The sequence below is a fragment of the Haliotis rufescens genome, unplaced genomic scaffold (genome assembly GCF_023055435.1).
Source record: "Haliotis rufescens isolate VD_foot unplaced genomic scaffold, xgHalRufe1.0.p SCAF_3, whole genome shotgun sequence".
NCBI lineage: Eukaryota > Metazoa > Mollusca > Gastropoda > Lepetellida > Haliotidae > Haliotis > Haliotis rufescens.
In genome coordinates, this window is record NW_025964001.1 from 13,057,872 (window position 1) to 13,346,229 (window position 288,358).

At 40.4% G+C, this 288,358-nt stretch overlaps 15 protein-coding genes across 17 annotated transcripts; 7 read left to right on the forward strand and 8 right to left on the reverse strand.

Annotated features, from left to right (window-relative positions):
- Positions 1-6,995: 6,995 nt before the first annotated feature.
- On the reverse strand, positions 6,996-11,096 carry LOC124134906 (probable spindle assembly checkpoint kinase homolog). Its single transcript, XM_046500001.2, has 2 exons — positions 10,943-11,096; positions 6,996-9,223 (listed from the first exon to the last, which is right to left on the reverse strand). Exons 1-2 carry the CDS (start codon positions 10,998-11,000, stop codon positions 8,169-8,171), a joined length of 1,113 nt encoding a protein of 370 aa, XP_046355957.1. The 5' UTR covers positions 11,001-11,096; the 3' UTR covers positions 6,996-8,168.
- Positions 11,097-18,634: 7,538 nt separating this feature from the next.
- Positions 18,635-23,531, forward strand: LOC124134811 (cytochrome c oxidase assembly protein COX16 homolog, mitochondrial-like). Its single transcript, XM_046499857.2, has 4 exons — positions 18,635-18,961; positions 19,695-19,769; positions 21,034-21,114; positions 23,295-23,531. The coding sequence occupies exons 1-4, from the start codon at positions 18,872-18,874 to the stop codon at positions 23,400-23,402; spliced, it is 354 nt and encodes a 117-aa protein (XP_046355813.2). The 5' UTR covers positions 18,635-18,871; the 3' UTR covers positions 23,403-23,531.
- A 2,283-nt stretch (positions 23,532-25,814) lies between these two features.
- On the reverse strand, positions 25,815-26,261 carry LOC124134769 (actin-binding Rho-activating protein-like). Its single transcript, XM_046499806.2, has one exon. It carries the CDS (start codon positions 26,259-26,261, stop codon positions 25,815-25,817), a length of 447 nt encoding a protein of 148 aa, XP_046355762.2.
- A 2,985-nt stretch (positions 26,262-29,246) lies between these two features.
- On the reverse strand, positions 29,247-30,641 carry LOC124134814 (phosphatidate cytidylyltransferase, mitochondrial-like). The gene has a single exon (XM_046499860.2). The coding sequence runs from the start codon at positions 30,609-30,611 to the stop codon at positions 29,553-29,555; it is 1,059 nt and encodes a 352-aa protein (XP_046355816.2). The 5' UTR covers positions 30,612-30,641; the 3' UTR covers positions 29,247-29,552.
- Positions 30,642-32,018: 1,377 nt separating this feature from the next.
- On the forward strand, positions 32,019-118,261 carry LOC124134812 (threonine aspartase 1-like). Its single transcript, XM_046499859.2, has 13 exons — positions 32,019-32,151; positions 34,576-34,643; positions 36,759-36,827; positions 45,547-45,667; positions 46,173-46,257; positions 46,804-46,883; positions 98,946-99,073; positions 102,787-102,909; positions 113,671-113,749; positions 114,780-114,893; positions 115,517-115,603; positions 116,366-116,439; positions 117,245-118,261. Exons 1-13 carry the CDS (start codon positions 32,115-32,117, stop codon positions 117,320-117,322), a joined length of 1,143 nt encoding a protein of 380 aa, XP_046355815.2. The 5' UTR covers positions 32,019-32,114; the 3' UTR covers positions 117,323-118,261.
- On the reverse strand, positions 53,053-110,147 carry LOC124134815 (beta-1,3-galactosyltransferase 5-like). Its single transcript, XM_048403773.1, has 3 exons — positions 109,936-110,147; positions 63,793-63,871; positions 53,053-58,065 (listed from the first exon to the last, which is right to left on the reverse strand). Exon 3 carries the CDS (start codon positions 56,908-56,910, stop codon positions 55,918-55,920), a length of 993 nt encoding a protein of 330 aa, XP_048259730.1. The 5' UTR covers positions 56,911-58,065; positions 63,793-63,871; positions 109,936-110,147; the 3' UTR covers positions 53,053-55,917.
- A 382-nt stretch (positions 118,262-118,643) lies between the features above and the next one.
- On the reverse strand, positions 118,644-130,109 carry LOC124134816 (arginine-hydroxylase NDUFAF5, mitochondrial-like). Its single transcript, XM_046499861.2, has 11 exons — positions 129,736-130,109; positions 129,174-129,214; positions 128,870-128,981; positions 128,034-128,140; positions 127,191-127,230; positions 126,484-126,594; positions 124,363-124,449; positions 123,217-123,277; positions 122,650-122,733; positions 121,346-121,425; positions 118,644-120,253 (listed from the first exon to the last, which is right to left on the reverse strand). Exons 1-11 carry the CDS (start codon positions 129,973-129,975, stop codon positions 120,080-120,082), a joined length of 1,137 nt encoding a protein of 378 aa, XP_046355817.2. The 5' UTR covers positions 129,976-130,109; the 3' UTR covers positions 118,644-120,079.
- Positions 130,110-130,729: 620 nt separating this feature from the next.
- On the reverse strand, positions 130,730-132,675 carry LOC124134770 (kelch-like protein 29). The gene has a single exon (XM_046499807.2). It carries the CDS (start codon positions 132,673-132,675, stop codon positions 130,828-130,830), a length of 1,848 nt encoding a protein of 615 aa, XP_046355763.2. The 3' UTR covers positions 130,730-130,827.
- Positions 132,676-139,743: 7,068 nt separating this feature from the next.
- Positions 139,744-147,959, reverse strand: LOC124134818 (lactoylglutathione lyase-like). The gene is made up of 6 exons (XM_046499864.2): positions 147,808-147,959; positions 144,032-144,114; positions 143,029-143,169; positions 141,987-142,051; positions 140,540-140,629; positions 139,744-140,030 (listed from the first exon to the last, which is right to left on the reverse strand). The coding sequence occupies exons 1-6, from the start codon at positions 147,865-147,867 to the stop codon at positions 139,945-139,947; spliced, it is 525 nt and encodes a 174-aa protein (XP_046355820.2). The 5' UTR covers positions 147,868-147,959; the 3' UTR covers positions 139,744-139,944.
- Positions 147,960-148,076: 117 nt separating this feature from the next.
- Positions 148,077-179,575, forward strand: LOC124134817 (mis18-binding protein 1-like). Its single transcript, XM_046499862.2, has 20 exons — positions 148,077-148,207; positions 148,986-149,060; positions 150,775-151,144; positions 152,142-152,427; positions 152,999-153,129; positions 153,931-154,021; positions 156,582-157,151; positions 159,157-159,284; positions 159,505-159,595; positions 161,078-161,205; positions 164,360-164,559; positions 164,709-165,370; positions 165,874-166,043; positions 166,661-166,737; positions 168,276-168,409; positions 169,255-169,373; positions 170,290-170,423; positions 170,908-171,089; positions 172,145-172,217; positions 173,081-179,575. Exons 2-20 carry the CDS (start codon positions 148,986-148,988, stop codon positions 173,234-173,236), a joined length of 3,777 nt encoding a protein of 1,258 aa, XP_046355818.2. The 5' UTR covers positions 148,077-148,207; the 3' UTR covers positions 173,237-179,575.
- Positions 179,576-184,734: 5,159 nt separating this feature from the next.
- LOC124134819 (maleylacetoacetate isomerase-like) lies at positions 184,735-192,524 on the forward strand. Its single transcript, XM_046499865.2, has 8 exons — positions 184,735-184,821; positions 185,985-186,036; positions 187,158-187,225; positions 188,489-188,569; positions 189,197-189,274; positions 189,529-189,655; positions 191,109-191,211; positions 192,281-192,524. The coding sequence occupies exons 1-8, from the start codon at positions 184,810-184,812 to the stop codon at positions 192,408-192,410; spliced, it is 651 nt and encodes a 216-aa protein (XP_046355821.2). The 5' UTR covers positions 184,735-184,809; the 3' UTR covers positions 192,411-192,524.
- Positions 192,525-203,823: 11,299 nt separating this feature from the next.
- On the forward strand, positions 203,824-246,315 carry LOC124134820 (potassium channel subfamily K member 10-like). 2 transcript variants are annotated; one of them, XM_046499866.2, is made up of 6 exons: positions 203,824-204,147; positions 204,288-205,121; positions 233,756-233,917; positions 234,947-235,279; positions 244,617-244,789; positions 245,903-246,315. In XM_046499866.2, exons 2-6 carry the CDS (start codon positions 204,974-204,976, stop codon positions 246,044-246,046), a joined length of 960 nt encoding a protein of 319 aa, XP_046355822.1. In that variant the 5' UTR covers positions 203,824-204,147; positions 204,288-204,973; the 3' UTR covers positions 246,047-246,315. The 2 variants fall into 2 exon arrangements, with proteins under 2 accessions (XP_046355822.1, XP_048259732.1); XM_048403775.1 differs by lacking the exon at positions 203,824-204,147 and having other exon boundaries at positions 204,160-205,121.
- Positions 246,316-259,199: 12,884 nt separating this feature from the next.
- On the reverse strand, positions 259,200-265,766 carry LOC124134821 (protein Churchill-like). The gene is made up of 4 exons (XM_046499867.2): positions 265,714-265,766; positions 264,375-264,513; positions 263,212-263,282; positions 259,200-261,167 (listed from the first exon to the last, which is right to left on the reverse strand). Exons 1-4 carry the CDS (start codon positions 265,750-265,752, stop codon positions 261,075-261,077), a joined length of 342 nt encoding a protein of 113 aa, XP_046355823.1. The 5' UTR covers positions 265,753-265,766; the 3' UTR covers positions 259,200-261,074.
- Positions 265,767-265,861: 95 nt separating this feature from the next.
- On the forward strand, positions 265,862-271,116 carry LOC124134822. Of its 2 annotated transcripts, none has more exons than XM_046499868.2 (6): positions 265,862-265,998; positions 267,224-267,525; positions 267,702-267,814; positions 268,084-268,247; positions 268,603-268,779; positions 270,985-271,116. In XM_046499868.2, exons 1-6 carry the CDS (start codon positions 265,906-265,908, stop codon positions 271,018-271,020), a joined length of 885 nt encoding a protein of 294 aa, XP_046355824.2. In that variant the 5' UTR covers positions 265,862-265,905; the 3' UTR covers positions 271,021-271,116. The 2 variants fall into 2 exon arrangements, with proteins under 2 accessions (XP_046355824.2, XP_046355825.2); XM_046499869.2 differs by having other exon boundaries at positions 267,224-267,495.
- Positions 271,117-272,269: 1,153 nt separating this feature from the next.
- Positions 272,270-274,354, forward strand: LOC124134823. The gene has a single exon (XM_046499872.2). It carries the CDS (start codon positions 273,136-273,138, stop codon positions 273,736-273,738), a length of 603 nt encoding a protein of 200 aa, XP_046355828.1. The 5' UTR covers positions 272,270-273,135; the 3' UTR covers positions 273,739-274,354.
- Positions 274,355-288,358: the final 14,004 nt, after the last annotated feature.

Below are 288,358 nucleotides of genomic sequence, written 5' to 3' on the forward strand. Positions count from 1 at the left end.
TGTGCTACCATCGTCTCCATTTCACAAGTACAGGATTTAAACACGCCTTTGTGTTACCATCGTGTCCATTTCACTAGTGTGGGGTTTACACACACCTTTGTGCTACCACCATGTCCATTTCACTTGTACAGGATTTACACACATGCCTTCATGCTACCACCGTCTCCATTTCACTAGTACAGGATTTACACACACCTTTGTGCTACCACCGTGTCCATTTCACTAGTGTAGGATTTACACACACCTATGTGCTACTACCGTTTCCACTTCACTTCTGTTGGATTTACACACGACTTTCTGCCACCACAGTGTCATTTCACTACTACAGGAATTACACACACCTTTGTGCTACCACAGTGTCAATTTCACTAGTACAGGATTTACACACGCCTTTTTGTTTCCACCGTGTCCAATTCATTAGTTTAGGATTTACACACGCCTTTGTGCTACCACCGTATCCACTTCACTTGTACAGGATTTACACACGCCTTCTTCCTGCCATCGTCTCCATTTCACTAGTACAGGATTTACACACACCTTTGTGCTACCATCGTCTCCATTTCACAAGTACAGGATTTAAACACGCCTTTGTGTTACCATCGTGTACGTTTCACTAGCGTAGGATTTCCACACACCTTTGGGCTACTACCGTTTCCATTTCACTTCTGTTGGATTTACACACGCTTTTCTGCTACCACCGTGTCCATTTCACTGGTACAGGATTTACACACACCTTTTGTGCTACCATCGTCTCAATTTCGCAAGTACAGGATTTAAACACGCCTTTGTGCTACCATCGTGTCCATTTCACTAGTGTGGGGTTTACACATACCTTTGTGCTACCACCGTGTCCATTTCACTTGTACAGGATTTACACACATGCTTTCGTGCTACCACCGTGTCCATTTCACTAGTACAGGATTTACACACGCCTTTTTGCTACCACCGTGTCCATTTCACAAGTAGAGGATTTACACACATGCCTTCGTGCTACCACCGTGTCTATTTCGCAAGTACAGGATTTACACACACCTTTGTGCTACCACAGTGTCCATTTCACAAGTACAGGATTTACACACAGCTTCTTGCTGCCATCGTCTCCGATTCATTAGTTTAGGATTTACACACGCCTTTGTGCTACCACCGTGTCCATTTCACTTGTACAGGATTTACACACGCCTTTGTGCTACCATCGTGTCCATTTCACTAGTGTGGGGTTTACACACACCTTTGTGCTACCACCGTGTCAATTTCACTTGTACAGGATTTACACACATGCCTTCGTGCCACCACCGTGTCCATTTCACTAGTACAGGATTTACACACGCCTTTTTTTGCTACCACCGTGTCCATTTCACTAAAACAGGATTTACACACACCTTTGTGCTACCACAGTGTCCATTTCACTGGTACAGGATTTACACACACCTTTGTGTCTCCACCGTGTCCAATTCATTAGTTTAGGATTTACACACGCCTTTGTGTTTCCACCGTGTCCACTTCATTAGTTTAGGATTTACACACGCCTTTGTGCTACCACAGTGTCCATTTGACTACTACAGGATTTACACACGCCTTTGTGCTACCACAGTGTCCATTTCACTGGTACGGGATTTACACACACCTTTGTGCTACCATCGTCTCAATTTCACAAGTACAGGATTTCAACACGCCTCTGTGCTACCATCGTGTCCATTTCACTAGTGTGGGGTTTACACACACATTTGTGCTACCACCGTGTCCATTTCACTTGTACAGGATTTACACACGCCTTTTTTGCTACCACCGTGTCCATTTCACTAAAACAGGATTTACACACACCTTTGTGCTACCACAGTGTCCATTTCACTTGTACAGGATTTACACACACCTTTGTGTCTCCACCGTGTCCAATTCATTAGTTTAGGATTTACACACGCCTTTGTGTTTCCACCGTGTCCAATTCATTAGTTTAGGATTTACACACGCCTTTGTGCTACCACAGTGTCCATTTCACTACTACAGGATTTACACACGCCTTTGTGCTACCACAGTGTCCATTTCACTTGTACAGGATTTACACACGCCTTCTTGCTACCATCGTCTCCATTTCACCAGTGCAGGATTCACACACGCCTCTGTGCTTCCACCGTGTCCATTTCACTAGCGTAGGATTTCCACACACCTTTGTGCTACTACCGTTTCCATTTCACTTATGTTGGATTTACACACGCCTTTGTGCTACCACCGTCTCCATTTCACTTGTGCAGGATTCACACACGCCTTAGTGCTGCCACAGTTTCCATTTGACAAATAGAAGGATTTTCCCACGTCCTTCTCCTACCACAGTGTCATTTCACTAGTACAGAATTTACACACACCTTTGTGCTACCACAGTGTCCATTTCACTAGTACAGGATTTACACAGGCCTTTGTGTTTCCACCGTGTCCAATTCATTAGTTTAGGATTTACACACACCTTTGTGCTACCACCGTATCCACTTCACTTGTACAGGATTTACACACGCCTTCTTGCTGCCATCGTCTCCATTTCACCAGTGCAGGATTCACAGACGCCTTCTTCCTGCCATCGTCTCCATTTCACTAGTACAGGATTTACACACACCTTTGTGCTACCACCGTGTCCATTTCACTAGTACAGGATTTACACACACCTTTGTGCTACCATCGTCTCCATTTCACTAGTACAGGATTTAAACACGCCTTTGTGTTTCCACCGTGTCCAATTCATTAGTTTAGGATTTACACACGCCTTTGTGTTTCCACCGTGTCCACTTCATTAGTTTAGGATTTATACACGCCTTTGTGCTACCACAGTGTCCATTTCACTACTACAGGATTTACACACGCCTTTGTGCTACCACCGTGTCCATTTCACTAGTACAGGATTTACACACGCCTTTGTGCTACCACCGTGTCCATTTCACTTGTACAGGATTTACACACGCCTTTGTGCTACCATCGTGTCCATTTCACTAGTGTGGGGTTTACACATACCTTTGTCGTACCACCGTGTCCATTTCACTGGTACAGGATTTACACACACCTTTGTGCTACCATCGTCTCAATTTCACAAGTACAGGATTTAAACACGCCTTTGTGCTACCATCGTGTCCATTTCACTAAAACAGGATTTACACACGCCTTTGTGCTACCACAGTGTCCATTTCACTACTACAGGATTAACACACGCCTTTGTGCTACCATCGTCTCCATTTCACAAGTACAGGATTTAAACACGCCTTTGTGTTACCATCGTGTCCATTTCACTAGTGTGGGGTTTACACACACCTTTGTGCTACCACCATGTCCATTTCACTTGTACAGGATTTACACACATGCCTTCATGCTACCACCGTCTCCATTTCACTAGTACAGGATTTACACACACCTTTGTGCTACCACCGTGTCCATTTCACTAGTGTAGGATTTACACACACCTATGTGCTACTACCGTTTCCACTTCACTTCTGTTGGATTTACACACGACTTTCTGCCACCACAGTGTCCATTTCACTACTACAGGAATTACACACACCTTTGTGCTACCACAGTGTCAATTTCACTAGTACAGGATTTACACACGCCTTTTTGTTTCCACCGTGTCCAATTCATTAGTTTAGGATTTACACACGCCTTTGTGCTACCACCGTATCCACTTCACTTGTACAGGATTTACACACGCCTTCTTCCTGCCATCGTCTCCATTTCACTAGTACAGGATTTACACACACCTTTGTGCTACCATCGTCTCCATTTCACAAGTACAGGATTTAAACACGCCTTTGTGTTACCATCGTGTACGTTTCACTAGCGTAGGATTTCCACACACCTTTGGGCTACTACCGTTTCCATTTCACTTCTGTTGGATTTACACACGCTTTTCTGCTACCACCGTGTCCATTTCACTGGTACAGGATTTACACACACCTTTTGTGCTACCATCGTCTCAATTTCGCAAGTACAGGATTTAAACACGCCTTTGTGCTACCATCGTGTCCATTTCACTAGTGTGGGGTTTACACATACCTTTGTGCTACCACCGTGTCCATTTCACTTGTACAGGATTTACACACATGCTTTCGTGCTACCACCGTGTCCATTTCACTAGTACAGGATTTACACACGCCTTTTTGCTACCACCGTGTCCATTTCACAAGTAGAGGATTTACACACATGCCTTCGTGCTACCACCGTGTCTATTTCGCAAGTACAGGATTTACACACACCTTTGTGCTACCACAGTGTCCATTTCACAAGTACAGGATTTACACACAGCTTCTTGCTGCCATCGTCTCCGATTCATTAGTTTAGGATTTACACACGCCTTTGTGCTACCACCGTGTCCATTTCACTTGTACAGGATTTACACACGCCTTTGTGCTACCATCGTGTCCATTTCACTAGTGTGGGGTTTACACACACCTTTGTGCTACCACCGTGTCAATTTCACTTGTACAGGATTTACACACATGCCTTCGTGCCACCACCGTGTCCATTTCACTAGTACAGGATTTACACACGCCTTTTTTTGCTACCACCGTGTCCATTTCACTAAAACAGGATTTACACACACCTTTGTGCTACCACAGTGTCCATTTCACTGGTACAGGATTTACACACACCTTTGTGTCTCCACCGTGTCCAATTCATTAGTTTAGGATTTACACACGCCTTTGTGTTTCCACCGTGTCCACTTCATTAGTTTAGGATTTACACACGCCTTTGTGCTACCACAGTGTCCATTTGACTACTACAGGATTTACACACGCCTTTGTGCTACCACAGTGTCCATTTCACTGGTACGGGATTTACACACACCTTTGTGCTACCATCGTCTCAATTTCACAAGTACAGGATTTAAACACGCCTCTGTGCTACCATCGTGTCCATTTCACTAGTGTGGGGTTTACACACACATTTGTGCTACCACCGTGTCCATTTCACTTGTACAGGATTTACACACGCCTTTTTTGCTACCACCGTGTCCATTTCACTAAAACAGGATTTACACACACCTTTGTGCTACCACAGTGTCCATTTCACTTGTACAGGATTTACACACACCTTTGTGTCTCCACCGTGTCCAATTCATTAGTTTAGGATTTACACACGCCTTTGTGTTTCCACCGTGTCCAATTCATTAGTTTAGGATTTACACACGCCTTTGTGCTACCACAGTGTCCATTTCACTACTACAGGATTTACACACGCCTTTGTGCTACCACAGTGTCCATTTCACTTGTACAGGATTTACACACGCCTTCTTGCTACCATCGTCTCCATTTCACCAGTGCAGGATTCACACACGCCTCTGTGCTTCCACCGTGTCCATTTCACTAGCGTAGGATTTCCACACACCTTTGTGCTACTACCGTTTCCATTTCACTTATGTTGGATTTACACACGCCTTTGTGCTACCACCGTCTCCATTTCACTTGTGCAGGATTCACACACGCCTTAGTGCTGCCACAGTTTCCATTTGACAAATAGAAGGATTTTCCCACGTCCTTCTCCTACCACAGTGTCATTTCACTAGTACAGAATTTACACACACCTTTGTGCTACCACAGTGTCCATTTCACTAGTACAGGATTTACACAGGCCTTTGTGTTTCCACCGTGTCCAATTCATTAGTTTAGGATTTACACACACCTTTGTGCTACCACCGTATCCACTTCACTTGTACAGGATTTACACACGCCTTCTTGCTGCCATCGTCTCCATTTCACCAGTGCAGGATTCACAGACGCCTTCTTCCTGCCATCGTCTCCATTTCACTAGTACAGGATTTACACACACCTTTGTGCTACCACCGTGTCCATTTCACTAGTACAGGATTTACACACACCTTTGTGCTACCATCGTCTCCATTTCACTAGTACAGGATTTAAACACGCCTTTGTGTTTCCACCGTGTCCAATTCATTAGTTTAGGATTTACACACGCCTTTGTGTTTCCACCGTGTCCACTTCATTAGTTTAGGATTTATACACGCCTTTGTGCTACCACAGTGTCCATTTCACTACTACAGGATTTACACACGCCTTTGTGCTACCACCGTGTCCATTTCACTAGTACAGGATTTACACACGCCTTTGTGCTACCACCGTGTCCATTTCACTTGTACAGGATTTACACACGCCTTTGTGCTACCATCGTGTCCATTTCACTAGTGTGGGGTTTACACATACCTTTGTCGTACCACCGTGTCCATTTCACTGGTACAGGATTTACACACACCTTTGTGCTACCATCGTCTCAATTTCACAAGTACAGGATTTAAACACGCCTTTGTGCTACCATCGTGTCCATTTCACTAAAACAGGATTTACACACGCCTTTGTGCTACCACAGTGTCCATTTCACTACTACAGGATTAACACACGCCTTTGTGCTACCACCGTGTCCATTTCACTGGTACAGGATTTACACACACCTTTGTGCTACCATCGTGTCCATTTCACTAGTGTGGGGTTTACACACGCCTTTGTGCTACCGCCGTCTCCATTTCACTTGTGTAGGATTCACACACGCCTTAGTGCTGCCACAGTTTCCATTTGACAAATAGAAGGATTTGCCCACGTCTTTCTCCTACCAAAGTGTCCATTTCACAAGTACAGGATTCACACACACCTTTGTGCTACCACAGTGTCAATTTTCACTAGTGCAGGATTTACACACGTCTTTGTGCTACCATCGTGTCCATTTCACTAGTGTGGGGTTTACACACACTTTTGTGCTACCACCGTGTCCATTTCACTTGTACAGGATTTACACACATGCCTTCGTGCTACCACAGTGTCCATTTCACTAGTACAGGATTAACACACGCCTTTTTGCTACCACCGTGTCCATTTTACCAGTACAGGATTTACACACACCTTTGTGCTACCACAGTGTCTATTTCACTAGTACAGGATTTACACACGCCTTTGTGCTACTACCGTGTCCACTTCACTTGTACAGGATTTACACACCCCTTCTTGCTGCCATCGTCTCCATTTCACCAGTGCAGGATTCACACACGCCTTTGTGCTTCCACCGTGTCCATTTCACTAGTACAGGATTTACACACACCTTTGTGCTTCCAACGTGTCCATTTCACTAGCGTAGGATTTCCACACACCTTTGGGATACTACCGTTTCAATTTCACTTCTGTAGGATTTACACACGCCTTTGTGCTACCACCGTCTCCATTTCACAGGTGTAGGATTCACACACTCCTTAGTGCTGCCACAGTTTCCATTTGACCAATAGAAGGATTTTCCCACGTCTTTCTCCTACCACAGTGTCATTTCACTAGTACAGGATTTACACACACCTTTGTGCTACCACAGTGTCCATTTCAGTAGTACAGGATTTACACACGCCTTTGTGCTACCACAGTGTCCATTTCACCAGTGCAGGATTTGCACACGCCTTCGTGCTACCACAGTGTCCATTTCACTTGTACAGGATTTACACACATGCCTTCGTGCTGCCACCGTGTCCATTTCACTTGTGTAGGATTTACACACACCTTTGGGCTACCACCGTTTCCATTTAACTTTTGTTGGATTTACACACGCCTTTCTGATACCACCGTGTCCATTTCACCAGTACAGGATTTACACACACCTTTGTGCTACCACCGTGTCCCTTTCACTAGTGCAGGATTTACACACACCTTTGTTCTACCAGTGTCCATTTCACTAGTACAGGATTTACACACGCCTTTTTGCTACCGCCTTGTCCATTTCACTTGTGGAGGAATGGCAAGCAGAGTGAATCTCATACAGGTCATCTATCACAACCAGATAAAATAGATCCAGGAAATGTTTGACAGAAGGTCGTCAGTTCCATGTCAATTAGGAAAAGTGACATCTATGTTTAGCCAAACATGTATGAAGATATACTTATTGCCAAGCAGACAGGCATGGTGGAGGTGACAGACCACACCAGCTTGAACATCTTCACGGGCCCAGGATAGGAAGGAAGGAGTGAGCGAATTGGGGTTAACGCTGCTTTGAACTGTATTTCAGTTATATCACGGCGTGTCAGCTTAATGTTGGAGGTAAGCTCGAAGTGGTGCATGTCTCAGACGGGTTTTTTCCCACTTTGGAGAACCCAATAGCATGAGTATGGTGCTGACAAACCTTGTACATAATTGGGGCCAATCGGAAGTTTACTTAAAGAAATAAGAAATGATATCAACTGGACTTCTCCAAAAGTATCTATGCTGCAGGGCACGTTTGGCTGTAATGCGCCCCACGGGGTTTGTGTCCAGACACCTTTTTATCAGGGACAGAAGTTGAGTGTCGATTCGCCCGAGAACATCAAAGTCCGGCCCCTTGTCAAAGACATCAGCTTTGATATTTCTATTTGACCCTACAGGGAAAGGAAACTCTCCTGCAATGGCCACATACAGGGTGACGCCCATGCTCCACATGTCGAAGGATCTAATCCACTTATCAGAGGTGACATGGGCGTCTTTTCTGTGGACTTCAGGTGGGGAGAAGGCAGGGGTAGAGAATGTCATTTCTCTATCCTTAGGTGTTTGCTCTGGCGCCAGGCGTATCGCCCCACCGAAGTCAATTATCTTTATATTTCTCCTGGGCCCAATCAGTATGTTTTCTGGCTTGATGTCCCTATGCACGATGTTGTTCTTGTGCAAGTAATTTATACCTGCCAGTATCTTCTTGGCAATCGGTTTCAGGTGCTTTTGTTTCCATTTAACACTGTAATTGGTGATAAAATGTACTATGTCATTTCCTTCAAAGTACTCCAGGATCATAAACATCTTCCCATTGTGCTGGAACAGGTCATATGCTTTGATGATGTTTTCATGATTAATGGATTTCAGAATTTTATATTCATTTTCCCAGGTGCGAACTGTGAAGTTTCCATCAATTGCTGCCCGTAGAGAGACCTTCGCGGCGTAGAGTAGCCCGTTCTTCTTCACCCTGTACACCATCGCAGCCCCACCCGAGTCGATGACATCCTCGAAGTAGTAGCCTTTGATGGTTTGACCAGTGAGTGTTGATGGCTCTGTGGGTGCAAATGGATTGGGAACAGCAAAGGTGGGCCTTCTGGGATTGGTGGAACCAGCAGGGGCGTCGACAGGCGATCCCCTTGTGTTAGACGTCTTGGCCTTGTCAGATGGCTGGAGACGTTCTCGCCAAAGTTCAGCAGCAGCATTGTGTGGCCCGGGAATGGGAGCATAGAAATGTGCTCGGTAACCTAGATAGGATAAGAATAAATATATCAGCTGGATATTGTACCACGTGGAGTGAGTAAGTATAGTTTTACGCCGCTTACAGAAATATTTCAGCAGTATCAGGGCTGGGGACACCAGGGATGCGCTTCACACATTGTACCCATGTAGGAGCCTCATGTTATACCACGTGGATGAGAGAGAGAGAGAGAAACAGGGAGAGAGAGGAGAGAGAGAGAGAGAGAGAGAGGAGGATGCCATACAATGTGGATGGGGGGGGGGGGGGGGGGACAAGAGTTGATGCCATACCACTTGGGTGGTGACCGCCTCCGTGGTCCAGTGGTGGAGCGTCTTCCCGGAGCGCGGAAGGTCGTTGGTTCCATCCCCGGCCGCGTCATACCAAAAGACGTTAAAAGATGTACTTGTTGTTACAGTCAACCATGCTTGGCGCTCGGTATAAATAGTCTAAAACAAGGACTGGTCGTCTCGGAGTCAGTATACTGTGTCTTATTCTTGTTAAACTGCGGCATGGTATCTCAGTACTATAAAATCGGCATAAGTCCGGACTACTACAAGCAGCCCACGCATACGCACGCACGCACGCACGCACACGCATGCACACGCACACACACACGTGTATGTCGCTATATAAGTGCAATAATCTTGAACGCGACCCACGTTGAACCCCATTTCACTACATCTCACGTGGGTGGTAGTAGGTGAGACAGGTAAATGTCATACCATGTGGATTGTGGAGGGAAAGGCGAATATTGATGTCATTGAATGCTTTTGTCTATACGGGGTTTTTTATATTAAAAGAACATCAAACGCCCAAATTAAGATCTTTAGTGATGTCAGAGAAGCAGATGTTTTCAAAATAATATCACTTGTTTTATTATAAGAGAGTACGTTATCGATCGCCAGCATAATGCTGCTCGCTGGCTTCGTCTATGAGTGGCCAGGATTTGCACTTTCCTCTCACATCAAGCTGACGCACCGTAATATAACTGAAATACTGTTCAAATCGGGGTGAATCCAGCTCACTCACTCCATTAGTGTTCTCCACAGAGTATCAGCTCTACTCGATTGTATGGCCAAAATGGTGGCCTAAATAGGAGATAACCTACTCTGGGTTTTTTTTTAATTTGAGGTCCTCTCACTGTAAATTTGATACTTATTACTTTTAATTTGAAACCGAGCGCTATAGCCTTTTCTGATTTGGCAATTCGCGTTCCGTAATCGTGTTTAAAATTGTTGAATGTATATCACTAAATGAGTTAGTCCTAGAGTTGTTACACCTTTACTTTAGTATGCCAGATCACCTATAAAATCACTCAATATGCTTGAAACATGCACACACATCCATCCCACCATCCCCCTCTGGATCCGCTTGTGGACAAGACATGGGTAACTGCATTGGGGATTGACATAGTCTGATAATTTAATGAATATAATATTCTGAATACCGTACAAAACTATAGCTTTACAAACATTGTGGACTATTGTCACCTCGACTTCGACATTGGCCCTTGCACAAAGCAGCATCCGCTTACGCCGCCTTAAACATTGTGGTAGAGCAGTATGCCGAGAATCGAACCCGGATCTTTGCCATGACGAACATATACATTAACAACAAGGCTACCACACCATCCCCGGCTGCTAAGAACAGAACGGAGCGCAAAAAAAGGAAAACGTAAGCAAGCAACTACATTTCACATCCAGTTCTTTCGACATGTAATTCTTACCGAAGGCCAAGTTCACAGAAGGGTTGGAGAAGGTTTTCATATGAAATAAGCTCGCCATATCTACAGAAACAACTCGTCAGGTAATAAAGACGCCCACTTCTGTCGATGAAAATGACGATCTGTGACGTCACATGTCTATGACGTCAACAATAAAGTACCTTTGTTTTTAGTTCGCGAAATGTGTATTGCGTTGGGTTTTTTAACTTTAAACTGCAATAATCTTGAACGCGACCCACGTTGAACCCCATTTCACTACACCTCACGTCGGTGGTAGAAGGTGAGACAGGTAAATGTCATACCATGTGGATTGTGGAGGGAAAGGCTAATATTGATGTCATTGAATGCTTTTGTCTATAAGGGGTTTTTTTATATTAAAAGAACATCAAACGCCCAAATTAAGATCTTTAGTGATGTCAGAGAAGCAGATGTTTTCAAAATAATATCACTTGTTTTATTATAAGAGAGTTCGTTATCGATCGCCAGCATAATGCTGCTCGCTGGCTTCGTCTACGAATGGCCAGGATTTGCACTTTCCTCTCACATCAAGCTGACGCACCGTTATATAACTGAAATACTGTTAAAATCGGGGTGTATCCAGCTCACTTACTCCATTAGTGTTCTCCACAGAGTATCAGCTCTACTCGATTGTATGGCCAAAATGGTGGCCTAAATAGGAGATAACCTACTCTGGGGTTTTTTTTAATTTGAGGTCCTCTCACTGTAAATTTGATACTTATTACTTTTAATTTGAAACCGAGCGCTATAGCCTTTTCTGATTTGGCAATTCGCGTTCCGTAATCGTGTTTAAAATTGTTGAATGTATATCACTAAATGAGTTAGTCCTAGAGTTGTTACACCTTTACTTTAGTATGCCAGATCACCTATAAAATCACTCAATATGCTTGAAACATGCACACACATCCATCCCACCATCCCCCTCTGGATCCGCTTGTGGACAAGACATGGGTAACTGCATTGGGGATTGACATAGTCTGATAATTTAATGAATATAATATTCTGATCTCATGAATACCGTACAAAACTATAGCTTTACAAACATTGTGGACTATTGTCACCTCGACTTCGACATTGGCCCTTGCACAAAGCAGCATCCGCTTACGCCGCCTTAAACATTGTGGTAGAGCAGTATGCCGAGAATCGAACCCGGATCTTTGCCATGACGAACATATACATTAACAACAAGGCTACCACACCATCCCCGGCTGCTAAGAACAGAACGGGGCGCAAAAAAAGGAAAACGTAAGCAAGTAACTACATTTCACATCCAGTTCTTTCGACACGTAATTCTTACCGAAGGCCAAGTTCACAGAAGGGTTGGAGAAGGTTTTCATATGAAATAAGCTCGCCATATCTACAGAAACAACTCGTCAGGTAATAAAGACGCCCACTTCTGTCGATGAAAATGACGATCTGTGACGTCACATATTTATGACGTCAACAATAAAGTACCTTTGTTTTTAGTTCGCGAAATGTGTATTGCGTTGGGGTTTTTTTTACTTTAAACTGCAATAATCTTGAACGCGACCCACGTTGAACCCCATTTCACTACACCTCACGTCGGTGGTAGAAGGTGAGACAGGTAAATGTCATACCATGTGGATTGTGGAGGGAAAGGCTAATATTGATGTCATTGAGTGCTTTTGTCTATAAGGGGTTTTTTATATTAAAAGAACATCAAACGCCCAAATTAAGATCTTTAGTGATGTCAGAGAAGCAGATGTTTTCAAAATAATATCACTTGTTTTATTATAAGAGAGTACGTTATCGATCGCCAGCATAATGCTGCTCGCTGGCTTCGTCTACGAATGGCCAGGATTTGCACTTTCCTCTCACATCAAGCTGACGCACTGTAATATAACTGAAATACTGTTCAAATCGGGGTGAATCCAGCTCACTCACTCCATTAGTGTTCTCCACAGAGTATCAGCTCTACTCGATTGTATGGCCAAAATGGTGGCCTAAATAGGAGATAACCTACTCTGGGTTTTTGTTTAATTTGAGGTCCTCTCACTGTAAATTTGATACTTATTACTTTTAATTTGAAACCGAGCGCTATAGCCTTTTCTGATTTGGCAATTCGCGTTCCGTAATCGTGTTTAAAATTGTTGAATGTATATCACTAAATGAGTTAGTCCTAGAGTTGTTACACCTTTACTTTAGTATGCCAGATCACCTATAAAATCACTCAATATGCTTGAAACATGCACACACATCCATCCCACCATCCCCCTCTGGATCCGCTTGTGGACAAGACATGGGTAACTGCATTGGGGATTGACATAGTCTGATAATTTAATGAATATAATATTCTGAATACCGTACAAAACTATAGCTTTACAAACATTGTGGACTATTGTCACCTCGACTTCGACATTGGCCCTTGCATAAAGCAGCATCCGCTTACGCCGCCTTAAACATTGTGGTAGAGCAGTATGCCGAGAATCGAACCCGGATCTTTGCCATGACGAACATATACATTAACAACAAGGCTACCACACCATCCCCGGCTGCTAAGAACAGAACGGAGCGCAAAAAAAGGAAAACGTAAGCAAGCAACTACATTTCACATCCAGTTCTTTCGACATGTAATTCTTACCGAAGGCCAAGTTCACAGAAGGGTTGGAGAAGGTTTTCATATGAAATAAGCTCGCCATATCTACAGAAACAACTCGTCAGGTAATAAAGACGCCCACTTCTGTCGATGAAAATGACGATCTGTGACGTCACATGTCTATGACGTCAACAATAAAGTACCTTTGTTTTTAGTTCGCGAAATGTGTATTGCGTTGGGTTTTTTAACTTTAAACTGCAATAATCTTGAACGCGACCCACGTTGAACCCCATTTCACTACACCTCACGTCGGTGGTAGAAGGTGAGACAGGTAAATGTCATACCATGTGGATTGTGGAGGGAAAGGCTAATATTGATGTCATTGAATGCTTTTGTCTATAAGGGGTTTTTTTATATTAAAAGAACATCAAACGCCCAAATTAAGATCTTTAGTGATGTCAGAGAAGCAGATGTTTTCAAAATAATATCACTTGTTTTATTATAAGAGAGTTCGTTATCGATCGCCAGCATAATGCTGCTCGCTGGCTTCGTCTACGAATGGCCAGGATTTGCACTTTCCTCTCACATCAAGCTGACGCACCGTTATATAACTGAAATACTGTTAAAATCGGGGTGTATCCAGCTCACTTACTCCATTAGTGTTCTCCACAGAGTATCAGCTCTACTCGATTGTATGGCCAAAATGGTGGCCTAAATAGGAGATAACCTACTCTGGGGTTTTTTTTAATTTGAGGTCCTCTCACTGTAAATTTGATACTTATTACTTTTAATTTGAAACCGAGCGCTATAGCCTTTTCTGATTTGGCAATTCGCGTTCCGTAATCGTGTTTAAAATTGTTGAATGTATATCACTAAATGAGTTAGTCCTAGAGTTGTTACACCTTTACTTTAGTATGCCAGATCACCTATAAAATCACTCAATATGCTTGAAACATGCACACACATCCATCCCACCATCCCCCTCTGGATCCGCTTGTGGACAAGACATGGGTAACTGCATTGGGGATTGACATAGTCTGATAATTTAATGAATATAATATTCTGAATACCGTACAAAACTATAGCTTTACAAACATTGTGGACTATTGTCACCTCGACTTCGACATTGGCCCTTGCACAAAGCAGCATCCGCTTACGCCGCCTTAAACATTGTGGTAGAGCAGTATGCCGAGAATCGAACCCGGATCTTTGCCATGACGAACATATACATTAACAACAAGGCTACCACACCATCCCCGGCTGCTAAGAACAGAACGGAGCGCAAAAAAAGGAAAACGTAAGCAAGCAACTACATTTCACATCCAGTTCTTTCGACATGTAATTCTTACCGAAGGCCAAGTTCACAGAAGGGTTGGAGAAGGTTTTCATATGAAATAAGCTCGCCATATCTACAGAAACAACTCGTCAGGTAATAAAGACGCCCACTTCTGTCGATGAAAATGACGATCTGTGACGTCACATGTCTATGACGTCAACAATAAAGTACCTTTGTTTTTAGTTCGCGAAATGTGTATTGCGTTGGGGTTTTTTTTACTTTAAACTGCAATAATCTTGAACGCGACCCACGTTGAACCCCATTTCACTACACCTCACGTCGGTGGTAGAAGGTGAGACAGGTAAATGTCATACCATGTGGATTGTGGAGGGAAAGGCTAATATTGATGTCATTGAGTGCTTTTGTCTATAAGGGGTTTTTTATATTAAAAGAACATCAAACGCCCAAATTAAGATCTTTAGTGATGTCAGAGAAGCAGATGTTTTCAAAATAATATCACTTGTTTTATTATAAGAGAGTACGTTATCGATCGCCAGCATAATGCTGCTCGCTGGCTTCGTCTATGAGTGGCCAGGATTTGCACTTTCCTCTCACATCAAGCTGACGCACCGTAATATAACTGAAATACTGTTCAAATCGGGGTGAATCCAGCTCACTCACTCCATTAGTGTTCTCCACAGAGTATCAGCTCTACTCGATTGTATGGCCAAAATGGTGGCCTAAATAGGAGATAACCTACTCTGGGTTTTTTTTTAATTTGAGGTCCTCTCACTGTAAATTTGATACTTATTACTTTTAATTTGAAACCGAGCGCTATAGCCTTTTCTGATTTGGCAATTCGCGTTCCGTAATCGTGTTTAAAATTGTTGAATGTATATCACTAAATGAGTTAGTCCTAGAGTTGTTACACCTTTACTTTAGTATGCCAGATCACCTATAAAATCACTCAATATGCTTGAAACATGCACACACATCCATCCCACCATCCCCCTCTGGATCCGCTTGTGGACAAGACATGGGTAACTGCATTGGGGATTGACATAGTCTGATAATTTAATGAATATAATATTCTGAATACCGTACAAAACTATAGCTTTACAAACATTGTGGACTATTGTCACCTCGACTTCGACATTGGCCCTTGCACAAAGCAGCATCCGCTTACGCCGCCTTAAACATTGTGGTAGAGCAGTATGCCGAGAATCGAACCCGGATCTTTGCCATGACGAACATATACATTAACAACAAGGCTACCACACCATCCCCGGCTGCTAAGAACAGAACGGGGCGCAAAAAAAGGAAAACGTAAGCAAGCAACTACATTTCACATCCAGTTCTTTCGACATGTAATTCTTACCGAAGGCCAAGTTCACAGAAGGGTTGGAGAAGGTTTTCATATGAAATAAGCTCGCCATATCTACAGAAACAACTCGTCAGGTAATAAAGACGCCCACTTCTGTCGATGAAAATGACGATCTGTGACGTCACATGTTTATGACGTCAACAATAAAGTACCTTTGTTTTTAGTTCGCGAAATGTGTATTGCGTTGGGTTTTTTAACTTTAAACTGAAACATTCAAAAGTGTTTTTGGTCATATTGATAATCGCTATACATGTACCATAAACAGACCGCGATCAATTTCAGATGTCAAATTGTCGTGCAGTAAACGGCGAGACATCTGATTGGCTACTCCATGGAGATGACCTGGGATCACTTGTTGTTTATACAGTTTAATCATTTCCGCTTTTCGTATTTTTGTCAATGATACCCATGTTGTTTAAGCCAGGATTTTTTTATGAAAGTTGTAAATATACTACTTATCTTGAAATCGGCCGTTGTGAACAATCCCTCTCGTAGAAATGCCTGTCACATCCGTACGCCAACAGCTAATGTGTTTAGGGGCGGTAGGGGAAGCCTAGTGGTTAAAGCTTTCGCTCGTCACTCCGAAAACCCATACTCACTCACTCGTGTGTTTAGCCAACTTGGTAAAGCAACGCCTACTGTCACCGCCGAGAGGTCTTTCAGTGTCATGAGGAGAGTGAACAGTTTGACTCTGGGCATTGGCATTGCTACACGTATTCAAGGTATTGTAGTCAGATAAACTTCAAAATGAGGATTCTTCGATCTGTTCTGAGATATCATAATTGTATTGACAATATTGAACTTCCGACTTCTTTTCACAATTAAGAGATTATTGCAATAATTAATTTGTTTCACAATGTTTATTGTAATAGTTACGCATTCACCTAAACAACCCACCCATGACCTTTGTGGGTCCGCGTTATGATGTTTGTTGCTGAGGACCAATTCTAACTCGGAATCCCAATTGTGATGGAATGTATGAACTAACGTTCCATAATACTGTACAGTTTGTATTTTTTAGTTTTAATTTTAATTTAACCCGTCAACACCAGCGACATCCATTCCTAACTGCAAGTGAAAATGCTCGACAGACCATAGGAACACATAATCGACACATTAGCCGGGACACTGTGATCCGACGTCTCCGTTCCAACAACCTCAGATGTCGCCGACCAGCACGTCGTCCTGTTCTCCAACCACGGCATCGACAAGCACGACTCAGTGGGCACAGGGTCATCGCAGTTGGCGTCATCGTGTGTGGAGGCGTGTCATCTTCTCTGATGAAAGTCGCTTTTGTGTCTCCCATGCAGACGGAGAAGTCAGAATTTGGCCGCTTCGAGGTGATCGTTTCGCTGAAAGAAACGTTGTGGAAAGGGATCCATGGGGTGGACCCAGCGTCATGATATGGGCAGGGGTTGGAGTTATGCGAGACTTGGACCCATGTGCTTCCTGAATGTTGGTCAAGGTCGGGGACACGGCGTCACTGCTCAGCGATATATCGACCAAGTGATCAGACCCCACGTTGTTCCATTTTTTGCACAACATCAACAACCCATTTTCCAGCAGGACAACGCTCGTCCCAATGTTGCCAGAGCTACCATGACTTTTCTGCAACAACACAACATCCGTGTTCTACCGTGCCAAGCCCTCAGCCCTGATCTGAACCCCATCGAACACTTGTGGGATGAGGTTCAAAGGCGTCTGCACAATGTGCGCCCAGTCCCTACAACTGCCGATGAACTACGCACAGCTGCTCTGGATGTGTGCAGGAGGATCCCTAGGGCCTTCACAAATCGTCTGATCCGCTCAATGTACAGGAGATGTGTGGCAGTGATCAATGCTAATGGTGGTCACACCAGGTATTGACTGACACTTTGGGTATTGACCCGAAACTGTGTAAGCCCTTAACATTTGAAAAACACAATTATGTCATCTGCCTTTCAATCAATTAAACTGTCTTCAGTCAAAAAAATTTCAATCTTGCCCTATTAGTATTTCTTGTCTTTACTGTTGAAAATAAATAACATGTACACTGAAACTTTGACTTGCGTTTCTTCTGCGTGTGAGTATATTATTAGTTGTTGACAGATGTCAGAGCATGATGGTGCTTTCATGTTACCAATAACATCTGAGGTTCTGAGATCTTTCTAAAACCTTTTTATAGCTGTGACGATGTTGAGTAATGTGTCAAGTGACAAATAATTGTGCATATAAACTCAGGTACTATAACCTGAGAAATACGCGATTATGTGGTTGCGTAAATAAAATGTAAAATCATGTTGAAATATATGTGACTGTTTGATGTTTATCAGATCATTGTCACAGTTTAACATCTGTCGACATGCTGCCACGTCAATGAATGAAACGGTTTCTTTATGTGTCCTTTTTAAGCGAAAAGCCGTCAGACACAATTTGACGAACCCAGATTGAACCTCTTTGTTGAAGTCAAGGGCAGGTAACTCCCAACTGGCACGCACGCGAGCACCTGTTTACCGTTTCTCCAATGTCAATGTTTATTACGGTTATGTGTATCATTCGTCTGTAACTCACTTTCCATCACGAGGATCAAAATAACTACATCTTGGACGAATAGATCTGTATATTAAGCGCATATATCACAACCGATGTTTCATTAAAAGAGAGGACAGAGTATATTCAGTGCATTTTCAATGTTTCCAACAAGATCTCCTGTGTCAGATGTCCAGAACTATGTCGGCAACTAATGTCTTTCAGAGGCTGAGAAATGCTTCGAGACGTCGTTTCATCAGACTTGGTGCTCCGTTTCTGGTATGATGTTACAGATATAGTACAATAATACACCGTAATAAACCAAGGAAAAAATAACATATATGTCCAAGGTTAACATGCAGTTACAACTGTAGATGATTCTCAAGTATTTGGTAAAATTGTTTATTTTAGTTAACATTATCAATATACATGTAGTTGCAACACCAGTCAATATAGACATGTATTTTGTATGAGTTTAACTTTAAATGTGATACTATCCATGGGCGGATACAGCTTTTTTAAAAAGGGGTGGGGGGTGGGTTGGTGCACGATTAAGATCTATTTATTGTCTTTGGTGGTAATTTATACAGAAATAAAGATTTTTTTCGAAATAAAAAGGGGGTGCACACACACACAACCCCCCCCCCCCCCCCCCCTCTGTATCCGCCCATGCCATCTGTTTTAAATATATCAAACAGTATTTCTTTGTAAACCCCAATTCGTGTAAATTGTAACATTGATGTCCACAGACAAACACTACATACCCCATTTCCTCGGTTAAACTGTGGCTTTGATTAAATGCCATGTAGTGTCTGAAAAAGATATTATTCTGGGTGTTTAATTGAGGATATATGGTACAACACGATTTATCTAGAATATGAAAAGTATGTCATGTGTCAACCATAATCATATACATACAATGTAAAAACTATGGGTCTATGGCTTTAAGTAAAAGCAGATATAATACATGATTGATTGGTTAAGACTAACTTAAAGTTTTTACTTTTTTTAGCTACTCATCGTTGGCGGATCATTTGGGTTGGAAAAGTTCACAGTGATTAGATATCAATTCCGAAAGGGGAAAAAGGTATTGTACATGTAATTTCTTTCATAGTTATTTCGACCGCCTCCGTGGTCTAGTGGTAGAGCGTCCACCTGGAGAGCAGAAGGTCCGGGGTTCGATCCCCAGCCGGGTCATACCAGAAGACGTTAAAAAATGGTACTTGTTGTTACCCTGTCTGGCGCACGGTATTAAGGGGCTAAAACAAGGACTGGTCAGCTTGGAGTCAGTCAAGTAGCAAACTAGTACTACTACTTTGCAGTCCAGGGTCAGTGGGGTAGCCTTGTGGTTAAAGTGCTACTCGTCTAGCTGAAGGTTTTGCTTCAACTCCCCACATGGGTACATGGGTACAATGTGTGAAGATCATTTCTGGTGTCATCCCACAGTGATATTGCAGAAGTATTGCTAAATGTGGCGTAAAACCAAACTCACTCACTCACCTTGCAGTACAGATAACTAACCTAAATTGAGTTTGTAGCTAGGTTTTGTTCCACAAGGCAATCTTCTCACGAAAGTATCATATACAGTAAACTACGGTTATAACGAACTCAAAGGGACTACTATTTTTAGTTCGTTATAACCGTAGTTCGTTATAAGCATATATACAGCATAACTACAGCAAATAGTCGGGACTAAAAAGTTAGTTCGTTATATCCGTCAGTTCGTTATAAGCGTGTTCGTTATAACCGTAGTTTACTGTAGTTAGTTGTAAGAGGCACTTGGCTCAAGCCAACTGACAGTCCTCGCAAGTTTGATTCTAGTCGTTCAAACAACACTTTGTCTTCTAATGCAAATTTTGGAATGTATGTCCATCTAACTCTTATTGAGGATCCTAATTACATAGAGATGCCTCTGTTGAACAATGGCAACAATAGCAACAAAGTCTAGAGCTGGCCTGACCATGGAGCATAGTCTGTCTTTAATGCATGGCACTCAGACTGATCTGTTAATGCAGCCCAGGCTTTCTCTTCTTTGTTGAACTCCTATCTATTTGAACATACAAATATATTCCATTATTTCAAAATGGGATAAATATTAATAAAGATATTAATGTAGATGGAAATGTTCGACTAAATAAATGATACTGAAAGCTAGACAGATTTACAAGGCAACTTCGAGTAGTTTCAGCTATTTCAAGCACTGAAATGTTTCTACTGTATACTGTAAGCATTCTATACTGACAATAATAAATGTGTATTTACCCTTGCATTGTGACCTGTTCAAGGCAATTAGTATGATCTGAAAGCTTACAATTACCATCCATACACATTTACAATGGTCTGTTTTTCAGCTAACAGAAGAGGAAGCTGCAAAACATGGTTTAAATTTGAAGGAAACAAAAGGCACAGAAGCCATTGAAAAAGCTTATGAGGTAAATATGAGGGTTATAGTCAAAAGAGCCACACATCAAAAGGACCACAAACACATTGGTCAAAACGCCAACACAAAAAAGTAAAAAAGTGTACACTAAAGTCAAAAGGGGCACACTAAAGTCAAAAGGCGCACACTAAAGTCAAAAGGGGCACACTAAAGTCAAAAGGGGCACACTAAAGTCAAAAGGGGCACACTCAAGTCAACAGTGGCACACTAAAGTCAAAAGGGGCACACTAAAGTCAAAAGGAGCTCACTAAAGTCAAAAGGCGCACACTAAAGTCAAAAGGCACACACTAAAGTCAAAAGGGACACACTAAAGTCAAAAGGGGCACACTAAAGTCAAAAGGGGCACACTTAAGTCAAAAGGGGCACACTTAAGTCAAAAGGGCACACTAAAGTCAAAAGGGACACACTAAAGTCAAAAGGCGCACACTAAAGTCAAAAGGCGCACACTAAAGTCAAAAGGAGCACACTAAAGTCAAAAGGCGCACACTAAAGTCAAAAGGGGCATATTAAAGTCAAAAGGCGCACACTAAAGTCAAAAGGCGCACACTAAAGTCAAAAGGCGCACACTAAAGTCAAAAGGGGCACACTAAAGTCAAAAGGCGCACACTAAAGTCAAAAGGGGCATATTAAAGTCAAAAGGCGCACACTAAAGTCAAAAGGCGCACACTAAAGTCAAAAAGGCACACACTAAAGTCAAAAGGGGCACACTAAAGTCAAAAGGCGCACACTAAAGTCAAAAGGGGCACACTAAAGTCAAAAGGCGCACACTAAAGTCAAAAGGCGCACACTTAAGTCAAAAGGGGCACACTAAAGTCAAAAGGGGCACACTAAAGTCAAAAGGGGCACACTAAAGTCAAAAGGTGCACACTAAAGTCAAAAGGGGCACATTAAAGTCAAAAGGCGCACACTAAAGTCAAAAGGCGCACACTAAAGTCAAAAAGGCACACACTAAAGTCAAAAGGGGCACACTAAAGTCAAAAGGTGCACACTAAAGTCAAAAGGGGCACATTAAAGTCAAAAGGCGCACACTAAAGTCAAAAGGCGCACACTAAAGTCAAAAGGGGCACACTAAAGTCAAAAGGCGCACACTAAAGTCAAAAGGGGCACACTAAAGTCAAAAGGCGCACACTAAAGTCAAAAGGGGCACACTAAAGTCAAAAGGGGCACACTAAAGTCAAAAGGCGCACACTAAAGTCAAAAGGGGCACACTAAAGTCAAAAGGGGCACACTCAAGTCAAAAGGGGCACACTAAAGTCAAAAGGGGCACACTAAAGTCAAAAGGCGCACACTAAAGTCAAAAGGGGCACACTAAAGTCAAAAGGGGCACACTCAAGTCAAAAGGCACACACTAAAGTCAAAAGGGGCACACTAAAGTCAAAAGGCGCACACTAAAGTCAAAAGGGGCACACTAAAGTCAAAAGGCGCACACTAAAGTCAAAAGGGGCACACTAAAGTCAAAAGGGACACACCAAAGTCAAAAGGGGCACACTAAAGTCAAAAGGCGCACACTAAAGTCAAAAGGCGCACACTAAAGTCAAAAGGGACACACCAAAGTCAAAAGGCACACACTAAAGTCAAAAGGCACACACTAAAGTCAAAAGGCGCACACTAAAGTCAAAAGGCACACACTAAAGTCAAAAGGCTCACACTAAAGTCAAAAGGGGCTCTAAACCAAAAGTGGTGACATTATTATTAATATAAAAATTAGTGTGATCAGGCTGAAACCTGTGTGTAAACGATAATGATCACACAACAATCTTCACATGGCAATTGTGGACAATCTACGGAAAAATTAGAATATATCACATCTCCTAAACTGCTTTACCAAATATGTTGAGCCTTCATATGAATCTTTGTTACCATATAATAAAAAGGATAATATTATACTGAGATAATTATGTCCTCTCACATCAACCATACCACACAGCCACAGTTATGTTACTTAACGGCTTAAGATTTCACTTCATAAACTACTGAAAACAAGTTAGAGAGCACTCCTAATTGGCAGGTTGCGTGTTGCAGTACCCACCAGCTTTGACAGTTTAACTATGGCAATATGAAAGATTTGTGTGTTCTTTAACTTGTTTTGAGTGGTATATTACATGTATAACATTCGGCTCACTTTGAATATACACAGCGTTTTGGCACTGTTTTTTTAATTTTTGTTAACAGAAACTGCAGAGGGATGACTTGGACAACTGGCAGAATGTCCGTGGTCCACGTCCATGGGAAGATTCCAAGACAGTTCAAGATCTTCAAAGACAGAACAAAGTTAACTAATTCAAGGGGACATAACTGACATTGTGAAGTGATTTGAAACGAATGGTGTGTGATGTAATTTTGTTATAGGTCATGTAACTACCAAGAAATCAATAAAGGAGATTCCTTTGTGTGTGTATATTGCTCATACACTGATGTCACCTTCACTTGATGAATCTTCCGATACTTCATGACGCATGTATTAGGTAAAAAAAATAATAATTGGAAACAAGTGGTTCCGAGGATGCATGGGCAAGGTCTTTCAAAAGGAGTCATATGGGCAGATTCATATTAGCAGCCTTGACGTTTTCTTGGTTAGAAATGTTCCTTTTCTTTATGTTGGCGACAAAATGCTTTCATGGAGGCAGATTTACTGATGCATCAGGGCCTAAGAACTGAGATGAAACGAACAAGATTCAAGTTGAGCCAATTCATTTACATCAGAGACCATGAACCGTCTGTATATGGTCTCCAGCTGTGCAGACTAGGGATGGGATGTTACACATGAACTACCCGGGTATCTAACTCCTAAAAGCCAACCCTACCTAGGTAGCTGCTCCAGGTCTCAAGAGTTTGGTACAAAAAATGTACGATTGGAAATTGTCTTAACTATGCCCAGGCTAAAAACATTTACATACACATATATAAAACGAACTGATCATGCATACACTGAAGTTGACTGAGGCTTTAATCTTTAAAAGTCAGAAGGGATGCAGACATTAGCGACTTGTAGTGTAACCATGGAGTTTATTGTTATTGTCATTAAACAATATAGCATGTGACTAACAACGGGTCGGGTACTCCTGTGCGTAACCGGGTCCTACTCAGTACCTGTCCCAGCTTTAGAAGAGACAACAAAATCGGTGTACAATGTTCATCTTTGTTTATTTTCAATATATAACTTCACTTAAAATATATATTGCACTTCGTTTTGTCACAAAAGGGTGATGACATGCAAGTCAACACACAAATCTTGGGTATTGTAAAGCTGTCAAAAACAAACCAGCAAACACAGCCATCTTATATAAATAACATGCATTCTTCAAAATATATAGGATTTACATTGTATTTTGTAAAAAGGAGATAAACTTAATGTTTTGTAGTTTGAGGATTTGATACCTCTATTTATGTATATTTTAGAGGTATCAAATATCCAAATAGGTCTCAAACCTTCAAATAAATAGGGCGCGGTCGGGTAGCCTAGTGGTTAAGGCGTTCACTCGTCACGCTGAAGACCCGGGTTCGATTCCCGACATGGGTACATTTCTGGTGTCCCTTGCCGTGATATTGCTGGAATAGCTAAAAGCGGCGTTAAGCCATACTCACTCACTCACAAAAATAAATAGTATGTTTACCTTTGTGACAAGAAAAGAACTCTTAAATGTTTGTATTGTTAATAAGTGATGTTGCCTTCAATTATTTTATGTACATAAACTATGTTTATGCATCAGGACACATGGCATTAGAAATATAGGACACAGCTCTGCTGTAAGCACCAAGTAAGCCACCCTAGTGTAGATGAGGTTATTCTAATGTGACCTCACTGATGATGGAAGTCTTTTTTTGCATTTGCATTCACACATTTGATGGCACTTGACTGCACTTTGACTGCTCTCCAAACATCAGGAAGATCCCACATTCAAGGGGACAAAGCAGAAACAACTAAAAACCTTATCTGGGGATTCAACTACGGAAGTGAAGACAAACATCAAAGTCCGAAACAAGTGGATGAAAAGAAGATGGTAAACCCAGCATTATTGACCTTGCTTGATACAAAGAATATAAAAATCATACTACCGTGAAATCTGATAAATAAAGGGCCTAAAATAAGTCAACAAACACTTTCTGGAAAAATGTTTAACAACCTATATTTCTCAATATAGAGTATAAGTGCTTTATTTTTTAACTAGTTCACTAATAACACCTACTCAACATTCCTTTCACATTAAAATAAAACACTTAAACACTCGTTTACGGACATAATGTACGGTAATTTCCAATGAATTGGGTTCTAAAGTTCTTTGGGCTTAAGTTAATTGGCAGTACTTTCAAGCTGATTCAAATCAGTAATGACTTTGGTGGTTTGTAATCTCAAATTTTATCATGTGTTCATTCTAACAGTTAATGATTACCCAATTTAGACGGAGACAATGTCTCTGTTTTATATTACAAATTATAAGATCAAGACCTAGATTAGAAATGGGCACTATCCCAATCATACTAACCCTGTAGTGAGTGAGTTGTCTTTAACACACTCTATTCCAGTTATAACACAGCGTGTCAGCCTAATGAAGGAGGAAAGCCCGAAGAGATGCAGGTCTCAGATGCTTACCACTTTGGTGAAACTCTAGAGCATAAGTTTATCATCACCAAATGTCCAAGGCATAACAAAGAAATCAGGAACAGGGTCACATGCAAAATACACAAAATGTCTCAGTTTTCGTCTGGAATCCTCAGCAGAGTAATCGGCACATCATCATCTCGCCTTTGAAACAGCATCTCACCTTCAAATTGAATCAGATGTTGTTTACGAGCACGCATCAACATACCCACAAGTTTATTGGAGATTCTAGTGTAAGCTTCAAATAATGGCCCAAAAGTAATTATATATGTTCCATCATCTTGTCTGCAGCCAATCTCAGCAATCACATGACACAGCTCCACTATCTCTCCGCTGATCAGATTCCCAGCCTGACGACCTCTCCTCTCTGTAGACGACCCTGCGACGGGTACACCATAGTTCACATCATCTTTGCTGAGGGCTGATCGATGGGATGCACCCTCCCATTCTGAGAAGGGGTTTATCATCTGTTTCTCCTGGTGCTCATCTGTACGTTTTTGCCACAAGGCAATCTTTCCTGTCATTCTTTTTGATGCCATGGTAAATGATGGGCGGGTCTCTGCTGTCAGCCACCTATAAAAGTATTAAATAATGACATGCCAAGACAATATCTTTGGGGAAAATTTGCCAGTTTATTCAGAGAATATATTCACATCTTTAATCCAATTTCATCAAAATCATGATCCCTCTTTGCATTAGGATTGGTCTTATTTAATCTCAGCTGGTATGTCATGATTGCTGTAATTTTGCTAAAAGAACTCTTATAAACTCTGGTTTAAATGCTGGAAACATCTAACACAAGTTTCACCTTTCCAACCCATAATGGTCCTCTGAGAAATTCACATTGGGGTGTAACAAAACAGTTCATTGCTAACCTGGTTTGTCCAAATCCAGACACTTCTGGATAATTTGCCAGTATTTGCCACCAAAACTGATGTCTAGTGTGGCATTGTGATGGAGAGTTTCTCAGTCAACAGGAGTTGCATCCCTTCATCAAGGGAGACAATTTATTATTGATTACTTCCCTTTGATTGCAGTTCATTGCTATTAGGTCTCCAATGCTTTGGTCATTACTTGGCATTTGTGAGGTTAGACTTAATAATCGCGCTGAATATTAAAGTTCACTGAATAAGTTAATCATCCTATACACAGAAAAAATTTAAACAATTGATTACTGTGATTTAAATTTTTGTTTTGAAAAGGGATTCAACCACAATTGTTTTGCTGAAAATATATTAGCTCTCCTGATAATGCTGACACTAGCCACATTTTAAAAAAAATAAAGGATATACATTCCATTAAAACACTACCTTCAAATGGAGTGAGTGAGTTTGGTTTAACGCCGCTTTTAACAGTATTCCTGTTATATCACGGCATATCAGCTTAATGTGGGAGGAAAGCCCGAAGTGATGCAGGTCTCAGACTTTTACCACTTTGGTGAAACCCACGAGCACAGGTATGGTGCTGACAAACCTAGAAACATAATCAGGGCGAACCAGGATTCGAACCCACAATCATAGGTTTCTAGCATGCCCAAGGGACACAACTCTGCACAGCGAATCGCGGCGCCTTAGACGACTGGGCCACTGGTGCCCCCCCTTCAAATGGAAAAAATATGAAAAAAAGTCAAGTGTCTTACCATGCCTAATGCCACAATAAATTTTTAGATTTCCAATGTTTTCTTTATACAAAGTGTTCTGTGCAGATGTGATTCACATGGAGCATGAATGTTTAGAAGGATTACATACATAATGTACATGTTTTGCCTTTCATGAAGTTAATTTTCTTCATCTGTCGCAGTGTATGAAATAACTCTCAAAATATTGCTGGTCTAGTGGGCAAGCTAGCCTTTAAAGTGACGAGCTGGTTCAAATTGCACCAGCTTAAAAATGCACCAGTTTATTATTCGTCCCCACAACTTTTGATATGTGTCAGGAAAGTTTGTTCAGTAACATAGCTTGTGATTGGTTAATCTACAAATTACAACCAATCCAAACACGTTTGTTATACACAGTGTCAAAGTGACAACAATAACTCAAACAAGTGTGATAACTCTAAAGTCACAAAATCGATTCATTACAGATTTTACTTTTTATTGTTTTTCATTTTTGATAGTTGATCTACAGGAATGGGAGAACCTTTTTTCTATTTTAATCAGCTGAGGTGTGCATAATAAATCCCCATAAAAATATCAGACCCGTAAGCCTGACCAAAATCTTGCTAGCCACGGGCTAGTGGACAGGCAGCTATTTCGCACACTGATCTGTAGATACTTGGGACAATATTGATGATGTGACCTGGGGTGTTTGGTAGTGTTGGTTGGTTGGTTGGTTTGTTGTTTAACGCCACACTCAGCAATATTCCAGCTATATGACGGCGGTCTGTAAATAATCGAGTCTGGACCAGACAATCCAGTGATTGACATCATGAGCATTGATCCACGCAATTGGGATCGTTGACATGTATCAACCAAGTCAGCGAGCCTGACCACCCGATCCTGTTAGTCGCCTTTTACGACAAGCATAGTCGCCTTTTACGGCAAGCATGGGTTGCTGAAGACCTATTCTACCCCGGAATCTTCACGGGTCTGTTTGGTATTGCAGCAGGTGGGATTGAAAATCGTAAAAATATTTTATATGACCTAATACATTGTAATATGCAGAATTCATTCAACCATCTCTTCATTTTTTGCCTCCTTTTACCCTAATATTTAACTGTCCTTATAATCTGTGCAACAAAAGAGATGGGAATAAACAAACAATAAATCATCAATGTATTCATACTTTATTCATATCAAATCAACAACAAACTTTCAACAAAGATACAAATGCATGAGATGCAGGTAGTCGAGGTCTCTTGATACATCCTCATCTGTCTCACAGTAATGCTGAACTGTAGAAGGCTTTCATCAGGAACAGTATTTGAGCATAAACAAAACTACCATTCACTGAGGATTTTCTAGCATCCATAAAATGAAAATAGAGGATAGGTTGTATACAGGATACATCCAAACGTGCTGCATTGATGATGATGATAATACCATAACATTTTCAGCTTTTTTGCATGTTGAAGAAAGAAGAATTTGAATGGCATGCAAAAATGTGAATAAGTCCATATAAATATTTCCACAACCAATGTTTGAAAACATTGAAATAGTTTTCTAAATTCCAATATGTTTTTATGATATATATATATGTGCCATATCAAATTATCAATTGAGTGAACTTTAATAAAATAACTAACCATGCTACCAACTGATTGAGGTACAAAACAGAAAATTGTATTTAGACAATTCAATATACCGTATTCGACGTAAGAAGCGTCCTGCTCTAATAAGCGCCCACGGCGATATTTGTTAATATATTGGCTAGTGAACAATCTCATTTAGCATCCCTTCCAATTGATTAATGTACACAAGACTTATTTATTTGTGTATAATACGCACTCGTATGTTATATGCACCCATAATTATGGGAAATTAAATTCTGGAAAATATATCTGTCGTATATAAACATTTCAGGCTGTCAGCATAAACCACGAAATTTATGATCTTTCAACTCAAAATAATATTCTAGTAAGAGCCCCCTATTCCTAATTTTGAGAGCGCCCTGGGCGCTTATTACGTTGAATACGGTACATGATATATGTCTGGTTCTGTATCAATACATGAGTTCCTTGTTGCATGGCGCACAAATATCGGCATCCAACAAATACTGGAGAGTACCTCTTCCTTATGTTTGCAATGATGCAATCTATGTGAATAATGTCAGAATGCTTTCACTAATTCACACATTCATTGAGGCCTATGTACAGTTGTCTTCAAGACAACGCTATTTTGACTGACTCTTGAACATTTTCCTCAGTTTCTTGCCGCTATATCGGAACGATTTCATGAGTCCAGCCGTAAACACACTCTTGACACTCTGAAACACACTTGACCACCACACAATATTGGAAATTATCTTCCCCACGTGCTCATCACAGTATCTGTCGTGAGCGAAGACCCTCAACACCTCCTCCAGGTCTGGTGAGCTGCCTCCATGTGATCTCATTTCTACAAGATGAGCCTGAACATTCTTCGGAAGCAGGCTGAGATGATGGTATTGGGAGATGTAGTTTGGGTATTGTTCAAAATTGCCTTTAGATTTGTGCCAGTAGATGTGTTCTTCGTTGTCAAGAATAGTCTCGTACAACCTCCGGAAATATTCAATGTTTGGTTTCACTATGTTCATTATTTTCTTCTTGTCTTCTCCAAGGGTCATGCGAAAATCTCCCTTATAGGAAAGTCCAGTGATGGCAACATAAAGATCTTCCTCCGTAAAGAATTCTGGGAGCATGAGAAGTGCTGCGTGAACAGCACTCTGAAGATTGATTTGCATCGCTGAGAGCAGATTTGTGCTTTGGGGTATTATGAGAAGCTTGACTGGTTTATGGAGGCGTCCACTGACATACAGTGTATCCCAGTCAAGGAGATCAGTTATGAGACGATCAGTGCTGATAACACCATATTTGATCAGTCTTTCTTCAAAGGGAACAAGAGTATTGAAATAAATACCAGCACTAAATTTATCCTGTACTCTTGTGACATGTTTTGGTCCAAAGAACTTGAGGAAGGAATAATGCTTTGGATTCATTCTTATATTCTGTCTATGCCATAACAAGGGATCGTCCACAACGAAAATGAAATCCAACATGTTCTTTGACATGTCTACATGTCCTTCTTGTTGATAGACACCTGAGCCATAAGCTAGCGCCATCTGAATATCGTCAGGAAAGGTGGAGAGAACTCTCTGATAAAGTGATGACACAAGGCTCTTTTCAACCAAAGAAGAGCACATCCGTTTCACTATGATCTGGGACACGAGTCCCATTTTAAATTTTAAAAACATGGTGCAGCAGATTAGCCTGGCTAAACACAAGTCTCAACAGCAATGTGATCTGTAACTTCAATTATACTGTCTTCATAAAATTCTAAAATTGACACAACTACTTATTTCTGGGGTTTTTCTTCTTCTTTTTCAAACACGCCCACACCAGAAACTGATGTTGTCCTTAACATGTCAAGCTGCTTTTGGGCTTTTCTCATTGCATATTCTATTTGAATGATGTCAGTCTTTTGCATTTGAGCACCTTTCTTGAACTGTTCCTGAACGTATGACCGGAGTCCTGGTTTATCCTTTGCCTCTCTGAGGAAGTGGCGGTAAAGACTGAGTACTTGAAGCTGTAGCTTGCTGTGGCGAGGCATTGCAAGCTCAACGAACAGGTCCGCAGATTACTGTCAATGAACGTCTCATTGGTGTACTCTGAAACATGATGAAGTCACTGCATGAGAGCAATCATCTTTATCACTGTACATGGGAACTAGTATAAACACAAAATAAAGTTACATTATTATTTAGCGACTTTGACATTTACCTTGCTATTCTTGATACTGATATTCCTACCGACAGCCACGAAATAATTAATGCACGCATATTAGGGCTGGGACGAGTCCAAATTTACTACCCGGGTACTTTATTACCCGGCCCTACCCGGGTACTCAACTGCAGGTCTCAAGAGTTGGGAACAAAATGTCTGATTGGGAATTGTTTTATCGCAGCCCTGGCCAAAACTATTGAGATTCATGTATCAAACGATCCATACACTGAAGTTGACCTTTACTCAAACATATACCAGTCAAACGGAATGTGTGCATCGTCAGAAATAAATGCGAACATAAGCGATTTGTGGTGTAACCAATGAGCTATAGTGAGTTTTTGTCATCAAACAATATATCACGCGACTAACCACGGGTCCGGTAAGTCCTGTGGGTACCCGGGTCCTACTCAGGACCTACCCGACCCGAGTACCCGAGTACCCGAGTTACCCGTCCCAGCCCTAACGCATATCATCAACCACTTTGTCAATATGTAATTTCATCATCTGCAATTAAATGGCTTTGCTCAGTGGTATTTTGCAAGTCCTCTAGCACACAAGGGAGGTTATGACAAGAATCACAGTGAGTCACAGTGAACGAGTTCATTACAAAAAGCTTTCATACCAGTTCAAGGGTCGGACATCAGAGTCAGAGCTGTCTCCTACCAGTGCAAGACATGTGTCCTCAGCCAGGTCGAGTTGACCTTTCACCCCTCTTACAGCAATAGAAAAAGTGGAACGTGCTATTTACACATTCCTAGAACGTTCTGACCAACTTCAGCATGTACTATTCCTGCAATAAATATAAGATAAAACCGTTATGCTCGACACTGGTGCATGTCAACACCCTTTTATATATTTGTATTGGACTTAAGCGAAAACGATGTTCCCACTTCCGGGTCCACGGCGGAAAATATGAAAGGATTAGGTCTTGATCGCGTGTTTTATGACTGATATATTCAAATAGGAGATTGGTAATGGAGAAACAGAAATCGTTCATTGCAGTCCACGCAGGTAAGTAACTTCGAACACATACCTTTAAGCTTTCATCTGTCACCGAAGGTGAAACAATGGCATTGGAAAAAAAAAAGTCAAAGGGAAATTCATTTTGCAAACTTACTTATGAGCAATTGCCAGGCATATTTATCTATCTTTCATGTTAACTTGAGACTGATGTAACACTAACAGCCAGGGTGCAACCACCATTACCATACAGCCACTAATTAAAGTTCCATCAATCCAAGAATGGCAAGATGCTTGGAGATCCATCAAGCCATCTCAAGTACCATCATTATGCTGTTATTCTGTCTTGGTACAAGACAAAAAGGGACAAAAACCCATCTCTGAAGAAATGGTCCGAATGATCCAATTTATTTGATCATTGTGATGCACTTAAAGGGGCACCAATCTCTGGCTTCTGAGCGTGACAAGAGACTGAGCTACCGTCTTCAAGGACAGCTAAATAAACTTGGAGGCAATATTTGTTATACGCATTTTTGAACATTGATTGGTTACCCGTGATCTATGAAGATTTCAACAAAGGGCGAATGTCATTAATTTCTTTAGCCAAAATAAACAGACAAAAAGACTGCCGAAATCTCATGGGATGTCGTTATTTGGAAATACCCCTGATGGTTATAGTTTAATAATAAAAAAAAGTATCCCTGTTGTGAAAGCATTTTCGGATTTCGGATTGCGTGGATAATACGATTATTACTTCCTTGTTGTCATCCATGTTTTCTGATATAACCCTACACCTGTGTATTTGTCGTCATTCACTTGATGCTCATTTAATGAATTTATTACAGGTATAATTAGTGGTAGCACCACTAAGATTACCTGATAAAGGTTCCCATTCGGCATTACTTGTGTCTGGGGTAATTATTAAATTGTAGGGTCCCTCGTCTGATAAGCATCACAGTTGGCGGTTATTTAGTTGCAGGCATCAGTTGTGTCAATACATTGTCACCCTGTACCATCAGTGGTGCAAGCTGATTACTGTATGTATACACATCACTAGCAAGTTACTAAAGTGTTCTCACGTGTGTGCTGATGACACGTGAAAATTGATAAATGGGTAAAACAGATTAAGATTATGTTAGTGAATCTATTGTTCGAGATATTACTTAAATAATCATGCCAATTGAGATGGGGACAGTGAGATCGATAATATTCAGCCCCTCCATGACCATCAGCCGCAGCACTGAAATGTAGTGTTGCATCCAGACCTGGTAATAATCTCTCATAACATGATGTTTGGTTTTCGTACATTCACTTTGTTGATTGTCTAAGGCACCGCGATTCACTGTGCAGAGTTGCATCCCTTGGGCACTCCAGAAACCTATGATTGTGGGTTTGAATCCTGGTTCGCTCCGATAATGTTTCTAGGTTTGTCAGCACCATACCTTTGCTCGTGGGTTTCACCAAAGTGGTAAACATCTGAGACCTACATCACTTCAGGCTTTTATCCCACATTAAGCTGACATGCCGTGATATAACTGGAATACTGTTAAAAGCGGCGTTAAACCCAACTCACTCACTCACTGTATAACTCCAACTTGTTCCCAGGTCCCAGGTTTGACACAACAAAGTTCAACTGAAAATTGATACAGATGATATCATTTAACTTGAAAAAAATAATGCATTTTATAAACAAATTGGAAATGTTAACATTGTTAAGAATATGTGCTGTGGTTAATAATATTTCTTTGTAATGAATGAGTGAGTGAGTGAGTATTGTTTTACGCCGCTTTTAGCAATATTCCAGCAATATCACGGCGGGGGGACACCAGAAATGGGCTTCACACATTGTATCCATGTTGGGAATCGAACCTGGGTCTTCGGCCCGACGAGCGAACGCTTTAACCACTAGGCTACCCGACCGCCCCTGTAATGAATGAACTCAACAGCTACCTCCCAAGTCTTGTTTGTAATTGTGCAAGTTGTGACTCTCTTTCTATGGTTAATTTCCTGCTGCAATAAGTAATGTGTGATGTGTTTATTTAGAGAAGTGTTACATGTAAAATTCATTATGCTATCCCTGTGAAGATCCATGCTTGTCATAAAAGGAGACTGTGCTTGTTTTAAGAGGCGACTAACAGGATCGGGTGGTCAGGCTCACTGACTTGGTTGACGCATGTCATTGTACATGTTGTATCCCAACTGCGTAGATTGATGCTCATGATGTCAATCACTGGATTGTCTGGATTGATTATTTACAAACCGCCATCATATACAGCTGTAATATTGCTGAGTGGGGCGTTAAACAACAAACAAACAAACAAACGTTACGATATCAACATGATTCTAGAATTACCTCAGCACAGCTCGAGTTTAGCATGGATGGTACCTGGGCTCACAGCCCTGGGCTGGCTGTGTTGGTGTATCATCAGACCTAGATTGTCTGGCAGTCAACAAACATCAGTGTTTTCATTCCAGGTGCTGGCTATCATTCAACAAACAAAGAAACAGAGTACAGATCGGTGTGTAAGGATGCATGCAAACAGGTGGGTATATTATCAGCTGTGTACTTGCATCAGCCGTAGGGGAATCATACTCTTGGTCTCCAGGGCTCGCGTTTTGGTTAACCTAAACTAACCCCTGGTTCCATTCCCGTGGATTTTGCGATTTCAGATTCCCTACCCTTGTTTTTCATCAGCCAGTATATTTTGTGAAGGCTGTTAATATTAATTTATTTTTTGTCTTATACCAAGATGACTGCTATATTTTTCCGGTTAGTTAGTTGTAGTTTTTTCCAAAGATTGGTCCAGAATGGAAACTTTTGCCCCAAAAATAAATTATGCAATCTACATGTGACTGCAATCTTCCTGTAGCCAAAGCTAGCATTTAGAAAAATGCATGAAGCTTCAACATGTACTCCAAACTTACTTACTTACTTACTTACTTGCTTACTTACTTACATATATTGGAGTGCGCTTTCCGACTGCAAGCGTATGTCGCACACGGGCCCGGCCAGGCCATTTAATGTGTTTCTAAAAAAGGGGAAAAGTGAGTTTGTGCCCCCCAGGAGGGGGGCTTTAGGGGTTGCTTATATAGTAATTTTGAAATTTTGAGATTTGGAATGAATGCCAAGAGTGGGTGGATGACGAACTAAGGGAGCTGTGTGAGTTGGGTGGTTGTTAGATTAGGTAGTTTTGGTTTTGATATTTTATTTGGGGTTTTAATGTGACTAATTAGTCCTGTTTTAATTAGGTATATGCCTAAGGCTTTGAATTTTTCTAATTTAGTTTGTGGATTTAGGATTGATTCTAGTGTAAGTGCGGTTTTAAGATTTAGGGTGTTCTGTAGTGTTGTTCGGTGTGTTTGGTTGTGTGTACAGTGAATGAGAATGTGTTCTGGTGTTTCTTGTTGTTTGCAATGTGGGCAGTTTCCTGTTGTGTGTAGATTAGCTATTTTACGGTGATTATTTAGTTTGGTGTGGCCTGTTTGTAGTTAAGTAATTATTCTGTCGATTTTTTTGGATGGGTGTAGTATTTTTGGTTTAGTTAGGTTTTTTTTTAGTACTTTCTTGATTTGGCAATACAACAATGTTTATCATACCTCATGTCACAATGAAGAGATCTGATTGGTCCATGTGACCTTAATAAAATACTATGTATCCCGCCTAGGAGGGAAACAAATTTCTTGGCAGGTGAATAAATCCCTTTTAGCTAACCATGGACCGCCTCCGTGGTCTTGTGGTAGAGCGTCCGCCCGGAGAGCGGAAGGTCCAGGGTTCGATCCCGGGCCGCGTCATACAAAAAGACGTTAAAAGATTGTACTTGTTGTTACCCTGTCTGGCGCTCGGCATTAAGGGGCTAAAACAAGGACTGGTCGGCTCGGAGTCAGTATACTGTGTCTGAGTGGGGTATTCATGTTAAACTGCGGCATGGTATCTCAGTGAGCTAGCACTATAAATCGGCATCAGTCCGGACTAGTACAAGCAGCCACACACACACATACACGTGCATGCACGTCGCTATATAAGTGCAATAATCTTGGACGCGACGTTAAACCCAATTTCACCTCACCTCACCTTTAGCTAACCATGAACAATTCTGTCTGCACATGGATTTCTGAGAGGCAGAATAAATCCCTTATACCCCGCTTCAAGCCCAAAAGCCGCGCACTTTTCCCGAGGCAATGGAAATCATGTGACATAGCACAAGTAAGCCTCAGCTCAATCGAATTGCTGTTTTTTATCAATTTTGAATTTGTTTTAATTCTTTTACAATGTCATATTAAAACATGTCAGCATAAAATCCCATGTACCCCTTGTGATCCTGCTATCACTGATAGTAGTACGCATGTTGCATAATGGTGTGTTGAGCTTTGCTGTGACCAACACGGCACTACAGTGATATTTATGGGATGTTACATCAAATATCTAGGTTTGCCTGAGGCATAAAAAAATATTCAATATCAGTATGGTAATTGATGTTAAACCATTTAACATTTGGCTGTGATTTAATTATCATTTGCAAGAGTTGGTTTGTTCAATTTACAAAATCTCCACTGGAAACTGGGCAAGCAACCTTTTTTCAATCAGTACATGTATCATTTGGCATATTTACATTCAGCCATCAAAACAAAATATATCGGCATGCTGGTGTGTGTTCCAGGCAATGGAGATTCTTCACAAGGAAGGGAATGCAGTGGAAGCAGTCACCAAAGCCGTGTCAGTGTTGGAGGTTAGTCAGGAGTTGATGGGCATTCACGGTTGTAATTCATGTCATGTTCCACAGAGCTTTTTGTAAGTAATGTTGCGAAACTCATTTGCTATTGTTACGTTTTCTTGCCCTATTCTGAAATTTGAACTCAAGGTCTTCTCCAGGAAGTAAGGATGGTGTGTAGTATTGGGGACTGATTAGGGAGCAACCATTTGATATTCTGGGGGCTGAGGGGGCCTTGGATTTTATTGAAAAAAATATATTGTTCCCGAAAATTGTTTAAAAATCCATTTTGCTTCAGAATCATGAAAAAAAAAAGAATTCATTTGCCACAAATATTACATTATTGCAAGGTGTTTTTAAAAAAAAGAAATATTCAGGCTCATCTATTTAAAGAAGAAAAATACCCGGTTTTGTAGATGTAGCTAAAAAATATCTGTGTGAAGTCAGAGTACACTATGTGAAGTCAGGGTACACTGTGTGAAGTCAGGGTACACTGTGTGAAGTCAGGGTACACTGTGTGAAGTCAGGGTACACTGTGAAGTCAGGGTACACTGTGTGAAGTCAGGGTACACTGTGTAAAGTCAGGGTACACTGTGTGAAGTCAGGGTACACTGTGTGAAGTCAGGGTACACTGTGTGAAGTCAGGGTACACTGTGTGAAGTCAGAGTACACTGTGTGAAGTCAGGATACACTGTGTGAAGTCAGGGTACACTGTGTGAAGTCAGAGTACACTATGTGAAGTCAGGGTACACTGTGTGAAGTCAGGGTACACTGTGTGAAGTCAGGGTACACTGTGTGAAGTCAGAGTACACTATGTGAAGTCAGAGTACACTGTGTGAAGTCAGGATACACTGTGTGAAGTCAGAGTACACTGTGTGAAGTCAGAGTACACTATGTGAAGTCAGGGTACACTGTGTGAAGTCAGGGTACACTGTGTGAAGTCAGGGTACACTGTGTGAAGTCAGGGTACACTGTGAAGTCAGGGTACACTGTGTGAAGTCAGGGTACACTGTGTAAAGTCAGGGTACACTGTGTGAAGTCAGGGTACACTGTGTGAAGTCAGGGTACACTGTGTGAAGTCAGAGTACACTGTGTGAAGTCAGGATACACTGTGTGAAGTCAGGGTACACTGTGTGAAGTCAGAGTACACTATGTGAAGTCAGGGTACACTGTGTGAAGTCAGGGTACACTGTGTGAAGTCAGGGTACACTGTGTGAAGTCAGGGTACACTGTGAAGTCAGGGTACACTGTGTGAAGTCAGGGTACACTGTGTAAAGTCAGGGTACACTGTGTGAAGTCAGGGTACACTGTGTGAAGTCAGGGTACACTGTGTGAAGTCAGAGTACACTGTGTGAAGTCAGGATACACTGTGTGAAGTCAGGGTACACTGTGTGAAGTCAGAGTACACTGTGTGAAGTCAGGGTACACTGTGTGAAGTCAGGGTACACTGTGTGAAGTCAGGGTACACTGTGTGAAGTCAGGGTACACTATGTGAAGTCAGGGTACACTGTGTGAAGTCAGGGTACACTGTGTGAGGTCAGGGTACACTGTGTGAAGTCAGGGTACACTGTGTGAAGTCAGAGTACACTGTGTGAAGTCAGGGTACACTGTGTGAAGTCAGAGTACACTGTGTGAAGTCAGAGTACACTATGTGAAGTCAGGGTACACTGTGTGAAGTCAGGGTACACTGTGTGAAGTCAGGGTACACTGTGTGAAGTCAGAGTACACTGTGTGAAGTCAGGGTACACTGTGTGAAGTCAGAGTACACTGTGTGAAGTCAGGGTACACTGTGTGAAGTCAGAGTACACTGTGTGAAGTCAGGGTTCACTGTGTGAAGTCAGAGTACACTATGTGAAGTCAGGGTACACTGTGTGAAGTCAGGGTACACTGTGTGAAGTCAGGGTACACTGTGTGAAGTCAGGGTACACTGTGTGAAGTCAGAGTACACTATGTGAAGTCAGGGTACATTGTGTGAAGTCAGAGTACACTGTGTGAAGTCAGGGTTCACTGTGTGAAGTCAGAGTACACTATGTGAAGTCAGGGTACACTGTGTGAAGTCAGGGTACACTGTGTGAAGTCAGGGTACACTGTGTGAAGTCAGGGTACACTGTGTGAAGTCAGGGTACACTATGAGAAGTCAGGGTACACTGTGTGAAGTCGGGTACACTATGAAGTCAGGGTACACTATGTGAAGTCAGGGTACACTGTGTGAAGTCAGGGTACACTATATGAAGTCAGGGTACACTGTGTGAAGTCAGGGTACATTATGTGAAGTCAGGGTACACTGTGTGAAGTCAGGGTACACTATGTGAAGTCAGGGTACACTGTGTGAAGTCAGGGTACACTTTTGAAGTCAGGGTACACTATGTGAAGTCAGGGTACACAACGGTGGGTACAGATACACTTTGGTGGGTACAGACACACCATTCGAAGTCAGGGTACCCTATGGTGGGTACAGATACACTATTGTGGTACAGATACACTATGGTGGGTACAGATACTCTATGGTGGTACACATACACTATGGTGGTGCACATACACTATGGTGGTACAGATACAGTACGATGGGTACAGATACAGTACGATGGGTACAGAAACACTATGGTGGTACAGATACACTATGTGGGGTACAGATACACTATGGTGGTACAGATACATTATGGTGGGGACAGATACATTATGGTGGTACAGATACACTATGGTGGGTACAGATACACTATGGTGGGTACAGATACACTATGGTGGGTACAGATACACCATGGTGGTACAGATACACTATGGTTGGTACAGATACACTATGGTGGGTACAGATACACTATGGTGGTACAGATACACCATGGTGGGTACAGATACACTATGGTGGTACAGATACACTATGGTGGTACAGATACACTATGATGGGTACAGATACAGTATGTTGGGTACATATACACTATGGTGGGTACAGATACAGTATGGTGGATACATATACACTATGGTGGGTACAGATACAGTAGGTGGTACAGATACACTATGGTGGGTACATATACACTATGGTGGTACATATACACTATGGTGGGTACAGATACACTATGGTGGTACAGATACACTATGGTGGTATAGATACACTATGGTGGGTACAGATACACTATGGTGGTACAGATACAGTATGGTGGTACAGATACACTTTGGTGGTACAGATACACTATGGTGGGTACAGATACACTATGGTGGTACAGATACAGTATGGTGGTACAGATACACTATGGTGGGTACAGATACACTATGGTGGGTACATATACTCTATGGTGGGTACAGATACACTATGGTGGGTACAGATACACTATGGTGGTACAGATACACTATGGTGGGTACAGATACACTATGGTGGTACAGATTCACTATCGTGGGTACAGATACAGTATGGTGGTACAGATACACTATGGTGGGTACAGATACACTATGGTGGTACAGATACAATATGGTGGGTACAGATACACTATGGTGGGTACAGATACACTATCGTGGGTACAGATACACTATGATGGGTACAGATACACTATGATGGGTACAGATACACTATGGTGGGTACAGATACACTATGGTGGGTACAGATACACTATGGTGGTACAGATACACTATGGTGGGTACAGATACACTATGGTGGTACAGATACACTATCGTGGGTACAGATACAGTATGGTGGTACAGATACACTATGGTGGGTACAGATACACTATCGTGGGTACAGATACAGTATGGTGGGTACAGATACACTATGGTGGGTACAGATACACTATCGTGGGTACAGATACACTATGATGGGTACAGATACAGTATGGTGGGTACAGATACACTATGATGGGTACAGATACACTATGGTGGAACAGATACACTATGATGGGTACAGATACAAAATGGTGGGTACAGATACACTATGGTGGGTACAGATACACTATGGTGGGTACAGATACACTATGGTGGGTACAGATACACTATGATGGGTACAGATACACTATGGTGGGTACAGATACAGTATGGTGGTATAGATACAGTATGGTGGGTACAGATACACTATGGTGGGTACAGATACACTATGGTGGGTACAGATACAGTATGGTGGGTACAGATACACTATGGTGGTACAGATACACTATGGTGGTACAGATACACTATGGTGGGTACAGATACACTATGGTGGGTACAGATACAGTATGGTGGGTACAGATACACTATGGTGGTACAGATACACTATGGTGGTACAGATACACTATGGTGGGTACAGATACACTATGGTGGTACAGATACACTATGGTGGGTACAGATACACTATCGTGGGTACAGATACAGTATGGTGGGTACAGATACACTATGGTGGGTACAGATACAGTATGGTGGGTACAGATACACTATGGTGGTACAGATACACCATGGTGGTACAGATACACTATGGTGGGTACAGATACAGTATGGTGGGTACAGATACACTATGGTGGTACAGATACAGTATGGTGGGTACAGATACACTATGGTGGTACAGATACACTATGGTGGATACAGATATTCTATGGTGGTACAGATACACTATGGTGGGTACAGATACACTATGGTGGGTACAGATACAGTATGGTGGGTACAGATACACTATGGTGGTACAGATACACTATGGTGGGTACAGATACACTATGGTGGTACAGATACACTATGGTGGGTACAGATACACTATCGTGGGTACAGATACAGTATGGTGGGTACAGATACACTATGGTGGTACAGATACAGTATGGTGGGTACAGATACACTATGGTGGGTACAGATACACTATGGTGGGTACAGATACACTATGGTGGTCACAGACACATTATGTTGGGTACAGATGCACTATGTGAAGCCCATTTGCAAATATTAACACAATTATAAATGATAAGAAAGTAAATATAATTTGTCTTTTCCATGCAAGGCATGCCTTCTGATGTTCATTCATTTTGAGTTTTGTTATGAAATCGATCCAATATTCTGCACCCATTGAAACCTAGAATTTCATTGATGGAATGACCTGATGCCAAGTTACACTGGTATACACTGCATCATGGCACCACAGGGAATGCGGCAAATGTTGCCAGATGATTACATTACCATGTTAACAAATAATCAAAATTACCAGTTATTCCTCCACAGTGATAACACATTGTATTAACACAGTCGCATGGGTCCCAGAGCTGAAGCAGGTTTTATGAAATGTCTGTCTGAATTGTCTCCCTTGAGACACTCTCAACATGACGAAGGCAACCAAGTACATTTTAGACAGGATTGGGATCGACAACAGCTGATGATGACATAATCATAATCATGTGATATATACAGGATACTCACGTGGGATATACATCTTCCCGAGGCAAGCGTGTCCACTAGCCTGTATCAAAGCCTAGTTTCTACCCTTGCCACATCAAGGCCACTTTTCTTGGCTTGACCCTGGGGCCACCTCGCCTAGATCACAAGTTGTGCCTCTTGCAATGAAAACGCGATATCCAATCAGATCACTATCCTTATCTCATACAACTTCACAAAGTACCTAAGCAACGACCTAGTTGACCAGATAACAAAATCATTCGTGATTAAATCCATGACACAAAAACATAGGCAATTGTTTTTTTGATGAAAAAAACGTGCCAACAAAGACAGGCAGCGGTGAATCTCTTTCATATGAAGGTGTACCAGTCGTGGATGTTGATTTTGTGAAAAGTTCTCTGATTGAACTTTCGATAGTTCAATCATATTTAGCACAGAAAAATGGGCTTGATGTGGCAAGGGTGGAAACAAGACTTTGATAAAAAGGCTAGTGGACGCTCTTGCCTCGGGAAGATGGGGATGTATTGATGAAACAATTCTTTGTATTCAAGCATATACTGATACAAGAAAGTTTCCTTCTCCCTACAAACTCTGCCATGTTGTCTGCTAAAACATTTTTATTCAATAAAAGTGATCCACCAACACCAAATTTCACCAGTGTCAAATAAATGTATTCTGAGAGCAGTTTATTTTCTGGGTCTTTATTATATTTTACCTCTGCAACCCTTATTTCGTCAATAATTTCTCATGACGTGTTCATTCAAGAGTTGGTCCAAAACTTGCTATTTCTTCTCAACTTAAGCTGACATGCTATGATATGACTAAAATACTGTTCAAAGCGGTGTCAACCAACTCACACACTTACAATGATGACTTGTTTATGGTTATGCAACCTTTCTCCTCAGGACTCTGAGCTCTCTGAAACTGTCTCTCATGACGTTATTAACCTAAGTATATACGGTTATGCAACCTTTCTCCTGAGGACTCTCTGCTCTCTGAAACTGTCTCTGATGACCTTATTAACCTAAGTATATACGGTTATGCAACCTTTCTCCTGAGGACTCTCCGCTCTCTGAAACTGTCTCTCATGATGTTATTAAGTTTGATGTATATGGTCATGCAACCTTTCTCCTCAGGACCCTGAGCTCTATGAAACTGTGTCTGATGACTTTATTAAGCTTGGTGTATATGGTCATGCAACCTTTCTCCTCAGGACTCTCCGCTCTCTGAAACTGTGTCTGATGACCTTATTAAGCTTGGTGTATATGGTCGTGCAACCTTTCTCCTCAGGACTCTGAGCTCTATGAAACTGTGTCTGATGACCTTATTAAGCAATGTGTATATGGTCATCCAAACTTTCTCCTCTGGAATCTCTGCCTTCTGACACTGTCTCAGATGACCTTATTAAGCTTGGTGTATATGGTCATGCAACCTTTCTTCCCAGGACTCTCCGCTCTCTGACACTGTCACTGATGACCTTATTAAGTTTGGTGTATATGGTCATGCAACCTATCTCCTGAGGACTCTCTGCTCTCTAAAACTTTCTCTGATGACCTTATTAAGCTTGGTGTATATGGTTATGCAACCTTTCTCCTCTGGAATCTCTGCTCTCTGAAACTGTCACTGATGACCTTATTAAGCTTGGTGTATATGGTCATGCAACCTTTCTCCTCAGGACCCTGAGCTTTCTGAAACTGTGTCAGATGACCTTATTAAGCTTGGTGTATATGGTCATGCAACCTTTCTCCTCAGGACCCTGAGCTTTCTGAAACTGTCACTGATGACCTTATTAAGCTTGGTGTATATGGTCATGCAACCTTTCTCCTCAGGACTCTGAGCTCTCTGAAACTGTCACTGATGACCTTATTAAGCTTGGTGTATATGGTCATGCAGCCTTTCTCCTCAGGACTCTGAGCTCTATGAAACTGTCACTGATGACCTTATTAAGCTTGGTGTATATGGTCATGCAACCTTTCTCCTCAGGACTCTGAGCTCTATGAAACTGTGTCTGATGACCTTATTAAGCTTTGTGTATATGGTCATGCAACCTTTCTCCTCAGGACTCTGAGCTCTATGAAACTGTGTCTGATGACCTTATTAAGCTTGGTTTATATGGTCATGCAACCTTTCTCCTCAGGACTCTGAGCTCTATGAAACTGTGTCTGATGACCTTATTAAGCTTGGTTTATATGGTCATGCAACCTTTCTCCTCAGGACCCTGAGCTCTCTGAAACTGTCACTGGTGACCTTATTAAGCTTGGTGTATATGGTCATGCAACCTTTCTCCTCAGGACTCTGAGCTCTATGAAACTGTGTCTGATGACCTTATTAAGCTTGGTGTATATGGTCATGCAACCTTTCTCCCCAGGACTCTGAGCTCTATGAAACTGTCACTGATGACCTTATTAAGCTTGGTGTATACGGTCATGCAACCTTCCTCCTAAGGACTCTGAGCTCTATGAAACTGTGTCTGATGACCTTATTAAGCTTGGTGTATATGGTCATGCAACCTTTCTCCTCAGGACTCTGAGCTCTATGAAACTGTGTCTGATGACCTTATTAAGCTTGGTGTATATGGTCATGCAACCTTTCTCCTCAGGACTCTGAGCTCTATGAAACTGTGTCTGATGACCTTATTTAGCTTGGTGTATATGGTCATGCAACCTTTCTCCTCAGGACTCTGAGCTCTATGAAACTGTGTCTGATGACCTTATTAAGCTTGGTGTATATGGTCATGCAACCTTTCTCCTCAGGACTCTGAGCTCTATGAAACTGTGCCTGATGACCTTATTTAGCTTGGTGTATATGGTCATGCAACCTTTCTCCTCAGGACTCTGAACTCTATGAAACTGTGTCTGATGACCTTATTAAGCTTGGTGTATATGGTCATGCAACCTTTCTTCCCAGGGCTCTCTGCTCTCTGAAACTGTCTCTTATGACCTCAGTAAGCTACAGGTATATGGTCATGCAACCTTTCTCCCCAGGAATCTCCACTCTCTGACGCTGTCGGGTCGGTTGGGTAGCCTAGTGGTTAAAGCGTTCGCTTGTCACGCCGAAGACCTGGGTTCGATTCCCGACATGGGTACATTGTGTGAAGCCCATTTTTGGTGTCCCCCGCCATGACATTGCTGGAATATTGCTGAAAGCAGCGTAAAACCATACTCACTCACTCACTCACTCTGACACTGTCTCTGATGACCTTATTAAGCTATGTGTACATGGTCATGCAACCTTTCTTCCCAGGAATCTCCACTCTCTGACAGTGACACTGTCTCTGATGACCTTACTAAGCTATGTGTACATGGTCATGCAACCTTTCTTCCCAGGAATCTCCACTCTCTGACAGTGACACTGTCTCTGATGACCTTATTAAGCTACGTGTACATGGTCATGCAACCTTTCTTCCCAGGACTCCCCACTGACCAATGCAGGCCTTGGGTCCAGCCTGACTCTCGAAGGGTGTGTGGAGTGTGATGCCAGTGTCATGGATGGACGCACTCTCACATCTGGAGCTGTCGGGTGTGTCATGGGTGAGTTGGAATTAGAGAATAACCAATGAGCTAGGGGGAATCACAGATTATCTGTCCCAGGTGAATGATTAGGATAGTGGAGTGTGATGATCCTACTCTAGCTCGTCTGGAGTAAGGATGGTTTCAGTTTATGTTTTCACTGACTTGACCGTGACACGAGTCGGGTGACCTGTGAAGATCTAGGTTAGAATTGGTCTTCAGCAACCCACGCTTGTCATAAGAGGTGACTAACGGGATCGGGTGGTCAGAGACTTGGTTGATGCATGTCATCTCATCCCATTTGCATGGATCGATGCTCACCATAGACCATCATCATATAGCTGAAATATCGCTACTGAGCGTGGCATTAAACAACAAACAGAAAAAGATTAGTCAGATTCACAGTCATTCTTGATTGTCATACTAAAGCACAGCTAAGGCAAGATTCTATGGCCTGTGTTATTTCGTTTATCTTTTTCACAGTGTTACAAGTGTGCCATCTCTCAGAGAGTTGTGTCTGTTTCAGATGTGCAGAATCCAGTGCAGGTTGCAGAGCGACTGGTCCAGACACAGGTACAGGGAGGTCTCTCTCATGGCCGCATACCCCCCAGGTTAGTGTCACGTAATGGCAACAGGCAACAGCGCATATTGCTTCAGTTATCCCTTCAGGAGTATGCTAGGCCAGAATACACCATGTCATAGAGCTGACGGAACTAATGGCAACAGGCAACAGTGCATTATTGTTTAGGCAAATTATATTTAATTATGAAAGAAGTCGCCATAAAACAATATTAAATATATCCATCCATCCATCCATCCATCCATCTCTGTATCCATCCATCCATACATCCATCTCTCCATACATCCATCCATCCATCTCTATCCATCCATCCATCCATCCATCTCCATCCATCCATCTCTCCATCCATCCATCCATCCATCCATCTCTCTATCATCCATCGTTCCATCCATTCATCCATTCATCCATCCATCTCTCTATCATCCATCTATCCATCCATCATCCATCCATCTCTCGATCATTCATCGATCCATCGTTCCATCCATCCATTCATCCATCCATCTCTCTATCCATCCATCCATCCACCCATCCATCCATCCATCCACCCACCCATCCATCCATCCATCCACTGTTGCAGCATCCTAGTAGCTCATGGCGCCAGGCAGTGGGCTGATCAACAGGACATCACTCTGACAGCAGACGCCGGCCATGTAACAGGTCAGTGAGGCCTTCCATTTATGTTTTGGTGCAATTCATATGATTTAAGCTGCAAGATTGGTACTTATGTTACCGGTATTACATTTGACAGCTTATGAAAAGGAAATATTGCATCTACGCACTCAAGTGTCCTTCAGATTCTTGTAGGAGCACTGATTACCGATTGGAGTAAAGTGCTTCATTTTACAGTGCAGGGTTGTGTTCTTAGCAATGCAAAGATTTGCTATAAAATCCCAGATTCTTCCCCAAAAGATGCTTGGTTTGTCAGCACCCTTTCCATGATTGTAAACAGATACAATCAGCATCTCATTGGTCTGTTCTTCACCATTATACAGACACACAACATTATCAATGAAATACTGTACAAAGCCTGTTTAAGGACCACGATGTATGTTAAGTTATAACTTTAATAAACTCATTCTTGTTACATAATATAGCCATGTCATGTGTTTCTGATTGTTTTTCCATATCAAATCAATTTGCAGCTTTGATGTCACTGATTGTGTGACATTATACCTTTTTAAAGTCTGTCATTGCTGGTCCAGTTTCAATTCCATTTCATGCCACTGTGTTGTGTTGCTGATTCTGTGACTGCCCTGATGATGTGGATCATTGCTGGTCCAGTTTCAATTCCTTTTCATGCGGGGCCACGGGTGGCCCAGTCGTCTAGAGCCGCAATTCGCTGTGCAGAGTTGCGTCCCTTGGGCACGCCAGAAACCTATGATTGTGGGTTCGAATCCCGGTTCGCCCCAATTATGTTTCTAGGTTTGTCAGCACCATACCCCTGCTCGTGGGTTTCACCGAAGTGGTAAACGTCTAGGACCTGCATCACTTGGGGCTTTCCTCCCACATTAAGCTGACACGCTGTGATATAACTGGAATAATGTTAAAAGCGGTTTCAAACCCAACTCACTCACTCATACCTTTGAGGTAGACTGCAGTTGACCCATTCCTTTGTCCAAAGACAGACATAATTCGGACGCACCAGCACCCGCCTCAGACAATTTTGTGACTGTTGTGGCATGGACACAATGGTTTGAATATATTTGTGATAATCCTGCAGCATGCGAGATGGTTGACATCATCTTGCCATATTTCTTCCAACGTGATAATATTCAAATATTAGACAAGTTTAAAGAAACTATTTCACCAAAAATTGATGTGGATGTGCCATCTTGCTTGACGTTGATAGAATTATGCTACCAAGCATACGTTAGATCACGGGGAGGTAATTTTAACAGCACAATGATATCAGTCCATTATGATGTAACTCAAAAAGCGTACTTTATCACAGGATAAAGTACAGTCAGCGCCTTTGATCTTTTAGCAAAGCACCATAGAATTCAGTACAACGGTTAGGTGAGAATGGTAAGGACAAAGTCAGGCGAATCAGAACATACAAACAATGACCTTTAATTAGCTGATCAGCACGAAACCACGTACGGGCATATTTTTATTCAAGAATTACTGAACTACCGTATTCAACGTAATAAGCGCCCAGGGTGTTCTCAAAATTAGAAATAGGGGGCTCTTATTGGAATAAAATTTCGTGGTTTATGCTGACAGCCTGAAATTATACAAAATAAAAGTCTGTGCGTATTATAACGACAGATATATTTTTCCAGAATTTAATTGCCCATAATTAAGGGTGCATATAACACACGAGTGTGTATTATACACGAATGAATAAGTCTTCAGTACATTAATCAATCGGAAGGGGTGTTACTTGGGATTGTTCACAAGTCAATATATTAGCAAATATAGACATGGGCGCCTATTAGAGCGGGGCGCTTATTATGTCGAATACGGTATTGCTCATCAAAATAAGATAATACAAGCTGGGTTTTTTCATTTATTTCTTCAAATAAAGAATCATGGCAAGAGAAACATGACAATAAATAAGGATGTGTTTGCAGGAATGGTAAAATATGAACATATATTTAGAAGTAATACCTTGTAATTGAGCAATGGTACATAGGAATGGCAATCAAAGTCTGATCATGAGCTACAGTGATACATGACAAAATGTCTCGAGTCAGTACTGCTTGCATGCAAAACAGCAATTGTCTCAGCTGGAACAAAGACTAGCTAACAAACCTCATGTAAATCTATTATTTGTAAAAATTGTCAGGCCTTTCGTTAACTACTTGTTTCTATTATTTTATTTCTTTTTTATTATTCCAGGGTTTTATGGTAGAAATTAATAAAAAATTAGAAAGGGTTATTTTATGTTTTTGCTTGGAATTTTTGTTTTGCATGTGGCATTAAAACATGTTTAAGAAATCTGTCTGTGGTAAAAGTTGAATGGTACCAACGTCATGGTTAATTAGATCCATTGAAGTGATGTGCTATGATGATCAGGTCAATACACATGCTTTACATTGGTGTACCAAGAGTGAGTGAGTGAGTTGGGTTTAACACTGCTTTTAACAGTATTCCAGTTATATCAGCTTAATGTGGCAGGAAAGCCCAAAGTGATGCAGGTCTCAGATGTTTACCACTTCCTAGAAACCCAACGAGCACTGGTATGGTGCTGACAAATCTAGAAACATAATCGGGGCGAACTGGGATTCGAACCCACAATCATAGGTTTCTGGCGTGCCCAAGGGACGCAACTCTGCACAGCCAATCGCGGTGCCTTAGATGACTGGGCCACCCGTGCCCCCACATCTCCCAAGACACGTGTCTCTCACTACCAGTGTACAAGGACATCTCCCAAGACGTGTCTCTCTGCCAGTGTACATGGACATCTCCCAAGACATGTCTCACTACCAGTGTACATAGACTTCTCCCAAGACATGTCTCACTACCAGTGTACATAGACTTCTCCCAAGACATGTCTCACTACCAGTGTTAATGGACATCTCCTAAGACATGTCTCACTACCAGTGTAATGGACATCTCCAAAGACATGTCTCACTTCCAGTGTAATGGACATCTCCCAAGACATGTCTCTCACTACCAGTGTACATGGACATCTCCCAAGACATGTCTCGCTACCAGTGTAATGGACATCTCCCAAGACATGTCTCACTTCCAGTGTAATGGACATCTCCCAAGACATGTCTCACTTCCAGTGTAATGGACATCTCCCAAGACATGTCTCTCACTACCAGTGTACACGGACATCTCCCAAGACATGTCTCTCTGCCAGTGTACATGGACATCTCCCAAGACATGTCTCACTACCAGTGTACATGGACATCTCCCAAGACATGTCTCACTACAAGTGTACATGGACATCTCCCAAGACATGTCTCACTACCAGTGTACATAGACTTCTCCCAAGACATGTCTCACTACCAGTGTACATAGACTTCTCCCAAGACATGTCTCACTACCAGTGTTAATGGACATCTCCTAAGACATGTCTCACTACCAGTGTAATGGACATCTCCAAAGACATGTCTCACTTCCAGTGTAATGGACATCTCCCAAGACATGTCTCTCACTACCAGTGTACATGGACATCTCCCAAGACATGTCTCGCTACCAGTGTAATGGACATCTCCCAAGACATGTCTCACTTCCAGTGTAATGGACATCTCCCAAGACATGTCTCACTACCAGTGTACATAGACTTCTCCCAAGACATGTCTCACTACCAGTGTACATAGACTTCTCCCAAGACATGTCTCACTTCCAGTGTAATGGACATCTCCCAAGACATGTCTCACTACCAGTGTACATGGACATCTCCCAAGACATGTCTCACTACCAGTGTACATGGACATCTCCCAAGACATGTCTCTCACTACCAGTGTACATGGACATCTCCAAAGACATGTCTCACTTCCAGTGTAATGGACATCTCCCAAGACATGTCTCACTACCAGTGTACATGGACATCTCCCAAGACATGTCTCACTACCAGTGTACATGGACATCTCCCAAGACATGTCTCACTACCAGTGTAATGGACATCTCCCAAGACATGTCTCACTTCCAGTGTAATGGACATCTCCCAAGACATGTCTCACTACCAGTGTACATGGACATCTCCCAAGACATGTCTCACTACCAGTGTACATGGACATCTCCAAAGACATGTCTCACTTCCAGTGTAATGGACATCTCTCATGACATGTCTCACTACCAGTGTACATTGACATCTCCCAAGACATGTCTCTCTGCCAGTGTACACGGACATCTCCCAAGACATGTCTCACTACAAGTGTACACGGACATCTCTCAAGACATGTCTCACTGCCAGTGTACATGGACATCTCCCAAGACATGTCTCACTACCAGTGTACATGGACATCTCTCAAGACATGTCTCTCTGCCAGTGTACACGGACATCTCTCAAGACATGTCTCACTACCAGTGTAATGGACATCTCCCAAGACATGTCTCACTACCAGTGTACATGGACATCTCCCAAGACATGTCTCACTACCAGTGTACATGGACATCTCCCAAGACATGTCTCACTACCAGTGTAATGGACATCTCTCAAGACATGTCTCACTACCAGTGTACATGGACATCTCTCAAGACATGTCTCTCTGCCAGTGTACACGGACATCTCTCAAGACATGTCTCTCACTACCAGTGTACACGGACATCTCTCAAGACATGTCTCACTGCCAGTGTACATGGACATCTCTCAAGACATGTCTCACTACCAGTGTACAAGGACATCTCTCAAGACATGTATCTCACTGCCAGTGTACATGGACATCTCTCAAGACATGTCTCACTACCAGTGTACATGGACATCTCTCAAGACATGTCTCACTACCAGTGTACACGGACATCTCTCAAGACATGTCTCACTACCAGTGTACACGGACATCTCGCAAGACATGTCTCACTACCAGTGTACACGGACATCTCCCAAGACATGTCTCACTACCAGTGTACATGGACATCTCTCAAGACATGTCTCACTACCAGTGTACATGGACATCCCTTAAGACATGTCTCACTACCAGTGTACATGGACATCTCTCAAGACATGTCTCACTACCAGTGTACATGGACATCTCTCAAGACATGTCTCACTACCAGTGTACATGGACATCTCTCAAGACATGTCTCACTACCAGTGTACATGGACATCTCTCAAGACATGTCTCACTACCAGTGTACAAGGACATCTCTCAAGACATGTCTCACTACCAGTGTAATGGACATCTCTCAAGACATGTCTCACTACCAGTGTACAAGGACATCTCTCAAGACATGTCTCTCTGCCAGTGTAATGGACATCTCTCAAGACATGTCTCACTACCAGTGTACAAGGACATCTCTCAAGACATGTCTCACTACCAGTGTACACGGACATCTCTCAAGACATGTCTCACTACCAGTGTACATGGACATCTCTCAAGACATGTCTCACTACCAGTGTACACGGACATCTCTCAAGACATGTCTCACTACCAGTGTACACGGACATCTCCCAAGACATGTCTCACTACCAGTGTACATGGACATCTCTCAAGACATGTCTCTCTGCCAGTGTACAAGGACATCTCTCAAGACATGTCTCGCTACCAGTGTACACAGACATCTCCCAAGACATGTCTCGCTACCAGTGTACAAGGACTTCTCCCAAGACATGTCTCACTACCAGTGTACATGGACATCTCCCAAGACATGTCTCACTACCAGTGTACATGGACATCTCCCAAGACATGTCTCTCACTGCCAGTGTACATTGACATCTCCCAAGACATGTCTCACTACCAGTGTACATGGATATCTCTCAAGACATGTCTCTCACTACCAGTGTACATGGACATCTCCCAAGACATGTCTCACTACCAGTGTACATGGACATCTCCCAAGACATGTCTCACTACCAGTGTACATGGACATCTCCCAAGACATGTCTCACTAGCAGTGTACATGGATATCTCTCAAGACATGTCTCACTACCAGTGTACATGGACATCTCCCAAGACATGTCTCACTACCAGTGTACATGGACATCTCCCAAGACATGTCTCACTAGCAGTGTACACGGACATCTCCCAAGACATGTCTCTCACTACCAGTGTACAAGGACATCTCCCAAGACATGTCTCACTACCAGTGTACATGGACATCCCTTAAGACATGTCTCACACTACCAGTGTACATGGACATCTCTCAAGACATGTCTCACTACCAGTGTACATGGACATCTCCCAAGACGTGTCTCACTAGCAGTGTACATGGATATCTCTCAAGACATGTCTCACTAGCAGTGTACAAGGACATCTCCCAAGACATGTCTCACTACCAGTGTACATGGACATCTCCCAAGACATGTCTCACTAGCAGTGTACATGGACATCTCCCAAGACATGTCTCACTACCAGTGTACAAGGACATCTCCCAAGACATGTCTCACACTACCAGTGTACATGGACATCTCTCAAGACATGTCTCACTACCAGTGTACACGGACATCTCCCAAGACATGTCTCACACTACCAGTGTACACGGACATCTCCCAAGACATGTCTCTCTACCAGTGTACATGGACATCTCCCAAGACATGTCTCACTACCAGTGTACATGGACATCTCCCAAGACATGTCTCGCACTACCAGTGTACAAGGACATCTCCCAAGACACGTGTCTCACTACCAGTGTACATGGACATCTCCCAAGACATGTCTCACTACCAGTGTACATGGACATCTCCCAAGACATGTCTCACACTACCAGTGTACAAGGACATCTCCCAAGACACGTGTCTCACTACCAGTGTACATGGACATCTCCCAAGACATGTCTCACACTACCAGTGTACAAGGACATCTCCCAAGACACGTGTCTCACTACCAGTGTACACGGACATCTCCCAAGACATGTCTCACTACCAGTGTACATGGACATCTCCCAAGACATGTCTCACTACCAGTGTACATGGACATCTCCCAAGACATGTCTCACACTACCAGTGTACAAGGACATCTCCCAAGACACGTGTCGCACTACCAGTGTACATGGACATCTCCGAAGACGTGTCTCACTACCAGTGTACATGGACATCTCCCAAGACATGTCTCTCACTACCAGTGTACATGGACATCTCCCAAGACATGTCTCACTACAAGTGCACCAGGTCAGTCCCACCCATAAGTCGCTGCTTTTATTTCATTGTGTTAAGTTATTACCTGCAAAAATAAGCTAGTTGTCTCACATGGTGCACTGTACATGCAACAGGAATTTCAAGCAAGAAATATAGAGGGTGTCATGAAGAATGGAAGAAAATATGACACAGTTTTATGCAATAGCTGATAATTTACTGGATTTACATTTGAATGATATGTGGACATAGAAAACCAAACTTAATTTTTTCAATAAATAGTTTAGTTTCACAATTTTTTACAAAAAAAAACATGAATTAGCAATCAATGGAATTGAGTCGTTCTTACTCCTACATCTTGAGTTCAAAAAGGGGAAAACCACTGTTACATATTTTATGTTAGGGATACTTGTCTGGAAGCCTTTCGGTACCTCTTGATGTTGACCTTCACAGGGATTGCTGCTGCAGTCAAACCTGAAGTGAGCTGGCAGTCAACTAATGCTACGTCCCCTGCAGTGTTCACAACCTTGATTTATTAACTGCTTGTTTTCTGGATGCCTTTATTGTGATGTTCTTGTCATGAAGTAAAACGTGTAAGACCTGCATCACATTAAAGCCTCACCTCTCACATAGAGCTGATTCGCCCTGATACAACTAAAATACAAAGCAACGTTAATCCTCACTTACTCATGCCTCGTGGCAACCCACTGCTTTGCAGCACTTCCCTACATGTTAAGATAACGAGACAAAATCAAGTTGTGTATTATTGGTCCAATGATGTTGCAGTTTAGTTCCTGTCACTGCTAAATGATCTACAGCTGGTTCCTTCATGACTGTTTTCAACAGCAACATTTATTTACACAAGGAATGTGTAAAAATATGTCATTAAATAAAACAAATTTGTCGAAACTATTTGCCATAGAATACAGATCCATATGTAAATAAAATAAGAGGTTTGTTGACTAATGGAGGCCCAATCCATAAATTAATATGGAAGTATGTTAGATAATATCATTGGTTTAAATTGAAAAAGTGGAAAACTAAGGATCTGCTGTCTATAAAGATTGCCACTGAATCTTACATTTGTCAATATGTTCAACATGTTTTTCACGCCTCAGCCACACTCAGAGGTCATTCTTACAAAAGGGAAGATTATTTCATACCTTTTATCAATATTTTAAAAAACGTAAAGTAATGAACTTGTATAAATACGGTAGTACTGACATTGTAAAATTGTATGTATGTTAAAGTATTGAAATTGTGTGAGTGTGAAACTACTGCAGTGTAATGCATTATCATAAGGACTAAAATAAACCCTTCAAAGCTGATGCATTGTTAAAAATCTAAATTAGTAAATATGTGATAGTTTCTCTTTCTCATAGTGTATCTTTGAAATAAAGCAGAAATAAAAATTAGATATATATCTCAATAATGAAGGAATCATAAAACCATTAGTGTTGGTAACAATATGTCTTGTTCTGTATGGTAAACAGAAGGAGTAACTATAAAAATCTCTCAAAACATTTCTAATGTATATGGGGGCGGTCGGGTAGCCTAGTGGTTAAAGCGTTAGCTCGTCACGCCAAAGACCCGGGTTCGATTCCCGACATGGGTACAATGTGTGAAGCCCATTTCTGGTGTCCCCCGATGTGATATTGCTGGAATATTGCTAAAAGTGGCGTAAAACCATACTCACTCACTCACTCACTCTAATGTATATGTTACCGTTATAACGTATATTCAGTTATTTTGTATTATACCTGAAATGTTTAGCGGTTATGTATAATATTGCAGTACGTTTGAACTGAACAGGAGTTGTCGGGTAGCCAGGTGGTTAAAGCGTTTGCTCATCCCACTGAAGACCCGAGTTCGGACTCAATGTGTAAAGCCCATTTCTGGTGTCCCCAACCATGATATTGCTGGCATATTGCTAAAAGCGGCGTAAAACCATACTCACTCACTTGAACTGAACAGAAGAAACTATAAGACACTGAATCCAACTTTGTATCACGATAGATATGCTGCTTTGTAAAAGAGTGTGCTTGGAACAGACTTGATGATGTAGTCCCACTGAGAATACCAGACATGCTGAGCATCCAGAAACATGGAGTCCTTGGTCAGTGTTGACGTGTTCACAAAATCATGGCCGGGGATCATCTGCGTGTGTCGTAGGCCCACTTTCAACACCAGAAATCCAGTCACATATAAATCATCTATCCAAAAGAATCGGATATCACTTGATGCTTGGAATAACTTCATAGCTGCATTGGGCGAGATAAGGTATGCTGCGCCTGAACAGAACACAGGGTACATCATGAACGGGTAATCGTTGTATCCCACGTACCACTTGTCACCGGAGATTCTTTTCGGAAAGGCAAAAGTGTATGACAGACAATACAGAAAGTCGTTCTGGAATCCATATTTGTAAATATATGTGGCTAAATTGAATAAATTCACTAACACATCATCGTCAGTTTTCACAATTAATTTAGCATCTGGGCAATGGGTATTAACCCAGCCTAATGCCATGATGTGCTTATATGTCAAATTTCTGTAAGAGTCTAGAAAATTACCCTGTACAATATCATTGTGGTATCGGGACTCCTGTACTAACAGTCGTTGCATAGAATAGTCCATTGTTTGCCCTACCATGAAGATAGTCACTATGGAATGTTGGTCTATCTGGACAATGCCTGCCCATGTATCACGTGACTTCATCCTGCGAAGCGAATTATCTACGGCTGTGTGGACAATAACAACTATGTCTGCTTTTCTTGACTGGCAGATGTCTGTGTTTAGTGAGTAGGAGAACTGGTGGCGATTGAGCAATGGATCCTTAAGTTTGTTGTCTGACACCGTTATCCATTTGAGCACTTCTTCATCGCTGTAGTTGGTGTTTACCCATACAAACACAAGACACCAAAAAATGGCTGATACTGTCAAAGCTTTGGTCCGGAGCCTAGGTTTGTTCATCACTTTGAGGAAAGCACAGCTAAACATGCTGACAGGTGAACACTACCTCACTGTCAATAGGGATTCATTATCTATACATTATCATAGGAGATATGAGCTGAACACTAGCAATAGGTGAACATTAGTTGAACACAAGCAATAGGTGAACAATAGTTGAACACTAGCAATAGGTGACCATTAGTTGAACACTCGCAATAGGTGAACAATAGTTGAACACTAGCAATAGGTGAACAATAGTTGAACACTAGCAATAGGTGAACAATAGTTGAACACTAGCAATAGGTGAACAATAGTTGAACACTCGCAATAGGTGAACAATAGTTGAACACTAGCAATAGGTGAACATTAGTTGAACACTAGCAATAGGCGAACAATAGTTGAACACTAGCAATAGGTGAACATTAGTTGAACACTCGCAATAGGTGAACATTAGTTGAACACTAGCAATAGGTGAACAATAGTTGAACACTAGCAATAAGTGAACATTATTTGAACACTACCAACGGGTGAACAATAGTTGAACACTACCAGTGGGTGAACATTATTTGAACACTACCAAAAGGTGAACATTATTTGAACACTACCAATAGGGGTTCATCTGAATACTGCCAAATGAGATTCATTAGCTAAACATACCAATAGGGGTACAATATGAAATATACAATTCATTCAATGTATGTAAAAACACAATATTCAAATCTTATTGCCCAAACTTAGATGACCTTTCACGTTTAGTATCATTGTATTTGGTAATTCTCCTTTGGTCTTTGCAGCTAACAAATGTGACGTGTTTGATTATAAGTAGTAAACTGGAAGGTTGAAATGGCATGTAGGATAATGGATTCAGTTGGATAGATATGTTGGCACTTTATTGGTTCCTTGCATAGTCAGATTCAGTAGGATTATTTTCCCAGAATACATTTCCTTCCAACATTGTGAAGTTGGATGCAACTGGTTGTTAAATTAGGCCTGAGGTGTTTCCGTCAGCTCTAAATGGCTCCTGTCTGATGGCCTGCAAACTTTGGTCCTTCGTTGGTATGATGTTGTTGTTATTGTTGTTGATGTTGTTTCATCCTTTGACATGTTCTTCGTTGTTTTGGCACAAGTCGTTGTTTGATTCTTCAACATACTTCTCTTTGTTGTTTGGGAAGAAGTCAGCTCATATCAACTTCAGCCGAGCATCTGAAAAACAGATCCAACTCAGGCAGTTAGAGTCTCTGTGTATTTATTCAACAAGGGGTGGAAATATATATGTTTCTGTGAATAAAAATGTGACAACTTTTACAGTATGCCCAGGGTTTGTGTATACAGCAGTCCAGGAAACTAAAGTCACTAAACCCCCATGAGGATCAATAATTTAATTGCTATAAAATGGGTAACTCCCAAACATCAAAATTTGAATTTGTAGATTTAAGTTGTGAAGTTTGGCAGAAGATGGTTTCAAGTATTAACCTTTAGACTGCTGTCACAGATGTTGCACTTTATGTTACCATGTAATTGCTATAAAATGGGTAACTCCCAAACATCAAAATTTGAATTTGTAGATTTAAGTTGTGAAGTTTGGCAGAAGATGGTTTCAAGTATTAACCTTTAGACTGCTGTCACAGATGTTGCACTTTATGTTACCATGTTTATGACATTAAATATATTTTGCAGATGAGAGATTTCAATATCAGACTTTTTAAATGAAACATCAAATACAACTGAGAAGTATTATCATAATTATTGTAAAAGGGGTAGCGAACTGATTTGGAGGTTATCATTTTTTGTTGCCTCTTTTTTTAAAATTAATTTCTGTTAGACATCGCAGCCATTAACAGCGTCACTTCTCTTGGTAGCCTTCAAAATGGAAATCTACTGAAAGTTTTATTGGTAATTAAATTCAGAGGGGTATTACTTCATGTCTGTGTTTGCTTTTGTTTTGAGTATAAAATGTAGAGTCAATAAGTGTACCTGAGAGAGTGACCAGTCACTCAGTGTTGTCATGGAAACATGTCAGTATGATTACAAACATCAAGAAGTCATCTATAAAAAGTTTGATTGCCTGCATGCTTGTATATTTCACAGAAGTAAAAAAAAGGTGAAAGACCTGCTTCACTTCAGGCTTTATATCCTTGAAGCTGATATACATCCATTCTCCATGAAATGCAGCCAGAAGTTCTTTTTTGCATTGGCTCTAATTTTGTCATATACAGTATACTAAGGTAATAACACACTCGAAAGGACCGCTAATTTTAGTTCCTTATAATCGTAGTTCATTGTAAGCATATATACAGCATATATATTGCAAATAGCCGGGACAAAACACAAGTTTGTGTTAGCCGTCAGTTTGTTATAAATGTGTTCGTTATAAACGTAGTTTACTGTATCTCTGATAAAGTGACATTATCATCCAAAACTGGTTCCCACAGGAGATATGGCTTGGGTGAGATCAAGCGTTTTATTACTTGGCCGTGAAGAGATCACACGTTTAGTAAACATACAGCTGTATTACACATTGTGTAATACCAAAACGTGTGCTTATGTACTCTCGGAACAAGTTTCACGAACAAATATTGAAAGCTCTCGACATCCCTTGGCTTATTCAATGACATTGTTGCTAGACTGACGTCACTGACGTCACATGGCATTGTTTCGCCGATGGATCTTGCAACAAAATTCCACAAATTACGTCATCGGGTATTGTGATGTGATTGTAAACTTTGAGGTGCAAGGCCTCGTTCCACAAGGTGATCGTACTGTAGCGCAAAGACAGTCGTAAGTCTAGGTAAAGTATGTGAGTTGCAATAACCTTAGTGCTATGATAATTTTGTGGAACGGACGACTGAATTCTAAAGGTGGACCGTTGTATGGTATTAAATTCATACGTTTCATCTTTTGATGTGTTTGAAGTATTATTCAGTTAAACTCAATTGGATTATGCCGTGGGTCGGGCCTATTCACACTCAACAGTATAATTTTAAAAATGTTATAAATGGCAAGTAATAAATATAATACTAAACTCACTCCCGTGTAAAACCAATTTTATGAAACTTGTGAATAGTTGTGGTTTCTGACTCGTGAAAGCGAGGCAGAAACCACAACCATTCACGACTTTCATAAAATTGGTATTACACAGGAGCTTGTTTAGTATTCTATATATCTTCATTGTAGATATCACAATGCTTTGCAGACCATTGTTATATCATTGGTTACAATGACATCACAGTCAAATGACATCACTAATGGCTCTGCGACTGAAGATGTTAGAATGTACTTTTTACACTTAAGACACTAGTTATTACTGTCTACAAACTGAAAAAGTTGGAAGAATGATGTTGGATGATAAATAAAATCTCACCCTGATGTCTTTTGATATAAAATATAATATATAAAAAATAATGTTTTCTTGTTAGGTTTGATGTTTAAAAGTCACAAAACTGCTCACGGTACTGGTAGAGGGAATTATTTATGTGTTGGTAATTGCAAGGTGTTGTATTTATCAATATGTAAGGTGGACATCACATATTAAAAGAGTGCAATCAAGCCAACTGGGCAAGTGTTACATGTGTGCAAACATAATATGACATTTTCGGTTCATTACTTCAAAACATTTCACGGGGCGGTCGGGTAGCCTAGTGGTTAAAACGTTCGCTCGTCACGCAAAAGACCCGGGTTTGATTCCCGACATGGGTACAATGTGTGAAGCCCATTTCTGGTGTCCCCCGCCGTGATATTGCTGGAATATTGCTAAAAGCGGTGTAAAACCATACTCACTCACTCACTCAAAACATTTCACAGAAAATGTAAATGAATATGAAATTGAAACAGAAAGGTTACCAAAGTTAATTACAATTTCTGCTTCATGGACTGATTTCAATTTTCCTAAGCATAAAACTTTATGAGTGAACACCATGGCGGTCTGTTTGATGATCTGAAACTACTTCTTACATGAAACCAGCCTTTAAGCCTTTTCGGGAGATTGGGACAAATATGTTACAGATAGATACATTACTAGTTTACATAGAATGGATATTTCTGAAAAGCGAATTTTAAAACCTCTGGTAAATGAACAATACCAAATATGAGAAAAGGAAAACCACATTTTCATTTCTATTCCCAACGTCACGTCACAGGTCGACATCAAGTTCATTTGAAAAATAGGTAAGTTTACATTTACTGCAATATGTCATATAGCTGATACCTATTTCATGAAATGCTTATATAGCAGGATGCTTGGATTATGTATGGATTGCACAGTTTGTTCATACATTGTTCATACTGATCCAAATGGTAAATAGCAGTGTTACGGAATCAGTTTGAAAGGCTGCGTGTCTGTTTTTGTGTAACATGTACATGTCGTTCATAATAATGAAGTATGTGCCGATTTTTTCATATTGTATAAATTATAAAGTGTCTCTGTTTACTTGGAAAGAGTTTAGTTCAGATTAGATTAGAAGTGACACCCATGGCAAACACATGGTAACGTACCTGTTTTCATTTGTAACATATCTGTTTTCATTTGTAACGTATCTGTTTTCATTTGTAACATATCTGTTTTCATTTGTAACATATCTGTTTACATTTGTAACGTATCTGTTTTCATTTGTAACATATCTGTTTTCATTTGAAACATATCTGTTTTTATTTGTAACATATCTGTTCTCTTCTTTTTAGCATCCCAACGTCAATGGGAGCATTCATTGTCATATTATCTGTTGTCTATCATTCACCCAAATAATGTAATTTGAGCAAAATACTTTGTCACTATCAACTTATTTCTGGTTGCAAGTTATTGCTAAAAGTTGTGCCGAAATACAGCAAGATTACACGGAGAGCTAACTAACTATTTATATGATAATGGAATGAAATTTAGAAAAATATTAAATTCTGTAAACTAGATACCTTAAATGAACAAAAAAAAACACAGCTGCAAAATAAGAGATTTCTTGAAGAAGACTATTTTTGTCTCTGTGAACAACGAATCAGTAACCAAGAAGTTTTGAGGGAGATATTTGGCATAAATTTGATATTTGGAAACAAAAATATCTCTTGGGGGAAAATTGTGTATTTGTCAATGTTGAGAACCAAAGCCAATGATGATAGTGCTACACCTTGTCTTAAATCATGAGTCAACAACAATGACTGTAGTTCAAAACATGGTGTCTTTACTAAATCCTCAGTCACAACCGACCCCTCAGGCTAACTGGCATTCCCAAGACAGCATTAGTTGGTTGGTTTGTTGTTTTACGCCACACTCAGCAATATTCAGCTATATGACGGCAGTCTGTAAATAATCGAGTCTGAACCAGACAATCCAGTGATTGACATCATGAGCATCGATCCACACCAATGGGATCGATGACTTACATCAACCAAGTCAGTGAGCCTGACCACCTGATCCCGTTAGTCACCTCTTACGACAAGCATAGTCGCCTTTTACGGCAAGCAAGGGTTGCTGAAGACCAATTCTACCCCGGATCTTACAGGTCCAAGACAACATTTAAAACACATGAACATGACATCTTAATCAAGAAGAACATATTATACATACCGTAACTAAGCAAACATGATCAAACATTCTAAAATGTGTGCGATGGAAAAAACTGTCTGTTTACAAAGGGGCATAACACTAATGATATAGTAACCTCATAACACTAATGATATAGTAACCTCATACCACTAATGATATAGTAACCTCATAACACTAATGATATAGTAACCTCATAACACTAATGATATAGTAACCTCATAACACTAATGATATAGTAACCTCATAACACTAGGTTTTGGAGCTAATGCCCAGTGACACACGTTGGCGTGGTGTGATATGGTGGGGAAACTATCACACCCATCTCAAACAGCTTCAGTCTGATGTATCATGTCAGATACAGCCACTCTCTTTATTCATGAATTCATTGAATGAGTCACAAAATACAGTGGAAATATGATGTAATCAATACACGTGATATTTGGCGATTAGGCAAGACCAATTTGGTTTTCTTTGTTACCGATTTTGTGGTCTAAATGACAGTTAGCAGGAGGCAGTATAAAAAAAATCTCATAGTTGATTTGAGATTAATTTCAAACCTTTAAAGATTTCAAGGTAAACATTTCAACAGAACTGCAAGCAAAAAGACATTTTGAATCTATTCTGGATTCTGGATTAGATTATGGATAATCTGGAACCAGAAAATTATTTTGATTGGTTCTTTTTCTCAATATCAAACATTTAAACAGGAGCCTCATGTGGTTTCCTGGTTGCATCTGGTACCCAGGAACTGGTGCTAGTCAAGAGAGTTTAGCTAATAGACCAGTTGGTCAGGCACATTGACGTGGTTGATAGTGCAACCCGCATGTACCCCAGTGATGTGGAATATTGCTCTTAGTATCAATCACCGGATAGTCCAGACTTGATTATTTACCGGCCATCACCATATAACTGTAATATTACTGAGTGAGGCATTAAAACAACAAACAAAACAAATGCAAGTAGGTAAATAACATCTTGGCCATGGCAGTATGGTAACCATGTCCAGACCAGACAATATATTTCTTTTTAAAAAAATTGTCTTGATTGAGTTGAGGTCAATTGCAATGGAATATATTTAAAACTGATAACAATAATTTACTTTTTAAATGCCTGTAGATTATCAAGGCATTTGTCTTATGTAATCTGGAAAAAAAACTTTAAAAAAAAATATGCTAACATACATTCTTTGCAAAAAGAAATAATTTGTCTTGCCCGATAACAGAACATTCCTCCTATTTCTAAATACCTCCAATAACTCAGAAGTAGAAAATTGTTATCATACTCACCAGTTTTTCTTCCATTAAGTATTAGCCAAGTTGTTTTCTAATCAGTAACAGTTCGCGATAATCACACAAGGTTTATCTCTTAATTGTAACCATGTAAGTCGTCCGTCCTACCTTGAGATCCACTGTCTCCTCTCGTCTCTGGCAACAGGGTCATGTAGCTCGGGAGCTATGTGCATTATCACCTCCACATCTGAAAACAAGGAAGTCCGAACCCTGCATCTCATCTCTGCACCGATCAAACAAAACAGACACGTATCAAGCACATGCCAGACAAGCCGTCTATCCAGATGCAGACCGTCACATGACTGCAGACCAGCTTATTCCTACATGTCCATCTAATAATGTGCCAAATTAATCAGATCTTCAGTCACAGTGACACACAGACAGACATTATGTTTTTCTGCCTCCTTACAGTTTTTTTTCAGACAAGTTTTTTATTTTATTAATATTCCAGAAATGATTCATAACACATCCTTTTTCCTTCGCTTGTTTTCCTCATCAGTTCAAATATGTTAACATGATCTATCTAAACAATAGCTTGAAGGATAAAAATAGATTTTGGTGCATGAATAAGCTAGTTATTAATGTTTTAGTGTATAATAAAATATGCAGTGTCTGTATTTTTTGTTTTGAAAAGTTTTGTTCTTGTTGTTTGTTTGTTTGTTGTTTAACGCCGCACTTAGCAACATTCCAACTATAGAACTTCGGTCTGTAAATGATCGAGTCTGGACCAGACAATACAGTGATCGACATCATGAACATCAATCAACGCAATTGGGATCGATGACATGCATCAACCAAGTCAGCCAGCCTGACCACCCGATCCCGTTGTTCATGTTGATCTTGGCAGTTGCGCAGCCTAGAGGATGTTGAGACAGACAGAATTTATTCTGTACTTTAGGGCCTAGGCCCATAGCAAACAAGATGGAAAATATGATTAAATGTAATGCTGAATCAACCGCTGGCATACAATACACTTTATGTTACAGCGATAGATGTTTTGATTCTAATATTAATACTTGACAAACGAATTTAATCAAACATTTAATATTATGGATATTGTCGGTTGACATAACCTAATGGTTGAAGTGTTCACTCATTGAGATCGATTCTCCTCGTGGGTACAACGTCTGATGTTTGTTTGTTTGTTGTTTAACCCCACACTCAGCAATATTCCAGCTTTATGACGGCAGTCTGTAAATAATCGAGTCTGGACCAGACATTCCAGTGATTAACATCATGATCATTGATCTACACAATTGGGCTACGATGCCATGCATCAACCAAGTCAGGGAGCCTGACCACCCGTTCCCCTTAGTCGCCTCTTACAACAAGCATGGGTAACTTAAGACCTATTCTACCCCAGATCTTCACGGGGCTACTATGTGTGAAGCCAGCTTGTGTCCCCCTGCCATCATGTGGCTGTTATAGTGCTGAGAGTGACTTCAACATCTAGTCACTACTCACCGTGAAAAAATACTTGGTTAATTGTGTACCATCGTACCCTGACAGCATGGGGCGTTGCTCATTATCAATCACTAGATTGTCTGGTCCAAACTTGATATTTTTCGAAATGTCATTATAGAGCTGGATATTTTTTAAAGCAATGTTAATTTACAGTAAAAAATTTTTGGATATCAACGACTTTGTCGTCTTGTATTTTTTAAAAAGATAGCTATATTTGTTTTGTTTCCCATCTCTCAAAGATATTTGTGGGGTAAAAATCTGCAAATTGAGTAGCTAAGTTGGCTGGCCTTCTTATAATATTGTCCAGGGTAAATGAAATTTTTAGGCAGAAAACAATTTATTTCTCACTCTAAAGCCATTACACATTTTACCGTATTTCCTTGATTAAACGCCAGGCCTCAATTAAGTGTTGGGTAATTTTTATGCACTGAATCATCCCCATTATCATCTTTGCGGTTAAACACCAGTGGAAAGTTAGTCTGAAAGAAATATACACCGGGCATTTATTCGAGGAAATATGGTATATAATTTCATTCCCTTGCTACCGTGACTGTGTGATATTATGCAAGCCATCCATAACAGCTTATGTCAGTTCAAAACTTGGCCTGTTGCCTCACTTGAGAAATCATTAGTTTGCTTGTAACATACGAAGTGATACAGCGAGTCCCAAGGGTGCTGGTGAAATGATGGAGGGTTCTGATGGTGTAGGGCGGTCGGGTAGCCTAGTGGTTAAAGCGTTCGCTCGTCACGCCGAAGACCAGGGTTCGATTCCCGACATGGGTACAATGTGTGAAGCCCATTTCTGGTGTCCCCCTCCGTGATATTGCCGGAATATTGCTAAAAGCGGCGTAAAACCATTCTCACTCACTCACTCTGATGGTGTACCAGAGACTTGATCCAGTCCTATGGGTGTATAATAGCATGTATACCCTGGCTGTGGCAGAGCCTCAGATGTGCAACATGTACTCAGATGTTCCTATTCTCTCTCTGTTGTAATCATTTATGATAGCAGAGCTCCAGAAAAACTGTGTATTTTCATAAAATATAAAAATATGTCACCATTATCCAATTATTTTTGTGTTGCTTGCAATATAAATAGTTAATACTCTTAAAAAAATTCAAAAACCCAATTGTGGAACAATATTGTGCATAATTATCCAGAGTAGCACTTTCAGCTTTCACACCTGTACATTCTTTCCATGTTGGATAAAAGACATCAGAAGGTTTTTAGGAGGTTTAAAACCTGAATCCAAGGGATAAAACTGAGGGGCTAAAGTGTTTTATCTAACTTATAAACCGAAAAAAGAAACTTAAAACATTTGTCAACATTTTTATGCAATCTCATTAAAATCAGATCTTAGTTCTCGCTACTGCCAAACAAAGATCTGAGGACATGCCATTAGGGGTCATGTCAGAACGACCTTTCATCATGATCATCACCAGATCATGAAAGTGACATTCGGAATGTGAATTCTGATAATGCAACCTCGAAAACTTTAACACGGGGTATTCCGAACGATAGTTACGGGTTTAACGACTGAATCCATACAATGTAGAACATCTATTAGCCATTCCAGAATGTTCTTTTGTTCGGGTTTCAAATTTTCAATTGAGAATTTGTCAAAATATGTTTTGAAGCGTAGTGGCCAATTTCAAATTAGTGCCGTAAACCACGAGAAAGCTGTCTTCTGATTAGTCATTCCACTGGTCGGTCAAAGTTCGCGCAAGGTCGTTCTGAGGTGACCCGTAATGGGATGTCCTCAGATCTTTGTTTTGCGGTAGCGAGAACTAAGATCTGATTTTAATGAGATTGAATGGCACCTTCAAGTCAAGGCTATCTGATCGATAATCAAGTTCAATATTGTAATAAAACGGGTCTTACTTTTCGGAGACTATCAAATCATGTGAGCACCTTGATTAAAAACATGAAAAGATTTGGAAAATTGCTCCTGACGGCATGTTTTAATGAGATTGTATTTTTATGTTTTGAACATACTTTCCATTAAACTTAGGAAACGGGAGTACAGTATCTGTTGCTGGCGTATGGTACTAGAAAAAGACATTCTTAAAAGCATTGTGATTTATCAGCGCCTCTGTAGCCTAGTCGTACACTCACTGGGCTTCAGATACGAAGGTTGCGTGTTGGATCCTTGGGAATATAAAGAAAACATTTGTCATTTGATTTTACATTTCATTACATTGTATTCAAATGCAAAATATATTTCTATCAAGAAACATTCATATGTTACAATATAAATAGAAGTTATATAAATAAAATTCTGTGGATTTTATGACCAGTTTGAACTTGGAAAATGTTAAGAAAATCAGTCCTTCTAACAAGTTGGAACATGTCGGAAAAACAACAACATAATGAATGATGTACTGGTTACATTTGTTACTGACTCATGAAAAGATCACTGGTTTAATAACAATACACCTTTATAAACAGTGTTTAATAACATCTCATGCGGATGGGACTACTTTTGGTCATGAGCTAGTCAGAAGAAGAGATGCAAATGTATACCATGTCTACTTTGCTCCCAGCCGGATTGTACCACCGAGTGGCTTCATTCTTATCACGATATGCTGCACGTGATTTCCAACTTTATACGCTAATCGTATGTTCGAACCAATCTAATATCTCTTGAAAATGAGTCTTAGTAAATTAACCACCATGTATGGTATTCGCGTTTCTTTTGGTGGTGAGTATAATAGCATTCTGTGTAGTACACCCATAGGAGTAATCAATACCCGAGTAGGTCCGGGGTAGAATAGGTCTCTAGCAATCCATGCTTGCTGTAAAAGGCGACTAAGCTTGTCGTAAAAGCCGACTAACTGGATCGGGTGGTTAGGCTCGCTGACTTGGTTGATGCATGTCATCGTATCCCAAATGCGTGGATTGATGGTCACGATGTCAATCACTGGATTGTCTGGTTCAGACTCGATTATTTACAGACCGCCGTCATATAGTGGGAATATTGCTGACTGCGGCCTTAAACAACAAACAAACAAAGGAGTAATCAAACCTGGCCTCATAAATCAGCCACACAAACCAATTTACTAGCTCACTGCTCTGCTTGAAGTATCATTTGAAAACTGAGCAAAATGAAGAGCTGAATTTATTGTTGTATTGTTTTCCCTACAGTAAAACTTGCTATTATTAACATTTGAAGAAAATCCTCTTATGGACAATTTGAAAGCATAAGCTCATTAGCCAATGCTGACAAATAAAACATGACTCCCATTTTTAGGAGTAAATTGCCCAGCCTGACCCTCATTGTGTCTTTGTTGTCTACTCAGCAATATTCCAGCTATATGACGGCACTCTGTAACTAATTGAGTCCAGGTATTGACATCATGACATCCATGCAATTGGGATACAATGACATGCATCAACCAAGTCAGAGAGCCTAACCACCTGATCCCGTTAGTCCGCTCTTACGACAAGCATAGTTGCCTGTTATGGCAAGTATGGTTTGCTGAAGACCTATTCTACCTCAGATCTTCACGGATTTGTTGTCTACTGCACACAGCAGTATTACAGCTATATGACAGTGGCCTGTAAATAATAGAGTCTGGACCAGACAATCCAGTGATTGATATTGAGAGCATTGATCAATGAACCACGTCACTGCAACTGATCCCCTGGTCCTTTCAGTCGCATCTTACCACTAGCATAGCTTGCTGGGGACCTGTTCTTACATGGAATCCCCACGGGTCAACACTCATTTCCTGTTTTGTTTGTTTTGAAACCCTGCCTCATGGATGATGACGACTGATGGAAATGGCATTGCTCCTTACCCATGAGACATTCATACCAAAAAATTAAATTCAATATTTATTAATCTGCAAATGTTTATATGGATTTTTGTGAAAGTATGTCTGTGTGTGTATGTGCTGGGGTGTGGGTGTGTGGGTGTGTGGGCTGGAGTGGGGTGTGTGGGTGTGTGGGTGTGGGTGTGTGTGTGTGTGTGGGGGGGGGGGGGGGGGGGGGGGAGGGGGCGGTGGTTGGGTAGCACTTAAAACACATAAACACATAATACTAAAATATTTAACACAATTTACATTTGTTAGCTGGAACTTAGTCAATTAAATGATATTTTTGTTTTGATTTAATTACATGTATTTCATTTGTTGACATTATCAGTATGTAAGCACTGCACCCACCTCCTACACTGCTTTTGAGTAGCATGTATCAACATGTGTGGTTACAGTGTATAGTGGGGCAGGTTAATAGTATGGGAGCGACAGACGACAGATGGACGATAGTTCGGACGGACGATAGTACGACAGACATTCTTATGTAGAAAGGTGTGCTGTAATACGGCATGGGGCAAAATTCACTTGCTGAACCTTGCGTCATCACACAAATGGCTTCGTTTGTGATACATTGTATGTCTAATATTTGCATTCTTCCAGGGATTATTTGCAAATGGGATGTCAAGAAATAGTCTCTCACTAAGTTAGTGCAGTCTTTTGTCACAAGGATGTTTCAGTATGCAAGTGCAGATGTAGTTTTTTTGCAAAGGGGGCATGCACTTGACATGCAGGGTGCTAGATGATTACAAATGATTTGCGACACATTCTGCATTTGGTTGTGTGTTATTTGAGTTGAAAACATCATAAAATGATTTTATGTTGTTTTTTTATACATTTACATGTTTAGTATATGTGAAAAAGAGAAGATGCACACATTATTGGCATTTAGAAGCTCCAGTATCCATGGCGACAGTGGTTCGCCTAAAGGTTTTACACACCACATGGGTAAAATGTGTGAAGCTCATTTCCAGGGTTAGAAATTAGTGCCAGCCTTTCAGCTGGGACTAGTTTTGGTAATGTTAAAGGTAGTCTGAGGGCTAGTAGAATTTCCAGTCATTTTGGAGAGTATTCCTATATGTTATCACTGTTCGGGCTAGCAGACTTTCTTGGTTAATGTCTATCCCTGATTTCTGCTGTCTCCTACTATAATATTGCTGGAATATTGCTAAAAGCAGCATAAAACCCAACTCACTCACCCACTAACCCCACTCACTCACTCACTCACTCACTCACTCACTCACCCAGCACGCACTTACTCACTCACCCACCCACCAACTCACTCACTCACTCACTCACTCACTCACTCACCCACTCACCCACTCACTCACTCACTCACCCACCCACTCGAGTATCGATGAACACAGGATTGACTATGGATTTCAACTTTCAGTGCGACATCTCAGTACAGATGCTTGCACCTCTTTCAAGTAAACATCATTGATTCCATGCACATTTATGCAAATACATCAGCAATGGATGGGCCAGTGGACCGAGTGTTAGTTATACATGCATACAGGCTAAATCCCATGTTGACTCTGTGAGTCCCATCTGTTTGATGAGGAGGCTCCTGTGATCAATGAGGACACATACCTACTAATGAACCAAGCACCTGTTACAACATGATGTATTGGGGGCCAACGCCTTTAAAACCTCCATTACCCACAATTCCTCTGTGCCCTGTATGTCGAGAGACGAGGAGTCTACAACACAGTGTTTCATGACCATCACTTTGTGTAGCTTTTAATATTAATCAAATGAGTCTCAAATGCAGGCAAAAATTCTATACTTTGCCACTGATTAATCAAACTTGGCCCAACCACAGACATCTGTATTCACCAGGCGGAGTTCTGGGCTATCTAATTGGTGGGCTTTACATCACGCACAGGGTTAGCCCAATACCCATGAGGCCTTGCATATCCTCTAACACAATTATACAGTTGTGATCTCTCCATCTATTCTAATCTAGGTGGACCAAATTGGTGTTAACTTGTCCATAACATGTAGAAAAAAGTGCAGTTACCAAAACTTGTGAATAACGCCTTGCAGAAATGGTATATTTTCTAGAGAATCAATCCATTTTTCGTGGATTTACATCTAAAGTAATGGCATACGAAAAATTGTTCAAAGATGAATAGTTGATAAACATAGCACCAATTAGGGCTGGGACGGGTAACTCGGGTACTCGGGTCGGGTGGGTACTGAGTAGGACCCGGGTACCCACAGGACTACCAGGACCCGTGGTTAGTCACATGATATATTGTTTAATGACAAAAACATCACTATAGCTCAGTGGTTACACAACAGGTCACTAATGTTCGCATTTCTTTCTGATGATGCACACATTCCTTTTTATTTGTAACTTTGAGTAAAGATAAAGTCAATCTGATCTTTTGATACATGTATCTAAATAGTTTTTGCCAGGGCTGCGTTAAAACATTTCCAAATAAGACATTTTGTTCCCAACTCTTGAGACCAACAGTGGGTACCCGGGTAGGGTCAGGTAATAGGGGGTAGGATACCCAGGCAGAAAATTTGGATTCGTCCAAGCCCTACTACAAATTACCCCAAAACATATATACTAATGAAGAGTTAACTAAACATTCACCAACTTTCATTCACACGTGTAAACAATCATATACAAGATTATCCCAAAGCTGTGTACAAGGACATCTTGGTCCCTACTAGAACATAAGACATACCGTATTTGACGTAATAAGCGCCCAGGGCGCTCTCAAAATTAGAAATATTTTTATTAGAATATTATTTTGTTGAAAGATAAATTTTCGTGGTTTATGCATTTAATTGCCCATAATTAAGGGTGCATATAACACTCGAGTGTGTATTATACGTGAATAAATAAGTCTTGTGTACATTGATCAATCGGAAGGGGTGCTAATTGGGATTGTTCAGTAGCCAATATATTAGCAAATATCGCCGTGGGCGCTTATTAGAGTTGGGCGCTTATTATTTCGAATACGGTATTGTCTTTATGACAAAGTCTTCTCATTAAGTTTGGATCCTTACTTTTAAAGGCTAAATATTGTCAAAATATTAAATAACAGCTATGTTTTTAGTCCCCTTTTGACATATTTTTTAACACCTAAAATAAATAAATTTATTTGGGGATTAATTTTCCAATATGATATTAACCTGAAATAATAAAAAAACAACTTGGAAATCTCATCATACACCTTTAATTTCCTAAGAAAATTTATCACCAAATAATGTGAATTATTAGTTGGTATTGAAAGCATCGCCTCTGTTCAAATATCAATAGTCTTACTGCATAAAGATATCTGAAGTTACCAGGAAGAAAAAGCCATCTCAGTATTCAGAGAGCAAAGGGATTGTGTGAAATTTGTTTTAATTTGCAGTGTTGGATTCTGGTATGCAACACAGCCCTGACAGGCTGGACAAGAGTGTTAAGTGTAGGAAGCTGGGTGTCCGATTGAAAGGATAACAACCTCAGTGAAGATCATTTACCATTCAACACTCGGCCATGAATAATGTAAAACACACCGACAGAGAAAACATAAAAGCTGTTTGAGGGAATTTAAAGATTTATGTATTCTGAAATATTGCCAGGATTGGAGGCAGGTTGCAGACATGCACTCTGTTTTACGATTAACAGACTAGGAGAAATGATTTTTTTATAAAGCCATTTTACGTGTTTGAACTTTAACATTTTGTCCTTTGTAAGGTTTGGCTAAATTCAGCCTGACCCATGAATTTGCCAATGTTGTTTGCTTAGTGTTTTTGTTCTTTTTTTGGTTTTTTAAAGCCACACTTAGCATTATTCTAGCTATGTGACGGCGGTCTGTAAATAATCGAATCTGATCCAGACAATCTAATGACTGACAACATGAGCATCGATCTACACAGTTGGGATACTTTGACACACAATCAGTCAAGTCACCAAGTCTGACCACCCGATCCATTTAGTTGTTTCTTTAGATAAGCATTGGTTGCTGGGGTTTATAATTTTACCTGGACTCTACACGGTTCAGTTGGTTGATAACTATACAAATAATTACTCTTGACCTCGGACCCGACCCTCAGGGGTTGGGTCCTTGGGTCCTTGTTTTCGCATATTTTCCTCGTAAAGAGCAATCATTTGTTTTGTTATGCCAAAATTCACTTTAAAGTGTATGAAGTCTTTAAACTGTCCTCTGTTTCATTACAGTAACCAGGAAACGTTCGTACCAGACACCATCTTGTTTTCTAGCAGATGAGTCAATATTCATCACGTGACAGGTCAATACTGATCATGTGATAAGTCAATATTTGAGGTTAGTCACATGATTTCGGGGTCTACATTGTAATGTGTTGTTTTGTCACATGGTACGGATTAACCAATGGAATGGCAAGATTCTTAATAGAGGTATGACAAGTATCATTAATTCCCAAAATTATTTCAGTTGCACAGGTAATGGTTGGGCTACCTTAAAGAAAGGAGGGGAAGTGAGATAGTCATGTTCTGATAAACATACATGTATGGATTAAGTGTGTATGAATAATGGCCATGTAAGTCCGACCATCTCCTTTAGTGATTCAATAGATCTCTATGCCCATTGTAAGACGTTGTGAAAATGTGGATCATATGACCACAATGGCTGCTTAGTATGAAAACTTTCACATGCCTGTGAATAGACTGGAAACAATAGAGACAAAACCATTTCCATAATTATAAGATAAAAGTATTATCTGGTTCCGACTATATGATTATCATGAATCACTAACAAATAGTGATGATACAGGTTGTCCAAATGTTTTGACAGAATTAAATTAATTGAATTGAAAAAATGAAAGCAAATCCTTTGAGTTTTTGAAAATCCACATGGTATTAATTCCACTTGTCTCAAATATTTTCTGCAAATATAAAGAAAGATCTTACTTGATTGTATTAAGGATTATGAATAATCTTTGAAACAGAGATTTGGTGGTACATTTGCTGGAGCAAGCAATATATCCCTCTCTGTACAGATTGTTATGGAGCTTTGGAACCCAATACAAAATGGGAATGGTCAAGTCAAAAGTTAATAGAACTAATCTGTGGTAATGGCAGATTTCTTCCTCAATAACGTACTGGCCTTATATGACATTTATTATATGTGTCACTTATACCAAGCTCTTTGATTGACCAATTAATTCAGTGATGCTTACAAATAATTATGTGCTATTTAAGGCTTTGTCAGTGGGAACAACGTACTACAAACATTTCATGTTGGGTAGCCAGACTTTCAGTGACAGCTGGCTGGGACAGAATGGGTTTATTCTAAGTTTATTTCCTCTTTTCAGTTTATGTATTCTACCAATGACAACATCACACGCTAACTTAACAAAAGACAATCAACAGATTCACCTCCTTTTGGCTCATTTGCTGTGATCCCAATTGGTAGGAGGCTGTTCACAATATTTTGGTCCATATTTGAATAACTGACAAAGCATTCCCATTTTCCAATATGAATTTTAAAAAGTAATATAAAATATCCGAGATATTGCTTTTCTTAAGATAGGTGTGCCTCCTGAATGCATAAGAAAATATGTTGGTCAATGTTTCAAATTGTTGCATTTTGTTTCTTTGCTTCTTTAAGGTAATGTGAGTCCTGTTTACTGGATATAAAGACGTCTCCAGTCTTGCCTGCTAGGGACTACTGTAAGTTGTAGCATGACCGAAGGGCATGAAGGTTCCTGGGTTTAACAGGTCCTCAGAGTATCATATATTTTTCAACAACTCAGGATCAGGTCGCAAAAATACTCGTATCTTTTTAACTAAACTACATAATAAAATACAAAACTTTGGCAAACTTTGCAGAGTATGAAATGTAACAAATTGATAATACATGAAAAACTACCCATATTGCAAACATGGCCTGAATGGTGTACCTAGCTAAATTAAAACAAGGCAAATATGGCATCAGATGCTGACACAAGGCAATACATACAGAGAAAAACCCATCAGGCAGCGTGGCAGATCAAAACACATTTTTTTTTAAATAAAGAAAGGCCACAGGGCTGCCAAAATGTAACTGCGCCTCGCACGCAGCCACCCAATCCAGAAGTTGAACCCATCCCATGGGCGGATACAGCTTTTTTGAAAAGGGGGGGTGCACAATTAAGATCTATTTATTGTCTTTGGTGGTAATTTATACAGAAATAAAGATTTATTTCGAAATAAAAAGGGGGGTGCGCACCCCCGCACCCCCCTCTGTATCCGCCCATGCATCCTACTTCCTAACATTTACTGTAAAGAGAGCTAAACCAGGGATTGGCTGGGCGCAGTAGGGGCCTGGCTGATTGTGTGTCATCGTACCTCAGTGACATAGGAGGGAAGCAGAGATGGCCCAGTCATCTTTGGCCCTGCAAATTCTTATGCAGAGTTTCGTCCCTTTGGCCTGCTAGAACCTATGATCATGGGTTCGAATCCCAGATTCTTACTGATTATGTTTCGAGGTTTGTGAGCATCATACCCTTTCTCATGGTTTCACCAAAGACCTGCTTCAGTTCAGTCTTCAGTCTTCAAGCTGACACCCCATGATGAAACAAATTACTGTTCCAAGTGGCATTGAACCAAATTCACACACACACTCAAAGACACAGTTGCCGTAAAAGGCGACCATGCTTGTCGTAAAAGGCGACTAACGGGATCGGGTGGTCAGGCAAGCTCCAACTGTGGAAACTCCTATGCTTTAACATGGACTAGACTATATTGTGGAAATGGGACTTGATTATTTGCAAGTTGTGTGACACAGCTGTAATATTGTATCTAAGATCATTGGTTTGCTTTGTCCAGGACTTCATTTCACAAAAGGATCTTAGCATTATGGCTGTTAAATGGTATTTTTAAGTATAATTAAGTATAATTGTAGATCACTTTGTGATGGGTTCTGTTAAGTGCAAGTCCAGATCGGGTGTACATTGGCTCAGTTCCTATGTGACGGAATCATACACGATAAAGGGAGATAACTCACATTTTCACTTGTCTAAAATGCACATTGCAATATCTGGATACATTTTTACTTGATGATACTCAAATTGGTCTTGATTCTGTGTCAGGTTTGAGACATGATTACTCTTTTTCAACCAATCAGAGCCCCAGTAGCATTGAGTCCTGATCAGGTGACGCTGCAGACTGCTTCAAGTATCTCTGACAGTTGCGGACTATGTTGTACCACCCCATTTCATTTCAGTGGGAGAACAGTCTGTACAGGAAGTCAAGCCGCAATATGTTTGGGTCACAGCCGGTGTGTTTGATCAGGATAAAGACCAGATCACTTCTGGTTGTTTAGTTCAGAGGTTTACAGCATGTTGTTAATGTGATGTAAACATCTTATGATTGTGATCAATAATGCCAATTATAGCATGTGGTTTGTATTGGATCTTCATTTCATTCCTATCTGGTCCTATCCCCAAGGTTTATATGCCTCATCTCTTCCCAGTCATTACGTCCTTTGAGCATCGATATGGATTCACTGCCCTGTCAAATACATTTAAACAGCCTCATCACACAACTATGATAATTTGCATAGAGGAAAATCTGACTACCGTATTCAACATATTTAGGGGTGAGAATCTTCTGCGGATCCGCGAATTTCCGTGAATTTTAGTGACCTAAATTTGTTAAAATCTGATGGCTTCCCCCATAAACCTCCCCCCCTCCACACACACACAAATTATGGACCATGCTCCATTGCAAAGAAGTTTCAGCTGAAATTGAAAATATCCATTCTCATCCCTGCATATTTATCCACCTGTTTCCTTAGCACCCAAAGATAATTCTTGGACTTCTGAATTCTTTGCATTTGCTGTCAAGATCATGTCCAGGCTTCTCTTCCTCAAAGCTCCAAGGTGATCGGAACTCCCTTACTTCAAATTAATTATTTTTTTTAAACACGACTGCGAGGTCTTTTTCCTGATTTTAAAACTTGAGGGTAGCTGGGTCTGGGCTTGTAAAACTGAGGGATAATCCCAGGGACTTTACCAGCCAGGTCCCTGCTTCCTGAGGGTTTTACAGTTCCGACTTAAAGAATGAGGAGTGTTTTATCTGACTTGTAAGCCCTAAAAATATATAATTTGACAACAATAGCTGCCTGCATTTGGAACCCACTGGACCCACAATAATTCTGCACCTTTAGCATATGGACTCCTGTTCACCAGAAAAGAAGCACATGGCATTACAAGCTATGTTCCAGTAGAAAGCAGTCACTCAGAATGTCTGACAACAAGGGTATGATTTTAACCCAAAATAGCTTTAGTATGCTGACTGACATGATTGAGCAAGAAAGTCCAAACAGTAACTTGAACAATTAGAACCTAAATTTTGAAACACTTGTGTTAAAACCTGAAATCAGGTTTTGAAGCAGGGTACCCGTGTTGGGGGTACTCATATGTCAAGTATTCTCTGTTATAATAGCATTTATATGTGTTTAGGTTTCACCGATAAGAAGACTGAATTGTATATATTAAAAAAATAACATTCTTCTATATGATGGCAAAACACGACTTATGACATCATTATTTCAAGGGAGGTAACTTTATACTTGGTTGAGTTTTTTTCTTTTCTAGGTCAGGTGGATTTGAGTTGATGGGAATAAAGTTGAAATATAGTTTGTCAGGGGATGGAAAACGTAAAACATATTTAGCAGCGCATTACACAAAACTGTGATGAGATTTAGTAGAGGAAATATCATATTTTAGAAATATAACATGTATTATGCCAGCCTTTGGCAAGCATGTTACATGTATTTATACTTAATATTTTAAATTTAAAGTATGGAATCACATAAGGGTAATAGTCTCTTTATTGTATAATGTCATTCTTACAAAATAAGGCATATTTTCATTCGCTGAAGTGACTCTAGAAACTGCGAAGGAATATGTAGTATCTGTACTACTGCATGCTATTGAGTGCTGTAGAAGCAGGGGGCACGGGAGGCCCAGTCGTCTAAGGCGCTGTGATTCGCTGTGCAGAGTTGCATCCCTTGGGCATGCCAGAAACGTATGATTGTGGGTTCGAATCCCATTTCGCCCTGATTATGTTTCTAGGTTTGTCAGCACCATACCCGTGCTCGTGGGTTTCACCAAAGTGGTATACGTCTGAGACCTTCGGGCTTTCCTCCCACATTAAGCTGACATGCCGTGATATAACTTGAATAATGTTAAAAAGGACGTTAAACCCAACTCACTCACTGTGAGTGTGCGTGAACTACGTCATACGTGACGTCATCAGTGTATGTGGATGATGCTATACTCAGTAAATGTTAGAAACCGCCAATACGGGTTTTCATTGTTATTTACTCCTGCCCCAGATATACAACAGAATACATTTCCAGAGTATTGATGTATAGATCTTTCTAAAAGGGGCGGCCGGGTAGCCTAGTGGTTAAAGCATTCGCTCGTCACGCAAAAGACCTGGGTTCGAACCCCGACATGGGTACAATGTGTGAAGCCCATTTCTGGTGTCCCCCGCCGTGATATTGCTGGAATATTGCTAAAAGCGGCGTAAAACGAAACTCACTCCCTCACTTTTTCTAAAAGAGGCTCCCTCTAGGTGACCTCACTTTCATGTTTATTGGATTGTTTTATTCCATGTATAACACCATATAGTATATGATAAAATTCATAGTGGTCCAGAAACAACAGTTTTGGTCCTGGATATGTCGATTTGTATCGAAACAGATTTATGTCAACATACATCGCATGATGTTGAAGGGATCTGTATTCTAGCACTTTATTGCATCAGTAGCATCAACGCACCTGGTGTAGGGATGTTAGTCCCAATTAGTCCCATTACTTTGTGAGATTTATCTCCGTAATGTTGTCCTGATTTTTTGATGCATTTGGACTGATGCAGAATACCATTGGGGATTGCAATAAAATCATTGAGAGGCTAGACTAACATGGATGTCATTGTTAATCTAATAACTGGTGTTGATGGCACTGACACTGATGCAAGTTCACATGTGTGTTTTTTCAACAAGACCTTAGTTTATGTAGATCTGATCTGAACAAAAAATGTAAAGAATCAATAGTAAAATAAAAAATTGTTTGTGATGGAAATCTTAACTGAAAGCTTACCTTAGGGATAGGTCTGGGTCCGTATTCATAAACTTCTCAGAATTTTCTTAAGAATACTCTTATCTCACTTAGAAAATTCTTAGGTTTAAAGCAACCCTTGGCGTTTCTTACAATTTTCTCAAACTTAAGACCTCTTAAGAATTTTTATGAATATGGCCCCTGAATTTACATACAATGTTTTTAGAAACAAGTCTCAGAATGTCACTAAAATTCTCTTAAACTTTACACCAACAAATTTCACTGGCAATTGACTCTAAATCTAAACAGAACACAGCCTAAACATCAATAGCCTTGTTTGATTAAACCCTTTTGTTGTTTCTTCACCTTTAAGACAACATGAATCAATTGGGCACAAATACACCACTTCCAGTGTCAACATGTTGTATCACCAATACCAGGAGATCGATTACCGTAATCAACACAATTAGCCCTCTCGGCAGTTAAGCAAGTTAGAAGTGTATGAGGCACATTCGTGGATTGTGTCTAAAATTTGGGACACTTGTTTACTATTACCATCATACACTTGGCATAGATTCATCCTGAGCCGTGTACTTGAAGTGTTGTATTTTGTAAACAGGGTGGTTAGGGGCACTAATTACATTGATTACGGTATTAAATTTGTTGTGAAAATGAGATTGAAGACATTTTCTTATCTTTATATTGAATGCATCATCATTGGATGTTGTCGTCATGAGCAGAAGGGAAGCAAGTGATTAGTGTTTATATCCCACTGTTGGGTTTCTCACTTATGCGAATGTCACTTTAATCGAGGATTTATCTAGGATTTAAAACTATGTGCCAGTTTAACAGATAAACTGGAAAAAGAATACTTATTTTCATCAACTCTCACTTATTTTATAAGTAACATGCGAATGTCATTTTAATCAAGGATTTATCTAGGATTTAAAACTATGTGCCAGTTTAACAGGTAAACTGGAAAAAGAATACTTATTTTCATCAAATCTCACTTATTTTATTAGTAACATGCGAATGTCACTTTAATCGAGGATTTATCTAGGATTTAAAACTATGTGCCAGTTTAACAGATAAACTGGAAAAAGAATACTTATTTTCATCAACTCTCACTTATTTTATAAGTAACATGCGAATGTCATTTTAATCAAGGATTTATCTAGGATTTAAAACTATGTGCCAGTTTAACAGGTAAACTGGAAAAAGAATACTTATTTTCATCAAATCTCACTTATTTTATTAGTAACATGCGAATGTCACTTTAATCGAGGATTTATCTAGGATTTAAAACTATGTGCCGTTTGACAGGTAAACTGGAAAAAGAATACTTATTTTCTTCAAAGTTATAGTTCTTATTTTCTTTTAACATTGTATTCAATCAATAAATTACAAGCTAAGCATTAAAACTGCTTCTGCTTTCTTGGTCCTGTCATCTGTGCTATACAAGTCACCACGACAATGACATACATAAAACAGTAGTTCACAGGAATTGGGAAATTATTATTCCATTTTATTTTTGAAATTTTACTGCCTTTGCTGCAGAGTTTAGCTGAGTATCAGCCTCCGACAAGGTGCCTGCCTCATAGTGGATGCTAGCCCAAACATGGCACACGTTCCCACCTCACTGTAGCCATGGAGCAGGGTGATGGGGCTGTCAGATTTGACCACCTAGCTGTGGTGCTCATACAGGTTTAAATACCGTATTCGACGTAATAAGCGCCCAGGGCGCTCTCAAAATAAGAAATAGGGGGCTCTTATTAGAATATTATTTTGCTGGAAAAAACAGAGTTGAAAGATAAATTTCGTGGTTTATGCTGACGGCCTGACTGTTTATATACGACAGATATATTTTTCCAGAATTTAATCGCCAATAATTAAGGGTGCATATAACACACCAGTGCGTATTATACGTATTATAATAAGTCTTGCGTACATTGATCAATCGGAAGGGGTGCTAATTGGGATTGTTCACTTGCCAATATATTAGCAAATATCCCCATGGGCGCTTATTAGAGCGGGGCGCTTATTACGTCGAATACGGTAAGTGCAAGGCAGACAGGGCTGTCATCGAGCGATGTGAGCAGGGATGAAAATGTCAACATTAATTTACTTCTGCTTATGCAGAAACCCTTTGGACTTCATACACCATTTTCTTTGGCATGGAAGCTTACTGTAAATTCAATAATTGAACTGAAAGTTTCGTCTGCCAAGATGGATCGTAAGTTTGTTCCCAAGAGATTAAATTGCAGGGTAGGTACAAGCCATTGCACCTGTATCAATCAGGCTGCGACAGAAACCATTTTGTTGTATCATGATAGCATTATCATCACATAGATCTGGGTATTTTGTTGCTGTTTCAAAATGCAGTAAAAATATTTAATAACTGTTTTAGTCACACAAACAAATCTAAAGTACCCCATAACATAAACTAGTTGTCACCAAGTGGTTATTTAACCCAATCTTCATCATAAACTGAAAAATAATTCAGCACAGTAATCACTTTCTTTCAATTCCCTTCACTCAATACATACAAAAGTAGGATCTTACCTGGCTTGCTTAAACACTGCAGTGTCATCAGTATTAGAAGCGTACGAGTGATATGGGCTGCCACAGAGACGACCAGTCGATGTGCTGGTGAGGATTAACTGGTGCTCTGCTGAAGGCAGTAAAACTTGCCCATCTCTGGCTCCCTCTCCTAGCGGCACATGGAGACATGGTGCTGTGAAGTCATGTATATCCTTAATAATATGATATGTTAATTCCTCTTTGATTCCTCCTGATGAAGGGTTATTCATGGGGAAGCTGGGGGGTGTCTGTGCAACTCCTGAATATACGTATTGATCAAGCGATCTTCTACAATCACTTGATAACTATGTATTGTACATGTTGGTCTGGCAGGGGAGTGGGGTGCACTTATTGATTGTGGGCCACTTGGGAGTAGAAACAAGGAGCGTGTTGGAGTGATGTTGTTTTAAGTCAAACACTCTGTAGCATATGTAGTGTGTGAACTCAAGTGTTGAGGACAAAATTGGGGGGAAAACATGAATATTGAGAGGTAACTTGAGCAGGGAATGTTGGCAATTTGTTCCGAAACATCGAAACATCACAACATGTTGTTTTATGAGTGAGATAATGTTCATTTTTTCAATAATATTCCAGCTACATCATTATCAAGATAGATAATCAAGCCTGGGCCAGGCAAACCAGTGGTTGATAACATGAGCATCAGTCCTACCCAGTAGGTTATGATTACCTACATTCATTCAATCCTCATGTGGGGTGGTCGGGTAGCCTAGTGGTTAAAGCGTTTGCTTGTCATGCCGAAGACCTGGATTCGTTTCCCGACATTGGTACAATGTGTGAAGCCTAATTCTGGTGTCCCCCTGCCGTGATATTGCTAGAATATTGCTAAAAGTGGCATAAAGCCATACGTACTCACTCTAATCCTCTTATGATTCAGTTTTATTACAAGCATATGGAACTGTGAAACTATTTTGCCTCAGAATCCTTGAGAGAGGAAGGTTGGTTGTGTCATACTGGTAATTGTGGAAGGCAAGAACAGATGCTGTGAGAAACAGTGCCTGGGTAGTCTGGGTAAACATTTACATCAGAACAGCCAGCCCATATCTACATTTAACATCCACCAACTTCAGTATTCTCAGTAGAACAGTAGAAAACCTTAAGGGTTCTACCAAACAAGGCAAACAAATGACCCAATGGGGTTTCTGGGTTGGAGTGGGACTCCAGCAAGCTATGTTTGTCGTAAGAGGCAACCAAATGGATTGGATGGCCACCCACATGATCTAGACTACCAGCTGTCAGACTTTCATTATGTGGAAGCCTCGGTGGCTGAGTGGGTTAGATCGCTGACTTTGTGTGCTTGCCATTAGGTGCCTCACTCTGGCAGGGTGAGTTCGAATCCCGGACGGGACTCAACCCAAAAAAGAAGGAGAATCTGTACTTTACTAAGAAGGTGTTATCCCGAATATAACATTTGTTACATTTGACCACTTTCTAAATAGCATTGTTTATTCATAGCTTTCGGCCATGGCAGCGATGCCAATTTACACTTGTCAGAGGGGTACACAAAGTATGTGATCTAGACTACCAGTTGTCGGACTTTCATTTTGTGGAAGCCTCGGTAGCTGAGTGGGTTAGATCGGACGGGACTCAACCCAAAAAAGTATGAGAATCTGTACTTTACTTAGAAAGTGTTATCCCAAATATAACATTTGTTACATTTGACCAAAATTTAATACCCGGGTACCCACCCCCCTATTACCCGACCCTACCCGGGTACCCGCTGTAGGTCTCAAGAGAAAGGCAAAACATGCCGATTCAGAATAGTTTAACCGTATGCCTGTCAAAATAAAGTTAGATACACGTATAAACCGATTTGGTCATGCATACACTGAAGTTGACTGACGTTGACTGACCATTATGCAAACATATAAAGTCAGAAGGAATGTGTGCAAAGTCTGAAAGAAATGTGAACATTTATCACTTATAGTGTAACCATAGAGTTTTTGCCATTAAACAATTTAATCACGTGACTAACCACGGGTCCGGATAGTCCTGTGGGTACCCGGGTCCTATTCAGGACCCACCCGACCCAGGTACCCGAGTTACCCATCCCAGCCCTATAATGTATGCAATAGGTAGGATCAGCTTGTAAACAATTGGCAGTTTTTAACTTCCATACTTACGCATGGACTAAAGACAATCGTAACCATGGTAAGGCTATTAAAGATCACTCTGAAAAACGGAAACCAGATCACCACTCTCTCTGTATGAAACAAAGGGTTAATGGATATCTGTATAAAACAAAGGGTTAAGGGATATCTGTATAAAACAAAGGGTTAAGGGATATCTGTATAAAACAAAGGGTTAAGGGATATCTGTATAAAACAAAGGGTTAAGGGATATCTGTATAAAACAAAGGGTTAAGGGATATCTGTATAAAACAAAGGGTTAAGGGATATCTGTATAAAACAAAGGGTCAAGGGATATCATCATTCAGACCTTACAGTAAAAGAAGCCACATATTATTCATGACGACCTAATATGGTCATATGCAGAGCAGATAACGCAAAACATGATACCAGAAACCTGTGAAATGTTGTAGAAAAGCTGTTTTTGCTTTATGTTAATAAACAGAGCTGAAGTGTGACTTCTCCATGGAGGAGGTGATTGATGCTGGGGTGATTGTAGGCCTGGAGTTCACCGGGGATAATCACACCTGGACCTTGCCACATTTAAATTTATCTTAAGTGCATCATAATGATCAAATAAATTGGATCAATCGGTCCATTTCTTCAGAGATGGGTTTTTGTCGCTTTTTGTCTTGTACCAAGACAGAATGACAGCATAATGATGGTACTTGAGATGGCTTGATGGATCTCGGAGCATCTTGGATTGCTGGAGCTTAGTGGCTGCTTGAACGGCCTGGTGTCTCTGATTATAGGGTGTGTAATGATACAGGGGTCCTCATGGGATATAACAGTTGCCAGAACATACTTTGTTTGTTTGTTGTTTAGCGCTGCACTCAACAATATTCCAACTATATGATGATGTAAATAGTCAAATCTGGACCAGACAATCCAGTGATTGACATCATGAGCATCAATGTATATATATGCAATTGGGATACGAAAACATGCATCAATCAAGTCAGCAAGCCTGACTATCTGATCCCATTAGTTGCCTCTTACAGAAAGTATGGGTTGCTGAAGACCTTTCTCTACCCAGATCTTCACAGGTCCCACTTTAAGGGATAACTGGCCAGTTGGAAGTCTTAGAAGGTTTGATACAAGTTATTCAAAACAAACTTTGTCTATGTCTGTAATCTCAAATTTTATGATATATGATATATCATTTATAAGATGCCAAATTCCACTCGGTGAATGCTCATGTCAAGACATCATTATGAAGCTGGTCAATGGATCAGTGTGCACTCGATTTTCCATCTCAGCTTTCATTATACAACCCAAACTGCCTGCGAGTCACCAGATGGTTAACAGTCACACTGTCATCTCAAACAGGTACCCATTCAGTGCTGGGTGAACAGAGGTATATTACGAACAAAGTCACTTGCCTTATGAGATGTTACCAGTGCTTCTTACTACAAGCGGGGGCACGGGTAGCCCAGTCGTGTAAGGCACTGCGATTTTTTGTACAGAGTTGCGTCCCTTGGGCACGCCAGAAACCTATGATTGTGGGTTCGAGTGAGTGAGTGAGTATGGTTTTACGCCACTTTAAGCAATATTCCAGCGATATCGTGGCGGGGGACACCAGAAATGGGCTTCACACATTGTACCCGTGTCAGGAATCGAACCCGGGTCTTCGGCGTGACGAGCGAACGCTTTAACCACTAGGCTACCCGACCGCCCCTTGATGGTTCAATCCTGGTTCGATTTGATTATGTTTCTAGGTTTGTCAGCACCATACCCGTGCTCATGGGTTTCACCGAAGTGGTAAACGTCTGAGACCTCCATCACTTCGGGCTTTCCTCCCACATTAAGCTGACACGCCGCAATATAACTGGAATACTGTTAAAAGCGGCGTTAAACCCAACTCACTCACTCACTCTTACTACAAGCTGAGTATACAGACCTAGTGAGGTCCCACTTCAAGAAATGGTACAGACTGTCATGAAGAGAAGGAGGAGACAGACATATTGTATGGGATTTTTTATTCAAGTCAACCACATTTAATCCCTAATGACAACATTAAAAAAACTCCTGAGTGGAATGCTGGTGATGGCTGGGCAGGAACATGGGGAAAGGAGGTCGTAAACTGTTCCCATCAGGGCCCAACTATAGCTGTGTGTTTAACAGAGAGCTGACATATTGCTGATACTCCTACAAACACCAGCCCTTACTCAATCATGTAAAGATCAAACAGCTGAAATATTGCATGGTCTGGGTTCTGACTGTCAGTGTCTCTTGTTCGAGTACTTCATAATTTGATAATGAAGAATATTTCTTTGTTTCGAAATTCTCTGGCATGATTTAATTGTTAACATAATTCTGATGAACTGGGTGAGAAATTCATTGGAACATATGGTTTGGGGTTGTTGTTTTTCAATACATTTTCATCAGCAGGTGAGGGACAAGAAGTGACAATTTTAATCATAATCGATCAGGCGGCATAAGATCAGAATAAATAAAACATCCTCTTTCCTTTTTTTAAGAAGGATATCCTTTTGGATAATGTGTGGTTGAAAAGGGATTGAAGAGGTTACATTGAAAGAAAGTTATTTAAAGTTTGGGTTTGTTTGAAGTTTTGTAGATGTGGGATAAGGTGTGGATGTGGGATTGATGTCTCTTGTTTTTCATCTGTGGTTTTGTTTTTATTCCTCTTGATAATTAGTGATCTGGAATGTAGTATCTGGAAATACAATAATGACATCTGGATGACAGCAGATGTGCTGTTTCATGTCAGTCACAATAGGTGATAATTCACATGATTAATTGCATGATTTATATGATTTGTCCAAATGTTGAAAGTGTATTCTCGAAAATTCATTAGTTGAATGTAAAGATTTCCGAACATGTTTAACATATGTTCTATGATATTGATTAGTCATCAATAAAGAAGCTAATTGTCTGACATATTTTGTCAAACAAAAAGAAATGATACACAGTAAAATATGGTTATAACGAATTCAAAGGGACCACTAATTTAAGTTTGTTACTACCGAAGTTCATTACTCGCATATATATACAGCATATGCACAGTAAATGGACGAGACCAAACAAACAGTTTGTATATCCGTCAGTTCGTTATAAGTGTGTTCGTTATGAACATTGTTTACTGTAATCAATTCATTCATCTCAGTTCACACTGATCCCGGATCTACAGACATTAAGGAAGAGTAGTGTAGTGGACTAAGCTGCAGCACATTGCTGTCCAGAGTTGCTTCCCTTAGCCATGCAAGGATCCTCTGTCATTGGTTCAAATCTGATATACCCATGCTCATGGGTTCCATCATCAAGTAAGGTAAATGCCTCGACTTACCCATTTTGATATTTCCTCCCACATTAAGCTAACTCTAATATAACTGAAATATTGTTCAGAATGGTGTTATATCCATGTTTATTTATATCACATCTGCCTGTTTCTATCCACCAAGCTTTGCCATGTGTGACTATGAAGTCCAGGCAATAAATCAAGCTTAGTTTTTACCTGTGGAAGACTTTCAGTGATATTAATCAATAGCTCACATTTTTTATTTGTTCTCTCTGATAAGTCATGAGGGAAATGATATAATGATAAATATTTCAACACTGTTTCTTTTACATTCACATACTGCACTAAATCAGTTGAAAACACTGTTAGAATAGGTCTTCAGCAACCCATGCTTGCCGTAAAAGGCGACTATGCTTGTCGTAAGAGGCAACTAACGGGATTGGGTGATCAAGTTCGCTGTCTTGGTTGTTTCATGTCATCGTATCCTAATTGCATAGATTGATGCTCACGACATCAATCACTGGATTGTCTGGTCCAGAGTCAATTATTTACAGACCACCGTCATGGAGTTGGAATATTGCTGAGTGCAGCGTTCAACAACAAACAAACAAAAACACTGTCATCATAAGGAGTGAAGTATATCCGGCCTTCAATTTTCAATACTGATACGGGGGCACAGTTTCTAGGTTTGTCAGCACCATACCCGTGCTCGTGGGTTTCACCAAAGTGGTAAACATCCAAGACCTGCATCACTTCGGGCTTTCCTCCCACATTAAGCTGACACGCCGTGATATACCGTATTCGACGTAATAAGCACCCCGCTCTAATAAGCGCCCACGGAGATATTTGCTAATAAATTGGCAAGTGAATAATCCCAATTAGCACCCCTTCCGATTGATCAATGTACGCAAGACTTATTTATTCGTGTATAATACGCACTTGTGTGTTATATGCACCCTTAATTATGGGCAATTAAATTCTGGAAAGATATATCTGTCGTTTATAAACAGTCAGGTCGTCAGCATAAATCACGAAATTTATCTTTCAACTCTGTTTTTTTCAACAAAATAATATTCTAATAAGAGCCCCTTATTTCTAATTTTGAGAGCGCCCTGGGCGCTTATTACGTCGAATATGGTAACTGGAATAATGTTAGAAGCGGTGTAAAACCCAACTCACTCACACTCACTCAACACTGATACAAGGAGTGCAACCCACTCCAACAGGCCACCCTGTATGTAATGATGTGTAGCAGTGTAAACATAGGGTTGTGATGGAAGTCCAAGCTCAGGACCGCCGCCGCCGTGGTCTAATGGTAGAGCATCCATCCAGAGAGCGGGAGGTCGGGGTTCATTCCCCGGCCGCATCATACCAATAGACGTTAAAAGAGGTTATTTTTGTTACCCTGCCTGGTATTAAGGGGCTAAAACAAGGACTGGTTGGCTCAGAGTCAGTATACTGTGTCTGAGTGGGGTGTTCATGTTAAACTGCCGCATGATATCTCAGTGGGCAAGCACTATAAATCAGCATTAGTCTGGACTAGTACAAGCAGCCACACACATGTGCATGCACATTGTTATATGCGTGCAATAATCTTGGAAGCGACATTTCACCTCACCTCACCTCACCTCACCTCACCTCACCTCACTTCACCTCACCTCACCTCATCTCACCAAGCTCCTCACCTCACCTCACCTCACCTCACCTCACCTCACCTCACCTCACTTCACCTCACCTCACCTCACCTCATCTCACCAAGCTCCGGGACTGACAGAACATTGTCATCTAACAATGAGCTGGCAGATTTGATATGAAGCCCCATTCTGAATGTCCAGTTGCTGATCTGGCACCAAACCATGTTCAACAAGCCTCCATAGCTGTCATTTGTTTCACTCTTAACATATTCAGTCAGGCATGGTGAATGTTCTAACAGCATGGTATGGCATAAACAACATTCAGTTCCACAAAGCAGTCTTATTATGAAGATTGTTGTAAGTCTGTGTTAAAGCATGGATGACTTAGGTCTTAGGTCCCTTGGCCCCGTTCCACAATGCAATCGTATCGCTCAGGTGATCACAATTCCCATTCTATTACATAAGCTTACGACAGTCGTTGCGCTAGGATTTTCTTGATTCAAAATTTAAAAACGAAACAAACAAAAATTCTGGAATGTGTAATAGATGGACGAGATTGTGTGGAAGTACTTTCCACAGGCTGTGGAAAGTCTCATCTGTTTCAAATGTTTATCCCATTGAAGCCAGAAAAAGACGATAATTTCGCAAAATTGAAAAAAGTAAATTATAAAAATGGGATACTGATTTTGATTTAAGTTTGACCGCTGACATTGCAAAAGGCATGTTTTGCTTCTGCAACAACTAATGAAATAAACATGGCATAAGGGTAAAAACGACTTTCACAGAATGTTAGGCCCTGACTCCATGAAGCTTCATGGTCCAATGAACTCACACAAAGGGATTGTCAATTCTTAAATGAACAGGGACAATTGCTATTCAGTATGCTTCATCAGCAAGCATTGGATGTTTGATATGAATAAGCTTAATTTTCAATGATTGATACATCCTAATGTATGTGTAAGCTATGGAGAGGTGTAATAGTGTTGATAGGCCTTGAAAGGCAATTGTTTGGATTCGGTGTCTTGCATCTCTCTGTGGCCCATGCAGGAATCATCCCTGCATTGTATGAACTTGATTTATCACTTCAATTATCACATCTTTAAGTATCCAGAAAGATTTGAGTTTTATTTTAAATTAGTCAGGATATCAAATGTTCTCTTACGACGTGAATCGACAACCAGGGTGTGTTATGACGTCGCATTGGGACAAACATGGGGGAAGAAGTGCCCTACCCTGAGCAACAGGTGTAGATGTGGTTGTGAAACTCTTCAAGGATTGGTCATGACAATGTCCGGAGACAGCCGTAATTCCTAGGGCACCATTGCCCCACTCAGACATCTTGGTGACCACTGTGGAATGGACACAGTCGTTTGATGTTTAGGAAAACCCTGTGGCATGAGAGATGGTTAACATAATCTTGCCATATTTCTTCCAAAGTAATAGTTTCCAAATATTCAACAAGTTTAAAGAACTTTTTCACCCATAACTAATGTGGAAGCTCCATCTTGCTTGACAGTAATGAAAGAACAATGTTACCATGGATTGGTTGGATCATGGGGGAGGCGCCATGACGTCCATTATGACATAACTCAAGAAGTGTTTCAGCAACTTTGATCTTATAGTGAAGCAAATTAAAGTATGAGTATGATTCTTCTCAGCATGCTTAGGGTGTAAGGCACTCAAGGTATCAGACACATTACCGTTGCGTCCTTCTAGGTACCCATTATATGGGAGGGGAACCTGGAACAGTATTAGAGTACCTTAGAGTCTTTGCATACACACTAGAAACCCTTTTTTTAATGTCTTCCCGAGGCAAGGGAGTTAACTGACTGGGTTCAATCGCAATGCCACCAGTGGTTCTTACAAGTTATGTCCCTTCTATGTCACTCCTATTGACCAATCAGATTCCACCTCTGATATCACTTGCATTTGTTTCAAACACAATGGTGGCATCCAGTAAAGGCGTACCGATCAATAATCAAGATTTATATTGTAATAAAACAGGCCCTACTTTGCGAAGTGCATCAAATCACATGGGCACCTTCATTAAAAACATGAAAAGATTTGGAAATATCTGCTTACAGTACACATGCTTTGCAAATCCTGCAGTTGACCGAACCTGCACGTTAGTTTACAAACCTGATGTTGATTTCGTTACGCTATTTTGATTGAACTATGCATAGACTTGTTAGTCCAGCCTAACTCCATAATTGCAACCTAGTTCGGCAAGGGTGGAAACTGGACGTTTATAGTCAGTTAACTCCCTTGCCTCAGGAAGATGTCTTTTAATGGAACAGATTAAAAGTTAAAAGAACAGATAAAACCAGCCACCTCCCCCTACCCCCATAACACTTGATAAAAGACCTGTTTAAAATAATTGGTACTGTTTTTAAAAATGAACCTTTGAGATGTATTTCCACCTAACATGTGACCAGACGTTTATTCTAGGCAGGCTTGTACTTCTTTGTGTGAGTCATGTGATCACAAGTTTTTTCAAAGATTTACAGCATACAGAACATCTCGGGGACATACCATGACTGCTCAGAGGCCGATATTCATCCAATATATATTCATGCAAATGACAGTAAAAGTTCCCAAATTTAAATAAAAAAGGCACTTACATAACTATATATGTAGGACTCTGATCTATAGATTCTCAGATCTGTGACAGATTCCACAAATAAGGCAGATATTGTGATTTATGTAAATACAAATATTAATATTAATTGCCAATATTAATATCCAGCAATTTCTATAGCGCTAAACGTTGTATAGATTCATAGATTAGGGATATAAAATGTTACATATTGGGCAGATATTGTGATTTATTTAAACATAAATATTAATATTAATTGCCAATATTGATATTTTTTAATTTATCCTGCATTACTCCTTAATGCATCTACTGCTTGTTCTTAGAACAACCCTATCACACAGCTCCCATGTGACCACGGAAGTGATGACATCACGGATCATCAAGTTATTACTGCTGACACTCACAGAAGCAATTAAGACCTGTGTTTTTGATCTCTCAGTCATAACTTGCTCAACCCTAGTGTGTTTGATTCTTTAGGGAATTTCACTTGTGACTATATTGTTCCTCTGGTTTGAATCTTTATGTATTTCATATCATTTCATCGTACCATAATTATTTTTCACCACAGTAATCTCAGGTGTCTTGTTGTTTCAAGTAGCCATCTTGAATATTTTACGTGGCCACGCGATCCCGTGACTTGCATTCTGTAGTCTTTTGTGGTGCCTGGTTCTTCATTGAAGTACAGTCGTGCCTCGTTTATACGGACACTTGCGTCATTTCACAATTCGTCCGTATAAACGAATTTCCGTAAAACTGAAACCACCTTCTTACTGGAAGAGTTACTTCCCTTCAATTATGCAACTCTTGCAATTATATTGTTTATTAAAGTGGTGTTGTTGTACATATTCTCAGAAACTTGTCATTCCTAAACCCACATGACTAGGGAAAAAGGATTATAGCACGCATAATCGGGCGGAGACACATTGTGATTACACTCTGCTTCATTGCAGATAACATGCCATCTTGTAGCAAGTGCCGACATAACAAATCGGTGTTGGATCTGCATCCTTTTCCCTAAATTGTACATCCCTGTGCTCCCAGTCTACAGTCTCCTCAACCTTTCCGTCGGATTCAGATGCAATAAAGAGTAATGCAGGATAAGTTAAAAAATCTAGTAAAATCCTAGATATTTTATATATTTGTATACATATCCTGCTTTACTGTGTCTAAAGGGACCCACCCATCTCAGAGCTGCCTCCCCACGGTGTCTTCAGATGTTCTGCTTTTTAGCAGTAATGTGCTGATCTGTGACATCATCACTTCCGTGGTCACATGGGAGCTGTGTGAGAGGGTTGTCCTTTTACCGAGTTGAAACAACTTCATCTTCAGCAAGACCTCAAACAGCGCTTATTTCTATCAAGAGCAAGCAGTAGATGCATTAAGGAGTAATGCAGGATAAGTATTCAAATATAAAAAAATATCTAGGATTTTACTAGTATTGGAAGTTTTCTCTAGCACTAATTGTTGTATAGATTCATAAATAGCAGCAGACTTTCGATGATCAATGTTGTGTTTTCACTGGATTATTTTTATCATTCCCCATTTGGAACAGCATCGTTGATGCAGTGATTGCATATCAGTACTTTTCTTAAAAATGTTTCCCAAAGTTTCATTGTAGAATTAATTTTCTAAGACCTTCCGGAAAATCCTCACATTTGTCGGAGTTGATCAAATCGTGATATTTTAACGCTTCCCCATTTTTGATTCAGAGCCTTTACACGGGGAACTTCTTGGATTTTGTAAAAATCATTCAAAAATCATTCAGTATCAAGGGCTTTCGATACTCAGGTTTCTTCCTCTGTCTGCATGAATCCATCATTCAAAAAACTTAATTTTCTATGGTGTACAGCTCCATCGTTTTCGATTCATCACTCTGTCTATCGGTGATAGACATCCCAAGCAAGGAGTCATGACGTCATCTCAAGAATGATGTCACATAATAATGGAACTGATTGTCCATTCATCGAAAACAGATCATTGCAAACATCACGTCATATAACAATCTGAGAATCCGCCACGGATGAGAGTTCAGCCATTGAACTGAATCATTCAATCTTTATTCAAGCACTTAAGAGGCCCCAGGCCTATAGTACATGTGACAGAGATATTGCACTCAATTTTAACTATTATTTACAAACTTGGTTCTATATAACAGTGCGTGGAATATATACATGGCTAAGTTTTGTATTATCAATTTATCTAGACTGTTTAACAATTGTCAGAATTTCACAATATTTGGATCATAAAAGTAGTATACAGGAATATAGTTTTTTCTCACAGTGGAGTACAATGGACATACAGGTAAAATGTGGTATTCATCCTCTATACCTTGCCTATTACGCATTTTACATAATCATTCTGACCTTGGAGTTTTTGTGTATCTTCCACTCTTGATGCATAAATCATGGGATGAGCATCGAGATCTTGCCAATGAATTACGGTATTTCTTAGTATTTCCATAAAACAGATACTGTCCAGTGTTTATATAAGTTTCCAACATTCTATAATATAACAATTTATATATGTTTTGACTCTATTAACAGTGAGTTTCCATTCATCACAGTAATTTTCTAAGAAATCAATTTGCCTTTACAAGTAACCAGCTGTGCTTGAGAATATAATAATATCATCTGCAAATAATAAAAGAATGAGAACGACATCTGGATGAAATTGAATGCCATTCGTGCAATTGTTATTTATATTCGAATCTAATTAATTTATGTTAAAGGAAAATAAAAAGGGAATCAATATGAATCCTTGGCGGACGCCAAATTTCCATTCAAACATATCAGACATTAAACCATAGTCTCCCACACACGTTTTAACATTTTCATATACAGTGTATACTACATAATAACTTCAACATTTTGGAACTAAGTCCACATGCAGTAAATAATCTCCATAGTTTACACCTGTGTATAGAAACAAATGCTTTAGAGAAGTCAACAAATAATCCATAACACTTCCCCCCCCCCCCCTTTTTTTTTTGCTGATATAGCGCTGTATCAGAGATTGCAATATAAATATATATTCACAACTGTTGAAAATCCTTCCCTAAATCCAGCCTGTGATTCAGACATTTTATCCATGATATTGGCCCAAGACACAAGTCTCTTGTTAATAATAAAAGTAAATATTTTACTGAAGATTCACAAGAGAGTTATCCCTCTGTAGTTGTTGACATCATTAGAAGCACATGCTTTATGAAGCTGAATTAAAATACCAATAGAACATGTTTCCGGGAAGTATCCCTCTTTAAACATCATATTAAATACCGGTAACAATTCTAGGTATGGGACAAGTAGATCCCCTGAATGTATAAATAATTCAGAAATGGTGTCATCTATTCCTAGAGATTTGTTACATTTTAAATGATGGATGCTGTTTAATATTTTGTCTTTTGTTATAGGCATATTGAGAATATCCTCTTTAATATCTTTAGTGACATCATCATTGGTACAGTCATCTTGTAAGATTCTCGGAAAGTCGTCCGGCAAAGAAATCTTTAAAATGTGCAAAAAAGTCAGCAATCTTAATATTATTTTGAACATAGTTTTTACAATTCATACTTTTTACCACAAACCAGAAATTCTTTGAGTTCTTAATGTTTTCTCCATATATTGCTTTTTGTGTCCAAAATATTCATTCCTTTTTTGCCTGCATACAGCATTATATTTGTTTCTTATGAAGTTGTAATCGTTCAACATGTGACTATCCTTATATTTTCTAAACCTATTCAATGCTCGACATCTTTTACATATAACAGTTCACATTCAGTATCAAACTATTCATTGCTGTATTTACTTCTTCCAGGGGGCTTCTTCATGAACTGAATCCTACATATACAGCTACATACAGCTACATACAGCTTTTTAGAGGTGACTTGTTCTTCACAATAACAAATCCTTTAAAAGAGGCTTTAATACTTAGTTTTATATTGTTAAATTGAATGCAGCGTCGAAATACAATCTTAAAATACCTAAGAGTTCAGGAAATACGAACTTTAAAAAATCATTATTTTAATACATGTAGTAACAATGTTTACCCAGTGTGGCTCTTAGTTTGTAATTCTAGATACATCCCAGTACATTCCTATAGTAAACTATAAGGTCTAACTGACATCTAGTTTAATTAACAATACTTACATAGTATGTTACAGTTTTTCACGATGTCACACAAGCTGTTATTGATGGTTTTGTCCTATCACTCCAATGTAGTCACAATCTGTTCAGCCGACATGCCATTTCGCAGTGATTCCTCGGAGCCTGTATCCATCAACTGCCTTCTTTAACTCATTTGGGTTGAAATCTGTGCACTTGCTTGTGACTGCCCATGTAAATGACTTGACCAAGTGCCTCCCTACGATTCACTCAGTGTGTAACTATGTATGACAATGTATCTATGAACAGGCCTCGCAGCAAGTCAGTATTGACTGATGGACGTAGTACTATACTCGGGGGGTGATATTCAGTGCAACATGGTTGTTTTATATTGGCGAGATGAATGGTAATTGCCGTCAAATACAAACATGGTAAATATTTGACTAACAGAGAGATGTGGGGGTCGGGGGTGGCAGGGGGGTTGTTGAATTTTTTACAGAAAACACTTTTCCTTGTGAAAGTTAATTTGAATAAAAAATGAATTTTATTTGACCCCCCCCCCCCCCCTGTCAAAAAAAAGTTTACTACGGCCTTGCATGGTTAAGTTACTTTGCTGTGTATTTAACACAGCTTTAGGCCACACACTCTGTACACATGTTTGGAATCAAACCCGGTGTCAGCTGCCAAAATCTAACCCCCTTCAGAGTACCCCCGGTGTAAGCTGCCAAAATCTACCCCCCTTCAGAGTACCCCTGGTGTAAGCTGCCAAAATCTACCCCCCTTCAGAGTACCCCCGGTGTAAGCTGCCAAAATCTACCCCCCTTCAGAGTACCCCCGGTTTAAGCTGCCAAAATCTACCCCCCTTCAGAGTACCCCCGGTTTAAGCTGCCAAAATCTACCCCCTTCAGAGTACACCCGGTGTAAGCTGCCAAAATCGACACCCCCCCCTTCAGAGTACCCCCGGATAGATCTGGGTGCACCCAGAGTATACCCCTGGGGGTTGATATCATCTGAGAAAGGGGGGTAGATTCTGTGAGCTCCCAGAATGTATCCCGGGGTAGATTCTGGAAGGCCCCAGAATCGACCCAAGTACACTTTGAAGGGGGGTTTTACTTTCAGACTTTACACCGGATCTTCTGCGTGACAAGTTTAACCACTCGGCCACCCCCCTGCCCCTGGTGTGGTCTGAAAGTTGTGCAGACTCTTGTTCCCATATGGAGTAGGTTCAGGTGGACTGTTATTTACACTAGGTGTTTAGGTCCGATCAGCGAAACAGCTGTCATTTATTATTTGGATCAGACATGAAGCTAAATTTTAATTTTCCAATACAGCAGATGTTTTCCTCTCCTCCCCCCCCCCTTGACATATGGTGCAAAAACATGTGTCTCAATCAATATATCTTTGTCACACTGATGTAGTTTTTGATGTTTCTAAGCAAATTGTATTGTCTATACTTCCTAATTTAGAAATGCTTTGATGTCATTACGTGTACAATAATAATCTGCCATTTGTTATAGCTTTGAAATAAAACATGGTAATTTTTTTTTATTTTGTAATTCAGTAAGGCTGAGATAAGTTGCCATCAGAATGTTTCCTGGGACTGAATGTCTTCCTTATGATATGAGGAAATATATTTTGCAGTATGTCACGCTGTCAATCTCATTAAAATCAGATCTGCGTTCTCGCTGCCGCTAACAAACATCTGTGGACATTCCATTACGGGTCATGTCAGAACAACCTTCAGCAAACTTTGACCGACCACTGAAACGACCTACAAGAAGTCGACATCAGCCAATTAGAAAACAGCTTTCTCAGCTTTAGGCACTCGTTTCAACCTGGCGACTTCCATTTCAGACTATGAAAAATATGTTGACACAGTTCTCGATTAAAATTTAAAAAACTGAACTAACGAACATTCCTGAATGTCTAATATATAGTTGTTATTGCATGGCAGTGCTTCCCACGTACTGTGCAATGCCTCCTCCATGCAAATGTTTATCCACAGAAGTGAGAGATAGACAATAATTTTGACGGGATCAGTCGTACGGGCCGTAACTGTCGTTCGGAAATACCCCGTGTTAACGTTTTCGAGGTTGCATGATTAGAAAACACATTCCGAATGTCACTTTCAGGATCTGGTAAGCGACGCTTTGATTGGTCGGATGAAAGGTCGTTCTGACGTGACCCGTAATTGGATGTCCTCAGATCTTTGTTTAGCAATAGCGAGAACTAAAATCTGATTTTAATGAGATTGAATGAGTGAGTGAGTTAGGTTTAACGCCGCTTTTAACATTATTCCAGTTATATCACGGTGTGTCAGCTTAATGTGGGAGGAAAGCCCGAAGTGATGCAGGTCTCACAAGTTTACCACTTCGGTGAAACCCACGAGCATGGGTATGGTGCTGACAAACCTAGAAACATCATCGGGGCGAACCAGGATTCGAACCCACATTCATAGGTTTCTGGCGCGCCCAAGGGACGCAACTCTGCACAGCAAATCGCGGCGCCTTAGACGACTGGGCCACCCGTGCCCCCTTAATGAGATTGAACACCATTCAGTTGTACAGATGAATCTGACCATATGGTGTATGTAGTGTTGTAAAGACGAATGGGAAATAGATGCTATGCTGAAAGGAAATAACCATTGGACACAGGATTATGACTGGATGATGTTGGCACAAACTTGTTTGATACGAAGTAATTCGCACACATCAGTTGGATGCAGATTAAGATGGATATGATATTGCATTTGACACATGGAATATGTTATTTATCATATGCTTTTTGTATAGTCTTCTACCAGAATTTTTTTTTTTCCCATCATGGATGTAAAACCTTGAAACGTAAATTCTCCCTATGTAACACACAGGGACGTTTCACCACCCCTTGTAATTGCAACTTAAAAAGTAGTTCCAAGTTTGCAAAATCGTAAAAAAATAAACAAAATTCTCAAAAAATGTTTATGGTCACGAAAATTCTTTATCATACATTTGGATATGATTATATAGAAAATCAACTTCAAACATTTTTTCTTGACAGCTACAAGACCGCTGTTTGAAGAGAACGAATACAGACTGAAATGAACAGTTTCGATTGACGAGTTTACATTTTTGAGAAAATAACAAATGACTAGAAGCGATATTAACTCCTTAAATGACCATTGTCAATGTGGAAGTAACACAAAACGGACGTCAACAATTTGTGTAAGGGCAAGACACTTACGATAAAGGGAGACAATTTGAAGGGAGGTAACTCTTGTATGAAAATAATTTGTCAAAGTGTTATGTTCACTGCAGTGAAATATCAAGTGTTGTGTTCACTGCCCTGAAAATATCACTTTTCTCAACTTCAGAAAAATCAGTCTTTCACATTGAAGTACATTATAATTAAATTGAAGTCAGGGGTGAATGGAACACAAGAATAGGGCAAAGAGTGCATTAATCAGTCCTTATTGATGGATGCTGGTGTGATCCAGAGTTCCCAACCCAACCCCACACCAACCCTAAATGTAACCCCCACCCGACCCAAGAATATGATGTGGCTGATCCCTAAGAACCAGGGACCAAAAAATGATTGACAAGTGTACATATTTTGATAACAGAATGTATTGTTAATTCTTGTCCCCAGAGTCGTCCCGAAGAACATACTTGAAGTACAAGAGAAAGTTGGCCAATCAGACATCTACGTCAGGGAACAAGGAGACAGCTGAGGACACCACCCACAAAAGGATGAAGACAGGAAAGGATGAACTTGAGGTGAGGTGAAATAGGGTTGAACGTTGTGTCCAAGATTATTGCACTTATATAGCAATGAACATGCATGTGTGTGTGCATGTGTGTGTGTGTGTGTGTGTGTGTGTGTGTGTGTGTGTGTGTGTGTGTGTGTGTGTGGCTGGCTGGCTGGCTGGCTGGCTGGCTGGCTGTGGCTGTGGCTGTGTGGCTGCTTGTACTAGTCCGGACCGATGACATTTATTTTAGCTCCTTAATGTCAAGAGCCACACAGCTAACAAGTACCATCTTTTAATGTCTTTTGGTATGACGCGTTCGGGGATCAACCTATTCTGCTCTCAGAATCCCTTGTTATTGTTTTTGAAACAGTCGGACTGAGATTTCTACTCTGAATAATCTTTTCATTAAGAGACTTGGTGGTAAGTGCTTGGATGGATGACTGTGTTCAGCAGCTTGGCTCCTGTAAGTTTCAAGGACTTCGGTCCTGCCCCACCCTGTGGTGTCTCCTTGGGCAGGTGGCTTTGTTCAAGTTAGGCCTCTGTTCACCCAGCAGTGAAGGGTACCATGAGGATGGGATGGTTATGTGACTGTTAACCTTTTTGCAGCTTACAGGGTTGTATACTCCCCATGAAGCTGAGTAAGAAAAAGAGTGGACACTGATCCAATGACAATGGGTGGTGGGGAGCGATAGTAATGTGGCATTTCAAGCATATATTCATATTTTTAAGGATTGCCTGTGTATTCTTTTTGGTTCATTGGGGTATGAATCGAAAAACAGATGTGCAAACTGTATGAATCCGTGTAGCAAGACGAGATTGATAAACATTCCAGGTAGGAATACATACTGTGGCGTGACATGAATCAGGTGATTGTTTAATTTATGCACATAATTAGACACGCCTACACAGTCAGTAGCCAATCAACTGAGAGTAGGAACAAAACAATGATCATTGGACCTGTCAATTAAGGCAAGTGGCGAAAAGAACTGCAAGTCAGACTGTAACGAACCAGATGAAATATGTCCGGTAGAAGGTGGCTGTTTCAGATAACATGGTCAGTTACAACCAGATTCAAACATTACTTCCCTGATTATGGTAAAACACAGTTGGAAAAATGCTAGCTGGAAATGAAACCTGAAGACATGAAAGTTGAACCGAGGCGAGCGGGAAAAAAACAGGCGAGCGAGCCTGCACGTTTGCTGTTTCATTCATTCTCGGCCTTCGGTTTCAAAGGGTTGTTTGGACAATGAATATGCATGAAAGTCGCTAAATGTCCTGTGCATGACGATACACGTGAGCAGAAAGGGAATTCCCTTGACTGTAATATTGGGATTCCCCGAAGCTATACGCTTTAAAAGTGGACTACTATAAAGAGGAAAGAAGACAGTTCTCATATATTTAATTTCATTCCACAGTTGTGAAACTTAGGGTTGGCACATCCACACAGGACCTGTGAAGATCCGGGTTAGAATAGGTCTTAAGCAACCCATGCTTGCCGTAAAAGGCGACTGTGCTTGTCATAAGAGGCGACTGACAGGATCGGGTGGTCAGGCTCGCTGTCTTGGTTGATGCTTCTCATCGTATCCCAATTGCGTAGATCAATGTTCATATTGTCAATCACTGGATTGTTTGGTCTAGACTCGATTATTTATAGACCGCCGTCATATAGCTGGAATATTGCTGAGTGCGGCTTTAAATTACATCCACACAGCAGATAATTAGAAATAAATCATCTGATTATGGTTTACAAATGTACTGATGAAGTTTCAAGAAGCTAAATAGGCAAGAGACAGATTGGTGTCCAGACAACAACTTCAGGACATAGTGATGGAATTTACATAAATATCCGTTAGTATACATTTCAAACGCAAACACGGGTCAAATCAAGCAAAATATCAGTCAATATTAAGAAAGTGATATGGTCACAAGACAAAGGGGATACAATGGTACATAATACATATTGATCACAAAAAATAAAATGAGGATTTCTGGTCAATGAATAATTTACATGCTTTGATTTCATGTTTGTGTGTTGATGTTATTAATTTGATTAATGCCCAATCAAGACAGGGCGATAATCAACTTTTATCACTTGTGATGCAATAAGAAGGCTCTGGTTGGTCTTTTTCAGTGATAATTGCATCAAACACGCAGAATTCGTACATCAGCAAATTCCTAAAGAGGTTTCAGATTCTGTACATGTCCTTCACCATAATCACCGCTGCATGCAGTAGTCATCATTACCCAGAATGCAATCAACTTAGTTGTCCTAATGAACTAACAACAGCCATCTTAGATTGGTCCGGCCTGACTTGGCTGGTACCAGTAATCTAATCATCATGACTAGGTTTTTGCTAACTAAAGACCTGTTAATGTTCCAGCCTTAATCAAGTTTGTGTCTTGTAATTAAGATCCCTCTTTAAGAAAAAGGGTCTCTTTTATCAAAAGAAACATTTGAAAGCAACTAATTACAGTATTTAAATGTTTTCAACCAGATGAATCTTGAATACCATGAGCAGTATCTGAGCTATGTGTGGCAGCAATATGGCTGCTACTTGCATTATTTCAAAGAAAATGGTTAAAAGGAAAGCTACCAAGTATGATAAACAATAAACATCAACTCCATAGATTATCCATCAAATCTATTGGGAATAAAAGGTAAAACAGCTCTGAAAATTATATGAATGGATCACTGAAAATTATGTGATGACACCAAGTGTTTGCAAAAAGGGTAAGCATTGTGAAATGTTGAAAAAGATGTTATGGTGGAAACATTTGAAAGGAAAGCTGCTGTCATGGTGGAAATGTTTGAAAGGAAAGCTACTGTTATGGTGGAAATATTTTAAAGGAAAGCTACCTATTATGGTGGAAATGTTTGAAAGGAAAGCTACTGTTATGGTGGAAATCTTTGAAAGCAAAGCTACTCTAATGGTGGAAATGTTTGAAAGGAAAGTTACTATTATGGTGGAAATGTTTGAAGCTACTGATATGGGGGAAATTTCTGAAAGGAAAGCTTCAGTTATTGTTGAAATGTTTGAAAGGAAAGCTACTGTTGTGGTGGAAATGTTTGTAAGGAAAGTTATTGTTGAAATGTTTGAAAGAAAAGTTACTATTATTGTGGAAATGTTTGAAAGGAAGGTTATCTATTATGGTGGAAATGATTGAAAGGAAAGCTAACTTTTATGATATTTGTATTTCACGATTTTTATTTAAGTGAAATTCTGTAGAGTGTAATGAATACTGTATTAATCATATACTACTCAAAAGAAGTTAAAGAACACTCAATTATTTTATATTAGTGTAGTTAATTGGTCAGACCAATATAGGTATGGTGTACGTTGCACTGTATTCTCTAGCCCAGTGATTATATTGTTGCTGAAGCATTTGACATACTGTCACATTATTTCAGAGTGATGTCATGCCTCCCTGACAGCTGTTTGAGGAGAAAGAGAGGGCTATGTAAAATACCACTGACAATGTTGATAAACAAAATGTGTTTTCACAGTTGTGGATGTGACTCTGCCTACATTTTAACAATAGAAAACTCTGGCTGACACTATTTATCTTTCAATGAATGAGTTTCAGTGTGGCGAGTGCAGCGGTGTCCACGATACAGTCGGGTGTGTGTGTGTTGATGGAGAGGACAACATGGCCGCCGCCTGCTCCAGTGGAGCACTCACTACATTTCAACAATAGAAAACTCTGGCTAACGTGGTTTATCTTTCAATGAATGAGTTTCAGTGTGGTGAGTGCAGCGGTGTCCAGGATACAGTCGGGTGTGTGTGTGTTGATGGAGAGGGCAACATGGCCGCCGCCTGCTCCAGTGGAGGGATTTGGATGAAGCACACAGGCAGGATGGGACCTGTGAGTCAAACACAATAGACTCTCAGTCATTCTATCATTTTCTTTCTTAGTAAAAGGTATCAGAGGAAATTCTTTGCCTCCCCAATATCTGACATAACGAAAGGATTACCCATATGGTGATCTGGTGTTACGGTTTTTGGAGCCGTGAGGTCAAATCAATCTTGTATGTGATCTGGCTGATTTAGTATCAATGGCATATAGCAATACACATACTATCGACAACCGGTTTGCTTGTTCTAAGTACTTTGTGAAGACTAGGTGGTGTTGCAAGAGTCTGCTCGGAGAGCAAAAGGTTGGTGCTTCAATCCCCTGGCCATATCATACCTAAAGACATTAAAAGATGGTACTTGTTGTCAACCTGCCTGGAGCTCAGCATTAAGGGGATAATACAAGGCCTGGTCGGCTCGGAATCAGTATACTGTGTCTATGGGGTATTCATGTTTTTCAGTGGGCTACCACTATATGTCATGACTAGTACTAGCAACTATACACACACATGCATGCACTTCACTATAAAAGTGCAATATTCTTGAACTTGAAGTTAAACTCCAATGTTCTGACCTCACCTACACTTGGGCTACTGTGATATCAGACCCGTGAAGATCCGGGGTAGAATAGGTCTTCAGAAACCCATGCTTGCCGTAAAAAGATACTATGCTTGTCGTAAGAGGCGACTAACGGGATCGGGTGGTCAGGTAGATGCATGTCATCATATCCCAATTGAGTGGATCGATGCTCATGATGTCAATCACTGGATTGTCTGGTCCAGAGTCGATTATTTACAGACCGCCATCATATAGCTGGAATATTGCTGTGCAGTGTTAAACTACAAACAAAACTAACAAACACTGTGATATTTCATTTAGCATCATCCACTTCCATCCATCTTAAGCCCTAGTTTGATCTTATATAAACAAATAACACCTGCACCCGTTCTAAGTCTAAGAATATCACTTTCCTGATAATTCATTTAGGCCCTTGAAGTAGGTTGGAGAAACAAACTAACAGTTAGAAAAAGTATGTAGCAGATGTGCCCTTTGTTCAAAGGGGGAATTGTACTTAAACTTAAATGGCTTGATATTTTACATGTACCTGCCTATGTTTCCATGTAAATGTATTTTTACCAAGGGTAAATTCTTATACACAGTCTGTTGGTTAAACCAGTTGCATATAGTACTTCACATCTTCCCGAGGCAAGAGAGTTAACTGACTTTAAAAGTCCAGTTTCCACTCTTGCCGAACGAGGCTGTAATTACTGGGCTCAATTGGAGCACCACCAGTTATGTCCCTTCTAAGCCTCTCCTATGGACCAATCAGATTCCACCTCTCGTATCACTTGCGTTTGCTTCACACAAAATGGTGGCGCCCAGTCAGGACGATCTGATCAATAATCAAGATCTATATTGTGATAAAACGGGTCTTACATAGCGAAATGCAATAATCACGTGAGTACCTTGATTAAAAACAGGAAAAGATTTGGAAAATATCTGCTCACAACGTGTTGGCGGTGCACATGCTTTGCAAATCCTGCAACGACCGAAATCTGCACGACAGTTTACGAACCGGATTTCGATTTTTGTGCACGATATTGATTGGACTCTGCATAGACTCATTCGGCAAGGGAGGAAACTGGACTTTTATAGTCAGTTAACTCTCTTGCCTCGGGAAGATGAGTACATATAGCATGCTATAGCATGTCTATATATAGTGTGCCCCTGTGTTAACTTCCCTGTTATAATGTGGCTAGATGTCTAGGTTTATTCAGGGTAAGTCTGTCAGTGTGGACCACTTCCCTGTTATAATGTGGCTAGATGTCTAGGTTTATTCAGGGTAAGTCTGTCAGTGTGGACCACTTCGCTGTTATGATGCGGCTAGATGTCTAGGTTTATTCAGGGTAAGTCTGTCAGTGTGGACCACTTCGCTGTTATGATGCGGCTAGATGTCTAGGTATATTCAGGGTAGGTCTGTCACTGTGGAGCACTTCCCTGTTATAATGTGGCTAGATGTCTAGGTTTATTCAGGATAGGTTTGTCACTGTGGAGCACTTCCCTGTTATAATGTGGCTAGATGTCTAGATTTATTCAGGGTAAGTCTGTAAGTGTGGACCACTTCCCTGTTATAATGTGGCTAGATGTCTAGGTTTATTCAGGGTAGGTTTGTCACTGTGGACCACTTCCCTGTTATAATGTGGCTAGATGTCTAGGTTTATTCACGGTAGGCCTGCCACTGTGGACCACTTCCCTGTTATAATGCAGCTAGATGTCTAGGTTTATTCAGGATAGGTTTGTCACTGTGGAGCACTTCCCTGTTATAATGTGGCTAGATGTCTAGGTTTATTCAGGGTAAGTCTGTCCCTCTGGACCACTTCCCTGTTATAATGTGGCTAGATGTCTAGGTATATTCAGGGTAGGTCTGTCACTGTTGACTACTTCGCTGTTATACTGTGGCTAGATGTCTAGGTTTATTCAGGGTAGGTTTGTCACTGTGGACCACTTCGCTGTTATAATGTCTCTACCCTTGTGAACCACTTCCAAGACATAACATAACTAGATAACTAAAGTGACTTGAAGCCTCAAAGCATGAAGGTTTTCTAATGATCACATGTGGTTGGCATCTTGTCATGACTGACATGTTATGGAAGTGTTTGTCAACAGTATGTTAGAATTTAGACCTTTTTACGTTTTTAACTCTTTTTCTTTGAGGACTTGGAAGTTGAGGACCTCTGAAGGACCTCTAATTGTCATAATGGCCACAATGGCAGCCATATAAAAACCACTACTTTGATGTATTTCTGGATTGATTATTATTTGATATGAGTGTGTTTGCCCTTTGTTCAATTCTTTAAGAAAAGACAATTTCAGTTATATTGCATAAGAAAATATTGTTTCAGAAATGATACAAGCACTGTTGTTTTCACCCAAGAACACTCCTGGCTTATTTCACAAAGCTGCATTAAATTCCCAATGCCTTTTGTGTAATGGCAGCAGACTTCCTAAAACATTAAAATCATGCAAACATATTTCCACAAAGGATTTATAGTAATACTAAGAAATCTCATGAAATTAACATTAAATCCCTCATTATAGTTTTGATAGTGAATATGTATTTCAATCAGGACAGAAAATCAGTATTGTTTGCGATTTTATGTGAATCCATTTCAGTTATTTCAGAAGAAATTCTACCTCATTCCCAAAGAGCAGTGAATGTAATATTCAAATTTCAAGTCAATGGATAGAAACAGTCTGGGTTACAGTAAAAAAAAACTCATGGATATTAACAGCCTCAGAAATTTGTTTTTATAAAGACTAGCCCAAAGGACTAGTGTATACCTAATTACACTGATCCTCAAAGTTTGCAGCTAGTCCTACTTGAAGAAAACAATAATGTTTACTATATTTTCATTTCCTATCAGTTTTTTCTTCAGTTTCAGTTTGGAACAATCTCGTTAAATTCAGATCTTAGTTCTCGCTATCGCTAAACAAAGATCTGAGGACGGGTCACGTCAGAACGACCTTTCATCCAACCAATCAGAGTGTCGCTTATCAGATCATGAAAGTGACGGACGCAATGTGTTTTCTAATCATGCAACCTCGAAAAATTTAACAGAGGGTATTCCGAACGACAGTTATGTTGTTTTTTATTATATCCATACAATCTAGGCCATCTTTAAGCCATTCCAGAATGTTATTTTTATCAGTTTTAATTTTTTTTTATCGAGAATACGTCAAAATATGTTTCCAAGCGTAGTCGCCAGTTTGAAACTTGTGTCGTAAAGCTCAAGAAAGCTGCCTTCTGATTGACTAATGTCGATTTCTTGTCAGTCATTTCATTGGTCGGTCAAAGTTCGCAAAAGGTCGTTCTGACATGACCTGTTATACAATGCCCTCAGATCTATGTTTAGCGGTAGTGAAAACTAAGATCTGATTTTAATGAGATTGAGTTTGGAACAAAACTGAAGTATTGACAGCTAGAGAGCCATAATCTAGCACTTATATAACAGAATGTGGTGTGATAGAAACAGATTTATCATGAACCAGATAAAAACTGTTGTCAGGAATCTAAAGTCCAGTGTTGAAACATATTGAAGTTTTAGTTTTTGACACCTGTGTTCGCAGATCTACCAAATTAAAAAAAAATCATAAAAGAAAGTGTCATCCAGTAGAGTCTACTACTTCTTTCAGTTCTGAAACAAATACCGTACTCGACGTAATACGCGCCCAGGGCGCTCTCAAAATTACAAATAGGGGGCTCTTATTAGAATATTATTTTGGTGGAAAAAACAGAGTTGAAAGATAAATGTCTTGGTTTATGCTGACAGCCTGAAATGTTCATGTACGACAGAAATATTTTTCCAGAATTTAATTGCCCATAATTAAGGGTGCATATAACACACGATTGCGTATTATACGCGAATAAATAAGTCTTGTGTACATTGATCAATCGGAAGGGGTGCTAATTGGGATTGTTCACTAGCTAATATGTTAGCAATTATCGCCATGGGCGCTTATTAGAGCGGGGCGCTTATTACGTCGAATACGGTAGGTCAGTGTTGGAATTTTAGAAAACCTTTGAAACTCTTTTTTCAACATTTCTTTAGACCAACAATTCTTTTAAGAGATAATTATTAAGGACACTAGTTTTTAAAAGTTTATATTTTTTATATCGACCACTGATCATTTACTGGGACTGATAATCCATAATGCCTTATAGCTCCTGGAATTATCTCTAAATACTTGATATCATCGCGGATTAAAGTACAATGCTCCAGTTTAGATCTAGTTGTGCACACTATGAAGAGAAGGTTTCATGTTGGTACCTGGTGTGTTGCTGAACCTACCATTAGTGTTGTTGTTTTTGGTTGGTTGGTTTGTTGTTTAACGCCGCACTCAGCAATATTCCAGCTATTCAACGGCGGTCTGTAAATAATCGAGTCTGGACCAGACAATCCAGTGATTGATATCATGAGCATCAATCCACGCAATTGGGATCGATGACATGCATCAACCAAGTCAGCGAGCCTGACCACCCGATCCCGTTAGTCGCCTTTTACGACAAGCATAGTCACCTTTTACGGCAAGCATGGATTGCTGAGGACCTATTCTACTGTTTTTGCTTTGATTTGAACATTAATATTGACCTTCATGTAACTTGTGAACTTTGAACATCATCAAATTCTCATGTTCTCAAATTCTCGTTCTGGCATTTTATTTGAAATCCCTCATTTGAATGTTCTTTGACAAAGACAGTTGTGACTGCCCATTCTTGGTATCCATACTATGGCAGAAACACTGCCTCAAGCAGTGTTAAACCTGGCTCATGTGCTCAAACAAGTAAATCTGTAGAGTGGAACTCTTGATGACTCTGATTAGGGAATCACTTAAAAGGGATCTGTTGTAGCCTTCATGGTTGTGCATGGCTTCTCATATTCACAACATAATGGTGTTTGTGTGTTGCATGTCTGAGACGCATGTACACTTAATGCTGTGTTTGTTGCCAGACCCACAGATATCCATTACCAATACCATGCACTGGCTCAAGGGTGTGGTTTTTGACCTGAGCTCAGCAGTTGCATCATATCAGATATAAGTGCTGTGTAATCAGCAGTATGGCACTGTTGCTGAAATAATCCGTCGCTATTTACCTTCGCAGTGTTCTTTGTTTTTCTAAATGTTTGTTTTTTCTAAAAGGATTGCAATAAATGAAAGAGTACCGTATTCAACGTAATAAGCGCCCCGCTCTAATAAGAGCCCACACCGATATTTGCTTACATTTTGGCTAGTGAACAATCCCAATTAGCACCCCTTCCAATTGATCAATGTACACAAAACTTATTTATTCGCGTACAATACGCACTCGTGTGTTTTATGCACCCTTAATTATGGGCAATTAAATTCTGGAAAAATATATCTGTCGTATATAAACATTTCAGGCTGTCAGCATAAACCACAAAATTTATCCTTTAACTCTGGTTTTTTTCACCAAAATAATATTCTAATAAGAGCCCCCTGTTTCTAATTTTGAGAGCGCCCTGGGCACTTATTACGTCGAATACGGTATTATGTGAAAAGCCATTTTGGTTACAGTCCACTAATGAAGAAGGAAAATGAAAATAAATTATTTTTTTTAATTTCTGAAATGAGATTGGTGCACCCCTCCCATTGTTTTCCACATGGATGCACCATGTTTTATGATGTGCAACCCCACTTCACTCTTTAGGACATGTTTTGTGACCCCCTTGCCTTGGAAACCAATCATTCCATCTCAAAACTATTTACTCCCACTTTTACCCCCTAGCCTCTTCCTCCATTTTAAGTGACCATCTCTCTTTACATAATGACTCCCCAAACTATTTTCACCACACTTTTTCCAACACTTTTATCCCAAACTCTTTACCCCACTTTTACAACTAAACCTCTTCTCCAATTGACCCCTCCAAACTCTTTACCCCACTTTTACAACTAAACCTCTTCTCCAATTGACCTCTCCAAACTCTCTATCCCACTTTTACAACTAAACCTCTTCTCCAGTTGACCCCTCCAAACTATTTACCCCACTTTTACAACTAAACCTCTTCTCCAATTGACCTCTCCAAACTCTCTATCCCACTTTTACAACTAAACCTCTTCTCCAATTGACCCTTCCACACTATTTTCCCCACTTTTACAACTAAACCTCTTCTCAAATTGACCTCTCCAAACTCTCTGTCCCACTTCTACAACTAAACCTCTTCTCCAATTGACCCTTCCACACTATTTACGCCACTTTTGCAACTAAACCTCTTCTCCAATTGACCCCTCCAAACTATTTCCCCATGTTTGCATCTAAACCTCTCCCCTATTGACTATTTTTTTTTTAAAGTAAAGACCCTTTCCAATGCACATCCATCTTATCCCATCCATCTCCACCCACTAATCCATCTTAAAATTGACCCACCAAAACAACCATACTCCCCCCACCAAACGTCGTCCCTTTTCCCTTAACCCCCTCATCTTTGGCCGTGTTGTCACGTGACAAGATACCACTTACCTGTGGTGCCGTGGATCGAGACTAGCGCTACCTGTAATGTTCTTGTCCTGTAATGATTCCGTGCCCTGTGTGATGTCTTGTATCTTCAAATTGCTGCTATGTAATGTGCTCCTCGTGTCATTCAATCAAGCTAAAAGGCTGTGTATTGATTGGCTCCATCTGCCGACTAAATACAGCTTGAGCCTCATCCTACTTCAGCCTCCCATACTCATCGCATGAGAAACACTGATAGCCCAGTGCACATTGTTTTACAATGGATATCCTGTTGCTTGTTGTTTTCTAATCAGGCATGACCTCTGAATTAGCAAGTCAGCAAACTTCTCTCGTTATGTGTCCTGATTTCAGGATTATCTTCTGGGACAGGCAAAAGCTGCAATCTTTACAGCTTCACCTCAATAGGTCAAATTTCTGTTTTTGTTATTCAGATTGTTTTATTCATATTATTGTTAGAAAACAGAAAAGTTGATTTCATTTGAATATATTGTTTACATTTTTGAAACTTTGAATCTGCATATCTGTAGAAAAGAGTGTACCAGTAGTCTTTCATATTTCTGTATTTGGAGCCAATGGCTGGAAGCACTGTGTTGTTTTTGTGTAGGTTTCTAAGGGTTTAACAATACTTCCCATGTGTTAAGGGCTAATTCAACAGGAGTGTTAGCACCTTGAAAGGCTCAAGGTGAGTTAACACTAAAACTGGAAAGTTGTGTCTGCACTGAGAATAATGTCATTTTAACTTTAACTTGGGTCGAACATGTTAAAACTCTTATGGATTTTTTTGTCATCATAGAATTGTTTGGAGAGAAGTTTTTACATATTTGTTGTGATTATTGTATGAATGGGTATGTGAATATCATCTTACACTATTTTGAGAAGTTAATTATACCCCTGACCTAGATCTGCAGGGGTATATAGATATTCCAGGGAATTCCGGCCATCCGTCCTTGCGAGGAAATTTTTTTTTTGTGACCTATGACTTGAAAACCAACACATAGATTCTTTTCAAACACTTTTTATACATATCGGAGATGTGCAGTGCGAGGTTTGATTTCAATATTTGGATTTTTTTTAAAAATACATAATTTTTACTTGGATATTTGTACTTAAACATTTTCGTGCCCTGTAACTTAAAAACAACTGCATGGATTATTTTCAAATTTAGGGAACAGATTCCATACTAATGTAAGAGGTGCAGTACAAAGTTTGATTTTGATTTGTGTATTTTCTGAAAAAATATGATGTTTTTCATCTATAACTTAGAATATTTTTCTTAGTTCAACATTTGTCTGACCTATGACTTGAAAACTACTTCAGGGATTCTTTTCCGATTGGGGGTACAGTTTCTATATCAGAGAGGTGCAATGCAAAGTTTGTTTTCAATATTTGTATTTTCTGAGAAAATAGTGCTTTTCTCATGTTTTGAACTTAGAAACATGTTGGAGTATTAGTGAGCAGGGGACTCACTTTTTGTCTTGTTTTGTTAAAGATTTCTATCTGCATGACCTAGTACTTATGGACCTGTGAAGATTCCGGGGTAGAATTGGTCATCAGCAACCCATGCTTGCCTTAAAAGGCGACTAATGGGATCGGGTGGTCAGGCTCGCTGACTTGGTTGATGCATGTCATCGATCCCAATTGCGTGGATCGATGCTCATGATATTAATCACTGGATTGTCTGGTCCAGACTCGATTATTTACAGACCGCCGTCATATAGCTGGAATATTGCTGAGTGCAGCGTTAAACAACAAACCAACCAACCAACCTAGTCCTTATGATTTGGAATGTGTCTTTGTATGATGACCATGATGATATATATAATCTCCTTCATAATGTGTATCAGCATATATATATATGTATATGGTTATATATGATATAATTATGATGTACATTTCGGGAATGAATACAAATACATGTGTATATATATACATTTTTTATCTTATTACTTGCCAGTAAAGAGATCACCTGTTTAATAAACATACAGCTGTATTACATATTGTGTAATACCAAAGCGAGTGCTTTTGTACTGTGTGAACAAGTTCCACCAACAAACACTGAAAGCTCTCAACATCTCTTTGCTTATTCAACGCCTTTGCATGAGGAGATGACAGATCTCTGAGAGGAGCTTATGCACCCCAGCAACTCAGTTGCTAGGCTGACGTCACATGGCATTGTTTTGCCAGTGGATCTTGCAACAAAATTCCTCAAATCACATCATAGAGTATTGTGACGTGATTGTAAACTTTGTGGTGCAGGTCCCGTTCCACAAGGTGATCGGACGACAGTTGTAAGTTTCTCTTAAAGTATGTGAATTACGATAGCGCTACGATAACTTTGTGGAACGGACACCTGAATTCTAAAGGTGGACCGTTGTATGTTATTAAATTAATATGTGTCAACATTTGACTTGTTTGAAGTATTATTCTGTTAAACTCAATTGGATTACGTTGTTGATCGTGTAGGTGTCTGCCTATTCATACACAACAGTGAAATTCTAAAAAAAGTTGTAAATGGCAAGTAATAAATAATACTAAACTTGCTCCCGTGTAATACAAATTTTATGAAACTCGTGAATAGTTCTGATATCTGACTCGCTTTCGCTCATCAAATACCAGAACTATTCACTCGTTTCATAAACTTGGTATTACATGGGAGCTCGTTTAGTATTCTATGTATATCACACAGTGCATGGAGTATCCTCTGAGCAATATTTAGAGGCTATTTCATGTACTGTGTAACATGATCAGCCGTACCAGGTGCTGCTCCTCCACACAATGGCTTGTAGTAAATACTTTCATAAGTAATTGTCATATTTACATTCCAAAGTTTGTAAAATAAATACTGTCATGTTTGTTGCCGCTTGCCACATGCCTTATTGGAACTATTTTCATGTAATGATTCAATGTTGATATCTATTTTTCGATGTTTATGAATTCCTTTCATATTCAATATTCAAGGTTGAAATTAAATCATACTAAAGGTATTGTTTCTGCTGCCTTTGAGGTGACTGATCAACATCCCTAATATTCATAGTTATGCTGCATCAAACATGGTGTGTAGGTATCAAGTAACATGGTGTATAGGTATCAAGTACGATCATCCTCATTTTCACATTCAGCCTTATCACATGTGTAGCTTTCTTCCTGTGTACAAGTCCTGTGAAGAGCTGGGTTAGAATTGGTCTTCAGCAACCCATGCATGTTGTAAGAGACGACTAACGAGATCGGGTGGACAGGCCCGCTGACTTGGTTGATGCATGTCATCGTATCCCAATTGCATAGATCGATGCTCATGATGTCAATCACTGGATTGTCTGGTCCAGACTTGATTATTTACAGACTGCCGTCATATAGCTGGAATATTGCTGAGTGCGGCGTTAAACAACAAGCAGAGAAACATCCTGTGTACAATCATATCACGTGTTCGGGGGCACGGGTGGCCCAGTCATCTAAGGCGCCGCGATTCGCTGTGCAGAGTTGCATCCCTTAGGCACGCCAGAAACCTATGATTGTGGGTTTGAATCCCATTTCGCTCCGATTATGTTTCTAGGTTTGTCAGCACCATAACCGTGCTTGTGGGTTTCACCGAAGTTTCACCTGAGACCTGCATCACTTCGGGCTTTCCTCTCACATTAAGCTGACACGCCACGATATAACTGGAATAGTGTTAAAAGCAGCGTTAAACCCAACTCGCTCACTCACTCATATCACATGTTCAACAGTGCTGTTTTCCTCCTCCAGGCCGCTCATTATGGTGTTGGTTCCTGGGCCCACAATGGCTGCTGCAACAAGACACCAGGTGTAGCGGTTGTCTCTTCAGGTAGATTTACTTCAGTCATTCTAGAACAGCAAGGGTTGGTGTCTTCTCTCGGACATGGTGGTCACAGTGCAACGGACAATTTCGAAGGGCACTGAAACATGGCATTTTGTGGGGGTATATACTAAGCTGTGTGAAAATTTAGATCTGCAATGGAAAGGGGATCTTTTGGAGGAGTCTTTCAGTTTTAAGATCATGGGGTATCACAGTGGTAAAAGTGTTTGCAAGTCAAGGGGGAGATGGAGTCCTAAGTTGGATAACTTGCTCCCAGTCGTTTGATAGGCATTTCTTAGAATTGGAAGGATCACAAAGCAGGCTTTATTACCTACGAGGGCAAACATATCAGGGTTCATAAAAATCATATGTGCTCTAGGGTCATATCACGAGACAACAGTGTATTGTTTCCGTCATCCGGACAGCATTGTTGACATGATTCGAATCTTATTGTGACGTGAGGTCGGAATGACATCACACTAACGTCATAGCTGAAGATTGTTGATGTCATTCGACAAATTGTGGTTTTCAAGGACAGCAGTTGTGATCAGTGCGAAAAGAAATTCTAAATTGATCTCTGTATGTAGACATCTTCTTCGGTAATAAATAGAACATTATATTTGTGTTCATGTTATACTTATTTATAACACTCTTAGCTAAATTCTGGTATTTCCCTCGCGAAAATATAATATCCTCTATTGCTTGACAAGGGTATAAGGATTGATACCAAACCTTTGCTGTTACAGTGTAATAAAGAAGTTGTTATCCAAACATTTTTTGTCTACTTTGTTCTCAATCCATTTCAACCTAAATAAAACATGCTTAAAAGTCAAGACCAAGAGCCAGGTTCGATGTCCAATTTGGATGCATTTTGTAAAGTTGATTTCGCTTTCCCCTCTTTGTATTCTATGGAATATGGCGAATAGTGATGCAACTCTCTTTCATGTTCATATTGGAAACTTGACACATGGAGGACATATTTGTCCTTATTTGCTGCCACCCTGTTCAGATCTCGTTGACACACTGACGTCTGCTGCAGGTGGTGGTGAACATCTCATCAAGACCTTCTTGGCCAAGACATGTGCTGACAGGGTGCAGAAGGAACCCAATGCAAGTCTAGCAGTCAGTTCTGCATTCAAGGACAACTTTCTAGGTACTTAGGGTTACTTATTATTTGAAGGCTATGAAGAGAATAATTGGGGGGTCATTAAAAATCAATATGGCAGACTGGTGTCGAGAATCATTGATAAAAAGATGAACTGCAAAATTTCAACGAACATGCTTATAACGAACTGACGGATATAACGAACTTATTTTGTTGCCCCAACATTTGCTGTATATATGCTTATAATGAACTACGGTCCTAGCGAACTAAAATTAGCGGTTCCTTTTGAATTTGTTATAACCGTAGTTTACTGTCATTGGCAATTTGGGGCGGTCGGGTAGCCTAGTGGTTAAAGCGTCAGCTTGTCATGCCAAGGACCCGGGTTCGATTCCCGACATGGGTTGCAATGTGGGAAGCCCATTTCTGGTGTCCCCCGCCGTGATATTGCTGGAATTTTGCTAAAAGCGGCGTAAAACCATACACACTCACTCACTCACTCATTGGCAATTTAGCATCTTAGAGACGGGTAATGAAATAATGGATAAATATTTGGGAGGGTTAAACCCAAGAATGACATTACATATTACTTATCAATAAAATATCTTGTCACGGACTTATTGTGACTGTGATAAAGTTTGATATAGCTCTCAGGACATGTGACTCTTCTCCAGAGTCGGAGTTCCTGTCCCACGTGGAGGACAAACATGGCGGTGTCCTGGTGTTGAAGCACCTCATGGAGGACGACGGCTACAGAGAAGGTATAGATAGCTATCCGAGTCTGTATGTCACACTTATATCCTGGTAGTGTCCGACACATGCCACAGTTTTTCACTTGACTAGCCTATCACACTTATCAGAAGAGTACACAAAGTATGTGAACTAGACTACCTGTTGTCAGACTTGTTGGGGAAGCTTCGGTGGCTGAGTGGGTTAGGTTACCGACTTTGTGTATTGGTGATTAGGTGTGGGTTTGATTCACGAAAAAAAGTAATGGAATTTTCACTAAGAAAATATAACACATCACTAAAATGCCCCTCTGATCAGTATTTCAGTTACATCATTGTGTGGGACGGTCGGGTAGCCTAGTGGTTAAAGCGTCAGCTTTTCTGAAGACCCGGGTTCAATTCCCGACATGGGTACAATGTGTGAAGCCCATTTCTGGTGTCCCCCGCTGTGATATTGCTGGAATATTGCTAAAAGCGGCGTAAAACCATACTCACTCACTCACTCACATCATTGTGTGTTAACTTAACGGGGGATGAAAGCCCAAAGGAACTTCAGTTGTGTGAACCTCTTTGGTGACACCCATGGGTTTGGTTGTGACAGATCATGATCAGGGAAAATCTGGAATTGATCTCAAGAGCAGACCCTGGTATGGCAAGTGACACCACCAGGGCTACATATACTACTCAAAAAAGGTTAAGGACCACTCAATTCTTATACATACATACATTTATCACGGAGTCCTGTACATCCACATCGTCAATGTCGTGTATGAAGTCATATGTTTGGTGTTGCAGCTGAGGTTCTGTGGGCTCATACTACAGACAGCATGTGTGTAGGCTATATGCTGGAGACACACTCTAAACCAACGGTAAGCATGTCAGAGAATATCATCACTCAAGGAAGAAGTTTTATATGATGTTTTTAGCAATATTCAATACATATTATAGCTAAAATGGATAGAATTATCATTAAACTGCCTGCATGTTATCAGAAATGAGCGGGCCACTGTCACTTGATAATGCCCTCATATGCTTGACGACGGGCCATTATCATAATATATTGGGCAGTTTGACAATTGGAAATGTCTTGCCAAAAGTTATTCCCATTGGCTGTTTTCTGGTTTTTACATCACATCAGTTTATACAAAGCCCATTAGAAACTAATTTTTTACACGCTTTTATGTCATAGGTCAAGCTCGGCCATTTTCATCATGGTCATGGTTCTTCATTAAAAAGGTTTTGTTTCCATGGTAATATATGAAGCATATAATGTAGTGGATGAGTGAGTGAGTGAGTTTGGTTTTACGCCGCTTTTAGCAATATTCCAGCAATATCACGGCGGGGGACACCAGAAATGGGCTTCACACATTGTACCCATGTCAGGAATCAAACCGGATCTTCGGCGTGACGAGTGAACGCTTTAACCACTAGGCTACCCGACCTCCCCTATGTAGTGGATGACACTTAGCCGTATGGGCATGACGTGTATTCATGAGCACGGAGTGACATCCATGGCTGGGTTATGGTGATTTAACCATTACCATTGCGGTCATGATTATCAGCATCACAGCGCAAACATCGATTCAGACAGTCACCGACTTGGATGTATTTAGGGCTGATATTATGAAGTGGGCAAACTGTCTCTTGACCATGTTTCTGTTTATTTATTTTCAGACTTTTATATCTCGACTTCCAGCATCATCACTCCCTGGAAAATCTTTCGCAATGGAGGGGAAGAACTTTAAACTTTGACCAATCCAAGTGAAAGATTCCAACGTACAAGCCTCTAGCTGTGATATTACAGACACATCATCCCACCTGCTGAAGCAACATGATCATGAATTATGCTAATACCACATTATGTTAAAACTGCTTTTGTTGAAAAAAGCAGCTAAGAAATGTGTTGTATTTTATGCTGTTTGCACCTAAATTGTATTGCATTTGTACAAAAAGGCCCATGACTTATAAGTACTGAATAAAGTGAAGAACAGAACATGAATGATAATTGCTTCTTACGTGTACAAAATATATTTGCTATTCACTCTAATCATTGGTTGTTACCATGGATGTGATAGTGCAGAGACTGGAATGTGTGAATGTTCATAAAGAGAGTCTCTGCTCTCAGGTCTTGCTTTCCAGTTTAGCTCTCCACACAATTAATGCCATGCGTGGAAACTAGGCAATCTTAGCAGACAACAGGGTGTTTGCAGAGCCCAAGTCTAGTCCCCCCAAGAGAATGCATATTGTCAAAGTTGGAGTATTTGTGTTCTTACAGCATTGGCATGAAACAAGTATTTCACTGTATTCATATTGATAATAGGGTCTTGCAATGACAGTAGTGTATTAAACTTCAGAATATTTGGAAAGATGTAAAATTTAGATTTTATGTAACTTTGCCTAAGATGGCTATGAGCTGGACAAATTAACAAAAAGTGATATTCATGGTTTAAGTTTAAACTTTACATTTTCTAAATTCACGAGGAATATTAAAATGTCAATGTTCAATCATCATTCATGTTAAAGGTACCCGGTATATCCTTGGGTCAATTAAAGAATTAATATATATGTGGTAATTTGTTGATAGTGCTGAAAATCTGTCTCCCACACACAATGTGCAAATCAGTCTTATTGTTCATTGTTGTTGATATTAAGTTCATCAAAAGTTATCTGTATAAAATGCCTTAATTTCTTGAAGACTTGTTTTCCTTTTATTTCACTCAAATGTGGAAATCAACAGGACAGACAGGTTCAATGTACAGGGATCATCACATGACGATGTAGCTGGGGAGCTACTTGCTACACACACCCACCAGAATCACAGAACTTGTGACAGGTCTTGAGATAAATGGTTTTGGTTTGTTTGTTGTTTAACACCGCACTTAGCAATATTCCAGCTATATGACGGTGGTCTGTGAATAATCGAGTCTGGACCAGACAATCCAGTGATTGACAGCATGAACATCGATCCACGCAATTGGGATCAATGACATGCATCAACCAAGTCAGCAAGCCTGATCACCCGATCCTGTTAGTCGCCTTTTAGCAATATTCCAGCAATATCACGGCAGGGGACACCAGAAATGGGCTTCACACATTGTACCCTTTTCGAGAATCAAACCCAGGTCTTCGGCATGATGAGAGAACGCTTTAACCACAAGGCTACCCGACCGCCCCTCTTGGATATTCAGCATTCTATTGCATCATGTGAGGTTACATTGGTTAAATATTTGCATCTCTGCAACCTTGTGATGAAATTTTGTTTTGTTTGTGGTTTAACGACACATTCAATATTCCAGTGATATGATGGTGGTCTGTAAACAATCAAGTCAGGACCAGACAATCCAGTGATTGACATCATGAGCATCGATCCACGTAATTGAGATACGATGACATGAATCAACCAAGTCACCGAGTCCGACCACCCGATCCATTCAGTCACCTTGAACAACAAGCATAGGTAGCTGGGGATCTATATTTATCAAGCATCACACATTATGATGTCACCCAGTGACGTAACTTCTCTCTACACAAACCCGTACTAAGATAAATAAGGACTAAAAATTTAGTTCTTGAAGAAACATTACTACTTTCAGGGGAAAATGTCTAGTCTAGACAATTCACAGGTCTCAAAGTAGGAGTTTAAACTGCATCTTATATTACAGACATGAACAAGAAGCAATGATATTCACCACAATGATATTCAGTAAACAATTGCTGATACTCGTTCCCTTATTCAGTTCCCTCAGTATAGTATGGCTCTGTTCATATCGTAGGTGCTGGGTCCGGCTACACAAGTCACTGCTGATGACTACAGCAGCTCAACAGAGAACGAGACTTGCCCACATCCTTGACCCTTGCCACTGTCCACTGCCTCACACCAGATTCAGTTACGCAGGTATTAAACAACTAGAAAGTGCATACAGCATCACTGGTCAGCATTACCAACAGCTCTTTCTGTAGTCCAGTCCATCCACTTCAGACCATTGTCACAGAAGCTTTCCAATATTTGCTTGTACAAATAATGTCCCATCTTATATCAGCTGTATCCTGAAGCCAGTTGATGCCATTTGTATCAGCTGTATCCTGAAGCCAGTTAATGCAATTTGTATCAGCTGTATCCTGAAGCCAGTTGATGCCATTTGTATCAGCTGTATCCTGAAGCCAGTTGATGCCATTTGTATCAGCTGTATCCTGAAGCCAGTTAATGCAATTTGTATCAGCTGTATCCTGAAGCCAGTTGATGCCATTTGTATCAGCTGTATCCTGAAGCCAGTTGATGCCATTGGTATCAGCTGTATCCTGAAGCCAGTTGATGCCATTTGTATCAGCTGTATCCTGAAGCCATTTTATGCCATTGGTATCAGCTGTATCCTGAAGCCAGTTGATGCCATTTGTATCAGCTGTATCCTGAAGCCAGTTGATGCCACTAGTGTCATGGAGGGGAACGGCCAGCCTAATGACCAGAAACAATGGGGACAATGTCTTCATGTCTTGAGGACAATGTGTTCTTCATTTTTTATTATCTGTGTCTGGTTCAGTTCTATCCTGCAACTGTTCCGCTATCTCATCTAGTCGGTCCTTGTCATAGCGGTCCTTGGCATCATGGAAGTCTTTGGTGAGCTTGTCCAACTGATCGATGTCTTTCAAGGACACCTGACCTGATCCTCTCATGGCTGCCGCAGCCTGGAAGAGACACAACAGGTTGACAGGGTACATTGGTACAAAGGTGAAATAAGGAAGTACAGTTAAAATGTAAATCAAGCACCTATATCTAATGTTATCGCAGCCAAAATACAAGATTATTGCTATGATGTGACAGAGGTAGTATTTTTAGAATTATTAACAATTTTAACTAATGTTTTGATATCTTATTACATTTGTGTTATCAAAGAATATATATTGTCCCATATGTACAGGTAAATCAAACAGTATCACCTTGTACATCAAGTCAAAAGTGTCCACATGTAGAAGCTAATCAGTGCACATTCCTCCATCTTCCAAAGGTCACAGACCCCTGCTTGTTTTACTTACATATCACAGTGAAACGATTTATTCAGTTTTTGTGGATATACCTCAATGATATCAGGTGATGTCCACAACTAAAGATAACACTGTTATGCAATTCCTTCTAGGTGAAGCTTAGTGAGTGAGAGTTTGGTTTTACACTGCTTTTAGCAATATCACGGCAGGGGACCCCAGAAATGGGCTTCACACATTGTACCCATGTCGGGAACCGAAACCGGGTACTGCATACCTTGTATATCAAGTCACAGAGGGAGAAAAGTGCAGTCCTCATCGTACATGCCAATTTCAGAATGGACCGATTTGCTTGTGTATGTTTCTTGTAGTGATGCCATCTTATATCGATGTATCAATACATTTCTAATATCATTACGGTATCTAATGTTGAAACTAATTTAATAATTCACTGATACAGAAATGTTTTCATTCGTTAAATTATCATGGTTAAGATGGATTATAAGAAGGTATATAATTCAATTTAAAAACTTCATGGATCAGCCTAGATAATATTTAGCATGAAAAGTTGATTAATTGCAGGTTGAGATAGGAAAGGTTTTTCTATACATATACAGATTAACTAATTTTGTTATAAATCATATCGCGATACTTTTTTATACTTTCAATATCTCAAGACTAAATATCAATCCATGACACCCTTAGTTTCTTGTAACATCAATATCAAGATGGTCAAAGTTGTATCAGGAGGTAACTGTAATGAACAATTTTGAGGTTTGAACTTCTTTTCTGCCTTACCTGTGATTTATCAGGTTTCCAACCTATGAAGTACATTATTTGAAATGTTGCTGGTACTCCGTCTTCATTTCCATGCATGTCTGCAATGAGGGAAAGTAAGATGTGACAACCTGAACCTGTCCGCTATGAGACAAGTGTTTTCCGCCAGCTTCCGGGGTTTGGTTTGTTTGTTGTTTAACGCCGCACTCAGCAATATTCCAGCTGTATGACAGTGGTCTGTACATAATCAAGTCTGGACCAGACAATCCAGTGATTGACATCATGAGCATCGATCCATGCAATTGGGATACAATGACATGCATCAACCAAGTCAGCAAGCCTGACCACCCGATCCCGTTGGTCGCCTCTTACAACCAGCCATGGGTTGCTGAAGATATAAACTGTAAGCTGTTGGGTGACATCTTCTGAGTCTAGCAGACAGTACCTGCAGTTAGGGATAGAATAATTCTGATTTCTTAACATATATTTATTGGAAAATGTCAAAAAGTTTTGAGAAAATCAGAAAAATGGTACAACCACGATCTTAATATTACTAATCATGCTAATAACTGAGCCAAACCATGACAAAGACATGCAAGGACATGCCTTCAGTTCAGTCCTACCTGCTCATGTTGGTAATTCAGGAATGTGTGGCACAAGACCATAAGTAATCTATGGCAGGGCAACAAAGACCACTGACACTAACAGAAGATGACGCTACCAGATGGGTCAGACATAATCAAACAATATCACAACATCACAGTAAGAAAGGTTGGTAAGGTGAGATACAATAAATGAGGTGTAGTATGAAGTCTTGCACACAAGAAAACAAATGTTGTGATATACTTTTAACAACAAATAAATAAACAATAAACATAAAAACAAATGTAATATAATTTTAACAAAAAATAAATAAAAAATTTACATAAAAAGAATGTTGTGATATACTTTTAACAAAAATAACTAAAATATATACACATAAAAACAAATGTTTTGATATACTTTTAACACAAAACACGTAAAAAATATAAAGAAAAAACAAATGAGATTTCAGTGACCTGGTCTGCATTACCCCATGTTAGTTATAATGAGGAACGAGTGTCACCATTTTGGACATGGCTTAGTGTGTGTTATCATTCCCCAAAGATGTGAATCTGAGCTCATACTGTCAACAACTGGTAAATTATCTAAAGACTGCCATGATACACATGGAATATTGTTGACAGCATAAAACAACCATCTCTCATTATTTTAGTTGGCAATCACTATTCCCAAGAATACGATGAGTACTTTTACAAATTCTTCTTCAAGAACCCTACACTCACCTTTATATATAGCAGCTGCAGCAGCCGTTGTGTCGCGATGTAGCAACGGCTTCCTGTTCCAGGAACAGTTGTTTTCTCCCATACCTAGGAAGAATGAACATGGGGATACAGCTAACCTGTCATCCAACAGGTGAGGTGAAATGGGGTTTAATGTCGAGTTCCCCACTGAGATACCATGCTGCAGTTTAACATGGATACCCCACTCATACACAGTATACTGACTCTGAGCTAACAGTCCTTTTTATCCCTTTAATAACGAGCGCAAGGTAGGATAACAACAAGAACCCTCTTTTAAAGTCTTTTGGTATGATGCAGACAAGGCATCACATCATCGACCTTCCCCTCCGCGGGCAGACCCTCTATGCAATACACCATGGAGGCGGTTCTCATTCAACACCATGTTTCCTTCAAGAAAGGTTTGTATTTTGATGTGCTGCACTGCCTTAGCAGGTAACGGTTATCTGTTCACATTCACGCGATCTCCACAGGGATATGAAGGGGAAACGTTAACAATGCTGGCATAGCTGTAACTGCTAAAAAAGTTAACATTTTGGACTGTTGTTTTACCTTTGAGATCTTGCATGAGTTCGTACATGGATGGGTAGTTGACCACAAGTTCGTCTGTGTCCTGCATTTAGGAATTGGCATGAAATACATACTGGCCATGAAAGTTTCATTTATCACCCAAAATTACATAGGTCGAGTCCTTTACCATGAATATGATTGTTGTAATTAGCTTATAGAACTTATCACAAAAACTCTAGGATGTCAAACTTTAGGATGCAAGTTTAATCTAGGAACATTGCTCATTTGGTTGATGATAAATTTGGGTTTATATGTCAGACATATCAGTGAGTGAGTATGGTTTTACGCCACTTTTAGCAATATTCCAGCAATATCATGGTGGGGGGCACCAGAAACGGGCTTCACACATTGTACCCATGTCGGGAATCAACCCGGGTCTTCGGCGTGACGAGTGAACGCTTTAACCACTAGGCTACCCAACTGCCCCTCAGACATATCAGACATTTGCTTTTAAGTCTTGAGAGAGTGGCCTTGAAATTGACAGGAATGACAAACTGTTAAAAAAGAGTTAGCCACCAGAAAGCATCATCCCCAGATATAGTCATGGTCATGTTGCCTTTGTTAATGTTGCTGACTGGCTGTCAGCTTGCCTACAAATTCAGCTGAAGTCCATAATCTATCAATCCAGCTTGTCATTAATATGATCTTAGGCCTCGTTAATGTTGTCATTCGAGTGGTCAGACAGCAAAATGTCAACATTTATATCATGGAAGCACCACTGTTACATTGTACAACTTGTGTGGGTAATTCACCACTTGAGCAATACTTCTGACTGAAGACACCAGGATTTATTCAGGACTTTCAATGAAGTGCTGGCGGTATTCAAATGGGAAATAAAAGCTTATTTTATCCACAATAAGGATCTATCTTAAACTCTTATTTCCATATTTTAGAATTGCATTCAAATGCAACAATGTAAAATAACTTTAAAAGACTTTATCTATACAATAAACATGTTCAAGTAAAATACAAGTCACCTAAACATAATGACATCCTAAATTGGGAATTCAATTTAGAAATTTTGAAAATATTCATGAAGGTGGGGCTGAATAACGACTTCTCCAAAAGCCAACAAAGGTCCCAAAACCATTTTGGTCAAAACTTTCCCATGCATTATCAAGTACATACGATAGTTAACATGGTGTAGCCAGATCTTGTCAGTAGGTTGCCCAGGTCTCTGACATCAGTGAAAGGGGAGATGTGAGGTGCAAAGCCCTGTACCAAACAAACAAAACTACTTTCATTTCACATGACTTTATATAAGACTGGTCATACTAGTCTCAAACTCATTTTATTACTTGCCCGTGAAGAGATCACCTGTTTAATAAACATACAGCTGTATTACACATTGTGTAATACCAAAACGCGTGCTTATGTACTCTCGGAACACGTTTTACGAACAAATATTGAAAGCTCTCAACTCCCTTGGCTTATTCAACGACATTGCGGGTGGAGATGATAGATCACTGAGAGGAGTTTATGTACACTTGATGACCCCAGCAACCTTGTTGCTAGGCTGACGTCACATGGCATTGTTTCGCTGAGGGATCTTGCAACAAAATTCCACAAATTACGTCATCGGGTACTGTGACGTGATTGTAAACTTTGAGGTGCAAGGCCCCGTTCCACAAGGTGATCGTACTGTAGCGCAACGACAGTCGTTGGTCTAAGTTAAAGTATGTGAGTTGTGATAACCTTAACGCTACAATAATTCTAAAGGTGGACCGTTGTATGGTATTAAATTCATACGTTTCAACTTTTGACATGTTTGAAGTATTACTGTGTTAAACTCAGTTGGATTATGCTGTGGATCGTGTAGGTGTCAGCCTATTCACACTCAACAGTATAATTCTAAAAACGTTATAAATGGCCAGTAATAAATAAGATACTTAACTCGCTCCCGTGTAAAACGTTTTTTATGAAACTCGTGAAAAGTTGTGGTATCTGACTCGCTTTCGCTCGTCAGATACTAGAACTATTCACTCGTTTCATAAAATTGGTATTACACGGGAGCTCGTTTAGTATTCTATATGTATGTAACAGCACAGGACCATATAACTAATACAAACAATAACAAACAAACTCGCAGATGAGGCCATCTGCGAGTTTTTGCGAGTCTATTTATTATTATGAGTTATATGGTCCTGTGGCAACAGCAATGTTTCAATAGATTTGTCTTCAGTATGAGTGTATTACATTCCATAATCTGCTAAATCCACAGGTCAGTACTTTTCATTTGCAGCCATACATGTATACCATGTTATGTATGTCATTAAGAATTTACTTCATATTTTTGTGTTTATGGAGGTATAAATGTAAAAAAATGGTGTGCACACAGCCATAAATGCAAAATAATATTGAAGTCATTTCTTACAAACATGATAAATAAGTTAGTAAAAAATCATAACTTCACACACATCTTCCCGAGGCAAGAGCATCCACTAATCTTTTTATCAAAGTCTTGTTTCCACCCTTGCCACATCAAGCCCACTTTCATGTGCAAAATATGATTGGACTATCACACATATAGATAGTCCAATCAGAGAATGTTTCACAAAATCAACATCCACGACTGGTACACCCTCATATGAAAGTGATTTACCACTGCCTGTCTTTGTTGACACGAATATGTCTTTTTCATCTTTTAACCAAACCCTGCCCCACCCCCACCCACCCCAACCATGTTTTTGTTGTCTGATCGATGAGGTTATCGCCATTTATGTGAAGCTAAATAAGATAAGAACAGCGATCTGATTAGATCTTGCGTTTTCATTACAAGGGGCACAAGTGATCTACGCGAGGTGGCGCCAGGGTCGAGCCAAGAAAAGTGGCCTTGATGTGGCAGGGGTAGAAACTAGGCTTTCATATAGGCTAGTGGACACACTTGCCTCAGGAAGATGCTTCACAGACTGCTTAGGTGATAATTAACATTAAAAAACTGTGATACACAATCAGTGGCATCGATCAGTGCAATAGTTAAACACAAACCCTGCCCATTCTATTGTCAGCTAGCCAGGAAACAGTACTCCACCAGCAGGCATGATGGCCTATGTTAATTTTAGGTTTATGGAAACACAAATAAAACAAATTATTTGGTAAGCCAATCAAATGCTATGGAATCACTTGCAATATATTTATCACTGATGACAGGATTTCATATTCAAAATACATCATTTATTAAGTGATTCAGAAAGGGGACTTCATCTCCCTATCAATCGCTCTCTGGTCATGCCAGGTGGTGATATTTACCCCTTCCTTCTCTGTCTCTGCTAACTGCAGAGATACTCGCAGCTCAAACAGGGTGTCTCCTCCAAACATGCTGCCAATGAATACCCCATCATCCTTCAGTGCATTGTGGACCTACACAGACCAAGTATACAGAAACAAAAAACTCATGGAAAAACAGACACTGAGGTATATATATACAAACTGTTATCAACAGATATGAACACTCTTTCAGATATGCAATATATATCCTTGAAACACTTCACTAACTGAACATGCTAAAAGCTGCATGTTTTAATATCTAGATGGAATTTTTTAAAAAGGAGAAGTTGGAATTGAATGAATCATTATTTCATCAATCATAACCATGCTTTTTGTGAACTATACTGATTGAAAAAAGTTAGGGATCGGGAATATTTTATGGGATATTTATTGAGTTTCTATAAATGTGTATGGTATATGAATATATTTCATGATCTCTACTTTATTTGTTCAGTATATATTCTGCATCAAGCTGCAAAGATTGCTCACTTTGGCAATATAAAAACCCTGCTCTGTTATGTCCTATCTAAGACACAGAATGTGTGAGCGAATGTCAAAGTACGGAATAACAAAAAAGAAAAAGCATTTACTTTTTCAAATATCTTTCTCTTTCCTGTGAATAACAATTTTGATTATACCAAGAGCCTTTAGATTGAACCCATTATCAAGTATACAGCAACTGTACTGACCTGTCTAAAGCATCCAGGCAGGTCATTCACCCAGTGTAGGCTGGAACACCAATGAACACAAGCATCATCAGGTAGCCTCATATGTACTGGATATGTAAAAGCAGCAGTGAATAGAAAATTTTGAATCAGCGAAAGCAATTGTAAGTGTACCTTTCCATTCTTCCAATCTCATGTAAATCAGATCTTAGCTCCCTCTACCGCTTAAGAAAGATCTGAGGACATCCCATTAGGGGTCACGTCAGAACGACCTTTTATCCAACCCATCAGAGTGTCACTTACCTAGATCATGAAAGTGACAGTCGGAATGTGATTTCTAATCATGCAACCTCAAAAACTTTAACACAGGGTATTCAGAACGATAGTTACGGGCTTAACGACTGAATCCATACAATCTAGACCATCTATTAGCCATTCCAGAATGTTCTTTTGTTCAGGTTTCAATTTTTTTATACTATTGATCGGAAACTGATTTAACAATCAATTTATTGACAATATATCAATATTTCTATTTATCATGACACCCCTAATTTCAACGCCTACGTTGGAGCAACCAACAGCGTCACATACGGCAGGGGTAGTCAGGTGATCAGGTCCTGTAGGTCACTATGCACAGGATTACAGAACGTGACCCATTTGTTTTGGTGGCGACGTGACTATGCTGGGATGTGTTCGGGTGAATTGTTTTTAGCAGCTGGAAACTCTTGTTCAAACATATTTCCACATAGGATCAAAAGAAGGAGAAATGCATAGTGTGAGATAGGATAAGTTAAAAAATTAACATTTTGTCTCTAGTCACTTGATATGTCCACCAAACAACTGTGTTGCTGCACAATAACAATGTACCTAAGACTGCTGACAACCATGTCAAGGGAGTTATCTTTGAAAGGAAAATATTCTTCATCAGCAATAACTCGATGGGTAGGAACTTCTGGAGATAATTCACTTTGCATCTGCAATGAGAAAACACAATTCACTGATGACATTCATTTATCTTCTCTCTCAACATTAACAACAGGGTTTTCTTATTTTTCTAACGTTCACAGCCCATTTTGCTACATTTAGGTTGTCAATAGTGTCCAAAGTCAAGAGCAAGTGTTTCATAGACAGCTTCCTATCAGGGGTTACAAAATTACCAACTTTTACTGTACACCATGGTACACATACATGCTGCCTGGCATTTGAAGTTTCTTCAATTTTCATGATTTTCATTTCATTTTGTGTCTCAGCATCCAAAAAGTGAATATTATTTTATGGTGCAATATTCCAGCAATATCACAACAGCCTGTCTTTTAATCATGACTGGGCCAAACAAACCAGTGGTTAATATCTGGGATCCAAACCTGCAGCCAAACAATCCTGAAGCCATGAACTACAAATCAAGCCATCCCCTCATCACAGAAGTAACTGGTGGTTACTGGATGACTCATTACTCAACTCAGTGCTTGAGGTCCTGGGGTCCTTGAGGTTCGCTACAATAGTATTTGAATCTACGGATCCCATAAACTTTTAACATTAGGGCAAAGACAGGGACCCTCGACTTTCATTCTTAATTTCAAAAACTAATGATCCTTACTGTAACATTGTGATGAAAAATACTTTGGGCATTTAAAAACAACTGTGCACCATGACTTTTTATATTTAAGTTTTATCAAGCATGTTTATAGTTTATATCTACCTACCAGTACCCTGTCTGCCATGTCACACTGGTATAATGTCCCAACCATATCACTATAGATGTGCTTTGAGACATGTCCTCGGCCACATCCAAGATCAACAGCAACACCAAACTTTCTGTTAAAAATAAATAAAAATTGAACAGAATTAGAAATGCTAGATGTCAATGGGGACAGTAGGAAAGAGATATATGACAGAATGGTTTTTCTTGCCTCATGTAAACTGGTTGTTTGTTGTGTATTATATTGTATGGGAGCAACTCATCTTTTCCATCATCAGTCATAAGCCTTTTTGCAGTTGTCATTTTACCTTTTAACATCACAAATTCTGTCTGCAACTCTGTATCCAATCTGCAAAAGTATAATGCAGGCAAGTTACAATGGGTGTTTTTAAATATATCATTGTAAAATGACAGTTGGCAGAAAATGATATGTATCCCTTCACCTTGTACAATATAATTAATAAGGACAATGAATTAAAGAATTACATTCTTTATTCAAATATATATAAGTCAGAAGGAATGTGTATATAGTCAAAGACGCAAACCAATGTGACTTGTAGTGTAACCATGGAGTTCTAGATCAGTCTTATCATTAAAAATGTATCCCGTGACTAAACATGGGTGCGGGTAGTCCTGAGGGTACACGGGGTTCCACCCAACCTGAGTACCTGAGTTACCCATCCCAGTCATAGCCGAAGATTCCACTCGTGACTGAAAAGTTTCTTTTCTGAAGCTATTTTGCATTCACCATTATTTCATTTGCACACGTAATGTGACGTCACCTTGATTAGTAGATTAAGTAGCAGATATATAGCGCTATGTACGATAGCACAGTACAGTAATAATTACATCATCATGAATGAGACTCACCTCCTCCTTTAAATACTCATAAACTCGATAATCTTCCATCAAAGCCGTTCTGTTTTTCTGTATCCGTTTCGCTTTCCTGTCAAACACATTCATAGGACTGTCAGATTGGCCGGCCATACCCCTGCACGACAGTCCAGAGTTGAACTGCGACCGCCATACTTTCCACGAAGAGCGTGCATGGGCAACGCGACACCACGTTTGTGATGACAGCGATGTAACTCTACCGAGGTGGACGCTCATTATGAAATATTTCCTATTCTGTTATCTGGTGGAAGTTATAATTCAACAATGATGTCTCTATAGACCAAAGGGATGTTAGAATCAGGTAAAACATAAGTCGAAAGGGCATCTGCTGAAGCAAAAGGAAGTCGATACCAAACATACCCCAGTGAACTGAAGAGTGCCAAAATTATCTCCCTTAGCTTGCGGCGGGAGAAAGTTTAATTATGAAATATATACGTTTCTGAGCGTGGTATTAAAAGTTATGAAATACGGGTAAAATGTTACTATAGGTTGTTTGCATTACTTGTAAATCTCACGGTTTATTTGATCTTGTCATTTTAGATTATGGGAGTGCCATATATATGACCTCTGGCATGGGGTAAATGTTGGAACCCAGTGAACATGTAAATAACCGGAATTGTTTCTTGCTGATCAATGTAAAAGAAACGGTTGCCCAAAACACGTACAATCGTTCTGGCTCAGTCGTGCCATCTAGAGTCGCTTAATATCAGCACCATGTCAGTGTTCGCGGATCTCACAATCGGGGTCAACGTCATTAAATTATGTCTTGTTCAACATGCACTCCCACATTAAGTCGACACTCGCTGTTGTTCCATTGGCATTAAAACCAAAAAAGGCCCACTGTAATACCAACGCAATTTCTTTAGAAAATAAATATTTTATTTAAAACTGATATTCTAAATATTACATAGCACTTCCGTATTACTCCTTTGCATTATTTATGGAATAGAACGGGCCGCTACGTCTTCACGCAGTTTCACTGGAATGTCTTGAGTCACTGGTGTGTAAATCATTTCAGATTTTCCGAAAATACTCCACATGCTAACCGATAGTACTCAGGATGTATCTTCACTGTCGGTGTCCTTTCAAGTACTTCTTCCCGAGGGTCACCTTCACACATCCGAAACCTGCTCGGTGAAAGCCTAGGAAATGGGCCTGGGTCTTCACGTCGAAGTTCTTACTGATGATGACGCGCGAACCACGAAGAGTACTTTCATGGAAGCCTCCCATGACATATACTTGTCCCCTGTGCTGACACACCTCAAAGTCCACACATCCGTCGAGCTCGGACAGACTTGCCTTACAGATGAGTTTGTCTTCTGTGAACTGCTGGAGACCGTATCTTGAGACAAGGTACACTACGTCATCCACAGCGAGGGCGCGAATCTCAGTGGCGGGACTGGGGATGGAATGTAGGACGCACGATCCATCTTTGGAGGTGTCGTAGTACTGGGTCGTCTTGACGTGATTCCCGTATTGGTCAACGCCGCCGAACAGGTAGATCTTGTCGTGGATGACGGCAACTGCTGGTTTCTGTACGGGGACTTGGAGTGTTCCGGAACAGGATTCCCAAGCATCACTGGACACGGAGAACTTGCTGATGGAGGAGACCATTCCGCCGAACACGCCCCTCCCGTCGAACCACAGACCGCCGACCAAGTATAGGTGATCACCAACCACAGCTGAAGAGTGGGAGCATCTCTGCTCGGGAAGGCTGTTCTCACTTATCCATCTGTTCTTGTCAAATCTCTGGAGCCGTTTGCTGGTCAAAGTCCCACCGCTGACGAAGATGGACGAGCCATGGGCACTTGTAGCAAAGTCGAAGCCTGGGTCTTGGGGCAGCGAGGCGAGCTTGTACCAATGGTTGGACAAGAAGCTGTAGCCATGGACTGTTCGTGAGGTGGTGTAGGATTGATGAAGCACGACGTTGGCGCGGATGAACTCTCTGGTGTGTTTAGGGGTAGTCTGTATGTTACCTTGATGTTGAACTCTCCGGTGCTGGGTGACGGGCGTCTGCGGTGTGGTCAACGATGACACTGTCGCTGATGTTGCCGATGAACCATCATGTTGCCGATGCTGTTCGATGTAGCCGCCAATGACAATTATGATGTCTTCCACGCCAGCTGATGCCCTGGGGACAGTGGTCGAGGAAGAAAACTCGGCCCTCCTTCCCGGAAGTAGCTGATAGGCCTTGGCGTTTTCAACTAACCGGTGACATGACTTGTTGCGGATGAGGACGTCGTTGGAGGTGAAGTAGTGAAGGAGATAGTGGGGATTGATGAAGGGGAGGCGGACACTAGCTAACACTGTGGACAGATTGCTTTTTCTTGAAGATGGATGGTGCCTCATCCATTTCATCACAGCCTCGAAGACAAATTCCTCGCTCGGGACTTTAAGCTTATCCTCTCTCAAAATAACGCTCAGTTCATCCGCCTTCAGTGCTATGAAGGATTCGGTACTAACAACGTTATCAAAGTGAGCCACAATCCACTCGAAGGCAATGGTCTGAAGATCTGTCAGCTGTTTCATCCTCGCCGTTCTCCATACTTCAATGCTTGTGTCTGACGTCATGTGGTCGCCCAGGTAACGTTCGCACTCGCGCTGTAGTCTTTCCATGCCGAGCTTCAAAGACGCAAACAGGATGTCCGCTGCGTTGTCTCGGGTCAGCACTATGTCTTCGCCGTAGATGTAGTCGAGAAGGATGGTGAAGATGCTCAGGTCAATGCCCCGGATCATCATCTTGCCGGTGGAGTTCTCGGTGTCACCAAGTGCGGTTTTGAAGAAAGAAGACGCTGAGCACAGTACGAGGCGATGACAGCGATGGTCTTGACCTTTTACGACAATGTTGACGTCACAGAATTTTCCGTCAGCGCGGGCTCGCAGCACAGCAGAACTCAGGTCAAGGGCAAAGGACATGCGTCGTATCACTTTTCGGTTCTCCTCCCTGAAGAAAGAAATTGTGATAAGATTTCGTGACAATTTACAGTTGTGATATGGCAGTCTTTGGGATTTCTTCCAATTCCTTCCGGGGGCACGGGTGGCCAGTCGTCTATGGGCCGCGATTCGCTGAGCAGAGTTGCGTCCCTTGGGCACGCCAAAAAAACCTATCATTGTGGGTTCGAATCCCGGTTCGCCCCGATTATGATTCAAGGTTTGTCAGCACCATACCCGTGCTCGTGGGTTTCACCGAAGTGGTAAACGTCTGAGACCTGCATCACTTCGGGCTTTCCTCCCACATTAAGCTGACACGCCGCGATATAACTGGAATACTGTTAAAAGCGGCGTCAAACCCAACTCACTCACTCACTCCAATTCCTTCCTAAAGGTTGTGTTAATTGTAATTTGGTAAAAGATATACACCTATGTTGGATGGTGGTTAAAGTAAAACAAGACCCGTGAAGATCCGGGGTAGAATAGGTCTGCAGCAATCCATGCTTGGCGTAAAAGGCGACTATGCTTGTCGTAAGAGGCGACTAATGGGACCGGGTGATCAGGCTCGCTGACTTGGATGATGCATGTCATCGTATCCCAATGGCGTGGATCGATGATCATGTCAGTCACTAGATTGTCTGGTCCAGACTCGATTATATACAGGCGGACGTCATATAGCGACGTTAAACAACAATCAATCAAGTTAAACAAAAAGTGAAATGCTTTAGCGATAGTGAACTATTTGAAACGGGTGTTGTGTTTTGGACCTTACGTTTGCAGTGCTTCGGTGACCGTTGTCAGCCTAATAGCGTTTTGAAAACGTTTACTTGCAATGTTTTGATCCAACCAAAACAAAGTACAGTTCATTTTGCCGGGCATTTTATATAATTTATATCATTAGGATAAATGCAAATACTTATTTTGTTGTTTAAAGCCGCACTCGGCAATATTTCAGCATTATGAGGGCGGTCTGTAAATAATCGAATCTGGTCCAGACAATCCAGTGACTAACATCATGGATGGATATCATGAGCGTCAATCCATGCTAGATACGATGATATGCATCAACCAAGTCAGCGAGCCTGAACACCCGAATGTAAAAGAAAAAATTCCTTATTTCTAGAATGTTCACACACCATACACATTCACTCTGAATTCAAAATTGCTAAATTTAAGCATATTGAACTATGAAGACCCCCGAAGGATTCTTAGTGCATTAGGGGTTCCTTGAAATAAAATATTAAAATACTGCAATGTAGATAGTCCTAGGGGAACATTCATGGTTCTCACAATATTTAATGCTGAAATTAATATCAAAGATCGCACGCCATGTTGTTTTCTTCATTAGTAACAAAAAGGAATACGTAATACTTTAGTCTTGTCAACACGTATCATGTGCGTGTATTAATTACAGTGTTTGTTTCCAACGCGTTTAGAAGAATAGGAAGTAGAAAACTGATTGGCATAACGAAACGTGTATAATGTAAATTAAAAGAACATTTGCTATCTCTCATCTGTAGAGGATGAAAACAGAGAAAATAGTCATTTTGAAATCAGTGCTGCGTTTACTTACATTGTGAACTTTTCTGCAAATACACAGTGCGTTTCGGCGGAAGAGATTTGGACTATATATTGGTGTCAGTAACACCACGTGACTTAACGAGAATGATCTTTTGGTGTTTGCTTAAACAAATCCCCATTTCCCCCTTCCGCGTTATTAAAGAGGCAATGCATGTGCCCACTCTGAGACAGCCAGTTAACGCCATGTGATGACATTTGCTATGTCCTTTGCTTCAGAAAGTGTCTGTTGAATGTATTGTCACTAGTGACGAGAGACGAACATGTGATGACAGTTGCTATGTCCTTTGTTTCAGAAAGTGTCTGTTGAATGTATTGTCACTAGTGACGGGAGACGACCATGTGATGACAGTCATTAGACCAGGCGTACAGAGTACGGAAGAGTATGCACCATGATATGGAGGCTTTCAACTACAGATTAAAGGATTAAAAGGTGTTTTTGAATCAATTTCCCCACAGATACACGTCTCGCGTCTCAACTCTGTCTGTGTGAGATTTGTCTTTCTCCGTGTTCTACCACGCCACATGGAGTAAAAGTGCCAAACCCGATCGAACGGAGGCGCTCATTAAACGAGTGACGTCATCAAGATATATCACCGCGAATGTTGTCACCCTTTGGTGTAATATTACACAGTTCATTCACAGTGTACGAAAATAGAAATCATATCAATACAAAAAGCAAACTCTATTTATACTAAAACTCGCAATAGATATGTTTTTTTTGTTTAACGCCGCACTCAGCAATATTCCAGCTATATGACGGCAGTCTGTAAATAATCGAGTCTGGACCAGACAGTCCAGTGATGATAACATGAGCATCGATTCACGCAATATTGGGATACGCCTCTTACGACAAGCATAATCGCCTTTTACGGCAAGCATTGGTTGCTGAAGACCTATTCTACCCCGGATCTTTGCGGGTCGCAATAGTGATTGAGTTCGGTTTTACTCCGCTTTTAGCAATATTCCAGCAATATCACGGCGGGGGACACCAGAAATGGGCTTCACACATTGTACCCATGTCGGGAATCGAACCCGGGCCTTCGGCGTGACGAGGTTACGCCTTAACCACTAGGCTACCCGACCGCCCCTAGGGTCGCAATAGATATGTGTACCTTACTCACACATAGGAGACCCATGAAGATCCGGGGTAGAATAGGTCTTCAGCAACCCATGCTTGCAGAAAGAGGCGACAATGCTTGTCGTAAGAGGCGACAAATGGGATCGGGTGGTCGGGCTCGCTGACAAGATTGATGCATGGCATCGTATTCCGTTTGAGTAGATCGATGCTCCTGATATCAATCACTGGATTGTCTGGTCCAGACTCCATTATTTACAGACCGACGTCATATAGCTGGAATATTATGCGGCGTTAAACAACAAACCAATCAACTAACAGTATATGGAGGGGTAGTTCTTGGAATGTTGTGTCGCTGGTCAAATTAGAAATGTATCATCCTGCTCTATTATTAAATGTATGAAGTCAAAGACTAAAAAATGCATGTGATCAATAATTATTCCTTAAGTTAGCAGTTGTTACTTTTGTTTTTATAGTCAATATATGTCATTGTTCAAATCCAAAGATAGCACCTACAGTAAATATAACTTTATTCGTTTTTGTATTTCGTTGCTTTTGGCTCCGGTCAATGAAAAGTGATATTTGTGCAGTTTATCATAATGCCACCTTTCTTGGAAATGTAAGGTGGTTTCTAGCCATGCTAGAGCTGTTCTGGGGCTAGAGCTGTTCTGGCTACAGAGAAACGGTTAATTTATCTTCGAATGACTGATCAATTGCATACAGGCTAGCACCTTTCTGTCTGGCTGCCATAGACCATGCTTGCTTCAATTCAGACTGACGGGTTATCTATCCGGATATGTTGCTGTTGACCACACTTGCAAGGTGGCAAGTAACACTGCATAGATTTCATCAGAGACCATATACCGGTCATATATATGGTCTCTGATTTCATTAATATTTGGCAAAATTGTATCTTTGGCAATTCCACAATTGTTGAATGTGTCGACCTTGACCTTAGTTTCCAAGGTCATTGGAAACTGTTTTCCCTTTTTGGTAATGAAATGTGTGAAGATAAAATTCACAGGTAATGTTATGCTAGGAAAGCAGTTCGACCTCACATAAACATTGTGACCTTGACATTATTTTCAAGATCACAGGTAGCATTTGACTGATTTGGACTTTGTTGATGACATCATCACTATGGGTTTGCTTCTTCTTCTAATGGTTCCCTGTATCATTGATTACAGATAAAGAAAATATCCTGTTAAAACATTCTCTGAAAATGTAGTTAGTCCAAATCCATTGAAACTGACTTGAGTGTGTAATGTATACTTGCCGATTATTTGTTCCAGTTTAATCTCTCAATGAGATTATGACCACACATTCTGTGTTTCTCTGTGTTGAAAAACATATTAGAATTAATCCTCAAAAATTATTCTGTTCTGTTTGTATTTGGGGGATTATATCAGTGGCAAATACTTGTTCATGTCAAAGAAACAACAGGTCATGCCAGAATCAAAGACAAACATAAACAAGACACCTACTAAAATAACTGGGCCCCTTATTATGAATCAATTATTATCTAAAATATTGAAACACTAGTACACTTATACCATACTGCCCTAATATGTAACAATCAGAAAGAAATACAGGAGGGCTGGTAAAAAAGTTCTTAGCCGGACTAACTTTCAACAATAGGTCATAACAAAGCGAACTAGGCATTATAATACATTGTTTGAGTAGTTCATTGCAAGTGTATTTGGTCTGTTGAGCTAGTTTGTATATTAGTGACAGCCAGTTGGTCCAAACAGACACAGAAATGGAAAAGAATGTGTACCGAGCAGTCATCAAGTTTTTGATTTTAGAGAAAAGTACTCAAGAAATTCATGACCGCATGCCACAAGTGTATGGGGATAATTTCCCTTGCTATTCCAATGTTAAACGTTGGTCAGATATGTTTGTGGCTGGGAGAACACGCCTTGATTTTGACCCTAGATCTGGATGTCCCTCAACTTCCATCAATGAATAATCAATCAAAGAGATAGAAAAACTCTGTATAATGTCAGATAGGCGTATTACCATTGGTGAACTTGATGAAGACACAAGTTTAAGCCATGGATCCTTTGAAACTATTATTCATGGACATTTACTGATGAATAAGACCTGCTCGTTGGGTGGTTAAATTTTGATTTTAAGGAAAAAAGAACTGACGTTGCCAGAGAAAATTTAGAGAAAACTGAGGAGGATTTCGTCAAATTCAAAAAGAAATTAGTAATGGGTGATGAAATATGGGTCTACCAGTATGATCCCAAGTCAAAACATCAATCCATGGAATGGCACCATTCCACTTGTCCGGCACCAAGTCTTCGAGATCAGTGAAGAAAGTTATGGCCACTGTATTCTGGGATGCAAAGGGTGTGATCCTTGTTGATTATTTGGAAAGTCCAAAGACGTTTACCGGTGGCTGCTATGCTGACCTGCTTCATCGCCTGAGAGATTCCATCAAAGAAAAGCGGCGAGGAATGCTGACTGCTGGAGTTCTATTCATCATGACAATGTCTCTTCTCATACCTCTTGACTTGCAAAGGCTGCTGTGCGATAAATTGGGTTCAAAGAGCTTCCTCACCCTCCATTCATGCCAGACCTGGCACCAAGTTATTGCCACCTGTTTCCTAACCTAAAAGAATGCCTTCGTGAAAAGCACTATGACGACAACGAAGACCTAAAAGCTGCCGTGAATGGGTTTTTCAGGGTGGCTTCAGTAAACTTCTTCCTGACTGGAATTGAAAAGCTTCACTTTCGATATGTTGAAAAATAAAATTAAAAACACTTTCACAGTTGCTGGTTTTGTTTGTTAGGCTTAGAACTTTTTGACCAGGCCCTGTACTTTGACAGTAGTTAAATTAATATATTCAAAACAAGACAGAAAAATTCAAACCAATTTAATGCCACACAATTAAGACAAAAGCCACATTAGCAAGTGTTCAGAATGCTTGCACTGCAACATTCCACTGCCATTAGAACTGTCAACTATCTGTGACAAAGACATGTTTAGGAAATAATCTATGTTTATGTTTTCATAAATGTTGATAATTGTGATAAGATTAAAAAATAAACGGATTTCACACAAAAAACAATAAGGAATTCCACACATTTAGCACTTGAATAACTAGCACCATATATAAGCTACTACACACTGGGTGTAGACATGACATTCACATAATGTCTAGGAATGGTACATTTTGACGGATTTCATTCAAGCGTAGTCTAGCCCTGCCTTGTTTGCTTTTTAAAATTACATGATGTAAAGCTTTGAACAACAAGCTTTGAGGCAAAACGTACAAGTGTTTCAATCAATCCCTGTATCAATGTATCACAATGTGAGCAGTCAAATACATCATGATAGTCAAAATGTCCACTTTAAGTATTACCAAGTGGTCACTGCTAAAACATCTTAAGTAAGCAATATTTTAATCAAATATTACAAAAAGTCCATGAAAAGATTCTATCACTTGCAGATCATCTAAGATGTGAAAGATCAAAGTGTGAAAAATGTGAACCAATTAAGCCTAAATCATAGTTGTCTGTATAATGAAGGAAGAAACTGAAGTTGGTAAGGGATGCCTATCTGCACAATGAATGACATCTTCCTGAGGCAAGGGAGTTTACTGACTAAAAGTCCAGTTTCCACCCTTGCTGAACTTGGCTGGAATTCTGGAGTTACATTTTGGCTGGACTAACGAGTCTTTGCATAGTCCAATCAAAATGGCATAATGAATTACATGGATTTCAACTTGCAGATTTTTGTAGACTGCAGGATTTGCAAAGCATGTATACCGCCCACTGGGCGTCGTCAGATATTCTGCAATTTCTTTCATGTTTTTAATCAAGGTGCTCAAGTGATCTGATTCACTTTGCGGGGTATGGCCCATTTAATTACAATACAGATCTTGATTATCGTCGCCATTTTGTTTGAAGCAAATGCAAGTGACATGGGGGATAGTTAATAGGAAGGACATAGAAGGGACATAACTCGTAATAGCCACTGGTGGCGCTACGATCAAGCCCAGGAATTCCAGCCTAGTTGGGCAAGGGTGGAATTTCTACTTTTATAGTCAGTTAACTCCCTTGCCTTGGGAAGAAGAACGATTGATGGCACAGTAGATAGGTGGGGCATCCATGCCCTCTGCTTATAAGTAGGGAAAATGCCTGAAAAGCTTCTGAAGAGATACGTTGTTGTTTTCAAAACCTAATCAGGACATACACCTGTTATTTTGAAACTGAGCTTCTGAAGTGAAACATTGCTTTTTTCAACACCAAATCAGGATACGCTCATGTAATGTCCAGCCTTAAAACTATGGAAATATACCACAAAAAATTAACTGCAAGTGATTCTGTGGCTTTGATAGGTTAACCAATCATATATTTTGGCGTTTAGGTTTCCATAAACACAAAAAAAGTTGAAGTCAATTAATTATTACTTTCTTAGGCATGATATAGTACTTGTAAAATGATACAAAACACTGACACATGCCAGAGCTCCTTGATACTCAGTAAATATACACAATAGAATCATCACCAACATATTAACATATTTCAAGCTGAATATGGGTTCTTGATTATGTGGTCTTGGTAATAAGTGTTGCTTCATGTTGATTTCATGTTCTGATCAAATTATTTGGACTGAGGATTTCTATCCAGTAGCCATCCGGGTCTTTAATAAAAGCAAGTCCTTTCATTTTACCTGAAAACAAAATGCATATATTGAATCACAGCATTTTAAGTTTATGAAGAGGATACATAGATGAAATTATGAAGTTTTAATATCACACACATCCTACATCAATATTGAATAGAGTACCTTTGCAACAAGCAACAGGACATTATCTGCATAGCAGAGAAATATTTAACCACTTGTTATATTCAAACATTGAATAAATAATATTCCGTTAGGAGTCTGTTGATGGGTGGACAAGTCCTGCTTTTACTGATCAGATAACACGAGTGAGCCTTTGCACCACTTTTTGAACAATTTTTAAAGTAAGAATATATACAGAGGATGATACCAAGAATGAGCGTCACGCCATGTGTCACTCTGAAGACTAAAAACAGTATCTACAGTGTGACTAGAAAGCACTTTTTAGCCATGAGACTACTATCATCCACCAAAACATATTTCTCAATCAACAATGATGCCTCAAGTTAAAGCTGCCATGTAATACCAATACAGCATGATCAGACAATGTTGTGTACCTCCATCAGGTGTCTTGATGAATGGGACGCCTTGCTGTTCAAATCTCTCACAGGCCTTGTAGACATCTGGCACCGATATCCCGATATGACCTGGAAACACACATGATTTCTGAACCATTGTTTTTCATAAGTGAAGCTGCCTGTAAATATTCAATCTTATTATTCCTCAAAGTGAGATTGACCAATCAGAGAGCAGAACTACAAACCCCATATGAGCCTGTATACCGTAAGTAAAAATCCAAGATGGTTGTTACTGACCCAATATGAGACCGTCAGTAGCAGCCATTTTGGATTTTGCAACATCCGCCTCACATGAAAATTCAGAAACAGAAATTTATTATTCGACACTGTTTTGTGTTTTAATATCATTAATTGTGATGCGCAAAGACATAAATGTTTAATGAAACCACGTTCGTGACTTTTTTTAATAAAAAGTATAGAGAGAAAAAGCTTACAACAGAGGTCACTGAGTTACAAATAGCAACATCATTAACATAGTCAAGGATGACATCACAAACAAGAAACGTGACGCCAATGACGTCACATAGCAATAGAATAGATTGCTGAGCTGCCCAAGCTGAGCTAGAGGAAAGCGGACTGCTATCACGTTACAGTTGCCTCGTCTAATATTTTTCTGCTGACCTAATATGACACCGTAAACACTAAAGACACCATAACTAATAATGTCTTGTTCAGGAAACAGGTGATTGTCAGCCTGAGCAAACATCCATTTTATGACCTTGTAACTACATTGAACTACAAGTATGGGTACAACATTGTATGACAAGCACCTACAAGGAACCTATTTTGCTTCAGAAACCCCATATTCCAGATCTTACAATAAACTGATGGAGAAATTCAACAGTGTCTGTCCTGATGATGCCAAGGTAATGTATCTCATTGGTTGACAATGCGTCTGAATAGTTTGAATTTAGAAGTAGAAAATTAGCAACATATTACCTTAAAGTAACAAATGACCTAAAGAGAACCACTCTTTCAAAATAGGCACTGATATTATTAAACCAACACTGGCACTGTCATATAGTGTGTGACCGCCTCCGTGGTCTGTTGGTAAAGCATCTGCCCGGCCGCGTCATAGCAAAGGACGTTAAAAGATGGTACTTGTTGTTACCCTGTCTGGCGCTCGGCATTAAAGGGCTAAAACAAGGACTGGTTGGCTCGGAGTCAGTATACTGTGTCTGAGTACGGTATTCATGTTAAAACTGCAGCATGGTATCTCAGTGGCTAGCACTAGTAACTCGGCATCGGTCTGGACTAGTACAAGCACCTATCCACACAAACGTGCATGCACGTCGCTATGTAAGTGCAATTATCTTGGACGTGACGTTAAACCCCATTTCACCTCACCTCACACTGTACCTATCATAAGTGAATGCTTTAGCCACTAAGCTACCAACACACACGGAGTAGACAAAACATGGCATACCAAACCCTCTTGGATCTGTGTTCCCATTGTGGTAGCTCATGTCTTCATTCTCTGTACCCCAGTTACTGGAGAAGAAGAAAATGGTCACGTAAAAGTTAGTATTTACAACACAAGAATGGTTAAATCAAGCCAAATGTGTCTTTCGACCCACGTACAGCAGGTCCCAACTCAGTTACGCATACAGATCTAATTCCAAAGTGAGAGATGTGTTTCCTCAGACCACAGGGCAATCCATGCCGCCCTATGATTACTAGTAACTGCAGCAAGAATACAATATCCTGTTTTTTGTTCGTCAAAGGCTAATTCAAATGAAAGGGTTATTAGGACTGCTGACAGCTGGACATTTGCTGACACACTGACTAAGGCTGTTGGGGTTATTGTCGGCACAAGTACGAGTGACTGCTACAGACAAATGTACCCCAGGTACCTATCTGTATGCACAAATGCAGGTCTCAGATGTTTACCACTTTGGTGAAACCCATGAGCACGGGTATGGTGCTGACAAACCTAGAAACATAATCGGGGCGAACCGGGATTCGAACCCACAATCATAGGTTTCTGGCATGCCCAAGGGACGCAACTCTGCACAGCAAATCGCGGCGCCTTAGACGACTGGGCCAACCGTGCCCCCTGAGTTTACATGACAGCTGGTTTTGTGCCATATATATTTTGTCATGCTAGGGTACATTTCTGTAGTACCTGTGCAGACAACGACCTAAACAGCCTAACCAAGTGTGAATAGCTGATGATGACTGTGATGGCATACATCATGCCTGCAGGTGTGTCCAGGGTACAGCGATACACTAAATCTGATATGCTAAGATCAGACATTGAGCAGGTAAATCGTTGACTGATCACAAATTGAGTCAGGTCACCTGTACTATCCACATTCAGCAGCAACTGTCGCCACCAAATCTTCATTTTCGTCATCTACTACAACAGGAAGTTGTACACTGCCAACCCAATCCACCACAAAGGGTTTCATTGTCACAGAACACAATTCACTAATTCTTATTCACTAAACTTGATAATTGTAACCCACTGTGTTAGTTCCAGGGTAGCCTTCTGCCTGAAACAGTAGATACTTTTCTCAGTCTCGTCAGTGGGGATGTTCTCGGGCAGGTCGTACCCAATGAAGTACACAGTGAACTTCATAGCAGGCATGTCCAACCGTTTCAACAACCTGTAACAGTCAAGTCCCGGTGAATCTGATGTGATACAAGTCTCTTACTTCCAAAAAGATATGGACTGTTGACAAAACTGACACGAAGGTTCAGTTCAATATCTCAATCCCTAGATTTGCTGGATAAAAATGGCATCAAGTCGTTTTCATAATTTTATCTACTTTTTATAGGACATTCTTATAGCATTTCCAAAGTTTGAGAGAAAATATAACATTGGACATATGGGATGACAATCAGTCAATCAGTTTATTATAGAAATAATATGACACATGATAACTGACTGTTAATGTAATGATCCCTTGATGTTTGTTACATCCAGGGCCGGCTGCAGATAGAGTGAGTGAGTGAGTTGGGTTTAACACCACTTTTAACAGTATTCCAGTTATATCGCGGCGTGTCAGCTTAATGTGAGAGGAAAGCCCGAAGTGATGCAGGTCTCAGACGTTTCCCACTTCGGTGAAACCCACGAGTACAAACCTAGAAAACATAATCGGGGCGATTTGGGATTCGAACCCACAATCATAAGTTTCTGGCTTGCCCAAGGGACGCAACTCTGCACAGCGAGTCGCGGCGCCTTAGACGACACGGCCACCCGTGCCCCCTGGCTGCAGATAGAGACCTGTGAAGAACCAGGTTAGACGTCTTCAGCAACCCATGCTTGTCATAAGAGGTGGTAAAGCTTGATTGATGAATGTCATCGAAATACCAATTGTGTGGATCGATGCTCTTGATATCAATCCCTGGATTGTCTGGTCCAGATGCCATTATTTACAAACTGCCATCATATATAGCTGGAATATTGCTGAGTGCGGCCTTTAACAACAAACAAAACAAAGGCAGATAGAGATGTGAACATCTTACCTCATTCCAAGAACTCTTGTGTAAAAATCCAAAGACACTTTGGGGTCCTTGACTCTCAACATAGTTTGTTGAAAGATAAAATCCTGAAATGCACACATAGAAAAGACTTGAAGAGAGACATATTGGCAAGACTGATTTCAGACATTCAAACACCAAGTCTGTTAACTCAATCTTACTCAGTCTGGCACGAGCAGTCAACATTGATCCTAATTACACACAATGTCTCAGTTTCACACACCATACAAATAACAACAGACTGTGGGACAGCGACTCTTATGATGCTTTGTTTATTTGTTTGTTTGTTCTTTAACACTGCACACAGCAATATTACAGCTATATGACAGTGGTCTGTAAATAATCTAATCTAGACCAGACAATCCAGTGATTGACGTCATGAGCATCGATCCACACAACTGGGATACGATGACATGCATGAACCAAGTCAGCAAGCCTGACCACCCGATTCCGTTAGTCACCTATTACGACAAGCATAGTCGCCTTTTATGGCAAGCATGGGTTGCTGAAGACCTATTCTACCCCGGATCTTCACTGGTCCTCTTATGATGCATCTAGGTCAGCAAGTGAGTGTCAACAGTACAACATAGAAAAAATACAAAAGGTAACACATTCCAAAAGCATTAAGTCATGACATGACCACTTGTTGTAAAGTAAGGACAGCTGGAAATACAAATGGTTCATGATTTATGCTCAGGACATTAACTATTCATTGATTGGTCCTCGTTTTTGAGGAAAATTGTCCAACATTCCCTATAGCTAGATGCACCAGCTCATGGGCAAATTCATATCAGTGCAAAATTTGACCAACAAAATACTGAATGGTCTTTGAAATTTGCACCAGAAACAAGCAAACTCGCGACCTTCAGATTGTAAGCCCAACAGCTAACCGACTGAGATACATCCACACTGTGAAAGGAAGTGCAAATTAAGCAAGTCATGCCTACAATGCTACGGAACTGAATGAAAGTGATCGAATAGGTCATGGACACTTATAAAGGTAGCAGGTAGGCATGGTGTCTCATGACTTTAGTTTACGGACATTTACGGGTGACCCCGATGCCATTTGGCACACTCGTCCTGTTCCTTAATCTATAAGATACCGAGTGGTGAGGAATGAGCCGATATGGTGCGAACTGAAAAAGGATCAAGGCGTCAGATGTCAAACCCGCGGGTATGCATGAATGACATGGGAGGCATGAGCATGGCTAGTGACGACGCAAGGGTGAGTTTGCTTTTGAATCAGTACTGAGTAAATGTAGTGAGTGAAAGTGGCTTGTGTGAATGTTCCAGGACAGTTTCAAGTAGCCCAAATATTCAACACTACACCATTTCATCCTTTTTACTCAACATTTTTGTGTGAAAAATATTAGGAGCCGCTATAGAATCTATAACAGCCACTAAACAGATACCTAACTCTAATGATTATAATTAGGGGTGATTGAACGTAAAGGGGATCCAAGGGCTAAGGACAGAGTTTGAGAAATTTAATAGCAACAAAATGGGTACCTAACCCTAATGATCGTAAAGGGGTGATTGATCATAAAGGGGATCCAAGGGCTAAGGATAGAGTTCGGGGTAACCTACCGTAACACCGGGGACATTTGGATGTGTTCAGCGCCAATATAATATACCTAATTAACTGCATTCTTATGCATAATAATGAAAATTAATGAACGGAAAAAATAATATATGTATATTAGTTCCCATTAATAATCATTTTAGCCACTTGAATTACAAAAATAACATGAAATAAAATATATATTGAAAATAAAAGTGCTTTCATAAACTAGCGCTTGCCGCAGGCTATATTTAATAAACAAATATTCAAAACTCTCAACATCGCAGGGCGTTTTCAATGACATTGCGTATAGAGGTGATAGATCACTAGGAGGAGCAGGGCATTGTTTCGTTGGCGTGACCAGAAACATAATACTACATTTAGAATACAGTACCACAAACTTTTCAAACACGTGATCATACCCTATGACGTAATTTGTAGTATTTTGTTGCCAGTCACACCGGCGAAACAATGCCATGTGACGTCAGGGGTCATCGAGTGTGCATAAGCTCCTCTCAGTGATCTATCATCTCTACACGAAATGTCACTGAATACGCCAAGCGCTGTGGAGAGTTTTGAATATTTGTTTACTGAATATAGCCTGCGGCGGCACATTTTATAGCAAGCGCTAGTTTACGAAAGCACTTTTATTTTTTATATATTTTTTATTTCGTTTTTCTCGTAATTCAAGTGGCTAAAAGGGTTATAAATAGGAACTAATATACATATATTATTTTTTCGGTGCATTAATTTTCATTATTATGCACAAGTATGTAGTTTGTTAGGGATATTTAGTGGTGCTGAACACATCCAAATGTCGCCATTGTTAGGGTAGGTTACCCCGAACTCTGTCCTTAACCCTTGGATCCCCTTTACGATCATTAGGGTTAGGAACCCGTTTAGTGGCTATTAGATTACCCTAAGTCTATCCTAAACCCTTGGATCCCCTTTACGATCAATCACCCCTTTACGATCATTAGGGTTAGGGGCTAGGTACTCGTTTAGTGGCTATTGTAGATTATATAGCGGCTCCTTATATTCTTCCAGGAAAAAACGTTGAGTAAAAAGGATGAAATGGTTTTGTGTCGAATATTTTGGCTACTGGAAACTGTCCTGGAACATTCACACAAGCCACTTTCACCGGCTACATTTTTCATTACTGATTCAAAAGCGAACTCACCGTTGTGTCGTCACTATTCATGCTTATTCCTCCATCGTTCCTTACTATTATCCACATCATCCTTACAGTGTTCCCTACCACACTTTTCTGTCACAAAAATCACCCGACGAATTGTTAAATACCATATCATTCATGCCCACTTGCGAGTTCGACGTCTGACGTCTGACGCCTGGAGCCGTTTTCAGTTCGCGGCATATCGGCTCATTCCTCACCACCCGGTATCTTGTAGATTACGGAATGGGACGAGTGTGCCAAATGCCATCGGGATCATTCGTAAGTGTCAGTAGACTAAAGTCACGAGACACCATGCCTACCCGTAACCTTCGTAAGTGTCTGTCACCTATTCGACCCTTTTCATTCAGTTCTGCAACGTCATAGGCATGACTAGGTAAATTTGCACTAAGTTTAACAGTGTGGACGTAGCTCAGTCGGTTAGCTGTCAGGCCTACGGCAGAGATCGTCCTCACGAGAAGTTGTGGTACTGTATTCTAAAGGTGCTCCAAATTATGTCATAGGGTATTGTTATGTGTTTGAAAAGTTTGTGGTACTGTATTCTAAAGGTAGGCCACCCTATCCCCATTTAACCTACATTCAATTTGTTGTCAAAGAAACTGGAAAAATAAAATGTAAAAAATCCTATAGAGCAAAATTTTGGGATATAATTATTGTTATATGATTAAAAACATATTCGACCTAGCATGTCTATAGCTGTTGGGTGTCAAAAACAAAACCGTTGCTACAGGTTGTGTTTTCACTATAACCATCAGAAGAAATAAGAGGTGGGCTGTATTAAACCTATACTAAACTGTTAATGATTGTTTAATCAAATACATTACTTTGGACTGAACTACACGATTAATTTGTTGTGGCCTGAAATGCAATCTGGGGAGGGTACTTGGGAGTTATGTCCCCTTATGATGAAATCATAATCCTCATCACACATTCCTCGCCCAATTCCTTTGACCATTTCTTTGATATGTCATGTGGACCTAATATGTTATTTCAGTGCTAAGGCGTTACTTTAGTTGATGGATCGGGTTCCTTGATAGCAGCAGCCATGTCTTCTTGTGATAACGCCATAATCGCAACCTCACAGTCTTCAAACAGGTACTATGTTCGGCTAAACTCGGGAAATGGCGGAAATTGCCGAGCCGTATCGACTTTTGGTAAATGAAAATTGTTTGCGTCAGCTGTCAGTTGTTATTAAACTATTATTTTAAAAGTTGTCAATGTATTGTCAAATCCACACCCCTTTACATGTTTGATTGCAGATATAACAAATGTTCTCCATATTACCAAACCAAATTCTTTTCTGTTGTTGCGACATTCACGCTTCCGTTACGGAAACAGCAATGGCGGGCTTTCCAAAGAGTTTTGTTTACCATGATTCCCTTTGAGATTTTACTTGGACAGTATTGATGTGAGTATCTAAATAACATTTTCTTACAAAACTTTAAGTATTATAATGTTCAATTATATTAATTTAGTTATCGATCATCTTGTGCAAGAGGGATAATTTACCGTTACATGGAGTAACTACAATCAACAGTTTCACAAACTTTGAAATCGGAAATATGTAGATCTAATGTTATTAACAAACCAAAGGAATAGATTCTTAGTTCTAACACAAAATTCCACAGTTAAAATGTTATTTTTATCATTGTAGATCTTTGTTTGTGTACAATCACTAATATATACAATGATTTGTCTTCAAAATCAGTTTTGGTCATGAATTTTGGTTATTATTTTTCGTTCTCAATGAATAATAACTTGATTTAAATGTACTCACCATGTTCACATAATATTCATTTGAAATACAGCATATTTATGTTTACTTTATGGGTGAGATGTCTGTACACCGACCAGATTCAGGTTCCTATCGATCTATCCCATTTTATACTTGATAGGCCTATATGAGTGTAAATATCGTAAATGCATGTATTGTGATCATGCACTCATGATTAGTGGAGAAATCATTCATACATAATTACAAATGACCTATCTTGAGTCATTCTTGACAGTACACTACATGGAAGTCTATGCATGTCATGTTAAATTGTTAACAGGATTAGTGTAACATATATATTTAACAAGTTTAAGGAAGCAAACACTGAAACAGGATTGGTACAATAATTTGACAATCATTTTCATGACGGTATCCTGATAACTGTTTTCAATACAATCATGTTCCCTTACAGATGAGTTCCAGACTTAATCCAACAGAGTGTCAATCTGCCTTTGAAGAATTGTACAAGAGTTCCCCAGCTCCTATCGTAAGTATTCATGTGATTCAGCTGACTTAAGATGGAACTTTCAGCACAGAAACTGCTATAATGGTTATGTTGTTGGTACTGGGGCCCACATGCAGAGAACAATCTGAGCGCTACAATTATTGTAAACCATTAACATTGTGATCTTCATGATATCAGACTTCAGCAACAACCACTATCCACTTGTACAAAGATCTTTGTTAGTTACAATCAAATTAACAATTGAAACAGACCAAACTTAAGGATGTTAAGTAGCTATGATCATTGTAATCCCAGAATATACTTGACAACATGGCATTCAAGAGAGGGTCTCTTTGAAATAAATAATCTGCTTTAGTTCAAACATTGACGTTTATTTTTGTTAAACTGTACAATTCAATTCAAACTTTTGAAAACATGATGAATGTGTCACAGATGCCATCATCCTAGTAGTTTTTTCTTTCAATTGATTGGACCTTTTTTGTAAATTACGCAATTGAAATGGGGGCAGATTGGCAAAGACTACATGACCAGTACCAATTTCTTACGCTGATATGGCTTGCAACGACCCTTTAAAATAATTATTGAAGGTCCTCTGGACCCCGACTTTTGTAGTGAGTGAGTGAGTATGTTTTTACGCCACTGTTAGCAATATCACGGCAGGGGACACCAGAAATGGGCTTCACACATTGTACCCATGTGGGGAATCGAACCCGGGTCTTCGGCGTGACGAGCAAAACGCTTTAACAACTAGGCTACCCCACCGCCCCCCCCCCCCCGACTTTTGTAAATCAATGTTAAACCCTGATTAGGCATGTTAGGCATTAATACATTTAATACCGTATTTTACGTAATAAGCGCCCACGGCGATATTTGCTAATATATTGGCTAGTGAACAATCCCAATTAGCACCCCTAATCTATTGATCAATGTACTCTTATTTCTTTGTGTATAATACGCACTCGTGTGTTATATGCACCCTTAATTATGGGCAATTAATTTCTGGAAAATATATTTGTCGTATATGATACGCACATACTTTTCTTTTGTATCATTTCAGGCTGTCAGCATAAACCACGAAATTTACGATCTTTCAGCTGCTTTTTTTCACAAAAATTATATTCTAATAAGAGCCCCCTATTTCCAATTTTGAGAGCGCCCTGGGCGCTTATTACGTCGAATACGGTATGTCCTACACCATCAGTGTTAGACATTGGCACTATTCCTGTTGTCCTAGCCAAACTGTCCAATAGTTAAGGTATCATAAGGATAAGTAGAAATTTGCCATTTGGTAAGGGTTTTGTTATATGTTATCATTATAAATGTTAGTTTCTACCGCTGCTCATAATGTTCAAAATTAAGAATAAAAGTCAGTGGGTCCGAGTGTTAATCATGATGCCCATTTTACATGGCTCTTTCTTGAGAACTTGAAGAACATTATTTACATTTCTTAACCAAAGTCAAGAAATATTTGTCTCAATATGATTATTATTTCTATACGACCAAATCTATTGCTTTTTCCTCATGTAATTGTAAAATGTTTGTTAAAATCTCATAGCATGGCATCTTCAAGATTTTATGGTCATTCAACATCTTCAAGGCAAATGTGTCGTATGGATTGGCCTGTGTCTGTATTTGTTGTGAGGTGGACAGACTATGTGAAAGAACGTGTAACAGTATGTTCTCAAATGCTTGCCCATTCAAATAGTATGAATGTTGTGATATGTTTGTATTGCAGGCTTTGAGGTCCACAAGTTTCAACAATGGCAACAAGTCAGTGTTCATAAGTCCCCAACCCCTGTGTCACCAGCTCATTAGTCCGCGCCCCATTGTCACCTCCACATCGGGGCCAAGGACAGAACTCAAGGCGCAGGTATTTGAGTCCCTCAAGAGACCCAGTGATGCAAAGACTGGTGATAATGTCCTGCCTGAGGGTTGCAACACAGACAACCAAAAGCACACTATGACAGAGGGAGGGGAAGGGCACTGTGTGGTGTCCTCACATGGAAAACATGAGGCTGGCATTCGTACAACCACGCCCACCCAGCCTGACACCTCCACTGCTGATGTCATGCCAGCTCTGCGGAATTCTGCTCAAAATGACATAGGTAAGTAAAGTGAGTGAGTGAGTATGGTTTTACGCCGCTTTTAGCAATATTCCAGCTATATCACGGGCGGGGGACATCAGAAATGGGCTTCACACATTCTACCCATATCGGGAATCGAACATGGGTCTTCGTCGTGATGAGCGAACGCTTTATCCACTAGGCTACCCGACCGCCCCTTTAGGTAAGTAAAGGGAAACAATCTAAATTGCCAATAGCCGTAAAATTTCTTTTCAGCTTGTTTACACTCATCATGCTCGTTGGATATTCCTGTGAAAAATATATAAAATAGATTTATTTTGATGAAGATTCTTTTCAATTGTTAACATGCATGATAGAAAATATACTGTCAATTGTTCACTGTTGCCCTGTTTGCGCTCTTATGTGGAAGACTTAGCATGTGACTATTAGGCTCCATGTGTTAGATAACTAACAGATATAACTTCTGCAAGGATTTGATTCAGATTTGGTGCCAGTGTCTTAGAACTGCTTGCAAACAGACCACAGAACATTGACCAATTTGCTGTTTGTTAGCAAGATAGCTCCAGAATATTTTTAAGAATTTGTATCACATTTAAGGCATATGTTTACAGATCCCAGTTGATAATGGTGACTGTGACCATATTTTCAAGGTTATGGGATCAATTTGATCAATTGTTGTTTGTTGATATGATATCTCTAGAACCTCTACATGGATATGTTTCTTATTTGGTGCCCAGGGCCCACTTGCACAAAGTGATCTTAGCGCTAAGACTATCGTAAGCCTATGTTAAAGTATGGGAGTTACGACCATCTTAGCGCTAAGATCACTTTGTGCAAGTGGGTCCAGGTCTCTTTTGTACGTTTGCAGACCTGTTTAGAAACAAATTTATCACCTATCCAAGAAGTAAAATGCTAGCCATTGGTTTTGTTTGCAAGTATTATTAATGACAATTCTGGTACATTGTATAAAATTAATGTGATCAGGCAAAACCCCAAATCTGACATGACCTCGTTTCAGCTGAGGAGGATGAAGAAGAGGACCCGATTATTGACAACTTCTTTTCCAAGAAGATGCCAAGAGATACTGACTCTCAGACAGAAGAACAAGGAGAAGAAACTTGCCAGGATGCTGATGTTGAGGATGCATCGGAAATGTCCTCCTCACAGGAAGAATACTTGCCAGTTACAAGAGCCAAGCGGAGACAAGACCACGAAAACTCTCTACATCAACCTACGAAACTGTATGAGTGGATTATCAAACCAATGCCTCTCTCAAGGGGAATTTGTCTGGATGGCAAGAGAGAGTAAGTCTTTTTCTCTTGACAATTTGGCCCCGACATGTATTAATCTCATTGGTTTATTCGTGTAGATAGACACTAGCAAACTATTGGCCAATCAAGTATTGTAACATAATCACATGATTACATTTTTGTGAAACTTGACCCAGTTCATTCAGTGTGCCATGTTTGATTCCTTTGAGCTATGAAGCATTGACTTGTTATACTTATCATACATCTGAGTCACTGTACATGTTGTAAGACAACTAGTTGTAGAGGACAAAAGTTATCTCAGTTCTGAAACAGAACAATTTATTAGTTTGATTTTGGGTAAGTACGTTTTGAAATAGGGCAAGTGAAATGTTAGTCATACTTGCCCTAGGTCAAGTAACATTTAAAAAAATAATGCACCCCTTGAATATGGTTTAAGTTGGAATTCGTCAAGTATCCATTGTCTTGAAACAATAATGCACCCCTTGAATATGGTTTGTGCCATTTATTGCTAGTAGCACATTACATTTTTATTGAAAGGGTTAGCTGGTTGTAAATCAAGTCTGTTATGACATAATGACTGAATATCCCTTTGCTACTGTTACAGTAGGAAAGTAGCGGAGTACTGGCAGACTGGGGTTGTGACGGAGAGGCTCACGGCGACCATGGTAGCCACATCCAGTGGATCCCGGTATCAGCTTGTTGGACAGATGGATCTCTATGAGGCAACAGAAGCTGGTACTTCACCCTATTACACAAGAATTCTGACACTATTCATACATATATATCATGGATATATCTTTGGTGGAGGATATTAATCAAATCTGTCAGGTTGAGAATTCTATTTCTATTTATCCCCCAGCATATAATGTGGGAGGATATAGCCATCATCTGGTCTCTCTGTCCGTCCATCCATAACTTGAAAGATTTTTCATCCAAACTTAGTACATGTATTAACAATGTTGCTAAAGTGGTGCCTTTCGCTAACGCGGGGCGGGGGTATTTGTCATCTTCTGATGACTCTTGGGGTTTTTTTGTAGATAAATTATATATGCTTGTGGTTACCATTGCTATGATTAGTGATTTCTTGTTTTTATCTGATCATGATGATTGAGGAATTCTGCTTATTAAAAGTAACTTGACTTTACTACTCTCATCATGTTCTTTGCATCATATCTGTCATAAGTACACTTTGTTATTGAATGTAAAAAAATGTTCATTTAATTTCGATCATTGTGATGGTTAGGGCTGGCTATTGATATAGATCATTGAGATTGATAATCACTAACAAAATATTGATCAATTATCGATAAATATTGGATAAGTAACTGAGCAAATATGCTAAGTCCAAAAGAATTGATCGATGACACAATTTTCATATCTGTAATCGTTAATATATCTTCCCATCGACGATAGTTCCAATTATCTGTCTTTTTAGCCAGCCCTAGTGATGGTACTTTGTTAACATGACAAAAGCTGTGTTACAAGTTTGCCTTTCTAAATGTTTGATGCCCATGTTGTCTGCTGTGTGTTGTGTAGGAATCCCTCCTGAAACAGCCAAGAAGTTCAAGAAAGGGTTTCCAGCCAGCTGGCTCCATTTGGTGAAGGAGTTTTTCTCCTCCCTTGATCAGTGAGTTGAACTCTTTCAGTACGAGCATGAGGAACACATCTAAGAACACAACTTTGGGCTGTAAAAAAATAAAAGAAATTTTCTCAGGCAATGGCTTTTGAAAATATAGTGCAGGCGGGCGATGTTTTTTTATTTGTTGTTCAAACTAGTATGTAACCAGAACTAGAGATAATTTGTCTAGATATCATCTGTTGTGTATTAGATGATGGTAAGGACCTGAATTGTTATAAAATAGATCACCCGAACTGTGTCTAGACATCATCTGTAGGTGTTTTAGATGATGTTTAGGCCCTGAATTGTTACAACATTAGATTACTCACAATGTGTCTACACACCATCTGTTGTGTATTAGATGGTGGTTAGGCCCTGAATTGTTAAAAATTATGTCACTCAAACTGTGTCTGGACATAGTCTATTCTGTTTTCGATGATTGTTATGCCCTGAATTGTTATTGTTTTATAGTTGATTGCTATTTATATGATTTGTAGTTGTAGCTCAGATAGGTGTGCAGATGGAACTATTATTGTAGTTCATGCTCTTTTGGGGTTTAACAGTATTTAACAGAGCTCCTCTTTTGGAGTATAACTGTATGTAACAGAACTCCTCTTTTGGGGTATAACAGTATGTAACAGAACTCCTCTTTTGGGTATATAACAGTATGTAACAGAACTCCTCTTTTGGAGTATAACTGTATGTAACAGAACTCCTCTTTTGGGGTATAACAGTATGTAACAGAACTCCTCTTTTGGGTATATAACAGTATGTAACAGAACTCCTCTTTTGGGTATATAACAGTATGTAACAGAGCTCCTCTTTTGGAGTATAACTGTATGTAACAGAACTCCTCTTTTGGGGTATAACAGTATGTAACAGAACTCCTCTTTTGGGTATATAACAGTATGTAACAGAACTCCTCTTTTGGGGTATAACAGTATGTAACAGAACTCCTCTTTTGGGTATATAACAGTATGTAACAGAACTCCTCTTTTGGAGTATAACAGTATGTAACGACTCCTCTTTTGGAGTATAACAGTATGTAACAACTCCTCTTTCGAGGTATAACAGTATGTAACAGAACCTTCTCTTTTGGGTACATAACAGTATGTAACAGAACTCCTCTTTTGGGTACATAACAGTATGAAACAGAACTCCTCATTTGGAGTATAACAGTATGTAACAGAACTCCTCTTGTTGGTATAATAGTATCTAACAACTCCTCTTCTGGGGTATAACAGTATGTAACAGAACTCCTCTTTGTGGCATATAACAGTATGAAACAGAACTCCTCATTTGGAGTATAACAGGATGTAACAACTCCTCTTTTGAGGTATAACAGTATGTAACAGAACCTCCTCTTTTGGGTACATAACAGTATGAAACAGAACTACTCTTTTAGGTATATAACAGTATGTAACAGAACTCCTCTTTTGGGTATATAACAGTATGTAACAGAACTCCTCTTTTGGGGAATAACAGTATGTAAAAGATCTCCTCTTTTAGAGTAAAACAGTATGTAACAGAACTCCTCTTTTGGGTATATAACAGTATGTAACAGAACTCCTCTTTTGGAGTATAACAGTATGTAACAACTCCTCTTTTGAGGTATAACAGTATGTAACAGAACCTCCTCTTTTGGGTACATAACAGTATGTAACAGAACCTCCTCTTTTCGGTACATAACAGTATGTAACAGAACTCCTCTTTTGGGTATATAACAGTATGTAACAGAACTCCTCTTTTGGGTACATAACAGTATGTAACAGAACCTCCTCTTGTTGGTATAATAGTATCTAACAGAACTCCTCTTCTGGGGTATAACAGTATGTAACAGAACTCCTCTTTGTGGTATATAACAGTATGTAACAGAACTCCTCTTTTGGGGTATAACAGTATGAAACAGAACTCCTCATTTGGAGTATAACAGAATGTAACAGAGCAGCTCTTGTTGGTAGAATAGTATCTAACAGAACTCCTCTTCTGGGGTATAACAGTATGTAACAGAACTCTTCTTTGTGGTCTATAACAGTATGTAACAGAACTCCTCTTTTGGGTATAAAACAGTAAATAACAGAACTCCTCTTTTGGGTATATAAACAGTATGTAACAGAACTCCTCTTTTGGAGTATAACAGTATGTAACAGAACTCCTCTTTTGGGTATATAACAGTATGTAACAGAACTCCTCTTTTGGGGAATAACAGTATGTAAAAGATCTCCCCTTTAAGAGTATAACAGTATGTAACAGAACTCCTCTTTTGGGTATATAACAGTATGTAACAGAACTCTTCTTTTGGAGTATAACAGTATGTAACAGAACTCCTCTTTTCGGTATATAACAGTATGTAACAGAACTCCTCTTTTTGAGTATAACAATATGTACAGCAAAACCAGGATGTTTTATTCCTTGTGAAATGGTTCAGATTAACAAATGTGTGGAATAAACAAAGCACTGAAAGGGTTAAAAATGTCCTTTGAATTTAAATAAGTATGCCTTATATTGTTTTCTTTTAGATCCAAATAACTTTCATGACAAATATTTTTCATTGTGAATGTGTTGACAGAGAGGGTGAAGACAGTGTTGTGGAGGACGATGAAGTCGATGATGCCCTGTGTAGTCAGCCCGTGGAGCCTGTGGAGCCTGTCGCCCTGACGAAACTCAAAACAGGAAAGCGAGAACGCGACCAGTATTACATAGACTCTCAAGACAGTGAGGAGGAAGACAAACAGGAACAAGAGCAAGAGAAGGAAGAAGGAAAACAGGAGGAGAAGATGGAAAACCGACGAACAGGGTTTTCTCGAACATGTAACACAAGAAATAAATATGCTAGTAAATCAACAACCGATTCTGAAAAAGACACCACTAAAAAGTCCTCAAGCGAGGATATTTTCGAACCAAAAGAAGATACCCAAATTCAGAAGAAGAGTGTTCAAAGTAAGGTAAAGCAGTCGAAGGAAAAGCAAAAGCAGGTGGCATTACCTTCAGAAGAAGAAGCCTCTTCAGCAGATGAGGCCAAGGTGGTAGAGCAAAGAATCGAAGATTCAGCTAAAGAAAACAAGGTGACCAAACTGCATCTGTGGATCATTAAACCAATGCAGAGCAAGCTTGGAGTATGTCTTGAAGGGCAGCGAGAGTAAGTTGATGATGCAGTGGCCCTGGAATAATATATGCTACTCAAAAGAAGTTAAAGAACACCTGATCTTTTCACATGACTATAGTAATCTGTCATGGCTGGTGGGTATTGCAACACAGCCTTCCAATTGTGGGTGTTCTTTAACTTCTTTTGAGTAGTATATTTACAGCAGTGTGCAAAATTAGGCATGCAAGTCAAAAGATCTTTGAAAAAGGCTTACCCTATTTTTTAATAAATAAAGTAGTGCATCTTGTCGTCATGATGGATAGGTCCAGGGCCCCGTTCCACAAAGTGATCTTAGCACTAAGGTGATCATAAGTCCCATACTCTAACATAGGTTTACAATCATCGTAGCGCTAAGATCGCTTTAAGGAATGGGGCCCTGAATTGTTACAACATTAGATCACTCGAAATGTGTCTAGATATCATCTGGTGTGTGTGTATTAGTTGATGGTTAGGCCCTGAATTGTTTTTAAATAGATCACTCGGAATGTGACTAGATATCTGTTGTGTATTAGTTGATGGCTAGGACCTGAATTGTTATCATAGTTATAAAAAAGATCACTCGAACTGTGTCTAGACATCATCTGTTGTGTTTAAGGTGATGGCTAGGCCCTGAATTGTTACAACATTAGAACACTCAGAATGTGTCTACACAGAATCTGTTGTGTATTAGATGGTGGTTAGGCCCAGAATTGTTATAAATTAGATCACTCAAACTGTGTCTACACAGAATCTGTTGTGTATTAGATGGTGGTTAGGCCCAGAATTGTTATAAATTAGATCACTCAAACTGTGTTTACACAGAATCTGTTGTGTATTAGATGGTGGTTAGGCCCAGAATTGTTATAAATTAGATCACTCAAACTGTGTCTACACAGAATCTGTTGTGTATTAGATGGTGGTTAGGCCCAGAATTGTTATAAATTAGATCACTCAAACTGTGTCTACACAGAATCTGTTGTGAATTAGATGGTGGTTAGGCCCAGAATTGTTATAAATTAGATCACTCAAACTGTGTCTACACACCATCTGTTGTGTATTAGATGGTGGTTAGGCCCTGAATTGTTATAAATTAGATCACTCAAACTGTGTCTACACAGAATCTGTTGTGTATTAGATGGTGGTTAGGCCCAGAATTGTTATAAATTAGATCACTCAAACTGTGTCTACACAGAATCTGTTGTGTATTAGATGGTGGTTAGGCCCTGAATTGTTATAAATTAGATCACTCAAACTGTGTCTACACAGAATCTGTTGTGAATTAGATGGTGGTTAGGCCCTGAATTGTTATAAATTAGATCACTCAAACTGTGTGTACACAGAATCTGTTGTGTATTAGATGGTGGTTAGGCCCTGAATTGTTATAAATTAGATCACTCAAACTGTGTCTACACAGAATCTGTTGTGAATTAGATGGTGGTTAGGCCCTGAATTGTTATAAATTAGATCACTCAAACTGTGTGTACACAGAATCTGTTGTGTATTAGATGGTGGTTAGGCCCTGAATTGTTATAAATTAGATCACTCAAACTGTGTCTAGATATAGTATATTATGTTTTATATGATTGTTATGCCCTGAATTGTTAGTGTTGTACAGTTGATTGCTATTTATATGATTTGTAGTTGTAGCTCAGATAGGTGTGCAGATGGAACTATTATTGTAGTTCATGCTAGATGTCCCCCAAAATGGTAAAGTGAGGACTGAAAAAAGGACTTTTTGGGGCTTTTTGTGGGAACATAAAGAGTTAATCTTAATGTCAACCTTCAGTAGCAATGCTGGGCCATGGAGGATGTTATTGTTATACTGGTTTTGTTAGGCAAATCTTGAGCCAAGAAAACGTCAATGAACTATTATAGAATGTTCATGTTATTTTTGTTAAACCATATGATATAATCACTTGAAGGACTCGACCTGATTTATGTTTTGCATGTTATTGTTGACTGTTTGAACATGTTTTTGGTGTATTTTAGTGTAAAATAGTATGTTGTGTTTGTATTTCAGCCGAGAGGATGAGTACTGGCACAGCTCGGTGATCTGTCAGCGACTTGATCAGAAACGAGTTATGACATCTTCTGGATCTGTGTATCAGCTTGTGGGACCCATTCAGAAACTGGATGCTCTAGAAGCTGGTAAGTTACTCGTGGTGTAGATGACAGCACAGCTGTGGATGAACTTGGCAGCAGTTGAGCATGTTGAGAAGATGTTTGTTAACAAACCAAGACATGTCGTCAATGTTTCTTGCAGGTTAAATTATTCAATAGAAACCTGGTGTTAATTTATATTTAATATTATCAGGAATTTATACACTCTATGTTAGTTGAAACATGAAAGCATTTTGTGTAATTTCAGGTATTCCAGAAAAAATTGTTAAAGCTTTTCAGAATGGCTTTCCTAAGAACTGGGAGAATGTTTTGAAGAAATACTACGTTGATATTGAGAGGTAGGTGCAGTCTGTCACTAGCTTTGGTTTCATGTACGGTAAACTACGATTTTAACGAACTCAAAGGGAGCACTAATTCTTGTTTGTTATAACCGTAGTTCTTTATAAGCATGTATACAGCATATATACAGCAAATTGCAGGGATGAAGAAAAGCAGTTTGTTATATCCGTCAGTTCGTTATAAGCATGTTCGTAATAAGCGTAGTTTAATGTATCAAGACTGTTTCTGTCATATCCTGGCAGGAGGGTCGGAAGATAAGTTGAGGTGAGGTGAAATAGGGTTTAACATCGCATCCAAGATTATTGCACTTATATAGCGACGTGCATGCACGTGTATGTGTTTGAGTGTGACTGCTTGTACTAGTCCGGACACAGCTTGGGATCCAACCCCGGACCTTCCGCTCCCCGGGCGGACGCTCTACCATTAGACCACTGAGGCGGTCGTTGGAAGATAAGCATGTTGAAGGCTGTGTTTGATTCTCACTGAGGTTGTGTCGCTTCTCTACATGAAGCTGGCAAGATGAGATAGGATGGAAGCTCTGCCCAAAGTTGCATTAAGTCTCACACACTGGTATCCTGCATGGGGACAATGTGGGGATGGCTATTGGAGGTTTAAAGTGAATCGCGATATTTTACAATGCATAAGGCCTCATTGCAATACATATCACAATTCTAAAGTTTTAATTCAAAAGGAATTTGAAACACCAGTGTATGAATTGAAGTTCATGGAAGGAACAAAACAAGATGCATGTACATCATTATGCTTACTGATTGAATAAATACGCACGGATGCACGCTCCAGGTATTTGGCAAGTGTAAAACATTAAAAACACATGAAAAAGATCGCAATTTGAAATCATCCAATATACTGAGAATTTAAAAAAATGATATTGTGTTATGTATTGTGGAAAGAATGAACCTCAATTTACCGATATACCATTTATACCGGGCGCCCTCAGTATAATGTGTGAACATTTTTGGTGCCCAACACAGATATTGATAAAAGTGGCTTTTAACATCACTAAATATAATATGTATGGTAATTCAAAGATATTTTTTTAATTCTTGTATAGATGTGCACACTGTTCAAATAAGAGTACATGTGCTGTGTGCTACTCAGTGACTCATTCTAAAGTGTTTTGACAGCTTGAACATCAGGTAGCCCACTGTCCACATGGTGATGATTGTTGGGATATTAGAGACAATAATGTCAGATATTACCCATGGCTATTGGTGAAATTATTTTCAGTAATTCTCAATGTGCATTATGACAATAATTCCATGGTTTTCATTGTGTGTGAAGGGGCCCATATCAATGTGACGTCTTTGAACGTATTGTCGCAAATAATTAACATAATTAAAGATGACGTCATCCAATGTCCATGTGCCAGCACCTATAGAAAAAACTGCCTTGTTTTGACCATGTGACTTGAATCCATAGGATTACAAAAGTACTTGATGATTGGTAATTTGTTTTCTCAGTGCTTCAGAAACAACGGAAACAACAGAGACAACAACGACTTCTGTTAAGAACACAAAAAAGAAGAAATCTCGTAAGAAAGCTAAGAAAGAGATACCAGTGTCTGAAGATGAAGATGAAGACCCAAATAGTAAGTTTCTTAATGTTTCTTATTACCCGTGATGATCCGGGTTAGATTAGATCTTCAGCAACCCATGCTTGCCGTTAGAGGCAACTGTGCTTGTCATACAAGGTGACTAACAGGATCAGGTGGTCAGGCTGCTGACTTGGTTGTGTAGATCAATGCTCATGATCACAATCACTGGCTTGGCTGGCCCAGACTTGATTATTTACAGACCGCCATCATGTAGCTGGAATATTGCTGTGTGCTTCGTTAAACAACAAACAAACAAAATAATATTTCTAACAACAATTATAGTCTCTGGTTCCTTGATAAAGACTTCACTGTCCTGAGCTGTCCTTAACATTTTTTCATTTTAAAGGGCAAGTAAAGTGAAAATCTTTATTGCCATTTCATTGCAAATATCATTTTTCCTAGATATATTAAGTCAATTTCAGAGAGACAAAAAATCATAACATTCGTTGAAAGTATTTAAATGTCCCAAGTGAAAATGCTGAAATCACATGCTTTGTAATCTGCTTCCGAAACAAACCTATTTGGGGTCATGGCCCAAAGCTACTGGTGCAGTGGTGCTTGACAAATGTCTTCATCACCTGATATGTAGACTTAGCTGTAGCATCTGTCTACTATGATCTATTTGTTATGAATGACCTTTGATATTGACCTTGTGAATAATTGAGTGAGTAAGTTTGGTTTTACGCCGCTTTTAGCAATGTTCCAGCAATATCACGGCGGGGGACACCAGAAATGGGCTTCACACATTGTACCCTTGTCGGGATACAAACCCGGGTCTTCGGCGTGACGAGCGAACGCTTTAACCACTAGGCTACCCAACCACCCCAAAGAATAATTGAAATAACACTTATGTATGTAACTAGCTTTTAACGACTGGCTTCCTGTTTGGGTACCATAAACCTGCTGTTGTCCTTGGTCCTATTCCTCACAATGAATGCGTGTCAGGGATTTTCTTTTTGGGGGACAATTTCATTTGTCATGTTTTATATCGTCTGTTTAACACTGTTTCCATTTTTCAAGTTTAATTTTGGTCAATCATATGTCATTTCATATGCCCTAAAGTAATAACATCATCAAAGTTGCTATGTTGAGTTTGCATGCCCTTTAAATGCCAGTACACACATGGAAATAGTTTTACACATTTAGGATATATTCTAAATAAAAATTTAACATTTCATGACATGTGTTTTATCTAAATGTGTACACTTGTCAAAAATTCAACAGATGAGAAGCCTGTGCTATAAGGGTAACGCTATTTTTCAGGGCATTAGCATTTGCAGAAGCCCGAGGTCCGACGAAGGAGGGCAGTTGAAAAGACCGAGGGCTTCTGCAAATGATAATGCCCTGAAAAATAGCGTTACCGTTATTATAGCTAAAATGGATGGAATTTGTTATCAAATAAAAAGAAACATCAATATCGGTTTTCAAACATTTACTGCAATCAACACGAATGTCACTGATCCACTTTTACAAATATGGAAATGTCATAGAACAACCAGATGACTATTGAATGTGACGTCACCTATCCCTATTCAATGACGACACCCATCAACGGGCGTGATAATGGCCCGTAAAAAAGAAATATGAGGGCATTATCAAGTTACAGTGGCCCGCTCATTTTTTATGACATGCGGGCGGTTTAATGATAATTCTATCCATTTTTGCTATAAAATATATTGAATCATCTGTGTAAGATGTGGCAGAGTAATAAGGCTGGCAATAAGGAACTCCAGACTTTGATAAACTCTGGCTTCTAATCCAGTCAAGCTGGTGATTAGTATTTTGCATCTCATCAATAAAAGAAAAACATAGAAGCTTTCTCTTCAATTTGCCTCTTATAGGAACATGGCCGAAGCCAGTTTTTTTGCGAAGTGCTTGGGTTGTCGGCCTCACCTGCGGTGCTCTTTTGTTTTGGCTTAAGAATTGAATCGTGCATGGACTAAAGGTGTGATGTCATACTCAGAAATTATTTCCTGCTTGATTTAAAAACACCCAGAATTGTTTCCTAAACAGCACTCACATTATTTCAAGGAATTCTCTTCAAATTCAGTCCAGAAAAAGATTCAAGTATCCAATATATAGTGGTTTAAAGCTCCATGTGTGCTACTCAACTCTGGCCATTGTACACATGGCAGACAGATTTTGTTTCATTGTCAGGTCAGTTGGAAAACAGGTATGTGATGAAATCAGATCAGTGTAAGTTAGAAGTGGTCAGTAGGATTGTGTTGTCAATCTCTGGATTTTCAAGTCTGATCCAGTTTGTTGCATATACACATGTACTCGTAACTAAGGTGGTATTTATGCTCATTACAAAACATAAGCTTGCATTTATGTAAACAATGTTAAACAAACTCCTCCTATACTTGAATATGGTGCAGGGTTAGAAATTAGTATGGGGCAAGTACACATTCCTGTGGGCTTGTACAAATTTCCCCATTGTTTTAACATTACAAGGGCGTTTAATCTCTACCCGGGCTAGAAAAGCTTTTCAAATAGATTCTAGCCCTGATGGTGTGTGGCCAGCATGTCAACAAGTATGGTACACTGATCCCTTGCTACAATGCTACCTTTGGGGTCCAAATAATTGATGAGCGTTACAGACAATCAGTCGTTTAACAGAGGTAGGGGGTTGATGACAACACAACTGTACATGCTTGGCCTACCGAACATTATCTATTCCACTGTAGCCTCACCTCGCACGTTGCATAGAGTTTGAATGGGGTAAAGAGGGGTTTTTTTTAAATTTTCCTTCAAATTTGGTAGCTCTCCATGGATTCCTCTTGAGTGCTGGCCTCATCTTGCAAAATCTGAAATGGTAGCCATGGTAAACTATGTTAAGTGAGTTTGGTTTTACGCCGCTTTTAGCAATATTCCAGCAATATCACGGCAGGGGACACCAGAAATGGGCTTCATACATTGTACCCATGTCGGGAATCGAACCCGGGTCTTCGGCGTGACGAGCTAACGCTTTAACCACTAGACTACCCCACCGCTCCAAACTATGTTAGGAATAAGATTAACCTAGAAGCTGCAGAAAGACATGGGATTTAGTGAGACAGCCATGTCCTGGGAGAGAGAAGCACCATATTGCTCCGACTGATTCCCCTCAGGATATATATCTGTCAATGTTTCTGTGCTTTTGTTACAGAAACATTGTGTACACCTTCGGGACAGAGGGTTAATCTTGAAAAACTTCCCCAAACTCGTAGTGGAAGACAAGTTATGCCACGGCTTGCCTGGTGGATGGGACAGCGACGCTCGTACGATGTGAGGGGTAATATCATTGAAATATCTCGGGGCACTCCACATGCTGAATCCCATATCAAGAAGACATACTCCGAGTACAAGGTAAGAAGTAGTTTTTAACAGGTGAGAAAACCTTGACACAAGATGAATTTGTTTCTGAGAAATTTGTCACATGAATAAAAATGCCTTTCATATAAAATGTCAACAATGACAAAAACTGATCTTATTTCAAAAGTTCACTTTTCTTTCAGACTCGTTCGCATCAATGTAGAAAGTATGTTCCTGCAAATACAAGCAGTATGTCTACTCCCCAAAGACAAAGCTCAAATGTCCAGTCACAAGTCCTTGATATTATTGAGAAGGCTAAATCCGACCGAACTCTGCCTAAAGAGCGTCGTGAAACTTGCTACGACAAGAGAACAAAAGAGACGCGAAGACAGAGCAAGCTTGATATGCTCCCTGTTGTTCCCGTGACTTTATTGAAAGAAAATATCAGAAATAAGGAATCAAAGACTGATGTGTGTGAGAAAAAGGACAAAATTAAACAAAATCCAGCTCCAAGTAGAAGACGTATTTTAGAAATACGCGAAACTTCTTCAAGCGAGGAAGAGGACTTAAGTTCCAATAGGAAGTCAAATATTCAATCTAAATCACAAACATTCAAATCCAAAAGTTCTAAAACAAAAGTTTCAAGAAAGCGAAAAAGTACTGTGTCATCGTCAGAAAGCGATGATGTTGGAACAAAGAAAGCAAGGAGGATGCAAAAAAGAATGGATGAATCGGAAGAGGAGTCAGCCACAAGTCAGACTAAAACTAATAAAAATGTGTCCAAGAAGAAAAAGACCATTTCTAAGAAGGGAACCACAAAATCACCAACTGAATGGGGCAAGTCTGAAATAATGAGACTTTATAGGTAGGTTGCATCTCGGCAGGAAAGTAAACAATTTAGCAGTCATCAATAAGCATTCTTGCAATCCATATCTTCTGTAACAAATGTTGTATTTGGGATACACTTTCATAGTAAAGTACAGATTCTCATACTTTTTGATGTTCATATCTTCTGGCACCATAGAAAGCATTGTGTGTTTTTGACATGCTTTCTTATCATGTCTATTACCAGTTGTAATACAAGCTTCTACAAGTAATGCTGTGTCTGTGTGGTGTATCCATTTGTTGGCTAGCACTATTACACGTTCGAACACACCCATACACGCACTTGCACATGCACACACACACACACATACGCACACGCACACACACACCCATACACACACTTGCACACGCACACACATACGCACACTCACACACACACCCATACACACACTTGCACATGCACACACGCACACGCACGCACACACACACCTGTGCCAGGCCTGTGTCATGTTGTGCCCTGATCACCACAGTTTATATTGACAGAGCTATAGAACGGACGAGAGAAGAACATCCCTACTTCTGGGATGTCATTGCAGAAGCTGTTGAGACGAGGACAATGGATGAATGTCGCATTTATTATGAAAACTCACCCAACACCACCTCTAAACCTGAACCCAAAACAAAGTCCAAACCCAAAGGGAAATCGAAGAAAGGTGAGCAGATGCTTCGTAATAGCCCTTCTGTTAGTACTGTAGTTATAAAGTATCTGATTTGAATATCAGCAGCAGCAGCATCTTTGTGTTCATATCTAAACTGCCTGAAACGATACTGTATATCAGCTTTGCTTGGCTTGGCTTGTGCCAAGAACTCTAAGATACTTCGCTAAAATATCAAAGACCGACTACTTTATCCTGTGATAAAGTACACTTTTTTAGTTACGTCATAATGGTTTACTCGTCACGATATGGCTGAAATACCGCCGATGTGATGTCCCCTGTGATCAAACATATTGTTGGGAACAGTGTTCTGTCTATAAAGATGGCACATCTACATCAAATATTGATTAATGAACTATACTTGTTTAGGCAAAACCACTGATTGTGGGTTGAATCCTAGATAGCCCTGATTATGATCCTTGGACTGTCAACACTTTACCCGTGCTTGTCGGTTTCTTCCACACAGTGATTAACATGTGAAACCTGTATTACTTTAGATGAACATGTACAATCAGTTTAGGCTTTGCATACATTAAACTGATAGGTTACCAAACTAAGCTGGTGTTCAAATATGTGTTCAAACAAAATCACTCACTTGCATTTTACTTCTATAGGAAAGGCCAAATACACAGAAACAGAAGATGATGACTTTTTCAAGGCGACTCCATTTAGACCAAGCAACAACAAAAAGGTAGATTTATCTGTCTTAATAGCAAGGTGTACACCATGATTTATCTGCCTTAATAGCAAGTGTCCACTGTGATATATCTGTCTTTATAGCAAGGTGTCCACCATGATTTATCTGTCTTTATAGCAAGGTGTCCACCGTGATTTATCTGTCTTTATAGCAAGGTGTCCACCATGACTAATCTGTCATTATAGCAAGGTGTCCACCCTGATTTATCTGTCTTTATAGCAAGGTGTCCACCGTGATTTATCTGTCTTTATAGCAAGGTGTCCACCATGATTTATCTGTTTTATAGCAAGGTGTCCACAATGATTTATCTGTCTTTATAGCAAGGTGTCCACCATGATTTATCCGTCTTTATAGCAAGGTGTCCACAATGATTTATCTGTCTTTATAGCAAGGTGTCCACCGTGATTTATCTGTCTTTATAGCAAGGTGTCCACCATGATTTATCTGTTTTATAGCAAGGTGTCCACCATGATTTATCTGTTTTATAGCAAGATGTCCGACATGATTTATCTGTCTTTATAGCAAGATGTCCACCATGATTTATCTGTTTTATAGCAAGATGTCCGACATGATTTATCTGTCTTTATAGCAAGATGTCCGACATGATTTATCTGTCTTTGTAGCAAGGTGTCCACCATGATTTGTCTGTCTTTATAGCAAGGTGTACACCATGATTTATCTGTCTTTATAGCAAGGTGTCCACTGTGATTTATCTGTCTTTATAGCAAGGTGTCACCATGATTTATCTGTCTTTATAGCAAGGTGTCCACTGTGATTTATCAGTCTTTATAGCAAGGTGTCCACCATGTTGAACAGTGGACTCACCTTTCATGGATTACTTGAATGGGAAGTGGGTATTGTTCTAGTTCAATATCCTTAGAGCAGCCGATATGTTGTTTTTTGTTATTGTTTGTAGTTAAGTGTATCATTTCTGAGGGCTTTAAAACGCATATCCCATTTTCAAGAGGACAGTTAAACAAGGATGAACAAGATTAAACAGGCCAAATTTGCAACTACGTTTTCCTCTAGTTTGTTATCATTGTGACAGCTTCAATGTTATCATGTGGAGACTATTTAGTTTATAAGAAGGATAATAATTCTTTATATTACCAATAGGGTTAGAAATAACTGAATTCATAAAAATTGTATGTGAACTGGTGCAAATATCACTCCACACGCACTGGTTTACTGCTTTTGTTATGTGGACGGCATTGTTGATGTCATTTGAATCTTATTGTGGCAAGGTCGTGTTGATGTCACACTAGAAACAATGTCATAGCTGAAGATTTTTTATTATGTCACTCAACAAATATGGTTTTTAAAGACAGTGCATTTTCTAAAGGCATGCTCTAAAGGTTTTAATATGGGTAATACAGAAATTATTACACTCGCTCTCGCGTTCGTTCACTGACTCAACCTACATATACCGATCACATCAGTTAACAATATACACGCTATCACAGATTATTTGTTGGAATAATGGTGATGAAGCTTCTGATCCCTCTGTACAGTGTATGTTTCCATGGTTTCAGAGTAAGACATTCAACCTGACAGCAGAGGAAACCTTGACCTTTGATGAGGAATGTCTTCCCACTCCAGGAGCTCTACACAAGACTCCCATCGTCAAGGACATTCAGAGTCTAAGAATGGAAAAAGCTCTCAATAAGTAGGAAGCTCTGAATATTAAGATCATTTTGGGGCATTGCAACCCTGCCATAACGTACATGAATCATAATACCATGATACTACAGCATGACATGCTTCCAAAACACTTTCCTTCAAATATGCGTATTTTCATTCATGCAACTTTTGATGTACGGGCTGGAATCATCAAGAGGGTATGAATTTTTTACTGCCATTGCTGAGCACAATGCATAAGCTATCTTTTGAGGTTTCCAACTAAATAAGTAAATATGTTTTTGCACAATCTGAAATATGGTTCTCAGATTTGAAGGCAAGTGTCTTAGGCAGTGAATCATGTTTTTGTCATTAGATCCTGATGTATGCACTTTGCTGAAGCATGTAAAGTTTGATGCAGATTTGGATCAGGGGTGCTACTGTCTTGCTACATATTGGATAATTACAAAGTGTATAGTTACAGCTCAAGTAGACCGTTACAGAATGACAGGTGCTTGCCATTCAAATAGCCAATGTCTGGGGCTGCTTCTTTCGTAAACATGAAGTTTCATGATGAGCAGACACTAACATTAGAGGGAACCTATTTGAATTGAATCATTTGTGCTGGCAGGCAAACAGCCTTGTTGTTTGGATAGAGACTAAGGGGTTTTAAAACTAGGAAAAAGGGAAGGGAGTTCGAATTGTGGTCTACAAAAAATTATCCTGCATGTTTATGGTCCTGTGCGTTATTTTAGGCTTTATTACCACTTCAAATTGAATCTCTTGTGTGACAAGCTTCTAAATGCCATTGAAAGACCTTTAGAAACAAAACACTGATATGAGTCACAGACCTGCTACTGCGACCCGTGGATGACATCTGTCTGTTGTTGCCAGGAGCCGGTTGGCCAGACCGGAGGAGGAGGAAGATGAGGAGGAGGAGACTGATGCAGGCAGTAAACCAGCAGCCAGTGTGAAGACAACCAAGAGCAAACCTCAGTCCAATGCACACAATAGTAAGTATAGTCTCTGCAGCAGGACAGGGGGACCATGCTGAAGCAGTGGGTTCATTAATATGCAGAGGATCATGTTAACATTGTCTCTAGATTGTTGGTTTGTTGTTTAACGCCGCACTCAGCAATATTCCAGCTATATGACGGCGGTCTGTAAATAATCGAGTCCGGACCAGACAATCCAGTGATTACTATCATGAGCATCGATCCACGCAATTGGGATTGATGATTGATGCATCAACCAAGTCAGCGAGCCTGACCACCCAATCCCGTTAGTCGCCTTTTACGACAAGCATAGTCACCTTTTACGGCAAGCATGGGTTGCTGAAGACCTATTCTACCCCGGAATCTTCACGGGTCTGTCTCTAGGTGAAAACTGTTAAAGCCTTAATGTTAGATTGGTTTGATCCCTAGTGGGCCCACTATTACAAGATGATCTTAGTTATAGTCAATCTTTAGCGCTTACAATCAATCAATCTTTGCTACTTAAGACTGTTCCGGACCAATTATAAATTTCGATTGTAGCTTACAATGATCTTAGTCTACAATTGATGCGATTTGATTGTACCTGAAGCCTAAGATCGTGATCCTAAGGATTTACTAAATTTGTAGCTAAGATTGTTGTTTTGCAAACTTAAGGCCAAAGATCTCCATCATTCAGAAATGGTGTGTCATATATTTTCTTTGAGTGGTCCTGGCAACCTGAAGCACTGACCAGGTAGCCTTGTTTGTTAATTTTAAGCATTTTTTACTGATAAGAAAACAATGGGAATGAGCAGTAGTGGCCAATAGTCCACACCATTGCCCTGCAACTATTGTTTGCCATCTATCAGTCTGATTGGTAATGAATTTACTGGCCATCATATATATGTAGTACTGGTGACAGTAGAGTTAACTACAGGGCTGTCACTGCTTCCAGTTGCTGGTGTGACTGCGGGGCGAGGCACCATGAAGCGCAAGGAGCAGCTGCGGGAGGTCTACAACAAACACAACAAAGGAGTGGAGGACGACATCTTTGACGCCACGCCTCACAAAACAGGCATTCAGAAAAAGGTGAAGAGAGCTTTAGGGACTCACTGATTAATGACTATTTATCATGCAAAAACCGTAATGAGTTTAGACGACCCAGTATTCACCTGATGAGGGGCAAGAAGTAGCTTTGAAACTTGCGATTTATCGAGTAGCTACCTTATATAATGATATATTTGCAGCCTTGGTACACTTCTATGTCAGTCACTGTAGCTTCTCATAAAATTGTCGTGTATTCAGAGCGTTGGAGTAGACAATATGTTTATTGGAGCTATGAAATATGAAACTACTTGTTTCTGTGGGAGGGATTCTAATCTATCTATGGTTTCTAAATATCCTTGAAACAAATCATATCAACCCAAATGAAAGAGTCATCAGCTAATTACTGATGTCAACAAACCCAGCCCACCGGTTCCTGATGTGTATTTTTGAAGTGTTTTTAAGACATGGAGCGAAAATTCAGGATTAATTTTGATCTTATGTTGATGTCTGGACACTCTATTTACAGTCACTGCCACAGAAGTTTACACTGACAGAGGAAGAAGAGCTTGATTTTGAATCGGAGTGTTTGCCTACACCAGGCATTCGACACAAGACGCCTATCGTTTCTCAAGGTTCCCGCTTCTCTCACAAGACACCCACCAGTGGTGTCAAAACTGTCACTACTCCGTGGCTCAACCCTCTCAATAGGTGAGCTAGTCTCGGATGTCAGCATCTGGCTTCAGCGTACAGGGAAATCCTGATAATCAGGACACTTCCATCCCAGGCAAAAATATCAGGAATATGAGTCATGACATTGTGTTCTGGTGATCGCTGTACTCGTCAGGTACACAAAAGCTGAGGAACACTTGACTGTGTTGTTGATTGGTAGATTAAATTAAGCCTGTACAACACATGTATATGATCATCGGTAGTGTGACTGACAGATTTATCAATGAGTGATGGAGATTAAGCAGTATGTGAGCATATCCCACCTACATCTCTGTAGCTTGTAAATAATCTAGCTTGGCCCAGGCAAACCAGTGACTGTAGCAACATTTTCTTCAATATAATTTTATTGTTTTGTTGCATATATCAACAATTTGTAACAACAAAAACAATGACATCCTGTTGATAAGTTATCACGCCTTTTCATCAATAAAATCTATAGTAATGGTCTTAGTATATAGTGTTCATAGCTTTCACCGGCATGTGCAGGGCATCAAGACTAGAATTTATTTGTGTAACAAACCCTCACTATGGGGGCACAACAACAAGATTTATTGTGGACCCCGTGGCATGCACATAAATGTGACTGTCCATGCCTGCTATTCTTCAATCATCAAGGTATTTTTCAAAACAAAAAGATCCCATTCATAGTTTGGCTATGGCTTCACATGTACCATATTTTCTATTTGTTGTTAGATCAATGGTTACCTTGGGACCCCCATTTTCATGACTGGGACCCCCCAAAAAGTGTGACTGAGTGTCCCAAGATATATATTGGTACAGCTTAATCCCTGCTAGGTGTTAGGATCAGAAAACTGAAGTCAGATGATGAAACTCCATTTCTTACCTATATTCATCATACCTAATCATCTGGATAGCTCATGGATTCAGGTATAAAGGGCTTGGCTGGATGAGCAGTGTCTATGGTTGTCTTGGCGATAGTTTGGTTGTCTGTTGGTACATTGGACATGTGTAAATAACAATCGGCCCATCGCTCTGTGATCCCATCTTTAATATGTGATGTGTTGTCATTTCAGAAAAATGGCAGATCAGGTGATTGCACAGAATCAGCGGAAAGGAGGGAGACAGAACAGAGGAAAGGATTCCAAGGTGACTGTTTTTCTTTACTTAACACTCTCATGTGGTGGTCTTTCTATGAATATCTCAGTCTCAGGCACTGCAGCTCCCCTGTCTGGGTCTGTAATGTGCCAACATCTGATAGTTGTGAGTTCAATTCCAAGACATTCCTATTATGATCACCAATCTGTGCTAGACACCTGGGCCCTTTCCATAAAACAATCTAAGTGCTATGACTGTCATAAGTGTATGTTATAGTATAGGAGTCACGATGGTCTTAGCGCTAAGATCACTTTGTGGAATAGGACCCTGATCATGGCTTCACAAACTTCTTCAACCTGTGCCACAGTGAGGACCCCCTCTATGGATTGAGTTTCCTCTCGGATAGCGGAAGGTCGGTGGTTGATCCCTGGACTGCATCATACCAAACAAGATTAAAAGATGTACTTGTTGGTACCCTGTCTGGCACTCAGCATTAAGGATATTCTGTGCTAGGTATACATGTTAAACTGTAGCATGTTATCTCAGTGGGCTGGCACTATAAAACTAGCATAAGCCCAGACTAGTACACACAGGTGCACACACACAAGGACACGCACACGCACGCACACACATATCGCTTTATGAGTCCAATAATCTTGAACTCAACATTAAAACCCCTTTCACCTCTTACGTCACAGTGAAGCAATGTTATGATGTGACCGAAATACTCTTAAATCTTAATGTGTATCTGTCAAGAGGATTTTCACTGCTGTTGATGACTGACTCGTCAACTATGAACATTCTCTGACTCTTGAGCTTTTAGATGATTTAAACATAATGCTTGACTTGTACACATGTTTAGACCCTGTAAATGTATTCTGTTATATAATGATTTGGTTTGGTTTACCCCCCAGAGTCAAACGCCTCGAGCAAGGGGTGCTGAGAAGGCCGGCCCTACCAAGTCACTGTTCAGAAATGACACCACTCTTACAAACCTGTTTGAAGAGGTGGAGGAAGAAGAGGAAATGGATGAGGAAGAAAAGGACTACTACTGGTCTGATGAAGACTAGCAGATTGTAATGATGGTTCAAGACATGGTGTCATTTGTCCCTGCAGTGTGCACCTCCGTAGCAGCATCCTTAGAGTCCTCTGACCACCCTGCACGATTCTGGAGGCGTGGCTGCCGTCAGTGTTGTCGAGTCTTACAGGTTGTTCTGGTGCGGAAGTACTGTTACTGTTTAGCATGTACCCTGCAGTACACTTCAGAAGCTTCAGAAGGACATGAAGAGATTGTGACTGGTTCCCCAGATAAGTACAACTAGTGCAGCCATGTTGGTGGTGATGAACTTGATGTGGATGCATGGTAATGGTGGTTCAAGAGGGACAAGGTTCAAGCCAATTAGTAGATGCTGATTGAGAACTTGCTTTGATTTTCCGTAATCTTCAATGTGATGATGGATATCAGTCTGGTTGTTATGATTCAATCTCATGTTGCTACAAGTGACCAATTACTATATCAAGATTTAGGCGGGAATTGGGCATCATGAAGTGGAGCATCTTAAACAGATATTAAAAATTCAAAAGCTGTGAAACTTTCTGCGGTGCTGGGATAGCCTACTGGTTAAAGCATTTGCTTGTCATGCATAAAGTCTGGGTTTCATTCCTATCAGGGTACAATATGTGAAGCTCAGTTGTGTACCTCACGGGAAGTTCCTGGAATATTGTTGAAGCAGCATACGACCAAGCTCACTCACTCACTCACTTTATATGGGGGATGTCCCATAGGCAGGATGTCCTCATGGTCCGATTGGTCAGATGTTAAAGTAACTACAGAAGATGTGTGCGTGTCAAGCGATAGCGCTCTAAAGAACTGAGTTCAGCCGGGTGGTGACGGACAATGCTGGCCCAGTACACATGATACAGGGTGACAGTCACCAGGCTGGAGAACTAAGCACAGAGATTCCTATGGCACAACAGCTACTAAGAACATGTTAACTAGTGTTGTGTCAAACTGTTAATTAAAATTGTAATAAAATGAAAAGTAATAAAATTAAATAAAAGTATTGTAGACAGGGCCAGGGGCTATATATCAGATATATGTTTCATGATTTCCGAGAAAAAAAGGTTGGTGTTACTATGGTTACCCTGGGAAAAACTGCAGGAACATGTGGAATTTCTAATCTCATCTGATGCAGTGACAGCTGATGGGTGGTGTATTGGCGACACGTTTTACTTGTTTTATCTGGATATTTATTTTAAAGGTTTGTTATTACTTGTACATTGAATTGTATATTTATTCCATTTGGTGTGATTATTATGTTTCTTTAGAATCATTTCCGTCATGTAATAATGACTATAATGACAGATCTATGGTCATGACGGGGATGCTGCCCTGAAAGTCTAATACAAAACTCACAAGTGTGTGATTTATTTTACCGGTCACGTGATATTTTTTGGGGAAAATTCTGTTTTGGTCAAATCTTGATATAGGGACACACACACTATCATATATATGATCTGAACAGCAAGGAAATACGGTAATTTGGTTCTTTGAAGCCATGAAATGGATCGAATACAGGCAGCAGTTGAATGACTTATGTTGATTTTGCCATTAACTCATTAAATTAAATAAATTTGTTCAAATAACACTGATTTGTGGCCACAACTGAAGCTGTATTTAAAAAAGCAGGATAAGAATATTCCAAGAGTAAATTTTCCTTCCCTAGTTTTAGCACCTTCGAGTCAGTAGAGCTTTGAGAGAAATGACCTAATAATATGACACAGTACAGAACATGGCATTGATGGGGAAGAAGAGACAGTGAGTTCTCTTTGACATGAGCATTGTGTCAAACAAGCAGGCTTGTGATACAGGGCGCTGACTGTTAGAATTTGTTTTCATCCTCGGAAATGGGCATTCATCTAATGAATTCATGTGGGGTATTAATAGATCCTTTCATGTGTCCTGGGCCGACTAACAAAGGAAGAATGGACATGTAGTAGTCCTGTGTACTGACTGCAAATGGTCTTGGCCATCAGCAGCCATTTTCTGGCATATTCATTAAAGCAACCGACCTTAGGCTAAAAAGAATAATGGTCTTGGTTCTCAGGCACTGCCCGCATCATCATAAAGTCTGCTGCACATTTCGTTTTATTTCCATTTAAAAAAAAATATTAGAAATCCTAATACTTAAAAACAATCGATCCAATATGTCACACAGTTACTTCCCTTTACATGCACACTGCTTTACTGCACATCTCGTGTTATGGTCATGGCAGCAATAGGTTTTTGTGCTTGTTTATGTCGGGAGACCCTGTCCCAGGTCGATGGTACACAACTGTTTATTTGGGTACATACTAGTTTGAACAAGCAAAAAATAAACACCGCACACCATATTTTCAAAAGTCTTTGCCTGAGAACCAATTCTTTTATATATATTTTTTGCCTTATGTCTGAAGACGTTGATGACAACAGAATCTTATTCTTACACTGTATCATGTAGCATGCTATATGTGTTGTATTGATATGCTTGCTTTGTTTGATAGGCATTACTTGTATTGCTGACTGACTCTCTTTTGCAATAGATATGTGCATACATATAGGCAGGGCAGGGCAGGGCAGGGCAGGGCTGTACCTCCTGTACTGCAGCATCTCATCATCAATTGGTATTACACACGAGGCAATGATTTAGCACGCATCGTCCAGGACATCACCACAAACATGCATCAGTAACACAGGGCTGTACATGACGCCATAATATGTGCGTCCAGGACGCACAAATGTTGAGATTGGACGCAGAAAAAGAATATACTGCGTCCCGAGGGATGCACAATAATATTCAGTGTTCCTCCAGAGCATCAAGTTATTGGCGTCCGTCATTTCATCCATCAATCATGACCACAGTGCACGTGATCATTGATTCATTTCAGGCTCATTCATTCATTCATTCATTCATTCATTCATTCATTCAAGTAATTATCCCAATGTACAGTACACTTCACCATTTCATTACTTAACAGGATCCATACTGCCTGCAAGGACCCTTCAAATTAATTATTGGGGTTGCCCTGTAAGTCAAGGTAAAACCCTTGTAACAGCTGCATGATACTCCCATGATGTACTCCCATGATCACATGTTGCACACTTTCAGTAGGACTTCTTTATCATCTTTACAACAGGATAAGAAACCAGCCTGGATGGCTGACATTTCAGTCCACAGAACTGTCGCTCAAACAAGACCAAACAATGAAGTCATCATGAGAATGATGTGTCCACAATATGTCAGGACCTGCAGTGCTTGACTTGACACTTTCTGACACCCACTGGTCCGTGAGTCATGCTGGTCCCAATGTTGTCATTTTCTTAGAGACCAGTGGAAAAAATGAAATGGTGGTCCAACTTCTAGTGTGATGTTTGGGGAACTCTTGATTATTTCTCGGATTGGAAACTGATATGTGGTGCAAACTCATGGAATATTGTTTTCTTCTTCTTTCTATGTTAGTTATTATTGTCTTGATTGTTATCACCAGTAGACTACTAGACCCAAAAGAACCAGTAGATCTCCTCGTGATCTAGTTCTTTGGACGAACACCAAAGTGTGGTGAGTGTCAAACACTGCTATGAGTAAGAACAGTGTTAACAATCTGCCATATACAGGGATGAGAATCTTCCGCAGATCCGCAAATTTTAGTGACCACAAGTTTGTTAAATTCTGATGAACCACCCATAAATTATGGACCACGATCCATGAAAGACGTTTCAGCTGAAAAGGAAAATATCCATGTTCATCCCTGCATATATCAGGATGGGCCAAGGTGCTGCCAACTCGAGCACTTTGAGGTTTGCCAGGACTGTTAAGTTTAGGGTTCAAATCCAAGATTTGTCCCCATCTAAACTGCCAGGCAAAAGAAAGTACATGTATACACTTGAAAATTGGATTTGACCAAAAATTACAAACGTCAAAACTTTACAAGGCTGAAACAGTCGACGAAACACTGCAAACTGGAGGCCCACACCCGTATCAAATACATCACCATCGAATAACCATTTCTTGTTTGTTTCATTTGTAGTCACCATCAAACATGGGCGTATACTTTCTTTTGCCCGGCAGATCCTTTAAAAACTACTCTCGGAGTGACTGTTGATTGTTAATCATCTGCTTTTGGCTGCATAACTATTGTCTTCCAGTTCTTTCATTGTTTGAGGCAACATTGCCATTTGTTCAGTGGTATTGATGAAGTAGGGATGATGTGATGAACGATGGGTATGCTCTAATGTCTAAATGTGCGACAGGGCAGTAAGGTAGTTTAGTTAGTTAATGCAGTTGATTAATAAGGCCTGGTTTGTTGTATGTCTTGTTTAATCTCAGTTGTCATGGTTGTAAAATGGCAAAACAGCTTGAACATTACAGTGATAAATGGAACCAAAAAGACATCAGACATCAAAGTGTATGTCCCCATAGTGTCCCAAGCTTCACTTTATGAGCTACAGTAAACTACGGCTATAACGAACTCAAAGGGACTACTAATTTTAGTTTGTTATAACCGTAGTTCGTTATAAGCATATATACAGAATAACTACAGCAAATAGTCAGGACCAAAAAGTAAGTTCGTTATATCCGCTGTTCGTTATAAGCGTGTTCGTTTTAACCGTAGTCTACTGTATTCTAATTTTATAAACTACTTGAAAAAAGTTAAGGAACTCCAAATTCTTACAGTAAAATGAATGAATCTGGTGTTCTTTAACTTGAGTAGTATTTTTGATAATATTCCTTTGCAAATGGACTCCTGCTGAGCATGAAAATATTTGGCTTTATTTGTCATACATGTAGTCTCTTTCTTGTTCTTCCTTTAGCATGTTTGGGTTACAAGTATATCTGTGTAAGCTGCAGCCCCCACACTTAGTTCATGCTTGAGTTCATGAGCATCTCTACTGAGTTCTTATACATTATGAAGATTCTCACAAGGAAGGAATAGGTTATTACGAGGTTACAGTGTACACAGTGTATTGTCCAAATCTGTGGAGTGTGTTGAAGTGGTGTTAAACACCATTGACTCACTCACTCGAGACAAACCCTACTTTGATGCTAGATCCTTATTGGATACAGCCCAATTCTTACTACTGTAAGTTCTGTTATGACTTTTAGAGATCTTCGGTTTTGTTTGAGCGCATTAAAATCCGATATAGTGTTATTTCTGTGATCACCATGATGTCATAGGTAACTTCGTTACTGTTTTGGGGGCGGTCGGGTAGCCTAGTGGTTAAAGCGTTCACTCATCACGCCGAAGACCTGGGTTCGATTCCCGACATGGGTACAATGTGTGAAGCCCATTTCTGGTGTCCCCCGCTGTGATATTGCTGGAATATTGCTAAAAGCGGCGTAAAACCATACTCACTCACTTACTCATTACTGTTTGGAGTAAGCTGCTGAAGTGAAGTGTTTCAAATGTAGAAGTAAGTTACTTTAAACCTCTTACAATGTTTCTGCTTGTCCTGAAACACCATGGGAGACAAATTCATGTACCTGTATATCAATACCCCAACTGGAGACAATAAGTAAGTAAGTGTTGGGTTGGATTATTAAACTTAGAAAGTAAAATCAAAACATGATGAAATGCCTTCTTACAAAATAAATCTAAACAATTTTTTTTGGTTTGTTGGACAGCTTTTTTTTTACCCTAACACCTTGTTATATAAAATTAATCAGAAAAAAATAATTTGTGGCTTATCACAAATATGCAAGTAAATTATTTGAAAGGGTTGTGTGGCTTCACGATCTTTCTAGCAAAGAGGCTGGTCGGGCTTGGGCGATGGATCAGTGTGTCTGAAACATAGCTAATATCAACTTACATACTAATTACAGGGAAATATTCTGTTGGATGTGCTTGTTTTAGAGTACACATAATTAAGAGCCCTTTTACAACAATGTACAGTAGCTTTAAGTTTTCCTTTTAATATCATCTGTACAATACCTTCATTACAGAAGTATACAATCTCATTGACAACTTTAAAAATGAACTGATTTTTAGTAACAGCAGTCTTGTATATATTGGGTTAAACATAAACTTCATGGAGGTATAACTTTTAAAGTTACAATGTATATTTAAAGCTTTAGGTATTCATTTATGTGGTTTCTTCATCATGTAAATCGTGATTTTGGGGTGAAATATAAACAAGGTGCTTGAAATTATCTTAATTTTGAAGGGATAAGAAGATGGCATCTGGATTGATTTGATCAATGGACCGGTCTCACTAGCATCATTATTTGTTTGGTCATTTATAAGTATTATTTCCAATATGTGTTCATGTTATCTTTAAAGTGTATGTTAAAAACGATTAATTGCGCTAATGCTGCTTCCTGTCCTCAAGGTGTTCTGCCGAGTTTGCAATAAAAAGATGCCATGTTACTACACCAAGTCTTTGAGTGGTTTTTGGAAGTTGATAAGATGAAAAACATCAACACATTTTGAATCACTTAAGTGAGCATGTCATTAAAATAGTACAGGGCCTACTTGCACAAAGCGCTCTTAGTGCTAAGATGATCGTAACTCCCATACTTTAACATAGGCTTACGATAGTCTTAACGCTAAGGTGGCTATGTGCAAGTGGGCCTTGGTAATTTGTGACACCAATCTGGATCATGTTCCGTGGTCATGCAGACATCTTGGATCTACATGATTCTATCTTATGATGATCGGGACAGATTTGTGGTCCTGCAGACATTGTCTAGCTACAGGGTGCTGTTCCATGGCCCTGTTGGAATCGTGGAGCTACAGGATGCTGTCTTATGATGATCGGGACAGATTTGTGGTCCTGCAGACATTGTCTAGCTACAGGGTGCTGTTCCATGGCCCTGTTGGAATCGTGGAGCTACAGGATGCTGTCTAATGGTAATCAGGATAATGTTTTGTGGTCATGTAGACATTGTGGAGCTACAGGATGCTGTCTCCTTTGCAACATGATCATGGTCCATGGTCCTGCAGACATTGTGGAGCTACAGTATGCTGTCTAATGGCAATCAGGATCATGTTCCGTGGTCCTGCAGACATTGTGGAGCTACAGGATGCTGTCTAATGGTCCTGCTGGAATAGTGGAGCTACAGGGTGCTGTCTAATGGCAATCAGGATCATGTCTGTGGTCCTGCTGGAATCGTTGAGCTACAGGATGCTGTCTAATGGCAATCAGGATAATGTTCCGTGGTCCTGAGGGAATCGTGGAGCTCCAGGATGCTGTCTAATGGCAATCAGGATAATGTTCCGTGGTCCTGAGGTAATCGTGGAGCTCCAGGATGCTGTCTAATGGCAATCAGGATCATGTTCCGTGGTCCTGAGGGAATCGGGAGCTCCAGGATGCTGTCTAATGGCAATCAGGATAATGTTCCGTGGTCCTGAGGTAATCGTGGAGCTCCAGGATGCTGTCTAATGGCAATCAGGATCATGTTCCGTGGTCCTGAGGGAATCGGGAGCTCCAGGATGCTGTCTAATGGCAATCAGGATAATGTTCCGTGGTCCTGAGGGAATCGTGGAGCTCCAGGATGCTGTCTAATGGCGATCAGGATAATGTTCCGTGGTCCTGAGGGAATCGTGAAGCTCCAGGATGCTGTCTAATGGCAATCAGGATAATGTTCCGTGGTCCTGAGGGAATCGGGAGCTACAGGATGCTGTCTAATGGCGATCAGGATAATGTTCCGTGGTCCTGAGGGAATCGTGAAGCTACAGGATGCTGTCTAATGGCGATCAGGATAATGTTCCGTGGTCCTGAGGGAATCGTGAAGCTCCAGGATGCTGTCTAATGGCAATCAGGATAATGTTCCGTGGTCCTGAGGGAATCGGGAGCTACAGGATGCTGTCTAATGGCGATCAGGATAATGTTCCGTGGTCCTGAGGGAATCGTGAAGCTCCAGGATGCTGTCTAATGGCGATCAGGATAATGTTCCGTGGTCCTGAGGGAATCGGGAGCTACAGGATGCTGTCTAATGGCGATCAGGATAATGTTCCGTGGTCCTGCTGTAATCGTGGAGCTACAGGATGCTGTCTAATGGCAATCAGGATAATGTTCCGTGGTCCTGCTGTAATCGTGGAGCTACAGGATGCTGTCTAATGGCAATCAGGATAATGTTCCGTGGTCCTGAGGGAATCGGGAGCTACAGGATGCTGTCTAATGGCAATCAGGATCATGTTCCGTGGTCCTGCGGGAATCAGGAGCTACGGGATGCTGTCTAATGGCAATCAGGATAATGTTCCGTGGTCCTGCTGTAATCGTTGAGCTACAGGATGCTGTCTAATGGCAATCAGGATAATGTTCCGTGGTCCTGAGGGAATCGTGGAGCTCCAGGATGCTGTCTAATGGCAATCAGGATCATGTTCCGTGGTCCTGAGGGAATCGGGAGCTACAGGATGCTGTCTAATGGCAATCAGGATAATGTTCCGTGGTCCTGAGGGAATCGTTGAGCTACAGGATGCTGTCTAATGGCAATCAGGATAATGTTCCGTGGTCCTGAGGGAATCGTGGAGCTCCAGGATGCTGTCTAATGGCAATCAGGATCATGTTCCGCGGTCCTGAGGGAATCGTGGAGCTCCAGGATGCTGTCTAATGGCGATCAGGATAATGTTCCGTGGTCCTGAGGGAATCGTGAAGCTCCAGGATGCTGTCTAATGGCAATCAGGATAATGTTCCGTGGTCCTGAGGGAATCGTGGAGCTCCAGGATGCTGTCTAATGGCAATCAGGATCATGTTCCGTGGTCCTGAGGGAATCGTGGAGCTCCAGGATGCTGTCTAATGGCGATCAGGATAATGTTCCGTGGTCCTGAGGGAATCGTGAAGCTCCAGGATGCTGTCTAATGGCAATCAGGATAATGTTCCGTGGTCCTGAGGGAATCGGGAGCTACAGGATGCTGTCTAATGGCGATCAGGATAATGTTCCGTGGTCCTGAGGGAATCGTTGAGCTCCAGGATGCTGTCTAATGGCGATCAGGATCATGTTCCGTGGTCCTCAGGGAATCGGGAGCTACAGGATGCTGTCTAATGGCAATCAGGATCATGTTCCGTGGTCCTGAGGGAATCGGGAGCTCCAGGATGCTGTCTAATGGCGATCAGGATCATGTTCCGTGGTCCTGAGGGAATCGGGAGCTACAGGATGCTGTCTAATGACAATGTCTAATGGCAATCAGGATCATGTTCCGTGGTCCTGCGGGAATTGTGGAATTGTGTCGATCAATTCATACCCCAAGCAATGATACACAAACCTGGCACGATGAGTCGGGGCCAATACCGAGGACATGGAAATCAGTTCCTCCACCCGTCTTCATTCCGCCCAAGACCATCACTGACCCACTGAAACATCCTCTTGGCCTACGCCCCAACCAAGCAGGGCGACCTTGGAAGTAACGCAGTAGTGTACTTGTGAAGAGCACGGGGACCAATCCTGGATTGAATGTGGTGTTGAGTCCAGTCCAAAAGAAATGTTTGCTACATGCAGGATCTCGGAAAGGACCACCTTGCCGAAGCCGTATTCTTACTCCAAAACAATTAACTTGTTACCAACGCTGCATTAAAGATCGCTGTTGTTCACTGACAGTTTCCGGGACGTTTATATTTAATTACATACTTTCCCCATCAGATTCTGACTATATGGCACCAAGGATATTTGCAACAATGCATCGCGTGATTCCATTTTTTTTAACAAACCCTATTTTGCTCCCCTGTCGTCAAATGACGTTTTAATGTAAAGCTGTCGCATTCTGTGCTCACTGATGAGTCTGACATCAGACTTTGGGGTAACACGAAAGATGAAACTTTCTGGTTCGGGAGGAGTTAATCAAACATGTTCTCTTTCATTGATGCAAATCACTGTTTCCATTGATTATATAATCCTATATATATCGATTGGCATAACAGATGCACCCTCGGACAAGGTACCTTTGAAACGAGCAGCCAAGTGATGTAAGATACGTGAAACACTTCGCTTTGCAGAGTTGCACCGCTTGGTTAGGCCAGGATCCGCTAGTCGTTGGCATGTCAGCTTCATGCCCACCCGTGTTTGTGGGTTTCATCAATGTGGAAAACGTCTGCTACCTACGTCACATTGGATGCCACTCACACCATTAGCCATCTTCCCGCGGCAAAGGTGTTAGTTAACCCCTTGTTAGTTAACCCCTTTGCCGCGTGAAGATGACCATAAGCAGAAACGCAAGGAATAACTGAAATATTGTTCAAACCTGCGTTGGATCCAATTTAAAAACCCACTCTGTAATAACTGGGTAATTAACATTGATTTAATTCATGTTCAGTTACGAATATCTGTATGCAGTCGTAAATTTATTTGCATAATTCTGCTCCTTGTAGGCTACGTCATATTGTGGGGGCCAATTTAAGGTGTAGTTTTCAATTTTTTTATTTTTTTTTAAATAATGCAGATGAACTGCCTTGCCTCATAGCTCAGTGCGTGTGTATGTAGATACATAATGTTAGAAAACGAAGTAATTTTTTCTCTAAACTACACAGTGGCCATTTTCTAAGACAGTTTCGCAAACCGTCAAGTAGCCGTCATCCACTGCGACGTTTTCCTCCCTTATGTTTATTTAAAAAATACCACCTAACACCAGTCTCAGTGCAGCGTGTGGTAAAAGATGCAAATACAGTAAAAAGGTCAACAAACATACTACTTATATGATATAACGGTTTGATATATTGACACGAATGTAAACGTGAAAAGAATGCACACATTTTTCCACAGTATTCATTATTCAGTATTCACAATGTATTCATTACCCATTATTTCTTCACCCTTTTGAGCTCCCCTTTAGAAAAAAATGCACTGATCACGACTGCCGTCTTAGAGAAAACCACAATCGTCGAACGACATCAACAATCTTCAGTTATGACGATGTTTCTAGTGTGACGTCATTTCGACCTTACGTCACAATAGGATGCGAAGGACCTCAACAATGCCGTCCACATTAATCTCACCCTCTTGTCTTTTGATATAAAATATATCAACACTCGTTGATAATTCCCCCCCCCCCACCCCCCACCCCCCCCCCCCCCCCCCCTCACCCACACACACACTTTTATCAATTCGTGTGTATATAAAAAGACACTAGGCGATATTCTCTATATCTCCCCCGAGTGTCTTAAAATATATCAACACGAGTTGACGAGTTGACATATAAAATATATCAACACGAGTTGACGAGTTGACATATTTGATATAAAAAGACACGAGGGTGAGGTTTAATTTATCATCCAACATCATTCTTTCAACTTGTTCAGTTTGTAGACGGTAATAAATAGTGTGTGAAAAGTACAGCTAACAGCTTGACCTCACACAAGTGATATCTCCTGTGGGAGCCAGTTTGGTATGATAAAATCGTTTTGGATGATACGTAAAATCGGTATATAGTTTCTGGTTTTGATATCAAATATAACAAGATTCGATAAAAGTTTAAAACTCCTGGGCTTGCTGAGGGTTTAACACTTTTATTGACGAGTGTTGATATGTTTGACATCAAAAGAGACGATGGTGAGATTCTATTTTGACACACGTACATCGCTTCAGCGAGTCTGTTATTGCGCTGTGTAGAAATTCGCCCCAGACTGCCTACTATTTATAGACGTACTCAACTGAGCTCCGTCTAAAAAGGCAACATGGCAGCCAAGGTGAGATGCGTGTCAACCTTTTGCCATGTTTGAGGCACACTCCTGTGTTCAGCGATGACATGCGTAGCAACGTGATCATTTCATTATATAAGAACTGGATAATACCAGATGCACAATTTCAGTTGTACGTTTTACTGTGGATGGAAATTTGAGCCGCGGGCGCCAGGTAGATATTCTACCTTTGAAGTGGAATGTGCACCATATCCCATGCCTCTGACCATCACCGTGGCAGTTTCTTCAAAGCCAAGTTATTATCCCCATCCACGAAGTGGAAGAGGGATATAGTGAGTGAGTGAGTGAGTTGGGTGTGACGCCGCTTTTAACAGTATTCCAGTTATATCACGGCGTGTCGGCTTAATGTGGGAGGAAAGCCCGAAGTGATGCAGGTCTCAGACGTTTACCACTTCGGTGAAACCCACGAGCACGGGTATGGTGCTGACAAACCTAGAAACCGGGATTTGAACCTACAATCATAGGTTTCTGGCGTGCCCAAGGGACGCAACTCTGCACAGCGAATCGCGGCACTTTAGACGACTGGGCCACCCGTGCCCCCAAGAGGGATATAGAAATGGGTGCTGTCTGTCCGTCTTTCTGTCCGTCAAGTTCTGTTTCTTAAGCAGAACTATAAAAAAACATTAGAGATAATTAACCAAACTTGACATATAGATAGGCCTAGTGAAGATCTGGTTCCTTTTGATAGTTTGGGATATTTTATACACTTATTTTAGAAGTTTCCATGGCAATGACTTAGACTTAAACTGAAAATGGCTTAGTGCTTCTTTTGGAGCAGATCTTGAAAAATGTACACTATTTCTTTACCAAACTTGCCACATAGATAGGTCTAGTGGTAAACTGGTGCCTTTTGATAGTTTGTGATTTAAAAAAAAAGAATTTTTCGAGTTTCCATTGCAATGACTTTGACTTAGACTGAAAATGGCGGTAGTGTTAGTTTCCGGAAGGCCAATGCCTTGGACACAACCGGACATGTCATATAATTGTCAGGGGATATGAGTTTTTCATGCTTGTTTAACATTTGATATTGTGTGGTAGCATGTAGAAAGTACAAGGCAATTCATGCATGGAGCTGAAAGAGTGTATTGGTGTACAGGATTAATTTGTAATACCATTATTCCAAATTTTAATTGATTTTGTTTTTCTTGCAGCCAGTCCTGTACACATATTGGAGGAGTACCTGTTCCTGGAGAGTCAGAATAGGTCAGGCTTAATCAGAAGATGTTTATCCCCGTGTTATGGGTTTACGGACACTTAAGAAACATTCGTACATTCTTCACTTAATCACATGAACAACAGTTAAACATCTCATTCACTTAAGAAAGACAACTTTCTCTTAATAACAAACCATCATCTGAGTATTTACAATGTCTGTGTGATGCTAGAGCAAGTAATCACGATAAACATGGCTGTCCGAAAACCTATAATCCGACAATATATTGATTTCAATACTTTAGTAGATAACCAGTGTGTTTACTGTTGTGATATAAGAGGGACAGAGTAGGGGGAGGGATACTAAGGACGTATTCTATAGTTTGTAATCCTGCTGGTTTCCTTGGCTAGGCTTGTTATAGCCACAGCATAAAGAAAGTCTGAGAAAAATGATAATGATTATCTTTTGTACCATGTATGTGCAAATGTGGGGCTGCCACTTACAAGATGGGTGACATATACTAGTCAACAGCATGCCTGGCTTGTTCGAGGTAAACATTATTTTGTCAGATACTGGCAGTGCCGAGACCCATGTTTGTTTCCTGATATGATATTGCTGGAATATTGCTATAAGCGGTGCTAAACCAAACTCACTCACTAAATGTAACTAAAGGTCTATGGAGATTACATTTAGGAGTGATCCAACCCACCCTCCCCTGAATCCCAAATACCATCGAAATTCTAAATCACACTGAATCTTATTTCCTCACCGCTTAATCACGAATATTACTTAACACTATTCCCAAAATCACATGTCGGAATTCACTCTACAAAGGTATACATAGAACAAAAACCCTAAGAACATGTTCCTAGGTCATAAAATGGTGTTATTTAAAGTTGAATTACTGAAAAAAATATCAAAATAATCAAGTATGTAAAGAACATTTTTACACACACCATGTTGAATCTGTATACAGAAACAATTTTATTTGTTTCCTGCTAACCACACTCCAAATACCCTCTAAATAGACTCCCAAATCCTACTTTCCAAAAGGGAGTTGGCAGCCTCATTTAGGTAGAGGATGTTAGCAATTGTGCAAATTAATTAACCTAATATCTGCCCAAGTTTGATCAAACACAGTTCACTAAATAAACACTTTTCATGTTTTCAGCTTTGGCCTTAAAAGGCATTGACTTTGAGACTAATATTGTGCATCTTGTCAAGGATGGAGGCCAACAGGTGGGTTATTTGTGAATACTTCTTATTTTTGTCAAATATATGTTTATGCCTGTAGCAATCATAGCTCTAAGACAATCGTAAGTCCCACATACAGGCTTACAGTAGTCGTAGCAGAATAACACCAGGACCCAGTTCCACAAGGTGATCTTAGTATGTCCTAAGTCAGTGTTATTATGATGGTCTTACCGCTAAGATTGCTTTGTTGAATGTGGTCTGGGTCTCTTGTACCTCTGTTAAAGTTGACTTAAGTGGTCAGGCTCTGTGACTTGGCAGATCATCTATTCTTAACCGAGACATGGGATCTCGCTACTAATTGCTGGTGTGCCTGTCCCTTACTTTATATTTACAGGCCGTCCTGTTATAGATGGAATATTGCTAACTGCAGCTTTAAACAACTTTGACAAACAAACCATAGATAAATGCTTAGGAGGTAATGTTTCATATTTATATAATAACAACCGGGTAGTCAGTCGTAAATACCTTTTTCTTAACTTCTTTAAGTGGCATTAAGAAGTTGGTATGATGAACAAGGGATAGTTCTATGGACATACAACTTCGTTATACAATGAATGCGATATTTCGATGGAGAAACTAATACTTGCTTGATAAACGCTGTTAGTGTCACATTCACTGTATAAAGAATTTGTATACCCATAGAATTATCTACCTTGTTTACCTATTTCTTATTAATAGCTCTATATGGATACCAGGTAAGAATAGGTCCCCACTACCCTATACTTGTAGCCCCATGATGATCTGGAGTAGAAAAGGTCTTCAGCAACCATGCTTGCCGTAAAAAGAGACTATGCTTGTCGTAAGAGGCAACTGACGGGATCAGGTGGTTAGGCTTGCTGACTTGGTTGATGCATGTCATCACATCCCAATTGTGTGGATCGATGCTCATGATATCAATCACTGGATTGTCTTGTCCAGATTTGATTATTTACAGACCGCTGTCATATAGCTGGAATATTTTTGAGTGCGAGGTTAAACAACAATAAGAAAACCCCAAAAGCTATACCTGTCATGCAATCAGACTAAAAGTTGGATTGTGTAGTTGCACTTTTTGAATAGGCATTTGATACTTACCTCCCTTTATTCATAATGGGATCTTATGATGGTAGGTGCCATATCTGTTATGCCAATATTTGTGCCCTGAAATGTGAACTGTCCTTATACTTTAGTCACTGTAACAATTGTCAGTCCAGAACAGTGCATGGCATATTGTATCAATGGAATTGACCCTGACTACACATGTTGCAGCATACAGAGGCGTACAGGAAGATGAATCCGATGGAACAGCTCCCGTGTCTAGTTATTGATGGACAAACTCTCTCCCAGTCAGTGAGTACCTTCTGACTGGCCACAGTTTAACATGGTTGGTTCTAGGCTTGTGATGGCCAGTGAATTTCACTGATGTCAACAGTGTCGCTCTTAGGGCTGGGACAGAAACTCGGGTACTCGGGTTGGGTGGGTGCTGAGTAGGACCCGCGTATCCACAGGACTACCTAGACCTGTGGTTAGTCATATAGCTGGAATATTGCTGAGTGCAGGGTTAAACAACAAACAAAACCAAAAAAAACTATACTTGTCATGCGATCAGACTAAAAGTGGGATTGTGGGGTTGCAGTTCTTGAATTGGCATTTGATACTTACCTCCCTTTATTCATAATGGGATCTTATGATGGTGGATGCCATATCTATTATGCCAATATTTGTGCCCTGAAATGTGCCCGATTATTTATAGACCACCATCATATGGCTGGAATATTGCAGAGTTAGGTGTTAAAAAACAAACAAACAATCAAACAAACTTCTCAACTGAATGACACTTGGGTCACATTTTGGGGAAAGTTCTGTTTTGGATGATTTCATTTGTATTTTACAGAACCCATTGTGTATGGAGAACATGTGAGTTGATGATTAGTGTGGATGTACAGCTTCTAATGAAGTCCGAAATGACTGTTTCAGTTACCTATCATCGAATACCTGGATGAGACCAGACCAGGTGTCAAACTGTTATCTGAAGACCCCGTCTTGAGACAGAAGGTAGGAATCTTTGGTGATTGGGTTTGACTGCAGAGTATTTTTTTACCCAAAATATGTATTGAGATAATTTTTATGATATCCAATCGTCTGTCATGGCCATTTTAAATCAGGCTGATCAAAGTTTATGATCCAGATATTTCTTGCAGTTCAGTAATACACTGTTTACATAAACACAATGTTCACAAGGCTCACACCAGCCCTTTGACGTGAAATAAGCATGCTTGTAAGATATTGAACAGGTGCTTGAATCCTAGGCGAGGGCACTTGCAGAAATAGTGAATTGTGGGATACAGCCACTGCAGAATCTACAAGTGCTGCAGGCAATAGGAGATGCCAAGAAGTTGGAATGGGCCAAAAAGTGGATTGAGAAAGGCTTTGATGGTAAAAACCCATGCTGAGATATTTGAATGCTTTTTAATTGGGTCATGATTTTCATCCAACTTCAGTGTTGCATTGGTACATGTGATAGTGGGGTAAGGTAACTGGGAGTTTGATAGCAGCATGTGACACCTACCCCGAGGCCAGCTAACAGTTTGCGGTACTAGTAAACGGATAATATAAGGGTAACGCTATTTTTCAGGGCATTGTCATTTGCAGAAGCCGAGGTCTTCCATTAACTGCCCAACGAAGGAGGGCAGTTGGAAAGACTGAGGACTTCTGCAAATGATAATGTCCTGAAAAATAGCTTTACTGTTATTATGGATAAACTGGATAGAATTTGTTAAGAAATAAAAATATACAACAATATCGTTTTTGAAACAATTACTGCAATCAACACACAACGAATGTCACTGACCCACTTTTTCGTCAAGCAATATGAGGGCATTATCAAGTTACAGTGGCCCGCTCATTTCTGATAACATGCGGGCGGTTTAATGATAATTCTATCCATTTTAGCTTTTATGCCTGTTGTTTTGTAGCTGTCCACTGATTGCTTTCAATCCTATTCAGATGTGAAAGGTTTCATTAAGAACATAAGACACTATAAATCTTTTTCTTCTTCTAAAAACATTATAATTTCGAAATGTCTGTTCTTAGGCATCTTAAAGCAGAATTTGGGTATTTAGAGACCTAGTGAAATATATTTAGAGGTAGCTGTGTACAAATGTTCACTAGTCTTTATGAATACATTCAGTGTCGCATGTAGTCAAGAGTCTGCATCACAGCCAAGATGTGATATGCTTGTATGTACTGTTTGCACTGTTATATCTTTGTTGTTCTTTGTATATAATGGCCTTTAGAAGTTCCTTCAATCATTTATTGACTTGGATGTTGACTTAATCAAGTATGTCTGGAGTTATGCCCCTTTACTCTGCTATGTCGTAAACAGTTCATCTGAAGTGTTCGTGTATGTCTGGAGTTATGCCCCTTTACTCTGCTATGTCGTAAACAGTTCATCTGAAGTGTTCGTGTATGTCTGGAGTTATGCCCCTTTACTCTGCTATGTCGTAAACAGTTCATCTGAAGTGTTCTTGTATGTCTGGAGTTATGCCCCTTTACTCTGCTATGTCGTAAACAGTTCATCTGAAGTGTTCGTGTATGTCTGGAGTTATGCCCCTTTACTCTGCTGTGTCGTAAACAGTTCATCTGAAGTGTTCGTGTATGTCTGGAGTTATGCCCCTTTACTCTGCTATGTAGTAAACAGTTCATCTGAAGTGTTCGTGTATGTCTGGAGTTATGCCCCTTTGAAGTGTACGTTTTCACAGATACCCTCTTCATTTCAATCGAGTATGTATATCACACACGAATCCAAAAATTCAGAGTTATTGATGATAATACTGTAAACACCATCAGGTGAAAGGTAAAGCATATCATCCAACTGTATTTGTTCCAGCTCTGGAGCAGGTCATCAAGGAAACAGCGGGGAAGTACAGTATAGGTGACCAGGTGACTCTACCTGACCTGTTTCTAGTCCCACAGGTGTACAACGCCAACAGGTGGGTAGCTAGATGATGGTTAAGTCTCTGTAGTTGGCTGTGCATAGTGATGTAACCAGACCATGCCAGGATCACTTGATCATGGGTTTACATGCATGTACCCAGATTACTTTTCCTGGCTTGTCTCGGATGAAACAGTTCCTGTAGTTTCACAGAGCTCCAGATAAGCTGTGTATTTGCATAAAGTACGCATTAAGTAAACTGAAGTATGCAGACAAATCAAATCCTAGTGTATTAAATACACAACAAAAACTATAAATTTAATGTGTATATTACAAATATTAGATAAAACAATTGCGTATATCACAACTGTTAGAAAAAATGATTTTGTATCAGCCGATCATGAAATTCACTTACCAACAGTTACATTTGGAAAAGCTTGTGCGACAAACATACTGATATTAGTGATAGATGCCAATCATGAAAAGCACATCGTGCCCAGTCAATGTTGTATATATACATGTTGTATCTTAAACAGTCACTGCTTGGTGATTGAAGAAATAGTTCCTTTCTCGCAGTGCAAGATTTTTCAAACATGGCTTGTCGGAGAGGGAGCCGCAAGCAATGGCAGATGTGTATAATACTATTCACTTAGTTTTAAGGAAATTGTTACGAAAAATATTTTCAAGTTAAATTATTCAAATGTGAAGAAACAGGTGAGTAAAAAAAATTGAATACCCTCTAAAAATTGTGGATACCCATTGAAAATCAAACCCCTGGGTAACCAAAAGCTTATCTATAGCCCTGGTTTTATCCTCTTCTACCTGCGCCACTGGGGGCTTTCCTTAACATTAAGCTGACATACTGAGATACAACTTCAAGGCAGTGAGGCCAACTCACTCATAGCTGTACAATACTAACAGGTTGGTAGCTCAATGATGGGGTACCATTTGAAGCAGTGAGTTTCAAGGTAAGACCAGGGTGCCATTGTACAAAACAACCTTAGCGCTACGATGATCGTAAGCCTATGTTAAAGTATGGGTGTTACGATCACCTCAGCACTAAGATCCCTTTGAACAACGGCATCCAGGGATGGGCCCAGCTTTACACTGACCTCCTGATGTTCCAGGTTCAGTGTTGACATGAGCTGCTATCCTACCATCGCGAGGATTCATGCAGAACTGGTGCAGCTTCCTGCCTTCAAGGCTGCTGATGCTCACAATCAGCCTGACACACCGGAGGCAGAGAGGAGGCAATAAGGAGGTGGATCTGATGCTGATAATGTAGTGTAAATCATGGTGTGTGCATAGGCGGATCCAGAGGCTGTGTGTGTGTGGTCTTGTTCGACTCTCCCCCCCCCACCCCACCCCCCAACCCCCTTTTGAATGTTACTATTAGGGTAACGCTATTTTTCAGGGCATTAGCATTTGCAGAAGCCCAAGGTCTTCCAATAACTGCCCGACGAAGGAGAGCAGTTGAAAAGACTGAGGGCTTCTGCTAATGATAATGCCCTGAAAAATAGCGTTACCGTTATTATATCTTAAATGGATGGAATTTGTTATCAAATAAAAAGAAACAACAATACCGGTTTTGAAACATTTACTGCAATCAACACGAATGTCACTGACCAACAAATATGGAAACGTCATAGAACAAACCAGATGACGTCACTATTGAACGTGACGTCACCTATCCCCATCCTATGACGTCACCTAACAACGGGAGTGATAATGGCCTGTCGTCAGGCAATATGAGGGCATTATCAAGTTACACTGGCCTGCTGATTTCTGATAACATGTGGGTGGTTTAATGTTAATTCTATCCATTTTAGCTATAATTCACAATAAAATTATCTGAGAGAGGATTTTGATATTTTGGACCCCTCCATTTTAAAAATGCTGGATCCGCCCTTGGTGTTGGGCAAGCTACATAGACAAGATATGATATAAATCTCTGGAAGCCTTTGCACTTTTTTCATGGTATAAGAATGGCTTTCTTTAAAAATACTGTTCCTTGTTTTTCAGTCTCAAATTTGAAAAACATGGTATTCAGTAGGACAAACTGAATATCATATTCATATCATAACTAATTCCCTTTGCTTTATGGTCAACAGAAGAAGTATGCTTCAGTGCATTCTGGTTGGCCTTCATGCAAACAGCAGCCATTTATTGGTAATGTCATATCATTCCACAGCGATGTCATGTTTTGTCTTGGCTTTTTGAGAAAACATTGAAAAATAGTGCTTGGGGAAGTTACCAATAACCTTTCAATAATGTGATTACTGTTTGAAAAAGTCATGTAGAATTCTTTAATGATTCTAAATGCGTATTGTGTACTCAAGAAAAGCTAAAAATCTGAAAACACATTTATCTTCTATAGTCTGTGAAGGTATGAGATCATGGGCTACATACTGGGGTTTACTCCCACATTGGCCGACACGCTGATATAACTGGAAATACTCGCTAGGGCTGGGACGAGTCTAAATTTACTACCCAGGTACCCACCCCGCTATTACCCGACCCTACCCGGGTACCCACTGTAGGTCTCATGAGATGTCTCAAAATGTCCGAATGGGAACATTTTTGGCATAGTCCTTGCAAAACGTATTAAGATACATGTTTTAAACAATCTGGTCATTCATACACTGAAGTTGAATTAGGTGATATCTTTATTCAACCAAATGAAAAAACAGAAGGAATGGGTGCATTGTCAGAAAGAAATGCAAACATTAGTGACTTGTAGTGTAACCATAGAGTTCTAGATAATTTTGGTCATTAAACAATATTTTACGTGACGAACCACGGGTCCGGCTAGTCCTGTGGGTACCCGGGTCGGGCGGGTATTGAGTAGGACCAAGTTACCCGTCCCAGCCCTAATACTTGCACATGTGTTCTGCCTTTCAAGATCTGTTTAGTTTGTGAACTTGTTTCCCAAAAAGCATTTACCTTAGTTCCCAGGGAGATCAGTATTTTTATATGATGTGTTTTAGTGTATGTCATTATTCATTTATTCTTGATGACATTGAATACTATTGACAATCAAGTAAGTTTGGTGGTGTTGGTTCTTATGCAGCAGTATTTCATGATGTTTATGATGGCAGCTATGGTTGTACGCACAATCGGTGAAAGCGGGAATAAAATGTATCTGTTCATTTTTGTTGGTTTTCTTAAATTGAATCTGCACCCTGTCAAAGACGCGAATTCGAGAGTAGAGGAGATTTTGTTTGTTTGTTTAGTAAATGAGTGAGTTGGGTTTAACGCCGCTTTAACATTCTTCCAGTTATATCACGGCTGTCAGCTTAATGTGGGAGGAAAGCCCGAAGTGATGCAGGTCTCAGACATTTACCACTTCGGTGAAACCCACCAGCACTGGTATGGTGCTGACAAACCTAGAAACACAATCGGGATGAACCGGGATTTTAACCCACAATCTTAGGTTTCTGGGTGCCCAAGGGATGCAATTCTGCACAGTGATTTGCAGTGCTTTAGACGAATGGGGCCCCCCTTTGTTGTTTAGGAGCATTTGGGTAGCCCAGTTGTTAAAGTGTTTGCTCGTCATGCCAAAGACCCTGGTTTGATTCCCGACATGGGTACAAAGTTCGAAGCCCATTTCTGGTGTCCCCGGCTGTGATATTGCTGGAATATAAGGTGGCATAAAACCATACTCACTCACTCACTGAGATCAAGTATGTCAACACAAGTCTGTAAAAGTTTAAATATATATACATGAAAGTTTAACATTTACCATGAGACGAGGGTGAGATTATATAACCACACTCACTCACTTACTCACTTTGTAAATTTAATGCAGAATTTTGGTGTTCAGAGGACTAGTGGATTGAATCCAATAATTCAGAGTAATTACAGGTAATGCAGTAAGCATCATTAAGTGAACCTTAAATCATACTATCACATGGTCACAAGGAAATCGCAAGGAAGTGAGGGAGTATGGTTTTACACCGCTTTTGGCAATATTCCCGCCATATCACGGCGGGGGACACCAGAAATGGGCTTCACACATTGCACCCATGTCGGGAATCGAACCCGGTCTTCAGCGTGACGAGCGAACGCTTTAACCACTAGGCTACCCGACCGCCCCTGCAAGGAAGTACATTATGGGTGACCAGGTGACTGCCTGATCTGTGTCTCGCCCCTCAGGTGTACAACCCTAACAGGTGGGTAGCTAGATGATGACTGACAACCGAGTTAGTTTGTATGTTTGTTCAACGCAGTATTCAGCTACATCACAGAAGACCCCAAATAATCGAGTCCAGACAATCCAGTGATTAATCTTATGAACAACGTCACCACGGTACGGTCACTGCAGTCACCAAGCCTGGCCACTGATCCTTTGCGTTGCCACCCACGACAAGCGTAGGCTGCTGGGACCAATTCCATCTCGGAATCCACGTGGGCTTAAATATTAAAGGAATGAGAGCGTGATTTGCGTTTAACGCTGCTACATCACAACGTATCAGCTTGATGTGGGAGGAAAGTTCAAAGTGACGAAAAGAGGATGAGTGCACGCAAACCAAGAATACAGGGCGAATCTGATCTCATGGACCTCCTTCCAACATTAAAATGACACCCCGTGATATGACTGACGTATTGTTCAAAGCCCCGTTAACTCACTGATTGCACAGCTTAGAATGTGGCCTGGTGCTTCAATGGGTTGAAATCGGCTCCGAAATGAACAGGGTAGAACAGCCAGACGGTCCATGTGTACAGAATCAAGTAAGGTGACATCAGGACGGAAAGCACACCCTGACTTAAGTCCTGGTCAAACTAAGGCACGCAGCTTCAACCTTTTCGGGTAAGAGTCGCTTGCTGTTAGAGTACAGTGTGTTAGGCTTAACCGTTCTTTGGTAGTGTTTCACTTTTATACGGCGTGTCAGCTTCATGTTGGAGGAAAGTCCAAACATATGCAGGAGTATCGTACTAGCCAGGATATGGTGCTGACAAACGTCGAAACATAATCAGGGTAAACCGGGATTCGAACCAACGAGCATAGGTGTCTGTTATGCCTAAGGGACGCAACTCTGCAAGCATTAGACAAACGACTGTTCCACCCGTGCACCGCTTGCCATAAGAGGATCTGGTGTCTCGTGCCTAGATTCATGGCGTGGACTTCGCGCATTCTTTCTTACACTGGTTTGCTGGTCTACAAGCAGTGTCAAACTCAGCAGAGTAAACGGAGAGCCTTTAGGGGCAGCACATTTACAAAACTGTAGGCCTAGTGGAAAAAAAAACCCGTAGGCCCAAACATTTTAGCTGAAGCAAGGAGACATACTCTTGCAATATAAATTGCCAAACACAACCAGTCAAACAGAAGCTTTTACTGCTATCACACTGAGTTCCCAGAGACTCGATGGTGAGAGGTGTAAGGCTACATTTATTAGGACATTATCAGCTTGTAAAAATCTTTGCGACGACAGGTCATTTGTAAGGTCTTATCCTACTGTTTATAAGTATGAAGGTTATGGTTATCACATTACTTAAATAATGCTTAATAAATAAGTACTTTAATAAACTGCAGGCTGAAAGGGCCTGCTGAAATTTAAAACTATCAGCCCCAGAACAAATCTGTCGGCCTCTGTCTAATTCGAACACTGTCTACAAGCGTTTATTCAGAGACCCCAGTCACATAACGGAAGATATCTGGCTGCGGCGTTAAACAACATTCACCCGCTCATTCATGTATTCCTGGTGAAATGATGAAAAACAATAACTTTCATTTACACTCATGCCATGACAACAAATAGTGTTGTTTAACGTGTATCATGTTGTTGTTTTTGCAAACCAATGATAAACCAGACAGCAAAAGGCATTTTAGTATGCATAGGATTTATTATGAAAGAAAGAAATGTGTAGTATGGTAGGCGTGGCGCTTTGGCTTCATGTGTTCGTGTTTTTGTGATGAATGTAAATTTGTTTCAACAGATGTATCATCTCATTTACCTATGACTTATCAAAAAGTTAATTACACGTGACCAATTAATATAACAACACGTAACCAATTAACATAACATTATACCGTGATGTGAGAGGAATTCAAATCGTTTGAGGAAAAATCCAGCTAAATGTATTTGCTGAATGATGGTGACAGTTTCAGGATTTCGGCCGATTAGCTGATGAGACTCGTTGCAACATTTTACAGTGAAACATATTTCTCAAAGCTGAGGTTGTACGGGGCAGAAACCAGGCCTATTGAACGTAATACTACGAGTAAGCTGGGTTTAATGAAAAAAAATGATTATCTTAATTTCCAACACATTACTGTTACTGAAAATACAATTTGTGCAATACAGGGAATTTAATGTGAAGACAGGGAAATGAACGAAAAGTGTCAATATTAATTCGTTTTCAATCTTGTTATGCTAAAAAAGTAGTATTGCACCAGAACGCTCAAGTTTGGTGTGTGACAGTGTACGTTGTTGTATTCTCTATATTTTGACACCAAACATTAAAAGAAAAAATATCAGTTTTGATAAAAGCATCCATTCACTTATTAGAAGTATAAACAAATGCAAAAAAGAGTCATGACGTCAGCGCCCATTGGTGTGAAAATGGATCGTCAGATTTTTGTAAGACAAACTTTATTTTTAAATTTCAGCTTTTGTGGTCTTTGAAACAAGAATTAACTTGCATGGACCTCTTGGGTGAAATAAATCGCTCCCATCTCTTGGGCTTCCCCAGCACATATTACTGAGACCAGTCTAAATAGTCTCTCTTCGTCAACCCTCACTTAGAAGTTTATTAACATAAATCGGTGTTGGATTGTGTGTTCTGTGTATAACCTACAGTCGTTTTAGGGGCGGTTAGGGTAGCCTAGTGGTTAAAGCGTTCGTTCGTCACGCCGAAGACCCGGGTTCGATTCCCGACACGGGTACAATGTGTGAAGCCCATGTCTGGTGTCCCCCGCCGTGATATTGCTGGAATATTGCTAAAAGCGGCGTAAAACCATACTCGCTCACTCATTCCTTTACAGTCGTTTTAGGCTGAAACATCACTATCTCAATGTTGGTGTATTTGTATATATACTTCTCAAAAGAATTTAAAGAACACCCGATGTTTCCATATGTTTTCACATCACTCTATAGTTGATCTGTCATGCAATGATGATTTACCATAGTCATGAAAACATCCGGTATTCTTTTATTTTTTAGCAGAATATATTTTGAAAAGTGTGTCAGCTAGAAAACCTAAACCGTGGTATCAGTAATATTCCAGACGCGCAGCAATGAATGGGTCATACTACAAAATCGGTCATCATGACAGTTACTAATATCTCATAGTTTTAAGACTAATTAATTAAAATTAAAAAATTAATTTAGAAATATACGACGACTGGGACTAGCTTATCGTACAATAAAACACAACAGGGAGAATAAACGATGATTGTACAGCCTTTTTCAGGATGTCAATAAACTGACAGTGCAAGCTTTAAAAACATTTATTAGTATTTAGATAATGATGACTCCCCGAAACCAACCCGACCTCGGCAATGTCAGACAACTCCATTTTATGTACAGGGGGGCTAAGTTTGGTATTCTCACACTGTTCACGTCGAATATCTTAACCTTTTATCCCAATACGGATTGTCATATTTTTCCCACTTTTGGGTGCGATCGTTTGGCCATTGCGTTCATCTGCGCTGTCCGGCTACCTCTATGAGGATTAGCTCACTAGACACCTCCTTCTCAAAAATGACGTCGTCCAGTTTACGACGTCATCAAGTTGCGAGCGCATGTTCGAATCTGCAGAAATGACGTCATGATAGAACAATGTTTTATCGTGAAATAAATAACACAGCAATGTGGCACGGTCATAATACATTCTACCATGAATTTGGAATTTACTCGATGCTGATTGGTCAATCAGAGGCTATTAAATCACAATAAACCCCCTCTGATTGAAACAGTTGGTTTGACGGCCTCATCACCGCGGAAGCTAATATTCATAGAATAGTACTATTTTCAGTCAGTGTCGGTAGGCATATTTAAATAATTATATCTGTAATTACAGGTTACAAAATGCACAGACGCGGTTACTACAATATTCAAAGGATGTGTGGCAATACATTTCGTGCAGAAAACACGATAGAAATCTACACAGGGAATGATTTTACGTTTTGGAGACACAGAGAGCTTGGAATTTTGGCGCTTTTCTATATACGACTGTGACGTCATTTCTTTCGCGTCACAATGAGCGATATGACGTCATAATGGTGACGCGCGATGTAGAGCGAAAGCCTTGCAAAGCTTGCTTTGTTTTCTTTAGGGATGCCCACCTCATGTCAGCTTACCAAGCTGCCGTGCTTATATGCTTTCAATGCCTGTCATATGTTAGAGTGAAGTATTACGGTGTAAACAAACTGCTTGAGTATATACGGCACCATAATTTGTTCGGTGATTCCGTAATTCAGATCGATAACCCACTCAAAACACTGAACTCAACCCATGCCGCTTCACTCAGTATATTTGCTAACACCAAAGAGTTCGCATTTTATTTAGTCATGGTAGAATGGAGATAAACATGCTGTGTTTTCAATGTAGAGCTAGGTTACCTGTAGATTTAACCGCGCTAAATTTAACATTTGAAACCTCACGCTGCGCGTTCGGTTCCAAATTCAATTTAGCGGGGTTAAATCTACAGGTAACCTAGCTCTACATTGAAAACACTGTATGTTTATCTCCTAATTCACGTTCGAATGTTTGGTATTAATATTATGAAGATGAATATGCAAAAACATATTATATATGTGAAATAACCAATAAAAGTGTTCAGTTCGATCAATCGTTTATTTTCTGTGCGTATAGACCGGAGTGGAAGATACAGACAACATATATTTTATCATTTTGTATTCCGCTTTTTACTTATATACGTGACCTCTGATGGTAGGTCAATGAAAAACTAGTGTGTCAGTAGTAACAAATTAAATAGCTAGGATAGGGTTAGTTTTAGGGTTTGAAAAATTCATAAAAAAATGGAAAATTAATAAAAACAATTTTTATCTTTTGACTGCACCCCTCCATTTGACACAGATTATATGTACTAAGTTTGAGATGAATCCACTAAATAGTTTAAGAGAAATCGCGCGGGCAAAGTTTTCAGACGGACGTTAGGGTTTGAAAAATTCATAAAAAAATGGAAAATTAATAAAAACATTTTTTTCTTTTGACTGCACCCCTCCATATGACACAGATTATATGTACTAAGTTTGAGATGAATCCACTGAAAATATTAAGAGAAATCGCGCTGACAAAGTTTTCGGACGGACGTTAGGGTTTAAAAAATTCATTAAAAAAATGGAAAATTAAATAAAAACCATGGAGTATTCATCTCTGCCCTTGGTCATCCTCCAGTGGTTTCCAGTTTGTGACAACAGATGGCAGAAACAATTGTTGACCCTGTGGTGCATACAGGGAGCTGGAACTGTACATGCTGCTACACTGCATGCTGATACACATCATCACAACATGGGAGCAATTTGGCTTCGAGTCGTTGAAAAACCTATATAATTGTCTGCAACCTAAACTATTTTCATGTGTACCAATCTAGTTAGTAACAATTAACCTAATAACACAGTGTCTGTGTCTTAGTTTGACGCCAGATACTAATTACACCGTTTAGACTTAGACTTGGAATAGCCGGTGGAGCATACGGTCCATATTTAAAATTTCTTTGTCGGCTCCCATGGCCGAAAGCTATGAATACACAATGCCATTTAGAAAGTGGTCAAATGTAACACATGTTATATATATGGCTGAGTGGGTTAGATCGCTGACTTTGTGTGCTGGCGATTAGGTGCCTCACTCTGGCAAGTGTGGGTTCGAATCCCGGACGGGACTCAACCCAAAAAAGTACTAGAATCTGTACTTTACTAAGAAAGTGTAATCCCAAATATAACATTTGTTACATGTTGGTGATGGGCCAAGAATAACTTATTACGTGTCGAGTCACTTTTAGCAGATCCGGGAATATGTAAGGGACGCAACACTGCATTGCAAACTGTGGTGCTTCAGACCAGTGCCACCCCAATCTCATTAAAGTTAGATTTTCGTGCTGGCTACCGCTTATTAAGATCTGACTTTAATGAGTTGCAGTCATTCTCAGTCAAATGGAACAATAAGCTGAGCAAAGGTTAAAAATAAAGTTTTGATTTTTCATGAAAACTTTTTATTTTCATAAAGAAGAAACTTCAACACTACTATAACCATAAATTCCGCACTGAAGGACAAATAGTGTCGTGACCCAAGTAATACAGAGTGACCTATAATATACCCTGATATCACAGTGTAATTTACATAACAAAACCTGGTCAAACATTACAGATTCTATCACAATTCCTCAAGAACCTGATGGACAATGCAACATATTTTATAGACTAAACGGAAACTAGATATTTCACGCACAATAACTTTTAATGATGTCTACTTTATTTGCATATGCAAGAGTTTAAACCTGAGGACAACATTTAAGCCTCATCACGGATCCCGTGAATGCAAGTCTTCATACATCAAAATATTTTTAAATGTCACTGGGAAGTCATATAACGTACCAATATGAAAATATACCTGGTTCTCACATTCAGAGAAACAAACAGAGTTTAAACAGTAACAAAGTACTTATGACCGTGACGTAAATTTTAAATCTAAACAATTTTGCAATATTGTCTGCAATAAAGAGTCTAGTTTGAAGTAGCAGCATATAAAAACACCTTCAAACGATTGCTGTTGCATTGGTTCAGTTTACTTTAATATATTGACACTCATCTATTCCATACTGAATGTGTAATTTACGTTGTAATTTACGTCACTCTGAAAACTGTTAGTTTGCATTTGAAATTACTTCCTCAACCAATTCTATTTAAGTGTATTCTGACCCAGTGAATAATTTTACAAATACAATTCACAATTAATCTCGAATACATTTTAAAATACGGCTCCTGGCGGTGGGTTGTTTGAAGAATTCCCAACAATAAATGATCTGTCATTGAATTTGACTAAAAATGATAACAACTCGATATTTGAATTTAATCTGGCGGGTTATTTAAACTGATGACACTTCTAAGCACAAAATAAAACAAAGATTTGTCAGATTTTATGAAGTTAAATAGCAGTAAATGAAGATCCCATCACGAGAAATTTACGTCACAGAGTTCGTAATTTACGTTGTACTGAACAACATGGATAAGCCAAACCTCTAGATGTTTCCAGTGACATCATAAGGCGCGATGCAATGGCCAGTGGTACAAACACGTGTGTTTACATAGTTTTGGGGGTTTACATTTACTACTAAACGGGTTTTTTTCGAATGCTTATCAAACGTTAATTACTAAATGTAAATTACATCCGAACTTCGATGGTTCAATATCCAGATATATAAGCTGCGATTTGGCACTGTTCTTTTACGAAATATTTGTGGATATAGAAGCCCTGTACATGACCATAGGCATAAACTAATTCAAATTCAGATTACCTTTCACTAGCTGTCACGTATAATTACATCCTTAAAGAAATCGCTTTGAAAATTTCTCATTAACGAACAAGTTCTTACCAACTATAGCTTTTGTTGTATTTTACAAGGTATATACTTATTGTATGTTTCTTCCAGCTTTGAAAAAATCTGTTCGGTTGCAAAATATGATAAAAACAGTTGAACTAAGCATCATGAAAGTTAGCATAACGTAAATTTCACAACATCTACCTACAAAATATTTAAGTATTTTTGACAATTCAATTCTGGCTCACATGCAGGATTTATGGCATTGAAATAGGAGGACTATACTGAAGTTTTCAGAATGATAATTAGCATTTCTGACATTGTTACACATATCTTAGTTTAACATTTTCTTGATGGAAATATTATTCACCGGCAAATGAAAAATGGCACCTCCAAGCTAGGAAATTACATCTGTGATTTATTTGCACATGTATTATGTGTTATTTTGTTTCGAATTAAGCTTCTGGTATACTTTGGGGCGGTCGGGTAGCCTAGTGGTTAAAGCGCTCGCTCGTCACGCCGAAGACCCGGGTTCGATTCCCGACATGGGTACAATGTGTGAAGCCCATTTCTGGTGTCCCCCGCCGTGATATTGCTGGAATATTGCTAAAAGCGGCGTAAAACCATACTCACTCACTCACTCTGGTATACTTAACTAAATAGTGCGCAGAAATTTATCTTAAAATACATATCAATTTAGGAATAAATCGGTGTCATGTCTGAGCGACTGCATTTGTACCATTTGACTGGGCCACCCGCACTTTCCATTTGTTATTTAAGGCTGTATCACACAATAAGGCTGAACACTTCAGTGTCTACTTTGCCTGGACCTGAGCCCAGCTTCTTTACTCTTGCCCTGTAAACAGACGTCTGCCGTTACCTTAGCGTTGTCAGCAGGTAAAACGAGTCCGTATTTGACATGATGCACGCTGCTGGTGATTGCTCGCATTTTACAAGCATGAATTATTTACAGTGGATAGTCACAAACAGATGTGACATAAAATCATTTTTTTCACGTCATATTTTCCGACCAGGTGACTTTCACTGGGTACTAGTTAATGCTGTGATAATATATTGTTGTGGGTTATAGCATACGGGTAATCAACGTGACTGTGTTGTCGCATAGGAATATATAACACGGTATTTATGATACACAGAGAAAATTTGCTATGTTTACAACCCGCTGATTGAATAGGATTGACTATAATGTTCGCCTTCTCGCGTGTACACTAAAGCGTCGTCTGCAGTCAATAGCAGACGATAATACACGCGCTCTCGAGGGAAGCATTAGCAGACGATTTCCGGAAAAGCCCATAGAGATGTGTAAGCGCCGATAGATTGTATCAAAGGTGGATGTGACAACGCATGCGGAACACACAATACGGAACACGAGAACGAAGCGTGCCGAGTGACCACAAGTGTATACCATGAAGGTATTTCAACCCGGTTGAAGATCGTGTCTCCACTGAAGCTGAGATGGTTTAAAGACAATGTAAGTTTTATGAATACCAACCTGGGAGGACGCTTGCCTATAGACAGTAATATGTCATATGGATATTTTGACAATTCGGTATATGTGATTATATGTTAAATGGACATAGGTCATTGAACCCTTCGGATATTGTTTTTCAGACAACCGATGTCCTCCTGTAGTTCACTTTTGAACGCATCTAACCACTGCATTGATCATACCACAGTACCTTTTCGTCTCAAACATATTTTTGTAACAGAAGATGACAGTCAACGCTTTATGCTCAACGTGAATATTTCATGTATCCACACTGGCTTGATAAAACGGTTACACATGCAAATGACCCTTTCCTTGGCGTCCGGTGGAATATATATCTACGAGACACAATAGGTCTTAGAACGTCAATGGCCTCTATTCCACAGGGAGTATTCAAATAAGACCGTCTTCCTTTGACATGGTGTTACAGTGTTCACAACTACAACCAGCGTTATCATCTGGACTTCAGGCATGTAAAGTGCTGTGCGAACAGGACCACCATATGTTGGTTACATCTGTTCTATAATAGGGATAACACCGACCACCTACATCTATGAGAAATATTACGGAGTCAAAGCAACATTTGTTTGACAACAGTTCGTCCATGATACCAGGGAGTAAATCCTGAAGAGGTGTGACTGACGTTTACAAGTAGTTTTGGTTAAGGTCAACACAATTATCACATCACATTCGTGAAGATCTTAACCTACCCTGGACCTGGCACGGAGATTTAAAATAGTGTGCAAACAATTGACCAATCAAGAGAAACAACTACTCTGGAGTATAAGTTGGACCTGCCGTAGCTCTGACGATGGAACCTGGGACGAGACGTCTCATCATCCTTGTTGTTATAAATGTATTCTACCTCTGTATGGGAGGCGTTATCTTCTCCAAACTGGAGGCGGAAGCAGAGAGGACCCGCATGGGCACTTTACGAAGTCATATTGAAGAATTCCTGGGTTCGTATGTTTAGTTGTTTGTCTAATGTGTAATGTCTTAAGGGCGGTCGGGTAGCCTAGTGGTTAAAGCGTTCGCTCGTCACGCCGAAGACCCGGGTTCGATTCCCGACATGGGTACAATGTGTGGAGCCGATTTCTGGTGTCCCCCGCCGTGATATTGCTGGGATAATGCTAAAAGCGGCGTAACTCACTCACTGTAATGTCTTAAAGGTAACCCTCGACAGTTCATCCCAACTGCTGCTTGATCCCAAAGTGAGGCAGACGTGATTTGCTTAAGGTAACCATCACAGGGTTTTTTACGCAGTCCTTGTTTTGCGAGATGCTTTGAAAACAGATGATGAAGTGGTAGTTATGAGGATGTTGTCACGTGGGGAAAAAGGATCACTTTGTGCCTACCTCGGTCACGTGTTACCTAGGTCTTCCAGCCTGCAGATAACGATCGACTACATAGTAGTCAGATACCAGTCAGATCTAGTCACTAGACGAGCATGTGTTTTGATTCTTGCATTCGGCGCTTTCACGTTAAGACGGTGGTGATTAATGTATGGGTGAGCGGGTAAGTGTGGACCTGAATATTACAGTTTTAAATAGGCAATTGACAGAATCAGTGGCTGTCAGTATCTTGTTATAACACCACCACAACCAATAAATGAAAATAAGGGCCACTTTTAAAAAAAGAAAAAGAAAACATCGTAGACGCCCTCTTCCTTGAGATAAACTCTTTTCATAGTTTGTTGTCTAGTTGTGATGTCGACGCACACGATGGTAACAAGGTAACATAATGAATGCCTTTAGTTGAAGACATTGTTGTAATAGCCAACAGCATATGAAGAACAAACTGATGTTATACTGCACTATGATGAAATTGTAGGAGAAATATCAAGGATATCAACGTTAACTGATTTATTCGTATACATTCGTGTAAACTGCTGGGCAAAAGAATGTATACACCTGAAAATTGGATTTGACGTTTTCAAAACGTTACTAGGCTGAAAACAGTCGCCGAAACACTGCAGACGTAAGGTGAAAAACACAAGTATTACGCCCTTATCAAATACATCACCATCGAATAACTATTTCTTGTTTGTTTTTAAGCGTGATATTCGTATGTAAAAAGCGCCATAAAATGGCCCATTATTATTATTATTATTATTAAATTATTATTATTATTATTATTATTATTATTATAAGTAGTAGTAGTAGTAGTAGTAGAAGTAGTTTTACTGACCATTAGACCGCCTCCGTGGTCTCATGGTAGAGCCGTCCGCCCGGAGAGCGGAAGGTCCGGGGTTCGATCCCCAGCCGCGTCATACCAAAAGACATTAAAAGATGGTACTTGTTGTTACCCTGTCTGGTGCTCGGCATTAAGGGTCTAAAACAAGGACTGGTCGGCTCGGAGTCAGTATACTGTGTCTGAGTGGGGTATTCATGTTAAACTGAGGCATGGTATCTCAGTGTGCTAGCACTATAAATCGGCATCAGTCCGGACTAGTACAAGCAGCCACACACACACATATACGCGTGCATGAACGTCGCTATATAAGTGCAATAATCTTGAACGCGACGTTAAACCCCATTTCACCTCACCTGACAATTATGTCACCTTGGAAGTCTCCCCGCATTAAACTGACGCCATGTGACAAAACACATATTCTTTTACTGGCATTAATCACAACTCAATTAATCATACACTCCTAACGTTCCATCAAACAGCTTTTAAAGAACGGTCTATAATACACTGTTCACGCTGTAATCCCGTTTATTGGTCACATATTACCTGTACACGGTCTTCATATATCCTGGTATAGAGACAGTCGCAACGGGCATGATATAACACACACGCGCATGTCAAACACTTCAATGGAGCTCCGACTTATGATATAATCTATATTCTAATGATAGGTAACAAGCGTTACTAACGATAAAAATACGTGATGTTACCGGCCATAATTGCCAATAATGTGGTTTCATGACTTGCGTCAGCCATATGTTGCAAGACCAAGGGAATTTAATATGGTATCTGAAGGATCTATTACACCATATACTGCACGGCTCATATGTATAGTTTTTTTATATCTATTTTCATTGAATTATTTGAATTTCAGCGATACACTGCAAACATCTGTTCCAGATTCGATTTTGTCGGTTTTGTGCAGTTTTTCATCATGTTGCACATCCAGCGATAAGCTGTGTCAGCGATTACTGTGTCCCTTGCCTTGCCTGGATGTCTTAGGGTAGCGCTGTGGCCTCCAGTGCCCATGCATAACATATATATGTATTGATAACCAATACAGCGGACAGAGCATGGGTTATGTAACCACTTGGCAATGCATACAATCTAGGTCACCATTACAAGTGGAGGTAAAATTGCCTTTCTACAAATAAAATGGGTTTGCCTGCTCCGTATTCCGTTCCACGCTATGCGGTCTGCAAGACCACACAATTCGCCGTTGAGAGTTGTTTCACTAGATCGTAAGCCTTGTTGTAAGTTCGAATCCCAGATTATCCACTCATTTACTCACTCACTTGGGTGTAATATCAAAGACTTCATCAAAGGGTATGCTGGATATTCGACGTCAATAAGACGATCAATAAGTTGACTCACGGCTGCAACTAAAGCCAGTCCGTCCTACATTGTTTTGTCTTCTATCAAATGTTCAATATTTCAGTCACATTAATTTCTAAAGATGGAAATGTAGGCGATTTCGTGTATATTTGTTATAAGTAAGTACAAACAGGGAAATCCGCAAATAATATCTTACATAAAAAAAGAACAATGTGATTGTATCAAGTGTTTCATTTACTTCACTGAACGCAAAGTTTGGCTTTTCCGATGTTAGTGATTTAATTGTGTTCAGCTTTAAAAGAATGCTGTCCCAATCGATTCCATTCAACAATAGTTGCTAGGTGACATGTATCGTTGACTACCACTGCACGGGAACAGATTCAATCACGAAATATTTTAAATTAAACATATATTTTAAAAACCTTTAATTTGGAAGTTTTAAGGGGTCGATTAATTTTCAAAACCTGACTTCTCAATGATGCATTAGCTCACCCGATCTTCGGATGCAGATGAGCTAAAACCGTTTACGTTCGTCGTCTGGATTGCTGACCTCCCCCAAGTTGTCTGTTAGCGTTGATTCTATTTAGAAGAAATGTATGCAGCGTTCACATACTTTTTTCTTATGTCACCGAGTCACATGTTTCCACATCTGGAATTGAAATATCATCCTGATTTGTTTCATAGGATTATTTTGTTGGCATATTTCTTTCAACACACAATATCATTACGTGTACGTATTGGACTGGACATTGTAGATTATTCTCAGGAGTCAAATATTTTTTTTTTAAAGTCCAATATCCCTGATTTTATGTTAATAATATGTTTTTATTATGTATTTTGTGATGAAATACTATACTAAAGGCAAGAAAAATCATATAAAAATTGTATTTTCCTTGTTAAATATGTTTATCTCGCCTAGTGACCTGCAAAGTTGACATTTCACTCGTGACGCAAAGAAGCTAATATCTTCTGGGTAATTACATACCGATAGATCCTGTAGGACAGAATAGTACCTAAGCATACCATGCCTTTGCATGTGTTTGTGACGGGTGCCACCGGTGGGGCAGGATACGCTCAACTTTTCGCGAACACCTGGTATCATTACTATTTGATAGTGATTCATAAACACATGCTCATGATATAGTCGGAATCGTACAATCGACTCTGCTTTATGCAGAGATTTCTATTGGATATGGGAAAGGTTTTTGTCACTTTATTTTTATTCTACCCCGCCTTTAAGGCGGGGAAGTATACGGGAAAGTTTAATTTTACAGCATTTATGTCGACATGTTGGTTTCTTTGAAATTTCAAGCCACACAGTTACCGAAACGAAACATACAAATCATGTGCGTGAAATGTTGATGCTAATCTTTTCAAGCAATAAGAGATGCTTCAAAATCGTCTTGCTATTCTGAGACTTTTCGTAATGCAGATAACCCATGCAATTTGTTCATTTTGTTTTTAAAAGAGCTGAAAATGTTTAGGGGAAATATATATCTCATTTAGCTATCAGGTTATATTTTGTAAGAATAAACTATTGCGCATTGAGCGATTATCTCCTTTAGCTATAGGCGTACTATAGAGCTTTATCACGCACTGACCTTGCAATGCTGTACATCGTATCTTATTCAAGCTGTATCACTGAGAGTGAGTGATTATCTCCCTTACCCGAACAACTCTATTGCGCAATGTTTCGTATCTTATTCAGGCAGCCATCGAAAAAGGTTCCAGGGAGGAATTTCGGTCAAGCCTGTCACGCGCACTCAGTCTTTCAACTTCACATTGCTATTGCAACATATTGTTCAACACGATTAAATACCACACTTCTATAAAGTATAACTTTGTTTAATAAACAACACATATAAAACAACGGGTTTGATATGAGAAATTGTATTGCGGAACATTCCATGAAGAAACAGTGGCAATATTACACTATCCCAAACTACAAAATACATGCACAATAAATGACAATTAAAAACACAGGAACATTCAACATACAAAGGTGGTACATTATAACAATTTAATTTCAAAACAAGTATATTATAATGATATGGAAACAATATGAGAATTGAGCAAAACTATGGTAATGTTGTACATACAAGGAATTAGTTTGTAATTGTTGATATGATAACAGATCTTGGAAGTTGTTTCTGGATAACTGTTGGTAAAATTATTAAGAACTGTTCCTTTTAACAGAGTATACCAAATTCTTTATCATGATTGAAGATTATTTGTGATTCTCTTTCTTGGTTGAATCATGTAAAACAGTGCGTAATGTTGTTCATCTTCTGAGACATCACAGATTTCACAGAGACGTTGTTCCAATGGGGTTGGTGTTTTTGTATATCTACCATTTTTTCAATTTTTTGTTTGTGATTGCGTAAACGAAGTTTTGAGAAAAGTGACCTATGACCTTTGTTTTTACAATATGTAAGATAATTCTCAATATTTATAGATGACTTGACCAAACTGTCTTAACTTGCTGCTAGATAAATGGGAATCCATTAATGAATGCGTGAATTTTTACATTTGAACTGAAGTTTATTTACGGTGGATTCATTACATTTTTTGTGTTTACTATTTGAAAAGTTTGTTTTATCTAACCCAACCAACATTATGACCAGAAATATTGAGATTTGCTGCAAAAGCATGTTTTAGAATGACATTTGTTGTGTTATCAATATAGGACTTGAAATCAATTGTTTTATTGGTACTAATAGTGGGTATATATGAAGCTTTGCCCGACAGGCCCAGTTTTCTTGACTGGGTTTTCTTTGTGCTGACCATTTAAAGACACTGTTTCTTTTATTGTGCTTTCCAGAGATAACAACCAATTTGTGCTTAACACCAATTCTCTCCTCCCATAGCTTACACTTCCTTCCTCTGAACATAACATTATATTGCGGGGAACAATTGATGCGCTGCAGCAATCTCGACTTGTTATTGTAAGAGCCGACTAATTTAGATAGGGTGGTAACAAAATGTTACGTTGCAGATTGTGTGCCATTTTGCGAGGCCCAATTCTCAGACTATCAACCACTGGTTTGTCTGATCTAGATTAACTGGCCGCCGCGTTATAGGCGGATTATCGATTTTACCTCGGCGTAAAAGATTATTCATTTGACATATAGATATTATTTTAAACACTATATTGAATATTATCGCCCAAATAAGCCATCTTTACACATGCTCATAGGGGCGGTCGGGTAGCCTAGTGGTTAAAGCGTTCGCTCGTCATGCCGAAGACCCGGGTTCGATTCCCCACACAGGTACAATGTGTGAAACCCATTTCTGGTGTCCCCCGCGGTGATGTTGCAATATTGCTAAAATCTCTCTCTCTCTCTCTCTCTCTCTCTCTCTCTCTCTCTCTCTCTCTCTCTCTCACGATATAGTCGGAATCGTACAAAGAACACAGATAACGTTATCACGATCTCTACCGCCTGTTCAATGACATTACTGTTAATACATGGTAAGCAGATAGGTCGTCGTTGGTAACGTGATCTATTTGCAGCATGTGAATTAGGAAGTGCTGCATATAAACATTGATTGACACAATATCACAGATATTGTTTGATTACTTCACGCAATCGCATGGTCCGCATTGACACTCGGAGCCACACCTTACGCCAGCGTAAACTTCTGTCACCTACGGCGAACAGATCACTCTTGTTGTCACGTAATGGGGACAACGTACATATGGAAAGTGATTGGATTTTGTGTGATGAACAGAACGACTTTTGTAAAGGGAGATCGACCACGGAGCATGTATCTACTGTGACGTCAATAAATAGAAACTAGGACTAGTATGGGGACACAGACCTTTGCTGCATTTGTTAATTTTAAGAAAGCTTATGAATGTGTACGCAGAGTTATTTCATTTGGCAAGCTGGGGATTTTGGAATTGAAGGAAATATGTTTAATGCTATCGTATCACTATAGAGAGGTGTTCAGCCGTGTGTCTTGGGGAATGGGTTCTGCACGCCTTTGTTCAACGTAGATAATTGATTACGACAGGGTTTTGTTTGTTTGTTTGTCTGTTTGATTAACTCCGCACTCGGCAATATTCCAGCTATATAGCGGCGGTTTGTATGTAATCGAGTCTGGACAAGACAATCCAGTACATCATGAGCATCGATCCATGCCATTGGGATACGATGACATGCATCAAACCAAGTCAGCGAGCCAGACCACCCGATCCCGTTAGTCGCCTCTTGCGACAAGCATAGTCGCCTTTTACGGTAAGCATGGGTTTCAGAAGACCTTTTCTACCCCGGATCTTCACGGGTCGATTACGACAGGGATGTCTGCTTTCGCCGCTTCTGTTTACTTTGTTATTAACGTTTTAAAATCTGCACTGAATGCCATGAAGATCGGTGTTCATATTGACGTCAAGTGTGTCAGTGTTCTCGCGTACGCCGATGATATCATTTTGGTAGCTGAAAGTGAACAGGACCTAAACACGCTCCTTGATTGATTGTGTCGATGGTGAATGTTGAATAAAATGTCTGTAAATCCCGCCAAGTCGAAAATTGTACATTTCCGGAGCCAGTCAGTCAGGCAAACAGATTCTATGAATATTGAAGTGGTGGAAAACTACAATTCTGTGGGCCTACTGTTAACGAACATCAGGCCTACAATGGGATGTCTGTACTAATTCTGTAGCTAGCGTTGCTGGTAGAGCCCAAGGACTTTTATATCCAAAAGCAACATTCCAGGAAGAATGCAGTATAGGACCTTCACAAAGCTCTACGATTCCAGGGTGTGGGCATCTATCAATAACGGTGCTGCAATATGGGGAGTGTTTCATATACCAGCCATGAACGCTGTGCAGAACCAAGCTATGAGATATTTAATTGGGGTGAAGCCGTTTACACCAAATACGTGCAGTGCAGTTGCAGGCGATATGGGAGGGGAGCCGCCAGTTGTCCGAACATGGAAGAGTGTTTCAAGGTACTACAAGCGGTCATGCCACCAATACCCATATAGGCTGTTTTCAAGTGTTCAAGTGGGCAAATACAAAGGCTACATCAAACAAGCGCAACTGTTCAGTCCAGTTGAGAAGTTTAGGATGAGAACATTTTTTCCCTATTGAAATTATTTTTATAAACGTTTTATCATATCAGAAGTTGGGACCAGAATTGTGCAGACTTTTACACAGGAATGGCATGTTACTTTACTTTTTTAAAGTAAGCGCGGCCACGGCGGAAACAAGCTACGAGTCTGTCGCCGGTTTAAAGTGTCCTACGGTGTGGAGCCCTTCATACAGAGTTCCCCACCGACGTGCTGTGCCCAATTTCGCATTCGTCACCACTCGCCCCTTTCCGTAACCTGCTATTCGGCTTGTCCCGGAATAACACGAGTTGGTCACGAATGCCCAATTTGGATGTGGAGTCAGTCGTTGTGACAGACCCCTATACAAATGTACCTTTGAATGAAAGCTTTATACCTTTGTTCTAATTAGCCTGAATATGTTGGGATGAATGTCATGTTATGTTGCCCTGTCCACTCTACAGTGACCTGACAATATTCTTTTAAGATAGTGCAGTTCAATCTGTGATAAATTTATACCTTTAAGTGAAAATGAAAAGCTTTCTTTCATTTTGTCCAGCGTTGAAACGATGTATTTATCGGCCTAAACCTGCAAACATTTATTAGAAAAAAAGGATACAAATTCTATATCAGGGTGCTTAAGGTTATGAATATTTATAATGAATATATTATGAATTATGAATATATATATTACGTATTTTATTTTTGGAAACTTGATTGTTATATCTAAAGTCTCTCATGACCCTAAATGGGTGGGTAGTCAACCCTTTAAATATTTTTCTATATTGTTTCTATTGTACGAGGTGAGACCTTTATAAATAGCTTTTACGTATTTTATTTTTGGAAACTTGATTGTTGTATATATACATGTAGTTTCTCATGACCTTAAATGGGTGGGTCGTCAACCCTTTAAATATTTTCTATATTGTTTCTATTGTACGAGGTGAGACGTTTATACAATATCTGTACCTGCTGTCCTGCTGTCCTGCTCTCCCACGACACTGAAGCCAAAGGCACCGGACAGATTTGTCTTCACTTCAATTGGTTGTTTTGTTGTCAATACAGTGAAATGAAATGAAAGCCTCATGTTTATTCATACCCATATGTCTGTCACATGAACAATCCAAACACAATTTATGAGCGACGAATCCTTAGAAAAGCACGCCTACAAATGATTGTACACCTACTTTATCACCAGGTGTTTCTGAAACAGGGGACCATGTCCTGTTCGACTGTGCATTTTGAATGTGGCATCTATCAGTGTGTTTGTCGCATGTACCGAATGTAACTGTCAGTATGTGAATTTCACGATCGGCTGATAAATAATAATTTTATCTAACAGTTGTATATACGCAATCGTTTTATCTAATAGTTGTAATATGCGAATTAATTTTATTTTAATAGCGTATTTATAGTTTTTATTGCGTATTTGATACGCAAGGATATGATTTGTCTGCGTATTTCAGTTGATTTAATGCGTCACTTGGGCAGAAACCTATGATCGAGGTTTGTCAACATTATACCCGTGCAAGTGGGTTTCACCAAAGTGGTTAACGTCTGAGAAATACACTACCTCGGGCGTTCCACCTACACTAAGCTGACACGCTTTGATATAACTGGAATACTGTTCAAAGAAGCGTTAAACTCACTCACTCACTCACTACTCATTCACATCCGTTAAAAGTAAATATATACAAATTAAACAGCTTGCCTAATTGAACTAAATATATCAAATAAATGCCTCCCTCGTGTTGTTTTTTTAAAATTAGGGTGAACATCGGATAATTAATTAATAGTGGCCTTAGTTGTGCCTTGTGAAAAGAGTACTAATTTATTCACGGTGGTAAAAATGAAAGATACCAATAACGATCAACTGTCTATACGAGGGCTGGTCATAAAGTCCTAAGCCTAACAAACAAAACCAAAACCAACAATTGTGAAAGTGTTTCTTATTTTATTTTTCAACATAATCTCCCTGCTTTTCAATACACTTCTCATATCGATAATGAAGCTTTTCAATTCCAGTCAGGAAGAAGGTTTTTTTCTGAAAACCCATTTACGGCAGCTTTGGGGTCATCATTGTCGTCACAGCGCTTTCTACGAAGATGTTCTTTCAGTTTAGAAAACAGACGGAACACACTTAGTGCCATATTTAGCGAATATGGAGGGTGAGGAAGCTCTTGGAACCCACATTGTTGCACAGCAGCCTTTGCAAGTCGAGAGGTGTGAGAAGAGGCGTTGTCATGAACATATAGAACTCTAGCAGTCAGCATTCCTCGCCGCTTTTCTTTGATAAAATCTCTCAGGCGATGAATCAAATCAGCATAGCAGGCACGGGTGATGGTCTTTTGACTTTCTAGGTAATCAACAAGGATCTCTCCTTGGATTTCTTTGGTGCCGGAGAAGTGGAAAGGTCCCATTCCATGGATTGACGTTTGACTCGGAATCATAGAGGTAGACCCATGTTTTATCACCCGTTACTAATCTGTTGTTGTTTTTTTGTATTTAACGAAATCCTCACCAATTAGCCCTAAATGTTCTCTGGCAACGTCAGTTCTTTTTTCCCTTAAGATCAGAATTTAGAAACTTTGGCACTCAACGACCAGATATCTTATTCATCTGAAATGTTCATGAATGATAGTTTAAAAGGATCCATGGCTTAGACCTTTGTTTTCCTCAACTTCAGCAATGGTAATACGTCTATCTGACAGTATAAGTTTTTCTATCTCCTTGATTGAATCTTCATTGATGGAAGTTGTGGGACGTCAAGTCCTGGGGTCATTATCAAGGCTTGTTCTTCTTAGCCTTAAATATCGCTGCCCAACATTTAACAGTGGAATATAGCTAGGGCATTTATCCCCATACACCTGTGACATGCGGTCATGAATTTCTTGAACAGTAATTTTCTCTAAAGTAAACAAATTGATGACTGTTCGATACTCGTTCTTTTCCATTTTTTTGGGGCCCTATCACGTTCATCTGGCTGTCACTAATATACAAACGGCCTCAACAGACCAAATACGCTTGCAATGAACTACTCAAACAATGTACTGCAATGCCTAGTTAATAACTACAGATTTATATAGCGCTGGTATCCAGTTCGAAGAACTGCTCAAAAGTTACATTGTTATGGCCCATAGTTGAATGTTAGAACTTTTTGACCAGCCCTTGTATGATTCAAAGTAACACTCTACCTCAGATCCGATGGATCCAACCAATTACAACAAACAATAACATGACACAGTGGTTGCTGAAGTTACGGAACAAGTTATTTGTTAACTGTTAAATCACTTAACACCCACACTGTACTAGTGTGGAGTTTTGTGACATTATATCCGATCTCAGTGATATGGCTGGTTTATCAGTAGGCGTGGATGTCAACACGTCCACTTGAGACACACGAATCTTTACACTGTACACTGCCGGGCAAAAAAAGCATACTCTTAAAATTGGAATTGGCCAAAAACTTACAAACGTTATAAAAAACCTACTAGGCTGAAAAAAGTCGCCGAAACACTGCCAACTTAAGGACTAAAATACAACTATGATACCCGTCTCAAATACATCAACATCGAATAACTATTTCTTGTTTGGTTTCATCTTTAGCCACAACCAAACTAGGTCTATGCTTCTTTTGGTAAGAAACGACAAACGGGATCGGGAGGTCAGGCTCGCTGACTTGGTTGATACATGTCATCGCGTCCAAATTGCGTGGATCGATGCTCATATTATCAATCACTGGATTGTCTAGTCCAGACACGATTATTTACAGACCGCCGTCATATAGCTGTAACATTGCTAAAGTGCGGCGTTAAAAAAACAACAAACAAACAAACAAAACTTTCGTTTGCCCACCAGTTTAGTTTCAGTGTGGATTCGGATATTTACATGGAAACCAAATGAGCAGCTAATCATCACCTTCCTAACGTATTAGTGTTCTAGACAACCCCGTGGGCTTTCCAAGACAGAATAGGTCCCAAGCACCTCATGCTTGTCGAAAGCGCCGACCAAAATGGGTATTGAGTATTCGGGCTCTGTGTCCATGGCGAGTGCTGAATGATGGACAGCATGCGCGTAATCAATCGCACCCGGTGCCGAGCTGCATGTAAACACCGCTTTGCAGTGCTATTTCTCCGTCGTCTATTATCCGGTCCATGGCCGACTAGACACTAACTACAAAATGACTAGATCGTAGACCCTCGTACTGGAAAAACAACACCGCAGACTGAAAGATACAGATAATGAGATAACATTCTTTCAACAAAGTCTATTCTTCTTATGATCACTATTCATCTCTTTGAAGTAAGGCATTTGGAAGGGATACACATAAGGAAGAGAATTTAAGGATGTCAAGTTCTTTATTATGAGGAACGTTTCGGAGTATATGCTTACTCCTTCATCATTCGTTGTGTTCCTCATGATAAAGAAGTTGACATCCATAAAATCTCTTCCCCGTCTCACAAGTATTTCTGTTCCTTATAAAGCGGGGCGGTCGGGTAGCCTTGTGGTTAAAGCGTTCGCTCGTCACGCCTAAGATCCGGGTTCGATTCCCGACATGGGTACAATGTGTGAAGCCCATTTCAGGTGTCCCCTCCCCCCCGTGATATTGCTGGAATATTGCTAAAGGGGCGTAAAACCATACTCACTTACTCCTTATAGAGCATCACCAAGTAGCTGACGGTAAGTTAATAGCCTATAATATACATGAAGTAGATGCTTGCTAATATTCACTTAATTGATCAATCAGAAAAGCATGCAGCCATGACGTCATTGTTGACATTTCATATTACGATGTGGGCTTTATTCTGTATATTTTTTTCATAATTAATAACTTGTTTGCCAATGTTTCACACGCCACGTATGTAGCCTCCATCACGAATATTGGACAATGAACTCTGCATGAGCAGATATTTCTTGTAATTGTAATTGACATATCTTTCTTTCATTAATATAATTGTTTGTTTATAGCAACAGGAGGAAATTATGTGTTTATAAGCATGTGTTAAAGACCACAAATAATAAAAGAAATCCACGCATTACGTATTAGATATGTAATTTGTACAGGGTCTTACTCACGTATAAAGCCCAATGTTATTACTGGTTTGTTGAATTAACATTTTTAACGTCATTCTTAACATCATTCTTAGCCATTTCAGGTGTCTTATATTTCACAAGCTGTCTCTCTTTAATGTATTCTGATACCTATTGAGGTCAGTTGGACCTATGTTAACGACTATTATATAAGTAAGGATAAGAATTCATTGATGAACAACTTCTTTATTACAATTTAAGAGCGACGTTTCGGTGTAGGTTCTAACACCGTTATCAAGCAAGTGATTTACAGAGTGAGGTTGGCAAGTATATATACAAGCACGAGGCAATGTTTATACAGTAGAGTAGATCATCCATAATTTTTTATCCTTACTTAGTACTCCAACTTCTAAATGCCTATCAAAGAAGTCACTATTATATAACATATTGCTCCACTTTAATGTATTCTAATCTAAGTTCCATACCTATTGAGGTCAGTTGGACCTACGTTAACCACTATTATACAACATATTGCTCCACTTTAATGTATTCTATTCTAAGTTCCGTACCTACTGAGGTCAGTTGGACCTATGTTAACCATTATTATATAACATATTGCTCCACTTTAATGTATTCTAATCTAAGTTCCGTACCTACTGAGGTCAGTTGGACCTATGTTAACCATTATTATATAACATATTGCTCCACTTTAATGTATTCTAATCAAAGTTCCGTACCTACTGAGGTCAGTTGGACCTATGTTAACCACTATTATATAACATATTGCTCCACTTTAATGTATTCTAATCTAAGTTCCGTACCTACTGAGGTCAGTTGGACCTATGTTAACCACTATTATATAACATATTGCTCCACTTTAATGTATTCTAATCTAAGTTCCGTACCTACTGAGGTCAGTTGGACCTATGTTAACTACTATTATACAACATATTGCTCCACTTTAATATATTCTAATCTAAGTTCCGTACCTGTTGAGGTCAGTTGGACCTATGTTAACCACTATTACATAACATATTGCTCCACTTCGATGTATTCTAATCCATAACGCTATCCATGTCAGTAAGTTCCGTACCTACTGAGGTCAGTTGGACCTATGTTAACCACTATTATACAACATATTGCTCCACTTCGATGTATTCTGATTCATAACGCTATCCATTTCAGTAATTAAGTACCCTCAATGTCCCAGTTAACAATAAGTACTGCCAAAGTCTGATCCGTTGCCAATCAGCATACGGTTGTCAATAACGTTTCGTGTTCGACGTCAACAAATCTTCAGGCCAACAAAATCTGAAATCAATGTAACAGAGTATCAGCTTGTCTCGTGTCAACTTAAGCCCCCTTCACTTCACTGCATGTTGTGCACCTACAGATCGAAGCCAGGATAAAAGTGGCACCGCGCACAGGGGGTATTACCGTCCACCGACATTGCTTTATAATAGGATCAATTTAGATGCAGTTACCATTATTTATGTGCAAGAAACATGTGCACGAATTAACGGAATCGTTTCCAACATGTTCTAATTATCATTTAAACTTTCTATTTTGATTCCTGTAATGGTGCAAACGCCGTGTCATAGAATGTGTTTGGCAGTGGAATGTTTTTGATGTTTTTTATGTTATGTCAATGCGTCAGGGTTCCTCACATTTGCATCTCTGTCACATGAAAGACACAGTGCCGAAACAGTGTGTTTCCATGTAACTGAGAAATTCATTAGAAAACAACACTCACGAATTTGTATATAATTACAATAATAACACCAGGTGTTGGATAAATGGGTGAGCATGTGCAGCCCTCCTGCATCCCATGTTGTGCTTGAAGGTCAAGGTCATTATACAGCTGACCTTAAAAGTGTATCATCGGAAAAATACAGAAGCGTATTTTACTTCAAGTAATTTGTGGATAACATTTGTAAAACAGTGCCAGTCTCTAAGATGAATTGGTAACTGTATCCTTGAGCTGTCGATAGTAAAATGTTTTTAAATAGACCACAGCTCATAATTTTGTGTAAATAAAAAACTCAGCCTCCGTCTTCTTGAAAAACATGTTCAGCCTCAACAAAATGTTTCGACCGCAATATGGCCATCCTCATCACTGATACAGATTATTTCGTGAGCAAAGCCATAATCTTTGACATCGAGACATGAGCGTGGTAGACGGTAGGCCTGTAACGCTTATGTATTAAAAATCATACCAATCTTACAAGACGCCATATCATGCAAGTCACTGTCTTGTACCCTTGGACAGGATGATATGACTGTGATGTGAAATGCCCATCAAACATCATTTACCCTTATTGAAAACGATAGAACATAAACATATATGTAAATAGAAATAGTGTATTGCAATAGCCAAAGCCGACGAGCGAAAGGAACGTTACCAACCAACATTGTTTGTTCCTAAAAACAGAGCAGGACCAATTTTATTGTCAAGAGACGTGGGACATGAATTAACAACATCATTACAAGTTATTTGTATGAGAACAACAGTATGAGAACAGTTCAGTATTCGATCATCCATCAATTCTGAAATCAGCACATGAAACTCTTCAGAATGTCACACTTGACAGTCAATATCGTGCATGCCCGCCACGGGCATCAATGCACGCCTCAACTCGACGACGGGAGGAAAATGTGAGACATATGATCACAGGAAATGGGAAGCCATTTTTTCCATGAGGGCTTGCGATAACTGATCCTTGTTATAAGGGCGACCTGCTCCAATTTGAGATGAAGGTGATACCTAAAGTGTAAGGTGATAAGTCTGGTGATTGCGGTTGCCGAGACAAGACGTTGTGTAGGGGCCTTGCTGAAACACATCATCCCGAGGCATGGGAGTTAACTGACTGTAAAGGTCCAGTTTCCATCCTTGCCAAACTAGGCTGGACTCTTTGCCAGTTCCTGTTACCGCCTCGTAGTGGTCCGTAAGCTCTGATGTTGTACGGACACAGCTCTCTAGACACTGCGCAGTCCGCAGTCGAAGACGTCACTGTGATAATACGATACCTCAGATGAAGGATGTAGCGTTTTGCTGGATGGTGGTGACAGGAGGATAGTCCTGCACCATGACTGTGGAATATATTTATTTTATGAAAAATAATAATCTAGAAATGCATACAAAAGCAAGTCTAGCCAGCTCAAGCTAGCTCTATTCCACAATCAGCAATCCCTGAAATCAGCATAGGGATTTTTTTATATTTTTAGAGTCGAGAAGGATATTGTGTAATATAAGATTTCAGAGACTGAATGTTAGTCTAACAGGACTGTCACTCCTAGTCCTGTCTCCCGGCCGCCCAGCCTGCCTGTAACGGGCCATGCTCCTAGTGACTGTCATTCGTTGTCATGTGTTGCTCACTGATGCATAACTCCAACGGCTTGTTCTCTGTGTTGAAGCGTTGATACTGTCCAAAGGTGTGGGTGTGATTGATACCTTTTAGGGATGGGACGGATAACTCGGGTACCCGGGTCGGGTGGGTACTGAGTAGGACCCGGATACCCACAGGACTACCCGGACGCGTGGTTAGTCACGTGATATATTGTTTAATGACAAAAATTATCTAGAACTCTATGGTTACACTACAAGTCACAAATGTTCGCTTGTGAGTCAACTTCAGTGTATGCATGACCCGATTGTTTAATACATGTATCTAAATACGTTTTGCAAGTGCTATCGGACATTTCGTACCTATCTCTTGAGACCTACAGTGGGTATCCGGGTAGGGTCGGGTAATAGGTGGGTGGGTTTACCCGGGTAGTAGATTCGGACTCATCCCAGCCCTAATGCCTATATCTTTGTACGATGGCATCCTGCAAGTGCAGCAAACGTTTTGCTTCAAACTTAAGTTCCACTTAACTTGGTACTGTAGCACGTGCATTCCCCAGTAATTTATCATTCTTTCCATTGGCTGAATTTCAAATGTGACGTGAAACAAATATCTCGCTAATGAAGAAAACAAAATCTCAACCCCATAAAATGAAGAAAAACATATCACATAAATATTTTCCGGCGATTATTAATTCTCAATTTTCACCGACCGAAAGAAGGACATAAATACAGTTTATATTATTCTTTTACCTACCCGTGATATATTGGATGCTCTTTGAAATAAATCAAATTTATTATCGCAACAATATGCAAGCATTGGTCGGATGCATTGTAGGACTTGGCGTGATCAATGACCGCCACAGGGATCCGGTAAGGACAAACGTTCCTCAGACCGAACAGCGCATCACGCAAATGAGTGTTATCCTTTTAAACGGCAGTTTCAGAAAACGACGAAGCGTTATGTTTCCCCATTAACCGACCGACCATTTCAAAGTAAAGATCATTATAACACAAAGACCTAAGCTATTACTTGCAGCCCGATGTTCCCATCATAAAATGTTTGTAACAAATGTATGTAAACCAAAACTTCAAGAGAGAAAACAAAACACAGTGCCTGATCAGATTGTTCACAATGGATGCAGATACGGCACCACCGTAGCCATGGTTACCAGAAGTCTGAATGGCAGCACGCATTGTATAATGTAGCGAATACGATGCAATAACTCATGTTCATTGTGGTAATTAGTCAGGAGGCGCGACCAATAATGGTGTCTCCGGAAACAGTGAGCGGCCCAGTTTGCACTGATCACAACGTGCTGGAGTTCAATAGTGAAAGTGAAAAGTGCTTTTGCTTGATTGATGATTATTACCTGTTCTCACTAAGAATGTTACCAACTGAACGCCTCTGCGTTTTGTAAGAGACGTGTTTTAATTGATTCGGCGTTCATTGCATATAGATTGAACTAAGTAATGCATTGATACAACTCAAGGCTTTCTAATGCATTCGGATAAACTATGATAAAATATACCAACCTCAAATGTTGTTGTTTCTACTTTATGCACTCCCTTATGAATCAAGCGTAATTGTTCAGCAGCTTAAGGCACAACGTTTTGAGATAATTAGTCATGTGACGGAGTAGGTACTCGTTTACCTTGAAGTCAGTCAGCGGCAGTCGGGTAGCCAGTGATTAAAGCGTTCGCTCGTCACGCCGAAGACCCGGGTTCGATTCCCGACATGGGTACAATGTGTGAAGCCCATTTCTAGTGTCCCCCGTCGTGATAGTGCTGGAATATTGCTAAAAGCGGCGTAAAACGTTAGTCACTCACCCACTCACCCACCCACTCACTCACCAAGTCAGTCATACCCGACATTGATTCAATAAAGGCACCACGATAAGGAACCTATTGGCAGCCATTTTAATTATACACATCAATCATAAGTTCAAGGCTGCCGTGCAATATTGCTTACCACCCCTTCAAACAGGATTGCCTCACTCACCATACCAGTTCAGCACAAGGACTATTGTTTCACAATAAACAAATACGGTTTTAGCCAGGTGAGCTACAGTGCAATTTGGTCTATTTCTTTTACATTGTTGTGATCCCCAGAGAAGATTCAGGTCAGAAATGGTCTTCAAAACTCATACTTGTTGTAAGAGTCGACTAATGGGATCGCTGACCTAGTTGATGCATGTCATCGTATCCCAATTGCGTACATCGATGTTAACTATGTAAATCACTGTATTGTCTATTCCAGATTCGATTATTTACAGACCGCCGTCATATAGCAGGAATGTTACTGAGTGTGGCGTTAAACAAAAAACAAAACAAAACTATTGTAATCCTCTATGTTCAATGGAAGCTGGCATGCAGGTGAGCTGCAACACAGAACCAGTCACTCGGGTCTTCAGAAACGGTCTTCAGAAAAATAAGTTGAAAGTTTGTTTATAGACAATTGTGCCCACAACGAACGTCATGACTTTGCATGAGTTAACCATCCGTGAGATCCTGACAGGCTTGATGAAAGGTGTTTCCTCTCGTCTGAAACCCCGACCTCAATCGACTTCATCACACAATGTGACGTGGTAGCCTCGTTGTGACCTCCACAGGTGGCACAGTGATTGCCGGAAGATTTACGCTTCAGGACGTCAACTAAACGAGAGGAAATGTCGTTCGAGTTCCTATCAATATTACACCGTAGTCAGAAGCAGGCTGTTTATGGCACGGTTAACTCAAAATCATATCCCCCGGGAACAGACGGTTCTGTTTCATATATTTATCGCTGGAAATTTATGAAGTGGGGTAGTGGGAGCGCAGGGTTTGACGCTGAATTCAACAATAATTCAAGTCCAATTGGTATTACATCCTGTCTGGTGGAGGCAAACCATAGTTGTTCGAATCAATCAGTAATATTATACTGACACAGCCAGTTTGAAACATAAGGAACCTATAAAGTGTCAGTGAGTGGGTTTGGTTTAACGCCGCTTTTAACATTATTCCAGTTATATCACGGCGTGTCAGCTTAATGTGGGAGGAAAGCCCGAAGTGATGCAGGTCTCAGACGTTTACCACTTCGGTGAAACCCACGAGCACGGGTATGGTGCTGACAAACATAGAAACATAATCGGGGCGAACCGGGATTCGAACCCACAATCATAGGGACGCAACTCTGCACAGTGATTTGCGGCGCCTTAGACGACTGGGCCACCCGTGCCCCCAGAACCTTAAAGACAGTAGGCATCAGACAGTCACTTAAACATAAGACGTCAACGCCAAAACATAACGATTATTTGCCGAAACAGATTCCATAGGGCGTAAAAGGTAAAACAGATGTGAAAAGTATATGAATGGATCACTGATACTCAATGATGACAACAGGTATCGTATAAATTATTTCCCCTTCTCCTTAAAAACCAAAATGATGGATCCCGGATGTAAACAATAAAAGGCGGTTGGGCCCACCCTCCCGGGTAGCTCTGTCATCCGGGTCCCGTTGTCATGCTGCACAGATTTCTATAGTCCAGTTGATTGTGTGTTGATGTCTTGTAGGAATCGTGGTCTCCTGCATCCATTGGGAATGAAGAAATAAATATTGCAGCAATTCGCGGCGATAAACCATTGGGGACACATATGTCCGCAAGCTGTAAGAAACTGAAAAACGCTTGACGTCATGACCATATCCTGTTCAGGTATTCATTACATCAGTGTGTTATACGTCGATGTTGGGCGGGTGTTTTGTATTATTTGGTATAAGGATCCGCCGAGCGTATCACCGCCTAGTCTCAAAACCCCATTTGGCAATAAAATATAAAACAAGTTGTTTTTATTCATGTCCCGACAAAAAGTATTTAACTCATGTTTAAATAATTGTCCAGGGTCTTGGCCATCATGGCACTGAATTATATATAAGGTATTTTTTGTTTTCTTTTTTTCGAACCACCGACTTCACGTGTTGCGAGAAAAAATCCGCGAACCTAATACATAGAAAAATAATTCTTTTCTTTTTTTTCAGACCACGTGTTGAGAGATTAATCCTTATATCAACTAATAAGAAAGGCCTTGGGCTTTTACTGCACATTTTCCCGGACAAATGATATAACTGACTTACTGTGCAAGTGTTAATGATTTATGTAAATAGCATATTGCATGGAAAGTAGAGGCTGGCTATGACATGGCCAAACAGGCTGACGGTCTTGTCTAAATATTCCCAGGATTTTCTTAATAAGATGTTGCAGTAAGTATTGATTTACCAAAGTCGTAATATTTGTGAAGCTCTTGTGAAAGTTCCAGCTGGAATGGTTTGAAGTTCAGAACTTCTGACGCCTCTGTGTCAGAAAGACATTACTTGTACGATGACTTCAAATCAGGTCTGGGTTCAAAGTCGCAGGTTAATGAGTTCATGATTGAATGTGTCAGTAATTAACTGATAATGTTTCCCGCACCGTTGTCACAGTCCCGTTTTGTTCATGAATTAGAGGTAACGGTAAATTCCAATGTCCCATTTGTCGGATGGATGTATTGGTTTTAACGCGGCTTCGAATATAATGGATGGATGCCCAAAGTGAAACTGACCCTAGATTTGTTTGTTTGTTGTTTAAAGCCGCAATATTCCAGCGTTATGGTGGCGGTCTGTAAATAATCGAATCTGGACCAGACAATCCAGTGATTAACGTCATGAGCATAGATCCACGCAATTGGGATACGATGACGCGTTCGTTCATCATATCGAAGTTATAGGTTCGATTTCCCAGGAGTTATGATGATGATAATGCTGAAAACGTCCCATAATTTATATACTTTTAACATCATGCTTACAATCATATGTACTTGTTGAAGGTTCTATTACGGCTATGATAACCATAAGTGAGTGAGTAAGGTTTCTCGACGATTTGAATAGTAGTACTTTTTTATCAAGATGTGTCAGAGTGGAATGTCAGAAGAGAGGTGAGGTGAAATTGGGTTTAACGTCGCGTCCAAGATTATTGCACTTATATAGCGACGTCCATGCACGCGTGTGTGTCTATGTGTGGCTGCTTGTACTAGTCCGGACGAATGCCGATTTATCGTGCTGACCAGTTCTTGTTTTGGCCCCTTAAAACCGAGCGCCAGACGGGGTAACAACAAGTACCATCTTTATACCGTCTTGGTATGACGCGGCCGGGATTCGAACCCCGGACGCTCTACCACTAAACCACTGAGGCGGTCCTGTCGGAAGAGAGACCCACAAGGTATAGGTTGTCAACATTTACTGTTTTTGTGAAGAATCATGAACAAATTTACATGGTGGGACGCCTAAAAGCTATATACAATACCTTTCTCTGACTGTGTTAGTGTATCTCACAAAATGTAGGACTACATTCTTTACCACAATAAACTCATAACACATTTAGCAGCGTGAATGTCACCATGACGATGAAAAATATTTACATTTTACAATGAATTTGATCAATTAAGGTGATGAGGTGAGGTGAAATTGGGTTTAACGTCGCGTCCAAGATTATTGCACTTATATAGCGACGTGATCAATTAAGAAAACTAAACTTCAGTGGTTTATGATTGTGTACCTTTCATGATCACGACGATCAGACTTTTCTTAATATTATTTTAAGTGACAAAGAAATGATATTTTGTAATTTTAGGTTGGCATTGGTATTTCAATATTCTAGCCGTTTTCTTTTTCCAGTGATTGATGTTGGTATAGGGAATATTGGTTTATTGCCAGCAAATATCGAAGTCAGGGTGTCATAATACTGTTATTTTGGTACATTAATCCAATCTTTTGCAAACATGTGAGCATATACGATATAACAATATGTATAAACAATACCAACCACTTTATTCATTACATCGACTTTTTGGGGTCCCTTCAATAGATGACCCGTATTGAGGTGATATTATATATTAAGTCAATACGGGCAATTTAATGAAGGAACCCTGAATAGTCGAGAATAAAGTGGTTGTTATTGAAAAATAACCGTCACTGATTCATCATTTGTCACGTTTCGTTTCGACTATGCGCGCCGGAAGTGGAGAGTTGTCCGAGGAGACAGCTGTGTCGATTTATCCTTAAGGGTTTCTAATAGACCCTATAGTAACACAAACTTCAGGTGTGTCCCTAGTGTGAAAATCAGAATGAATCCATGTGCTGTATATAAACTGTGCTGTCGAACTACCATATATAATAATTATTCATCCATCATTTGGCACTACGCCTAATCGCCTTATAGGCGATATCGCAGGAGTGTTTATGATTTAAAGCATTGCATAGGGTGCGTGTTAGACATAATTTGAATATGACTAGTTTTATGATATATTGACTTTTAGTATCGGTAATTATTCAAGACTTATTCATTAGCGGTCGAGATCACTTAGTGCACCTTCGTTGCATTTCTATTAAGGTGCATTATTCGAGTCGATATACCCCTTGTGCCTGGTTACCATGGGACGGGCTCGTATGAATATAGATTGATATGAATTTATGAGGAATGCGTTTAAGTACAGAAGAAACGAACGCGGTTAAAACGACGCCACGTTCTTTAACACAGACATTACTCTCTTGACAATAACAGTGTTATAATGAACTGATTTCTGGCACAAGTAGTAATGTATGGTAATGGCCCTCTTTGGCCCACATGATATGAATAAAATAAAATGGTAGCAAAACGGTTAGTACTAATTCTTATGATGTGTTGATGTTTTGGACTTGTAACCAAACCAAATGAAAGCGTATTTAAAAACAAAGTCATCTAAAATGGGTCAACGAGGGCGATTTCACAAACTGCCATCAAAGGTATTCTGAAGAGAAAGTCGGTCAAAAGCAGATTTTCTTAGAAGATGTAATGAATGAGTATGGCTTTACGCCGCTTTTAGCAATGTTCCAGCAATATCAAGGTGGTCGTCACATCGGGGCATTGCGCACGACGAGCGAACGCTTGAAACTTGGTTAACCCGCAGCTCCTTTGGTTCAGTAAAAATCGATAGTATAAACATATTATAAACATCCTCATAGGTCACAGAGTACCTTAAAGTTAGATAGTCTCGTGACGTTTGGAACGTCGGCCTTTCTCGGTCATGAAAATGCTAAGAAAAAATTGTAACCACCCGTTCTAGAGTTTTTCTGTAGTAAATGCATGGCGTGTCCGCAATGTTTGTTCGTCTAGTGGAGGCGGCCATTGTGCAGTCATTGCCTGGGTCAGTGTAGCGCCAGCGCAGCATACCCAGGGAACCAGGCTGAATATAGATCTTGATTGTCGATCAGACCGTCTTGACTGGGGGCCACCATTTTGTTTGAAGCTGACGCAAGTGATACAAGAGGTGGAATCTGTTTGCTCCACAGGAGAGGCATAGAAGGGACTTAACTCGTAGCGAGCCCAGGAATTCCAGCCTAGTTCGGCAAGGGTGGAAACTGGACGTTTAAAGACAGTTAACTCTCTTGCCTCGGGAAGATGCAATCATGTTAGCCACACTTTGTGTAAATAAAAGTGCCAAAACCATTTCCATAATCATAAGAAATCTCCATTGTACGATTCCGACTATATCATAACATGTGTTTATGAACCATTATCAAAAAGGGATAATACCGTCACAAACACATGGTACAAGTCAAATTAGGGAATTGCATCGAACATCATTTTTGTCAGTGATGCCAATTTGGAAATGTCCTCCGATGTGTTTACCTTAAAACGTTTTGGAAGCTTTACTTAGTTTTATTGTACTTTTATAGTTGATCATACCGGTGTCGGAAAAACGAAAGTTCTTAGTTGTAGGAACATGTTCGATAATTTTCAATACATTTCAAAATTTCGTAACTTAACAATGTGACATACAAAGTGAGCCCAAAAATGTGTCCTAGTTATTCCTCGCCCTCTGCAATGTATTTGTCTACCTTCATCATGAGGTGAGGTTAGGTGAAATGGGGTTTAACGTCGCGTCCAAGATTACTGCACTTATATAGCGACGTGCATGCACGTGTATGTGTGTGGCCGCTTGTAGTAGTCCGGACTGATGCCGATTTATAGTGCTAGCACACTGAGATACCATGCCTCAGTTTAACTTGAATACCCCACTCATACACAGTATACTGACTCCGAGCCGACCAGTCCTTGTTTTAGCCCCTTAATGCCGAGCGCCAGACAAGGTAACAACAAGTACCATCTTTTAACGTCTTTTGGTATGACGCGGCTGGGGATCGAACCCCCGGACCTTCCGCTCTCCGGGCGGACGCTCTACCATCACCTTCATCATGAACTAATTATTATAGTGGCATTATTTTGGTACAATACCCATAATTATGACATGATACGGTACACGACGTGTTAAATCCTAAAACCCCAAGGAACTACATCCTGTTTACATGCAATAACAAGGTGTTGAACCCACTCGTGGTGTTCCCCGCCGTGACTAGAATGTTGCTTAAAGTGGCGAAATATAACACTCATTCTCTTACTAATGTTGAAAGTCGGTTATATTTTCGAAATTGTATTGAGTGAAATGTTACCATTTTATAGACGACAGATAGTTTATGATGTGTAGAGACAGAATGATTGGGAGATTTATATCGATGAATAAAGAAAGTACCGTCTTGATATTCACAGAAAGTATTTGTGACAAGTACAATTACTAAATTTACGTGGATTCTCAAACACTCATGGATTTGTTAAATGTTTGCAATCTGAGAAAAGAGCCAAGTTCCATTCTGTCAAAACTTTTGATTTTTAAACTTTGTACACCACTATCCCTAACGACAAACTTCAGGAAATAACTCCTCTGCTTGGTCCATTGGGCATTTGTAACTATACCTTATGACCATATAGTAACATATATATCTTCAGATGCCAAAATTATAGCAAATGTCATCTGAAGTATAATGAGAAAACAATATGTGAAATGTGACTTCTTCATTGAGTAAATAAAATGACAAAACCCTTTCCAAATCCAACAGAAATCTCTGCATAAAGCAGAGTCGATTGTACAATTCCGACTATATCATGAGCATGTGTTTATGAATCACTACCAAATAGTACTGATACCAGGTGTTCGAGAAAAGGTGAGTGTATCCTGCCCCACCGGTGGCACCCGTCACAAACACATGCAAAGTTAAGTCAATTGTTCACCCGAAAAGAATATGGGAACATATGGTACAAGTCAAACTAGGGAATTGCATCCGACATCATTTTTGTCACTGATGCGTCAAACTTCGAAATGTCCTCCCCATGTCTACCATAAAACCTTTTGAAATGTTTAAGAAAATCTCTGTAAAATGAGATGGGATGAGACTTTTATGCAAGAAGTAGTCATCCCTAATGGCACCAAGTGTGCTCCCCCATCTTTCTGATCTGTTTCTTTATCATTTAATCGGAATTTCTGCTCGGAATGCCAAATCAAAACAAGTCAATTTGGTCCAAACGTTTATCTTAGGCTCCAGGTGTATCGATGACCAGATACCCAATCCCCATCCACTGATTTACCCACCTTTTTACTGAACTTACCTTTTTAGATATGAAAACAAACTATGACAAGTCTACATATTTGCCAGATAAATATACTGTAGAGGTTGTACCGCCTCCGTGGTCTTGTGGTAGAGCGTCCGCCCGGAGAGCGGAAGGTCAAGGGTTCGATCCCCGGCCGCGTCATACCAAAAGACGTTTAAAGGTGGTACTTGTTGTTACCCTGTCTGGCGCTCGGAATTAAGGGGCTAAAACAAGGACTGGTCGGCTCGGAGTCAGTATACTGTGTATGAGTGGGGTATTCATGTTAAACTGCGGCATGGTATCTCAGTGAGCTAGCACTAAAAATCGGCATCAGTCCGAACTAGTACAAGCTGCCACACACATACACGTGCATGCACGTCGCTATATAAGTGCAATAATCTTGGACGCGACGTTAAACCCAATTTCGCCTCACCTACTGTAGAGGTTTACAATGTTTGGAAAGCATTGTATCTATGTGATGCGCCGCTTCATCTTACTCCAGTGAGGTGTTATGGAGAGGGTAACTGGTAATTGGTATGTTAAAAATGACCAAATTTGAACCAAACGAACTTAATGAGGTCACTCTGCAATGTAATGACGTCATGTAACAATAGGTAACATCCCATCTCGGCTGGAGACAAGTAAACCGCCCTACAGAAATGAAATACGAGTTGAGATTTGTGTTTTCAAATTAATGTTTCTGGACTGAGAATGAGTAATAAATAGCATAAGCCAGTTATGCTTCATATGTTTCCTCCTTACGTGTACATATATAAGCAGCATGGCAGGGACATTCTGTATCGACATTCTACAAAACACTTTGTACCTTGGACTTGAAGGGGGCACGGGTGGCCCAGTCTTCTAAGGCGCCGCAATTCGCTGTGCAGAGTTACGTCCCTTGGGCACGCCAGAAACCTATGATTGTCGGTTCGAATCCCGGTTCACCCCGATTCTGTTTCTATGTTGGCTAGCACCATACCCGTGCTCGTGTGTTTCACCGAAGTGGTAAACGTCTAAGACCTACATCACTTCGGGCTTTCCTCCAACATTAAGCTGACACGCCACGATATAACTGGAATACTGTTAAAAGCGGCGTTAAACCCAACTCACTCGGACTTCAATAATGTATTGTGAGTTAAAAAGACCTTGTACGTACACAATTATTACCTCTATCACGTGTATTAACGGCATTCGGAGTGGTATGCATAGCTCCATAACATTAAATTAATTCTACCGGGTACCCATTAGCTAGAAGCTAATTTTGAAAACGCCAATGGAAACAAACATTTTACAACATATAGGACAGAACCTGGGACACTGTATCCAGTCGGCGGATCCTGGTCCCCAGCAAGCTATGCTCGTCCCAAGAGGCGACTTAATGAATTGGGTGCTCAGGCTTGGTGACTTGGTTGATTGCATGTGATCGTACCCCGATGGCATTGGATGTTGTTCATAATATCAATCTTATGTTTATCTGGATCAGACTCGATTATTTTCAGGCCACCGTCATATAACTGTGTCCGGGACTAAACAAACAAGGAAACGAAAAACAAAAACTTCTCGAGACTTTAATGAACTTAAAGGATGTATTTGATGATGAATACTGTATTTATCTAAAAATATATATAATCGATATCTCACCGAGAGCAAGAGCACTTTATGCCGGAAATACCTTCAGGCTGACTCACGGTTTTTAGAGACGATCGTGAAATTAGTAATAAATAATATTAAAATATAAAAATAGAACCTTTGTATTGACGTCATTGTTGGACCAGTGAAGATCCGGGGTAGAATAGGTCTTCAGCTGCAGCAACCCATGCTTGCCGTAAAAGGCGACTATGCTTGTCGTAAAAGGCGACTAACGGGATCAGGTGGTCAGGCTCGCTGACTTGGTTGATGCATGTCATCGGACCCAATGGCGTGGATCGATGCTCATGATGTCAATCACTGGATTGTCTGGTCCAGACTGGATTATTTACAGACCGCCGTCATATAGCTGGAATATTGCTGAGTGCGGCGTTAAACAACAAACAAACCAAACAAAACAAAATCATTGTTGTGTCTTGGTATCCAGCCATTGTGCATGTTTGTCAATGCTTTCAGCCATTGGAGTGTCGAGTCCAGAACTCGACAAACCAACCAAAAAGCATCCCTCCTTAATATGTTTTTTGTTTTTAGTTAAGGCTTGTATTTAAACATGTGATAGTCGCAATTGTTTCATCATAGTGAACAACAAGTAACTGTTAACACGTAAACTGCGGATGTGGCATATGTTGACTATTTATGTCACTATGCCCGTTTGCGCCCCTCTGACATGTTAGGACCGCCACCGTGGTCTAGTGGTAGAGCGTCCGCCCGGAGAGCAGAAGGTCCGGGGTTCGATCCCCGGCCGCGTAATACCAAAATACGTTAAAAAGATGGTACTTGTTGTTACCCTGTCTGGCTCTCGGCATTAAGGGGCTAAAACAAGGACTGGTCGGCTCGGAGTCAGTGTACTGTGTCTGAGTGGGGTATTCATGTTAAACTGCGGCATGGTATCTCAGTGGGGTAGCACTATAAATAGGCATCAGTCCGGATTAGTACAAGCAGCCACACACACACGTGCATGCACGTCGCTATATAAGTGCAATAATCTTGGACGCGACGTTAAACCCAATTTCACCTCACCTCACCTCTGACATGTAACCCACATTCCTTAGTTCCCCGCTCGAAATGCCGAACTGTTGGCATTATATTTGCAACATACCAACCGCAGTTTTGTATCTCGAATGAATGATGTAAGGCGCCATTTCGCGAATATTTACGCAATTTTCCGAATGAAACAAATCTAGGGGGGATAACTCCAAGTTTGTTTCTGTAGTGTGTTTTTTCGATGAATGGGTAAAATGAAGGAAGTGGATTAATGCCTAACTGTGGTATCCTTACCTTCTTACCGAATCGGACCAAAGCAAGCACGCAGATATATTCGTTGTTCACCGTCCCTCGAGCGGCATGGTTGACGTACCCTCAATGTTAGTTTAGGTTCCCCGACCCGAAGGGCTACATCAGTCCAGGCCCAACACGAGACCTGTGGACAACTTATATTGAATTTTGGGTAATCTGAAGAAATGTTTTAGTCGTCGTTCTTCTAATCAATAATGTTGTCATAAAACGAACTCTGTGTATATTTCAGGCAATAACTCGTGCGTGTCACGAGACGTGCTGCACGAGCTGCTCAAACACGCGAGCCAGGACAAGGAGCTTGTGTCTTACGCCGTTGAAAACCGAACAAACCTCGACAGATGGGACTTCGGGGGAGCTTTCGGCTTTGCTGTTTCTGTAGTAACGACAATAGGTGTGTATACAAGACCAGTCGGGAGTCGGGGGTCGGGGGTCGGGGTGGGCGGGATTACTATACTATAGCCTGATTTTTTTTAAGAAACACCTTGCAACAATACAATTTTTGTGGCAGGCAGTTTCTTCTTTTTTTCAAAGGTCTGAAGCATAATTACTCTTTTCAAGAGTTTTCAGGGACAATATATTTATTTATTAAAATCCCAGCCTCACAACTTGTGAACTTCGTAATGACAAGGAAGAATTGGTGGATTTAAGGACTTCTGATTCTTTATTAACAGGTTTAATCAAATTCATATACCTAGCACACAAGAAACGTATTTATTACTTTTGATATAAAACAAGTAACTAAACATAAACATACTGATATATTATACAAATATTGAACACATTGATATATTGATATCATGATTCCATGGAACTGGAACTGTAACTTACCTCTCTGTAACTTGTATAATAGGCCGATGGCCTCTTTACGGTATAAACTCTCTCATCATCACTTAGTATTCAAAACTTTCAGAAGTGAAGACGTTGAAGACATTGAACTCCATGAGTCAATTCTGTCGTCATTGACACAACAGCTTCTAGATGCTACTTAAATATATCTCCGTGATGAATTCGATACCCGTGAAGATCCGGGTTAGATTAGACCTTCAGCAACCCATGCTTGCCGTAAAAGGCGACTGTGCTTGTCATAACAGGCGACTAACGGGATCGAGTGGTCAGGCTCGCTGACTTGGTTGAAGCATGCCATCGTATCCCATTACGTTGATCGATGTTCATGATATCAATCACTGGATTGTCTGGTTGAGACGCAATTATTCATAAACCGCCGTCATATAGCTTGAAAATTGCTGAGTGCGGCGGTAAACAACAAACATAATTCGATGTGCCACTAACGTAGGGGATTTTACAAGCTGAAGTTTCGCATATACATGTCTCGTGGAGTACAAAACCATCCACCTCGTAAAATGCATGTCGCTCCTACACCAAGCCAGATCAGCTAATAAAGGTGTTATTCGCTCACTAGGTTTCGGCAACATGTCTCCCAGTACCATCATTGGGAAGATCGTGTGTGTGTTTTACGCCATCGTCGGGATCCCGGTCACAATGCTGATGCTGAGTGGACTTGGTCAACAACTAGCGGGCCTGTCCAACAAGGTGAACCAGCTGAAGCTGTGCTCACAGAAGCCTGTGGTCAACAAGGTCCTCAACATGGTCCTCATCATCGTGCTGGGGCTAGCGCTCATGTTCGGACTGCCTTCCTTTGTGTTTCATATCGTGGAGGGATGGGACATCATGGAAGCGCTCTACTTCTGTTTCACCACGCTCAGTACTATAGGATTTGGAGACTATATTATCGGTAAGTTGGAGCGTTCAGAAGGAGTTAGGGAGGTAGTCCAGTTTCCACCCATGCCGAAATTGGCTGGATTAACGAGTCTATGCATAGTCCAATCAAATATCGCGTAACGAAATCAACATCCGGTTCGTAAACTGCCGTGATTTCGGTCGATTACAAAGCATGTGTACCGTCAACAGATATTTTCCAAGTCTTTTCATGTTTTTAATGAAGGTGCTGGCGTGATTTGATGCACTTAGCGCAGTAAGACCCGTTTTATTGCAATACAAATCTTAATTATCGATCAGTGAGTCTTCGTACCCGCGTGAACGAAAATATTATGTCCCACCCCCATCCTATCATTCAGTGTTGGTTATACTAGCATTTCATTTTAAACATGACAGTGAAATTGCTAGATTTGTTTTTGAAATGCGTATGGTGAAATACCCCATGCAATTAACTATGTTCTTGAGTCTACTGTAGTCACCGCTACGTCTTTGAAAAACAACAGGACATCAATGTAGAACACAATTCTTATCCATTCGTCACCACTCTACCCTTTCCGTAACCTGCAAGAAGACTCGTCCCCCTATCGATGAATGTTATGTGCGAAAATACGACAAACCAATCAAAATGCGCATATGATTTCAAGTTCTTCGTCAAAGAATCCCTCAGAAATAATTTTTGATTTTACATATATCATCTAAAAATATACCCAAGACACAGTTAAATGTGTTCTATCATACTGTATAATTTCGCATGTTCCGATGTGCTTTAAATTGCATCTAAAATACATATAATATATGGGGAAATATATGTGAACCATTACGCAACGAGTTGACAATTGTGTTGGGTATGCCCGTTTGCGCTAAGACGGAACCCGGTCGCAAAAATGGCCACGAGAGAGGCAGGAGTCGCTATTCGGCTTGTCCCGGAATAACACAAGTTGGTCACGAATGAATTCTTATCTTCCCCAAATGTCCCTGACCCGGTTGATTGTTAAACATGAGATAGACACAAGCTTTACACTCTGTTTACCAGTTTAGTTAAAGATAATTAATTCAGAGTCAATTTCCACTCTTAAACACCACAACACATACCATTGTCTCTATGTACAGTTCACGCCACAAGACACACACCTGCAGGTGGGTTTGATCTTGATTCTATGTGAGGACTGCCCCAAGCATCTGGTCGACAAATACAGTCATCACTTATTGATGCTCAAATAACCTGGTCTTTGATCACGTCCCAGTGGGCGAGGGTGTGGACAACGTTGTTGTCGTGTTAAACAATGGCTACATCCAGATCTGACGAGTCACAGAGTGCGGCGACTCAGTCTTGTGAAGCTCTTATTTTTCACATAGATCTTTATGTGTCATGCAAGAAGAAGCTGGTGTCAGTTGTACCATGTCCGTTACTGTCAGTGGCTGTATTGATCAAAATGCCATGACCTGATATAGGCCTCAGTGAGGGTGCCAACCCCAACCCGCTAGGCATGCGGCATTCCATTTAATTTTTGTTGGTGTACCGGCCATAAAATTTCCGAGTCCCGTGATGGGATTCGAACCACGGACCTTCTGATCCGAGGTCGGACGCCTTGTCCACATGACCAAAGAGGTTAACCCTCTGTGGGACGACTCCACGCCCTGTTACATTGGCATCCAATTTAAGAACTCTCTAGTCATGTCAGTGTACACTGCTGGTACAAGTAAATTAAACTGGAATCTTCAGATAGAATGCATAAACATGCATGCCCATAAGCTCAGGGCTAAATATTTCATTGATTTGTCAGTGTTTGAAAGAAATAAAAGACAAAAAATACATTCGTTATAGTGCAAACAATTTCAATACATTTCTTTTTTTTAAAAATAACTTCATTGATCTAAACTACCTAATCGTTTCTATATGTTTCCAAAGTGTACTGAAATTCTATCTCCTTTGTCTGTGTAATGTATACAGCAAACATTCGGGGTGTCACCTCTATTCATAAGCCCCCTTCGGGCAGGACCCTTAACCTCCGGCGCTATCTGTAAATGTCAGTTAACACCTCCTTACGTCGCCGAACTTACGTAGCTACATGACGTCGGTCACTCACCTTGACCCCCATATACAAAACCTGACTGACTGGTCAATCAGGGAGACGTCCCTGAACACCGACAGAAGCGGCCGGATTGTACGGCTAGTCACCAACGACTACGTCGACGATGAAGAATCGCCGTCCGACTTCCTGCTGTGTGTAAATGGCAGAACGGGTCTGCGCACCGGAACAATGACCACTCGGTCCCGGTGTGTCACGTGATTACTATCATATACCTTTCGACCATTGTTCCTCATCAACAATTAACATCGCTGTTGTCTTCTAAAACATAAAAACCCTGAGTTTCGTCTTCCGTCGGCCCACAAAGCTTCAAACATCCGAGGGCAAAACCTATGCCTTTGGACACATCTATACAATGAAATATTGGCATCCACGTACCAGATACACATTTTATGGCAACTAGAGTACTGCACTGTGGCACCCGGAATACCAATTAACAGGGCTCGGCACCCGGCGTACCGATTTGGTTGGTTGGTTGGTTTGTTGTTTAACGCCGCACTCAGCAATATTCCAGCTATATGACGGCGGTCTGTAAATAATCGAGTCTGGACCAGACAATCCAGTGATTGACATCATGAGCATCGATCCATGCAATTGAGATCGATGACATGCATCAACCAAGTCAGCGAGCCTGACCACCCGATCCCGTTAGTCGCCTTTTACGACAAGCATAGTCACCTTTTACGGCAAGCATGGGTTGCTGAAGGCCTATTCTACCCCGGAATCTTCACGGGTCCCGGCGTACCGAAAGAGGGTTGGCACCCTCATTAATGAATGATATTAAACAAATGTATCCCGTGCGCCCCACTTATACATCGCCCTCCTCTTCCTGACGTTTGCCAGCATGGCGTCTTCTCTCAAAGGAATTTAGGGGTGGTCGGGTAACCTAGTGGTTAAAGCTTTCGCTCGTCACACCAAGTCCCGGGTTCGATTCCCGACATGGGTCCAATGTGTGAAGCCCGTTTCTGGTGACCCCGCCGTGATATTGCTGGATTATTGCTAAAAGCGGCGTAAAGCCATATTAACTCAAAGGAATTTGTATTAAAAATGACACAGTACTTTTCAAAAGACTGAATGACACGAGGGATTACTTCAACTTTCCTTTTATGTCGAACAATATTCCAATAGCTTTAGCCTTTGGTGTCTATTCACAGCTTTTGAGGTAACTCAAGAAAGCTCTTTCTTCGAAGATTTCAAAGAACGCCATACGACTCTTACAACAATCAAGGCTAAAGTATAGCTTCCAAAAGCGTTGTGGAGGAGGTCAATGACAAACACGATGTCTGATGCAATTCCCTGTTTTGACTTGTACAATGTTTCAGTGAACACTTGATTTGCTTTACTAATGATTATTGAAATGTTTTGTTGCTTATATTTACGTTTGAGAACATATGGAACAACATCTTTGATATATAATGTGAATCCCTTTATCTCACCTGTATGAAATGCTGCCGGATACAAATGTGACAAATAATATAAAAATCCTGTAAAAACAACCGATAATCGCTCTACTGCAGACACAACATGTAAATAAAACAGACAAATCCATTTCAATAATCAAAAGAAATATCTGCCAAAATCGAGACCATTGTACGATTCCGACCATGCCATGTGCATGTGTTTCTGGATCACTATCAAATAGTTATGATACCAGGTGTTCGCGAAAAGGTGAGCGTATCCTGCCCCACGAGCGGCACCTGTCACAAACACATGGAGGGGGAAGTGAATTGTTCCCTTGAAAAAACGGGAACATGTGGTATACGTCAAACTATGGAATAACATCCGACACCATTCTTGTCACTGACGCGTCAAATTTAGACAAGAATTACAGTGGACATGTTTAGTGTGTCAAACCTGATGCAAATTTATCGTTACTCTCACACTTTCCTCACATTTAGTGTAATATATATTAACACACAACCGCCTGTAATCGGATGATGGCTTTAGATCGGCGGCGCATTATGCAGGATGATGTTGTACCGTAAATCCCAATGAACTTTATATTTTAAGCTGTTGAATAGAACGAAAAAACACATATCCAAGTTGACTAGAGTATCATCACTACTACCGTGCATTATTCATGCAGTAAGTGAGCCGCCGCACTTAACTAATTGTTGATGCCCGCTCTTAATGAAATTATGATAAAAGCATTTAAAAATCATGGTTTGGTGTATTATATTGATTTCTTGAGCGACTTTTGGTGGTTTTTGTAAATGCTATTACTCATGCTGAATACTACCCATTACGGTACGGTACATGTGCTACTTGTAAGTGATATTAAATTATCATCTAATTTTTCATGAACGTAAAGTTATTTTGGGCCACTGGTCCTTCCTTTATTCTGTACTTCAGCATGTATTTATTCTCGGTATCCCGTGTATTGTACAGTAAACTACGTTTATAACGAACACGCTTATAACGAACTGACGGATATAACGAACCTCCCTTTTGTCCCGACTATTTGCTGTCGTTATGCTGTATATATGCTTATAACGAACTACGGTTATAACGAACTAAACTTAGTGGTCCCTTTGAGTTCGTTATAACCGTAGTTTACTGTATGACCATTCTGTTATGATAAATGGTGTGGACCCATAAAATCTAATTATAGTTAGGTGACCTACAGAGTTACACATTCTTGATGTCAGCCGCCGTGATATTGCTGGAATATTTCTTAATGCGGCGTAAAACCATATTCACGCTCTCACGATAAAACATTCTTATTCCCAGACGTAACAATGGAATACTGTAAGGGACATTCTCGCGATCTCGACCTTTGGAAACGAGTTAAATATGCCCAAAACACGAGAATGTCCCTTACAGTATTCCAGACGTAACCGACACCACTGGGGTAGCCTAGTGGTTAAAGCGTTCGGTCGTCACGCCTGGGTTTGATTGCACACACGGGTACAATATGTGAAGCCCCACAGTGATATTGCTTGACTGTTGCTCAAATACGTACAATCCATATTCTTTCATTCTCACATGACTTCACTGACCTTGAGCTGACAGAGTCCACGTGTTGGATGTCATGGATATTATAGGCTATGGTTTCACGGTATGCCATTCAGGTTATAGACAGGATTACACCAAATATCCGGCTTATATTGGCCTAGGGTTGAAATAACAGCATGGATTTTACAGACCTCGACTTCACAAATACCGCTGGGTTCGACGTTTTCCATGGGGTTTTATTCACGTGTGTGTGTGTGTGTGTGTGTGTGTGTGTGTGTGTGTGTGCGTTCGTGCCTGCGTGCGTTTGTGGCTCTATAATGCTAGTCCACTGACACCGTATACCGACACCGAGCCGACCAGTCCATCCCCTTATGCCGAGGACCCGTGAAGATTCCGGGGTAGAATAGGTCTTCAGCAACCCATGCTTGCCGTAAAAGGTGACTTTGCTTGTCGTAAAAGGCGACTAACGGGATCGGGTGGTCAGGCTCGCTGACTTGATTGATGCATGTCATCGATCCAAAATTGCGTGGATCGATGCTCATGATGTTAATCACATGATTGTCTGGTCCAGACTCGATTATTTACAGACCGCCGTCATATAGCTGGAATATTGCTGAGTGCGGCGTTAAACAACAAACCAACCAACCAACCTTATGCCGAGCGCCAGGCAGGGTAACAACGGTTTGACGCGGCCAGGGATCGAACCACCGACCTATCGCTCTCCGGGCAGAAGCTTTATCCATTAGACCACGGAGGCGGTCAGCACACCATTTAGAAGTATATGTAAATAAAATATTAAAAAAATAAAAGTGCGAAACCCTTTCCATAATCATATGAAAGCTGTGCAAAGAACAGAGTCTACTGTACGATTTCGACTATATTACTAGCATGTGTTTATGAATCACTTTAAAAAAGTGATGATACCAGGTGTTCGCGAAAAAATGAGCGTTTCATGCCCAACCGGCGGCAACCATCACACAAACATAACACGTGGAAAGGCAGGTCAATTGTTCACCTGGAAAACACTGGAACGTAGCATATGGGGCGGTGGGGGAGCCTAGTGGTTAAAGCGTTCGCTCGACCCGGGTTCGATTCCCGACATGGGTACAATGTGTGATGCCCATTTCTGGTGTCCCCCGCCGTGATATTGCTGGAATATTGCTAAAAGCGGCGTAAAACCATACTCACTCACTCACTCACATAGCATATGGTGCGAGTCAACTTTGGGAGTTGCATCCTGTATAACTGTTGTCACTGATGCGTCAAATTTGGAAATGTGGACCCCAAATGCTGGAGCTACAGGACTGATGCTGAACATAAGGGGAAAGTTGACCGCTGGACAGTTGAAGTCATCCCTCTTGTCACACAGTCTTGTGGACAGTTTTGTGTCACTATGTTTTCTTGTTTGTTTGTTGTTTAACGCCGCACTCAGCAATATTCCAGCTATATGACGGCGGTCTGTAAATAATCGAGTCTGGACCAGATAATCCAGTGATTGATAACATGAGCATCGATCCACGAAATTGGGATCGATGACATTCATCAACCAAGTCAGCGAGCCTGACCACCCGATCCCGTTAGTCGCCTTTTACGACAAGCATAGTCGCCTTTTACGCCAAGCATGGGTTGCTTAAGACCTATTCTATCCCGGATCTTCACGGGCCTGTGCCACTATGAATCTTCATGCATTTATCTAAATATGAAACACTGGTCTCTTATATTTCTAGTTTATTTGGGTAAAGCAGTTGGTGGTAATTGGCTATTTGACCATTAGTTAACAGATCATCAATATTCATCAAGCTTAAGTCGAGGTTCTAAAGGAAATGGGTTTTTTCTGAGGAAACAATGTTGTCCACTACGCTACGTTCATCGTGTGGAAAATACGTATATAGCGTTTTCTTTTCTTATATAAGACAGCTACGCGATAAATCGCAAAGAACAATGAAGAACGAAGCGTGGTTTATTTCGAGATGAGACATTATTCTATCCCGACGTCGTTTCTTGAGATTCGAACATGCCCTTGCAACTTGATGACGTCATATATTGGACGACGTAATTGTTGTGAGGGGAGTGTCTAGTGAGTTGTTCCCCATAGGTGTATTTGGGCAACGCAGATGAACGCGACGGCCGAACCACTGCATCCAAAAGCGGAAGAGATATCACAATCGGTATTGGTTGAAAAGATACAGATAATCGATCGCGACGTGAGGAATATGCGGGAAATACCTGTGCATAAAATGAACTTGTCCAACATTGTCGAGGTCGGATTGTTTTCAGGGAGTCATCATTATTTAAATACGGATAAATAATTTTACATCGGCTGAACAATATTTTGATATCTTATATAAGAAATATCGTCGTTTATTTCTAACATAAAGCACCGAATAATTAATAAACCTCACTTCTCAGAATAGGCAAGAATGCAGTATACCAGACACCTTCCGCCATTCTCAATAACGGTTTCTAAGTTTTTCAGACGCCATTTTGTCGCGTCTCTAAAATAACAAGGGGTTTAGGGCGCAGGAACTCGTTATTGGTCAGTAAATGTAAATATATACCTCTTTTATATAGAGGGTATTGTTTCCTGACTAATGACGGGTTCCTGTGGTTTTTAGGGGCCTGTCCTTCCACACAACGGTTTGAATTAAATGCTTTCGTAAGTAAATGTATTGTTTAATTACCAAAATAGATATAAAATACAACGTGGCTCCGCCGGATGTCACTGATGAGGATATCGCACTCCATAACGGAACTTGTATTTTCGAGTACTGTTTCGATGTTGCTGTCCAATATTCTACGTTAATGCATGGCTTTGATATTCATTGTCAAGTTTTAATCATATTAAACCATACATATGCAAGCGGGATATTTTTTCTGCTTATTTTAACCTTTATCGCCCTATTTTCATATAGTGGTGCTGTCGCAAGCGGCTTTATTTCTAGCATCAAACAAACATGGCGGACAGGTGTATAATGCATATGTACCTTCGAATAATTTTTATTTTATTTTGTCAAACTATTTCTAATGTTTGGGAATGAAAGCGTGACGAAAATCGCATTTGTTGATGTTGATCGGTTTCTAATTTAAAAACGAAACAAATCGTAATGAGGTGGAGTTTGTTAGTTGTTATGGTTACTATAATGTTATCGTAACTGCTGCACTCGAGCATAATGTCCTGGGAATAAAGTTTTTTTAAAGTGATTTATTCTCATAAAGGATTTTGCGATATTGATATAACAAGGCTTGTAATGTTCATTAACCATTCTTATTCCCTCCGGCCTGTGTACATTGATTATAATTGACAGGAATCAGCATCAAATCTCCTGGCCTTTCCATTTATGTCGAGCAATAGTCCAGGGCCCACTTGCACAAAGCGATCTTAGCGCTAAGATGATCGTAACTCCCATACTTTTACATAGGCTTACAATAGTTGTAGCGCTAAGATCGCTTTGTGCAAGTGGACTCAGTAGTTTCAGCCTTTAGGTGTTTACATTTGACAAATTTTGAGGTGAAATCGAGCATATTCTTCCCACGAAGATTTTACAAGGAGTCAAAGAGTCTCATACGACTCTTGCCAAAAGTTGTTTGATCAGGGTTACAGCATTCGTGGCCTTAGTGAAGCTTCCAAGAAATGGCATGGTCTCATTTTCAAATTTGACTCATCAGTGACAAGAATGCTGTCCGATGCAATTCCCTATTTTGACTTATACCATATGTTCCCGGTTTTGTTGTTGAGATGAACAGTTGACTTGCCTTCGCATGTGTTTGTCATGATTACCACCGGTGGGTCATGATACGTTCACCTTTTCGCGAACACCTGGTATCATCACTATTTGAGTGATTCATGAACACACGCTTATAGCCGGAATCGTACCGCGGAGTAATTGTGATTATGACTCCCCCTTTCGATGAATGTTATGTACGAAAATGCGACAAACCAATCAGAATGCGCGTATGATTTCAAGTTCTTCATCAAAGAATCCCTCAGAAATAATTTTTTATTTTACAAATGTCTTGCATCAAAAAATATACCAAGACACAGTTAATTGTGTTCAATCATACTGTATAATTCCGCATGTCCAGCTGAGCTTTAAATTGCATCTGAAATATGTATGATATATGGGGAAATATATGTGAACTCAGACCAGGGCCCACTTGCACAAGGCGATCTTAGCGCTAAGACTATCGTAAGCCTATGTTAAAGTATGGGAGTTACAATCATCTTGGCACTAAGATCGCTTTGTGCAAGTGGGCCCAGGTGTGAAAGTAATGATCATGTACTCACATTGCATATTTTCCCCAATTCAGGTATTCACGAGAAGAAGATATCGGCAGGCCCAGCCCGTGATGCGTATGAGATTGCGGCGTATGTTTGGATCCTTCTTGGGTTGTCCTATCTGTCTCTGGTCATCAAGTACATCACAGACGTGCTGGTTCAGAACGCCTCAAAGATGGAGAGAAAAACACTAAAGAGATTTGAAGTAAGTTGGGCATTTTTTGCTTGTTTTAGTTATCAACGAAAATACACAAAACATTTTTTTCTTGTTTTTTTTCCTATCTTGTAAAATTTCTGTTATGAAAAAACTCCAACTAGATCAACAAGAAAAGGGAAGTAACTCTTCGATTTGACGTGACTTGAAATTTGAGGTTAGTAAATTCCACGTGTTTTTTTGGAACAAATTCATGTTTTCAATTGTATAAAATTTTAATTTCGACCAAGTACTCATTTCTTTTCGGGTTTTTTAAATTTCGCAGACGGTATAAGACAAAAAGTGTGTTCGTGTTAGTTCAAACCCTACAAGCCAGACAAGCAAACAGATTCAATAGTTTAGTACACAAATGTTTTATAGTTAATTATGTGCGACTACCGTTTTGTTGTTAGATTTCTTGTTAATGCAGGACCACATGCTTAATACCAATGCCAGTTTTAGATGAAAATATTGATGTGAAGCATATTTCTTGAAGTACTTTTCTCATACTTAAGGACAATGTTATTCATCTTCCAGGTGGAAGGATGTTACACCTTGTACTTACGGACATAACATACTGTCTTTTGGTCCCTGTCATTTGCTGTATATATCCTATATATATGCCTATAATGAAGTACCATTATAACGAACTAAAATTAGTGGTGCCCTTGAATTCGTTGTAACCGTAGTTTACTGTAATTCAGATATGTAGTTTTCTGGGACTAGCAGTGATTAATAATAACATAAATATGAATACGAAAAGGCGAACGGGCTGTTTTATCATGTCTTGTCCATACATTACTGTATATATATCTCTTTGAGATTTTAGTCGGGTGAACTAAAATAGAGACATGTGGACAGTCGATTTTCATGTATACGCTTTTGTGTCATGATTACTTCAATTTCCACGTTGCGTATCAAAATTGCATTTATGTATATACAAAGGAAATTAAACCTTGATCGTCGTGGGGTATTGCTAACTCACTACCTCACTAATACTCACACAGTTTCGATCCTATTTGTTTTATCGTTTATTAGCAATTATCAGGGAAAATAGGTTGTTCCTCATAGATTAAACAAAATACACCAGACCCTTGTCTTCAGTTATTTTCCATTTGCTTTCAGAATGAGATTGGTCGCTTGGACGAACTTAAGAATGGCGTGGTACCAAATTTGAGAAAAAATAAACTCTCCAAGTCTAATAGTACGAACAGCGTGAGTACTGCGCACGACAAGAATGTCCAGCTTGTCAGTATTAACCATTTGTAATGTCCATCTTCATCACTGGACTTTCAGTGTTCATGACACGACTACCACCGCAAACAACTTTAGACGGCCTTCAGTTTTTGACATCTGTATCAAACATTAAATACGTCATGTCAGCGTTTGATCTGATCGGAACAACAACTTTAGACCTCATTGTGTCATAAGTCATCTGTATGAACCATCTATGATATCATACCAATGTTTGAGCTGATCGGAACAACAAGAAGTATGAACCATCTATAACATCATACCAGTGTTTGAGCTGACCGGGACAACAACTTTAGACGTCCTTAAATCTTATGACATACGTCCTTAAATCTTATGGCATCTGTATAAACCATCTATAATATCATACCAGTGTTTTAACTTATCGGAACAACAAGTTTGGACGTCCTGAAGTCATATGGCATCTAACTGAACCATCTATAGCATCATACCAGCGTTTGAGCTGATCGGAACAACAAGTTTGGACGTCCTGAAGTCATACGGTATCTGACTGAACCATCTATAACATCATACCAATGTCTGAGCTGATCGGGACAACATATTTAGACGTCCTTAAATCTTATGGCATCTGTATGAACCATCTATAACATCATGCCAGTGTCTGAGCTGATCGGGACAACATATTTAGACGTCCTTAAATCTTATGGCATCTAACTGAACCATCTATAACATCATACCAGCGTTTGAGCTGATCGGAACAACAAGTTTGGACGTCCTGAAGTCTTATGGTATCTGACTGAACCATCTATAACATCATACCAATGTCTGAGCTGATCGGGACAACATATTTAGACGTCCTTAAATCTTATGGCATCTGTATGAACCATCTATAAAATCATACCAGTGTTTTAGCTTATCGGAACAACAAGTTTTGGCGTCCTGAAGTCATATGGCATCTAACTGAACCATATATAGCATCATACCAGCGTTTGAGCTGATCGGAACAACAAGTTTGGACGTCCTAAGGTCATATGGTATCTGACTGAACCATCTATAACATCATACCAATGTCTGAGCTGATCGGGACAACATATTTAGACGTCCTTAAATCTTATGTCATCTGTATGAACCATCTATAACATCATACCAGTGTTTTAACTTATCGGAACAACAAGTTTTGGCGTCCTGAAGTCATATGGCATCTAACTGAACCATCTATAAGATCATACCAGCGTTTGAGCTGATCGGGACAACAACTTTGGACGTCCATGTGTCATGTGACATTTTTATCAGGCATTTATATCATGATGCCAGCATTTTAGTTGATCAGAACACAACCACCACCACCACCAACACCACCACCACCACCACCAACAACAACAACAACAACAACAACAACAAACACAACATTTAACATCCTTTTGTTTGATTTCAAACATTAATAACCTGAAACAGCGTTGTAGCTTCCGAAACAACATCAGTATGTGCTCTTATGGTCAAGGCCATATGTATAAAACTCTAAATCAACGTTTTAACTGAACGAAACAACAACAAAAGGAAACAAACGTTACATGTCCTTGCAATATGTGTTATGAGACATCTGGTCATGTGTTGTATCAAAAACGTTAGAGGTGATCGAAGCTAAGGGAGATAACTCTGAGGAAATCTTACTCTTACTCAGTGGTACTCCTACACATGAGTGAGTACGAGGCTGCAGTAGTTGGTGGATTCACGTGCCTTTGTCAATTTGCTCAGTGAGATCAGATTACAGAAGCACTTTTTAACAAACAAGGTTCACCACACCTTAGTGATTCAGCGTCCTATTCAAGCACTTCGCGTTTGCCTTGTTTTAATTTCCACTTCTACGAAAATGTCAGTACAGTCAGACCAGGATATGAACGAAGCTGGATATAGCGATGTAACGATCAACCCAATACCACATCCCACTTCGGATATAACGAACGGAACACTTAGGTACTCGATATATCCGGAGTTAATGTACACTGGGCTGATTTCATTGTCATGATATAAATGGGATACTGTTAAGGTTGACATTAATACCAGTTTACCAACTCTTTGTGCGCCATGAGTGGACACGTGGTGTACCAAATGTGAGTGGTCTGGTTGATGTTTGGAATAAACAGATAGGGAGTTCTTATACAGAAAAACCCACAATTCTGTGTACAGTGCCTTCAGTGAATAATGTATCGTGTTTTTTGTATTAAGCATAAAATACCAAGTATCACCTTTCATTATGTGGCACAAGACACACATAACACCTCAAGACTGGTGATGTTGATTACTTGACTGCGCAGTTTGTCGACACTCGCCTTTCCGGAACCGCCACGGAATTACCCGAGTGTTCACGAATGAGTTCTTTATATGTGAAATAACAATGACGGATAACTTTGTTTCAGTCAAACAAAGAAAGCATTTGTTTGATTGGACGCTCATTTAGATGAAACAGAGTTGATATACTTTCTTGACAGTATACTTATGATTATTTCTATAATTACTGTTACCATCATCATGTCAGTTAACGTCAATTTCGGATTATTATTATTATTATTATTATTATTATTATTATTATTTACAGATTAAAATACAAAATGCAGCAAAAAGCGTTTCAGTGATCTTGGCACAGTCAGGGTGCTTAGGCTCATCATCAGCTCAGGGTCCTTGCCCCCTCTACACGCAGCCCAGACAGCGAATGGGACTTCTCCCAGGAAGCGCTGCGTAGTCAAACCCACCCAGAACCTTTCGGAGAACATGAAGACTCCCCAACACTGCAGCCTTCTGCATTACCCAGATTGTCAGAAGGGCTGTATTCCTGGTAGCAAACTCGGGTACTCTCCAAATGTCAGTCAACAGATTGGGAGGTACCAAACCTAAGGCACCGAGAACAATGGGAAGTCGGACAACTTGGTAATTGGGATGGAAGCGTGACATTTCGAAAGCGAGGTCTGCATGTTTGCCGTGTTTTTCCTCAATCTTGTCAATCACACAAGTGTCAAAGGGGACAGAAACCTGTTGTTGTTGTTGTTTTTGTTGTTGTTGTTGTTGTTGTTATTATTATTATTATTATTTAGAAGGTTCTGCTTCAAACCATGTTCACCACATGACACCTTGTGTAACTATGACGTCTCTATACTAAAATCGGCTACCTACTGTTTGTTGTGTAAAAATCAATTGCGGACTGGCGCGGTACCAACTTTAAGACGAGGATCGATGTATAATAAGGACCCTCATGGGCCGACGATTTATGGATCATAAAAGAAATAAGTAAAACTTTAATATAACTTCCTTGTTTTGATTTATTTCAATCCGAACAGAAATTCAGATTCATATGAATATAGAAATAGTACAGCAAGAAGGGGAGCACAAGTCAAAACGATGTTATCTATGAGGAAATCCGGGGACACGGGTGGCCCAGTTGTCTAAGGCGCCGCAATTCGCTGTGCAGAGTTGCATTCTTTGGGCACGCCAGAAACCTATGATTGTGGGTTCGAATCCAGGTTAGCCCCGATAATCGTGGATTTCGCCGAATTGGTAAACGTCTAAGACCTGCATCACTTCGGGCTTTCCTCCCACATTAAGCTGACACGCTGGAATAATTGTATTAATTCCACTTGTCTCAAAAGCTTTCTGAGAACATAAACAAAGTCCTTCCTTGATTGTGTTAAGTATTATGGTTAATCTATATGACAGTGATTGGGTGATACATTTGGGGGACCCTGCAATATCTTTCCCGTTGTACGCATTACATTGAAGCTTTGGAATCCATTCGAAAGAGGAGTAGTCATGTCTTAAGGTTTTTAAGTAAAGCCAAGAGTCGATAGTACTGGTGTGCTGATGCGTGATGTACTGGTGCGTGGTGCACTGATGCGTGAAGTACTGATGCGTGGAGTGGTGCTTGGTGTTATGGTGTGTAGGGCACTGGTGCGTGAAGTACTGATGCATGGTGTACCGGTGCGTGGTGTACTGGTGCATGGTGTACTGGTGAAATGGTGTACTGGTGCGTGGTGAAATGGTGCATGGTGTACTGGTGCGTGGTGAAATGGTGCATGGTGTACTGGTGTGTGGTGAAATGGTGTACTGGTGTGTGGTGAAATGGTGCATGGTGTACTGGTGTGTGGTGAAATGGTGCATGGTGTACTGGTGTGTGGTGAAATGGTGCATGGTGTTCAAGGGTGCGTGGTGTTATGGTGTGTGGTTCACTGATGCGTTGTGCTATGGTGCATGGTGTGCTGGTGCGTGGAGCACTGATGCGTGGTGTACTGTTGCGTGGTATACTGGTGCGTGGTGTTAAGGTGTGTGGTGTACTGATGTGTGGTTTCCTGATGCGTTGTTATGGTGCGAGGTGTACTGATGCGTGGTGTTATGGTGCGAGGTGTACTAATGCGTGGTGTTATGGTGCATGGTATACTGATGCGTGGTGTTATGGTGCATGGTGTACTGATGGGTTGTTTCCTGATGCGTGGTGTTATGCTGCATGGTGTACTGATGCGTGGTGTTATGGTGCGTGGTGTACTGGTGCGTAATGTTATAATGTGTAGTGTACTGATGCGTGGTTTCCCGATGCGTTGTGTTATGGTGCGAGGTGCACTGGTGCATGGTGTACAGATGTGTGGTGTACTGATGCGTTGTGTACTGCCGTGTGGTATATTGATGCGTGATGCACTGATGCGTGGTGTACTGATGCGTTGTGTTGCAGTGCGTGGTGCACTGATGTGTGGTGTGCTATTGTATGGGTACTGATGCGTGGTGTTATTGTGGGTGGTGTACTGATGCGTGGTGTACTGGTGCGTAATGTGTTTGTGTGTGGTGTACTGATGCGTGATGTATTGATGCATGGTGCATTGATGCGTGATGTACTGGTGCGTCGTTAAGTTATGCGTGATGTACTAATGCGTGATGTACTGGTGCATTGATGCGTGATGTACTGGTGCGTGGTTTAGTGATGCGTGATGTACTGATGCGTGGTGTAATAATGCATGATGTACTGATGCTTGATGTACTGGTGCGTGGTTTAGTGATGCGTGATGTACTGATGCGTGATGTACTAATGTGTGATGTACTGGTGCGTGGTGCATTTATGCGTGATGGACTGGTGCGTGGTTTAGTGATGCGTGGTGCACTGATGCGTGATGTTCTCATGCGTGGTGCACTGATGCGTGATGTACTAATGCGTGGTGTACTCATGCGTGATGTACTCATGCGTGGTGTTCTGATGCGTGGTTTAGTGATGCGTGATGTACTGATGCATTGTGTACTAATGCGTGATGTACTGATGCGTGGTGCACTCATGCGTGGTGTACTGATGCGTGGTGTACTGATGCGTGATGTTCTGATGCGTGGTGCACTGATGCGTGATGTACTCATGCGTGGTGTACTGATGAGTGATGTACTCATGCGTGGTGTTCTGATGCGTGGTGTACTGATGCGTGATGTACTAATGCGTGGTGTACTGATGCGTGATGTACTAATGCGTGGTGTACTGATGCGTGATGTTCTGATGCGTGGTGCACTGATGCGTGATGTACTCAAGCGTGGTGTACTGATACGTGATGTACTGATGCGTGGTGCTCTGATGCGTGGTGTACTGATGCGTGATGTACTAATGCGTGGTGTACTGATGCGTGATGTACTGATGCGTGGTGTTCTGATGCGTGGTGTACTAATGTGTGGTGGGCTGATGCCTCCACGGTGTGCATAAACAGTTTAATAGTTTGATAGTTTAAAAGTTTGATTATTTGCTATCATATTAACTTCCTCATTACTGGACTAGTTTGTGTGTGTTTACAAGGTCTGTCCGGTGATTCATACAGCATCAGCATGAGCATGATACTCACAAACGCGTTTTTTTTAAACTTAAGCAATGCAACGGCTTACTGAAAGTCAACTTCTACGCGACGTGGGTGTGCTGCAAACAGAAAGTGGCGCAAAAGGAAAGTTGCCAGATAGTTAATCGAAACATTATAGTATCTCTTTGGAGGCGTTATCTTCAGCAGGGCAGCACTCATGAAATGCCATGGGCCGGTCGTCCACGTGTGACGTCATGTCAGCTACACAACCATATTCTGATGGTGCATCTACAGAAACGTCAATGAGGATATACAAACCATGACTAGATGGACAAACGTGACTGGTTTGTGACACTCATTCCTAATAAGACCAAACTGAATTGGTGCGAGTGAATGCCAATTTACGCTACAATCATCATTATTCCTTGCAGCTCTGTCACGGCGGTCTGTACGCGCTCGACCAGAGGCCAGGTAATCCAGTGATTGACGTTATACGAGCAACGTCTCACGACGTCGGGGTTCGAAGACACGCAATCAACCCAGTCACCGAGCCTTGCCACCCGATCCACGCCTTTTCAAGACATAGAGTGATGGAGACCTATTCTAACCCAGGTCCTCGTCGGGCAAAATGCAATAGGAGAAAACAATTACCTTAAAAGTGATGAAATACGGTACACCCGCAACAGCTCGATAGTGATCCATATATACACAAATATAAGGAGAGTTTCGTCCCTTAGTTCTGCCAGGATTTGCTGTTGCGAGTTTTATATTTCATATTCACCCTTATTTCGTCTGTTTGAATGAATATTACTCGTTAGGGTTTGTTTGTTTGTTTGTTGTTTAACGCCGCACTCAGCAATATCCCAGCTATATGATGGTGGTCTGTAGATAATCGAGTCTGGACCAGACAATCCAGTGATTGATATCACGAGCATCGATCTACGCAATTGGGATACGATGACATGCATCAACCAAGTCAGCGAGTCTGACCACCCGATCCCGTTAGTCGCCTTTTGCGACAAGCATAGGTTGCTGAAAACCTATTCAAACCCTGATCTTCGCGGGTCTCATTCAGAAATAAAGATATGTCAAGATATGTAAAAAATGGTTATAAAGTGAAGAGTTCAGGCTTCAACGGAAAACAAGAAAGAAATCGGTGGATTTAACATTTGAAACCCCAAACTTTGATTTAAATTCGGAATAGCGCCTTCAAACATATCGGTAACACATGACATCTACCTATTCATCAGTCTGGATCACACATTCAGTGTAATGCTTATTGCCTGTTATAACTTACCCATACATCATGTGTACGTGACACATTAATGAAATATGTACCAGTAAGCATTGATGCATCTCTTCTGTAACGTTATCGCCGTGTCTGCCATCAACGCTTTCATAGTCATGCCTTCATAAAGCCTATTTTAATGCATTTGTCATTTCGCTTAATATTAATTCCCATGCTGATTCTCTGTTAAGTTCAACGTCTCTGCTGTATGGTGAATTAATGTAAATCTCCAGTATGACCAGGTATTAACTACTTTGTATGCAGATACTGTAGTGGCGCCTGATACCAAACCTAAAATATATCACTTATTTAGCAATTCGCCAAATGCTACGTACCACGTGTAGGTCTTCATTCATCTCGTCAAATGCATGGATGGGCATTGTGTACAAATCAACTCGCTCAGCAACAACTCGATGAATAGTTACAAGCCGGAGACCATGTCATTCCAGACTTCGGTTGGCCTGCACAGTCTGAGCGAGTTTAACGCCGCTTTTAACAGTGTTCCTGTAATATCACGGGAGTTAGTTAAATGTGGGAGGAAAGCCTGAAGTGATGCAGGTCTTAGACGTTTACCACTTCGGGGAAACCCACAAGCACGGATATGGTGCTGACAACCTTGAAACATAATCTGGGCGAACCGGGATTTGAATCAAAGGGTTCTGGCGTGCCCAAGGGACGCAACTTTGCAAAGTGAATTGCGACGCCTTAGACGACTGGGCCACCTTCCCCCGGGCCTTCACATATTGGCGGGGGCACGGGTGGCCCAGTCGTCTCAGGCGCCGCGATTCGCTGTGCAGAGTTGCGTCCCTTGGGCACGCCAGAAACCTATGATTGTGGGTTCGAATCCCGGTTCGCCCCGATTATGTTTCTAGGTTTGTCAGCACCATACCCGTGCTCGTGGGTTTCACCGAAGTGGTAAACGTCTAACACCTGCATCACTTCGGGCTTTCCTCCCACATTAAGCTGACACGACGTGATATAACTGGAATAATGTTAAAAGCGACGTTAAACACAATTCACTCACTCACTCACATATTGGCATCGTCATGTCTAAACACATTGTTGCAACATTTGGTTTATTCTAACTGGTGTTGTGGGCGGAGTGATTGATGTGAATAGCCACGCGGTGCATTCAACAAGCTGCGATGGAACCTAGAGCCCCCTTACATCTATGTATCAGCTATGATGTAATGTTATGGAACGGAGAGAATCCGAGTTGATACTTGGTGTTATACCCGTCAGATAACTCGACATGGTCGACATGGACCATGACTTCGAGTAAACCAGGTTTTGTTGTCAATCGTCTATCAACCTGAACTATAGGCGCAAACGTGCAGCCATCCTCGATAATCCAGGCTATTATCTCTACGTTCTGTTATGATAAAAACCCTGGGCACATTCGTTTTGGGGATGTGACATCCGATCTGCTGCCTCCGTGGTCTAGTGGTAGAGCGTCCGCCCGGAGAGCGGAAGGTCCGGGGTTCGATCCCCGGCCGCGTCATACCAAAAGACGTTAAAAGATGGTACTTGTTGTTACCCTGTCTGGCGCTCGGCATTAAGAGGCTAAAACAAGGACTGGTCGGCTCGGAGTCAGTATACTGTGTCTGAGTGGGGTATTCACTAGTACAAGCAGCAACACACACACACACACACACACACACACACACACACACACACACACACACACACACACACACACACACACACACACACACACACACACACACACACACACACACACACACACACACACACACACACACACACACGTGCATGCACGTCGCTATTTAAGTGCAATAATCTTGGACGCGACGTTAAACCCAATTTCACCTCACCTAACCTCACCTCCGATCTCCATCATTCTTATCAAGAACTTCGCATAGAATTCTCTGGCGTGTAATAAGTTTTAGCGTCGTGTCATTCGAGACAAACTCTCAACAAAGCTAGAAGCCGGGCCCCAGTCCATACTATCGAAACTCCTATATTCTAACAGAGACAAACGATAGTCGTAACGCTAAAATCGCTTTGTGGCCCGAGGTGGTTGAAACAATAATTGGATGGAATAATTGAATATGACATACCGTTTTGCTGTCGACATGATATAACCTACGAATTTAAAAGTAGCATATAACAAGGTATATGCATTAAGAGATTATCCACTACTCTATATGCTGTCATCCAACAAAACCAATCTGATTTATTTGCTTCAGGCTGTGTCACATTATTGCACTAGTGCTTATCGCAGGCCCGCCGCCGTACTGGGGTTCAGCAGGGAGCTCACCACTGCCTACGACTCTTTAGATGCCTTTGTTACAACTTAACTGTTTGCTTCGAAAAGATAAACAAAACAGTCAGCTGAATTAAAGCAGCCATATGGTTGAACAGATAGTTCTATCTCAGCCATTAGTGGAGCAGGATATTATTAAAAGCGAAGACCTTGCCTCGATGGATACAATGTATGAAGCCTATTCTTCCCCCGCAGTGATATGACCAGAATATTGCAACACGTGGGACAAAATTGTAATCACTCACAAACCGTGCGTGTAAACTAAAACCAGGGCTAATGTTTATGGCTCACATCGTCACAGATTATTTATCAACATGTCACAAAAAATATCCCTACGATCAAAACTGAAATACAGATTGGTTGATGGTTAATGTGGGCGTTCTGTAACCGCAACTAGTTAGTGAGTGAGTGAGTATGGTTTTACGCCGCTTTTAGCAATATTTCAGCAATATCACGGCGGGGGACACCAGAAATGGGCTTCACTCAACTAGTTAGTGCGGAGCTCACTTTCCAAATGGCATCCGCCATGTAACATCGTCATTGTTAAAATCACGGAATATCCAGCTGACGGCATGATCTAGCTCCTGTTACCCAACATTCTCATATGAGGAGACCCGTGAAGATTCCGGGGTAGAATAGGTCTTCAGAAACCCATTCTTGCCGTAAAAGGTGACTTTGCTTGTCGTAAAAGGCGACTAACGGTATCGGGTGGTCAGGCTCGCTGACTTGGTTGATGCATGTCATCGATCCCAATTGCGTGGATCGATGCTCATGATATCAATCACTGGATTGTCTGGTCCAGACTCGATTATTCACAGACCGCCGTCATATAGCTGGAATATTGCTGAGTGCGGCGTTAAACAACAAACCAACCAACCATATGAGGAGACAAGACTTTAATTAATGTAACGATAAAGAGATCCGATATTGAGACCATCGTTCATATTGGATTTCAGGTATAATTCATCATGTCATTGTTGCTTGGCGTTCGGGATTTGGGCTGAATGCCCATCCCTGCATTTGATAAGGTGGTCGATGTAAGCAATGGTCTATTGCGTTATGTTGTTGATGGTATAATATCAGGGGTGACCTTCACAAAATTAATCGCATTTCAACATCGATTTTATCACTGGAGATTTTGGCAAATAGGCAAATGATGTCCATGAATGAACTGTTGCTCTGTAAACGATTCCCCCATTATTTACACGCGCAATTTGTCACACACTCCGATTATGTCTGTCACACAGAGGATGTGGTGATCAATAAGACAATACCCTACTGACGTAATGGAATAATCCAACTAACGCCAGCGTGGTCGCTGAGTGATATCACAGAAACCATTGATATGCATGAAAAAGTTTCAAGGATGTGTGAAATTAGCAGTTTTCAGTTAGAGAATATTGATCAAAGGTTAAGACAATAGTTTTGTGTTTTAGATAACTGTCAACTGCTTACTGATTACGTTCCGTTTACCCTTTATGCTAGAAGGGCCCATAAATATGTGACAATCATCTCGTAGTCTATCCTAGACTATCAAGTGTATTTTATTTCCATCCTTTTGCTTTGTTTGTTTGTTTGTTTGTTGTTTAACGCCGCACTCAGCAATATTCCAGCTATATGACGCGGTCTGTAAAATAATCGAGTCTGGACCAGACAATCCAGTGCTTGACATCATGAGCATCGATCCACGCAATTGGGATTGATGACATGTATCAACCAAGTTAGCGAGCCTGACCACCTGATCCCGTTAGTCGCCTTTTACGACAAGCATAGTCGCCTTTTACGGCAAGTATTGGTTGCTGAAGACCATTCTATCCAGGAATCTTCACGGGTCCATCCTTTTGCGATAATAACCTTGTTTAATTAGCTACCATAGCCTCGTTTCGGAAATGACGTCGCTATTTCTAACTCTCTTATCACTAACCTACCACAGACTTTCTCTCGCTCATGAGAGCTATTTGATTGGACGGCCCTTTCTACCGCCTTGCCATGCAAATTGGGCTCAAATTTGTGTTGTTTGTTTGTTTGTTGTTTAACTTCGCACTCAGAAACATTCCAGCTGTATAATGGCGGTGCGTAAATAATCGAGTCAGGACCAGACAATCCAGTGATTGACATCATGAGCATCGATCTACGCAATTGGGATACGATGACATGCATCAACCAAGTCACCTAGCCTGTCCAACCGATCCCGTTAGTCGCCTCTTACGACAAGCATGGGTTGCTGAAGACCAATTCTAACCCGGATCTTCACGGGTAAACTGAAGCTATGGTAGAGAAGAGGTCCGGGGTTTATCACAACTGGGATATAATCCATGGGATAATCGAGGGAGCTCGTGGTCACCCCTATTTGCACGTGGCATCCAGCGTGGGTGAATGGGATGTAATTACATATAACATAACCATATCTCAGCTTCCACTCCCGAATTTGGCCTGGAGTAATGATGACAACGTTCGTAACATTCGGTGTGCTATTTGTGTTTATACATCCAAAATAGGGCCACGGACTTTTCATAACGGGATTTGTGAGTGAGGGAATATGGTTTTTACGCCGCTTTTAGCAATATTCCAGCAATATCACGGCGGGGGACACCAGAAATGGGCTTCACACATTGTACCCATGTCGGGAATCGAACCCGGGTCTTCAGCGTGACGAGCGAACGCTTTAACCACTAGGCTACCCGACCGCCCTAACGGGATTTGTGTATTGAGGGCGTGAGTTATAGTTGTACAAAGACTTAGAATACTCGAACTTTTATCCAGTACATCATATAAAGTTCGTTGGTTTGTTGTTGTTTTTGTTTAATGCCACACTCAGCAATATTCCAGCTAGATGACGGTGGTCTGTAAATAATCGAGTCTGGACCAGACAATTTAGTGATTAATATCATGAGCATCGATCCACGCAATTGGGATCGGTGACATGCATCAACCAAGTCAACGAGCCTGACCACCCGATCCCGTAAGTCGCCTTTAACAGCAAGCATGGGTTGCTGAAGACCTATTCTACCCCGGATCTTCACGGGTCTCATATAAAGTGATGATATGTTATGGTCTGGGTATCAGGCAGAAACATAATCGGCCCTGTGGTATTACGTTGGATCTTCATTTTTTTTAGGAGACGGTGGGTTAGCCTAGTGGTTAAAACGTTCGCTCATCTCACCGAGGACGCGGTTTCGATTTTCCACATTGGTACAATGTGTGAAGCCAATTTCTGGTGTCCCCCGCCGTGATATTGCTGAAATATTGCTAAAAGCGGTGTAAACCCACGGATCTTCCGTGTGACTAGCTGACGCTTTAACCACTGGGCTATCCCGCCACCCCTATAACATCAAATGACAGACATGACATAATAATCAACATAAAGTAGGTGGACAAGTGAAACACATTTGGACTGGGCACTTCATTAGGCTTTTTTGGTTGTATTAATTCTTTTTAACAGCAGAAACATAAAGGTTTTCAAGAAGTGTTATTTTTCTTCGAACCATGTCTGCTAGCAATTTACAATTTGGGACCGTTCATTTATTCTAAGGGATTGGGGCATGAAAAAATGACAGTGAAAGAGGAGGGAGGTGCAAAATGTATGTACAATCAAAGGGCGGGGGCGAGGTGGGTGGGTGGGTTGGGGGCATATAAAGAAAGACAGCTCTATTTTTTTCAAATAAATTCTTTTATTTAAATGTACATTATTTAAATACTGCTAATTTATTATAGGGGATGGTGGGATGTGGTCGTGGAATCAGAAAATATGATACAGTCATAAGGCCAATCTCACCGCCACCCCCCCCCCACACCCACACCCCGCCACCCCCCACCCCACCCCACCCTGTAATAAATGTCCAGTCTCTTGTAAAGAAACATCCAAATTAGCTTCAAGCAGCACCTTTGTTAAATTTCTTTCTTTTTTTATTTATATCGACAATACATTTCACTTCAGATAAATATGTTTTTACAATTTCATTTCTATTTCGAATACTAGTTTTTGAAATGCTACCACCAATCAACAATCAAAACTCAAGAGGGTCAGTTTTACCAGCGGATAACATTCATTTCTTATTTAACTTGATGGACATAACATGCAATAAACAGACAATTACTTGCAAGCTGCATAGAAAGTCTAGCTTAATATGCCTGGTAACGTCTGTGCATGTACTTCATTCAAAGCTTCAGTGAGTGAGTGAGTGAGTATGGTTTTACGCCGCTTTTAGCAATATTCCAGCAATATCACAGTGGGGGACACCAGAAATGGGCTTCACACATTGTACCCATGTCGGGAATCGAACCCGGGTCTTCGGCGTGACAAGCGAACGCTTTAACCACTAGGCTACCCGACTGCCCTTCAAAGCTTCAGATGGACTGTTCTGTGTGGTGAGGCACTAATACTACAGCTATAATAGTTGTTGGTCTGAAACACATCAGGTGAGTTTGGAGGTACCAATAAAGTCTGGCATGGTATATTTTAAAAACCATCAGACATGGGCATTTTGCAGGTACTAAGATGTCAGGCCTGGATGTGTTTGGAGGAACCCGTGAGGTCAAGCCTGGATGTGTTTGGAGGAACCAATGAGGTCGGGCCTTGATGTGTTTGGAGGAACCCATGAGGTCAGGCCTGGGTGTGTTTGGAGGCACCCATGAGGCCAGGCCTGGATGTGTTTGCAGGAACCCATGAGGCCAGGCCTGGATGTGTTTGGAGGAACCCATGAGGTCAGGCCTGGATGTGTTTGGAGGAACCTATGAGGTCAGGCCTGGATGTGTTTGGAGGAACCCATGAGGTCAGGCCTGGATGTGTTTGGAGGAACCTATGAGGTCAGGCCTGGATGTGTTTGGAGGAACCCATGAGGTCAGGCCTGGATGTGTTTGGAGGAACCTATGAGGTCAGGCCTGGATGTGTTTGGAGGCAACCATGATGCCAGGCCTGGATGTGTTTGGAGGAACCCATGAGGTCAGGCCTGGATGTGTTTGGAGGAACCCATGAGGCCAGGCCTGGATGTGTTTGGAGGAACCTATGAGGTCAGGCCTGGATGTGTTTGGAGGAACCTATGAGGTCAGGCCTGGATGTGTTTGGAGGAACCTATGAGGTCAGGCCTGGATGTGTTTGGAGGAACCCATGAGGTCAGGCCTGGATGTGTTTGGAGGAACCCATGAGGTCAGGCCTGGATGTGTTTGGAGGAACCTATGAGGTCAGGCCTGGATGTGTTTGGAGGAACCTATGAGGTCAGGCCTGGATGTGTTTGCAGGAACCCATGAGGTCAGGCCTGGATGTGTTTGGAGGCAACCATGATGCCAGGCCTGGATGTCTTTGGAGGAACCTATGAGGTCAGGCCTGGATGTGTTTGGAGGAACCTATGAGGTCAGGCCTGGATGTGTTTGCAGGAACCCATGAGGTCAGGCCTGGATGTGTTTGGAGGCAACCATGATGCCAGGCCTGGATGTGTTTGGAGGCAACCATGATGCCAGGCCTGGATGTGTTTGGAGGAACCTATGAGGTCAGGCCTGGATGTGTGTGAGTTGGGTGGGTGCCACATGACACAGTCCTAAGACGAATCCACAGCATACTTCCAGTGCTTCAGACTGTCCACGACCTACACAAGCTATGGGACACAGATAATGTGTCACGTGTTCCATCAATATTGACATGAGTCGATCAACATCACGGACAAGTTTCAAACTGAAAGCATTCCTTCACACAATCACCATGACCAATTGTCAGAAAATTGTTAGCTGTTTCTGGGGATCAACAGGCAATATGCTTCTCTCGTCCTCGCCATTCCCACATAGTATACAGGACATCTCGTACACCTGAAACAAACAAGGCCAACCTATTTACACTTACCTATGCAACTGTTAAAGTTAAATAATCCTGGAACAATTCTATAAAGATGGACCAAGTACAGGTTAGCACTGCAATTTGCTGTGCAGAGTTGCATCCCTTGGGCATACCAGAAACCTAAGAGGTGGGTTTCAATCCCAGTTCGCAATAATTATGTTTCTATGTTTGTCAGCACCATACCCGTTTTCACATGGGTTTCACCAAAATGGTAAACGTCTAAGACCTCCATCACTTCAGGCTTTCCTCCCACATGAGGCTGACAACTTGAATACTGATCAAGGTCGTGTTGAACCCAACTCCCTCACTCCAAAATGAACAGTTTAAATATTGTTAAAGGCAATAAGGAAAGTTTACAAGTATTCACAAAGTTCTCAATGTAACTTTTTTGAATCAAGTCTCAGTTTGTATGTGAACAGAATGCAATATTTTGCATCTGATAAAAAAACATTGAAAACGAAATGGTCCAAAATCAATAGCAAAAACTTTTTTTAGTTGACACATTTACAATATATATTAAACTACAGTATTCTACATGTTCTTTGTATCAGTACCAAGAACAACTCCAATTCTTCATAAAATAAGTGTTTAGAATGTTTGAGTAAAGGAAGAGTTATGTCCCTTGATTTAGCCTGTGTGACTTAATGATGAAGGATGGTTTATTATAGGGCTGGGACGAGTCCAAATTTACTACCCAAGTAGCGGCTGTAGGTCTCAAGAGATGGGTACAAAATGTCCAATTGGGAACTTTTATACAGGAGCCCTGGAAAGAGATCTATTTTGATGCACACATAAATTGATCTGATCATGTATACACTGAAGTTGACTGAAGCTTTATCTTTACTCAAACATAAAAAAGTCAGAAGGAATGTGTGTATGGAAATTGGAGACTTGGAGTTTAACCATGGAGTTTAATTGTTATTGTCAATAAACAATATATCACATGACTAACTATAGGCCTGGGTAGTCCTGTGGGTACCCAAATTAAACATCCCAGCCCTAGTTTGCAATCATCCCTGTCTGCTGACTGCCTCCATGGTCTAGTGGATATTCCATTCTAGTATACCCATAGAATGGGAGGTCAGTGGTTCCATCCCCAGGGGCGTCATACCAAAAGACACTATAAGATGGTACTTGTCATCTGCCTGCCGCTCAGCATTAAGAGGATAAAACAAGGACTGTTCACCTCATAGTCATTTCACTGTGTCTGCGTGGGGTATTCATGTTAAACTGCAGCATGGAATCTAAGTAGGCTACCACTATAAAAGTGGCATTAGTCCAGACTAGCCACTAGTTTAGTTAAAAAATTGACAGAGTAATAACTAAACTAATAACAGGCCACACTAAGTTAAACTCCCACCTACACCAAATTAAAAAACACCAAACCGGTAAATGCCCCCACTGCAACTTAGAACGCCTGAACACGTAATACTATATTGCACTCATTACCAGCAACACAGAACAACACTCCAATCCACACTAAATTGCAACAATCAAATGACACTAGCAACAGTACTAAATCCCCTAAATGTCTAACAAACATTTAAAGCACTAGGCAAATATCTCATCAAAACAGGCCTACTTGGCCACATTTAATAAAATAAAATAAAAGTACAACAAACAAGCTGCCATAATAAACCCTAAAATTCTAAACCTATAAAAACACACAAACTCCCTTTAGTCCATCCACACACACCAAATTCCAAATTTGTTCTCCAAATTAAGTAAGCAACCCTAAAAGCCCCACCGAGGTTGCCTCACCTTTTCGGACATACCCTTTTCAACCAAACACCAAATGGCCTGGCGGGCCCGTGGGCAAAATACGCATATGTCGGAAAGCGCACGTTAAATTCCTAATTTAAGTAAGTAAGTAAGTCTAGCCACACACACACACCCCCTTGATGCATGTTGAAATATTAGTGCAATAATCTTGAATGCAACGTTAAAACCAATTTCACCTCACCCCATGTCTCTGCTGGGTGGTAAATGCCATCTGACCTGGGATGAGCTACTCACCTGATAATCAGCCTCAACTCGGAAAATGTATTCATGATCTGCGATGACATGCTCACAGGACTTGCACACATCTGAAGGAAATACATAGTAAAATGTATCCATGACAACTGCACTTTTACCGTTTTGATAATAAAATAACAGTAATTTGACTTAGAAAGAGGAAAATATCAAAATATTTATAAAGTAAACATGGTAAAGTCAATTCATCCTCAAACTGTAGACCTCTGTGATGGATTTTGTTCCAATAATTATGTCATGAAATGTTATTAGACTGAGTAATGGAGGACACTTACCTGGATTTATCCTGGATTCTAAACTAAGTGCCCCTGACAGGCAAATTGGAGAAAAAAATCATTACTTTCTTCAAAAAAAGATTTTTTCTTAAGTTCATATTTTATTATATTTAGAAGTATTTTAACATTGTTTATTTGAAACTGCATTTATTGCAATAATATAAAACTAGGCATTACAACCAGAGACCATAAACGAGGATGTATTTTACAGTCTGTGTAACACCCTCTTCCCCTTTATCATCATGATCATGTTTATTGGTGCTTTTTTTCAGTGAAATACAGGTTATCCCTACAAAGCCATACACCTAGTTATCAGTTATATACCAGTGTGATATATATGAACATGAATTGGTCAATTTGTAATTCTAATTTTGTAAAGACATTTACTGCAGAATTCGGGCTGGATATCGGCTTCTGCGCAGGTCTAATAAATCCATGTTAATGAGGTTTCTCTGTAGCAAGAATTATTAAACAGAGTACTTGCTTGATATTTATGGGTCAAATTACAATGAATATGTTTCACAAAGTTCTATATAAAAAGCCCAAAGAGGATACAGTTACCATAGTTACAGTTAGTGGATTGGTTTGCAGCCAACGTAAACACCAGTAATATTCATTTTGTAAATTTAATATAATGGTTCACACACATCCGTTGGCCAGAAATGATAGTATATAATTAAATAAATTTCATAAAACAAGGATTTAAAAATCTAAATTAGGTAAATTATTATTGTTTCAGTAATTCCGTAAAATCAACTGTTACCATAGCAAACTCATATTCTATTAAAAAAGGAAAAAATTATTTACACATTCTGATTTTTTTCAACAGAGTTCTTTTGACCGTAAAACTTTGACATAAGCAGCACCTACGCTGATATGTGATGACTTCATCCCCGTTTTCCTCCTCACTGCAAACTCTGTTGATGACCTTCACCTCTCCCCGATTCTTACAGTCGGCACACTGGGCATAGTTCACCATGTATGACCCATTGTCCACACACATACTGCCCTGTAACACATGCAGGGAGTCTTGATCAGGTTGTTACATAATACTGACTGACTGACTGAGTATGGTTTTACGCCGCTTTTAGCAATATTCCAGCAATATCACGGCGGGGGACACCAGAAATGGGCTTCACACATTGTACCAATGTCGGGAATCGAACCCGGGTCTTCGGCGTGACGAGCCAACGCTTTAACCACTAGGCTACCCGACCGCCCCTTGTTACATAATACATCACATGCATGATTGGACCACTGGCACACACAACATTGTGGACATAGAGTAGCAAACAAACATGGAAAAACATATATTCTCAATTATTAATATTTTCCACATCACTTTAACTGGACAGATTATCAATTGTAGTGAGTGAGTCGGCTGGATTTAGGGACACTTTGAACAGTATTTCATGTTAATGTGGGAGGAGAGTCCAAAGGGATGCACATATATAGTGGACACTTACCCCTCGTGAAACCAATAAACTAAAGTTGATATAGGTCTACATGTGTTACAAACAAAGATTAAAATGGAATACATGGCATATGCAGTCACTGAAATATGCAAATGAAATACTAAAAATATGACTAGGTGTACCATAATTTTGAAAATAAAAAAAAATGTGCCTCCATATGCTACAAATTCAATGCTACCTCTATGGTTGATTATTGATAAGAGTACAAATGGTCTTTTCTATATTTGACACATTTGATTTTTTAATGAAAGATCACGTTAATTGTCGGTGACTGTTAATTTAAAGTTCAAATTATTCAGGAACTGTTGATAATGGATACTATACATATTTGCAGGTAATGAATGACCTTATATGATTTTACACTTGTTCGCCAAGTCAGAGACTATGGGAAACACAATCAGCAATATTGTTCAAACGTTGTGCGATCTCATATTTTACATATGAATGGAGTTTGCGTGTGTTACCTGGCTGATCTGTCTACAGTGTGTAGATTTCTTCTACTAATACATGAATGTAGGCACAAGATTCAGTAAGATCTCGTTTTTGACTATAACTATGATGGTCTAGTGGTATGAATATGATTATGATATCATCTCTCAAAGGAAAAGTTATTATTCAGAATCACGATTCCAGTGAAGACTGATTCGAAGACCAAATAAAGATTACTATTTCCTGTTAACAAACTAAGTATTCGTCTTTTAATAGTGTGCCTTTCCATCACAAATATTGCCTACCCGATCTGGAAACTCTTCCTTCACGCAATCTTCACACATTTTCAAAGCGAGTGAGGGAATACCCGGAAGTACGCAGAGCCTAACTGAGACGTTAGTAATGATTGGCCGCTGAGAGCCAATGAAAATATTCCTTGCAAAGTGGCTAGGGGATACCTCAAGAAACTTTCTAGTAGCAGACGACGCAGATGAAACATGAAAATTCCTCTTCCAAACCGTTATTTGAAGAACCTTAAGAGCCAACCCTTGCCAGAAATTACTCCAGACGACGTTGATATTGTTATAGAGGTTTGAATTACTCTCACAAAAAACTAAACATTGTACATTCTGATAATTTCACAAGCCTAGTGTGAAGACAGGAAAACTGACACTTTCACTCCGGTAAATAAATACTTTGAAGTTATGTAGTTCTATACACTGTCGATTACAACGCCACGTGACGTTACATCTGTACTAAATGTCTTTTCCAGAATTTTAGATTAAAATTCCATTGTTGATAATGTTGTCTAAGGACAGGAATTCTTAGCGGGGGGTTATGTTGGGTCATTTCTTGACTGTAGGGCCACATCGCGGCTCTCGGCAAAGGAATTCATTGTTGTAGCCAATGCGGGCGAGAATTTGTGTTGGAGTATTTATATACAGTTATGCATACCTATAATCTCGCCCAGTCTATTACGAATGCTAAGTTAGTCCCTTCTCCTAAGGAGAAATAGTATGCATCTTTCGAAAGAATGACGAAACGTGGCTGGATGACTGACTAGCCTATAGATTAGTAGCCTAAGAGACTTTCCAAAATGTGTAAGGACTTGTAAGTTTCTCCTTATATCTGTGGTGATGTAGAACTGAATTTGGAACAAGTTAGGTTTATATCCGTGGAGATTCGGGTTTGAACTGATCCTCAGCAACCCTAGCTAAGAGCCGCGATGGGGTCCTACAGTAAAGGCATGACTGTAGGACCTTATGTTGTGGCTCTCGGCTACAGCAACCCATGCTTGTCCTAAGAGGCGACTAATGGGATCGGGTGGCCTGGCTCGGTGACTTGGTTGATGCATGTCATCGTATTCACAATTTCGTAGATCGATGCTCATGATGTCAGTCCCTAGATTGTCTGGTCCAGACTCGATTATTTACAGACCGCCATTATACAGGTTGAATGCTTCGTAGTACGACGTTAATCAACAAACAAACAAACATACAAACATGGGATAATATACCTCATGTGCTATGGTCTAGTGGATAAAGCGTCTGCCGGGAGAGCGGAAGGTCGGGGGTTCGATCATGTCAAAAGACATTGAAATATGATACTTGTTGTTTCCCTGCCTGGGCATTTAGAATCAGCCGCCAACCCCAAGGATCAAATCTTTGGTCCCAATCAGTTCACTGCATGATGCCATCAGCAAGATTAATTGATAAATGAAAACCATAACAGAGAATAATGAAACCATTTGATTCAATTGCTATGCTGGATTCGAATATTTTGTATTGATTTGTGTGCATATTTTCTCTTTGGCAGAGAGCAGAGGAAGACGCCCGTAAACGAAGGAAGGATGGAATATTAGCAAATTTGGACCAGCAGACATTAAATAACGTTGTAAATCAGGGATTTAAAACTCCCAATGTGTTGCCTTGTCGCAAACCAGAGGTTACCTGTACCTCACCACGACTACCTAGACTTGTGAATCTTAGTTTCAGTCAACCATCAACACCCAAGACACCGGCGATCTATAGACATTATCAAACAGGATATGCTGCAACCCCGTGTTTACCACAAAACATAACAGACAAGTATTCTTTTCCAGAACTTACATGTTATAGGTTATCACACGCCCAGCCCCTACCGTATTTTGATAAAAAAAAATACACACTCCTTAATGATATGATTTTAAAGCTATAAATATTTAAGAGAATAACAATGCAGTGAATTCTGATCAGTGGAAATCTTTAGTGGAATCTTAAGTTACATTGTGGCTTTTGAATACTAATTATTGCAGTTTTCCTGGAGATGGATTTGTCATCCCAACACCAATGGTTCTCAGCGCCCTAGATAGTCTACATGCAGTTGGCCCCTTTGGCGAAAATGTTCCTGACATTTTGGATTTTATAGGTACTGCTTGAATACCATTACAAGTGACGAAAGTGACACGTTACAAAAATTAACCACCAAGAGGCTACAATAAGACCTGTAAATTTTCTTGCACTGATTTGTCATTGTTGAACATGCTGTTGCCCTAGAGGTGTGCAGGTATGTTCGTTTAGTCTAAGTCTTGAAGTCTTCAATTTTGTTTCCAGTAACAAGGACATCTTAATTTTCATGCATATTTTCTAACACGGCATGGGATAAGTCTTGGTTATTAATGACTACATTTGTTATAGATGATGATAGCCATGATATGAGAGCTATTGATGAACATATTCGTCAACACGGCCGTGTTGATTTGAATGACAACAATGTAGTGGATTACCTGCTTGGAATAACTGAAGATACGATAAAGCCTGAAGCAAAAGCTATTGAAAGACCGCGCCAGCCACAAGTTTGGGTATGTTGATAAGTAGACTTTAGGGTAGCATGCAACAACACAAGATACAATACGGTATCAACAACGTTCTTTTACGTCCGATTCAAACAGTATCTCTGACCAAGACGTTTGTCTTTCCATGAAAATCTCAGTATTATCATGATTATACCTTTACTACTAGTCTCTATTTAATAGCTGAAATCAAAATAGAATACTACTTTAATATAATTTATTGCATATATACAATATATATTTTCATAAGACCTACTACGATCAAGGATAAAAAGAAATCATACCTATGAGTATGAGTTTGATCTTTTCCGCCAAAGGTACATATTTTGTTGATGTCATTTGCTGAAACCGCTCTTAATGTCAGACCCATGTTGATGATGATCAACCTCTACGGAGAATGACACGGCGGAGATATCTTCACTCAAAGGTCATCACTGCCGAGGAGGAAAAGTCTCTCCGTAAACTGAAGAAGAAACGAGATAAAGAACGCAGGAAGGAGAGAAAGGATCTATTCAAGAAGGAAACTAAAGGAACACGAAGGGTTTGTAAAAACACTTGACTATTACCTTGGCACGTCTGTAAGTAATTATACACAATAACAACCCTATTGATATGTGATTACATAGATATCTAGCTTGTGTCTTTACGATTTGTGAAAAAACAATTTCAGCAGTGGACGTAAAATCCTGTATTTCTCTCAAATATAGGAAATCTTTTTCTTACAAATGGTTCATTCTACAACGAAGAATATCCCCTTCTATAGATTTACGAAAATTAAGCAATTAACAAAGTTTAAATGTACTTCGAATGAATAGTGAGGGGCCTAAGAGTTCAAGATACCGTGCCTTCGGGCGTGAGTTGTACACAACTAAACCGCACACATGGTGCATGGGCATTTGTAATATCCTATGCATTGAATAGTAAGAAGGGATTAATATCATATAACTCTAAGATTAATCCAACCTTATTTCTCATGAATGCCCTTGAGTTGGCCTTGGTAGTCACTCATTGTCGGAAGCAAACTATTCTATATGAGATATTTATTGTTAGACTTTCCCACAGAACGATTCAGTTAGTTGTCGTATAGACTGACACCACAATGAATTCCAATTATAAATCTGCAGGGCACCTCACTCACTACTCCGAATGTATATCAAAAGAAAGTTATTTCAAATATATACTGAATAGTAACCTTGTGTGTACCTACTTACGGCACTGCAATATACCAGATTTGTACACTGTCATTCTAAGCATTCTAACCCCAATGTTAACCACAATATATGTGTATGGTATTGGTTTTATTCACAGTATTTTATTCGCAGTAGAAACAAATGTCTGCACATGGCATTTTATCAGAATAAATTTTCTTTTGTAAGGTCTTCTACTTCCAATAAGATTAGCTAATAGGATATTACCAGGACCAAGGCCTAAAGGATTAACTCCACTAGCCCAAAGGATATTTCTAATCTTATATCCTCCATTCCTTTGGTAGACGGCTGGTCTGTCACTACATGCTTGATTATTTGGTCATCTGTTAGAAACTGGTACGAATATCATGATCAATGTCAGAGATAAGCTCCTATTGTCTTGAAGTTACATTAAGAGGTGTTAGGAAACGGTAGTGGCAAAATAAGCCATAGCAACTTCTTATGTTTCATACATCTTATACAGTGTGCAAGGATCTACACTGGACCATTGCCATAATCCTATAATCTGCACATCAATACACTTTGCTGAAATAAAGGTTATCACTGTAATCATAGCAATAATTATCTACCACTGCACATGGCGTTATATTGCAACTTCTTACATTCCCATGATTTAATGCTGATCATCACCCTATCGTATGATTCGTCCCTACGTCGGCATGTTACATGCCCCTGTCTTATCTTCAAAACAGTTCAGGGTGTATTCTTGGAACTTGGACTATGTTTGAAGCATGCCATCTAATGCGGCCCTTTTGCTATTTTCCATTACATATTATTTGCTCTATCAGGCTAGGGGCGGTCGGGTAGCCTAGTGGTTAAAGCGTTCGCTCGTCACGCCGAAGACCCGGGTTCGATTCCCGACATGGGTACAATGTGTGAAGCCCATTTCTGGTGTCCCCCGCCGTGATATTGCTGGAATATTGCTAAAAGCGGCGTAAAACCATACTCACTCACTCACTCACTCTATCAGGCTAATAATGGACAGTTGTGTACGTTTCAAAACTATTGAAGAACTGGGGTTTTTAATCTTTCAGTTGTCTTAGACTTGTAATGTTGACCGATGAAACAACTTGAAATTGGTTAGAGATGTTCCTTCTGAAGCAGGTTCTTACTCAAAGAGTAGATCTTCTTGAAATACTTTGCAGTATTTTCCCCACATTTGGTGGGACCTTATGAGAATCATTTCCATAAAAAAGACGTTCAGTTCCCCTGGGTGTTCTAGTCCATATAAAACTGATTCCAAGATGTTTTACATCAATCATTTTGTGTGAGATATGTATTCTTCTGATGGCTCTTTCCCGTTGTGTTTGGGAAAGTTGTACGACCTATACTTCCTCTTGGAAACATGCCAGAAGGTATCTTTTTGGAGAGGTGCGGTATTAACGCCGAATGGCATTTATCACTGTGCTTTAATGTTGAGATGGAAACATTATCCCTTAACTCGATTGAAATCAGTGCACATACTTTGCCTATGTGTGCTTCATTAGATAATTTACAAGTAAAGGTACTCACAATTTGAATTTCTTACCTTATTTCAGAGCAATAGAAAGAGGAAGGCAGTCAAGTATTCGTGATTCTGAAGATTTCATCTCTTCCTGCAGGTTCAACAATGGACTCACATATCGCGTTTGTTATTATGTAGATATCGTATATAAACATATTGTTACAGACAGTTGGTTTGTTTATGTGTGCAAACACTGGATACAGTTGGTTTGTATATGGGATACACTTAGGCTACCGATCACGTCTCTTACAAGTTTTCACAAAGTTTATTATTTTTCTGCCCCCCCCCCCCCCCCCCCCCTGGAAAATCCGGAATATATTTGGTCCTCTGTAACCCATGCTTGTAGTCAAATGCAACTGAAGTGGATCGGCTGGATGACCTGGTACCCCGACACATTGCACGCTACTCATACTATTAACCACTGGTGTATCTGTCGCAGTCTTGGATTATTTACAGGCTACATGACTGCAGCATTAAACAACAAACGAACTAAACAATAAAATGTGTCTTTGTTTACAAAATATAAGGACTCAAGTTATCTTGAAAACATAATTAACTAAAACAAACGGTATTAAGCGAAATAACTTTACATATAAAAAGGATCATCCATTATAAAAAATATCAACGCTCAGTTGTGATCACTATACTAGTTAAGATTGCGAGAAGCAATGATTTTGTTCAACTGAAACATTTATGTTTTTCTACCTATATAATAGTATTACACCAATGTAGCATGTGTAACATTTTGACATAAGTTACAATACATTTGATTACATATAACGTAGCTCATGCGATGTCGTATGGGTTTTTTATCATATAACCGTCAGCCGGCGAAATACATTGTATAGTGTTTAGGGAACACAAATGTGTATTTGCTGTGTTGGCTCAAAGGAACTGTAGCATATAACATATCTGACAGCATATGGAAAGCTTTCATTCAGTAAGCCGCTGGTGGTAGGGTAATCGTGACATCTATCTATGTTTCCGCCCTTTGTTACTGTAACCATACTTTGATACTTGATCTAACTGTCAGGGTCCACGCATGCCATTGGCAACGATTACTGTGTTGTTTTCACAGTTGTAGAATGTTATATTGTCTGGGTCTCCCGTGGTCGATACGCCTCCTTACATCCAACAGTACACTAACAGTATCTATTAAAGTAGACCCCTTATAACAATCCTTTAATCCCGCCCACAAACTAACCCTTAAGTATTTCATATCCCAGGTTGCGCTACTCACTCTACAGTCTAGGTTTATTATATATATTCTGACCCACTTTAAGAGCCTCTGTCAATTGAATATATCTGTCATCCAATAACTTGCAATTTGCCACTCTTTCATGGAAATGGATTTCCCATACTCGCGGCAATCAGTTTATATTCATTTCGTCTTTGATCACGCTGTGCATGTCTTCCAGTGCGTACACAAGAGTTTGTGTAAGAGGGATCTTTATGATTGGGTATAGCTGCTTTACAAGTCGTGATCGTGTAAACGCAAAGTCTATTACACTCAGTAAACATACATGTACAATTTGGCTTAAACGAACAGGTGGTTTAGGGTGTGCGAACTACAATGCATTGTGAACAAACGACCCAGTATGTCGGAAGCACGTTCTGGGTACCTGCTCGTGATAAATCTGGATGTATTACATGAGGCCAAAAAACTTGCGGGAGAAACTCAGGCAACACTCCCTAGATACGACTCAACATCGATCTCATCTCACTGTTTGTGTCTAGCCACGCAGGGGGACGCGCACCCATCGACGTTTGCTCACAGTTAATACCCGTGATTAAACGGTTTATCTGCACGCTACTCAGTCTGACAAGGCTTTGTGCATGACGGGTATTGATATTTTGATACACTACCAAAGTCACTTGATAACAACACCAGTGTGACGGTGTTTCGATGCTTCAATACATCTGTTGACAACCACGGGCTTATCAAACTCTCGGTGTCACAACTGAGTTGAACATATTGCTTTTCCTTCAAGTGGTGGACTATTTATTAAAGATGGACATATGTGTATTCATTTGACAATTGGAATTTTAATTACCAAGCGACAGTGTATGAGAAGAAACAGTTTGTCGGTGAAATAGATTCAATATTGCTGCACCGTGCAGGTAAGACCTGACCATTGCTATGATCGGCTATGTGTTTTCGCACATGTGAATAGTGAGCATAAACATGGAGTCGAATTCTAATTCGGCTCCTCCAGTGAATAACGCTCTGTTACCGGACATTTACAACAAGTTGGATGCAGACTTGCAAGAGAGGACACGTGTAATTAACACTCAGTTAGACAAACGACTGTCAATGCAGGAGAGAGTCCTTAATAAGTACCGAAGGGCAGCGGAGAGGTTGTATAAAGAAGAGTCCATTAGAGTCAGACAAGATCTTGTCAAAATCAACAAAAAGCTACCAGCAGTTGGCAACATCAGAAACTTTTGTTTAGGATACATTTCGCGGAAGAAGAAGCATGGTAGGAAAAGGAAGGGCATTCCTGAAGAGAAGATAGACATGCCTTTCTGTGAACGCCACTTTATTCATCATCTTCCAACTAAGAAGAAGTTTTATAAGCAGCCGACGCCAACTCCTCCTCCGCCAGGTGATGTAGAAGGAGGAGCGAATGTTGTCCCCGGTGATGCTGCTGTAGTGAACGGGGTTGTTCCAGCAGGGGAGAGTGTGACCGACACGGATGGAGTAGGAACCGACGTCTCACTTGGGGTGATGTCTGATGTGCAATTGAATCCAGTGGAACCAAGACGCGTGTTGCCTGCATCGCGGTGACACGATAGGTAGTCCACGCAGAAAAGTATGGTATCTCTGTTTCCTGGTGCATTCGGCTGATATCAAGGTATCAACTTAAACCACCTATCGTCGTTGCCATATTTTGAACTGCTATGTTGTACGTGAACCGACATGTTCTTGAAAATATTGTTGTTTCCATTACATATGATGTTAGTGATGGATATTTTTATTGTCTTATTTTAGATTAATGAGTTCATCATACGTGGGACGCCATGGGGTGTACCTAAATATGATGACACATTTTGTGGCACAATTTAGAGAACATCGAGAGAACATGGCTTCCAAACGTGACAAATAAACAACTTTAAAGGTGTATTATTATTTTAATCAACTGGAAACTTACATTTTTCAACAGTAAGTATTAAATGGTTTAAGCTTGTAATCTTGAGAGTTGAGACGATATTGTATTTCCATTGGGCCTGTTTAATACCGCGTTATTGGTTGTCAACCGAGACTGATTATTAGAACATTGTATAACAAATTGCGTCTGGTTGCGCCAAGAAATGGAATTACTGTTACATATAATCAATCACTGTCGCATAAAACTGCTGTCAAAGCACCTGACATGGTTATATGATAAACTGCATAACTTCCACTTCTCGATTCTTGTCATTGCTTCATTTTGAAATATTAGTTCCATATTCATGGTCGATTGTAATTAATGACGCGGAAACAGTTTCCGGCACGCATCAATCAAGGCATGATCACCCTAGCGTCGTGTCTGGTATAGTGGTTCATGGGGTGAACTATCAAGCCTGAACACACCGGGGGAAAGAATCCGCTCGTAATTAGAAGAACTCAGGCAGACGTAAGCTTCAAAAGGACATGTTTATTATAAAAGCACGCAAGTGACAATTTATCATGAAAACATCCAATTTACATTTATCCTCTCCAGTCCAATATCAAAACGGGAAGTTTGATCAAGGTGCTGTCGTGACCATAAGGGTTTTCTCACGGCTCGGATGATAGCCGTGACACGCGATTAATGATCAGTTTTATCCATAAATGAGTATCAGTTCGGCCATAACGAGGCGGCTGGTTGCATGGAGACTGATTACATCGAGTGTGTGGAGATTGCTAGACAGGAAACATGCTCTGTGGGATCAATGACTTGGAATTAGACAGGTCTGCATGCACTAGGGATGGGCGTTAGCATGTCGGTAATTTAAATGTTAGGAAAAGTCGTTGCAGGAATAATGGCTGGTAACTGATGAGTGCTTCTGGAATAGCTAAGAACAATACAATAGAACATTTTGTATTGACGTGTCAATATTTGTATTAATATATAATGTGAGAAAACATGCAGTTGTATGATAGTTGCAACTTCTGGTTCATTGCCTTTAGCGGCGTTGTTTCGATGTAGATTCTGAAACCCTATTTCTAGAATGCCAATCAAACAGTTAATATAAAATATGTCCCACTCGATTTGACTGAGACGTCTTTCTCAGAAATTCATTAGCCTTAAGTCATAACTACTTTCAGAGAAATCAACAATGTTATGGGCCGACTGTGTTGATTTTTACACATCGTTATATATATATATATTTGTACACCAAACAATATGAATTTCAAGAAACTTATCCGTACTCATGGGGTAGTTAATAAGTTTCACATTGACGTCCACTTTGTGGAACAATTGTAACCTCACAAACAAGAGAACCTATTGAGCGTTTTAGTTGTTTCAATAATATCAATTTTGTCATTAAAAATCTACTGCCCGTCAGCTCATCACTTTTGATCGAACATTCACCAACGTGTTATTAATTTTAGACCTAATATTTGAATTGCTTTAACATCTCCCATACACAGAAAGAACAGTGTGAACAGGTGCTTTGCGGAGACTATGTCATCAAGAAATACTCATCCACGCTTCGACGAACAGCCGAGACTTGAAGCCAGTGTTTAATGACTTCCCTTTCGTTTCTGTTTGGAACGACAGTGAAATGAAACTTTTGTTGTCCTTTTCTATTTTTGGCCTCGCGTGTCGATACTGTCATCAATCATTTTCAGAACTTTTAAATGGAAAAGTGGTTTCAGCAGTGGAACGGTGTAGTATGACATGACATGACTTCGACCGTGCTGATATATATATATATATATATATATATATATAGTGGCATCTGATTTTCAATTGATAACACTGTGACATGTGAAATAGAACAAAACATATTTGCGCTGATTTATATCCCTTTTCACAATTTCGATCAGGAGATACCTCTGATAATGATGAAACAGAACCCGGCTGTGACCCACGCCGACAATAATTATTGCCTTGTGAATCCAAACAACGTAGGTAGAAGAATATATATTAGTATCCAGTGTCGGGGGAATACATCTGAAAACGTAAACGATACAGGTACAATATTTTATCTTAAAATGCGAGATCAACAATTCTTTATATATCCTGTTCCTGTTACATCAGTGAAACAGAAGATGTTCTGTTTCAAATGCATTTAAAGTAGGCACTAGAGGCCAATGTATGTATGCTTCATGTTTTGTGAATATAATTATTTGAATTTGAATATAAACATCGGATCAACACAATGAAACGCGCTGATTACACAAAATACATGCATAAAAATAAATACAGGGCCGAATCATTGAGGTCGGGGATAGTTTTGGTATTAATTGCGATACGTACATCCGTTTGTATCTCTCCTGGATCGGAGCGCCAAAGGAGTATATATGATAACATCACGAGGCCGGTGAAGCCAAGCCGGTGATTTGCGACCAGAAGGTTGTCATTCAACTTGTTCAGAATTTAGCTACTAGCTACAAAAAAAATATATATACAGGAAATATCATTTTGGTCTTTGCACAGGTATAGGTGTGCAATTTGTTATGCAGTTAATCTCGTTCGTCATGCCCAAATGTCCAATGACGATTGCAGCAATATGTATATAGCCCGTGTCTTTTTCCACTTATATTGATGAAGGAAATCAACGCAGTATCTACAAAGTGTCGACACTTTGCCTACGGACGTTTAAAGTGTGGACGTTTGGGAAACAAACCTTATATATGACTTTGAATAAACAAATGTAGAATTTGGTCAGTGGAGCTAGCTAAGACTTTAATTGATTTATACTTAAATCAGTAATTCAACCAACATTCCAAATTACCATGGCAACCGTATTAAAAAAGCCACATTTGTGCGTTTTATAATATAATTATGCTTGCACACATACAGCTGATCCAACACAGATTATCGTAGCTAACGTTTACACGACGGCATTTGCTATATTAAGCCTATTTGACTATATGTACACACATGTGATTTATAGGGTATTTGATTCCTACATTATACGGAAAATGATTGGTCCAATATAACTGTCAATTTTCGTATAAAAAAAGAAGCTCTTTTTCTAGTTTTCTCACAACGATGCGATATTACATACATATATATCATGAAATATGCGAATAAGATTTTTTGATTTGACCACTCTTATCGATGATTTATTTCACCCATAGCCTTAATCTTAAACCAAATATTAGTTGTATTGGTATGGCATGGACGATGACATGTCCCAGTCTCTGTGTACTCTGTGTAGTTTGAACCTTCCTACGTGGTAACCAAATAATTTATGAATTGATTATTGGGTTTGTAATGGTTGTAATACAACTAATCGTAGTCCAAAAGCAAACATGATCGATCCAAGATAATAATTATTGAATTGTGCGTGTTTTAGAGTAATTAGGGTCTATGAGCCTCTCGTTCCTGTTACTTCCTACACTAAGACACTTCTGTATTAAGTAAACTCATCCAAACGTTTTGGCCTGAACTATTTCAGTGCTGCTATCTCCAGCATGTAAATTTCCGTGTTATATCGTGATCAATGAAGAGTGAGTGAGTGAGTTGGGTTTAACGCCACTTTTAACAGTATTCCAGTTATATATAGCGTGCCAGCTTAATGTGGGAGGAAAGCCCGAAGTGATGCAGGTCTCCGACGTTTACCACTTCGGTGAAACCCACGAGCACGGGTATGGTGCTGACAAACCTAGAAACATAATCGGGGTTATCAATGAAGAGAATACACGTCCATATATCAGGCAATATCCTACTCTATCAGATTTTTGTGTTTTTACAACAGCAAACTATTCTTCTGTAAAATACAATATGGTGTTTAATATTGTGTATAATCATATATTTTTAGGTGTACATATTCCTATGTCATAAATCTTCAAAACTGGTTATTCTATATTTTCTCATAATACGTGCCCTACATACGTGAGTGAGTCAGTTGGGTTTTTCTCCGCTTTTAGCACTATTCTAGCAATATCGCCACCGGGGACACCATGCATGCACTACCTACTACGGGACCCGTGAAGATACGGGGTAGAATAGGTCTTCAGCAACCCATGCTTGCCGTAAAAGGCGACTATGCTTGTCGTGCGAGGCGACTAACGGGTTCTTGTGGTCAGGCTCGCTGACTTGGTTGATGCATGTCATCGTATCCCAATTGCGTGGATCGATGCTCATGATATCAATCACTGGATTGTCTGGTCCAGACTCGATTATTTACAGACCGCTGTCATAGAGCTGGAATATTGCTAAGTGCGGCGTTAAACAACAAACGGATGAAAAAATAACCCTACTACGGTAGGACAAGCCGAAGCTTTACCCTTAGCCCACATCGATGTATAACGATGTGTGTCAAGTGACATGTTATGCAAGAATGCATTGTATACGTTTGAAGCGCATTAAACGTCTACACTAACATAAAGAATGTACATTATATTAAACTGAAACACAAACTCTTACACCAGTATCGATGTATTGCTGTGAAGCATACCATATGTCATACCAATGCAAGAATGATTTTGATAACACTTAAGACGCCTACACCAACATTGATGTATAACCATGGTTATCACATGGAAACTCATGCATCAATGATATTACATGAGCGACAGTTTGCCATTCTTTTGTGCTTATTCCGAAGTACTCGTTGGTTCAGAATAAAATCTCTAAAATGAAGGGAGTCGGAGTATAGATTACATATTATTCAACCCTGAAGATTTTTTTTTGAAACGATAATTGGGAAGGGATAAGATTGTGAAGATACCTTGAAACTGCTCTTGCTTCTTTGTTTATGCATCAAACTTTGGCTAAATATGGATGCATGTTTCAAACGTGCTTTCTTGGGTATCTTAAATACACGTGTATATTATGTTATTTAACACCAAAACATTCTGAAAAAATAAAATTGATTTCTCATTCGAGTGAAATAACATTATATATGCCGGAACTACATTCAATCTCCATAACATTATGGTTTTCAAAGATCACCAAGAAATGCAGAATAAATATAATATTTGTATATTCTTGTTAAATAACAAATGCATCTTATCGAGTCACCTCATGAAGTTGATCTGTGAAAGTGTCAACGTCGTCAGGTCAAGAGATGGGATAAGCATGTTATTTGACAAGAAAAATACACATATCCTTTCTGTATTAATAAGCAGATATCTGGTATAAAGAACACTATTGATTAGTTCCTTTCCTGATTGACCTGACGCGCATGAGCAGGTGATGACGTCATTGTCATGACTTCCGAATTTAAGGCCCAGTCTGGCTATCTGAAATATAATTGAAATATATATATTCATCTACGGATTTAGTGTAATAAAGACGATCTGAATAGTTCTTTACATGTTCTTTTATTTATAAATTCAGCTTTCCCAAATTTAAAATCTGGCCTAACAATTCTCATAGTTGATACACTCTCTGAAATGTGTTCCTAATTAAGCATTATTATGTTATTTGAACCCTATAAATATACACTAACTTACACATTTAAACGTATTCTGTAATCATGTGGGTAGACATTTGTTCAAACTCCCAATTAAGCATTACAATGCTATTTGAAACCTATGCATATAAACTTTTGAACGTACTCTGTAAGCGCACTTTTTATGGATAGCAACTTCTTTCATTCTATGAGACCGCCTAATGGTAGATGGTCTAATGGTAGAGCGTCCGCCCGGAGAGCGGAAGGTCCGGGGTTTGATCCCCAGCAGCGTCATGCCAAAAGACGTTAAAAGATGGTACTTGTTGTTACCCTGTCTGGCGCTCGGCATTAAGGGACAAAAACAAGGACTTGTCGGCTCGGAGTCAGTATACTGTGTCTGAGTGGGGTATTCATGTTAAACTGCGGCATGGTATCTCAGTGTGCTAACACTATAAATCGGCATCAGTCCGGACTAGTACAAGCAGCCACACACACATACACGTGCATGCACGTCGCTATATAAGTGCAATAATGTTGGACGCGACGTTTAACCCCAGTTCACCTCACCTCACCTTTTATTCTATGTCACGACGTTTCAGAGCTACTTCTTGCTCCTTCATCAGGCGAGTCACATCACATAAGACGTTTTGAAGATGAACACGTGCATTACTCAAACAGGTATTCAAACACCAATGACAACGCCTGTCATAATCTCCCACGCTGTGACATCTTGCGCTGTTTAATCTCTACTTATTTTCTGATAAGACCTCTTGTAAGTCATACGTCGTGTTATTTTCATACAAGGCTATAAACCAAATTGACACCCACCATATATCAGAACTAGTCCATGCAGGATATTAACTCTCCACGTCGGTCTTGTACATTATTCAGCTGGAGTGAGCGACATTTTGCAATATTCCATCAACAGTTTGTTAGACCCACACATTTTAATCGTTTTAATATGCTGGGATTGAACCCTGGATGGGCGTCGAGATGTGCGAACGCTTTCATCAATTAGCTTCCCCACTCGTCACCTGCAATTCGGCTTGCCCCGGAATAACACGAGTTGGTCACGAATGCGAGCTTCCCCGGCAGCCAGAAATTATGAATTGTCGGCATAGACAAATAACACTGTTTTCAATAAAGACATAAAATCGTGGACAGAAATTTCCCACCCCCCAAAAAAAAACGCATAGGTGAACTTTCTGGTATTTAATCTGCTGTGTTCAAGGCAATAAAATCCATTTTATACAATATCATTTGAAACCAAATTACGCAATAAAGAAGTCGGAATGTCAATTATCATAAATAAGTCAATAAAAGTTCAATTAGTGATGAGACCGCCTCCGTGGTCTAGTGGTAGAGCGTCCGCCCGGAGAGCTGAAGGTCCGGGTTTCGATCCCCGGCCGCTTCATACCAAAAGACGTTAAAAGATGGTACTTGTTGTTACCCTGTCATTTAAGGGGCTAAAACAAGGACTGGACTGCACGTCGCTATATAAGTGCAATAATCTTGGCGACGTTAAACCCAATTTCACCTCAATCAGTGATGACGTCAGTTCACAAAGGGCGTTGTTTTCAGTACCTATTGTGACCACCATGTTCCCCTCTGCATCTTCTCGGCATGGATTGAAACAGTCTTTGGATCTGAAATTGAGGGTGAGGTGAGGTGAAATTGGGTTTAACGTCGCGTCCAAGATTATTGCACTTATATAGCGACGTGCATGCACGTGTGTGTGTTTGTGTGGCTGCCTGTACTAGTCCGGACTGATGCCGATTTAGAGTGTTAGCACACTGAGATACCATGCCGCAGTTTAACATGAATACCCCACTCAGACACAGTGTACTGACTTCGAGCCGACCAGTCCTTGTTTTAGCACCTTAATGCCGAGCGCCAGACAGGGTATCAACAAGTACCATCTTTTAACGTCTTTTGGTATGACGCGGCCGGGGATCGAACCCCGGACCTTCCCCTATCCGGGCGGACGCTCTACCACTAGACCACGGAGGCGGTCTGAAATTGAGGAATCCAACCCCACCCGTCCTGCAATTTACACTACCTCACGTAGAAACGCATTACAGTTTACAATGTTGCGTCTTGGTAAGCTGCATCCTTTCCATGAACATAAAGGAGTTTTTTTATTGGTAAGAAAAATTCAACCTTACACCATTTCTGGAAAATAACTGAAATTGCCTCTTCTCAATACGCTTTCCCTTTTTTGGAGTGTATACATTTGGTTATTAAACGCCTTCCTATGAAATAGAACAAAAGGGTTTACCGTATGCTGGAATTACGTTCTGGAAACGTATTTACGACCAACGTGTGTGTTGTCTTCATGTCTAACCCGGCTGCTGTACAACTCAGACCTCCTGTAGATATCCCTTCTGTTAAATCTCATTTAATTTGTGATATCGATTGTTGTGACTTTGTCTCTACCCCATCGTGTGTACAGTTTGATTGAAGAGCGAGAGACACAAAGAAACTAATTTGGGTTACATCAAGTCAGTCATGCAAATATGAATATCGAGAAATGAATAAGTCTTAAAAAGAAAAGAAAAACCCATATTCGTATGCTTCGTATGTTAATGCAATTTGTTTTCACGTGTTCCAATATACATACCCTTCAATACTACTACAAACACAACTGCTTTGTGCACACGTCTGTTTAGTTATTTTTGTAATTCACATCAAACCTTAAACGTATAATAGAGTTATTAATAATTTTGTGCATGTTATTTGTGCTTTTTCATTGTGTATTCTTCTGAACGAACCTCTTCACATTTCACTCGAACCTTTTGGAGGTGGGTTTTTTAAATCATGAACTAAAGATAAACCTCAGCTTGTTATCTACATCTGAATTCCCAGTTCTTATTTCAACCTTTACCAAGTTGGCGATGCTTGTCATATAGACTAGTATTGCCTCAAAGCTCAAGTATACGGTGCTGTGTTTGGAGTTCTCACATCCTCCAGGTATGTCTTTGATCTGCCTGGGCGTGCTCAAGGAGGTTGTACGGTCTGTGTTGGGTCACCACCGGGCTTATAACGTGTGTTTGAGTGGACTTCGCTCAGCTATATCACTTCATGGGAACCCTTCACATGAAAGAACTGTTTATGATCAACATATATAAAAAAATATGAGACGGGTTGACACGGTCATAACTCCCGTAGAGCTCTGTGCGTGATATATGCCTGGAGAGGTTCCAAGTATTGGCAAATAATTAATGTTACTTCACTGTTGACACTTCGGGAGAAGAGATTCTCGCTCATTCAAATACGATAATCTTGAGTGGTTTGAGCTATCTCGTTCACTTAACCAACGCCTATTTTCATTTATCCTCTCCCAGCCATCACACATCTATGATCCGTATCCTTCTCACTACTGTCAACACACACATATGGTTAACTATCCACTCCCAAGTCAACACATCTATGATCCGTATCCTTCTCACCACTGACAACACACACATATGGTTTACTATACACTCCCAGGGCAACACACATCTATGATCTCTATCCTTCTCACCACTGTCAACACACACATATGGTTAACTATCCACTCCCAAGTCAACACATCTTTGATCCGTATTCTTCTCACAACTGTCAACACACACATATGGTTAACTATCCTGTCCCAAGTCATCACACATCTATGATCCGTATCCTTCTCACTACTGTCAACACACACATATGGTTAACTATCCACTCCCAAGTCAACACACATCTATGATCCGTATCCTTCTCACTACTGTCAACACACTCATATGGTTAACTATCCACTCCCAAGTCAACACACATCTATGATCCGTATCCTTCTCACTACTGTCAACACACTCAAATGGTTAACTATCCACTCCCAAGTCAACACACGTCTTTGATTCGTATCCTTCTTACCGCTGTCAACACACACATATGGTTAACTATCCACTCCCAAGTCAACACACTTCATTGATCCGTATCCATCTCACCACTGTCAATACACATATAAGATTAACTATCAACTCCCAAGTCAACACACATCTTTGATTCGTATCCTTCTTACCACTGTCAACACACACATATGGTTAACTATCCACTCCCAAGTCAACACCCATCTATGATCCATATCCTTCTCACCACTGTCAACACACACATATGGTTAACTATCCACTCCCAAGTCAACACACATCTATGATCCGTATCCTTCTCACCACTGTCAACACACTCATATGGTTAACTATCCACTCCCAAGTCAACACACATCTATGATCCGTATCCTTCTCACTACTGTCAACACACTCATATGGTTAACTATCCACTCCCAAGTCAACACATCTTTGATCCGAATCCTTCACACCTCTGACAACACACACGTATGGTTAACTATCCACTCCCAAGTCAACACACATCTATGATCCGTATCCTTCTCACTACTGTCAACACACTCATATGGTTAACTATCCACTCCCAAGTCAACACCCATCTATGATCCATATCCTTCTCACCACTGTCAACACACACATATGGTTAACTATCCACTCCCAAGTCAACACACATCTATGATCCGTATCCTTCTCACCACTGTCAACACACACATACGGTTAACTATCCACTCCCAAGTCAACACACATCTATGATCCGTATCCTTCTCACCACTCTCAACACACACATATGGTTAACTATCCACTCCCAAGTCAACACATCTTTGATCCGTATCCTTCTCACAACTGTCAACACACACATATGGTTAACTATCCTGTCCCAAGTCATCACACATCTATGATCCGTATCCTTCTCACTACTGTCAACACACTCATATGGTTAACTATCCACTCCCAAGTCAACACACATCTATGATCTGTATCCTTCTCACCACTGTCAACACACACATATGGTTAACTATCCACTCCCAAGTCAACACACATCTATGATCCGTATCCTTCTCACCACTGTCAACACACACATATGGTTAACTATCCACTCCCAAGTCAACACATCTTTGATCCGTATCCTTCTCACAACTGTCAACACACACATATGGTTAACTATCCTGTCCCAAGTCAGCACACATCTATGATCCGTATCCTTCTCACTACTGTCAACACACACATATGGTTAACTATCCACTCCCAAGTCAACACACATCTATGATCCGTATCCTTCTCACTACTGTCAACACACTCAAATGGTTAACTATCCACTCCCAAGTCAACACATCTATGATCCGTATCCTTCTCACTACTGTCAACACACACATATGGTTAACTATCCACTCCCAAGTCAACACACATCTATGATCCGTATCCTTCTCACTACTGTCAAAACACACAAATGGTTAACTATCCATTCCCAAGTGAACACACATCTATGATCCGTATCCTTCTCACTACTGTCAACACACTCATATGGTTAACTATCCACTCCCAAGTCAACACACATCTATGATCCGTATCCTTCTCACCACTCTCAACACACACATATGGTTAACTATCCATTCCCAAGTCAACACACATCTATGATCCGTTTCCCTCTGACCACTGTCAACACACACATAGAGTTAACTACCCACTCCCAAGTCAACACACATTCACGATCCGTATCCTTCTCACCACTGTCAACACACTCAAATGGTTAACTATCCACTCCCAAGTCAACACATCTATGATCCGTATCCTTCTCACTACTGTCAACACACTCATATGCTTAACCATCCATTCCCAAGTCAACACACATCTATGATCCGTATCCCTCTGACCACAGTCAACACACACATAGGGTTAACTATCCACTCCCAAGTCAATACACATCTATGATCCGTATCCTTCTCACTACTGTCAACACACACATAGGGTTAACTATCAACTCCCAAGTCAATACACATCTATGATCCATATCCTTCTCACTAGTGACAACACACACACATAGGGTTAACTACCCACTCCCAAGTCAACACACATCCATGATCCATATCCTTCTCACCACTGGCAACACATTCATATGGTTAACTATCCACTCCCAAGACAACACACCTCTATGATCCGTATCCTTCTCACTACTGTCAACACACTCATATGCTTAACCATCCACTCCCAAGACAACACACATCTATGATCCGTACCCTTCTCACTACTGTCAACACACTCATATGGTTAACTATCCACTCCCAAGACAACGCACATCTATGATCCGTATCCTTCTCACCACTGTTAACACACACATATGGTTAACTATCCACTCCCAAGTCAACACACATCTATGATCCGTATCCTTCTCACTACTGTCAACATACTCACATGGTTAACTATCCACTCCCAAGTCAACGCATCTATGATCCGTATCCTTCTCACCACTGTCAATAAACAAACAACTAAACCCTTTCCATAATCATAAGAAATCTGAAAAGTAAAAAATTAAAAACATGGAACCGCACCGGACACCACCCGGGACACCGACACACCAAACTAGGAAATGTCCCCGCATGTCTACCATGAAACTTTGTAAAAGCCTCACCTTGGCCACGAATTCTGCAACCCCTGCCAAATAACCACAGAGCAACGGGTCTTATGACGCCTCTGAGAACCCAACACACACCTATCTCATCCCTTCTCAATACCCACCTTTCTCACTCCCAGTAAGCACACACATATCTCACTCCCAGTTAACACACTCCTATCTAATTCCCACTCAACACACACCTTTCTCATCTCTTGTCAACACACTCCTATCTCATTCCCAGTCAACACACACACCTACCTCACCCACTGTCAACACACACCTATCTCACCCCAGTCAACACACACCTATCTCACCCCAGTCAACATACACCTATTTCACCCCAATCAACACACACCTATCTCACCCCAGTCAACACACACCTATCTCACCCCAATCAACACACACCTACCTCACCCACTGTCAACACACACCTATCCCACCCCAGTCAACACACACCTACCTCACCCACTGTCAACACACACCTATCTCACCCCAGTCAACACACACCTATCTCATCCCAATCAACACACACCTATCTCACCCCAGTCAACACACACCTATCTCACCCCAATCAACACACACCTACCTCACCCACTGTCAACACACACCTATCTCACCCCAGTCAACACACACCTACCTAACCCAATGTCAACACACACCTATCTCACCTCAATCAACACACACCTATCTCACCCCAATCAACACACACCTATCTCACCCCAGTCAACACACACCTACCTCACCCACTGTCAACACACACCTACCTCACCCACTGTCAACACACACCTATCTCACCCCAATCAACACTCACCTATCTCATCCCAATCAACACACACCTATCTCACCCCAGTCAATACACACCTATTTCACCCGAAAATAAACACACACCTATCTCACCCCAATCAACACACACCTATCTCACCCCAATCAACACACACCTATCTCACCCCAATCAACACACACCTATCTCACCCCAATCAACACACACCTATCTCACCCCAATCAACACACACCTATCTCACCCCAATCAACACACACCTATCTCACCCCAGTCAACACACACCTATCTCACCCCAGTCAACATACACCTATCTCACCCCAGTCAACACACACCTATCTCACCCCAGTCAACACACAGCTATCTCATCCCAGTCAACACACACCTATCTCACCCCAATCATCACACACCTATCTCACCCCAATCATCACACACCTATCTCACCCCAGTCAACACACACCTATCCCACCCCAATCAAAACACACCTATCTCATCCCAGTCAACACACACCTATCTCACCCCAATCAACACACACCTATCTCACCCCAATCAACACACACCTATCTCACCCCAAACAACACACACATATCTCACCCCAGTCAACACACACCTATCTCATCCCAGTCAACACACACATATCTCACCCCAGTGAACACACACCTATCTCACCCCAATCAACACACACCTATCTCACCCCAGTCAACACACACCTATCTCACGTACCCCAGTCAACACACACCTATCTCACCCTAATCAACACACACCTAATTCACCCCAGTCAACACACACCTATCTCGGCCCAGTCAACACACACGTATCTCACCCCAGTCAACACACACCTATCCCACCCCAGTCAACACACGCCTATCTCATCCCAATCAACACACACCTAATTCACCCCAGTCAACACACACCTATCTCACCCCAGTCAACACACGCCTATCTCACCCCAGTCAACACACGCCTATCTCACCCCAGTCAACACACACCTATCCCACCCCAGTCAACACACGCCTATCTCACCCCAGTCAACACACGCCTATCTCACCCCAGTCAACACACGTTATCTCACCCCAGTCAACACACACCTATCCCACCCCAGTCAACACACGCCTATCTCATCCCAGTCAACATACGCCTATCTCAACCTAATCAACACACACCTTTCTCACCCTAATCAACACACGCAGAGTCTGGGCCAGGTTGATGACTAGGTTCACTAGCAACGATCGATGATCAATGCACGATAATACACAATCATCCAGGCCACACATTCGAACCATCCGATACACACTTTTATGGGCTTTTACGGCAAATATTGGGTACTCGGCACACTTGCAAACCGAGAATCAGGTATTACATTATCTCAAATATGGTGATCTTTATTTCAGTGCTAATTCAACAATGATTGGGTTTTTTTCGTTTCAAAATGTAACAAAATACATCCAGTTCAAGTTTTTAAAGAGGGACGATTTGATTAGTTCCGCACCTGGTTCCGTCCATGTTATTTGTAACACGAGAACGTTGATGGCTCGCACGTGTTCGTGGGGAACCAATATAAGTCAAAATAATGTCACTAATCATGTCCCCGGTGTCGGTTAACAACAAAACAGCCACGTGG

Bases quoted from the DNA above. Each gene is read 5' to 3' on its own strand.
- LOC124134815 (XM_048403773.1), bottom strand. From the start codon at position 56,910: ATGTTTAGCTGTGCTTTCCTCAAAGTGATGAACAAACCTAGGCTCCGG.
- LOC124134818 (XM_046499864.2), bottom strand. From the start codon at position 147,867: ATGGCGTTATCACAAGAAGACATGGCTGCTGCTATCAAGGAACCCGAT. The intron at 144,115-147,807 runs GTAACGCCTTAG...TGTGCATTTCAG, and splicing joins AACCCGATCCATCAACTAAA to GATTTTATCTTTCAACAAAC. The intron at 142,052-143,028 runs GTGGGTTACAAT...CTTCTTCTCCAG, and splicing joins GCTACCCTGGAACTAACACA to TAACTGGGGTACAGAGAATG.
- LOC124134823 (XM_046499872.2), top strand. From the start codon at position 273,136: ATGGAGTCGAATTCTAATTCGGCTCCTCCAGTGAATAACGCTCTGTTA.
- LOC124134817 (XM_046499862.2), top strand. From the start codon at position 148,986: ATGAGTTCCAGACTTAATCCAACAGAGTGTCAATCTGCCTTTGAAGAA. The intron at 164,560-164,708 runs GTAAGAAGTAGT...CTTTTCTTTCAG, and splicing joins AGACATACTCCGAGTACAAG to ACTCGTTCGCATCAATGTAG. The intron at 169,374-170,289 runs GTAAGTATAGTC...CACTGCTTCCAG, and splicing joins TCAGTCCAATGCACACAATA to TTGCTGGTGTGACTGCGGGG.
- LOC124134769 (XM_046499806.2), bottom strand. From the start codon at position 26,261: ATGGCATCAAAAAGAATGACAGGAAAGATTGCCTTGTGGCAAAAACGT.
- LOC124134820 (XM_046499866.2), top strand. From the start codon at position 204,974: ATGGAACCTGGGACGAGACGTCTCATCATCCTTGTTGTTATAAATGTA. The intron at 235,280-244,616 runs GTAAGTTGGAGC...TCCCCAATTCAG, and splicing joins ATTTGGAGACTATATTATCG to GTATTCACGAGAAGAAGATA. The intron at 244,790-245,902 runs GTAAGTTGGGCA...ATTTGCTTTCAG, and splicing joins AAACACTAAAGAGATTTGAA to AATGAGATTGGTCGCTTGGA.
- LOC124134819 (XM_046499865.2), top strand. The intron at 188,570-189,196 runs GTGAGTACCTTC...TGACTGTTTCAG, and splicing joins GACAAACTCTCTCCCAGTCA to TTACCTATCATCGAATACCT. The intron at 191,212-192,280 runs GTGGGTAGCTAG...CTGATGTTCCAG, and splicing joins CAGGTGTACAACGCCAACAG to GTTCAGTGTTGACATGAGCT.
- LOC124134812 (XM_046499859.2), top strand. From the start codon at position 32,115: ATGGAGAAACAGAAATCGTTCATTGCAGTCCACGCAG. The intron at 46,258-46,803 runs GTTAGTGTCACG...CCACTGTTGCAG, and splicing joins CATGGCCGCATACCCCCCAG to CATCCTAGTAGCTCATGGCG. The intron at 115,604-116,365 runs GTATAGATAGCT...TTGGTGTTGCAG, and splicing joins GGACGACGGCTACAGAGAAG to CTGAGGTTCTGTGGGCTCAT.
- LOC124134811 (XM_046499857.2), top strand. From the start codon at position 18,872: ATGTCCAGAACTATGTCGGCAACTAATGTCTTTCAGAGGCTGAGAAAT. The intron at 18,962-19,694 runs GTATGATGTTAC...TACTTTTTTTAG, and splicing joins GACTTGGTGCTCCGTTTCTG to CTACTCATCGTTGGCGGATC. The intron at 21,115-23,294 runs GTAAATATGAGG...TTTTGTTAACAG, and splicing joins CCATTGAAAAAGCTTATGAG to AAACTGCAGAGGGATGACTT.
- LOC124134814 (XM_046499860.2), bottom strand. From the start codon at position 30,611: ATGTTTTTAAAATTTAAAATGGGACTCGTGTCCCAGATCATAGTGAAA.
- LOC124134822 (XM_046499868.2), top strand. From the start codon at position 265,906: ATGAAAATTCCTCTTCCAAACCGTTATTTGAAGAACCTTAAGAGCCAA. The intron at 265,999-267,223 runs GTTTGAATTACT...TCTCTTTGGCAG, and splicing joins ACGTTGATATTGTTATAGAG to AGAGCAGAGGAAGACGCCCG. The intron at 268,780-270,984 runs GTTTGTAAAAAC...ACCTTATTTCAG, and splicing joins AAACTAAAGGAACACGAAGG to AGCAATAGAAAGAGGAAGGC.
- LOC124134770 (XM_046499807.2), bottom strand. From the start codon at position 132,675: ATGTCCTTTGCCCTTGACCTGAGTTCTGCTGTGCTGCGAGCCCGCGCT.
- LOC124134816 (XM_046499861.2), bottom strand. From the start codon at position 129,975: ATGAGCGTCCACCTCGGTAGAGTTACATCGCTGTCATCACAAACGTGG. The intron at 128,982-129,173 runs GTAAAATGACAA...TATTTTTAACAG, and splicing joins AGAATTTGTGATGTTAAAAG to AAAGTTTGGTGTTGCTGTTG. The intron at 120,254-121,345 runs GTAAGGCAGAAA...TGTCTCTTCCAG, and splicing joins GGAAACCTGATAAATCACAG to GCTGCGGCAGCCATGAGAGG.
- LOC124134906 (XM_046500001.2), bottom strand. From the start codon at position 11,000: ATGGCGAGCTTATTTCATATGAAAACCTTCTCCAACCCTTCTGTGAAC. The intron at 9,224-10,942 runs GTAAGAATTACA...TATCCTATCTAG, and splicing joins TTCTGTGAACTTGGCCTTCG to GTTACCGAGCACATTTCTAT.
- LOC124134821 (XM_046499867.2), bottom strand. From the start codon at position 265,752: ATGTGTGAAGATTGCGTGAAGGAAGAGTTTCCAGATCGG. The intron at 264,514-265,713 runs GTAGGCAATATT...CATGTGTTACAG, and splicing joins AGGAAGAGTTTCCAGATCGG to GGCAGTATGTGTGTGGACAA. The intron at 263,283-264,374 runs GTAGGTGCTGCT...TATTTCCTTCAG, and splicing joins TGAAGTCATCACATATCAGC to ATGTGTGCAAGTCCTGTGAG.